The sequence below is a fragment of the Solea solea genome, chromosome 7 (assembly GCF_958295425.1).
Source record: "Solea solea chromosome 7, fSolSol10.1, whole genome shotgun sequence".
Classification (NCBI taxonomy): domain Eukaryota; kingdom Metazoa; phylum Chordata; class Actinopteri; order Pleuronectiformes; family Soleidae; genus Solea; species Solea solea.
The window spans coordinates 9,042,506-9,325,681 of NC_081140.1; the positions used below are offsets into that span (position 1 = coordinate 9,042,506).

The window sequence follows — 283,176 nt, forward strand, 5'->3', positions numbered from 1 at the left end:
ATGAAAACCTCAGAGGCCCAGAAAATACTTCACAGTGCTGCAGACCCAACAGTGTGTTTCCAGCGCCAAAACACACACTCTGCCACACAAGATGCCAAGATGAGACTGAATGAGGGAAAACAGATGACGGAATATTCAGTAACAACACCAAAACACTCCAGCATCTCTACATGACATATGCCTCGGTGCTCTAGAATCACCCTCACATCTCTATTACCCAGTTACAAGAGGCATAGCATAGCAGCTCTCATTATGGCCAATATGATTATTAGAATTGATCAATATTGAGATTAAGATTATTTATCAAGATTATTCATCGACTTTAATGCCAAGCGAGTAATGCGTATTCGCTGAGAGAGAGTGCTCTTCGCCCTACACTGTGCCAGATGTTCGATTGTAATTTCAATGTTAAGTTATATGTTGTAAATCTGTCTTTTAATTCTGCTTCACAATCAAAGTGAACACACAGCGGACAAAGTAAAAGTCAGAGGTCCTTTAATTGACCTGTTGTCGCCTTTGTTCACAGCAATGAAGGAAGAAGAAGTTGCTCACTCCTGATTGGACGCTGAGCTCCACCACCTTCTCCTTCACTCCTTAACTATCTTGCTACTTAGCGCCTTTCTCTACCTCCAGGAATAGGATCAGAGTCCTAGCAACCAACCTGTGGACTGACAGACAAGGAGAGCGGAATAAAGGCCAGAGGCCTCCACTGCCTCTGACCTCTGTGAAAGAATGGGTGATGCTGCAACATTTCTCACAGCTAAACATCACCTCAAGTATGACTTAATGCTCAAGCACCAGCTGGGTTAGTTTGTCAGAACATGCAGTTATTATCAGCAGCCATTGGAAATTCACAATTATCTTGTGTGAAGTTGACTTGTGGTGTCCCCCAGGGGTCAATTCCTGGAACACTCTTGCTTTCAATCTACACTCTCCCCCTAGGACAATTTATCCATAAACACAATGAAATGTTCATTTCTATGCAAATTACACTCAATTGTACCTTTGTTTTAACATAAGTGATCTTTAGCCATTAGGTCACTTAACATTCAGCCATGTTAACAAAGCCAAGGTCATTATTTTCTGCACATTTGCACAAATGTGAGAGTAATTTCTAATGGCTTCTTGAATCTGGATAAAAATGCAACTTCTGTGGTCCAGTCCTGTTTCTTCCACCGAAATAACACAATTAATTAAAATAATTCTAAAATTTATTTTGAGATTTTTATGATAACTCTTAAAGTATTAATGATAACTCTTGAAGCACATTCCATTCTTGTCCCAAAATATACATCTGATCTCTTCTCAAATGTAAATTGGTGTCTATCATTGAAATACTGATTATTTCTCTTATTGAGTTAGTTTTATTAATATTACATAATCTGTTGTTAGCGCATTTATTTCTTGTTATTATGTACTTTAGTTTTGAAAAGTGATTCATAGATAAAGTCATTATTATTATTGTGGTTATTGATGGGTATTCAATTATTACATTTTGGCTAATTTTACACATTTTACACTCACGTCTGTCACATTTACAAACACTAATTAAAGGCAAGGCAAAAATAAAAGCAAGACAACAGCAGGCAACAGCAAATGACAATGAATACAAAGTTTAAAAATCTATAGAAATCTAAATCTACATAAATCAAGACGGAATTTAAAGGAATTCACTTAATCTGTGACCCTCATCTCCTTAAGGTCGTACCAAAGTGGAGAGGCCTGATGGAAAAGAGTCTCCTATAGAACAGACAGACAGCCCTAATCCTGAGGATCAAAGGTCATATGGGGTCAACATGGCTGCAGTGTTGTTTGGTGCCAGACCCACATCAGCTTTAAACGTGGTCTGTAAACACAAGACAATACCAATAAAAATTCAAACGTGGCAGAAGTTTGAGAACAAATCTTCACCTGAGTGAAGTTAGCAGACCACAGCAGCCACCTTTATACATACCTGGTACAGACAAAAGCAAAATGTTTGTTTAAATATTATTTACATGCATTTTAAAGAAATACGTGTGGAAATATTGGTTTATATGGTTCAGCATGAGGTTTTGCCTCATTTGGATCAGGCTTTAGTCCCCTTGAGGACTATCAGTTCAGAAAAAGTCACATAATCAAACTCTGTCCCGTCTGTGTCAACTGAACTTTCTGTCTTTCTTACGCACAAGAATCACATCTGTTTTCTTGTTGCAGGTAAGGGATGTCTATATAAATAAAACTTGTTATAACATATATACAAATACAATTTTCGACAATGCCTACCTTTGAAGAGATGGGTTTACTTGCATGTGCCTGTTGCAGTTATGTTTCCCCCTCCAGATAAAGGAAGACAAAGATGTTTGCTTAAATCGCTGATCATCAGAGCACTGGGTGGGTGGAGTTTAAATGTGCTGCTGGTTCAAAGGCAGGCTGTGGGAAAGGTCATACAGTGGCAGCTAATGCCTGCTTTGTATCTTAATATCATGGCAAATTACACAAACTAATGCTCTTATTTGAGTTCATTTTCTTTCCAAAATAGAGAAGATATGAGAAGATATGGAGATCATAAAGAAAATAAATAAGCCTTTGTAGAGATTTAAGGTTTTACTTATAGCCACAAGACTGCATATACAAATGTGCCACAATACACAACATACAAAGGAACAAGTAAAATACTTTTTAAGAACATTTGAGCAATATTTCATACAAAATGAAAAAAGAGAAGCTGATAATGGCAGCCCATGGCCAAGTATGGTAGCCCATGGCCAAGTGGAAATGGAACTTGACTTGTAACCGGAAGATCGCTGGTTCAAATCACCACCCGGCTAAAAAAGGGCTAGGGTACCCCTGAGCAAGGTACCCAACCCCCAATGCTCCCCGGGCGCTACTCAGTGTGGCAGCCCACTGCTCCTAATTCTAGGATGGGTCAAATGCAGAGGAATACTTTCCCTAAGGGGATTAATAAAACAAAATGAGTTCAAACTCCCTCCCGCAAGAGACTGTACATTATCACTGCGGTGCAACAAACAGTGTTAAGTGTTACTAGCATGACTAAAATGAGTCGTGCTAACTTAAGGTGCATAAAGACTCATTATTCAGCTTTTGAAATACAGTGGTGAAGGGTTGACATAGTCCAGTGTTTTAAATAGAAATTAATTTAATCAATCATATACTTATATGGGTCTAGTTTAAACCTCAGTTTCAGATAAAAAATAATAATAATAATAATAATAATAATGTGGCTGTATGTTTGACGGACAAAGTGCAGTGCAATTATAGCAAGAGTAAAAAAGCACAAAATAGACCCGACATAAGGACTTTTCGTAGCACTCCATCAATAATTCAACGTGTTAAGTCACTGTAGCACAAGCGGTATTGGAGGTAAGGTGGCGTTAGACCTGGTGCAACAAGTGGACTCAAAGGACTCTTGTCCACAGACATTGTTTTGGCCTTGTCTTTCTGAATGTTATACATCTAAAAAGAAAATTATATAGAATAACAACTAAACAAAGATACCTAGGTCTGTGAAGTCCACAAATGATGTGGCACCACGTGCCATAAGATAGCCTTTCATAAGAGGACCGGCCAATCAGAAGACTCTTTTAAATCTAACATTAACACTGTTCATCTAACCTGAGTCAAAAATCCTTCTCCCCCACGTGTGTTGACTCTTATTGGCTGCATCATTACAGGCATGTTAATGTGAAATTAACAAGTTCGTTTTCCCGCGAGTAGTAGTGTCAACCATAGACTGCCGATTTCAACCAGGCGCATAATCTGAGGCTAGTTAGCGATTATACACGATATAATGCTGTCAAAACAAAGTAAGCAAAATCTGCTTAACTAATTTTAGTTTTAAAAAAAGCACAGCATGAAGAAGTAGGTGGAAACTGCCGTAACTGCTGTTGTACCGGCAAGATAATTCACAGCAGCAGCAATATAAAGGCAAATAGGTTAAGTAGGTAGAAAAATAAAAGCCTACAGCAGCAGAGGTTGTGCATTTATTATAGAGTTTTGTGTTATATGTGGCAGGGTTGTGCAGCAACCGGATCCTCAAGACCTGTCATCTAAAGATGAGCCTGCCACCCAGCCCACCCTCCCATCATTCCCTTTTTCATGTATAGCCTAATTCTTCTGAGGATTTTTTTTTTTTCGGTGCTGTTTCAGCAGCTTTGTCTAATTGTTTTGCTGCTCTTTAAAGACATTACCTACATTACACTGGTTAAATCAATGGACAAAGAATTATGTTTTTCCGGGTTTTGGACTTTGATTTTGTGTAGTGTAGTGAGTGTTACAGAGAAAAAACGAGTTAAGGTTAAGGTCAAGGTCTCTGTCCACTTCAGCACCATGGACAGCGAGTGACACAAGCCACAAAGTTGCATTATCTCTGTCAGCACTGCAGGCAGAGATAATACACAGGGACACTTGTATTTCATGCGCATGGTGCCCAGACAGTGATCTCAAGGCCCACCCACGATCTCAATCCTGGCACTGCCTCTGGTTGACACTCTCACTTCGCTAGTGCTACTACACACTTTCATGTGTTTTCATGAAGTATCTATTCAACCTTAAAAAGTAGTCGTATTCTGCAATTTAGACTTAAGCTATTCCACGATTACAACACAGACTGTATATAAAAACATAAAAAAGAGATAGTCTTGTGGTATGTTCATTGAGGACAACCAGGAAGTAATAATATATAGTAATAAATGAGCCTGATTATCACGTATAATATATAAAATCAGTACACATTTTCAAGAGGAGTTAATGTTCTCAATCACTAGTTGAAATGAAAACCTCAGAGCCCAACTAGATCTTTCTGCACCTCACAACCCAACAGCGCATTTCCAGCTTCCACACACTCTGCCACACATGGTGCTGAGGGAAAAACACAGAAGAAGAAACACTGAGTAACAACAACAATTAAAACAAGCGATTAAACAACGTTGTCATGGTTATTACCATTCTGAGCACGGAGCCATGACACAGCCTTAAGAGCCAGAAGTTCCCACTCTTCTTTCATATCCATCTTGAAACCATGAAGCCAGATCAGAGCCAAAATGGTGGCCCACACTTCCTGTTTTACCTACATTTGGATATGATGTGAAGCTTTGTAAAGAAGGATCCCTATTGCCATTTAAAATGAACACATTCAACATCTGATATAAAATAAATTACGTATAATGACGGAGTTTCTAGGCAGAAAATCATAAATTAAAAATCACACAACATCTGGAGATGCATCTTACACCCTCGAGAGAAACTATTGTGTCATCGACAGAGATTATGAAGATAAAAGGGCTTGTCACTATTGGACTTTTTTCTACATATATTAAATGGCCTTTGATAGATAGATTTAATATGCTTACTTGTGTTAATTCAACATTAACTCTGTGAGTTTACATAAGAACATTGATTATTACAAGCTTTAAGATTAAAATGAAAATACGGCAACATACCTAACCATAAACATGGTTAGTCAAAGCATACTCTGCAAACCATTTGATATTTTTATGACAGCCCTAAAACAAACTGTCCTCTAATATTTAACCCACCATGGAGGGCTTTCTGTTTTCCAGCTCCTTGCTGGTCTTTCCCAGAGCAGCTGCCAACATCGGATCAAGCAGCCAGCAGCCACGCGCCTCCTGTAGGGAAACCAACTGCAGCAAAGGGTCTTTGAGTGTCTCCTCGGGTTTGACGATAGCAGCACTACATTGAGACATTTCTGAGGAGGAAAAACAAAGGAAGTTGAAATACAAAATAACGTTCATGTAGCCGTGCAGATCTATAGAGGGTTTATAGGAACTACAAGGACTGAAAAAGTGAAGTAGTAGCAGCCAGCAGGTATCCACACACGCACACACGCACGCACTTGTGCTACTTTATGTTCCTTTTTACATTTGTAGGTTCTTTGACAGATGACAGCATGAGATTGATGGCTGTGCTAAAAATATAAATATGTATGCAGAATGTTGCATTGCCGATGTGTGTATAGATTCAGAGGTTACAGAATACTAACTGGTAGAGATTCCTATGTACCATATCAATTGTTTTCTGTGTAACCCAGCTGTAAGACAACCTGAACTAACTAAAGGAACTGTGGCCTGTGACCCTTTAGATTTCAGACATGTACTATATTGCATAGCAAATCTTCTATACCCAAGCTACATTTCCTGACAGCAATAGAACAAATATTAAATACAGAGAGTATTTCCCCAGTACACCCACTCAAACTGTATTTAAACTTCCTCTATTCCAGGGGTCTCAAACTCAAAAACAGAGTGTCTCATTTGGTCAGTAGGGGGCCGGTCAAGTAAAAAAAGCCCAACTTTTTTGAGAAAAGACATAAAAATAATAATATTTATGATGATCGTTCACATAATTCCAAAATAAAAGTTTTTGTTTTGATATGGAATGATTAATAGTTCACAATATAAACGCATTTATGATACAAAATGTATCTATAAACAATAATAATAAATAAAACATACAGAAATAACACATTATAAGTTTGAGACCACTGCTCTATCCAGAATCAGAAAGACTCAGAGCTGCTCAGCTTCAGACGTTAATTAAAGACCCAAAAGACAACAGTGTGACTCTTTGTGCTTCATCAAGCTTTTTTTGTCACTACACTCCAGACTTTACATCACATAAGGTGCAGAGGAGAATAGACAGACAATAGACAGATAGCATATGTCAGAAGACCCTATACATGTCAATGACAAATCCACTGCGGGAGCTGTTTAAGGTCAATGACGCAGATGATGTAGTAAATTCTGAAAAGGATTCTGAAAAAACTGTGATAAGTAACATGAAGTAGGAAATACCCAGCTCTAATGAGATGAAGGAAAAAAAAAAAAACACCACTTGTTTTCTTGCCTTTTCTCGGAGGCGAGGCCCTCCGACTGAGCTTTAAGTAGCTGCCAACTCTGCTAAAAACTGTTGATGGGGAAGAGACAACAACAACAACAACAACAAGATGAACAGAAACATAACATTCAGGTATAGTATAAAAATAAATAAATAAATAGGGGAAAGCCTTTACCTGATTTTACTTTCTTGTTCACGGTCCTTCCTGAGAATTGTTGGACATTTTTTTTAAAATGACTTCAAAATAAATAAAATGAATATTATGACATTGAAACACAAACTTGAAGAAAACTATAGAGCCTATTGAACAAAGCATATTATGCATGTGAAGATTTACTGACTCACAAGATCATACAGTACCACAGATATGTAATTAAGCCTTTATACTGATGTATGTCTTTATATAAATAAAGTGCTCCAGTTTAAGGTGCAGCAATTTCACGTTAGTCACCTGTGGCTTTAGTTTATTTATTTAGTTATTCACTGTCAGCCATATTGAGAAAAGTAAGTAACTTTCAAGCAAAATTCAAGCGATGATGAATTGATTGAACAAACAAACAAACAAACATATGAATATCACCGTTACCAGATAAATTATCTGTTGAGTTACATCATCTTTGCTTCTTCAGAAATATATGAACCACATGCACACACAACATACCTATTTTGCTGATGCGTGAATAATCATCAGAGCTATCAAATAAGCCACAACTGGCATTGATACCTGTGAGAAGGACAGTGCACATTATCAATCAGTAAAGTACACATTCTTCATCAAGGCCACAAAAGGGGGTTCAAAATTTAAAAATGACTAAACAAGTTCTCAGAGCTCCACAGTGTTAATTTAATAATCATTAACTAATGATTAGTTAACCACTGACTAGGTTAGCATTAACCAAATATTAACTGATTAAGTAATGATTCATTTATAAAGAACTAATGATAACTTCATTGATGATAATAATAATAGCTGTAAATAATTAAATTCTTAACACTCACAGCTTGCTGGATTATCTACTACATACAGCAGAGGTCCTTTAATCGGCTCACTACTGTCTTTGTGGACCACAATAAAAGCAGTGAGGGAGCTGCTGACTCCTGACTGGACACTAAGCTCAACCATCTTCCTCTCCACTCCCTCATTTGGCTGCCCCCTGAAATTAATCTCCAGGGAGCGAATCAGACTCCGAGCACCCAACCTGTGCAGGGTTAATCTGCAGACGGGAGAGGAGTAACCACAGGTGAATTTTCAAGTATGCAAAACAGAGATGTATCATTCTTCACCGACCATCATGGCATGCAAAGCAAACCTTTGCTAAAAAGTATAAACTTTCTGGTAGTTGTGTTTGTGTAGTTGTGTTTGGGAAAGGGAGGAGTGTGTGGAGGGTTCCTCCGTTTGTTGTAATCGGCAGTTCCACCATTATGATGTCACTAATTCCAACACACTTGACCTTTAATTCCCCGAATAATAATCTGCATACTTAGTATTTATGACATTCTGTATGTATATATCTTTTTACTAACACAATGAAAACATGGGGACTCTCTACATTGTTGTCTGTGTGTGAGGATACTCAGCATCTTAAATTCAATGAAATGTTTATTATTGAATTCATTCATTTGCATGATATTTCAAATCATAAAAGGTGGTGTGGTTTTACCCCGTGTCCTCTGTAGGTTTGAGACTAAAGTGCAGCTGGTTCTGAGAAAGATGACCTGCCAAAGTGTACTTCAGTGTTACACTGCCCTCTGCTGCCTCTGAGCTCTGAGAAAGAGTCACAGTGTGTTTAGAAACCATGTTGATATCAGTATTATGCTTATTATACTTATTAAGTCAAGGTGCTGCTACTACCTCCCCAGTGAGCTGGGCATAAATCAGTGACCTTTGACCATGGAATAGTGCTGTAATTGGTGGAGAGAGATCAGTGACAGACACTCCCTGTGGCAGATCCCATGTGACTGAGATGTCCTTCACTGATGGCTGCAGAGAATATCGCAGTGACTGCATCACCTGGTTGGGAACAAAACACATGAACAAAAAGGCAAAGCAACAGAATTTACTGTATGATATCGATCCATGATTAAATTGTCAATCCAAAGTAATGATTTATTGCTACATTTCTTCTCACTTTAGGTTGCATCCTGTCAGTCCCTGTGATGAACTGAGCGTGACCTCCTCCTTCCTTGGCCAACCCATTGATAAGAGCAGAGCTGGCTCCTTCTCCAATCCCAAAAGAGAAACACCTTAAATACAGTATAGTTTAGTGTTTAACACAGGCAGCACTGTTACATGGAACAACATGTAACCAGGTTGTTCTGCTTTACCTGTGGGAGTCTGAATTCTGCTTCACCAGATCTATCACTTTTTTGGTATTGGACACCTGTCCATCAGTAAAGACAAAGATCTACAAGGAGTCACACAATTCAGTGACAAAACATAGGACTGTGGGAACTATCACACTGCTCACTAAATTGTCTGGTATTTGTGTGTGTGTGTGTGTACTTGTATTTATATTTTTGTGAAATCATAAAAAAACATCTTTGTGGGGACATTGTTAGCTAGGGAATGCATTATATCTATGAGGGTCCTCTTTAAGAATACTCTGTGCATTCGGTCAAAGGCATTAAAAGAGTATGTATTTATGTGTGTAAGAAGAATGCATGAGCTTCAAATAAACATGCTAATGTAGCTTAAGACTGTAATTTAAGTGATTTGGCGTGAAAAATCCTTAAACAAAAACAAGCGTACTATACAGTATATTATTGCTATAACCTATAGAAAACAATATTTGTGGCTTGTGTGTTTTACCTGTCTAGGATGATTAGGAATGATGGGACAACTGTAAATATGTTCGAGGGGCTCCAGGATTTCTGTTCCTCCAAGATCTGCATCCATCTCCTCAACTTTCTTCAGTGCCTTTGCCATTGTCTTCTGGTTGTACTCCACACTGTTACTGCCATAAAGAAATACCCACGAATATGCATGAAACATGATGCACGCAAATGATAATCAATATCAAACATTTTCTGTGGATAAAAAGGTATATAAACATAGATACACAGATAGATACAGTATATACTTTACTGCCCTCATTGGGAAATGTGTCTATAGCTCAACAAAATGAGTATTATGACCTATTAGAATACATCAACAGACAAACAACATAACACAAAGAAGGAAAAAAAACATTATTTAAAAAAAAAAAAAAAACTCAATTGTTACTTACGGGAAGATGTGTTCATAGTTGGAGCCAAAGCTGTAGATGTTGAAGTAGCAGCCCATTGGTAAGCTCTTCAACAGGAGCAGTAGAGTATCCTGAAGGAAGGGGATAAATGATATACTGAGGATAATAGTGTGACAGAGCAACACAATGATGATCATGATCAAGTCAACCCTTTGCTGACTACCCTTGCACTGCCAATTCGAGTTTCTTGACGCATGATGTTATTGATGGAATAATCCATACTTCCAGACCGATCAAGTAAGAACACAAACTCTCCACATGAGGCGAGTGAAGACGTCATAGACTGGGGGAACTCGGGGTACAGGCTCAGCATCACTACTGGATCGCCCATCAGAGTCCCTGAGACACATACCATAAATACAAATGTAACTTAAAAGGAAAACATTTTTTCAATACAGAGTAACAGCCTCACCGATTTGCACTCACCAGGTTCTGCAGACGCCTGTCCTGCCTCCACCACAGCAGTGGGCTGGTGAGCATCTTTGTAATAAATCAGCAGCTCAACATCTCTGTCAAACTTGTGTCCTTCAGCCAACTTGACCTGCAGTTCACACAGCACACTCACTCACATCAGCAAAGTGCCACACAAGTGTTTGTTCTTAGTGTTGAGGAACAACCACACACATCAGCAGACACATTAGCACTTGACCTACAGTGGCCTGGGTCTGCTCTGTGTTCAGGTACTGCAGAGGGTCCAGGGAACAGCTGGACTCTACTTTACAGATTGGACGAGGAGAGGACACTCGGGCAGAGAGAGACAGACTCTTGGGCACCAGAGAGGCTGGAACAGAGGTCACCTGGACGCTGGCACCGTCACTGCCTGTAACAATACGGAACAACAAATTAGACACTTTGGTCCAGGTGATATTGTGGGTCACACAGGGAAGGTAGTTCCCTTCCCTGTGGGGGGTGGAGGTGGAGTGGCTCAGTGGTTAAGACCGGTACCCTGTGTGTGAAAGACATCATGGTCGCAATGGTCGCAAGTTCGACTCTACCCCTGGCTGATTGTCCTCAGTTCCATTGTGAGTAGCTTTGGATAAAAGTGTCTGCTGAATGACATGTAATGTAATGTAATGTAATGTAATTATTTTACTAGGAAAATTAGGTGTACATGCAAAAGTTTTACTGCTACTAGACTTCGAATGAACAGCATGACAATACAAATGATCTACTTTTCTTTACAATGTCCATGAGTTGAATGTATGAGAAATACTACTTATGCATAACTTCATATGACATCAATTTTAATACTGGACACTTTATAAGGTGCTCCGGTTCAAATTCTCAAGAACACAAATACCAAATCAGACAATCACACGACAGCAATAAAATGCATGTAGACAAGGTCAAGACAACCTACTGAAGTTCAAACCGAACATCAGAACTAGAGGTAGGTTGAACATCAGAATGGGGAAGTAAGGTGATTTAAGTGACTTCGAATGTGGAATGGTTGTTGGTGCCAGACGTGCTGGTCTGAGTATTTTTGATCGACCGGGATTTTCATGCACAACCATCTCTAGGGCTGAAAATATCCAGGGAGTGTCAGTTCTGTGTTGACACCAGAGATCATAGCAGACTGGATTAAAATAATAGAATAGAACGGAATAAAATAATCACTTGTTACAACCAAGGTAAGGGCCACACGGTGGTGTAGTGGTTAGCACTCTCGCCTTGCAGCGAGAAGACCCGGGTTCGAGCCCCGGTTGGAACAAGGGCCTTTCTGCATGGAGTTTGCATGTTCTCCCCGTGTGTGCGTGGCTTCTCTCCGGGTACTCCGGCTTCCTCCCACAGTCCAAAAACATGCAATGTGGGGATAGGTAAATTGGACACTCTAAATTGACCATAGGAGTGAGTGTGAGAGTGAATGGTTGTTTGTCTCTATCTGTGTGTGGCCCTGCGATGGACTGGCGAACTGTCCAGGGCGTACCTGGCAGAGGATAAAGCGGTAGATGATGACTGACTGACTGACAACCAAGGTATGCAGAAGAGCATCCCTGAACAACAGGTAGACTGATTCATTGATTAGACCAATTTCCTTTGGCCAATAATGATTGGTTAATTATGTATTTTTGTTCTTTTATCTAAAAGTTTATTTATTTATATTATGTTTTTGATAACCCATTTTGTTTATACATTATTAGTAGGGGTTAGAGCTGTTGCCTTGCAGCAAAAACACGAGATGCACAACCCCGTTGGAACAAGGGCCTCCCTTATTAAGTTAAGTGAACACTCTAAATTGACTGTAGGTGTGAATGTGAGAGTGAACGGTTGTTTGTCTCTGTGTGCTGGCCCTGCGATGGACTGGCGTACCTCACATTTCACCCATTTGTCAACTGGGATTGACTCCAGTATATATATATATATATATATATATGTATATATATACACATATATACACATCAGTCCTAAAGAAAACCTTATCTGTTGACCTCTACTGTGAACACACATGTCAAATGTTGAAGTAGATGGACTACAGGAGCAGCAGACCCCACTTTATTGTGGGCATACTGTACAATACAATACTGTACAATACCTAAAGAAGTGGCTGGTGTATTGACCTCTACAGTTCTCTCTACAGCCAACTATAGTAACTTGATGTTGCAGATGTTGTTAATGTTCAGGAACCTGTGCAATATTTTGCATCAACTGTGTCCATACATGGTTAGAAAAATCCCACTGTTGCACAAGCTTCAGTAGGTGACTTCTTTAGCAGTTTCGCAGTTTCAGAAATCACTGAAGCAACTGATTTCACAGAACTAGTACAATTTTGGGCATCCCCTTTTTTTACAGTGAAGCCTTCCCAGATGTTTTTTTCCGGTGCATTAGGTTGCAAAAAGCATTACACATGCACCATTTTAAGCAACAGTTGAAGGTGATCTTTATATTCATCCATCTTCTGACATTTGTCTTGTTCAAGTTCATAAGGGGGAGCTGGAACCAATCCAAACTGACACAAGGCAAAAGGTAGGGGACACCCTGGATAGATAGCCACTCAAACACAGGGACAATATGCAGATCAACAATCATTCAGACTGACTTTCATAACTACAGTCACAGCATATGTTTGGACTGTAGGAGAACCTGAAGAGACCTACACACACACACACACACACAAACGGGGCAAACATGCATGCTAACTCCACACAGTAAGGCTGAGGATTCAAACTAGTGACCATCGCAGGGCAAACACAAAGAGACGAACAACCATTCACTCTCACATTCACATCTACAGTTAATTAGTTAGTGTCCAATTAACCTCTGCATGTTGGGGGAAACCTAAGAACCTGGAGAAAACCCAAGAGCACACAGGGAGAACATGCAAACGTACCCGACCTTCTTGTTATGAGGCAACAGCTGTGTGGCCAATAGAGAGGGGAAGACACAGAATCTGGGGTCACTGCAATGGGCCATTTGCCTCATGGAGCCAACTGAGCCCCTCAGTCATGTTCAAATATTAAATTTCTCTCAGTTTCAGTGTCAGGTTTTATGTGACAAGAGAAACAATGGGTAAATATATGAATGACTCATTACAGCATGGGTTTTGTTGATGTTGTCAAGGTGGTTTTTGGACTTTCTGGTTCAGCTTAAAGGCTCCTGGTCAGAGTGTTGGCTGGGTTTCCTACCTTGAGGTTGATAGCGAGGGTTGAGCACAACAGGCAGACAAAACCTCAGCCCATCATCGGCCTGCACAGCCAGCTCAGTGACATACTCCAGCCTGATGGAGGCGCTCTCTCCTGCAGGCAGACTGCCCACACTCAGAGTGAATATATCTGGACTCTGCTCACTCTCCTCCAATAAAAAGGCTTGCTGACCAGAGCTCAGAGCATCATCATACTCCTCACGAGCCTGAAGTACAGATGACACGCACGCACCCTTATGAGCAACCCCTTAGCAAAAAGTAGTTTATTCAAGTGTACTACAAGTATACTTATTTTATACTAAAACTGAGGCAGTGTACTTGAAGTTTACTTTTTATATACTATATATACGAAAGTATAGTGAAGTATACTTGGCTTATCCTGAAAAGTATAAAGAATAGTCTAAGACTAAGTACATTAATACTAAGACTTACAATTACACTTTAATACTGAAGCTTATACTAGTACTTTAGTATACGTTTAGCTTCTTTCTGCCACAAAGTACTAATACTTAGTATAACTTGATCCAAGTACAGAAATAAGGTCAGGTCATTGACCCCTACATTTACATGGCCGTGGCTCATCTTTAAAAGTTTACAGTAAATAGTATGTGTGCTCAATTGCATTATCTTTATGTACCTTAAAAACATACACAAGAACAGAGAAACATTTGACTTGAGTTTATTTATTATGGTTTAGTTGGCCCAAACCATAATGCTGACATCAAAATGTGCCTTTTTCTCATTTCTGGTTCCAGTTCAATTATCTGGCACTGAATTGGCCAAATGCTGAGTCAAATGAGTCAAATCATCTTTTCCAAGAATTCCACTGTCACACATTTTTTGATACTCTCCACCAGACTGTATGTCAGTTAAAACACCAAAGGATCTACTTTTTTCAGTAAGACTGACATCATGTTCCTGCAGAAGTTGTTTAATCTGTGCGTGAAGGGGAATTACAATAAAGTAGAAACCCTTTTTTAAACTTGTGTTGGCATCAAATACTGTGTTGCAAAGGGTACAATGAGAGGGACAGTCTGCACTAATGCCAAGGTATGCTAAACATTTTTCAACTTCAGACTGTGATGAACTTCCAAATTCTTTGTGGAAAAGGTAATGTGAGGGTGGAACCAGACCTGGAAACATCAGGTTGAACAGTTCCAGTAAATGAGTAAGTGCTTTGCCGGTTAAATTGTTCCGCAGCACATAGGACATCAGCATCAGTAAACTTTCTCCCTTTGAAACAGGTGCACCAGGATACAGGGGCTTGTCACCATCTGCTTGGTCTTCACTGCCCTATAAATATAGGAAAAAGGATAGAAAAAGCTTGTATAAATGAGAATGAGTAGCAGCAAACTTAAGCAGTAATATCAGTCTAGCATAAAGTATTTTTACCCTTATAACAAAAATCACAACAATTGGTTCATAGCCTCATAGAAAGTAACTTTCCTAAGGGTTACACAAAATATTATTTACTAAAAATGCAATTTAACCCATGATACTTGTAACATTTAACCCATTTAGACTTGTAACCACACGCTGTTCTACTTTTAAATCCTGGAACGTGTCTGTTCATTCCTGAAAATCTTATGCCCCATTTATACTTCACAATTATGTAGATGAATGGTGAAAATAGCAAATCTGCAAGCTCACAGGACGTCTCGTATAAGATGTGCTGTGAGCTTGCGCACTTGCTATTTTCCAGCATAGAATGTGTCGCACGGTGAAGTATAAAGCAGGCATTACGATGTAGAAAGTGTAATTATAAAATGTCATGCCTTGACAAAAACTAACATCGTCAGGCTTCCCCAGATGATGTAGGCACAGTAACAATATATCTGCTGACTGGATGGTAACAACAGCTACATATTATTATTATGTAGAATTTCTCCAAATGCTCTAATTTTCTGTAATGGGCATACAGTAACTACTAGCAATGTGTTATTGAACCACTGTCTACATACCACTGGAAATTCAGGTGTCTTTTCTCTAGTACTATTCCCCTCCATCACGTCTTCATCGTCAGCATGGTTTTCACCTTCATTACTGGCAGAATCAGTCAAGTCCTCTTCAGAATGTGACAGGGCTTCCTCATTCTACAGGTTGACAAGGGAAAAAGATTACTTAAATAATTAATTAAACAAGTAGACATTTATATAACAAAAAACATATATAAACTACCACATAGAATGGTGCATTTACCTCTGAAATTTCCACATCCAATTGGCTTGTGGTAGGGTTCTCAGTGTTGAGTTCAGTATCTTCATCTTCACTGTTGGAAGTGTTACTCCAGTGTTCCTGTGTGTTGATTTGGTTATCTTTATAATCATTCTACATGTGAACAAAGGCAAGAGAATGAAAAAGGTAGTTAATAAATCAATGATTGAAATTGTGCAGGTGGTTTGCTGTAGCTTTTTGCTGACAATGTTGTCATTCATGTACACTTGGGGTAGGCTAGAGGATAGCTCAAAATGTACCACCATTAATCTAAAATTTCCGTTGAATGCACTCAACTATTACAGCAAACTACATGTACTGTAAAATATGTGCACTGTAGACACTTTGATTAGGGTGTCACTGGAAGCCCTCTGATGAGTATTACTATAGCCCCTTTTACACAGAGACCCTGCGTCAGCGCCGCACTGAAGGCTCACCAATAACACGCTTCAGTCGGGCATTTTATACAGCGAGCCGGCATTGCAGATTTTAACAGCATCAGCATCACTTCCTCCTCTGTTAAGAAAAATACCCGAAATTCAGAGAGTCATTAAATCCATCTAGTATAGAGCTACTTCTGTTGATTTCCTCAAAACTTAAAATACCTGATATGCGCCACAATCTTGTGTAAAGTCGTGTGTGCAAAAATCTCTAGGTTACAGAGTTTTCAGAGATCAGCCGGCTGCTGTCTGAACGAGACTTTTACTTTTTTTAAACTTTTTCTTTTACTTGCGGACTCGACACATTTTTCCTAAACGTTTATGCTATGATGTCCAAAGGCGGGTCAGTGCGGTGCAACTCGGACCCCCCAGCCCGCATCAGTGCTGTTTAAACAGACCAGCAAGGCGCATCAGAGGCGCATCAAACCCACCCTGAACAGGCTGTTAAAAGGGGCTTATGCTAACAAAGTTGGCCTAGTGTATTCCACCCCCACCACAAAACATGCCGATGAGGCTAAACTTTTTATTTCAAGTGTACCTCTTGATTGTCCATATCCAACACGCTGGTTGTCGAAGAGTTGTCATTACTGAGTTTATCTTCACTGCTGGAATTATGAAGTGTTACTCATATGACTATCTGTGTTGATGTCATCATCATGATTGGCATTCTACACATTAACAAGAGAAAGACAATGAACAATTGAATGCATTAACTCCCTATATGTGAAGTCCAATCACCAAATCTTAAACAGAGTAGGTGTACACTTTCATTTTTAGACAACTTAAAACTGCTTCAGACCTCAAGTGCTTGTAGTGTTATTGGAGAAAAATAAATCAGTGACGTGGCATATGACATGTGCTCATGATTATACCTACTTGGGGAGCTGATAGCACAGTTTAGGGGGGGGGGGGGGCATAATATTTAATGCCTGTAATAACTACGACATCAAACAATTCCACTTAGACTAAAACTATGTCATTGCGTATTACCTGTTGAAAGGCAGTATCCAAAAGCTTAATTGTGGAGGATCTCCTACTGTTGACATCATCTCTAACTTCTCTGTGGGAAGCAATAGGCCGACTCATGGGATCTTGTGTGTTATCCTGTAGTTCTGCCCTGTCCTGGAAAGGTGGGGTAAATGTCAAATATAAATGTCAGTTATTAGACAGACAGACGACTTTATTGATCCCTTTGGGAGGTTCCCTCGGGGAAATTAACAGCTCCAACATCAACACACAGCACTGTTAAGATTAGAGTCACACTTTACAGGAGACTGGAAAGAGAAACACCCCAGGTACCAAACACCATAAAATATAGAATAGAATAAAATAAGCTAAAAATAAAGATAAAATAAAAATTAAAATTAAAAAAGTATAAAAATACAAACGTAAATGACCCATGCTATATATATATCTATGTATGTATGTATGTATACATACATACATACAAACAACACATATACATATATATACATATATATATATGTATATATACATATATACACACATATATATATACATATATATATATATATATATATATATATATGTATATATATATACATACATACATACACATACATACACAAACATAGGTACACACACACCTACAGTTACCTCGTATTGCCCAGGGTTTTATTGCACATGTCTTTAAGGTTTACTACTATTACTCAAGTAATTTCATTCTCCATGGGCCCACAGCTCCAGCGCCTCACTCGGACTGACAACTGCTGCTACTGCTGTCAGGGGCAGGAGGCTACACAGTTGAGAGCCCGAGAGGAGGGGCCCAGTTTAAAAATCTTTAAAAAATCTTTAATTCATGATCTGTTACTTACTTTTACTTTCCATCTGTGCTTGGTAGTCCTTGGAATCTCTGCTGTGTCATCCTCCAAATATCTTTTATACGGTCCACGACGTTTCGCCATGTTAGCCCTGATGAGCTAACTCAGAGCGCTTCTTCTCAGCTCACGCTGCGCTGTCACAGTGTCGCGCACAGACTGTATGGTCGCGCATTGCACTTCCCGGCCATAACCCCGCCTCCCTACCTGGCTGCCAATGGGAGCCCAATTTGAAATTGGCGCCCACGTTACGTAGTTAACGGTCATGTACTCAAAAAAAAAAAGGTCCGTCGTGTTCTCAAGGAAAGGAGAAGAAGGGAAGACATACGGTACCTAAAATTTTATTTTTTTTAGCACTGCGATACCACAATGGCATTTGCCATTTATTATTTCAAAGACAAGACTGTGGAAGTTGGGAAGATTTCATGGATGAGTCCTGACGAGCAGCAACAATGTCCAAAATTAATCACCCAGTGCCCTAATCTAGAAGATGGAGATGGATGGATGGAGGTAAAGTGGGACGTTAAAGGCAGAAAAAAGTCAGACAGTCCAGCCTTTTTCCCAGCAAAAGTTTTAATGTTTGGTGGTAAGTTGTTGAATTTTATTGCTTCCCAGTTAGCTTGATAGCATTGATTTAATCTGTCACTTTGTCATAGCCCAGATGTTCTAAAGTGGGGCCTGGAGATATACATCTATACCTATATATATATATATATATATATATATATATATATATATATATATATATATATTTGAAAAAAGCTAATCTACAAGCCCACAACACATGGTAATGCTTCATGCAAGTTTGACTGTCTGCTTTTTAAGTAGTAAGTAATTTAGCATATAAGTATATTTAATTTAGCACTTAAATCCCATTTCAATTGACCTACATGCTTAGCCTGTGCTAGTTTCTCTCCAGGTTTTTCCATATTTTTATAGGCTTTTATGTGGTTTGAATGTATACATATATATATATATATATATATACACGTATATATGTATACACACACACATCTAAAGTCAAGCCACAGTCAAACTTTTAATTTGATCACGTTTCTTACACAGACAACTACAGTGATCTCTGCAAGAAGAGACAGGAATTCATAAGGGGTCAAGACATCTGGCAAGAAGCACCCAAGAGGAAGAGTAAGCCGAACAGCAAGTGGAAAGATGTTGAAGAGGAGGATCATGAAGTTCCACAAAAAAAGGTAGTTGCCTGGATAAATAACACCGTATGACATCAGTCAATTGTAATTCAGAACAGAAGTCACATTTCTTAATCATTTCTGGTGTGCATAAAACTTGTATAGAAATGCACTTGTTTAAAACAGTAGTGCCTCCTGTGTTTATCCACTGTTACAATCATTAAAGAATATTGTCTTGTTAAATTTTGTAAAATACTAAGACGCTTTGACTATCTTTAAGCCTGATTAGTATAAGCAGATAATTAAATACATTTGACAATTGGCCAAGTCCATAATTAAATGATTTTTGTTTTGATTATTTACACATTTCTGAATCTAGTTATAATCCATCAGTGGTGCAGTCAATTCTGTAACTAGTACTACATCATAATCATTAACATCAATGTTATTACATATGCCTGTTATAAAAATACAAAACTGAATTGTAATTTTGACAGAAAAGAAAAAGAGCAAACTGTGCAGAAAAAGAGTCTGCAAACCAAATGATTGAAGAACTGAAGAAGCAGCTGGCAAACAAGGTATCTTCAGAGGTAAATATTTGACTGTATTTTAATTGTGGTACTTTGAGTTGATGCAATAATTATGGTGTGAATTCTGTGCTGCCACAGAGAAGGCTGATTCTTTGATTTCATGTGTTTTGGTGTAGTTAACTAACTCAACTGAGGAGTCATCAGATGAGGAGCAGATGCCCAGAAACTGGAGTGTGGCACAGCAGAAAATAAAAGAGCTTCAGAGAGAAATCAAGAGCCTGAAAGAAGGCCATGTGAAAGAGATACTAGATTCCATGAGAGGTATTTTCTGTTTATTAATTAAAGTAAAGAAAATTGTATAACACCAGCTTTTAAAGACTGTAGTGGTTTGCCTATACTGATTCCTGAAGTCAGACAAATTCTGTGGGTGTGCAGTCAGACACAATGAACTGCACGAGATCCAGAAATCCAGAACATTAATTTGTTTTATTGTCTTGTGACAATGTGAGAAGGTGGTAGGCTGACAACAATCAAAGCTGGTTTCATCTGAATAGAAATGGATACATATAATTACTGAAAAATCTTCCCAAATACAAAGAAATGACCATTTAACTGAGAATTAGATTAATATAATGTGCAGCCTTGAACCAACATAATCTAACACAAATACTCCAATATTGAAGCATTGACATCTGAACACAAAGAGGCTCACAAATCATACAGACAAACAATGGCTGCCAGGGAGAGCTGGAGTCTGCTGCCAAGTGTGGAAGAAGGCCCATACCTGGCTGATTCAGTCTCCTCCTACTCCCCGTTCCTCCTTAGTCAGCTCCACCTCTAACCATGCTCTTCATAAAAATGACTAATGTAACGTTTTAAAAGGTTCCCAAAACACAGTAATGACACAAAGCTTTTGTTCCCTTGTTTCCCCCCTTGTGTTCATTCCCTTTACAGATCTTCCAGCAGTAGTAACTCAGCTGAAAGATGTCATCGAAAAAATCACAGTTCAGATCTCAACTCCTGCATCCACCTGGTCAACACCCACACCACCTGTAGGCCCATCAGTTTCTGCACCCAGCTCTCCTCAAGTGTTTTCTGACCCTGATGATATGGTAAATACCTCAAAATGCACAGTGATGATACTGTATGTTATTTATCCATGTGGGGAAAGGTTTGCTATGAAATTTTCCTCTCAACTTTTGATAGTAAACATAAGCTAGAAAGAAAACATAGATCAACTTTGTGCTGGACATATACCATAAATGATGGATTAGGAAATGGTATGAGGACGCCCCCACATTTCTCATATTATGGAGTTAGTCTATAGACTATGCCTATGCACATTCACTGCACAGATGAATAGATACAGTAGATTTCCAAATAATACTGTATTTTTTTAATCATTATTTGGTGAGTTGTTGAGAAAATTCAAATGTTTTGCAGGTGCTTCTTGTGCCAGGCCATGATGTAAAAGTCCCAAGACGAGAGCTGAAGTCTCTGCGGACTGCAAGTTCAGCATTGTATATTGGGGATCTTGCGGTGCTCATCTACGGTAGAGAAACACTGTCGAATTCAAGTTTGACCGGGAGGCAGTCAGGGGCTCATAAAGATGTGGAGTCAAAGCCACCACTGGATAACACAAAGCTTGATGCTATACTTGGTGAGTGCATTTAATTCATTTAAAAACAAAACTCATTCTAAAATAAATCCATACATATTGTTTTCCCCCTTATTTTATTAGCAAATGACTGTAATGTTCCATGTACTGTAATGTTGAAGACAATATTGATTCAATTACTGTCACTTTTAATATGGAACATACACTTACTCACTCACACACACACACTATCAGTACTACAAATAAAATCATTCTTAAAACAACAACAAATACTAATGCTTCAATAAATAATGTTTTCAATTGTCGTAAATTGTAGAGGGTTTGCGCGTGATGTCACTGCCAGCATGCTGCCCATTGTTTTGCCACTCAGTTACCACTCTGGTAACTTAAATGCTGATTGCATTTAAGTTCAGAAATGTACCTGATAAACCCTCGTTCATGCCTCTTTGACATGTATGTTAATTGTGGATGGTGAAAAAAATAACATTGAAGTGATATTGTGTTTTGTATGTGTGTTTTTTCACTCACAGTCCATGTCCAGACAAAGTTCCCTGACACCACCATGCAAGATGTGAGACGAATCATAAGAAAGAAATGCAACAATATAAGCTATGCCAAGCAAGTAACGGAAAAGAAGTAGCGTTTTTGTTTCTATCAAGTTTTTTATTTTTTGTTCCAAAGATGTGCACTTTTCTTTTACCTTTTTTTTGACAAGGAGGGACTTAATTTCTCAGTTAGACACTATTTTGTTTACATTTTTACAAACAAATGCACACGTTTTCCTTTACCATTTTTTGACAAAAAAGGACTTAATCTTGGAGAGACTATTATGTTTCCATTTTTACATGCAAATGTGCACTTTTTCCTTTCATTTTTTCAGCAAAGAAGGACTTGATTTCATAGAGGCTCTTTGTTTTTGAAATGCACATCTTTAATGATTTAAGTGGGTATTTGTAAATATGTTGTATGTATTGAATATGTTAAGTTTTATAATGTTATATAAATATATCAAACTTGTTTTCAACATCCTGTTTTGTGATTTTGTAAATACATTGCAATCCAGTGTATGTACAGTATGAGTTAACTTTAAGAAGTATATAAATAGTATGCTACAAGTAATATGCTAAGCAAACTTAACTTAACTTAAAGTATAACAACAAGTAAACTAATAAAAAAATTCTAAGTTCATTAAAGTATACATCAATAAACTAAAATGTGGACTAGAAGTATATACTTAGTACACTAGTGATATATAGATGAGTATACTTGTTGTATACTTGAAAGTGTACTTTTGTAAACTTAAAATAATACTTAAAGTATAATTCAATAAACTAAAATGTGGACTAGAAGTATATACCTAGTGTACTTCTTGTATACTTGAAAGTGTACTTTTGTAAACTTATAATAATACTTAAAGTATAATTCAATAAACTAAAATGTGGACTAGAAGTATATACCTAGTGTACTTCTTGTATACTTGAAAGTATACTTTTGTAAACTTAAAATGATACTTAAAGTATAATTTAATAAACTAAAATGTGGACTAGAAGTATATACCTAGTGCACTTCTTGTATACTTGAAAGTATACTTTTGTAAACTTAAAATGATACTTAAAGTATAATTCAGTGGACTAGAAGTATATACCTAGTGTACTTGTTGTATACTTGTAAGTGTACTTTTGTAAACTTAAAGTGATACTTAAAGTATACTATAATAAACTAAAAATGTTCCAATTTAGTCCGAAGAAGTATTAAATTAGTACACTTTCTAGTACACTACAAGTACATGGTCCATAGTATACTTGATACACTTATACTTATACTCAAGCATACTTAATAAAATAAACTTCAAGTATACTACTTTTTGCTAAGGGACATTCCCTATATTTACTCTAAGATCCATTCTAATGAATTGAAACTTCACTGTCCAGCTCACCTGCTGTTTCTCCTTCACCTCAGCTACGATCTGTGTCTGACCAATCTTGGCACTGAAATGACAGACAGCAGCGTCTCCAGGCAGAGGAAAGACAAAAACAGCCTCGATTGGTTTGTCCTCATTGTTCTCGTAGTTTAGAGTGGAGACCACTGTAGCCACATGGTCCCTCACCTCCACCTCCACCTCGATGCTCTTCAGAGGAACTGAAATCATGAAACAGCTAATTGTTACTGACATATTTATAGATTAAAACTGCAAGTATTACATTCTGACACTGCATGCTTAAAGCTATTGTGTGTAACTTTTAAATATAAACAAATGTATGTTAGATTCAATCCAATGTCAAATGAGTTCACATTGTTTTTTGTTTAAGCCTTTCCAGCTTCACAGAACTCTCTCCGTCTCTGCCGTTTTAGTGACATTCCTGCCCTGCATACAGGAAGGGATTTGTTTAGCAACATTATGCTAGTAAAGTGAGAAAGCAGGTTGTAGTATGACTATAAACACAAAGACACGCCCATCAAAAGTTTCCAAAGCGAATTCTACTGCTGAAAAAACCTGGTCGTTCAGCAGATAAATGGGATAAATGTTTCTTGTCTCATCCCGTCACCCACACAAACAGTCCCTCAGTCAGGTCTGATGACATTGCTTGAAAAATCCCTTTTTCAGATGAAGGACAAGAATACAAATAATGTTACATTGTTTCTGTTCATGACCAAAAAGAAGCAGAAAAATGACGTCACCAAAAGTTACACAATGCTGCTTAAATAAGTTAAGCCTTTATCACTGTTATTTATGGAGGCACAAAGCTTGAGTGATTTCAGCTACTTACCTGCTTCTCTCTGGGAAGTCAGCAGACCACAGAAGCCTGACATCTCACCTGTGCAAATGGTCACACAAACAATATAAACTGAAGCATTTGATAAAATGGGTATGATAAAATGGTATATTTGTTTATCGACTTTAGGAAAACACATGCATCCCGTTCTTTCTTGAGTTTACCCAGAGTTTCTACTGAGTAAAAATGACTCACTACTCTGCTGTGAATTGCGTTATTATGCTGGTAACTTTAGGATTCACTCACCTACTTAGATTAACTATAAGTGTCCAGTCTATCTAGATTTCTCTTAGACGCTCGCAGCTGTTGCTGAGTTACTGATGGATAAAGAAACACTAACCTCTGATAACGGACACTTACAGCAGGTCAGGAAACAACAACGATCCAGCTACAAATCACGCCCATATCTCTCCATATACTTCGACTTCCTGCAAGGACTCGTTTCTCGTGCCAAGAAGTGCGTACTTGGGAGGTACCACTGACGTGCATTCTCGTCCAAACAGTTGCTACTTCCGTGTTCCTATAGTTTGAATTAGGGCTGGGCGGATCGATCTAAAATATCGATACTAACGTTGGTATTGGGTATTGATCGATACTTGTGTGATGAGATCGATTCTTAAGTACAACTCCAAGCATTTACAGAGTGACCGACTGACTGGCCGTACAATACCGCTCTTCTCTCACTTCACTCATGCTCAATTAGCCCCTCCCCTTTACTCCGCTGCCAACCCCTGACTCGTCTGGTCAGTCAGGGGCCAGTCAAGTAAAAAAGGGAAAAGCAACAGTTACGGTGGACGTTATGAGCTCATATCATCAATATGCCATAATAATTCCTTTTTTTTGTATGTACTCTATTGCCTTACGTGAGCTTTTCTGTCTTTGACTTTTTCTGTCTTTTGTCCATTATTCTGTACAGCATTTGGGCCACTGTGTTTGTTTTAAAGTGCTTTACAAATAAAGTTGAATTTGGATTGGATCATTTTAAAATATAAGTGGTTGTTTTAATATGGAACAATAAAATAACATATGTATGATGCAAAATTAATCTATTCATTTAAAAATAAAAACATATAGAAATGACTCGTTACAACTTGATATTGTTTGGAGGGCCACATGAAATCGATTGGAGGGCCACATGGCTGCAACTTTGAGACCCCTGCCTTATGGCACCAGGCCTAATTGGTCTCCACTACTTGATACACAACAAGGCAAATGCTTAATGTTATGGAACAAAGATCCAACTTTAATGTTTTTGAACAGCCATTTTTAATGAAAAGCAACATTAAATACATAAAACTGAAGAACATGTCATCTTGTCACATGGCTGGACTTAACTGGGTACAGTATAGTGCAAATACACCAAGGCACATAAAATGTATATACTGCAGAGATTAAAATGCAATGTTATGGTTGTAAAATGGAATAAATGTACCAGTGACCATATACAAATACACAAACTTCTACCTGTTGTTATGTCAAAGAACCATCTATATTGGACCAAGCAAGCCTGGCCTGTAACATACACGTGTACAGGGTGGTGTAGGAGCCATAAATATAGGCTTTCCATATTTTATTAATTTCTTATGCTTTAATTGGTGTGCACTTGGGATTGGCACATAGGTGATGGGTGTGACATTATCAGGAGTATGTGTCGATACATGATTGCTCTCACCAGTTCACCGCTTGCTGTTGTAGCTTTTGTTGACCGCATCAATGTGTCTTTATGTTTCCATGTGTTATTCCCCTCTTTGTTAGTATGAGCATTCAAATATGCAGCGAGTATAATAAAGGAGCACATTTGCAAAACTGAAAATTAAAGCAATCCTTACCTTTCTGGCATGTCTCACAGCACTTCGTAAAAATTTGAACATGAACAACTCTGCCTACCTCAACATTTGAGTGTGCCATATGCTTATTAGGTGCAATTTAAGATTACAAAAGAAAATGGTAAAAATGCCAGAAAGGTAAGGATTTCTTTAATTATTTTGTATGACCTGCACCCATGGACTACTGTCGAGAATGATCAAAAGGGATGTTTTTCAAGCAAGGAAACCTTTTATGCAGACAACCAATATAAAATTTCTAGGACTGTGTTAGGTCAGTTTCGTCTGATCTGATACAGTTACAACATTGACATATGATCCAGTGACCTATGAAGCATCTACATTACATTACATGTCATTCAGCAGACGCTTTTATCCAAAGCGACTTACAATGGAATTGAGTACAATCAGCCAGGGGTGGAGTCGAACTTGCGACCATTGCGACCATAATGTCTTTTGCACACCATCTACGTACCATATATGTTTAAAGTAGATACTGCATGTGTCTAATGAACCTGTGCCGAAAATAAGCCCATTTATTAAAATGCTCAGAGGCCCATGGCATCTTTCTGCACACTGTAACCCAACAGTGTGTTTCCAGCTTCCACACAATCTGCCACACATGGTGCTGGAATAAAAAAAACACACACCAAAAACAAGTCATTTTTAAAACATAATACACTGTTTGAACTGAAGTTAAACAACAGATCGCCACTTGATGATTATTACCATTCTGAGCATGGAGCCATGATATGGCCTTCATTGCCAGAAGCTCCCACTCTTCCTTAGCTTCCATCTTGAAGCCATGAAGCCAGATCAGAGCCAAAATGGTCGCCCATACTTCCTGGTTTACCTAAAACACACAAAGTCCAACACAAAGAATATACAGATATTCAGATTTTGCGTTATTTTGTAAGATATAACAAAATAATTATACATTACTGATGCTTGTGGGTTTTTTTCTAGCTCAAATAAGGACCCAGCAGCGGAAATACTGATTTCTCTTACTGTAAGTTATGCTAGCAAGTTTTGGTATAAGACACACGACTATTCTTTATGTTATATACTGTATGTAGTGCAAATATGTAGTCAAATCTGTATTATGAGTATGTGGCATTCAGGGGTGGAAAGTAACGAGTTACATTTACTCTCGTTACTGTAACTGAGTAGTTTTTTGTGTACTTGTACTTTTTTGAGTAATTTTTAAAATCAGTAATTTTACTTTTACTTAAGTACATATTGTTGGAAGTAATTTACTTCGCTACATTTGAAATAGCTTCCGTTACAAAGTAAAAAAAAAAACGTGTCTGCGTGCCAGCAAGTGTCTATCTGATTGGCTCTGGACAACTGCAGCGTCAGAAGGTCAGGAACGTCGAGACGTTGGTGCCACAGAGGAGCTAGCTAAAAGATGATGGAGACGGATGGAGACGAGTGTATCGATGGAGAAGGGTCGAATTTGGAACATAGAGACACGCACGGAGAAGGTGAGGCCAATCCTTGGCCATACTTAAAGGACTTCTTTGAGTTCAAGTCCGGGAATAACAACAATTTCATCATGCGATGTAAACTTTGTATGCCGAAAGAGACGCAGCTATCCACCTACAAAAACTCTGCTTCCAACCTGCACAAGCATGTACAGGTAAGATAACCTCACATGAAGCTAAATAACGCTACATGCAATTAATCATGGATCCGTGAAAAGACACAGAGCCGACGACTTTCACTTCAACTGAGTTTTGTTAACATTTATTTTCATATGTGGGATAATCTTGTTCTGCTTTTATGTCTTGATGAGCTAAAGACAGTTTCCTGTTGATTTTATGTTCTTATACAGCGAGATGTGAATGAAAGCTCAGGCATGAATCAAGTCATGATTATTTTGTAAAATTTGGATTTATTTGTGCAGTTCTTGATACATGTGTATCTCTGTACACCTGAATATGCGACAGGTGCGTCGGTGCAACTTGAAAACGATACTATTTCTGATTATTATTTCTGACTCACCTGATGGTGCCGAGTCCTGAAAACCAGCTCCTGTTTAAACTAAATAGCAAGTTCATTGAATAATTAAAGAGGAACTGTAATCTGGATCTATCTGTGATCTACTGTATGTGTTTGCTTTAATAAAAAAGTGAGTTTGAGCTTTGTGTATGTTTTTGTACTCCCCCCCCCCCACACACTCACCCAAAAGAAGTAATTTTTACTCTGAGTACATTTTAAATGAGGTACTTTTTACTTTTACTTGAGTAGATTTTTACACCAGTACTTTTACTTTTACTTAAGTAAAATTTCATCAAGGTAACAGTACTTTTACTTGAGTAGATTTTTTTGGTACTCTTTCCACCCCTGGTGGCATTAATGTAAACCAGTGTTTCTCAAACCTGGTGCTGGGGACACACTGTCCTGCATGTTTTCAAACCTCCTTTCCAACACATCTGATTTAAATGGTCAGCGTCAGAATCAGCAACCACTGCAAAAGCCTGACAACAACCCACTCATTTGAATCAGGTCTGTTGGAGCAACATTAAGAACATACCAGGCAGTGGTCCCCAGGACAAGGATTGGGAGACCCATGTGTTGAAATCTGTTTTTCAAATAAATCATTTTCTTAGTAGCATCATGGAACTTATTTAAAACAGATTCAACATTCAACAAGGAAATTTGAATTACAAATGGAGTTTGGTGTGTTTCTTACAGCAACAGGAATAAATATTCTGTGGCTTGCACTGCTCAATAGATTGATAATAAGTTTTGTTTTCTGTATATAAACAATACTACAGCTCAAGTCAGAGCTCTGCAGATTCAACTATCAATTGTGGCTGCAGGGGGTGCTGTTGCTTACTTAAACTGACATATCATTGCTTTAATTTGGGTCAGTATTTTATCATGGACTCACAGCTGAAGGTTTTGTGTTCTCCACCTCCTCGCTAGTCTTTCCCAGTGCAGCAGCCAGAGCTGGATCAAGCAGCCAGCAGCCAGACGCCTTCTGGAGGGAAACCAACTCCAGGAAAGGGTCTGTGGAAATCTGCTTGGGTGTAATGTCTTCAACAACTCCACAAACTAAGTCTGTGCAAAAACAAAAAGAGCAAAGATAAGTGAACATGGTTCAACTCAAACTGGTACAGTTATAGTAGACTGACCAGTTGAGCAGCTATCTATGTGAGCCACTTAAATAGTCAAATCACCTCACTATTTACATACAGATATACAGTAGCTTATGCACAGTTTTCCACATTACACCTAAACCATAATTAAACACATTAACCTATTATTAGTGCAAACTGTTAGTAGTTTATGAAACAAATCAGTGGGTGTTAAACATATAAAATCAGATACCTTCATAACATGCATTCATGTCCCCGATATCACAGTCTTCTTGCATATCAAATGAAGCACAGGCTCCTGATTTAGAAAAGATATATTGTTAGAATGGCAAAATCATACTTTAGATTCCTAATAGAGAAACAGTTCAGTCCAATGTTTGTGAGCTGGTGGTGGTTAACTTGCTCATATTGTCAGCTTCAGGACCTAAATGTTCATCAGCATTCAGTAAATTAACAGTCTTGATTCAAAGTCAAAACTTCTTTATTAGCTACAGAATTGTAAATTAAGAAATCTTAATACATTAAAAAGAATAATTTCTGGGATTGGATCCAGCCCTGCGCGATCCTTGTGTGGAGGATAAAGCGGTAGACAATCTTCGAGATCCAGTGAGTAAGATTTAGTATTACTCTCAAATGTTTTTGGGCTGAACCTGTTACTCACCGTAAGCTGCTACACAAGGCATCATTTGGGGAGCAGGCATATAACCGGACTGCAAACAAGACATCATCATGAAAGCTAAAAGAAAATAAAGAAGACATGGCACGCTTAATAAAAAAGAAAAGAAAAATCACCTTGTTTTAACCAGTCTATGGCACATGAGTTGTATTGTTGATGGGAGTAACAATTTTACTCACAAGGTGCTGGAACATTTCTGCGCGTCAGAGGCCCTTCAATCGGCTCGTTGTTGCCTTTGTTCACAGCTATGAAGGCAGTGAAGGAGCTGCTCACTCCTGACTGGACACTGAGATCCACCACCTTCTTCTTCACACCCTCATCAAGTTCTCCTTCGTTGTCCCTCTCTTCCCCTTCCAGGGAACGAATCCGAGTCTGAGCACCCAGCCTGTGGACTGTTAATCTGCACACACAAGTCAGTGGACACAAGAAGAGCTGATATTTCTGTGAACCCAAAATACAAATCTACAGCTGGTCAATCATGTTTAAAGGATTGCAGGCAGGCCAAGATGGATGTTATTACCGGGCCAAAATGACTGAGGTATTCTAATGTTTTCTGTTATTCAAGTTGTTTTCTTTCCTTTAGTTTACACTGTTAAAAAAAACTCAAAGTGCTGCAGACTGACCTCACACAGCCTAAATAAACACATAATTATGAAGTCAGTTTCTGATTAAAAACAACTACTCAACAGCTGTTTTACCCCGTGTCCTGTGCAGGTTTGAGGCTGAAATGCAGCTGGTTCTGAGAAGGATGACCTGCCAAATTGTACTTCACCATCACACTGCCCTCTGCTGCCTCTAAGGTCTGAGGAAGAGTTACATGTTACAGAGTTACATGGTGTTACAAAACAAAACTTTTTTAAAACCTGAAAATGTACAAAAGAAAAACGATTTCATATGGAATGCTCTAACATCTTAGATAGCACTTTGATATAGGTGGAATATTCAATAGAGTGTGGAGGTATTTTAATTTGTAATGCTTTTAATATGTTAAATGACGTATTCTATGGTAAGTACTAGTGTGTCATGCCGACCAGATAAAGAGTTTGTTTTATTGCTTTCTTGAATGGAAAATATGGAATGGAAAAAAAAAATACAATCTGCATGTGCATATATGCATATATGCATTATATTCTACATTCAACACTTCTGTGTTTGTCACACCAGGACACAAATCTAACCAGAGACATGCTCTTCTATGAACTGGCGTTGCTCCTACCTCTCCAGTAAGCTGGGCATAAATGAGTGACCTTTGACCCTGGAAAATTGTAGTGATTGGTGGAGAGAGATCAGTGACAGACACTCCCTTGGGCAAAGCCCATGTGACCGAGATGTCCTCCACTGCTGGCTGCAGAGCAAATCGCAGCGACTGCATCACCTAATTAGAATCATAACATCTGTCAAAACTTAAACATGGGGGTTACATTTTTATTAAAACTTTTCCATCTGTGCTTTTTGTCTTACTTTAGGTTGCATCCTGTCAGTCCCTGTGATGAACTGAGCATGACCTCCTCCTTCCTTGGCCAACCCATTGATAAGAGCAGAGCTGGCTCCTTCCCCAATCCCAAAAGAGAAACACCTGCAATACAGTATAGTTGTGTGTTTAACGCAGACAGCACTGGTGCATGGGTCAAACTGGCCATCATCAAACTGTAGTAGAACTACAGAAATAATCAAGCAACAAGGTTAGCCTGTGATTCACGAAAAGATCGTATCTCACCACCTCAGTGTAGGAATTATCAGACATACAGTACAGTAGATAGATGTGGTTGATAAAAACAATTGTCACTTAGAGAAAGAGAGTTTTATTATTATTATTTTAATGATACTTAAGATCAATGAGAGCCAGTCATGTTTATCCATCTTTCAGTCCAGGCTTTACAAAATACACTGATTATATCACTTTCTTTTTTTTATTCTATAGCTAGATAAACCATGATGATGAAAAGAAAGAGAAAAAGTTTGGAATTGATATTTGATTCTTGACTCCACTTATACTATAAAATACCAATCCAATCTTTGGGTGGAAATTACCCTACACATTTCAATAATGAGGGCAAATGTGAGAATATGTGCCTGGTTTTACCTGTGGGAGCCTGAATTCTTCTTCACCAGATCAAGAACTTCTTTTGTGTTGAACACTTCACCGTCAGTGAAGACAAAAAGCTACAGCGAGGACAGTTTACACAGAGGTCACACACCCAGACATCGATCACATGAACTAAAAATAGCCTATAAAATATGAACAACAACATAGGTGCAGTAAGTTTGAGTTTCAAGGTTGTTCTTGCAGGAGCAATAGGAAAATATCAATCAAGGCATTTTTGACAGATTAAATAATGTACTGTTTGTTAAATAATCCACTGTTTGTTCCAACTAATCTACTGTGGCTCTAGTCCATTGTTTGCTCTGAAAAGGCCAGATGTCAAGCACTTCATCAATTAAACACCTTGCAACAAAAGCAGGAAAGCTCTCAGCACACCAAGGCAGCAGTCATTAATGTGTTGTGTGTTTAAAAAAAAAAAGAAAAAAAGATTGTGAGTGTGTTACTTGTCTAGGTTGCTTAGGAATGCAGGGTTGGCTGTAAATGTGTTTGAGGGACTCAAGGATCTCTGTTCCTCCCAGATCAGCATTCATCTCCTTAACTTTCTTCAACGCTTCCTCCAAGGTTGTCTCACTGTACTCCACACTCTTACTGCCATAAGAAACATACATGATATACTTTATTATGTCCACACTGCGCTGATTTGGTCAAATGTTTATTCCTACAAATTTAGTTGGACAAAAAAAAAAAAACAATTGTGGACAGAGTCTCTCACAGGGGTCACTTACGGGAAGATGTGTTCATAGCTGGAGCCAAAGCTGTAGATGTTGAAGTAACAGCCCATTGGTAAGCTCTTCAACAGGAGCAATAGAGTATCCTGAAGGAAGGAGATGAACGATATACTGAGGATAATAGTGTGACAGAGCAACACAATGATGATCATGATTAAGTCAACCCTTTGCTGACTACCCTTGCACTGCCAATCCGTGTTTCTTGATGCACGGTGTTATTGATGGAACAATCCATACTTCCAGACCGATCAAGTAAGAACACAAACTCTCCACATGAGGCAAGTGAAGAAGTCACAGACTGGGGGAACTCGGGGTACAGGCTCAGCATCACTACTGGATCACCCATCAGAGTCCCTGAGACACATACCATAAATACAAATGTAACTTAAAAGGGAAACATTTTTTCAATACAGAGTAACAGCCTCACCGATTTGCACTCACCAGGTTCTGCAGACGCCTGTCCTGCCTCCACCACAGCAGTGGGCTGGTGAGCATCTTTGTAATAAATCAGCAGCTCAACATCTCTGTCAAACTTGTGTCCTTCAGCCAACTTGACCTGCAGATCACACAGCACACTCACTCACATCAGCAAAGTGCCACACAAGTGTTTGTTCTTAGTGTTGAGGAACAACCACACACATCAGCAGACACATTAGCACTTGACCTACAGTGGCCTGGGTCTGCTCTGGGTTCAGGTACTGCAGAGGGTCCAGGGAACAGCTGGACTCTACTTTACAGATTGGACGAGGAGAGGACACTCGGGCAGAGAGAGACAGACTGTAGGGCACCAGAGAGGCTGGAACAGAGGTCACCTGGACGCTGGCACCGTCACTGCCTGTAACAATATGACACCACAGATAAAACTCAACCAGTGCCCCTAATATACAGTAAAAAAAAAGAAAGAAAGAAAAGAGGATAGTATCACATGCTCTTCATCAATTGCCTCCTTGTTCAACGTCTCTCAAAATAACTCAACAAACTTTGATTGTTTTGAAGCGGTGACATAATGACGCCTCACACTGTCCCTAAAGGTGAATTCAAGTCACCTTGTGAAGGACGATGAATTTGTTCTCATGAGTTCTCAGTCATTTTCCAGATCTCATGAACATGGGTGCAAGCACATCATTAAATGTTCTTCAGCAGGAGCTTTGCTTTCAGGCTTTATAATCAGCTTTAAGGGAGCTGTATTGTCTGAGGCAATGTACACTGTACAGTAAGTTGTTGAACTGGTCTTTGGTCCCTTTCTCATGAATGTGGCTTTGAACAGTGGTTCTCAAAGTTTTATACCATGTATCTTCTGAAAAAAATGTTCTGACCAATGCTAAAATACAGTGGTGTAAATAGGCCTACCAATTTTTGGCTATGGACATTTCACAGTTGATCGTTGTATCGTTCCGCCACACCCTGTAGAGAACCAGACCTCTTAGGTCCCAGGAAGTGATATTGTTTTGTTTTGGTGCACAAAATAATTTTTTTGTGGGAACATATTAAATACTTTCAATTGCTGCTGATTGCTGATAAGAACCTCTTGTGTAAGAGCAAGAACATATTTGTAGCATGTTCCTGGGAAAAATAAAACCTGATGAAATGGTTTGTTTCCATTTCAGGTGTATTATGCTGGGAGTATCTGATTGTAAATGTGCACACAAGATCCAACTTGTACGCAAAACATCTTGTGCATATATGAAAATAAAACACTTCCTGGTACTAAAAATTTGAAGTCTATAAGTACAGACGAGGGCACCATTTGAACATAAGCAACGTGTTTACTGTTAATACTGTGATGGTGACAACTAATAAATTAACATATGGCTGCTGGGAAGTGTAAAAACCAGTCTGTAATGCAAACTGATGACGTCCCTTAAACAAAAATGGATGTTAAAAAGGGGAACAGCAGGCAGAAAAAAACACAAACCACCATCAGCCTGTACAGCCAGCTCAGTCACATACTCGAGAGTATAGTATAGTACATAGTATATCTAATTTGCTACCACAGATTTTGACTTGTTGATGTTGCAATAAGAGAAGACGTCTTTCAAACAAACACTCTACACTATACAATTATGTGCCAATCAGTGAAGGAGATGCATCCAATAGATTTCAAGACATTTTTACTAATAGTCAAACCAACTGTCTGAATATCATCTCTTCAATATATTAGTAAAAATACTTACAGTCAAAATAAATATTCCATTTCATGCAGCAAAAGCTAAAAAATCAGACATAGAATCTGCATATAAAAAGTTTTTGTATTGACAGGTGTAATGTGGTGATTGACTGTTGGCTGGGTTTCCTACCCTGAGGCTGATAGCGAGGGTTGAGCACAGCAGGCAGACAAAACCTCAGCCCATCATCGGCCTGCACAGCCAGCTCAGTGACATACTCCAGCCTGATGGAGGCGCTCTCTCCTGGAGGCAGACTGCCCACACTCAGAGTGAATATATCTGGACTCTGCTCACTCTCCTCCAATAAAAAGGCTTGCTGACCAGAGCTCAGAGCATCATCATACTCCTCACGAGCCTGAAGTACAGATGACACACACACAAACACTTGTGAGCAACATTCCCTATATTTACTCTAAGATCCATTCTAATGAATTGAAACTTCACTGTCCAGCTCACCTGCTGTTTCTCCTTCACCTCGGCTACGATCTGCGTCTGTCCAATCTTGGCACTGAAATGACAGACAGCAGCGTCTCCGGGTAGAGGAAAGACAAAAACAGCCTCGATTGGTTTGTCCTCCTTGTTCTCGTAGTTCAGAGTGGAGACCACTGTAGCCACATGGTCCCTCACCTCCACCTCCACCTCGATGCTCTTCAGAGGAACTGACCAAGAAGCATAAAGAAATACAGCGACAACGTCACAGAAAAAGTATTGTGTTCTTCACCATAAAGAATATAAAACCGTTTAAAGCAGGATCACATTATCACAATAGACAAAAAAAATAAGAAAGCCGAGAGCTTTTCTCACGGTTCTGTACCTGGTTCCTTCTGGGCAGTCAGTAGACCACAGCAGTCCATTGTACCTGTGCAGCAAATTACAATTAATGACATGAAACAGGAAAAGTATACAACACCTGGATGACATTATTGGTGATACTGTTCTACTATTATCTACTAATCTGCCGTATCAATTATACTGCAAACTGTTACTGTGTAACAGCTAAGAGAATGATATACGGTACTTAACAAACTGGAAGGACGGGGATCAACTATTATTGGAAATATTCATTTCATTCTTTTAGGATGAAATGAATAACAAGGAAAAACACCTGTATGAGGCTGAAGTGCAGTATGTCCCCCACTTGAGAAGGAAACTGTTTAATGACAGACACACAGCTTTCTTGTCTTTACTCTTGTCTTTTAATTTGAATGCTGTTGTAGTAAGTGGAAGGCAGACAGTGTGTTTCACAGGAATCAAGAAAAAAACAAAACATGCTGCCTTTCTGGTCTTTGTTGATGTTTGTCCTACTCTTTGTTACCCAGAGCAAAGAAATTAAGAAAATACTCATCATTTAACAAGCTTAAACAATCAGTAATCTATCAATTGATATTAATCAACACTGAAAATAAGGCATACCTTTGTCAGAGATCTGCACTCGTGTCTCTAATTCCTTGATTAGTTTTTGTTCTTGTTTGATAGATTAGACCACAGTGGGAATTGATTTAATTAAAAGCTCACTGACGGGACAAAAAAAAACTAATTTGGAGGCCAGCTGACTTTATTACTACGACATTATACGTACAACCAGTGTGACACTACGCAGTGATTATTATTGCATCCGTTTCTAATGTCTCGTTACATCTTCCCCCTTATTTACATCTTCCTGAAAACCTAAATATCAGGACTGACATTGACCACATGTCTGTGCTCTAACAACAGTAAACTCACGATATTCACTCTACTTTGTCTAAAATGGTAGATGTGAGCAAACTGTTTTGTATTCGCTTCTTCTTATTTCACGAAAAAAAAGTGATACATGCCCATGAACAGCTTACCTGTGACGTGTGGATAGTTTGGAGTGTGGGACAGTGAGAATGTCAGACCAGAGTCCTCTCTGTGTGCGTTCGAAAGAGGTTATTTAAGTTATTTGTTAAAAATGAAAGTGCCAGTCACGCCTCACGGCTGGAGCCTCGAGTTTATCAACATTCTAACATTGCCACCTAGTGGTGGGGTGTCCAAACTTGTGCCAGACAATGGTCCCTTCAGACATTTTTTACATACAAATGTGCTGTTTTATAACAATTTCATTGTCTAAATTATCATTTAAAGTTTTTAAGAGTAACATAAAGTAATATTTATACACAGGCAGAGGTGGAGAGATTACTGAAATATTATACTCAAGTAACAGTACCACTGTTTTGATAAAAACAAGTAAAGTACAAGTAAAAGTTCTTTAATAAATATGTACTCAAGTTAAAGTAAAAAAGTGGCTTTTAGTCAGAGTAAAAGTTACTTAGTTTTACTTTTTGAACACTTTTTGTGTTGCAAAGGACAGGGGGCATAAATCTCGCCTCATCTCTCATATCTAATTGATTTTATTCATAGGAAAACATTTACAAATGAAAGTGCTGACAAAATAAAGTATGAAAACACATAATGTTGTATCAGTCAAAATGGGTCAAAGGTCACCTGTCCTCATCATTCACTGCCAAAGTTTCCGGGGGTTTTTTGTTTTGTTTTTTTAATTTGGGCCCGTGAAATTATAATTTTTAAAGATTTCTTACACAGAAAAACCTAGTCAATTACAGTATTTTACTGCCACTTTAATACAATTTCCATCTGTCTTACCTGCTTTTCCTCTGCAGTTTTTCCAGTAGAACAGCACATACAGGCTTGTAGTCACGTGTATCTTAGCCAATAATGTGCCGTACTCGATAATTATTACACGACATATGAAGCTAAAAGAGAGGGAGTAAAATACAAATGACCTTATAACTCGCCCTTCTGGTTCTCTGTTTTCAAAATGCAAATTTGTTCAATGATTACAGGCCAGGTAACTTGATTTTTTCTTTTATGAATGTAATCTTGTGATTTGCTCACTGAAGCTGACCTGGAGGTAGCAATGTACGGAATGGCCATCAGGGAGTGCGCCGATGGAGTGTTTGACTAGAAGTCTATGGGGAATTGAGCCTATTTGTAGGTGTTGTTGTTGAAGGTATTGTGCAGGGAGTTGGTTTGGACCAAAAATGTCAGGGCTGATTTCTTTGTTGCAGTCCACCTGAGTAAGTTTGTCATTATGCATATGCTGAGCATTAATTCTAATATACATTGACCGATGAATTTGTTGCAATTGCTGTCATGAACCTGTGATGAATCAAATTTGAAAAAGGCGAGTGGTAATTTGAATGTAGCCTCAGGTGTTTGTACCAAAAGGTGCTTCTCATGTGAATGCCTGTCCTCTTAAACGGCACACATTTGAACACCACTTAATGGTGGTTAAGGTTTGCAGCATTACTGGTGCATGTTAATGATGATGACATTCAGCATATACATGCAGGCAAACAGCAACATGATTCTGAAATGACCTCTCTCACTCATTCTACATGGCCACATAGTAAAGTAACATAGGTGTTCTGTGTACAGAAAATGTGTGCTCTGAAAACAAATACAATCTGACAGACATGTCACTTCAGCCAGGTTTTGTGAATGTAGCACTTGTGGTGACGTAGTATTAGTATAATAGTAACACACCAAGATGTTGACTGGACAACAATGATTTCATTTATTACATCAAAATCAAAATTTGAGAAAAAATCAGTTTTTACTATAGTGAAGCCATCATTTTTAACCAAATGAAAATAGAAAAAAATAGGAGAATTAACGGTGATAAACTATCATGCAATGATCACAATGCAGTTGGCACAGGATTGGAACCTTTTTTTTTTATAGTAGAGAGCCAGTTTGAGATTAGACACTGACTCTTAACTGAGACGTTTTCTGTGAGAACACCTCAGAGGCCCAGGACATCCTTCTGCACACTGCAGCCCAACAGTGTGTTTCCAGCTTCCACACACTCTGCCACACATGGTGCTGGAAAAAAAATAACAACAACAACAAATTAGCTTCATCAGGAGATTGATGTGGAAAGCTTTTTTTTTTTTTTTAACCAGCTCACACTGTTAAAAACAGAAAACAGCAGTTTGGAGCCATTATAATACCTTTCTGAGCACGGAGCCATGACAAAGCCTTCAGACCCAGAAGCTCCCACTCTTCCTTAGCATCCATCTTGAAGCCATTAAGCCAAATCAGGGCCAGCAGTGTAGCCCACACTTCCTGGTTTACCTAATTCAGCAAATCACATGAAACTGAATGACGTGGATTTAGTAAAACATGAAAGAAAATCAAAGAGAAGAAAGTGCATGAAGTATCTCAGGTGGGAAAGGGGTCCATCAGGTCCATTACAACTTCTTGTTTGTAATGCAATAACATGATATGATACTCAAATGTATATGGTCAAGTGTTCCTTGCACATGGGAAGTCCCTAAACAATGAAATATGTATGATTTTGGCAATAACCCACAGATGAAGGCTTTGTCCGCTCCACCTCCTTGCTGGTTTTTCCCAGTGCAGCAGCCAGAGCTGGATCAAGCAGCCAGCAGCCAGAGGCCTTCTGGAGGGAAACCAGCTGAAGCAACGGGTCTTTGGAAAGCTTGGCCTCAGTTTTGTCATTGCTGCTCTCTGAAGAAAAGCACACAGGAAAAGCCCATCCATCCTTTCATATATCATTTACAATCACTATAACATGACTGTGTTGACCTGTATAAGAGCATGGATGTTATAATGACACCTGTATTTCCAGAATGTCGTGTTGCCCCTAAAGCTTTGCCGTCGTCAAGTTAGAGTTATTGACTTGATAATTACGCAGGAACTAGTAGATATTGTGTGCAGGCCAATAAACAACAAATGTACAAGAATTGTGAGAGTAAATTTTGACATGAGGATGATGATGATGATGGTACAGGATAAAAGTCCAAGGTGATGTTAAAAGAACTGAAAAGCAAATATCATCATAACACATTATATTGTTGTGATTGGATTTTGCTCTGAAAGCCTCTTCAAATCATTACTTACGTGTATTTTTCATCATATTGCTACTCCCTCCGACTGTCATATTATGAGAAGAAAAGTAGAACATTAGATGAAGTAGATAGATAGATAGATAGATACTTTATTCATCTCACAGAGAAATTCACATCAATAATGCAAAAATAAAAATAATACATTTAATAGTAACACAATGAAAGTTGCATAATTAGTTTAAATATTTAGTTTGGTTATGACTGTATGACCATATTTTAGGAAGACTTTCAAAATGAAAACATTCACAAGGCAAAACTGAACCCACAGTATGGGTGATGAGTTAAAAAAAAAGAGTACATTATGTTCAATGTATTATTTATGTTACATATGAGTATCCATCTACTTACTAATTTATGTTCAGTTTTACACGGTGTTTGTGTTTTTGTTTGGTCCATTTGTCTAAACCCCTTTCTATGTGATGATGTGTGTATTTCAAGTTGTTTATTAAAATTATTATAATTATTTTTAATTACTATTAGCACTCATTATTAAGGCAGCGGGATAAAAAATATAATATAACTAAGGGAAATGGGGTGAGATTTGATCAGTCTAGACTTCTTCCCATTCCTTTTGAACATGTGTCAACTTGTCAGTCAGTCAGTCATCATCTACCGCTTTATCCTCTGCCAGAGGGTCGCGGGGGGTGCTGTGCCAATCTCAGCTACATCGGGCGATAGGCGGGGTACACCCTGGACAGTTCGCCAGTCCATCGCAGGGCCACACACAGATAGAGACAAACAACCATTCACTCTCACACTCACTCCAATGGTCAATTTAGATTTAATCCCCACATTGCATGTTTTTGGACTGTGGGAGGAAGCCGGAGAACCCGGAGAGAACCCACGCACACACGGAGAGAACATGCAAACTCCATGGAGAAAGGCCCTTGTTCCGACCGGGGCTCGAACCCGGGTCTTCTCGCTGCAAGGCGAGAGTGCTAACCACAACACCACCGTGTGGCCCGTGTCGACTTGTGTTAAATTGAATTATTATATTATTATTATTATTATTATTTATTTATTTCAAATAATACATTCAAAACAAATATAAATGTCATAACTGAACATATGGATGCTCTTTTACAAATGCTTAGGATTTTTTCCTATTTAATTTTACCGGTATGAATGTACATTTTTATTTTCTTTAATTATAAACATTCATCTTTAATCACTTGAGACTGTTTTTCTTTAGTAATAGTCACTACATTTTGCATGTGATTCAGGTACATTGTTGTTAATGTGAAAATTAAGGAAGTTTCGTAAATGTGAACAAACATCTGAGCTGGTTTTATATTTGAAAGCCATAGCTGCAGTGCATGGTTCTACTTACATTGCTTAGAGATGCCTTTGATCTTTAGTTTGGGCATGGCACCAAACATTTTCCCTTTTTTTCTGCCTTTACCACCTGCAGAGAGAGCAGAGTTCCATGGTCGTTATGACAAAGCAAAATGTCAACCAGTGTAATGATATGGCTCTTGAATGTGTGACGATCACAAATCTTCAAATTTCTTGAAACAAGTTCAGTTCATGTGTTATATAACACATCACATCATCATAAACATGATGAAATGTACAGATAATAAAATAAACAATATGTTGTTAGATATTTTACGAGACACAATCTAATCTGGTGTAGTAGTTAGCACTGAATGGTTGTTTGTCTCTATGTGTGTGGCCCTGCGATGGACTGTCCAGGGTGTACCTCGCCTATCGCCCCATGTAGCTGAGATTGGCGCAGCACCCCCGCGACCCTCTGGTGGAGGATAAAGCGGTAGATGATGACTGACTGACTGACAATCTAATGGTTCTGGCGTATGTTAAGTAAACAAATGTGTGTTCTATTCCCATTTAGTTTTTTACTCACATGCAAGGACTTCAGGTCCACCTATGCCTAAGGGCAAGAAGATTGAGAAAAACAAACAAACACAGGATTACTGTCCCAGTCAGTTTTACGTCTATGATTGTTAGGACTTGTATTTACACTATGTTGTAACTACACTGTAAGAATTTAATGGACGATGTTAAAGCATTAGGCTGCACAGTGCTGCAGTGGGTTTTCCCCTGCGCATATACTCCAAACTTCCTCCCACAATCCCAAAACATGCAGATTGTAAGTGTGAGAATGAATGCGACACTCTATGTATTTCTCAGTAAAAAGCTCCGGTAGGGCCACATGGTTGGTGTAGTGGTTAACAATCTTGACATTACAGCAAGAAGACCCAGGTTCGCGACCTGGTCGGAACAAGGGCCTTTCTGCAATTTGCATGTTCTCCCCCGTGTGTTCTCCGGCTTCCTCTGTACAGATATGTACAGATAATAAAATAAACAGTTTTAGAGCATTTTACTGGATCACCAAAGATACTGAGGACGGCAGAGGCAGATCACTGCTCTAAAACACATTCAAAGGCAGAGTGATGGTAACTCAGCAGTTAAGGGTGAACTTCAGGGAAATGTAAATTACAATGATTGTTGCTCTGAGCATCGGTAGAATTTGGATGTCAACTTCATCATAATTACAGACTCCAACACAATTAACTTAATTATCTTGTTTATATTTTATTTTCCCGTCATTGCAATGTGTTAGCATGCTGACATTTCCACGAAAAAAGAAGTAGGTAACAGTAAACAACCAAGTTGTGGGGAGACAAGGTTATAATAGTTTTGGATATTTCATTAGTTTTAGTTTTTTGTTTTTAATATGACTTAGTTTTAATTCATTTTTAGAGCGTGTTTGCTAGTTTTTATTAGTTTCTCTTTTTTGTAAATGCTTAGTTTTAGTTTAGTTTTGATACATTTTAGTGTTAGTTTTAGTTTAGCCAGGTGCAAGATGCAAAAAGGTCATAATACATATTGTGTCATAAAAACCCAGCAAAATATGCTATTTTAAAGGTTTATTAGGATGGATGAACAACCATCCCTGAATCAAATATAACAGTCTACAAGTAAGTAATCTGAAGTGCAAAATGTTAATAATACTGCTGAGGTTGGATGCAGTTAGTATTAAAATCAAATAGCCAACAGACTAAAGACACACATAAACATAACTTAAATAATAATAAATAACCCTTAAAAGACACATTGCAATTACATTGCTTTTCTCAGGGAGCTCAATCTGAGGAAAAAAATTAGAAAAATTAATAAAACCCATAAACCCCAAAACTAGAGGTCTGATTCACTTAGATGAACCAACTCAACCCAATTAATAACATAACCAATGTTGTGTTTAACTTGCATCGCCTTATGTCCCACATTGTAAACAAAAACAAGTAGAAAACATTTTATTATGATTGAAAATATAACCTTTCAGAATTGCCGGCAGAGAAAAAATAAATACACTTCATATGAACCCAAAAGGATTATGTATGAAATAAATAAATTTACATAGACTATTTTAGTTAGTTTTATAAACACACAATTCAGTTCCAGTTACTTATCGTTTTATTTTTTAATTTCAGTTTTTCAATTTTAGTTTTCGTTTTCATTAACTATAATAACCTTGCTGGGAACCCCTGTCAAATAGAGAGAGTCTGAGCTGTTATGACAGCTGGCATGATGTCAATGTCTCAGCTGTGCCAGTTTTGCTCAGCTATAGCAAATTTAGCATGGTGGGTTATTCAATATTAGTTTTTAATTTTCAATGAAAAATACTCACTATATGTTGTCAGACCGTCCATCATAGGTGCACAGCAGCGCATCATATGCTGATGCCTACCTGCACAAAGGAAATGAAGATGACGGTACATGTTTACACCAGTCGATGACACATGGTTTTATACAGGCCATAATGCACACTACTCAAGTTTGTCATAAGCTCTTACTCTGGACAAAACTCACCAGGTGCTGGGACATTTCTGCGAATCAAAGGTCCTTCAATCGGCTCACCATTGTCTTTGTTGACAACAATGAAGGCAGTGAAGGAGCTGCTCACTCCTGACTGGACACTGAGCTCCACTACCTTCCCCTTCACTCCTCCATCTTGCTTTCCTGTGTTTTCTCTCTCCTTCATCTCCAGGGACCGAATCAGACTCCGAGCCCCCAACCTGTGCACTGTTAACCTGCCACAGATGACAGGAGTAAAAACCTTTACATCAGAAACATCAGAAACCCTTGAGTGTCTTACTATGAGAGAACAGAGCAGACTGAGTCCTACACAACTCAATGTGAACATGAGCTCTAGGTGTCTTACTCTGACATTCATGTATTTAGAAATTGTAAGTAACCATAATACATTTAATTAAAGTACAACAAATGATCTTATTGCTAGTGATGTGTGAGTAGGCATGGAAAGATGAAAACATCATATCGCTATCATTAAAATTGCTCTACAACACACTAAAATCTCTTAAGACCTTTTTGCATCAAATAGAGGATATACTGTGTTGTATATTTTTAATGAAGATCTAAAAGGGACAAATAAGACTTTTAACGAGATTATAAATCCTGAGGTCCTGGAATGACTTCAAACATGCAGGCTCCCCATTGCAGGAATTCCAAATAAATCAATAGGACTGTGTGCTGTGAGACAGCGTTCCAGCACTGTTCAATTGAATTTTAATCATCCCCATTCAATGTCCCAGCAATGGACATGTTATCACAATTAATTATTGGCTGGGCATTTTGGCAATGCCCATAAAACTTTGTCATCTGATCCAACATTGCTGTTTTACCCTGTGTCTTCGGCAGGTTTGAGACTGAAGGGCAGCTGGTTCTGAGAAGGATGACCTGCCAGACAGTACTTCAACGTTACACTGCCCTCTGCTGCTTCTGAGCTCTGTGGAAGAATATGTGTTAGAAACCATGATGATTGCTACGGGTATTGGGGATTCGTTCACCAAGGTAAGTATAGGGTGGCACCAAAGTCCATTTCAACACAGAAAAATAACAAGGCACACGATATATGGTGGCATTTCGCTGCCGGTTCTGATCATTGTAGAAACATTTGCTTCTTGGAGATGTGGAGGAATCTTGTGTCTGTCTTGTCCAGTACAGCATAATGGAGAAGCAGGAGGGACTCATAAGCATCTACCTATAATTGACATACCATACTTTTCCTCCCCCCCAAGCATAAAAACTTTAATGTGATATTTCAAAAATCGTTGGACATTTTCTGTGTTTTTCCATCAGCCTGATTTTATGAGTTAACTAAAAATGCACATTGAAACAGGCTGATGGAAGTTGTCAGTAAATTGCATTTCACTGTGATAGATATTGAGGCCACACTGACTGTTTTCTGACTGTTGCAGCGTGTCCACCATCCTGGTATGAGCAAGTCCACTATATAATCATTATAAGTAGACGTTTTCAGAACAAAAAGCTCTGAGTGCACATTGTGTACAGTCGGCTACGGATTCCCTGGATCTTATTTGAAAAGTGTGCACAGCCCCAAGGAGCAGAAGAGTAATGTCAGCATCCTTGTTGCTCTCAGTGCCACTCCAATGACGGTGGGCGACACTGACACAGCAGTCAATGCGACGTCCTCGTAAATATGTCTATGCGCCTACCAGAGGTCGCGCTGGACTTTTTCGTTGTCTGTCATTTTGACTGACAGGGTCATAAAAATCCCGTCATAATCAATTTTTACCGGTCACTTTAAATGATAATAATGACATATTCAATTGCATTGTTCATATTGCAGTGGAATATGAACAGTCTCACACCTTCCTCCTGGTCCACATGGACTTAAATCGCGTGCCTGCTTGCGCGTAGTTGCGTGTGGTAGGAAATCCCGCAACATGCGCTCCTTCTGCACCAGTGGATCAGCTGCACCGGTCACAGACGCGCTCCAAAGCCTCCTGTCCATAGCTCTTTAACACGCTGTCAGCACTACAAGGATAGCGAGATGCATTGAGTACGGTGTCCAGGTCAGAAATTATGCTCAGATTCTCCGATGGGAATCTTTATTTTGTCGCACAACATTTTTCTATCCGCCCTCCTCAGCCAGGAGAACTCCCGCTCCCACTGAACTCGCCTAACCTCCTTACTGCCGCTTCCTCGCTCCGCTGAGGCCAAGGGCTGAGTTTGTCCTTCATCTGCATCTATTCCTCTTTTTTCACCTCTTTTATCAACATAGTTTTTAGGGCTGTGAATTGCAATCTGTCAAAATGACGGATGGCTCTCAGATTTTTCCGTCACCGTTTTAAAAAAACGGTCAATGACGGAAAATATTCGGTTAACGCGACCCCTGGCGCCTACCTCTCCAGTGAGCTGAGCATAAATCAGTGACCTCTGACCCTGGAAGAGTGCTGTGAGTGGTGGAGAGAGTACAGTGACAGACACTCCCTTTGGTAAATCCCATGTGGCTGAGATGTCCACCACCGCTGGCTGCAGAGCGAATCGCAGGGACTGCATCACCTGGGGTGGGGAAGAAAAACAAGCACAAAACCACAGCCATGTTACCTTAGAGCAGATCAGCTGAGTGAGAGAGAGAACTGAGCTGAGACAACTTCAAAATAAACAGTACAGTTAAAATGCTATCGAGGGTTTTCAGTTTCCATTTTTTTCTGCTTCTTTTCACAGCAAAACAATATACGAATGAACATTTTTATAAATGAGCTATACATTATACAGACCGTGAGTACCGTGTGTAATCTGCATTTAAATGTAGTTTAAAGATCATTTACAGTGAGTGAACGGTCGAGTAACGTATTTCCTGTTCCTTTGGGGTGCAAAAGTATTTTCCATAGACTCTCGTTATGAATGGTGCATGCACACTAGACCCCCCTCCAATACAAAAGTTAGGAAAATTCTGGGGCGCAGAAATTTGCGCCCAAAGACCGCCCACAGCCGAGCGGACTGCTCAAGATAACCGGATATAAACATCTTACTCCAGTAACTACCAGGACATGCTCTTGTGCCTCCACGGCAGGTGAGACGTGCAATGAGTGAGTCAATCATGTCTTTATAAACTTTTGTGAACGTCAAACTAGTTTGAAACATCGTACTGTCACAGTACTGTCCTTTCTGTGTCTCTCTTACTTTAGGTTGCATCCTGTCAGTCCCTGTGATGAACTGAGCGTGACCTCCTCCTTCCTTGGCCAACCCATTGATAAGAGCAGAGCTGGCTCCCTCCCCAATCCCAAAAGAGAAACACCTGCAATACAGTACAGTTTAGAGTTAAACACAGGCAGCACTGGTGCATTGGACACACTGAGTTTTTTTTTTTTTTTTTACCTGTGGGAGCCTGAATTCTGCTTCACCAGATCTATTACTGCTTTGGTGTTGGATACCTCTCCATCAGTAAAAACAAAAACCTACAGGGAGGACAGTTATTAATAGACATTACACAATGACACACCCAGAAACATGCACCTGGAAAAACATCAACATAGTTTTGAAAGCAGTGTTAAGCTTCCAGTGTAGTGACACACCCGACTTTTATGTGGGAAGTGTAAATAACACTGTGTGTGTGAGTGTGTGTTACCTCTTCAGGACCTTTTCTGAGATAAACACTGATCTTCCTAATGAGGCAGAACCTCGTTTCTGAGGAACTGGTTAGGTTTGGGCCTAAGATTTGAATTGTGGTTTGGTTAAAGTTAGGGTAAAGTATTAACTGGTTATGATTAAGGTCTGTCTGTCTGTCTGTCTATCTATCTATCTATCTATCTATCTATCTATCTATCTATCTATCTATCTATCTATCTAGTGTTAGGATAGTAGGACAGTTGTGATGGTAAAGGTTGTTGTCAATGAATGTCCTCAGTAGGAATGCTGTACAACAATGCGCGTTTGTGTGAGTGTTACTTGTCTTGGTTGACTGGGAATGCAGGGTTGGCTGTAAATGTGTTTGAGTGGCTTCAAGATCTCTGTTCCTCCCAAATTAGCTTCCATTGCCTCCACTTTCTTCAGAGCCTCGGCCATGGTCGACTCACTGTACTCCACGCTGTTGCTGTGATCACACATACAAAGTGTCAAGATAGAAAAGCAGGATTTCTGGGGGCATCGTCTGGACAAAATCCTGCCTACAGCAGCTTTAACATGTAAAGAAAAAAAGCAAGTCGTATGGGCTGTAAGTGACGTACGGGAAGATGTGTTCAAAGCTGGAACCAAAGCTGAAGATGTTGAAGTAGCAGCCCATTGGTAAGCTCTTCAACAGGAGCAGTAGAGTATCCTGAAGGCAGAACAGAAACAATGGTGAAGTTAACCCTGTGAGAGACACCACATATGGTTTTATGGTCAGAATAAACCAATAATAAACACCCTGGCACTGCTAATGCGAGTCTGATGATCCTGATTCCTTATACGTGAACCCATACTCCCAGATCGATCCATCAGGAACACAAACTCTCCACATGAGGCGAGTGAAGACATCAAAGACTGGGGGAACTCAGGATACAGGCTTAGCATCACTACTGGGTCGCCCATCAGAGTCCCTGAGAAGCAGAGCATTTATTCCAAGACATGTCACTCAGCTGAAGGATCAGATGAATTTACTAATGTTTTTTTTTTAGTTACAACCTCTCTAATTTGCACTCACCAGGTTCTGTAGACGCCTGTCCTGCCTCCACCACAGCAGTGGGCTGGTGAGCATCTTTGTAATAAATCAGCAGCTCAACATCTCTGTCAAACTTGTGTCCTTCAGCCAACTTGACCTGCAGTGGACACAGCACACTCACTAACATCAGCAAAGAGCCACTGTTTGTTCTTAGTGTTGAGGAACAACCACACACATCAGCAGACACATTAGCACTTGACGTACAGTGGCCTGGGTCTGCTCTGTGTTCAGGTACTGCAGAGGGTCCAGGGAACTGCTGGACTCTACTTTACAGATTGGACGTGGAGAGGACACTCGGGCAGAGAAAGACAGACTGTAGGGCACCAGAGAGGCTGGAACAGAGGTCACCTGGACGCTGGCACCGTCACTGCCTCCACTTTCTGCAAATAATTAAAATTAAAATGTAATACTTAAATTTAAAATAGTTGATAAGGTGATATATCATTATTTCAGTTAACAAATAAAGCAGCTCTAAAGTAAGCAGTCTCTTCCAGTTTCCCTGAAATGTTATGATTAAAGATGCATTACATTAATAGTCTAAAGTTAATTAAAAGGACCCTTTGAAATTAAAACAAGGTGACACCAGCGTGTTCTCCTGCTGCTCTAGCACATTTGCTTAAAGGTTTGACACGTTGTGTGTTCAGAGGTTTTTTGCATACCTTGGTTGTAACAGGTTACTGTTGCCTCTATGTCATTTCAAACCAGTCTGACCTCTGGCTTAAATAAGGCATTTTTACCCAGAGAAGTGCTGCTCTCGGGACATTTTCTCTTTTATTAGACTACATTCTCTGTGAACACTAGAGATGGTTGTGCCTAAAAATCAGTATTTTGGGAGACATCGTAAAAACGTGAAAGAAACACTTCTCTGACTCGATTCTCTTTCATGCTACGAAAGCTAAAAATCAGGCATAACATCTTTGTCACGTGACTGTTGCTGTAAAAGCCTTTGTATTGACAGGTGTAATGTGGTGATTGACTGTTGGCTGGGTTTCCTACCTTGAGGTTGATAGCGAGGGTTGAGCACAACAGGCAGACAAAACCTCAGCCCATCATCGGCCTGCACAGCCAGCTCAGTGACATACTCTAGCCTGATGGAGGCGCTCTCTCCTGGAGGCAGACTGCCCACACTCAGAGTGAATATATCTGGACTCTGCTCACTCTCCTCCAATAAAAAGGCTTGCTGACCAGAGCTCAGAGCATCATCATACTCCTCACGAGCCTGAAGTACAGACGACAAACACACAAACACTTGCAACATTCCCTATATTTACTCTGAGATCCATTCTAATGAATTGAAACTTCACTGTCCAGCTCACCTGCTGTTTCTCCTTCACCTCAGCTACAATCTGTGTCTGTCCAATCTTGGCACTGAAATGACAGACAGCAGCATCTCCGGGCAGAGGAAAGACAAAAACAGCCTCGATTGGTTTGTCCTCCTTGTTCTCGTAGTTCAGAGTGGAGACCACTGTAGCCACATGGTCCCTCACCTCCACCTCCACCTCGATGCTCTTCAGAGGAACTGACCAAGAAGCATAAAGAAATACAGCGACAATGTAACAAGTGTTGTGTTCTTCTCCATAGACGGCATAAAATAGTTGAAAACATTTTACTCATTATATTTAAAGCAGGATCAGATCATCAGCACAGGCAACACATTTTTACTTCACACTTGGTGGCTCTTTGTGTCTGTCTGTTTGTGCTTCCACACTTGCACTTGCCACTATGACCAACAGAGGGCGCGAGAGGCTTGTTACGAGAATGGGGTTAAGTCTGTTATCTCTGATTGCCATGTTACATCTGTTTTATTGAACCAGGTGTAACTCAACTCAAAAGAGATATGTCAGTTGTGAACGGCTTTTTACCTGGTTCCTTCTGGGCAGTCAGTAAACCACAGCAGACCATTGTACCTGTGGAACAAAGTGCATTTAATGACATTTAATAACCTAAAGGGGAAATGTTTTTTCTCTATAACATTGTGATCAATTCAGAATACATAAAATTAAAACAATATAGTTGACCTTGAACTTAAATCAGCACCAAAAGTGAGTATTTGTAAACCCAGGTTCAAACATTTTGATTATTATGGAAGAGTCTGAGGGCCACATCATAAAAAAGATTGTTTGAAAGAAAGTTAAAAAAAACAAACTAAAACACCATGAATTCTGAGATGAAAGAAAAACAAAAAGTTCAGAATTCATGCTGTTTTACTTTTATACTTAGAATTCTGACTTATTCTTAATCTCAGAATTCATGCAGTTTTATTTTTGTGGCCTTAATAATCTTCTGTAGATTCTAATATGCTTATGATTTTTATTAAATTACATTGAAAAACACTGTTTTCGCGTGTTATATATTCTTAATGTTATTTTAATAATTTTAAAGTAAACTATTGTTTTATGGTGCTCTATCGTATTGTTATGCTTCATTATAATTGGGTTTTATTTGTAGTTTTTTCTAATGTCTCCAATTTTCTATCTGATACTTTGTTCATGTAATTGAGTTGCCTCTGTGTATGACATGTGCTACATACAAATACAGTTGCCTTGCCTGATGTTACACATAAAGACATAAAACTAATATGAAATGATTGCTTGAATTAATGCTGCATGAACAAACCAAAACAAGAACCCGTATTGACATTTATGTCGCGCATGGGACTCATAGAGGGATGACAAGGAAGTAGATTTACACTCAAACACTTTATGAAATAACAATAAATAGATGAAAAGAAGGGATGGATACAATTTAACACATTACATTACATGTCATTTAGCAGACGCGTTTATCCACTTACAATAAGTGTATTTAAACAACTTCAAGTAAGCCAAACTATGAAGTGCTAGTCATAAGTGCGATGTAGAGTCGGAAGAAATGTGTTTTTAGTCACACATATGAATACACTTCATATCAACGGTATCTCGCCAGTGTTTTTGAACCTGGACAAAAAGCAGCTTCTCCTTCTTAACTGTAGGTTATTACCATCCCTGGTTGTATGTCTACTTCTGCCAATCCCAGAATGTGTATGTTTCCTACCTTTGTGTAGAGAGTGTCAACCACAGGTTGAGTCAGCTGACAGACGAGTGTCAAACACGAAAGACCGACACATAAATGCAGAGTACAGACACACCCACTGTAAACTTCCTGTTACAGCTGGAGTTTTTTGTCCCAGTGCCCACATTCATACATTCACCCTCACTGAGTCACACAGAGACGATGTGTCCCTCTGTCCCTTTGTCCACACTCAAAGAGACTTCCTCGGTAACTCATGTGAGGACTGTACCTCTGTCACACTGTGAAATCGTCAAAAAGTAAGTGAGTGCCCCCTGGCGGCTATTTTGATTTTAAATAAAATAAAATAAATGCATTGACCATGGACTGGCTGGCAAGCAAATTTGTAAATATGAATGCTCATAATCCTGACACAAAAAAATTGCTGTGCAAGATTTATTTCTTTTTTTATTGTTATTATTTGAACGTCATTGCAGTTGTACACAATAGATGACTTTCTATCAGTGATCAGCAGACATTCACCTGTACCTGGAACAAGCTCCAGCTGTCTACAATTCTTGTAGAGTCACTGGAACTTGCTCCTCCTCCTAATATTTTAATGTTTATTCACTTGTGATTGTCCTTGAAAATGAGAGAAAAATATAACTGCCAGTAGACTATGAGCTCCACAGATTATAACCTTAACCCTTTATACAAAAGTGCCTGTTGACTATAAACACTATTTTTGCAGGAAAAAAAAGAGATTTGAGAGCAAAAAAGAGTTCACAGAAGCATTCACAGAAACCATTTCACTTACACAAACATATGGGTAGTATATTCAATTTCTAGCAACCCCTACTAAATGTTACACACTAGACCTTTAAAACAACTAACCACTGCAGCATTCCATATGACAGCTTTTAACTAAATTGACACGCAAGCACAAACGGTAGCAGCAAAAGAATAGAAACAAAATGTACAAGAAATACGAAAAATAGAATAGAAATACTTGAAATAACAATATAAAAGGTATAAGCGTGTGCACAGTTTTTATTTGAATATGCACAAAAACATTTAGGTCTGAAGGCCTGATTCCCCAAACGAGACGTCCAAACACTGAGGCCTGCAGCTGAACATGCTGCCTCACTTCAGCACAGACACTGATGGCTTTTAACTTTCCCCTCTTTCTCTTCACCGTCACTGCATCTACACATACACACTTTCACCACAGCTTCTGTAGTTTGCCAGAGCTGTGGATTAGCTGTGTCACCTCCACAACACAGACTGGTCAAACATCTGTACAGGCCAATAAGCACACAAGTTACGAGAGTATCAGCTTTCAAAACTTACATCTGTCGTTTAAGTTGTTTACATGGAGAACAATTTATTGCTACCATTTATTATCATCATTATTATTAGCAGCCTGTTTTTAACATTATCATTCACACAAATAGTGATAGTAATTGTTGTTACTGTTGTTTTGATAAGAGTCCTCCTCAACTTTATGCAATATACGTACATACAGTATATGCTCCTTTTTGCAATATAACACGTCTGGTTTTGTAATTGTCTTGTCTTGTTTTGTGTTTCATGCTACCTCCCCTTACCATGAATACACAAATAAATAATTGGTGGAAAAAAGGGCAAACAAATACATGAATAAGTGCGTTTACAATGTTTGTAATTGTACTTAAATGTTAGAAGCTTACCAAAATGTTGACTTGTTAAGTTGTTCCTATTTTGATTGTGATTTATTTGATTGATGGGGAACACAATTGGCTCATGTGACTTCTATCCAAACTGGCCAAACTGAGTTCATTTATCACAAGGGAAACACAGTAACCTCAACTGCAGCACTCTCACAGTTCACTGACAACTGGCTGCTAACACAGCGTGGTGCAGTTCCCTTTGTGGCTTTTATTTGTGCAGCTACGTGATTTGAGTTATACACTCAGTGCATGATTGAGTGTGTGTGAAGTGTTTTTTTCCAACCGCCTGTCTACCACTTTCGTGAGAAAAGCATGTTTGTGTGTGTGGTTTGACAGAAAATAAACCATTTCATCTTGAACTACCGGAAATGATGTACGTGCTGAACATAGAGATCCTTTTGATCATAGATGAATGCATGTCATTTCAATAAATAAAGAACTATCTGAAAATAAATAGATATGTAATGTGTATATAGGGGATAGTAAACATGAGAAAACAAATTGTGAATTCTAACAAGTGAGAGAATGTATTATTAATTGACCAACAAAAATCGGAGCAGCTTTGTATTCAAAATACATTATTTTATGTATTTTTTTCATTTGTAATTTCCCCTTAAAACATATGAGTTCATTAATAAATCAAAATATGTATATCAAAGCATTTTATAAACATTTATGAAGGTTGTTTTTTTTGGCACTATAAATGACACTGGCAGTCAATGCATGTGACTTCCATAACGATGCAACCTCCACACGCTACTTTATGACATTTATTGCAAGTGTCCTTGGTTTTATTTTGATATTATTCAATGTTACATCATCAACTAAACAAAAAAACTCAGTGAGGGAATCTTCAATGTTGTGCGCTGAACTATCACTGGAAAATATAGCATGTTTTTTTATGTTATTGATTTTGGTAATTATGATAGTTTACAAGTAAATGCAGAACTATGAGAGTCCAGGGGTTGTTGGGACTGTTGTCTCAGCTTTTGAATCACTGTCCGAGTTGAGGTCAGACGATCCCACAGACCAGTTACTATCTGAAGCTGCTTCTCCATCAGACTCAGCCTTATTCAGGCAGGCTTTGAAGCAGAGCTAAGCTAACATAAATAAAACAACAAGCAATAGTCTTCAAGAGTTGGGGTCAGTAACAAAATATAGACATGTTACACCCTCTATAATGCATACGGTCAAATTGACCACTATGGTAATTAAAGGTAGACATTACCAGAACTTTTTTTTTTGCATATAAGATAGTTAAAATGATAAATATACACATTTAGGAACAGTTAAATATGTTCAATTTCAACAAAGTTCAAAATGACCCCCTTGGTAGTTCTGGTGTTAACACATTCAGTCCCACAAAGTTCTGAACTGTCCCTTGTGTTGTTTAGCAACTGCTGCCCTTTTACAGCCTGAGATTTGGGTAACAAGTTAAAAAAGAAAGGGGTCGCAGTGTTTGCAGTTGTGAAAAGCAATGTTTTTTTTGTGCCATTAAAAAAGAAAGAGCGATGGAGACAGAACGAACAGGGGGGTTGGGGACGACTTAAGTTAAGCACCATGGCTGGTAATATATTCAGTCCTTTTGTGGTGAATCAATGCACCATGCAATAATGGGGGGTAAGGAGGGGTATGGGGTTGTAGGGAAGCTCTGACGGGACATCTCCTGTGAGCTCCTTCACCAAGAAACACACCCAGGACAGCGCAGTGTTACCAGATCTGTATGTGAACATGCACATGTGGTGTTCCTGTGCACTGTGACGTCTCTGCTAAAGTGAGAAGAGAAAGTCTGATCTATTTCTAGATCAGACACTGTCTAGATCGACTGAGGTGAGAACATTTTTATTACATTACATTATTATTTTGTGCAGATTTGTTTTGATTGCTTGTTACCTTGATGCATATATGACTAAACTAGTTATTTAGATAATATTATTGTAGACAGAGGAAGGAGGATATTTACAATCCAGTATCACATGATGACTCAAGTAAGTAATGAAACGATGATTGCTTAAAATAAACCACTGTTTTTAAGCTGATATGTAAGGGTTTAAGATGTGAGGAAACAATGCACTATACTGCATTATCCCTGTAGAGTGAGTGAAAGTCATAGTGCTCTTGAATCAATTAAAACTGATTTGCTGAATGGAGAAGTTTATGGGCCACATTCTTTGTTTCAGTGTCTCACAGCACAGACGATGAGAACAATACCAAAGTATTGTATCTGAGTAAGAGTGTGCAAAGAACAATAGGGGCCTCAGTACAGACTTCTGTGAGGTTTTGGAGTGGGAGTTGATCAAATCAGCACAAAACCTTACTGAACAATAGGTGTCAGGTCAATTCATATCCGTGCATGCACAACAAATGCACTGCTTCTCATGTAAAAAAAATAAATAAAAAAAATAAAATCACAAATAAGTGAAGAAGCCTTTTGGAGATTTTGGCTCCCCTCAGCTGAATGAACACTGCTTTGAACATGCATCAATAACAGCTGAGAAAAACAAAACAACGGTTCAAAAATGAAGTTATCAAAAAGTTCAAATGTATTTTTTTAAGTGGGGGTGTACGAGGTATTTATGCATAGTCTGTTTGTTACATACAGTAGACGGGATTCAGTGCATTGCACGTTTGGCGAGGGAGACGTGTGTAAAGAATTTAATTTTACCTCAGCCCTTTTTGGCCAGGTGGGGATTTGAACCAGCGAACCTCCGGTTCAAGTCAAGTTCCCTTTCCACTTGGCCATGGCCTAAATGACACTACTGACTTCTGCTGTGCTATATCAAAACGAAACAAAGGAAGTCAGTTGCTCAATAACATTCTGTTTGCCATATTTTGAATATTTGTTGTGATTCACCGATGCTGTCAGATAGGTCCCTGACAGTGTGACCCAAGTGATCTGCTGAAACTTAAACATAATACCACTGAAACAACACGGTAAATCACCAAAATGATCATGAGAAGTGTGAAAAGCACAACAGAAAAGGACTGCAGGACTGCAGAGAGAATCATTGGTGTTAAACTCTGCCCACCATCCAGGACTTGAATACATCCAGAGTCAAGAAACGGGCAGGTTATATCTCTGCAGATCCATCACAACTTCTTCCCTCTGGCAGACGTTACAGAACACAGTTTTTTCCCCCAGGCCGTCACACTGAATCAGAATCAGAATCAGAATCACCTTTATTGTCATTATACAGTGTACAACGAGATTAAAGGACAGTTCTAGTAGTGCAAGTGAAAAGATAAGAGTATAGAAGAAGAAGAACGAAACAGTGCACCAACACCTTCGACAAAATTAGAAGGATATGTAAAAAAAAAAAGTATTCAAGTATTTACAGTGGGAGCCAGTAAGGGAAATATGCAGTATATGATACAGTACATTGTACATTGTACAGCAGAGTGGATGTATGTGGGGTGTGTATATTGCACAGGTACAAAGTGTAAGAATATTGCACAGATTGGAAGAGTTACTTAGTGTTAAGCACTCTTATTGCACTTGGATAAAAGGTGTTCGCAAACCTAGAGGTACGGGCTTGGATGGACCTGTACCTCTTTCCTGAGGGCAACAGGTGATGACCACTTGATCAGTCACACAGTGTCATTAACCACTCCAAATCCAACAGAGTTAATGTTTATTCACTATTTTGCACCTTATATTCTCATCCTGTAAATAATGTAATATATATATGTACATATATATATATACAGTATATATATATATACCTAAATATATATACAGTATATATATATATATATATATACCTAAATATATATACAGTATATATATATATATATATATATACATATATATATACCTAAATATATATATTTAAAAATAGACCAGACCTCTGGACAGCTTATTTATTCACTTTCTATTCCACTCCTTTTAAATGATTGTTCTTTGTTGTCCTTGTTCTTTCAAGTTGAATGTATGTTATGTTATATTGATGTTTATGTATGTTCATGTTTTACGTTTAATGTACAGCTTGTGCAAAGGATAAAACCAGAGTCAAATTCCTTGTATGTGTTCACATACTTGGCCAATAATGCTGATTCTGATTCTGATTCCGATTCTGAAGATGTCACCAATCGGAGGAAGAGTCTGGAAAGAGAGTGGGAAGCGGATGTACTGGTTTATCCTGGCTTACCTTCTTCTCTTGGCTTTACCATGCACGGGCTTCCTCCCCAACTTTTGGTCTCGAGTGTTAACGCTGTCCTGGGACTCACACACGCACCAATACATCACGGAGCAGGCCATTCTAAATGTCACCCTGGAGACTCTGAAGAGCAGCAAGAAACACCAGGCAGAGGAGCAGGTGAGTTGTCTGCAGTCCATATATTATACTGTACCTGCTGCATTTTAAGAAACGGATGTAGTCTTCCTGTCTGAAAGGCAAACCCTAGAAAAGAAAGAAGAAAGAAGTACTGTTAGCCAACTGGTTGCAAACGTCGGGATGAAAGTCTATGGAGAAAATGGCCTTCTCACTTAATGCCAATTTTGTGAATTATGTTCCCAAAAAATAGACGATAAAGCACAGCGCATATGAGCAGATGTCCTACAGGAGCCTGAGTGCAGGTGACTGTGAATGTCCAGCTTTGCAACCAGAGAACTACGTCTATTTTATATATCAGACATCATTGAGGCCATTACTGAAGAGAGCCAATACAAAGGACTTCATAAAACTGCAACTTAACATCTGCTTCCAATGATTGTTTCCAACCTAGACCAGACTAGGACGCAGCTTCTGGAGAGCTGTAGGAGAAGTGGTGAAGTCCAACGCAGCGATGGACTTCCTGAGCTCCACCAGGTCTGACCCAGTATATCACTTTGATTCAGAGCGCGTGGACAGTGCATTGGTCATGTTACGGCAGTTCTGGGCTCAGACTCTTCTGTCAGTGCGAGCAGAGGAGTACCAAAGTGCACGCCACAGCTTGGGCCAATTATGTCACTCCCTGCAGGTATGCAGCATCACAGAAAACATATTATACACTCGTAATAAATCAAAATTTATATTATGCATTACAATGCTGTCCTGCTCAAGCATACACACAACACTACAGCAGTTGTACACACAGAGGTCAAAGTTTGAAACCCCTTTTCTGTCGAACAAAATGAGGATTTTGCTTTAAATATTGTCATTGTGCTGGAAAAACAAAGGTAACACCTATTCTTACATGTATTGTACCTCTGTAGGACTTCTACAGCCACAGTAACTGGGTGGAAATGGGCCATCACTCCATATACCACCACCTCCTGCAGCCAGAGGAGCCGGCCGTCCCTGTGGCTAACGGTAATCTTCACATCTGTGATCGCATCACATCAGTAGTTACAAAAACTCCAAAGTGCTTTGCACTAATTCTAATTCTAAGTGAGACACAGGATGTTTCTCTACTTTGGGTCATTATAACAACGTGTGTGTGGCAGATCACAATTTAAGGACAGATACTGCTGCACAAATGAATGAATTAGAAGACAGACAGACAGACAGACAGACGACTTTATTAATCCCTTTGGGAGGTTCCCTCGGGGAAATTAACACGGACCGATATGGGAAAAAAGGCCAGTATAATGTGCAGAAAACTCATCAGTTCAAGATGAATGATCTATACCACAATAGTTATCATCACTGTAAGCACATATAGATAATCTATGCATCTCTTACCATCATAGCAATCTACCATTATCTTTATGAACCAAAATCATAAATATATACACAACACAAGACTACTGAAAAACAAATAAAAATTGATTATCCTACCTTTATTTTATTTTATTTTTAAAACTGGGTAACCATTTGTTCTTTTTCTCCCTGTCCAGCTTTGCTGCACTTTTCTTTATTTTCTGATCTTTTTGAAAATGACATATCAAATGCAAATTTCATGTTATTTGTTCTCCAAGTTCATAACATCTCTTAAATGAAATAAATATAAGAATAATTATAAAAAAACAAAAAACAAAAAAAGGTTATCATTTGGCTCAGCCCTGGCGCCTTCAATGCCTTCCACCACCCTGGTAAATTTATTTGGCACCAAAAAATACACTCACTACGATAAATAATTCAATCCAAATGTGTGAAACTCGAGCAAACATGACATACAGTTTTAGTGCCATGATAAACGTCACCCTCACTGTTTCCGTCCACAGCGGACACTCCCACCTGTATGGAATGCTTCAGCGACACCTGTCGAAACAACCTCTTGCCAAGACTGACAAACAGTCAGCAACACTCCCAGCTGCTCACCACTGGCTACTTCAGCACTTCCCCTCCTAAACCTCGGGGTATGATGATCAAACAGCTTCACCAGCCCACAGTTACAGAGTCAATTCTATTAAAAAGCATTTTCTGAGTAGCAATGGCATTTTTCCTTTTCAGGTAAATGTAGTCACGGAGGTATTCTGGACAGTAGCCGCTATATGGAAGCCAAAGGCGGCATCAACAAAGACAGCACCTCACCTTTCTTCTCACCTCACTATTACCTCCATGTGGAAGCTGCCACTTTGGCTACTGAGGCCACTCTGAGTGTACTGCGAGACCTCAGAGACACTGTGGGCCACACATCTTTCCTCCGGTTAGTTATCACTGTCTGAGTGATTAATTTGAATTTTCATTCCTTTTTTAAAATTTCAGCTAAACAAATGTTTATTTTCTCTCTCCACACTTCCTCTGATAGACTCTTTAGTGTGAAGCAGGCACCAGCTTTGGTGTTTGTAATCGACACCACCGGCAGCATGTTTGAGGAGATCACCGCTGCTCGCCTCCGGGCGCATTCCATCATCCAGAGCCAAGCCAACAGTCCTGGACAGGCTGGCACCTTTCTACTCATACCCTTCCATGACCCAGGTGAGGGTTTTTTCATTCATATATTTTGCGTTCCCTGAACTGAACAACGCCGGTTACAAATGTGAACATGAACGTGAACATTTGTTTTCTCATAATTTTGGAACTATCGGATTCTAGGCCTCTTCAATTTGGTCTGGACAATTAAATGTGAGTAGTAATTACATCCGAGATCGAGAGCAACAAGAGGTGGACTCAGGGAACTACGGTGGCCATTACATATTTAAAAGAATGTAAACACTCTTCCACTTCCACAACTATTTCTTCCCTCGACTATGCATCAGGTTTATGTGGTCATTGTTCTGTTTGCATAGAAAGCTTTGGCTTTTCCATTAAAGCTGCTGAATCATATTGAGGCAAGATGGCAGCCTCTATAAAGCAAGTACACACAAAAGACTAACAATATAAATTATATTTAATTTCTTTAATTAAACCCTTCACACCGGACCTTTAAATTTAGCCGAGAAACTAATTTGCCCTACATTTCACCCATCTAACTATTCTGTTGTACTGTACTTTGTAGTTGTAGGGCCAGTGTATGAGACCAGTGACCCAAACCAGTTCATGGAGTACATGAATAACCTGATAGCACTTGGAGGAGGAGACGAACCAGAGATGTGTCTCTCTGCTATTCAGGTAACTTTAGACGCACGCATCTGAAATGCAAAAGCATGCAAGCTACTCACGTAATTTCCCATTTTTACTGTGTGATTACAGCTGGCACTCACTCACAGTCCACCTCTGTCAGAGATCTTTGTCTTCACTGATGCCTCACCTAAAGATGCGCACTTGTTTGACACAGTGAAGGCACTGGCCCTTGAGAAACAGAGCAAGGTAGGTTTTCAATTTCAAGATTATTTCTTACTGTTGTAATGATACGTGACATCATGAGACAATCTAGAGTCGGAAGAGGAAGCTGGAATATTCAGAGAAATCCCACGTGCACACAGGGAGAACTCCACATAGAAACACCCTCGTCTGAAATGGGATCTGAACCAGTGACCTTGCTGTGTGGCAACACTGCTACCCGCTTCACCATTGTGTAGCCCAGACAAGTTGTAATTTAGCTAATTTCTTTCTATTCAGGTGACATTTCTCCTCACTGAAGACCCCAACCACAAAGCAGAGGACACAGGGAGGAGGAGGAAGAGGAGGATTGTGAAATCTTTGTCCCCTGATCGTTTCTCGCTCTATTCGTCCCTCTCCTCTGTGTCAGGAGGACTGACTATATTTACCACCAACTCTGACATCCTCAGGGTCTCCACCATAGTAGAGGATAACACAGCTGCTGACAAGGTACAGCAGAGCAATCGACATTTCAACATTTTTTTTAATTGTTTTTATTTCTCCTTTATTTAACCAGATAAAAAGACCCATTGAGATCAAGATCTCTTTCACAAGGGTGACCTGGCCAAGAAAGGCAGCAGCACACATCATAGTTAAATAAAAACAGGAAGACAACAACTACAATACAAACATAGAAATACAAGAGTACAACTAGACAAACATAAAGTGCAAGAGTTGTGGTCACAGTAACAATTTAAGAACACAGGCACTGTTCAATGGTTTTTTGTTGTCTATCTTTTAAGATGGAGCGGAAATCTCCCAGTGAAATTTAGTTCAGTTTGGAGGGTATTCCAAGCAGAGGGGGCAGAGAAACTGAAAGCTTTTTTTCCCATATCGGTCCGAACGCGTGAGGCAGACAAGTGCAAAATATCATTTGAACGTAAGGCATAATGGCTTCTGGTCCGCTGAAGAAAAGTACTTAAATAGGTAGGAACCAAGCCGAGAAGAGCCTTATAGACCAGAGTCATCCAGTGTGTGTAGCGTCTTACAGACAGAGAGGACATGGAAGCTTTGGCATACAGTTCACAGTGGTGGGTGAGGCGGCTACAGCCAGTGATGAACCTCAGAGCACAACGATAGACTGGACTCAAAGACTGTAGGCAACTGTTAGAGGCACACATGTACACAACATCGCCATAGTCAAGTATTGGTAAGAATGTCGCTGATATCAGGACCTTCCTAGCTCTGAGGGAGAAACAAGACTTGTTTCTATAAAAGAAACCAAGCTTCACCCTTAATTTAGAAACCAAATTTCTAACATGCACTTTGAAAGATAGCTCCCCATCAATAATAAATCCCAGGTACTTATAACTGGTAACCAGCTCAAGAGCTCTGCCATGGGAAGTTCTAATTGAGGGGATTTGTTCCATGGGAACAGATGAGTTTGAAAAAAACATAATTTTGGATTTTTCAGCACTTAAAACCAGTTTCAATTTCTCCAGATTAGTCTGCACTGTATCAAAGGCGGATTGCAAAAATATGAACGCTTGTGCAATTGAACGTGAAGAGCAATAAATGACTGTATCATCAGCATAAAAATGGTGTGAGGCATTGGACAAGTTTGCACACAGATCGTTAATATAAATTGTAAACAAAAGTGGTCCTAGGACTGAGCCTTGAGGTACACCTTTTGTGACCTCAAGAAAAGTGGAACTAACTCCAGCCATCTGAACACATTGTGTCCTATTTGCCAAATAATCTTTTACCCAAGTAGTAGCTTGTGTGGAGATAAATTTTTTGATGAGAATATCTAGCAAAATATTGTGATCCACAGTGTCAAATGCCTTGGACAGGTCAATGAACAGGGCAACACAAAACTTTTTTGAGTCCAATGCCTCAAACACATCATTTAAAACTTTTAGGGCAGCAGTAGCAGTGCTGTGTTGCTTCCTAAAACCTGATTGAAGAGAGTTTAGAATGTTGTTAGATTCCAAAAAGTCCTTTAACTGATCGCAAACCAATTTTTTCAATACTTTCGCCAAAATGCATAATTTTGAAATAGGCCTGTAATTGTTCGCGTTTGAGGGTTCGCCTCCTTTAAGCAGTGGGAGGACAAACGCAGATTTCCAAATTTTAGGAAGTTGGTTTCTGCTAAGACTTAAGTTAAAAATACCAGTTAGAGGCTCAGCAATTAAATCAGCAGCCAGCTTTAGGAAAAATGGATCCAAACCATCAGGACCAGCTGATTTTTTGGGATCCAAATTTTCCAATGCACTACAGACCTCAAAAATAGACACATGTTCAAAATTAAAAGCACAATCAACAGGGGGATGGCTTACAACAGTAGAGTCGTAAAACAGTGTTTTTAAAATCACGATTTAAAGAATCAAACAAGTGCCCTGCTGTGATAAAATGTTCATTAAAATAATTTAGCATGGCACATTTATCAGTCAGGTGTACAGAATCTTTGACTAAAAAAGGTGGCAGTTCACTGGAAGAAGTAGTACCAGAAACACCTCTCAAAACATTCCAAACATTTGAAGTACAGTATCTGAAATAAAAAGAAATATTCATCCATCTAACTGCTTTATCCTCCACATGAGGGTTGTAAGTGTTAATCCCAGCTGACATAGGGTGAACGGCAGGGTACACCCTGGACAGGTCACCAGTCCATCACAGGGCCACAACATCCACATTCACAATCACACCTATGGTCAATTTAGAGTGTCCAATTTACCTTATCCCAATTTTTCTGGACTGTGGGAGGAAACCGGAGAACCGGTAGGGAACCATGTAGAAAGGCCCTTGTTCTTCTGGACACTTTTGTCTATCGGCTATTTTGCATCATTGATGAACAATGTGTGCCCGGTTCATATTTAACACTCAGTGATTTTGGGATTTACTGCAATAGCTGACACGATCTGCAAGATTTAGATGGAGAGATAAAGAGAAAGTGTATATACTGTATATATATATATATATATATGTATATACATGTATAAACATGCTCCACAAGAACACAACAAATAAGGAATAAGTATTAGAAAATTACAAAATATGAAAAAAAAAACATGCCACAGGGAATATGGAGCATTAAACTTGCATGAAGAATGTGCATGAATAATCCAATCAGTCAAAGTGGATGAGATAATGACTGACTTTAGTCTTCCTGACTGAACTGAAATCCAAAACATCCAAAACACTACTGTTCACATTACATTTGTCTTGCATATTTTATACATCATATCTGCATTATAGACTCTTAACCCTTTTCAAACTGGAAACACACATTGACCACAGACATGGAAAGTATAAAGGTCATTTCATCATTCCCGCAGGTGACCCTGCTGCATGTGGAAAGTGCCCAGGATCTTGTGTCCTCTCATTCCTTCAGAGTTGACAGCTCGGTAAAAAATGTCACGTTACACATCATCGGCGTCCTGAAAGAGTGCATCCTGACCAGTCCTTCAGGTAACTGTCCTTCCTTCCTATCGAATACAATATGTCACACTTTGTCTCACAATGTCTCAGAAACACCTCGGACAAATTTATTCGTACTTGACGTCAGAATCGCAGTTTTTCTAAAACACAGGCTTGGTGACGTGGGACGCTGAAGCTCTTTGTCTGCCTTTAAATAAATAAAATTGTGTCCCACCTTTTCAGATTATTCACAGCTTCACTCTCAGTAGCAATGGAGAAAATGGATTTATTGTCATTATTATGATTATTATTATTTTTATTTGGGAACTACAGACGCTGTTGCATCGCATTGTTCCAGTGTGATATTACACACAGTGAGTTAGAAATAGAATGATTTAAAGCAGCAGCAGTGTTAAAATCACAGTAAAAGTTTGAAAACATTTAACACATCTCTTCTTGCCAGACAAAAGCCAGTCTCTGTTGGGCGAGAGCGGACCCTTCGCAGAGTTGGAGCAGTTCGAGGGTCTGTACCGCATCAACATGTTTCCTCCAATACAGCCGGGCCAGTGGAGAGTCCACGCCAAGAGTGATGGACACCTCACATTCAATGTGATCGGTAAAAAAAAAACACACTGCCAATGTAATGTAATAAACCCTCCTAACTGTTACGGAGTGATCATTAACAATTTGTCATTTGATCTGCTCCATCAGGTGACAGCAGCATAGATTTCCTGTATTACTTTGCCACTGTAAGCAATGACACACACCCAGGTCTGGCTAGAGTGGAAGGTAGTCCTGTCGCAGGTAAGCATTTTTTATTTAAAGTTAGAAAACTATGGATGTGTCAGTGACTGTAAGGATCAAACCGGATATGTTGTTCAAATCTCCCCAGGTGTCCCTGCCTTTCTGGTGCTGGCTGTCACAGGCCTGGTTCCTGACAACGAGGCATCTTTCAGCCATGTGACACTCTTGGGGGCTAAAGGGGAGAACCTCCAACGGGTGAAGCTGAATTCCTCCTCCTCCTCCTCCTCTTCTTCTTCATCATCTCATTCCATGGACCAGCTGGTGGGATGGGTGGACTCGGTTCCCAGAGTTCCCTTCTGTGTTCGACTTACAGGTCGAGACACAACAGGAAAGAAGCTGGAGAGGGTTTCCACGGAGATGGTACAGCCCACTCATGTTCAGATACAGGTACTCAGAAGTACATGTGATGATGAACTTAAGTAGCTGTTCACAAATTTGACTGGTCAACTTTTAGTTTTAGAACTAAACTCGGTCATATTTATCGCCTTTTCATACCACTCTGTGTATATGTGGATTTTCTTTTCATACATCCTCATGTTTTTGCACCACAGGTGTTGTCTGTCCCTCGCCTGGTACCTGGCCACAGTTCAGTTGTAGATTACAGCATCCTGAACCATGGCCCGGCCCGACTCTTCAGTCTGAGCATGGAGGACGACTGTGGATATCTTCATAATAGAGGACCTCACAGGTTGGACAAACAAAAAAGAAAACATCATATGAACAGTCTATGTCTTCCTATTAAGTTCGTCCGCATCCCATCTTTTCAGCCACTTCCTGTCATCTAAACCTTAGATTCCACAATAAGGGGGCATGACCCCCATCGAAGGGGCCCAAAGCTCCAAAGGGGGTCATTGATTTTAAGAGTAAAATAATGTTTCAGCATTTAATTCATGTTTTGTAAGGGAATGCAAAAAAGGGGCGTAGAATAATTACAAGAAAATTAGATAAACACTTACCAAACAAATTAGGGCCCGTGAAAATATGAACACGGGTCTTAGAAAGAGAATGCTGAACGTCTGATAAATTAAAAAAGGTCACAAAGGCTCCCTCTAAAGTCCAGGCTGCTTAGACTCATTAGATGTGTGTATGACAGTGAAAGTAAATTATAATACAGGGAGTTGTGAGAATGTAACATAAACATCAATTTAAACTTTGCAGTTGCTATACAAAACAAAGCTGCTCTGAATTATTCAGGGTTATATGTAAGGTTCAGTGAATTTAATATGGCACGTTTATATAGAATCTGAATTTCCACCTCAGTTTTGTTTTCATTATCCTTCAGGTTCCATGTTACAGAACACGGGTCCTTTCATGATCAGGTGAACCTTCACACTCCTGCGACAGCTCAGGCCGGAGCAACAGTCACTCTTACCCTCACTGTGCGCGCTCTTGACTCTGCAGACTCAAATTATGCGGTCGCCTACTTGACCGTGGTCCCTCTGGTGAGTATGAACTGAAAACTAATAAGATAAGCTCCTCTCTTTGTTACTTTCTGAATCCTCCTTTGTGTCAGTCTTAAATTACTCTTAATTTTGTTTTAGGATCCTGATACACTGCCACCATCCTGCTCTGCTGCAGGAGGACAGTTCACCTGTCCCTCTATTTGCAGTCTGTCTAACTGGAGTGTGTCTCTGGTCGTGTCAGACAGAGGGCGCTCTGGCCTCGCTGCCCTCCAGCTACAGAGAGGTGAAGGTGCTCTGATGTTATATCTCAATCCTCCTCCCACAGAGGACAGCATAAGAACAGCCCAGTCCGGCCTCCATAAGCACCAAGCACACAGGGACCAGACAACCAGCATGGGGCGCCACTACCATCATCTCTACAAGGCCAGAATAGAGAGAGGAGACTTGCCTTTAAACGTGTCAGAATGGGCCTCATCTCAGCCTCTGTGGGTGAGATACACATCCAGCTGCTGCTCTGCTCAGGCAGAGCTGCTGGTGTGGGACACAGCTGGAAACATGAAGCGCTGCCACCTCATGCCTGGTCAGCAGAGACAGCAAAGAGACAAGAGCACAGAGACCAATGGAACTGAGCACATCACACTCACTGCACTCTCTTACTTCTTTGTCTTTGTCCTGCTGTGGTTTCATTTGCTTTAGCTCCATGTCATTATTAGTGTTTTGCAGGTCAAACTACTTATGTATGTGGTGATCACTGGATCTGAGTTTTCTAGATGATATCCAAGGCAATATGAAGCTTGTCCTTTTTTGGGGGGGGGAATCTGTGCACTTGAATAATGCTTTCTTCATGATTGCTGATGTTAAATGTCGACTACTGTGATGAATAATAAATAAATTGTACTGAATAAAAGAATGGAAACTGATTAACTAATTAAAACTAATTAGTCACCTTATCTCTTGCTCCATCATAAACTTATTTCCCTATACCAGTGTGTGAAGTACAGTATATGTAACGGAGGGTGATGAGAGAGTGAATTATCTTATTGGGAATAAACCTGCCTCTTGTGAAAAGTACTATTTAAACTTACTGATCTGAGCTTGACACAGCATCCCCCATGACCCTCATGTGGAGGATGAAGCTGTAGAAGATGGATGGATGGATGATTTGTAATGACAGTAACATTTGGTTTTCAAAATAAAAACACTGAGAGAACCATGTCTCTGAGTGCACATTTGAAAGAACATCTTTGAATTGGAAAAATAATGAAAATCATCACAGCCATGTTTCAGAGACCTAATAACTGGACTTTGAGCAAGTATATAAAGAGAGTTCTCCAAAAGCTGTGTTCAGCACATTGATGTCTACTTATGTACTGGATAGTAAACATTTTAATGTATAGTTTTAGAGAAGTTTTGAGTTGAAAGTCCCATATTTGCACCTTTAACCGAATAAATGATCAACTTTGGGCAGCAAAATAGCAAAATAAGATTGACTAGGTTGTGTTCAGGACATCTATGACGACTATCATACTGTAAATCAGACATTTCACTGTAAAAGTGCCAATATGGACCATTTAATTTGAAATTTCTCAAAAACTGTACAGTAAAAATGTTAAATTTGCAGTGTGGTAGTAGTCATAGATGTCCTGAACACAACCTAGTCAGTCATGATATTAATGTGCTGAACACAAGCCACAGCCAGGCGGCGCTGTTGTGAAGCGCATCATTATGCCGACACTATGTCCACCAAATAAAAAGTTTTTGCTCACATTCACTTCACCAAGAAGTAACTAAAGGTCATATCAAGTCCAATTCGTTTTCTTCCCTTTTCTCTCTGTGTCTGCCAGGACGTTTTAATCATAGAAAAAATATTCATTTGTGACTGTGACTTATAAAAGGAAACTGGAGTGGGACTTGTACGGAGCCCCTAAAGGGACATCGAAAAAAAAATAATTAAATGTTTCTGGTGCGCATGAGATACTTTCTGGTGATCACGAGATACTTTCTTGTGAGCACGAGATACTTTCTTGTGAGCACAAAATACTTTCTCGTGACCACTATGTGTTGTCGGTACAATTCTGGACACAGGGCATAGGACACATGGCTACCAAAGAAGAAGAGAACAATGCTACAGCTATATGTATGTTTAAAATATAATGAAACAACTTAAGCTCAGCACCATTTAAATATCTAAATATATAAAGATACAGATTTATACAATATTGTGGGCTTGAGTTGCAGTAACCAATAATGAGCAGAGAAAAATATGTTTGAATAGGAAGTGGGTCATTAAGGGCATGAACACAACTCATGGTGCAATACACACTAACAGAAAACCAGCAGTAATCTAGTCAAACACGGTTTACGAGGCTGGACCACTGTGAGTAAAGGGCCTTGGTCTCTGCCCCAATTCCATCACCCTTGGACATTGGAGAGGACAGGGTCATTGTTCTGGTCATGCTGGAGTTGTGCTGCGTCAATGTTCTTGAAGCTGTGGGCTGCAGATGATGCCTGGGGCTCACCGGTGCCACTGTCTAGGTGGTTACCATCATTGTCGGCTGGTGTGTCAAGCAGAGCTGCTACTACCAGAGTACCCGCCTCTCGTTCCTCCGTGCGCCAGCAGTGTCGACCCTCCTCTTCCTCACAGGGCCGCCGGGACAGTGTGTCTGCGTTGGTGTGGTGACGACCAGCCCGGTGATGGATTTCTAAGTCTTAGTCTCGTAGTGTCTTAAGCCACCTAGTCAGCTGCCCCTCCTATTCTTTGAAGTGGAGACGCCAGGTGAGGGAAGCATGGTGGGTGTGCAGCAGGCACCTCTGACCATAGAGGTATGGACGAAAGCAGCGAAGGGCCAGGACAACAGCTATAACAGCTACAGGTTAAAGAGCAGTTGCTCTCTGGACGGCTGAGGGCACGACTGAAGTAGGCGATGACCTGCTCTCCTTGCTCCACCTCCTGCGACAGCACTGCACCGGGACCCACGTCGCTGGCATCAGTGTCTACAATGAAGTGTCATTGGCGGTCAGGGTAGGCCAATATGGGGGCCTTGCTGAGTGCCAACCGGAGCTGGGAGAAAGCACGGGCAAGGTCCTCACCCCACTGGAATACCTGTTCTTTCAACCGTGGCAAAGTCCCTGACGAATCGCCAGTAGTAAAACGCCAGGCCGAGGAAGCTCCGCAACTCACCAACATTGTGGGGAACATGCCAGTCCCTCACGGCTGCTATCTTAGCTGGGTTGGTGGTTACCCATGCCACACCAACAACGTGTCCCAGGAAGGAAGTCTCCCGTCGGAACAGATGACACTTCTTGGGGTGTCACACAGCGGCTCCGCGGGATGTCAGCAAGGACCCTCTCCATAAGGCATTCGAAGGTGGCCGGGGCATTGCAAAGACCAAAGGTCATCACTTTAAAGTGCCAGGGTGGTACAGATCATCGATCACTTGTTTCATAAGAAGGTGGCTGAGGCAGCCTGAGGTGAGTCGCAGTCCTTCTTCACCGGCAGGATCGAGCAAAATGGCTCCTGCAACCCAGGCAGAGCATGGCCCCGGGTACGTCCACTACTGCTTTCCATTTAAGAAACAAGTCCAGCCCAATGATGCAGGAGTCTTTTATCTTTGCCAGCCAGAATTGATGATCAACACTGCGGGTGGTGACAGTCACTGGGAAGGTCTTCTCTACCAGCATCTTGGTCCTACACAGTTTTGTGTTTAACAAACTCAAGACGTGCACAGATATGTTAAAATGTTTTAATTTTTTTGTCCACACATTACTCAGGGCCCCTTGGCCTATGCCTTGGCCAAGCTCTGGTTAAGTGGCTGCGCTTCACTTCAACAGTATCAGAGATAAATATTTATTCCCAGCAGCAGATCATTTATATCCTCTGGGAACTGATTAACCAGTTAGGCAGTTGCTCAGGAGTTACTAAAGGCAGAAGGCAAACCAAGAACAAAAGGAGAATAGGTTATGAGGAAGAGTGGCTCCAGACTGATTTTGTTTTTGCAATGATGGAAAAACAATGTGCAAAACAAAACAAGCAGGAGGAGGTGACTGAGAGAGGACACTGGGGCAGTAAGGTAGAGTTTCTACTCGCTGTGGCAGGAAATGTTGTCGGCCTCGGCAACGTCTGGAGGTTTCCTTACCTCTGCTATAAAAATGGAGGAGGTAAGTGAATGTGATGGTCATTAATTGTTACCTGAAAAGTGCAGGATGGTTATGCAGTATATGTTCTATGTCGTCAATTCAGGTGCATTCCTGGTGCCATATGTGGTATTTGTAGTGACCTGTGGTGTACCACTGTTCCTGCTGGAGACCACCATAGGCCAGTTCTCCCAGGAGGGCAGCGTCACCTGCTGGAGGAAACTATGTCCACTTGCAGAGGGTAAACTGTCCAGATTAACGGCTTTATCAGAGCAATGCAAAGCACTGTAATACTCTAACCAGTGCTAGATATGTCAGGGGGCAGGGGCTCAGGTAAAAAATAAAAAAGAATATGTATGATTATTATAAAGAATTATTAACCCTAAAAGTTCCTTTATTATCCTGACTAATTTGATCCTAGAGGCAAAAAATGTCACCTTCCCAAAAACTGCTGTAAAATGTCCTGCCTGTTTGTTTATACAATTCCACTGTTTGTTTGTTTTTTTATAAAAACAAAAAATCGATATATATTTTTTAAAACTGACTAATTTGTTCCCAGTGGCATGTCCCCTTCCCAAAAATTGCTGTAAAAATATTAAATATTAAATTTTTCCAAAAATGAATATCCTCTGGCAAATTTTAACTATATTCAATTTAAAAACAAAAATGTTACTCATACCCTCATGCCAATGTTTAATACAGTTCAACAATTTTCTACTAAATGACTATGAAAACAAATGACTGCCATCTCACAGAAATGACACATTAAATGCAATATTGGGGCATTATACACGTTTAATGGATATCTAATATTTTGCATTTAAAAATATATATATAAAATTAGAAATTGTTTTTATAAAATTGTCTTAAAGAGGCCCTTACCTTGTCAGAGGGTGAAATGGTAACTGTTAAAAATGTATGATGAGGCTAAGGATTGGTTAATGAATGAAGGTATACCACAGTGAGCCAGTAGACTCATTGCGATTAGAAGTTTCAATGCATAAGAGTTAAAAGGGGACATACTAGACTAGAAAATATATTTAAAATAGTATCATTCAGGAATCTGTATGAGAGCCCAGATATTAATACCCAGCCACATGTATATATTGCAAATATCTCTATCTTTTTTCACTTTTCTACCACTGACCTTGTGCTACTGCAACAAGTGGAATTCCCCAGTGTGGGATCAATAAAGAAAAACTGTGTAGTGTTGTACGAACGAAAAGGCTGAAGAAGATTCACAGTAATCTTATGCGAGACACTGAAATGATGACTGATCCAGTTAGTTTTGTAATTGTTCCAACACTTATTGTGGGAAGTTTGAGGCAACACGGCCTCTATGACCCCAGCCAAACTAATATTTAAACAGGAGGTTGATTCACAAGTGCATAAACTAGTTTTCAGGTGGCGCTGCACGAAAGAAAGCTGCAGAATTAGCTATTTAGTGCCACAAGGGTGATGGAGTGTGTGAAGTCAGATACACTTCAGTTAGTAATGTCACCAGTGGAGAATATTGATAGAGCTCTGAATATCACACAATTCAGTTTGTTTATACCACCATGTTGGCAGGAAAAATCAGCTCCATATGACTCTCTCATGATGACAGTGTCAGGGAAAAGGAAGTCATTTGCTTCATGTCAGGACAGATGAAGGCAACAAACAGCAACATTGCACTAGTAAACGGGTTGAGCATTGACTGAAAACAAAGGTCATTCTCAGCAGTTTGATCCTGCACTGCCACTGTACAACGCTTCTTCAGTAACATCAGACAGTATTGCTTGACAGAGGCCGTTTCCAGATGAAGAACACAGCCTACAAATATTGTCAAATTGTTTCTGTTCACTAAGCTATAAGTTGTACATGAGGTAAAAAAAAATGATGCAAGGGATTTGTACAACTAACCCTAACCCCAACGGAGTATTAGGGCCAAAATCTTTCGAGAATAAAGTCATAATATTATGAGAATAAAGTCATAATATTATGAGAATAAAGTCGCAATATTATGAGAATAAAGTCGCAATTATTATTCAAGCAAACTCAGAGGATCAGCTGCAACCTGCGTCAAGATGAGCAACACGGAGCATTTTGTGAAGTTACTAATTGATTGGGGCTTCACAAATAAAGAAATACTTAATATTTTTGGCACGTCAGCAACACGTTATCTTTAGCATCAGGACATCAGGTAGAAAATAATTCATTTTGAGGTCAGTCAAAATATCAAAATATACACAGTCAAAATATTATGACTGTATTCTCATAATATTTTAATATTTCAAGTTTATTCTCGAAAGATTACATATTTTTTCTTTTCAGTTTGACCCTTATACTCCATTGTAGATTTGGATCATACATGAATGAAGGAAGTCACAGTTTTGGCTGTGTCTACACATGCAGGTATCGGCTATGGTGGGCTGCTGATCCTCCTCTACAGCTGTATGACCTACATCATTATTCTGTCCTGGGCTTTGCTCTACCTGGTGTTCTCCTTCAGTTCCCAGCTTCCCTGGTCCAACTGTGACAACTACTGGAACACAGGTAGCACTCGACTCGACTTGTGCAACAGAAGGTCTTATGCAGTAATCCTTTTTATGATCTACTGATGTTACATCACATATCATAGCGTCACTGGATGTTAATGAGGTCAGTGGGAGTTTAGTGCTTTTCAGACCGGGTCCTCCCATAGAATGCAAATATTCAGACTTGTAGTAAGAACAGCACAGATGTAACAAGGAACCAAGACCCTGAAACGGAAGCAGCGCAATGAAATGCAGCCATCATCCATTTCAATGTGATTTTTTTCCCTTTTTACACTTTGACTGCTTGTCAAACTGTGATTCCAAAATATTACAAGGCTGAACGTTTATCGGAAATTCGAGAAGAAAACTTCTTTGCAAACATCACAGCATATGATAATGAAACATTTAAAGAAATGCCTATGTTTTTCAAACTCCAAATATGGGTGGCATTACTATTGGGTCGATGTTTGTGTTGTGTTTTTGAGTTTAGCACTGCTATTTCTCAGAGCATGTCTGTATTTTGTTGTGTCTTTTTCTTTTATTGCTCTTCTTCAACAAAATTGCTCTATAATTAATAGAAGAGGGGAAACATTTCATGGAAAAATGGCTCAAACCACAGCACACAGTCCAACATGCTTTATAGCTGAATAATGTTTGACAGCATGATGCATTTTACGGTTTCCAACAAAGCAGCACACCTATTAATGTTACAACATTGTACAAATAATTGTCTGAATATAGTGTCTCACCATCCTTTCAGATGACTGTGTAGACTTCACAACAAGAAATAACAGCATGAAATGGACCAACAAGACAAACTCAACCTCTGCTTCCACTGAATTCTGGGAGTATGGCTGCCATTAACATTCCTCTTGGCTCTTCTTCATGTTCCAAACAACTGCTACATGCTTGTTCTATGCAGATTAAACAAAACGTGTTTTACTCCTTCACGTTCGTCCATGTAGAAGGCGAGTGCTGGCTATTTCAGGAGGACTTGAGGAGTTAGGCAGTATCCGATGGGAGGTGCTCTTGTGTCTAATTGTAATGTGGATAACCTGCTACTTTTGTATATGGAAAGGAGTCAAATCCACGGGAAAGGTATTTACATATAGGCTGGAAACTGTACAATGATACATGGATCTGTTATATATTTGTAGAAGTCACACTTGTCTTTGTTCCCAGGTGGTTTATTTCACTGCTACATTCCCCTATGTGATGCTGCTCATCCTTTTGATTCGTGGACTTTCTCTTCCTGGTGCTCTACAAGGAGTGGTGTTTTATCTTCTGCCTGAGCCCTCGCGACTCACAGATCCTCAGGTTAAGCATCTCAGACACACACACACACAGCATGTGGACAGATGGACTCACTGCTGCTCTGCTGGAACAGGTGTGGATGGAGGCTGGGGCTCAGATCTTCTTCTCATACAGTGTGGGTGTCGGCTCTTTGACTGTGCTAGGCAGCTACAACCAATACAACAATAACTGCTACAGGTGAGTAGTTGTTAATGAGCCTGTTTGTTAATGTGTAACCTCAGAACCTCATTGCTTCTCTGACCTTTGACCTTTCATATATCATTTTCCTACCACAACGGGACCCGCTTGCAGAGTAGATGTGGTGAAACAGCCAATAGAAGCTCTCTCTGAACCGCCCTGTGATTGGTCAAATCCTCTTGTGATGCGGCAGATTATGCTGTGAGGCAGTAGACAAGCAGAGATGCAGATGTGTCTTTCACATTGCTTGATTTGCATCATTCAGGATATTATGGAATTATAGACCAATAATGCCAAATAAATCCTGCATACTATATCTTCAATAAGACACACATAATGCCAAGCAGAAATGACGTCATACTCCAGAAACACTGTATTTCTTATGGGTCAGTTAGACCTCAAACATAACAGGAAAGCTTTTTTGGGCTTTTTCTAATATTAATATAATATTCTAACATCACTCTCAGTCCTGATAAAGAGATAGACAAGAGAGGGATATTTGCATCATGGACTATAAACACATACACTCGGTGTTTTCATGTTTTGCAGAGACTGTCTGTGGCTGTGTTTGCTGAACAGTGGGACCAGCTTGGTAGCTGGGTTTGCAGTCTTTTCAGTGCTGGGGTTCATGGCCCATGAGCAAGGCATTCCCATTTCAGAAGTGGCCGAGTCAGGTAATGCCAGCCACCAGAGGTATTGCCACAAACATGGCCATATTTACACAGGAAGTGTAAAGTGTAGCTCTGGCTACTGTGTCACTATTTTAATAAAATTGTAGATGTGTTGTATTAGCTTCCTGTTAAGTGATACATGCCCATGGACCCAGCATAATAACGACAATTTCCTTTAAAATATGCATTTGGTTTTCTTCAAATCTAATTTTTTTAAATGAATATCGAGACTCAATTGCAACGTTCTGCATTTGGCCTCTTCAGGCCTTTATCTGGATATCAGTTTTAGAAGGCAGACTGTGTAAAGACACCATTCTGATGCTGTTTTCCAGGTCCAGGCCTGGCATTCATTGCTTACCCTCAGGCTGTAGCCATGATGCCTCTGCCTCAACTGTGGTCCATCTGTTTCTTCATCATGCTCATTCTCTTGGGCCTGGACACACAAGTAAGAAGCTATTTTTTAGATCAACACGTTTCCATTAAGAAATCAGCTCATTCTCTCTTGTCTGCCTTCTGTTCAGTTTGTCGCAATGGAGGTGGTGATGACATCCATCACGGACATGTTTCCCACTGTAATACGTAAAGCAGGCCGTCGAGAATGTCTCCTCCTCCTCTTCTGCCTCATCTGTTTTTTTTCTCAGCTTGTCATGATCACTGAGGTCAGAAAATGATCACATTTATTTATTATTTGTATCATTATTATTATTATTATTATTATCATCATTATTATTATATTATTATTATTATTATTATTATTATCATTATTATTATCATCATCAATAGTAATAATAATAATAATAATAATAATAATCCGACATGGCATTGTTGTGGTGTTAAAAATGCAACATTTTTATGTTGTGGTTTTGTGATTCATTTGATCAGACAAAACACCTTATATGTACAATGAAATCACATTTGGTGACAGCACATGAGCAAACCACAAAGCTAAAATATGACAAATGCACATTTGTTAGAAAATACACAGTAATATAGTAAGACATGTTAAGACTGGTACTGCACAAAAGGCAGGACTTAAAAGCAGGACACCAAAAACAGCTCAGATTTCAAATAAAACCACTTTACTTGTCTCAAAGGGTTGGATACACATTGAATCAGTCCAGGCAAACAAATCCAAAAAGGACAAGGCAAAGGCAGAAGTCAGTAAACAGGCAATAGTCCAGAAACACAGAAAAAAGTAAAGGTACACATTAGGGGGAGGGAGACAACGTGACAACGAGACACAGGTGAATCTAATGAGGGCGGGGCAGACAATCAAGACCTGAGGGAAAACACACAGGGACAGGAAGTGAAACGAGAGGAGAGGTAAGTTTCACAATAAAGCAGGAAACATGAAAGAAAGAAACAAAATGCCAAGATGTTTCACAACAATAAACATCACAAAACAGTGCTTTTGGCAAATTATGAAATGTAAAATATATACGATTTTGACATTTACTTCTTGTCTCCAGGGAGGAATGTATGTGTTCCAGTTGTTTGACTACTATGCCTGTAATGGATTCTGCATCCTTTTTCTCGCTGTGTTTGAAAGTCTGGCGCTGGGATGGATATTTGGTAAGTGCAGTATTGTGGGGTTGAATCGCACAATATTAGTGATGTCTTAAGTAATCACCTGGCGTCACTGATGTAATCTGGCAACTGGCTGTATACCCCTTAACCCTCACCTGTAAAAATGGGAGTTGTTTCTTTAAAAAAAAGAAAAATAATAATAATAAAAAAAAAATAATAATAATAATAATAATAATAAAACAACAGAGATTTAAAGAAAAAAAAAATCCCTATGTGGTTAAAGTGGATGAACAACTGGATCCTCATTTTTGAACAATAGCATTTTTCCTATTAGACTGTGTCTGGACACCGTCAGGGTTGCATAGTCACATTTGACACAGCTGCACCAGAACCACAGACCACAGACTTTAGATTAGACTGAGGAAAACTGATCCAGTCATTCGTACACACCTGGTCTCACTTCGTAACTGTACTGTTTATCTGACCTTATCTCCCCTGAAGGGGTCCAGCGGCTCTATGACATCATAAAAGACATGACAGGTGTGCGTGCCAACGTGTTCTTTAAAGTGTGCTGGCTCTACCTCACACCGCTCGTGTCACTGGTGAGTGAGGATGTCAGCGCTCAAAGGACTTTGCATTTCTGATATGTAAACACGTGTCTCTCGAGCATCTCTTTTGTTGCTTTCACAGGTCTCGTTCATATGGTCTTTGATTGAGTACCAACCTCTGACTTTCAATCGTTGGTATGTGTACCCAGACTGGGCTTATAAATTAGGCTGGATGTTTGCCCTATCCTCCATCCTGCTTGTGCCAGTTTGTGCTTTGTATAAACTGGGACATGGGACTGGAAGCCTCAGACAGGTAGGACATAAAATCAACAAATTGCATTGTGTATAAGTTATATTGACTCGCCAGGTGGCAACCAGTCATGATGTCACCCATAGGACGTTAAGATTATGTTCAGAGTTGTCACCTGCAACAGTCAATCACACTTGTGTTGACTTATTTGTGCAATAATTTATTGCATATTTTCCTCTAAATGGCGTTAAAACTCACAAAATGGTTCTTTCTCTAATTTTCTGTGATAATGAAATGACAATAACTCATATGCTGAGTGCAGCTTAAGATTAATACAGGGTTTTTTTCAGTTACGGACAGATTTCAAATCCACTTTGCTATTTTAACACAATCAGTGAAAATACACATGGACATGAGAACTTTGTGCTATTTAAGACGATACAATGGACTCATTCAATCGACATTCACTCCATGTTCTTCACAACTTCCTTTCCTCCCACAATCCTTTTATGCAAAAAATGAACTAGTATGCAAAATTTGGAAAAGCTGCAGTAGAATGAAAGCCTGGTATTCACTCAAGCCTAAATATAAAAATATAAGAAATGTCACATTGTTACAGGAAAGTCACAAAACAAGTTGTAATTTTGATTATTGCATTGATGCTGTTTTACTACTGCAACAATGTAATAAACTCTATGGATTTTATATTTTTGTACCAGGTATACTGTATATAAATATACATATTAGTGATTATTGATCTCCCTTTCTAAGCGCTTCCATCACCTGTGCCAGCCTGAACCCATCAGCTTGCTGACTAAAGTGACAGAAGCTGAGCTGCAGCACATCGCAGATGAAGAAGTGCAAACGTCCACTGCCTGATACGAGGGGTCATCGGATCCCGAGCTCTTCTGCGACTGTATTAATAGTCCTACGAATAGAGCTGCAATTGAGTGGGATGTTTCTGATTACAATATTTTGCAGAAATGTTATTATTACTATTTTTAACCACGACATGTAAGATACTTATTCCGATCTACATTGTTAAAAACCTGCCATGTGAAATGTAAACATGAAATAAATGACTGCACATATTCAATGAGAGCATGATTCAGTCTCTATGAGAACACTACTACTAGTCTGATCTTCATGCAAGTCTTAAGTGTTAAGGATAACAACCTGCTTTAGCTAAGCTCACCCGATTGAAATATTTCATATTTTTTATTAAACATATAGTTTAAACATTCAGTTTTCTCTGTCTCACTGAGGATTCTGTCTTTATGGCCCCTGGAGTCATTTTAACACAGTTGCATGCTTCTAATCACAGTGGCAGTAGTACTACATTGTCTAACTGTAGAATGATGGATATCTTAAATGGGTTTCTTTTTTAACACTTTCAGCTTTACACATCAACACATCGTGATAGTAGATGTTTGATAAGATTAAGATTTTGGAGTGTTTTTAATATGCCCAAGCTCAAAGTCACACCTCCACTAAGCCTCTGTTGGAGTCATTTATCTTGAGAGTGAATGGTTGTTTGTATCTATGTGGCCCTGTGATTGACTGGGGCTATGTCCAGGGTGTGACCCCACCTTTCGCCCTATGTCAGCTGAGATTGTCACAGCACCCCCCCAAGAGAAGAGGCCTATGTGCCATAACTCGAGGAACTTAAAAGATAAGCAGAATAGATGAAAGACGGATGGACAAGACATGACAAAATTCCTCCCAAAGTGACAAGACTGGAGTAATCGTGCCACACATGCATTAAAACCTTGACGAGCCACTCATTCCCTGCTCAGCTGGATTAATTCAAGGTTACGTCAATTCATGACACTCACTGAAACAGTATAGACAATTTTATATTGCTTTATTGAAATACCTGACCCTTAGTTATGTAATATACACAGTATAAACCACTTCAGATTTCCGAGCTTGTGTGCATCACTGACGAGCACAAAGTGGATGGAGAACAAACACAAAAAGTCATACACATACTGCATGCATTAAGTCACTTGAGTCAACATATTTTTTTTATATCAACATTGTCAAACTTTAAGGCTCACCAAGCAAAATAGATCGGCAATTCCGTGCCGTTAATATTAGGATTAGTATTTTGTCATTGCTCAAATGCTTAAAGTTGCAGTAATTGATTGTTTCATGGAAGTACCTGTCCGTGGCTGAGCACTTTCTTCCTGGTCGTACGGAACTGTGGTGCGCAGATGGCCTAAGTAGAATCTTGAGGCACAAAGAGCACATGTAATGTTTAATATAAAGTTTGACCAGTTCTTGGGCATAAATTAACTTTAATTGCATATTCTTGCAGGTGCACCTCAGTGACACGGATGGGATGGACATCTATATGGCTACTTAAAGGTGTTTCTGTTGTCTCTGTTGTTGTGGTGTGTCTGCAGAAAACCCCACCAAAGAGGAGACAAACAAAGGTTGGTCATTTTTACATGAGTTTCTTTTACTTTTTTTTACTTTGTGGAAAAAAAACAACAAAGGCCCCGGTTGGAACAAGGGCCTTTCTGCATGGAGTTTGCATGTTCTCCCCGTGTGTGCGTGGGTTCTCTCTGGGTTCTCTGGCTTCCTCCCACAGTCCAAAAACATGCAATGTGGGGATTAGGTAAATTGGACACTCTAAATTGACCATAGGAGTGAGTGGGAGAGTGAATGGTTGTTTGTCTGTCTCTGTATGTGGCCCTGCGATGGACTGGCGAACTGTCCAGGGTGTACCCCGCCTATCGCCCGATGTAGCTGAGATTGGCACAGCACCCCCCGCGACCCTCTGGTGGAGGATAAAGCGGTAGATGATGACTGTACTCCTGAAGATTAGAGGTAAGGGCGGCGGAGATCGACATGACTACCTCCACACTGATGAGGAAGACACGGAAAACGTTACCACACTGACGGCATCTCTTTTGGTAGAAGACGACAGTCACCCGTGGTCATACCTGGCAACAATGTTTCGCTACGTTGGGATCGGGGAAAATCCTAAAATATACAGAGTGAAGTGCCACGAGATAAAGGCGTTTAATAACTCTCCAACCATTTTTGGTTGTTTTGCTGCTTTTTATGTGTACTATAAAACTTGTACTTTGTATATTTTTCACAAGATACTTCTGATACTTTTCTGGTACATTTAATGTGAGCAACTTTAAGACTTTTACTGAAGTAATTTTCTTGTGGGTGACTTTAACTATGTCATTTTCATTTATGGTATTTGTACTTTATACACCTCTGCAAGCCATCATTACACCAGAGGATCAATGTATGGAATCAACAGAGTATATTGTGTCCCTGAAAGCTTTTGGTTTCATTGGTTAATTGTGTTTGTAGATGACTCGGGCAGCATACTCAACACATTGTCTTGAAACAAAATGTTATGTATTAAAACAAAACACTAGGTGGTGAGCTTCATTTTACTGATATTGAACATCATGTGTCAACAGCCGTCTGATACATCTTCACCAACCAAACATAGCTGGACCATTACAGATACCCTCAGCCCCTTACAGTCTCCAGTTAGAAAGGTACAGTATGTTTCTCACCTCAAGATTAGTGACATCACTGTGTCACTTCCACATTTTCTAATCTAAACTTGCTGTTGTGTACTGTCAGATGATGAAAACTCACACGCCACCACCAAAATCCCCCATCATGCTGGACACTGCACCCTCCTGCTCCCACGACCCAGTTGGAAAGGTACGTTTCCACCATGCACCGTTGGCACACACATACGCATTCACAAGTCACCTCATCTACATCTAGACAATAACTCAATGCACTAAAAGAAGCACAAAAAAACATACACACTCATAATGTGTCAATATATTGATTTGTATTGCAGTTTGGTACAGTTTAATTTTAAATTGGATACATCTGTGTGTGCCTTTGTGGCCATGAACAATATATAGAGTTTGGAGCTGTCACATCTAATTTAATTCCATATCCAATATATATGTTAATATGGAAGCACTAGCGTTCACTAGAAACTTCATTTTCCGAGTAAGTATTTGTTTTTCTGAGTAATTTATTTTTTGGTCTGTTTTTTTCAAATGAGTGCAATGCGCTTCTGTATTTTAAAGGTGTAGAAGTAAAAATATCAACAGAGTATATTGTGTCACTAATAGCCTTTGGTTTCATTGGTTAATTGTGTTCGCAGGTGACTCAGGCAGCTGCACCAACCGGAGAGCCCAGCACAGTTAAATTTGCACCCTCCTGCTCAAGTTCTCCTGTTGAGCAAGTATGTTTCTTCTGACACAGTTTAGTCATTTCAAATACTTGCAGCATATTCAACACATTGTGTTTAAACAAAAGGTTATGTATTAAAACAAAACCCAAGGTGTCTGAGACACCTTCACCAACCACACCCAGCCCCTTACAATCTCCAGTTAGAAAGGTACAGTATTTTTCTCACCTCCTGCTTAGTGACATCAATGTGTCGTTTCCACATTTTCTAAACTTGCTGTTGTGTACTATTAGATAACGACAACACCAGCAAAATCACCCATCATGCTGGACAACGCACCCTCCTGCTCCCATGACCCAGTTGGAATGGTATGTTTCCACCATGCACAGTTAACGCACGCACACACACACAAACGCTTGCATTCACAAGTCGCCTTATCTACATTTAGACAATAACTCAATCCACTAAAAGGAGCACACAAAAAAATACCATCATATTGTGTCAATATATTGATATATGTTCCGGCTTGTTACAGTTTTATTTTTAATAGTATAAATATGTGTGTGCCTGGGTGGCCATGAACAATATGTAGTGTTTGGTGCTATGACATCAAAGTTTGTATTCCATTGTGTGTGTGTGTATGTGTGTAAAGGTGTACAAATAAATATACTGAAGATTATGAGGACCACATGTAAAAAAAAACATTGAAAGATTGCAAAGAAACTGCTGTGTAACGCTGTATAATAAAGCACTTTTTAAAAATCAGAATGACTTCAATAAAAAAATGTGTTTGTAATTAGTTCAACTTTGACAAAATTGTACAAAAAAACAGTTTGAACTGTGGCACAGGGAGAATTTACTTAACCATGTATGTTAATAACTGTAATCACAATAATCCTCCACATTTCTTTTCAGGCTTCAGCCAGGCCACAGGAGCGTTCCCTCAGGGCTACTCATTCTCAGAATGATACAAGGTACACGACTTTCTCTAGAAATCATCAGTGCACATGTAATGCTTTAACCTTCCTGGCCTTTCAAAATTAAGACGTGCACTTCAGCACACCTGACCTCGACAAAGTGCTCGAACAGGGAGATTCACTCTATGTTGCTATTAAGCAACAGCTCCTGATTGAGAAGAGGTTCCAAAGCAACCACTTGACTGTAGAAGAACTGCCCACCCAAGTTCTAACAGATGGAAATATCTACAGTGTACGCTTGTCTGATGTGAGATGTGACTATCTGAAAGCCCGGGCCAACAGCCCAGGAAGAAAGCAATGGTGGCTGCCCCTGGCTAAACAACTCAAGTGTCTGTCAAGAGATGTCAGCTTTGGTTTACTCCTTGTCTCTCCCGAGTGCTTTGCAGTGTTTCGCACCCAATCAGGACAGTATGGAATCTTTGATTCTCACTCGAGGAGTGCACGAGGTTTGCCTTCCCCAAATGGCAAAGCAATTATGCTGACATTCACTCACCTCCATGATCTGATTAACCACATACACAAGCTTTTTAGAGAGTGCAGTGCCTATGCCAGCTACGAGTTTGTGCTTTCTTTTGAAAGAGCAGTGTCCTCACCACCACCCCCACAAAGCAACGTGACAGCAGATGTCACAGAGAGCAATGTGGAGGACTCACCTCAACCTGCACCCAAAATGTGTGTGGAGGACCACGACCAAGAGAGCAGCACATGTCAAGAACAGCCAGAAAACACATATGTTAATGTGTCACATGTCGAAAACAAAACATCAAAGGCAGCACCAAGTATCTCCAAACTAAGTACTGCGACAAAAAGCTACACGCAGAGCATGCAAAGAGGAACAAGCACAACCTCAAAAGTCCACAGCTCGGAAAAGAAAGCTTCAAAGTAAAAAAAAAAACAAATATGCCACCTGCCCAGAATTTCGGGTGAAAAAAAAGCAAGCTATGAAAACCAAGTGTGTGGAAGACCGTCACTACCACAAAGGAGACTGTTGTCATACAGGAGGTATTATGCCAAGCCTCATGTTCAAGACAAAAAGAAAGAAAACATGGTCCGAAGATACATAGTGGATCCTGATTTTCAGAGCACACAGAAGAAATATATGGCTCATAGATACAGAGATCCTGATTTTCAGAGCAGACACAAAAAACGTGGCCCAGAGATACAAATCCAATCCTGATGTCAGCGAGAGCAAGAAAGTATACAGAACAAAGTATGCACGTGACCAGAAGTACAGGCTGAAAAAGATGACAACTGTTTACACCAGATATCACAGTGACCCAGACTTCAGACTGCACCATATACGGAGCTGTGCCCAACACAGAAGAAACAAGTTGGCTTCAAATGCAACCTTTCAAATGCATTACAGGTTGCAGCGTGCACTGAAAATAAAAGCAAAATACAAGCTCTTCAGAAGTCACCAGCAGAAAACTTCAAAGCCTGTTGTCGACCCTGTGATGGAATCGGCCATATTAGCATTTCGTGAAACCATTCACCAGGGACCCACATGTGTCTGCACAGTCTGCCACCGGCTGCTCTTTCCTAACCAAGTGAAGCAGTGCAACAGATCCAAATATGTCAAAAACACCCGTGTGGCATCTGCTTGCTTGACCGGAAAGTATGTTCACGTTTGTGACGGCGAATGCTCAGCTTCTTGTACTATTCCAAAGGAGAGACTGCAGGAGTGGATCTGCCCCACTTGTGACAGTCACCTGACAAGAGGACAGATGCCATCCCTCGCAGTAGCAAACAAGCTGGAGTTAGCACCCATCCCCCTAGAGCTAGCTGAGCTAAATGTGCTTGAAAGGCAGTTGATTGCCAAAATTCTGCCTTTTGCAAAGATCGTTGCTTTGCCCAAAGGACAGCAAAGAGCAGTACGCGGTGCTGTTGTTTGTGTGGCATCAGAGGTGGAGTCAACCGTAAACTGTCTCCCAAGACCCAACACTGAAGCCCAGCTTCTGCAAGTAAAGCTGAAGAGACACATCAAGTACAAAGGTCATCAATTCTTCTACACAGTCAACATGAAGAATGTGCTAGCTGGACTAGCAACACTGAAAGAGACACACTCTGAATATCGCAACATCAAAATAGATGAGAGTGCAACTTTTGAAAGTCTCCAAGATGACCATGAAGAAGAGGACACAGAACAGGTGGATCAGTCTGAAAATGCTGCACAGCCCCAGCAGAGCAATTCTGCAGAGGGAGACATGGAAGCCGTTGCACCCACTTCCACAACAGGTGAACAGGACCAGCTCAGACCTGGCTTGGCCCTGGACACTTGCATGCAGCCCCCTGATATAGCACAGGAAATATTGTCCTATGGTTGTGGAATATTCAGCATTGCACCCGCCCAAGGCAACAAACCTGTAGGCTTTTTTTCCATACCAAAACTTGAATCCATGGCATTTCCTGTGCAGTTCCCAACTGGACCAAACACGTTAGATGAAATCAGACTGATCAAACTGTCACCAAGTATGTACTTTAACGCCAGACTCTTCTCTGCAGATGCCCGATTTGCAAGTGACCAAAGTTACCTTTTCTTTGTCCAGTTTGTCACAGAAACACATTTGGCCAACAGCAGCATGTCAATCCAAATGCGTAAAGGTAAAATTAAGTCAAAAGACCGTCGCCGAATTTCCAACCGAATGCTTCAGGACAAAAATGAGGTGGAAAAACTCATCCAAAATCAGGACGTCACACGCATCATGCAGCCCCTGAGAGGAACTCCAGCATATTGGAACAAAACGCTGAAGGATCTTCACGCTATGGCCAGACAGTTGGGAAAGCCTACATTTTTCCTAACATTTCCGAAATGAGGCCTGAAGTCATAGAGGGGATTAAAGCTCAACAAGGTGAGGAAGTCAATTTTTCATAGCTCGACTGGAATGCCAAGTGTGACATTCTACGGAGTAATCCTGTCACGCGCATGTTTGAGAAGAGAGTTTATGCGCTCATGACGAGTCTCATCATGTCTCCTGCTCAATCCATCGGTGAAGTGAAGGATTTTTTTTACTGTGTGGAGTTTCAAGCCAGAGGAAGCCCACACATTCATATGCTGGTCTGGATCAAAGATGCACCCGTGTTGGGAGAATGTTTGGAAGAGGAGGTCGATTGGTACATATCATGTGAGAAGCCCAACCCAGACACAGACCCTGAGCTGCACAAAATAGTTTCTGAGGTTCAAGTTCACAGCAGAAACCATTCATACGTACGCTAAACACCGAGAGGTCAGCGCTCAAGAGGCTGTGGCACGGACATGCAGCTTGCCTCTGAAAAAGTAGTGTTGTCTTTGTCCAGACTGATGACAAATGGGAAATGTGCAGTCAACAGATTCCCTCGCTTCTCAGAGAAGAAACAACCCAAGAAGTATTACCGACGCCTGCGCAAACTGTATTTTCCACACAGATCAGACAAAGATCTGACCAACGAGACATGTCCAACATACGAGCACTTTTACAAAAGTGGCCGCAAATGGGATCTCGAAGTCAAGCGTATCGTGGACAACAACAAGAAGCGATATGAAGGCTATGGCAGGCAAGTGAACAGTGCCCTGGAGAAGATGCAACAGATGGGCCCAACTCTCAACGCGTGGAACACCTTTGCACCAGAGGCTGAAGTGGATCGCATGGAATGTTTTGAGCAGCGACAACGCACAGATCCCAGTGACGACGAGGATGAAGATGGGGTTCCCGACTACCACGTCGACCCAAGAGCAGCGCAGGCATCCCGGGAATAGTTGCACCAAAGTTAAGCCCAGACTTTGTAAGAAAAATGTACCAAAGCCTCAACGAAACACAAGCATCCATATTCTACACTGTGCGTGAATGGTGCCTTCAACGTGTGTGGGGTCACGATCCCGAACAGTTTTTCTACCTCGTCTCTGGCGGAGCTGGCTGTGGCAAATCTCATGTCATCAAGTCCATATATCAGGAAGCGACCAAAATCCTGGGCCAGCTCCCCAAAATCCGGGACTTCGCCGACATGTCCCAGCCCACTGTGTTTCTCACAGCATTTACCGGAACTGCAGCTTTCAACATCTTGGGGAAAATGTTACAATCCATTTTGAAACTGCCAAGGGATCTGAAACCGCCATATCAGGGCCTTGGAAATGCACTAGACGAAGTGAGAGCAACACTGGCGAATGCAGAGATTCTGATCATCGACGAAATCTCAATGGTTTCAATGGCTCTTTGCCTACGTCCACTGGAGACACAGGAAACCATTCGGAGGGATGTCTGTTCTGGCAGTAGGAGACTTTTACCAGTTGCCACCCCCTGGTAAAGCCAAACCACTCTGTGTCTACGAGGAGACTGTGTTGGATCTCTGGAAAGATTACTTTCAGATGGTCAATCTGACAGAGATCATGCGCCAGAAAGACGACCTAGCGTTCGCAGAACTGCTGAACAGGATTCGAGTTAAGCCAAAGAAGGATCCACTCGGCAGCGAAGACAAAGCCTTGCTCGCAACAGTTGTCGCTGACATCAGAGATTGTCCACCTCAAGCCCTGCACATTTTCGCTACAAACAAGAGGTGGAGGTGTCGTCATACTTTAACGCAGAAACATGATTGTTACTTTAAACGAGTCACAAGACTTGGCACTTTTCTGACCTAAGTCGACATTTTGATACATATTACAGTTTTTAAACAATCGCAGTTTACGTTCTTTGGATTATTTTTCTCAAAATTTATATTATGCATTACAGTGCTGTCCTGCTCAAGCATACACACATCACATAACACCCTGGCGCCTTCAATGCCTTCCACCACCCTGGTAAATTTATTTGGCACCAAAACATTCATACATACAATAATATGAACAATACACTCACTATGATAAATAATTCAATCCAAAAGTGTGAAAACTTAAGCAAACATGACATACAGTTTAAGTGCCATGATAAACGTCACCCTCACTGTTTCCGTCCACAGCGGACACTCTGTATGGAATGCTTCAGCGCCACCTGTCGAAACAACCTCTTGCCAAGACTGACAAACAGTCAGCAACACTCCCAGCTGCTCACCACTGGCTACTTCAGCACTTCCCCTCCTAAACCTCGGGGTATGATGATCAAACAGCTTCAACAGCCCACAGTTACAGAGTCAATTCTATTAAAAAGCATTTTCTGAGTAGCAATGGCATTTTTCCTTTTCAGGTAAATGTAGTCACGGAGGTATTCTGGACAGTAGCCGCTATATGGAAGCCAAAGGCGGCATCAACAAAGACAGCACCTCACCTCTCTTCTCACCTCACTATTACCTCCATGTGGAAGCTGCCACTTTGGCTACTGAGGCCACTCTGAGTGTACTGCGAGACCTCAGAGACACTGTGGGCCACACATCTTTCCTCCAGTTAGTTATCACTGTCTGAGTGATTAATTAGAATTTTCATTCATTTTCAGCTAAACAAATGTTCATTTTCTCTCTCCACACTTCCTCTGATAGACTATTCAGTGTGAAGCAGGCACCAGCTTTGGTGTTTGTAATCGACACCACCGGCAGCATGTTTGAGGAGATCACCGCTGCTCGCCTCCGGGCGCATTCCATCATCCAGAGCCAAGCCAACAGTCCTGGACAGGCTGGCACCTTTCTACTCATACCCAGTAGCATACCGTGGGGTTTCAGTCAGGGCCTTCAGTAAAAAAAAACACGCCATAGCGCACACGCACACCACTGCGCATCTATAGGCTACTGCATCATTACCACCACATCTTGCGTTATGTCACTCAGCAAACGCAATTTCACAAGACACAATAACAAGCTTCCACATAAGCATAGGCGTCAGTTACGCGGCGGAACACGTCCACGGTAATATTTATGATCAACAGTTTTGTCCTCCAGACTTCTAAAATTTTTTATCAATTTATCATTAACACTCAAACTACCGTAAATGATGTACCTCTTCGGTGTAGGTCTTCCTCTTGAAATAATTTCCTTCTTTTCTCCAAACGATTGCCGTGAAAAGTGCACACAAAGGAGATCAGAAACATGATGGATCAGTGGTGTTAATGCAGTGGTCATAGCTTACTTCAAAACCTGCCAAAGGTTCAAACGTCGTTGATGACAACAGCGGGGGCTAGCGCCAGACACATCGCTAGGCCTGGGGCGTTCTGTCACCATGCATCAAATTTTGATTGGCTGACGACACACGTCAGTATTAAAAAAAATAAAATAGTAATAATAAAAATACTTTTTTGATATTGTCAGGGCCAGCAGAGAAGGCCCTGCTGGCCCTGACCGCCCACCACTGCTCATACCCTTCCATGACCCAGGTGAGGGTATTTTCATTCATATATTTTGCGTTCCCTGAACTGAACAACGCCGGTTACAAATGTGAACATGAACGTGAGCATTTATTTTCTCATAATTTTGGAACTATCGGATGCTGGGCCTCTTCAATTTGGTCTGGACAATTAAATGTGAGTAGTAATTACATCCGAGATCGAGAGCAACAAGAGGTGGACTCAGGTTACTACGGTGGCCATTACATATTTAAAAGAATGTAAACACTCTTCCACTTCCACAACTATTTCTTCCCTCGACTATGCATCAGGTTTATGTGGGCATTGTTCTGTTTGCATATTAAGTTTTGGCTTTTCCATTAAAGCTGGTGAATCATATTGAGGCAAGATGGCCGCCTCTATAAAGCAAGTATACACAAAAGACTAACAATATAAATTATACTTAATTTCTTTAATTAAACCCTTCACACGGGACCTTTAAATTTAGCCGAGAAACTAATTTGCCCTACATTTCACCCATCTAACTCTTCTGTTGTACTGTACTTTGTAGTTGTAGGGCCAGTGTATGAGACCAGTGACCCAAACCAGTTCATGGAGCACATGAATAACTTGATAGCGCTTGGAGGAGGAGACTACCAGAGATGTGTCTCTCTGCTATTCAGGTAACTTTAGACGCACGTATCAGGTAGGTTTGAAATGCAAAAGCATGCAAGCATCTCACGTAATTTCCCATTTTTACTGTGTGATTACAGTTGGCACTCACTCACAGTCCACCTCTGTCAGAGATCTTTGTCTTCACTGATGCCTCACCTAAAGATGCGCACTTGTTTGACACAGTGAAGGCACTGGCCCTTGAGAAACAGAGCAAGGTAGGTTTTCAATTTCAAGATTATTTCTTACTGACAAGACGGATCAGAGAGGACTCAGACGCAGAGGCCTTTTAATTGTCTTTATTGGCACTCGGAAACAAAACACAAGGCAGATCCTCTTTACTGAGTGAAAACAAAGTGTGGCTATGAAAAACTATAACCAATGGAGAGCGCAACGCTCTTCAAAAGAAACGTTGCGGAACTATAAACGCGGAAAAAAAAAATCACTCCGAAGAGAAAACAAACTCAGACTATGGTTATCATGTAAAACTTAAACAGAAAACTCTCCAAACGGAGGAAAACAAAGCTCTAAACACTTCAAAACGAAAACTAACTCTAAAGCACAATCCTATTGATTGGCGATCTTTAACTAACAAAGGACGAGGTCAAAAACAAAGCGCAATCTAAATGATTGGATCTAATCAATCTGACTAATAAAAGGTAAGTCACAATCTTAGTGATTGGAGTTCCTAAAAGGCTGTGAAAATGAACAAACAGAAATCTCTCCCAAGGAGGAAAACAAAAGGGGCTATAAATCTTAACTAAGGTATCAGCTAACAGGCTATGATAAGAAAACTTACAAAAAGAAAGCGTCGCTCACAAAGAGGATCAAAAACTTGTGGCATCTGTGGCTGTGACAAGGAGCTCTGGTGATCAGGCATGGGCAAAAACACACCGGCACTGAAACAGGGAAACAGAGAGTTTTTAAAGTCCACATGGCTTAATTGTCAGCAGGTGTGTGTAATCAGGGCCGGCAGGCTGGCAGAGAAGGGGGCGGGGCAAACTGCCGGAGTTGTAATAAGGGAACAAGTACAAAATCAGGAGACGTATGAGGACATCTCTGCACATGCTTCACAAGAACACAACAAATAAGGAATAAAGTATTAGAAAATTACAAAATATGAAAAAAAAAACATGCCACAGCGAATATGGAGCATTAAACTTGCATGAAGAATGTGCATGAATAATCCAATCAGTCAAAGTGGATAAGATAATGACTGACTTTAGTCTTCCTGACTGAACTGAAATGCCCACACTGTTCTCAGTTTGACGGAGCAAATGTGTCTGTGTCAACCAAAACACTACCGTTCACATTACATTTGTCTTGCATATTTTATACATCATGTCTGCATTATAGACTCTTAACCCTTTTCAAACTGGAAACACACATTGACCACAGACATGGAAAGTATAAAGGTCATTTCATCATTCCCGCAGGTGACCCTGCTGCATGTGGAAAGTGCCCAGGATCTTGTGTCCTCTCATTCCTTCAGAGTTGACAGCTCGGTAAAAAAATGTCACGTTACACATCATCGGCGTCCTGAAAGAGTGCATCCTGACCAGTCCTTCAGGTAACTGTCCTTCCTTCCTACCGAATACAATATGTCACACTTTGTCTCACAATGTCTCAGAAACACCTCGGACAAATTTATTCATACTTACTTCATACTCATACTTAAACACAGGCTTGGTGACGTTAGTCTTGGTTAACCCTAACCCTAACCCGCTGACGTTCTTTGTCTGCCTTTAAATAAATAAAATTGTGTCCCACCTTTTCAGATTATTCACAGCTTCACTCTCAGTAGCAATGGAGTAAATGGATTTATTGTGATTATTATAATTTTTATTATTATTATTTTTATTTGGGAACTACAGACGCTGTTGCATCGCATTGTTCCAGTGTGATATTACACACAGTGAGTTAGAAATAGAATGATTTAAAGCAGCAGCAGTGTTAAAATCACAGTAAAAGATTGAAAACATTTAACGCATCTCTTGTCAGACAAAAGCCAGTCTCTGTTGGGCGAGAGCGGCCGCTTCGCAGAGTTGGAGCAGTTCGAGGGTCTGTACCGCATCAACATGTTTCCTCCAATACAGCCGGGCCAGTGGAGAGTCCACGCCAAGAGTGATGGACACCTGACATTCAATGTGATCGGTAAAAAAAAAACACACTGCCAATAAACCCTCCTAACTGTTACGGAGTGGTCAGAAACAATTTGTCATTTGATCTGCTCCATCAGGTGACAGCAGCATAGATTTCCTGTATTACTTTGCCACTGTAAGCAATGACACACACCCAGGTCTGGCTAGAGTGGAAGGTAGTCCTGTCGCAGGTAAGCATTTTTTATTTAAAGTTAGAAAACTATGGATGTGTCAGTGACTGTAAGGATCAAACCGGATATGTTGTTCAAATCTCCCCAGGTGTCCCTGCCTTTCTGGTGCTGGCTGTCACAGGCCTGGTTCCTGACAACGAGGCATCTTTCAGCCATGTGACACTCTTGGGGGCTAAAGGGGAGAACCTCCAAAGATGAAGCTGAATTCCTCCTCCTCCTCCTCCTCTTCTTCTTCATCATCTCATTCTGTGGACCAGCTGGTGGGATGGGTGGACTCGGTTCCCAGAGTTCCCTTCTGTGTTCGACTTACAGGTTGAGACACAACAGGAAAGAAGCTGGAGAGGGTTTCCACAGAGATGGTACAGCCCACTCATGTTCAGATACAGGTACTCAGAAGTACATGTGATGATGAACTTAAAGAATTGAAAAATCTCTAATAAAAAGTTTTGCTTTTTTTCTCTCAAACAAATCTAAAAGTAGCGGTTCACAAATTTGACTGGTCAACTTTTAGTTTTAGAACTAAACTTGGTCATATTTATCGCCTTTTCATACCACTCTGTGTATATGTGGATTTTCTCTTCATACATCCTCATGTTTTTGCACCGCAGGTGAAAACTATTTTGGCTGGTATAAAAACTTTGTGGGGTAGATAACCGCTGCTGTATGTCCGGCTAGAACATAATATTGTCCATTTGAGCAATAACCAGTCCAACTTGTCTTTAACGTGTTTACTTCGAACATGTGTGGTTTCTGCAAATACAAATACAGACAGAAAATAAACTAAATATGACATGCAGGTGTCTCTTCTGTGCTATGCAAATTAGCTGAGGTTATAATATAAAGTAAGTTCAAAATACGACAATTAGCATCATTCATAACACACATAAACAACCTATGATCACAAATAAGTATTTATATTAAGACACTTACTTGGTAATGCACGCACACATAGTGATTAACAATTGAGAGGGAGAACTTGAACAAAATCCCGTTTTTCTTAACATCCAATAGAGGCATGGGTCCTAGCTTTAGGTGGCCATAAACATGCCTGATTAAAACTAAACAGTATCTATGAACTGGTCACAAGGGGGCGCCAAAACTGCACAAACAGAAACAGCCTGGCCTTTTTAACAGCGGCCCCCAAATCTGTGGAGCAGATTTGTGTTCATTAGGCCAGTCGAGAATCTTCGTCTCGACTGGCAGGTAATTTGATGGTCTGACGAACATTTTGTCCTTCACTTGAACCTCTGCAGCTCGGACCTTGTCATCACTCCCCCGTAGTATTTTCTTGACAGTTCCGACAGGCTAGAGGGCTCTTGGAGATTGTGGATCGGCCAGCATGACCACAGTTCCAACCTTGAGATCTTCCTTGTCCTCTGTCCATTTGCTACGAGTTTGCAGAGCAGGTAAGTAGTTCTGTGTGAAGTGTCTCCAAAACTGGTCACTGAGGATCTGGCTATGTCTCCACCGTTTTCTACTCAGAAGGTCGGATTCAGGATACACAACCTGCGGTAAAGCAGAATCATGCCGCCACATCAAGAGTGTGTTTGGTGTGATGGGATCTGGATCTGCGATATCCGATGACACATAACCCAGAGGTTTAGAATTCAATATTCCTTCTATCTCCACTAGCACCATTCTCAGCACCTCTTCAGGGACAACTTGCACTCCCAGAGTGGTACAGAGGGCGGATTTTATGGATCTTATCTCCCTCTCCCACACTCCTCCAAAGTGTGGGGCCTTTGGAGGGTTAAAGTGAAAGTCGATCTGTTGTGAGGCCAACTGGGTTTTGAGAAGGGGGGCTAGTTCCCTGTAGGCCTGCTTTAGCTCTGTATTACCTCCCTTGAAATATGTGCCTTGATCGGAGTAAACTTCATGGGGTTTGCCTCTCCTGGCAATGAGTCTGCGCAAAGACATCAAGAAGGCATCGCTGTCGAGACCACTGAGGATGTCAATGTACACAGCCCTGGTTGTTAGACATTTAAACAGGATGCCCCAGCGTTTCTCAGTCCTTCTTCCCACCTTGACCTCTAGAGGGCCAAAACAATCCATCCCAGTGGAAAAGAATGCTGGATGGTGGAGTCTGAGGTGTGCTGGAGGCAGGTCAGCCATTTTGGGTACCTCTGATTTAGCCCTCCATCTTTGACATTCTGGACATTCATGCTGAAGCTTGCGCACCGCTTGCCGGCCTCTCAGAATCCAATAGCGCCTGCGTATATCCGCAAAGACTCGCTCAGGTCCTGGATGGCGTAACTGCTCATCGTAGGCCTTGATGATGAGTTTAGTGATGTGATGTGCTGGATCAAGTACGATTGGATGAAGGGTATCTGGATTCAGGTTACAGTGGCGGAGACGACCACCAACTCTTATCAGCTCCCTTTCTTGATCCCACTCAGGCGATAGTTTCAGGAGACGACTATCAGAGCTTACAGGTTTACCAGCCTTCAGGTGTTCCACTTCTATGAGGAAGCTGTCACTTTGTGCCCTTCTGAGAGCAGCTAGTTCAGCCTGACGGAAATCTTCCGCTGAAGGGCTGTCAACTCCCTTGGCCGCCCCGTGGAAATTATGCACCATGGCCTCCAGCAACTCTTGGAAATGACTGAACTGGTGTGGGTCAGGCACCGGTGGAATTGTGCTGTTTGAAATCTGTCCACAGAATACAGATCTTCTCATCACCTCAGAAATGTCCTTACTTGCAGCATCTGGTTTGACTGGCCACGTTAATGGGTGTTGCCTTATGAACTCTGGGCCTTGACTCCAGTGATTGTTCTCTTTGAGGTAAACAAGAGTCTTTCCACGCGTGATGTCATCTGCCGGGTTGTTTTGTGAGTCCACATAGCGCCATGACTGGGGATTGGTGAGCTCTTGTATTTCCGCTATCCTGGTTCCTACAAACACTTTGTACTTACAGGATTCTGACTGGAGCCAAGTAAGAACTGTTGTGGAGTCGGTCGCATAGATGTAGTCGTGTATTTTGAGAGTGAGCTCCTTCTTCAGCACTGCCGCAAGTTGAGCTCCAGTTAGAGCAGCACAAAGCTCTAGCCTGGGCATCTAAAGCTGTTTTTTCGGGGCCACACGTGATCTAGCTGCTAGGAAGGATACTTGTGTACCGCCTTCTTCAGAACTTGTGCAGAGGTAGCTCACTGACCCATATGCTTGCTCTGAAGCATCACTGAAGATGTGAATTATCCTGTTGCAGGTGGAAGGGTTGGAGTTTAAGTTAGTGTAGCACCTGGGAAAGGTGATCTCAGTGAGCTGGGAAAGTTCATCTTCCCAGCGTGTCCACGCTTTGAGCAGGTCCTTGGGTAAGTCAGGGTCATCCCATCCCTGTTTTTTCATCCAGAGTTTCTGCACCAAGATCTTGGCTCTGGTGATATATGGGCTGATATACCCTAATGGGTCGAATTGACTGGCGAGAACTTTGTATATAACTCTCATTGTTGGCTGCTCTCTGACTGAAGGAGCCGGTTTATAGCTCAAAGTATCCGAACGGCAATGCCACACGAGCCCTAGGGCCAACTCTTGTGGGTCATGACTGTTCTGGGTAAACCAGAGTTTTGCACTCTGATGTGCACTCAATCGATAGGTGTTCAATCGCCTCGGGGTGGCTGGTTGCCCACTGAGTTCAAATCCACCTTCTGCTAGTAGACCCCGTAGCTTGCTGGCTAGTGACTTGGCCTGTTCAACTGAAGGCAGATTTTGCAGCCAGTTGTCCACATAGAAGCAACATTCAACTGCTGTTTGCACGTCTTCATTGGGCTGACTGTTGTTTGTCACATGGGTTTGCAAAGCGAACGTTGCACAGCAGGGGCTTGAGACCGTTCCAAATGGCAGGACTAACCACTGGTACACTTCGGGAGATTCAGTGTTAGCATTCCGCCAGAGAAACCTGAGGTACGGCTGGTCTTCAGGCAAGAGACGTACCTGGTGGAACATCCCCTTTATGTCGCTACTGATGGCCACCACATTCTCTCTGAATCGCAGCAACACTCCCAAAAGACCTGAGCTTTGTGTAGGGCCAGGGAGCAGGTGCTCGTTCAATGACAGTCCTTTGTACTTGAATGAACAGTTGAACACTACTCGGTTCTTGCCATTGTGGGTTACCATGTGATGGGGAATGTACCACCCTGGACTGGTATCAGCTTCAGCCGGTTTGATCCTCTTGACATATCCTGAGGTGAGAAGCTTGTTGATTTCAACTTTGTAAGCTGTGGTCTTGCCTGTGTCATTTGAGAACCCTTTTTCTGTACTGCGTAAATGGGGAAGTACAGCTTCTTTGGGTGATTTCAGCTGAGGCAGGTTCCCTTTCCACAGCAGTGGTGTGGCGTATCTTTGAACACCATCCACTTCGACCCTTACAGTTTTCCCTGCCAATGTCTTGAGCACTTCTGAGTCCTCTCTTGACCTGGTAACAACCTTCTCGCTACGATACGGCAAAATGTCCTGCTGCCATAAACGTTCGACGTGAGTGAAGAGATCGACTTGAGCTCGCCTAAGCGGTGGTGAATAAGCATTGTGAAGAGGGGAGAGAATGCATTAGGTACCTTGATGGGCCTTGTTGGGTCCAGTCCATTTCCGTCTTGACTGCAGCCGGACCATCTGGCGGACCACATCGGACTGGCTCTGTTGGGAGAATGAGGTGTGGATGGTCGGCCCCTATTAGAAGCAGTGGTGGGGCATGATTAATGGCAGGGATGGGCAAGTATCTGAGGTGATGGTATTTTCTTTTGAGAGCAGCTACTGGATAGGAGTGACTTCCTAGAGCTAGCTCTTTAGCTGTAAAAGCATGCTGTATTTGGTAGTTGTAATTGGGACTGGTAGCAGAGGACACCATGAATGACACAGATGCCCCATGAATAGTACAGGCGTCTTGTCGCACAGTGCGCAGATGTAAGTTCTCTGGGCTGCCATGGAGTCCTAAAGCCTGAGCTGCCTTGTAAAGTAGAATGGTGCGCTCCGATCCATCATCGAGCACAGCGTAGGTATTGACTGATGAGTCACCATTTTTCAGGATGACTCGAATGATGACTTACTTTGTTGCTGCTAGTAGGTCTGTCCACGTACAGTGCTTCAGCTGTAGAATTGACTGCAGGGGTGCTGTCGGCAGAGACTAGACGGCTGGGTGTGGGGGTAAAGCCTTGACTTGTGTTTACGTCATGCAGCACCTCTAAATGCTTTCCTTTGCATTTCTTACATCTTGCCTTTAGAGTGCATTGTGATGATAAATGCTCGCAACTACACCTCCAGCATCTCTGGTTTGAACAAATCCAGTTATCTATTTGCTCCGTTGTGAGGATTTTAAAGTTAGTGCACTGGTTCAGAAAATTAGTAGAGCCTCCTCCAGTTTCAGATGATCCAGTAGAATCTGATATTTAAACTGTTGTGTAGCATCCCGTGGCAGAAGGTTATCAAGTGCAATCTTGAGACGAGTGAACTCTCGTGGATCTTCATTCACAAAATAAGGAATAGTTGGAGTTGGCCCTCGATATGTCCGTTCACTGCGGGATGGTGAGAACATACGGTGTTGGCTGTATCTAGGGGATTCATATCTGTTGGCAGGTCTATCATTATGTTGATAGTAATTTGAATGTCTGTCATCAGAGTAGGTGGACATGGGTCTTCTATGGTCATCTGTCTGGTAGTAATAGTAGTCAGAAGAATAATAACGTCTGTTATGACGCTGTTGTGAGGACTCACGGTGGCGGCGTGGACTCGGAGACTCACGGCGGCGTTGCCCTGGACTCGGAGACTCGCCCTGGACTCGGAGACTCACGGTGGTGGCGTGGACTCGGAGACTCACGACGGGTGTGGACTCGGAGACTCACGGTGGCGGCGTGGACTTAGAGACTCACGATGGTGGCGTGGACTCGGAGACTCACGATGGTGGCGTGGACTCGGAGACTCACGATGGTGGCGTGGACTCGGAGACTCACGACGGTGGCGTGGACTCGGAGACTCGCGGTGGCGGCGTGGACTCGGAGACTCACGGTGGCGGCGTGGACTTGGAGACTCGCGGCGGCGTTGCCGTGGACTCTGGGACTCACGGTGGTGGCGTGGTCTTGGAGACTCACGATGCCGCCGTGGACTCGGAGACTCACGGCGGCGTTGCCGTGGACTCTGGGACTCACGGTGGCGGCATGGACTTGGAGACTCACGATGCTGTTGGCGTGGACTGGGTGACACACGACGTCGGCGTGAATTAGCAGACTCACGGCGGGGTCCCCGTGGACTCTGGGACACACGGTGGTGGCGTGGACTAATAGACTCACGGCGACGGCGTGGACTAGTAGACTCACAGCAGCGTTGCCGTGGACTCTGGGACTCACGGTGGTGGCGTGGACTCGGAGATTCACGGTGGCAGCGTGGACTAGTAGACTCACGGCGACGGCGTGGACTAGTAGACTCACAGCGGCGTTGCCGTGGACTCTGGGACTCACGGTGGTGGCATGGACTCGGAGATTCACGGTGGCGCCGTGGACTAGTAGACTGACCGCAACGGCGTGAACTAGTAGACTTGTTAGCAGGACAGGAAACAATGCTTTCTTCTGATGAGCTGTCTCCAGAAGAGTCTTGTTTACTTCCTGACTTTATTTCTTCAGATGGTTCTATTTCTCTCTCGTGATGTTCAAGTCTCACCTCATAGTCTTTTAAGTAGGATGGAGGATGAATTGAGCATTTAGGTCTGGTTTGCTCTTCTTCTTGAGTGGACATCTTGTCTGCAGTAATTATCATCCGGCTCGAAGGACCATGAAAACTATTTTGGCTGGTATAAAAACTTTGTGGGGTAGATAACCGCTGTTGTATGTCCGGCTAGAACATAATATTGTCCATTTGAGCAATAACCAGTCCAACTTGTCTTTAACTTGTTTACTTCGAACATGTGTGGTTTCTGCAAATACAAATACAGACAGAAAATAAACTAAATATGACATGCAGGTGTCTCTTCTGTGCTATGCAAATTAGCTGAGGTTATAATATAAAGTAAGTTCAAAATACGACAATTAGCATCATTCATAACACACATAAACAACCTATGATCACAAATAAGTATTTATATTAAGACACTTACTTGGTAATGCACGCACACATAGTGATTAACAATTGAGAGGGAGAACTTAAACAAAATCCAGTTTTTCTTAACATCCAATAGAGGCATGGGTCCTAGCTTTAGGTGGCCATAAACATGCCTGATTAAAACTAAACAGTATCTATGAACTGGTCACACGGGGGCGCCAAAACTGCACAAACAAACAGCCTGGCCTTTTTAACAGCAGGTGTTGTCTGTCCCTCGCCTGGTACCTGGCCACAGCTCGGTTGTGGATTACAGCATCCTGAACCACGGCCCGGCCCGACTCTTCAGTCTGAGCATGGAGGACGACTGTGGATATCTTCATAATAGAGGACCTCACAGGTTGGACAAACAAAAAAGAAAACATCATATGAACAGTCTATGTCTTCCTATTAAATTCCTCCGCATCCCATCTTTTCAGCCACTTCCTGTCATCTAAACCTTAGATTCCACAATAAGGGGGCATGACCCCCACCGAAGGGGCCCAAAGCTCAAAAGGGGGTCATGAAGCCTGTTTTATTTTGAGAGTAAAATAATCTTTCAGCATTTAATTCATGTTTTGTAAGGGAATGCAAAAAATGGGCGTAGAATAATTACAAGAAAATTAGATAAACACTTACCAAACAAATTAGGGCCCGTGAAAATATGAACACGGGTCTTAAAAAGAGAATGCTGAACGTCTGATAAATTAAAAAAGGTCACAAAGGCTCCCTAAATGTAAATTATAATACAGGGAGAATGTAACATAAACATCAATTTAAACTTTGCAGTTGCCATACAAAACAAAGCTGCTCTGAATTATTCAGGGTTATATGTAAGGTTCAGTGAATTTAATATGGCACGTTTATATAGAATCTGAATTTCCACCTCAGTTTTGTTTTCATTATCCCTCAGGTTCCATGTTACAGAACACGGGTCCTTTCATGATCAGGTGAACCTTCACACTCCTGCGACAGCTCAGGCCGGAGCAACAGTCACTCTTACCCTCACTGTTCGCGCTCTTGACTCTGCAGACTCAAATTATGCGGTTGACCGTGGTCCCTCTGGTGAGTATGAACTGAAAACTAATAAGATAAGCTCCTCTCTTTGTTACTTTCTGAATCAAGGTCTCCTTTGTGTCAGTCTTACATTACTCTAAATTTTGTTTTAGGATCCTGATACACTGCCACCATCCTGCTCTGCTGCAGGAGGACAGTTCACCTGTCCCTCTATTTGCAGTCTGTCTAACTGGAGTATGTCTCTGGTCGTGTCAGACAGAGGGCGCTCTGGCCTCGCTGCCCTCCAGCTACAGAGAGGTGAAGGTGCTCTGACGTTATATCTCAATCCTCCTCCCACAGAGGACAGCATAAGAACAGCCCAGTCTGGCCTCCATAAGCACCAAGCACACAGGGACCAGACAACCAGCATGGGGCGCCACTACCATCATCTCTACAAGGCCAGAATAGAGAGAGGAGACTTGCCTTTAAACGTGTCAGAATGGGCCTCATCTCAGCCTCTGTGGGTGAGATACACATCCAGCTGCTGCTCTGCTCAGGCAGAGCTGCTGGTGTGGGACACAGCTGGAAACATGAAGCGCTGCCACCTCATGCTTGGTCAGCAGAGACAGCAAAGAGACAAGAGCACAGAGACCAATGGAACTGAGCACATCACACTCACTGCACTCTCTAACTTCTTTGTCTTTGTCTTTGTCCTGCTGTGGTTTTATTTGCTTTAGCTCCATGTCATTATTAGTGTTTTGCAGGTCAAACTATTTATGTATGTGGTGATCACTGGATCTGAGTTTTCTAGATGACAAGTAAATCCAAGGCAATATGAAGCTTGTCCTTTTTTGGGGGGGGGGGGGGATCTGTGCACTTGAATAATGCTTCCTTCATGATTGCTGATGTTAAATGTCGACTACTGTGATGAATAATAAATAAATTGTAATGAATAAAAGAATGGAAACTGAATAGGTCTTTTACACTTTCAGTATCTATACACCAACAATTTACACAAAGACATGGTGAAAATAGTTTATAAATAATTTGCTACATTTTTCATCTTTACCACATTTTAACCTTAATGTTGAGCAGTAGCTGACAGCCAAACATGAAATAAAAGACATCTTGTTGGTCCCCCTCCTGACAACACTGGGGTTTCTGGCAACGGGCAACTGCCAGGGGGACTGGCTGACACAAACAGTAGGAGCAATAATTGGTCTGCCACAGCTTTACCTTAGGTTTCCTTATATGATGGTGGATTAACAGGCAAATTAAAAAAGTTAATTTGCAGCAACGACTGGTTTTCCTATTGTAATGAGTGCTTATGGACCTCACTCATGTTGCTATAAGGGCACCAACGGAGAAGTCATTTATTAAAAGACTGTAAATTTAATGTAAATTGACAGCCCCCCATTTTCAACGTTTAACTCTATGGTTCTCAGACTGTGGTACGTGTACCACCAGTGGAGGAAACAGATTCAAAAATGAATAATTATCTGAATGAATTATTAACTTATCTCTTGCTCCATCATAAACTCATTTCGCTATACCAGTGTGTGAAGTACAGTATATGTTACGGAGGGTGATAAGAGAGTGAATTATCTTATTAGGAATAAACCTGCCTCTTGTGAAAAGTACTATTTAACCTTACTGATCTGAGATTGACACAGCATCCCCCATGACCCTCATGTGGAGGATAAAGCGGTAGAAGATGGATGGATGGATGATTTGTCATGACAGTAACATTTGGTTTTCAAAATAAAAACACTGAGAGAACCATGTCTCTGAGTGCACATTTGAAAGAACATCTTTGAATTGGAAAAATAATGAAAATCATCACAGCCATGTTTCAGAGACCTAATAACTGGACTTTGAGCAACTATATAAAGAGAGTTCTCTAAGAGTTCTGAATAAGAATGAAAAAGTTGTGTTCAGCACATTGATGTCTACTTATGAACTGGATAGTAAAATTTTTAATGTATAGTTTTAGAGAAGTTTTGAGTTGAAAGTCCCATATTTGCACCTTTAATCGAATAAATGATCAACTTTGAGCAGCAAAATAGCAAAATAAGATTGACTAGGTTGTGTTCAGGACATCTATGACGACTATCATACTGTAAATAAGACATTTCACTGTTAAAGTGCCAATATGGAACATTTAATTTGAAATTTCTCAAAAACTATACAGTAAAAATGTCTAATTTGCAGTGTGGTAGTAGTCATAGATGTCCTGAACACAACCTAGTCGGTCATGATATCAATGTGCTGAACACAAGCCACAGCCAGGCGGTGCTGTTGTGAAGCGCATCATTATGCCAACACTATGTCCACCAAATAAAACGTTTTTGCTCACATTCACTTCACCAAGAAGTAACTAAAGGTCATATCAAGTCCAATTCCTTTTCTTCCCTTTTCTCTCTGTGTCTGCCAGAGAGACAGAGAGGGACATCGAAAACATTTTTTTTTAATGTTTCTGGTGATCACGAGATACTTCCTCGTGAGCATGAGATACTTTATGGTGATCACGAGCAAAATGACCACTATGTGTTGTCGGTACAATTCTGGACTCAGGGCATAGGACACATGCCTACCAAAGAAGAAGAGAACAATGCTACAGCTATATGTATGTTTAAAATATAATGAAACAACTTAAGCGCAGCACCATTTAAATATCTAAATATATAAAGATACAGATTTCTATAATATTGTGGGCTTGAGTTGCAGTAACCAATAATGAGCAGAGAAAAATATGTTTGAATAGGAAGTGGGTCATTAAGGGCATGAGTACAACTCATGGTGCAATACACACTAACAGAAAACCGGCAGTAAGCTAGTCAAACACCACTTTGGTGGGCTGGACCACTGCTGGACCACTGTGAGTAAAGGGCCTTGGTCTCTGCCCCGATTCCATCCACCCTTGGACATTGGAGAGGACAGGGTCATTGTTCTGGTCATGCTGGAGTTGTGCTGCGTCAGTGTTCTTGAAGCCGTGGGCTGCAGATGATGCCTGGGGCTCACCGGTGCCGCTGTCTAGGTGGTTACCATCATTGTCGGCTGGTGTGTCAAGCAGAGCTGCTACTACCAGAGTACCCGCTTCTCGTTCCTCTGTACACCAGCAGTGTCGACCCTCCTCTTCCTCACAGGGCCACCGGGACAGTGTGCCTGCGTTGGTGTGGTGACGACCAGCCCGGTGATGGATTTCTAAGTCTTAGTCTTGTAGTGTCTCACCTAGTCAGCTGCCCCTCTTATTCTTTGAAGTGGAGACGCCAGGTGAGGGAAGCATGGTCGGTGCGCAGCAGGCACCTCTGACCATAGAGGTATGGACGAAAGCAGCGAAGGGCCAGGACAACAGCAAAACAGCTACAGGTTAAACAGTAGTTGCTCTCTGGACGGCCGAGCGCACGACTGAAGTAGGTGATGACCTGCTCTCCTTGCTCCACCTCCTGCGACAGCACTGCACCGGGACCCACGTCGCTGGCATAAGTGTCTACAATGAAGTGTCATTGGAGGTCAGGGTAGGCCAATATGGGGGCCTCGCTGAGTGCCAACCGGAGCTGGGAGAAAGCACGGGCAAGGTCCTCACCCCACTGGAATGCCTGTTCTTTCTGAGTCAACAGATAGGGGGTAGGCGATGATGGCAAAGTCCCTGACAAATCGCCAGTAGTAGGACGCCAGGCCGAGGAAGCTCCGCAACTCACCAACATTGTGGGGAACATGCCAGTCTCTCACGGCTGCTATCTTAGCTGGGTTGGTGGTTACCCATGCCACACCGACAACGTATCCCAGGAAGGAAGTCTCCCAGGTAGGAAGTCTCCCATCGGAACAGATGACACTTCTCGGCTCCGCGAGATGTCGGCAAAGACCCTCTCCATAAGGCATTCGAAAGTGGCCCGGGCATTGCAAAGAGCAAAGGTCATCACTTTAAACTGCCACGGTGGTACAGATCATCGATCACTTGCTTTGTTTCATAAGAAGGTGGCTGAGGCAGCCTGAGGTGAGTCACAGTCCTTCTTCACTGGCAGGATGGAGCAAAATGGCTCCTGCAACCCAGGCAGAGCATGGCCCCGGGTACGTCCACTACTGCTTTCCATTTAAGAAACAAGTCCAGCCCGATGATGCAGGGGTCTTTTATCTTTGCCAGCCAGAACTGATGATCAACACTGCGGGGGGTGACAGTCACTGGGAAGGTCTTCTCTACCAGTATCTTGGTTCTACACAGTTTTGTGTTTAACAAACTCAAGACGTGCACGGAAGCCACGCCCACATACCCTCCCAAAACACTACAATATGTTAAAATTGTAGTGGCATAAGGCATAAGCCCCTGGCTTATGCCTTGGCCGAGCTCTGGTTACGTGGCTGCGCTTCACTTCAACAGTGGCAGAGATAAATATTAATATAAATATTTATTCCCAGCAGCAGATCATTTAAATCCTCTGATTAACCAAGATTATCCAGTTACTCACTACATGACACAGAATTAGGAGTTACTAAAGGCAGAAGGCAAACCAAGAACAAAAGGAGAATAGGTTATGAGGAAGAGTAGCTCCAGACTGATTTTGTTTTTGCAACGATGGAAAAACAATGTGCAACACAAAACAAGCAGGAGGAGGTGACTGAGAGAGGACACTGGGGCAGTAAGGTAGAGTTTCTACTCGCTGTGGCAGGAAATATTGTCGGCCTCGGCAACGTCTGGAGGTTTCCTTACCTCTGCTATAAAAATGGAGGAGGTAAGTAAATGTGATGCTCATTAATTGTTACCTGAAAAGTGCAGGATGGTTATGCAGTATATGTTCTATGTCGTCAATTCAGGTGCATTCCTGGTGCCATATGTGGTATTTGTAGTGACTTGTGGTGTACCACTGTTCCTGCTGGAGACCACCATAGGCCAGTTCTCCCAGGAGGGCAGCGTCACCTGCTGGAGGAAACTATGTCCACTTGCAGAGGGTAAACTGTCCAGATTAACGGCTTTATCAGAGCAATGCAAAGCACTGTAATACTGTAACCAGTGCTAGATATGTCAGGGGGCAGGGGCTCAGGTAAAAATTAAAAAAGAATATGTATTATTATTATAAATGATTATTAACCCTAAGAGTTTCTTTAATATTCTGACAAATTTGTTCCTAGTGGCAGAAAATGTCACCTTCCCAAAAATTGCTGTAAAAATATAAAATATACATTTTTTCCCAAAAATGAATATCCTCTGGCAAATTTTAGCTATATTCATTCAACACAGACAAAATGGCTTCACAATAAAAAACAGAATGGCACAAAATGTCCCTAGGAACTCTAAAGGGTTAATGGTTTTTAAAAAACAAAAATGTTACTCATACCCTCATGCCAATGTTTAATACAGTTCAACAAGTTTCTACTAAATGACTATGAAAACAAATGACTGCCATCTCACAGAAATGACACATTAAATGCAATATTGGGGCATTATACACCTTTAATGGATATCTAATATTTTGCATTTAAAAATATATATATAAAATTAGAAATTGTTTTTTATAAAATTGTCTTAAAGAGGCCCTTACCTTGTCAGAGGGTGAAAGGGTAACTGTCAAAAATGTATGATGAGGCTATAAGGATTGGTTAATGAATGAAGGTATACCTCAGTGAGCCAGTAGACTCATTGGGATTAGAAGTTTCAATGCATAAGAGTTAAAAGGGGACATACTAGACATATTATAAAATAGATTTAAAAATAGATTAAACAATACAAAGTATGTTGTTGAAAAAAAAAAGTTGTTCCGCGTTCGACTGCAAAAGGCTGGGCCAGTTATAATATTATGAGAATGAAGTCATAATATTATGAGAATAAAGTCACAATATTATGAGAATAAAGTCACAATATTATGAGAATAAGGTCGCAATTATTATTCAAGCAAACTCAGAGGATCAGCTGCAGCCTGCGTCAAGATGAGAAACACGGAGCATTTTGTGAAGTTACTAATTTATTGGGGCTTCACAAATAAAGAAATACTTAATATTTTTGGCACGTCAGCAACATGTTATCTTTAGCATCAGGACATCAGGAAGAAAATAATTCATTCTGCGGAGGAGGAAAAGGCTGACATCTGTGTGTTGTTGCTATTCATTATAATTATTATTATATTATTATTATTATTATTATTATTATTATTATTATTATTATTAATAATAATAATAATAATAATACATTAGATACTGATAAAAAAAATAATCTCTAAATATATCGACTGTATTCTCATAATATTTTAATATTTCAAGTTTATTCTTGAAAGATTACATTCTTTTTTTCTTTTCAGTTTGACCCTTATACTTCATTGTAGATTTGGATCATACATGAATGAAGGAAGTCACAGTTTTGGCTGTGTCTACACATGCAGGTATCGGCTATGGTGGGCTGCTGATCCTCCTCTACAGCTGTATGACCTACATCATTATTCTGTCCTGGGCTTTGCTCTACCTGGTGTTCTCCTTCAGTTCCCAGCTTCCCTGGTCCAACTGTGACAACTACTGGAACACAGGTAGCACTCGACTCGACTTGTGCAACAGAAGGTCTTATGCAGTAATCCTTTTTATGATCTACTGATGTTACATCACATATCATAGCGTCACTGGATGTTAATGAGGTCAGTGGGAGTTTAAGTGCTTTTCAGACCGGGTCCTCCCATAGAATGCAAATATTCAGACTTGTAGTAAGAACAGCACAGATGTAACAAGGAACCAATACCCTAAAAAGGAAGCAGCACAATGAAATGCAGCCATCATCCATTTCAATGTCATTATTTTCCCTTTTTACACTTTGACTGCTTGTCAAACTGTGATTCCAAAATATTACAAGGCTAAACGTTTATCGGAAATTTGAGAAGAAAAATTCTTTGTAAACATCACAGCATATGATAATTAAACATTTAAAGAAATGCCTATGTTTTTCAAACTCCAAATATGGGTGGCATTACTATTGGGTTGATGCTTGTGTTGTGTTTTTGAGTTTAGCACTGCTATTTCTCAGAGCATGTCTGTATTTTGTTGTGTCTTTTTCTTTTATTGCTCTTCTTCAACAAAATTGCTCTATAATTAAAAGAAGAGGGGAAACATTTTATGGAAAAATGGCTCAAACCACAGCACACAGCCCATCATGCTTTATAGCTGAATAATGTTTGACAGCATGATGCATTTTACGGTTTCCAACAAAGCAGCACACCTATTAATGTTACAACATTGTACAAATAATTGTCTGAATATAGTGTCTCACCATCCTTTCAGATGACTGTGTAGACTTCACGATAAGAAATAACAGCATGAAATGGACCAACAAGACAAACTCAACCTCTGCTTCCACTGAATTCTGGGAGTATGGCTGCCATTAACATTCCTCTTGGCTCTTCTTCATGTTCCAAACAACTGCTACATGCTTGTTCTATGCAGATTAAACAAAACGTGTTTTACTCCTTCACGTTCGTCCATGTAGAAGGCGAGTGCTGGCTATTTCAGGAGGACTTGAGGAGTTAGGCAGTATCCGATGGGAGGTGCTCTTGTGTCTAATTATAATGTGGATAACCTGCTACTTTTGTATATGGAAAGGAGTCAAATCCACGGGAAAGGTATTTACATATAGGCTGGAAACTGTACAATGATACATGGATCTGTTATATATTTGTAGAAGTCACACTTGTCTTTGTTCCCAGGTGGTTTATTTCACTGCTACATTCCCCTATGTGATGCTGCTCATCCTTTTGATTCGTGGACTTTCTCTTCCTGGTGCTCTACAAGGAGTGGTGTTTTATCTTCTGCCTGAGCCCTCGCGACTCACAGATCCTCAGGTTAAGCATCTCAGACACACACACACACACACACACACACACACTCAGCATGTGGACAGATGGACTCACTGCTGCTCTGCTGGAACAGGTGTGGATGGAGGCTGGGGCTCAGATCTTCTTCTCATACAATGTGGGTTATGGCTCTTTGATTGTGCTAGGCAGCTACAACCAATACAACAATAACTGCTACAGGTGAGTAGTTGTTAATGAGCCTGTTTGTTAATGTGTAACTGTCCAGCAGGAATGTTACAGAGAACAGTAAGTGCTTGTTCGTTCACATGATCAAATCGTACGCAATGTCATTTAATCATATTTAGTATAATCTGTCAATTACACTGATGTCTGTAGCCTTAAATTGTCACTGCTACGTTGAAGTGGCCTGAAATGTATATTAGGGGTTGCTAACATGTTAAATTTGCCATTTATGTCTACGTTTTAATCAAACACAATATGACACCAGCCAAAAAGGATGCCATTCTTCAAAAGTGCAGTGTTTTCAATGGGTCACTTTGACCAGCAACATAAGGCAGGATAGATAAAGCTGCAGCATGCAGGCATCGCTAAAAATACATGAGTTTCATCAGCAGGATAATTACATGTTGGATTCTGCATTCTCTATCATGCTCCACTCACCATGGACAGAGTGCAGAGTGAGACAGGTGATGCAAGACGAACTCTTCATCCGGAAACTCACTGCACATATTCACACGTGTTCTTTACTGCATTTATTGTCAAACTCTTGTAGACTCTTTCGGATGTCTTAGGCCTAAAACAGCACCCGCTTAAGCCCAGTATCCAACGACCAGGGCACAGGGCGACAGCATCAACAACTTTTCAACAGCAATTTATCAGCTGTTTAAACCACCACCTGAACCTGATGCTAAAGTGAAATACTACCGGACCCTGACACGAGTATACCAGGGTCCCCTGTATGCAACACGCAATGTGACATTGCGCATAAGTATCCCACTGAACATTCCTGAACCCAATGTTTTCAGCTCCTCATTGCTTCTCTGACCTATGACCTTTCATATATCATTTTCCTACCACAACGGGACCCGCTTGCAGAGTAGATGTGGTGAAACAGCCAATAGAAGCTCTCTCTGAACCGCCCTGTGATTGGTCAAATCCTCTTGTGATGCGGCAGATTTAGCTGTGAGGCTGTAGACAAGCAGAGATGCAGATGGGTCTTTCACATTGCTTGATTTACATCATTTAGGATATTATGGAATTATAGACCAATAATGCCAAATAAATCCTGCATACCTTATCTTTAAAGGTGACATCGAATGCTTGTATCACACATATATGTTAGTTATGGAGGTCTACTTACATATATTAACTTGTTTTCACGGTTAAAAACGTGCTAATCGCTGCAGACGAGCCGATCAAAATATCTCCTCACTGACGCTCTCATCAGCCGCGCTGTTTCAGACCAAAACCACACCCCCAGAACGTGGACTGTGTTGTGATTGGCCAGCCAACGAGAGCTTTCCCACTGTCCTGTGATTGGCCAGGTACCTGGAAGTGACGTAATAGATAGGCCAGCTCTCAGATACACAGCTCCCCCTCTGGCACGGTGGATGCTCTGCATCTCAGCAGCTACAACGAGAGTAGTTCCTCTTCTTCTGCGGTTGAATGTACGCAACCGGATGTGCCCGGACTAGTGCCCGCACCGGGAGGCGCTACGGTGGTAAGAGGAGTGGTGAGGATTTTTGATGACGACATCAAATTAAGGAAGTGCCGATCCGCTTCGCAGAGCCCAGGAAAACAATACAACACTATTTTCTCAGCAGTGGCTGAACTGTTTGTTCTGAAACTTTAGGGTTTCATAAACGAGGTAATGACGCAGATACACACACAAACGCAGCGTTAATTGGAGCTTCCGGTCTAAGAGATAGACAAGAGAGGGATATTTGCATCATGGACTATAAACACATACACTCGGTGTTTTCATGTTTTGCAGAGACTGTCTGTGGCTGTGTTTGCTGAACAGTGGGACCAGCTTGGTAGCTGGGTTTGTAGTCTTTTCAGTGCTGGGGTTCATGGCCCATGAGCAAGGCATTCCCATTTCAGAAGTGGCTGAGTCAGGTAATGCCAGCAACCAGAGGTATTCCCACAAACATGGCCATATTTACACAGGAAGTGTAAAGTGTAAAACTTTAACAGCTCCGGCTACTGTGTCTCTATTTTAATAAAATTGTAGATGTGTTGTATTAGCTTCCTCTCATTTCATGGAAAAGTGATACATGCCCATGGACCCAGCATAATAACGACAATTTCCTTTAAAATATGCATTTGGTTTTCTTCAAATCTAATTTTTTTAAATGAATATGGAGACTCAATTGCAACATTCTGCATTGGGCCTCTTCAGGCCTTTATCTGGATATCAGTTTTAGAAGGCAGACTGTGTAAAGACACCATTCTGATGCTGTTTTCCAGGTCCAGGCCTGGCATTCATTGCTTACCCTCAGGCTGTAGCCATGATGCCTCTGCCTCAACTGTGGTCCATCTGTTTCTTCATCATGCTCATTCTCTTGGGCCTGGACACACAAGTAAGAAACTATTTTTAGATCAGCACGTTTCCATTAAGAAATCAGCTCATTCTCTCTTGTCTGCCTTCTGTTCAGTTTGTCGCAATGGAGGTGGTGATGACATCCATCACGGACATGTTTCCCACTGTAATACGTAAAGCAGGCCGTCGAGAATGTCTCCTCCTCCTCTTCTGCCTCATCTGTTTTTTTTCTCAGCTTGTCATGATCACTGAGGTCAGAAAATGATCACATTTATTTATTTATTATTATTATTATTATTATTATTATTATTATTATCATCATCATCATCATCAATAATAATAATAATAATCCAACATGGCATTGTTGTGGTGTTTAAATGCAACATTTTTATGTTGTGGTTTTGTGATTCATTTGATCAGACAAAACACCTTATATGTACAATGAAATCACATTTGGTGACAGCACATGAGCAAACCACAAAGCTAAAATATGACAAATGCACATTTGTTAGAAAATACACAGTAATATAGAACAACATGTTAAGACTGGTACTGCACAAAAGGCAGGACTTAAAAGCAGGACACCAAAAACAGCTCAGATTTCAAATAAAACCACTTTACTTGTCTCAAAGGGTTGGATACACATTGAATCAGTCCAGGCAAACAAATCCAAAAAGGACAAGGCAAAGGCAGAAGTCAGTAAACAGGCGATAGTCCAGAAACACAGAAAAAAGTAAAGGTACACATTAGGGGGAGGGAGACAACGTGACAACGAGACACAGGTGAATCTAATGAGGGCGGGGCAGACAATCAAGACCTGAGGGAAAACACACAGGGACAGGAAGTGAAACGAGAGGAGAGGTAAGTTTCACAATAAAGCAGGAAACATGAAAGAAAGAAACAAAATGCAGAGATGTTTCACAACAATAAACATCACAAATCAGTGCTTTTGGCATATTATGAAATGTATAATATATATGATTTTGACATTTACAGAAAATCAAATAAATGTTTGCACTTCTTGTCTCCAGGGAGGAATGTATGTGTTCCAGTTGTTTGACCACTACGCCTATAATGGATGCTGCATCCTTTTTCTCGCTGTGTTTGAAAGTCTGGCGCTGGGATGGATATTTGGTAAGTGCAGTATTGTGGGGTTGAATCGCACAATATTAGTGGTGTCTTAAGTAATCACCTGGAGTCACTGATGTAATCTGGCAACTGGTCTGGCTGTATACCCCTAAACCCTCACCTGTAAAAATGGAAGTTGTTGCATAGTCACATTTGACACAGCTGCACCAGAACCACAGACCACAGACTTTAGATTAGACTGAGGAAAACTGATCCAGTCATTCGTACACACCTGGTCTCACTTCGTAACTGTACTGTTTATCTGACCTTATCTCCCCTGAAGGGGTCCAGCGGCTCTATGACATCATAAAAGACATGACAGGTGTGCGTGCCAACGTGTTCTTTAAAGTGTGCTGGCTCTACCTCACACCGCTCGTGTCACTGGTGAGTGAGGATGTCAGCGCTTAAAGGACTTTGCATTTCTGATATGTAAACACGTGTCTCTCAAGCATCTCTTTTGTTGCCTTCACAGGTCTCATTCATATGGTCTTTGATTGAGTACCAACCTCTGAAATTCAATCGTTGGTATGTGTACCCAGACTGGGCTTATAAATTAGGCTGGATGTTTGCCCTATCCTCCATCCTGCTTGTGCCAGGTTGTGCTTTGTATAGGCTGGGACATGGGACTGGAAGCCTCAGACAGGTAGGACATAAAATCAACTAACTGCATTGTGTATAAGTTATATTTACTCGCCAGGTGGCAACCAGTCATGATGTCACCCATAGGGCTTGGAACTGCCATTTTGAAGCCTCCAGTCGTGATCTGGCGGTGTAACGTTAGGATTATGTTCAGAGGTGTCACCTGCAACAGTCAATCACACTTGTGTTGAAATATTTGTGCAATCATTTATTAAATATTTTCCTCTAAATGGCGTTAAAACTCACAAAATGGTTCTTTCTATAATTTTGTCACGAGTGCAGTTTAAGATTAAGACAGGGTTTTTTTTTCAGTTAAGGACAGATTTCAAATTTTCAAAGATTGCACTTTTTAACATTTTAACACAATCAGTGAAAATACACATGAGAACTTTGTGCTATTTAAGACGATACAATGGACTCATTCAATTGAAATTCACTCCATGTTCTTCACAACTTCCTTTCCTCCCACAATCCTTTTATGCAAAAAATTAACTAGTTTGCAAAATTTGGAAAAGCTGCAGTAGAATGAAAGCCTGGTATTCACTCAAGCCTAAATATAAAAATATAAGAAATGTCACATTGTCACAGGTAAGTCACAAAACAAGTTGTAATTTTGATTATTGCATTGATGCTGTTTTACTACTGCAACAATGTAATAAACTCTATGGATTTTATATTTTTGTACCAGGTATACTGTATATAAATATACGTATTAGTGATTATTGATCTCCCTTTCTAAGCGCTTCCATCACCTGTGCCAGCCTGAACCCATCAGCTTGCTGACTAAAGTGACAGAAGCTGAGCTGCAGCACATCGCAGATGAAGAAGTGCAAACGTCCACTGCCTGATACGAGGGGTCATCGGATCCGGAGCTCTTCTGTGACTGTATTAATAGTCCTACGAGTACGAGCTGCAATTGAGTGGGATGTTTCTGATTACAATATTTTGCAGAAATGTTATTATTACTATTTTTAACCACGACATGTAAGATACTTATTCCGATCTACATTGTTAAAAGCCTGCCATGTGAAATGTAAACATGAAATAAATGACTTATTTCAAAAAATACTGTATATTACAAATTCAATGAGAGGATGATTCAGTCTCAATGAGAACACTACTACTAGTCTGATCTACATGTAAGTCTTAAGTGTTAAGGATAACAACCTGCTTTAGCTAAGCTCACCCGATTGAAATATTTCATATTATTTATTAAACATATTGTTTAAACATTCAGTTTTCTCTGTCTCACTGAGGATTATGTCTTTATGGCCCCTGGAGTCATTTTAACACAGTTGCCTGCTTCTAATCACAGTGGCAGTAGTACTACATTGTCTAACTGTAGAATGATGGATATCTTAAATGGGTTTCTTTTTTCCTTTTAATCCTTTCAGCTTTACACATCAACACATCGTCATAGTAGATGTTTGATAAGATTAAGTTTTGGAGTGTTTTTAAGTCCAAGCTCAAAGTCACACCTCCACTAAGCCTCCTTTTCCCTGCTCAGCTGGATTAATTCAAGGTTATGTCAATTCATGACACTCACTGAAACAGTATAGACAATTTTATATTGCTTTATTGAAATACCTGACCCTTAGTTATGTAATATACACAGTATAAACCACTTCAGATTTCAGAGCACAAAGTGGATGGAGAACAAAAACAAAAAGTCATACACATACTGCATGCATTAAGTCACTTGAGTCAACATATTTTTTTTTTTATCAACGTTGTCAAACTTTAAGGCTCACAAAGCAAATGATGCTACATCTGTGAAGAAAACAACAGAGCACAAACAACCAGTGGCTCGGAGCAAACAACAAGAAAAAGTGAAAACAAATAAAAAAGGAAACCTGCTGCACGAGAGGAAATGGTGCGACTGTTTATCTGAGAGATACTGTGTTTAAGTCATAGTCTGTGGGTGTTTGCTTTCACTATCACAAGATATATATGTTAAGAATAAGGACTTTGGTGAATAATATTATAATAATAATCGCTCAAGGTGATGTGGTATAGCAAATGAAATCAGTCTTTAAGGCTTTGATGGGTATTTGAAAACAAGTCCCTGCAGAAGTCCAGAGTTCAGCAATCTCTAATGTAACAGGAGGGTTTTCTCCACAACATTAAGCTCCCAGTTGTGCCACTGGTTTTGTTTAAGGGACATTTTTCTCTTCAGGTGATATTTTTTTAAGGCACCAATCTTGGTGAGCTCTCTCTCTCTCTCACACATTTATCTAGTTAGCAGATGGATTCGTTCACATTTTCCTGAAATAAAGTCATTAGTCAGGTGCGACAGCTAAACTGGTAGCACATAAGGAAGAAGCCATCTTCATAAAGGAACACCTGAGCGCTAGTCAGTTCTCATCCTCCAAAGGAAACGCATTCAATTTTCATATAATCCTTTAAGTGGCTCACATGCAGAGACCCCCTCCTCCTGTGTGTGGCTCTACAAAGTCTGCAGTGATGATCGAAGATCATGTCATGGAAATGAATTGCACTTTAATGTTTTAATTATAGGATCGCGTTTCAGACGCTTAACTCTGCTGAGGTGAATTCTAAAGCTGTAAAGTAAAAAAACACGCAAACATAATACATGCTGACCTAACTACCAGTTCACCACTGGCTGGTCCTGAGTACACGCTCTTCTCCTCAAGGCACTGCAGCTTGTGCTAACCAGTAGAGCTGTCAGGAGGCATCATGTTCTTTTCAGCTGCATCGAGCTCCCTGTTCTGTGATAAAGGACAGGTGTGGTTCAGGTTCAGCATTGTGTTGAGGAGGTGAGACGGTGGCACATCTGGATTCTCAGCAGAAAATGGCCCCTGGGCTTCACCTGTGACAACATTCCCTGGTTGAGCAGGAGAATCTTGATGAGTGGGGATCAGTAATTCCTGTAGGATTTTGAGGTTGGGATAGTTGCTTGACTCAGCCATGGTTCTGTGTAAATGTTCCCAGGGTGTAATACCTTCCAGTCTGCTGCTGGGGTTGTGAGCAGCCTGGCACAACAGCTCTGTGTGTTGGCGAAGCTGGGCAATGTTCTGCTCTGTGGCGCTGCTCTGGCGCAGCAGCTCCTTAGTGCGCAGCGTAATGTCCAACAAACCCGACTGTCGGAGGATTTCTACCGTGTTGAGGAAACGGCGGTGGTGAAAATTTGAGGAGCCAAATCTGCGTAGGCCTCTGGTTGCAAGAAAGGTGGAAGTGGGGGTGTTGATGGGGGACACAGATGAGGAGCACTGGCTCGAGGAAGCAGTGGGGGAACAGGTAGAGACAGTATCTCTGGTTGTCGAGGTACAAGGCTGTCCAGAGGCCGACGCTGCTAATTTGGGTTGCTTGTGAAGGTGCTGCTCAAGCAGACTCGTGGTTTCAGTTGTACTATCACTCTTGTGTTCTGTGTACACCCTCTTACTCAGATTCTGGGATTCATCATTTGATGAAGGTTTATCAGGCGGCTTCTTGCTAGGGTGTGGTGCAATGCGAGGGTAGGAGTTTAAAATAGGAAAGTACGTGTCATTTACTTTCTTGCCTGTGACATTGGGATTCCGGGACAAGGGCTTGTGGAGCTGCAGGGCGGTCGGCAACAAGATTGGCTGCTGGCAGAGAATCATATGGGGTGCACCAGCATTGCCGGACTCCTTGCTTTTATTCTTCCAAAGCAGCTGACCACTTTTCTGGACTGTGTCAGGCTGCTGGGACAGGGAAGACGAAAGAAAGCAAGAATGAGAAGGAAGGAAAACATGGACTAAGAGGAAAATGTCAGTATGATGGATTGCGATTATTAATGAAATATGAACAAATATGAACAATCACTATGTTATTCTAACACAAAGTGGTTATTTTGCAGCTTAACTTTGCAAATCTGTGCAGTGGTTCTGGTGTCCACTGACCTGTAAATAGTTTTGTAATTACATTAGTTTCTACATAATGATTCCCTTTGTCATGAGGCACTTATCCATTGGCCTGTTTTAAAGTCATTTTCAGTTTGTACAAATAACCAAACTGAATGGAAACACCCAAAATTTTATAAAAAGTCTTCAAATAGTGACATGGACTTTGGTGCCACCTACTGCTTATCGTGGTAAACTAACTCCCAATATTTGCTGAACTTCAGTTGATGGAATTACATGAAATTAGGTAAAGATTCAGTAAGTACCTACACCTGTCTTACCTGCTTCAGCATCATATTCTTGACAACGTAAATGGTCCGGAGATCACGGCCTGCCGGGATCAGGGGGGGAGTCCCAGGATTTCCTTGCCCATGCTCTCGGTTTTGGTTTTGGCCAGACTGTGGAGTTTCTGTACACTCACTGCCTCTGGACTGGCTTTTGTTGCTATGCTGGTCCTCTACATCTGTCTGCTGCCAATCTGAGCATTCTGCAGTCAAGATGGAGCAGTTTAGAATGTAAAAACCACAAGTATAACAGCATCAATACTCGTTCCCATGTATTTCAGTCAGCACTGCACACACACTGGTGTCTTTAGTAAGTCACCTGCTGAGTCCAAAGCCAGTCAAGTGACCCATTTGATAGATATGCGATTAACAGATAAATGGACATCTCTGCGCACACTGGTGTGTTCTTTTAACAAAGAACACTCTAGTGTATAATTTACTATCATGGTTGTCACAATAACCCACATACAGCTCAAAGGAATACGATGGTGGCCTCCATGTGAGAAAGGGGAAGCGGCTTGTTTAGCGCTATATCTGTCACACTTCTACCGATATATCTTGCATTTCCTGTTGGCGCTGCACACACTGGTTCCCTTAGTTTGTCATGACGTCACGCGACCAAGTAAAGGTACTGTTCTCAGTCGAAACACAGGCCTGACCCAGCACTTAACCATTCCAAACCGTACTGTACCATGATGGGAACACAGCATTTGAAGCCCTGTCAAGAGAACCTTTTGTTCCATAAATTAATAGAAAGATTACAGTTCCTTCACACTTAATCCTGAAACTTAAAGTACAGTATGTTCCCCTAGTTAAAATAAACATGGAAGTCAGCCCAGTAACCTCTTTCTCAATGTTAAATTACAAAACAATGAAATGACCCAACCTTTTACAATAGACAATCATATTTGGCATGTTGTGAATTCTCTGGTCATATTTCTGCCATGTGTACTTAAACTCACCAGAGTAGCCAGAGTCTTTTTCCGAGCTGCAGTGGGAGCCAGTGCCACTGCAATCATTTGTGTCTTTAGTGTCACAAATGGCCTGCAGAGTTGTGCTGTTGCTCTTATCTTTGGCGTTCTTGCTGGAGGCATCGCAGGGACTCTGCTCACTTAAACGAGGCTGTTCCTTTGGCATACTGGACCCTAATGGGAAAAACACATGATATTGACACAGTCCATGAATACCATACAAACACTGACACAAAAACATCACACCATGCCTGTCACACACAGCGTGTTGAGACAAATTCTAGTGGTTAGAGTAACAAAAAGGCACTTTTGCCTCACAGCAAGAAGGTAGCCCGCTCCAATCCCAATTAAAGTGAGGGTCTTTCTGTGTCTTTCTTGTGCGCTTGGAACCTAATCATAAACAAAAATAATGTCAAGCAAATCCTTTGCAGTATGCCATTTGTGTTTTTTCAAAGTGTTATTGTGAAAAAAAAGATGATTGTGTCTGCCTTTAGGCAGTGCAACAGTGAGAACTTATGGCACACAATGACAGCATATGCATACCTGTAGACCTGTGCACAAATACAATGCTGTAATCCAAGCACGCAGGCAAAGACATTTGAGCCCAGAGTGAATTCATGTTTTTTAATGAATGCTCATAAAAGAAAACACCACTTGTGTTGAGGTTAAAACTACTTTCAGCCTTATAGTCGTATAAGTTTAATAGAACAGGTTCAAATAGCAACATGTCCACATGGCTCAAGTTATTATCAGCACTATATTGTTGTACAAAGCAATCTGTACAGAGTAGCATGGGTGTTTAAATAAGACAGACAATTACCTGTGATACAATGAGGCACAGCACTCATCAAGTACATATACCATTTACCAAACAGCCATAGGATTGTAGCTGGTTTTATAAAAAGATTTCCATGTGGGTGCTATTTATGAGTTAATGAGTCATCTTAGGAAATCATCAGCCAGACTACCTCTTATAGATGTCCCTACATGACACTGGTTGCCATCGCTGTGCCCTCTGATTTGTTTGCCTCTAAGAGAAGTAGGTGAGATAAGTTTTTACAAGGACATGAGGTCTGACCGTGTAGCCAATATGGCTGAGAAGTAAATCATTGTTTCCCAAACTCAAATTGACATTGTCCTGAAAGGTTTACTTTCATCTAAAAAATCAAACATATTTGGTTTACTGCCATAGAGGAGCAAAGAAACCAAAACATTTAAAAAAAACTGAGATAAGAAAGCCGCCGGTTCAAAGCCTGATTTCACATGTTCTCCCTGTTTTTACGTAGGTTTTCTCTGGGTTTACAGGTTTCCTCACGCAGTCCAAAATCATGCACAGGTGAATTGGACATGGACCGCAGGTGTGAACATGAGAGTGAATGGTTGTTTTTCTCTGTGTTTTTGCCCTGCGATGCTCTGGCAACCTGTCCTGGGTGTATCCCACCTTTCACCCTGACGAAAGGGTAATGGGTAATAACAATTGTAAAAAAAAGTCTAAAACATTCTAATATTTACATAGGTGAGGACCTAAGGGCTGACCATGTAGCCAAAAAAATATTTAGTTTATCGCCATAGAGAAGCAAAGAAACCAGAACATGTTCAAATAAATTCATTCACAAAAAATATATATCAGAGAACTGGATTTGACTCACTAAACATTAATTTAAGTAAACCCCACTAAAACCAGTTGACAATCAATGTAATAATTAGCAACCCCATACCCCTCTGCTGGATAGGACTTATGCATAACAATAAAAATGTATATTTGACTTTCATGATCAGATGTATGAACCCCCAGTCAAGTCACGTCAGAGGAAAGTTATTGTTCAGTTAGCAGCAGTTTGATTCAGGGGAATGAACAGTGCTAACAACATAGGAGGCAGTCAACCATGCATCAGCGCTCTCCTCTTTGATAAACACAAACACTCCCTTTTCAGAACAGTTTCACCTGTCACTAAGCATTTGAACTTGTTAATTCTGTCATTATTGTTGATCATATGTATCGGCTCCTCGTATTTTGGAAGGGAGCGGTTCCGTGAAGGCAGCACCGCTCCCCCCCTCCCTCCCTGTTATGTAACACTACTCTTTAGTCCTGCCCTCTCTGACATACACTATTTTCTCATAATGCTCGTCAACACATACACAAAAGCAAATAAAACAGTAGGAAATAGTTGAAACTTTTAACATTGTGTCATTGCATTTCATGTCATGAACAAACCTGAAAAGTTATAAAAACGGCGACATATTTAGCAGGAACTTTGTAAATTTATTTATATCAAAGCCTATACATTTATAATCGCGCCATTAGTACGAGTCATACCTCCAAGTGTTGCAAATAATATTTCCACTAAACGGTGTTTTCCTCCTGTTGCTCAGATTCTGAACGCAGGTACAGAATAATGTTATAAAGCCATTCCACGCTGTGACAATGATCGGTGAGAATTACAGTTTAAATTGATTCATTTTCCTCTCTTTGTCAAATACACCGACTCCAGTCAAAGCTGTCTCAGCAGTGTCCGTCAAGCTAGTGGAGGAAAGGGAAAGGTCACTTCCGGTTGGTTGCAAATAAAAGCCAAAGATTAAATACAACTACAAACCGAAACACGTTGAAGTAAGGAAACCCCACTTATTACAACAATTTAAACAGCACTTGACTAATTTCACTACTTTCGTATTGTTCGAACAGAACTTACCTGCAAGTGTATTCATCTGTGGCAACTCTAAAGACTCGTGTTTTGAAATCCCGGTGGTTAAATATCGCTAACTTGACGCCGCCATTTGACGTAAGGACGAAACGTTAAAAGCAGAGGTCGCGATAATAATCAATACCAAACGCATTGTATAATTAAAGAGTGCGTGGTGGAACACTAATGAGAGAAATTCGCTGGAAAAAAAACAATTAGACCCGGACTTTGCCAAGTGTCTGTCCCGGCGTGTCTCCATTACCTTAACTGAACCCGGAGGAGCACAACTCCCTGCTCGAAGTGGGGCGACCTAACAAAAACATCAATAACAGACCATTTGTTTCATTAACGCGTGTGTGGACGAACAATACTGAGGGAACAACTCGCCGATAACACGATTAAACCCGCACTTTGTCAAGTGTCTGTCGTTTAGAGTCCGCATTACCTTAGCTGAACCCAGAGCCGCTTGCCGGGGGCGGGACCACCTAGCCACACAGGCACGATGACGACGCGTTCATTCGTCTGCGAGGAAACACCACAGCCAATCAGAGGCTCGTGCACGTGCAGCGCTGTCAGTGAGTGTGGTAGTAGAAGAAAGTAACCCAAGTGTTCAGGAACAAAACAAGATAACGTGCCGGTTGGGTTTAAATCACGGATTCATGATTAAATTATACAGAGAGAAAGGAGCATTTAGTGAAACCTTGTTGCTGAGATGTGCACAAACAGAACTGAAATGAGGGCAACGTTTTTTTATCAAATAAAATTGAGGGGCATAAAAGTGAGGCAACACCTCATGAGGTCAGTCGCACATTATATACCGACCTCCACTCCCCATGCATCCAGGAACCATAAAAGCCACAGATACACTCACATCGCTAACCAACCAACCAACAAGGCATTTCAATGCATCAGTTTTTGGTAGAACTCTATAATGCTCCCTTCCCAATCATCCAAAACTACCGGCTGATAAAGGCTGCGAGTAACCAGAGTATTATTAATTATCCCAAGTATTGGCATAATTATCATAATATTAGGGTCCTCATTTAATATCACTGCAACCCTAGAAAATGTTAATTATTTTAAAACACCAGGAAAGAAACAAGTTTAATAGTGTTGTAGCAGAAGTCCCACATACCTCAACCAAGTTTTAATTACATTTTAAAATTTAAAAAAAAAAAAAAAAACACCTCCAAGTAATGCCTGTTGGATAAATATGAATGCTAAACTTTCATGAAAGTGTGCAAAAAAAAAAAAAAAAAAAGCAATACTTTGCAGCAGACACTTTATTTTTACATTAAAACTTCAGATGACTTGTCAGACAATTCACATCTTCTCCACAAATGACAAGGATACATCAGTACAATTCAAATATTTTCTATATCAGCTGCAAGATAAGATCATAAAAAAGGTGTGCAATAGACAGGCTAATTCAGTGCATGCAATTCTTTGTGTAATACATTTATTATACACTTTTTCCTCACCCATTCCCATAGTTATTCCTCAGGATACAGAGACATGGATCACACGAGTCTATTAACTCCAGTTGTATCAGTCCAGTATCTCTACCTTGAAGCTTTGGAGAAATAATGTGGTTCCTGTGATTCAAGTTTGTCAAATGCATACAACATAGCAGAGGCATTTTTTAGACCTGGGTGTCTGCTGACATACATGCTCTCTGGGGAAGAGAATTTAATAAAAGATGCGCAGGTCTCTCTGGCGTGGGCATTGGCTGCAGCGTTGGCTAGAATGTGCATGATCCTCAGCAGGACAGACTCGCTGAAAACCAAAGCAAAAACAGGTCAGTGACAGCAACAATGGGCATCCAATTTAAAAAAAACAACACACAACTCTGCAGCTATGAAGATAAATGACTACAGTGCCAACGACACAGCCACAGATATGGGGAGTGCACACCTGCCGACATATATACTGGAGGCCAGGCACCAGGCAGCCTCCCCCTCTGGCGTTGGGGGCTCCTGCAAGACTTGGCGGGACAAGCAGATGGCTGCTCCTGCCAGCTGTGCAGGTGGGTACACCACACACTGACCCTCCAGAAGAGAGAGCTCCAGCAGGTAACGAGCCATCCACACCACCTGATGACACAAAAGATGCAGTGGGGGGGGACGTCATACTTCTCTCCACTACCTTTAAGCAATACCTCAGACAGTGATTCCCAGTGGATAACCAGCAGAAACTATAGTTGCAGTGAATAATTTAAAGACCATGTGACTTTGTAACCCCAATCAGAACATGTGTTAATCCCCTTAACCAGTTTAAATGTTTTTAAAAAAAAAAAAAAAAAAAAAAAAAAAAAAAGCTAAGTCCGTCAGCTGGAAGAGCCCCAAAGGCCTTGAACTTGTATGACAAGTATGTCAATGTGTGATACTGGTGTGTTTCCAATAGAGTGGCAACTAATGATTTTCATAAGGTGCAATTACTAAAAGTTAACAGTATGCTTGAGTCATTGGACACAACATTAGTTAAAAAGGGGAGTCCCGGAATAGCTTTCCGGAAATATTTCCACCAAGAAAATTGAGTAAATGAGATAACTAGATTTTTCATGAGGCCTAAAAATATTAAAAATAGAAAGTGGGGCAAAGGAAACCAGGTCTACCTTAGCACTGCAGCGTGCAATGGAGGCAAGAAGGAGAAGAAAATGCAGAGGAGGGCAGTAGGACAAATCAAACTTCAGCCCACAGAGGACTTTACGCTCCATACGCAGCAGCTGATGTTTAGTGTAGGTGTGGTCCATCACGTAGCAGAGTCCAGACACCTGGACGAGGCAACAGAAGCAGGAACAGACATGTTTGGCAAAGGGGTCTTTTAATATGAAAAGGAAGAGAGTATTAACCTGGCTTTCACTGAAAAGCCAAGTTAACACTATTACTATAGGGGGAGGGGAGAGCCAAGAGACTGTACCTCAGGGAGCAGACACTCTTCTTTTTTTGCAGCAAGGAAGAGGCAGACCATGCCAAGGAGCTGCAGATTGGCAGTCGTCACCTTGAGCTGACGCAGCGAGCAGTTGACGAGGTGTATCGCCAGATAGAGGGTCTCTTCCTGGAAGTGCATTATCTCCTGTTAAGAAATAAACAGGACATTTATAAAACCACTGATGATAAAAGCAATAAAGTGTACACATACATTTATAAATAAAGTGTACACATAAATTTGATAACTGAAACTGAATGTTAGACTAGGGCTACAATAAACCATTTTAATTATCCATGATGTTTTATGGACTCAAACTGGCCGTTTGGTCCATAAAACATTAAAATCAATGCTGACATGCTCAAATGTAAAAGATACTCTTTTAAATTTGTTTTGTTTCACGGATGAAGAAACATTTTCACAGCGAGACTCACGTGAACTTGAATAAGCCAGTCAACCAGGACTGCTCGAGTGGCGTCTGTGAAATGCCGAGGGAGGTCAGCGTTAGGGAAAGAGTTCCATGTCTGATTTCTCTGCAGCGTGAAGACAGCGAGAAACAAAAACACCAAGTTAAAAAGCTGCATCACAATAATAAGTGTTGGCACTGGTGTTCAGGTTGTCCCTGTCATACAAGGTCTGTAATTCATTCTAAGAGATCCATTTTCCTCCAAAACATCCAACACAGCCAGATGTAAAGTCTTACCATCATGACCACGAACATGTCCCAGGCGTAGGTTCTGTCCCATATGAGGCCCAGTTTCTCCAGAGCCATCTCTACCTCATGGCGCAGAAAGCTGGGCACCAGCGACTGTAGGCTGTGCAGAGACGGCAGGCCGTGAGGGTAGAGAAGCACATGATTCTCCACAAAAACATCCACATCTGCACAGGATGGAAAAGGAAAACTCAAGTCATCTCAACTTAGCCGAGCACACACTATTTTTTAAAAAGCCAAGAAAAGCCTCCCCCCCACATACACAGAATGGCTGCATATACCGGTCCAGTATATGTGCAATAATTACTGATACCTCATGATAAGACTGCACATTGTAAGAAATGGAAGACTCCCACTTCCATTTCACGTGTGGGTCACACTTTTCACATGTCCCTCACAGAGAAAGACAATCATAAAACGTAGAGCACATGGACGGTTTTTCCCATTTACACATGCTCCCTGAGGTGCACCCTTGGTTTGTAGTAAAATTGAAGGACAAACAAATGAGCATGAACTCATGGCAAGTAACAGCCACTACTGGAATGTAATTGCACCTAGAGTATGAGTAAGTGGAGCACTTGACTGAGGCGGATCATAATTTCTGTATTAATGGAACTTTGTGCATGTGGGAGTGAGTGGCAGGGTTCTGCAGACACATATAGTATTTGCATACTATACTGAGGTGACCACTTCAAAATGTAAGACTCTTGCTGGTTTGCCTTGCTTAAACTACATAAAAAGGCTAATCTTATTTTATTTAAGCATTTAAACACTTGTTTACAACTGTATATACACACACATTTAGGTGTAGTCATATCTGCTAATAAACCATGCTACATTGTGGTGCATTGTCTATGATATGAACAGAGTTTAGAGAAATGAACTTTTGGTATTGATTACACTACCAGCCGAGTGTGTCTGACTGTCCTCGTCGAACTCCATGAGGAGGCCTTCACTGGTTTGCATCGATATGCTCCTCTCCTGCAAACACACACCTTACACGTCAATGCAAACATTACCCGCAGGGGGATCTGACAGGAAAAAAGGTGAAATCAAAAATCAACAGACCAATATTAGCTTCTGCTAGTGTAATGTGTGCCTTCACGTCATGACATTATTCTAACCACATGCAAGAGTCATGAGCTGACGGGGAGATTAAAAACAGGAGAAGATTGTGAAGATGGTTGTGTTTTGGGAGAAGGTGACCAGCAGGACAGAAGGCTCACCCATCTGCGTTCTGGCTCCATTTTAACAGGAGCCATCCTGGACTCCTCTACTTCAGCAGGCTGCCAGCGATCTATAGGCCCACAGGCGTTGGCCCAAGTTCTTAATGGGGCTCGTCTCTCATCCGCCTGGAGGGACAACAGAAGGTCTTTACCGATGTGATCCGACATTTAAAAAAAAAAAAAAGAAGAAAAAATGCATCGACCACAGCCTCATTAACAGAGACCTTACATATCTTTAATGGTGAGACAACTGTGGTTCAGTCTGCTGCATGACAGCATTATAAGTGACACACAGAAATGCCATAAAATCAACTTGGTCTCATAATTATTCCATCTCAAGCAAATACACTCACAGGAGCAAATAAACTACAGCAGAAAGAATTGCAAAGCAAAATTATTCAAGTCAAGCTTAGATTTTAAACAAGATGGAGCAATGACACATCAGAATGTTAACTAATCTATTACAAGACTGAGAGCTTAAGGAGGTGAACCGTTTCCAACATGCATACATTCATTCATTCATTCATTTTGACATAGAATAGAAAAAGGGGGGAAACTATGAAACTGCAAAAGTGATTGACTGTTCAGTCCTAAAGCAACCAGTTGATATGTACTTACTATTTGTTTAAGGCCAGGGTGAGGTAAGCTGTAGTGTCAATTATTTAAATTAATCCAGTCAGTTATTTGAGAACAAAACGTTTCGTTCTCAATTCAAATTAGTCGATTAGCTGTTGCAGCCCTCAATCATGTGACCTACTTTATTGTACCTGGCAGCTGAACGCAATTAGGTGTAGAGTTTGTCAAACTGGATTCATCTCCACGTGGGAAAACACTAGAAAATCTAATTATATAACAAACAAAACAAGAGTTGATATGAAAACACTTATTTCATGACATGGTGGCTTCATAACCTCACCTTCTTGTGTAAGTCCAGCAGGGTCTTGGAGTCAGAGAAGCCGGTCCTGGCCATGTCACAGCCGGGCACACAGTTCCCGTAACCGCTGCAGCTACTTATCCACAGGCAACGACGGAACAGAGAGCGCGGCCATGCTGCTGCGGACAGCCGCTCTTAAAGACAGGTGGGACGGCCTGATTAGGTGTGGACACCGCCGGCTGGTCAGGAGAAGGACTTCCGGTCTTTATTGCTTGGAAAATTAAACCGTGTTTTGCTCATTGTGTGACTGACTGTACATAACATATATACTATATACCATATACATACATATATACCAGCCGTGACACTGACACCAGTAGTTTTAATAATGTGGACATTAACATAAACTCACAGTGACGTTAACAGACATTTTATAGCGCAGGTGCTCAAGTGAAAAGGGGCACCCCTCTCATAATTATCAACTGGAAAACCTAAATGTTGCGTACTTTTGTTTAGTTTAGTTGTTTAGTTTTTATGCGTTTCTCAGCACAAAGCATTGCACACACACAACATTAATATAACTGAGATCCCAAATCATTGGAATCTCCTCCCTGAAATAGTTAAATGCAAAGTGTGTGGTCCTACGTCTCAGGATTGGAACATCGGTCCATCGTTTCTCAGTTCGTTGTGTTTTAAAATAAAGTCAGATTTGAAACTCCTCTATTGTGGGACAGGCTTACGTGAAGCTTATCAGTAAGTAAGAATATAATTGAATGGCAAAAAGAAGTCTATGCAAAAATGCTACTTCCCACTTGATTTATTAAGCTAATTAACATTTTCCTGAGGAGTTGATGGTCTCAGTCAGTTGATGGTCAGGTGTTCTCATTTAGTGGACAATAAAGACAATAAAACATGGCATGGCACATGAGTGTACTGGTGCTGTTCAATAGGCAACATTGCAAATCCTCAGGCTTCAGGAAGGGACTTCAGAATTCTTATGAGTGACGATAAGACCGGTTGCCACCAGTGCCACACTAATCAGGGAGCATCTATGTAGCTCTCCTTAAACGACCCTGCTCTGCATGGACATGCACCGTTTGACCACAGGTGGTGCTCATGCACCTGCACTTTTGCCTATAAGTCCCTTAAAATGATTTTGTATTGTTTTGTTTGTGACTTTTTTTTTTTGGCCTAACACTAATGTGGCATTAAAGTTGGGTTATGACAGTGACATTCTGGTGAGCAGCTGTAATTGTATCAGCTCCTGCAATGATGTCACAGATAAAGTCAGGGTATTAAGTTGTATCAGAGCAGCAGTGGCAGGTGCTCAAGTCAAAAAAGGGCACCCCTCTAATAATTAACTGGAAAAATAGCATTTTAGAGTCACATCTTGTCTCTTACATAGTTCATAATCAAAGAGCATTGTTTCTGTACATCTCCCACATAATTCTGCTCTGGACATCAGCACCTGAATTCTAATTCTTTCAGGTCTAAAGCCTGATTTATACATATCATTGCAGAACATTGCCCTTGCACACATTTTATGTCACAGCACAGACATGGTCATATGTATGTATGGTCATAGTGCAGTCAGTGTGATTGTTAATCACCATCTTCAGATGTATTAAAGTCAATTGTCCAACTTAAAAATATCTTCTCCCTGTTGTTTACTTGATTGGTTCAGTGCGTCACCTCTATTTCCTGCACTTGTGTTGTTTTAGTAGCTGTAAATACAAAATCTATTCCTACTCGATTATAACATTATAACAACTTCAAATGGCGTCGTCAAATTTAAAAAAAAACACTCAGTTTCCCAGTGCCAATAACTCTAATATACTACTACTACTACTACTACTATTACTACTTATTAGAACAAGGGCCTTTCTGCAAGAAGTTTGCATGTTCTTCCCATGTGTGTGTTGGTTTTCCTAACCTTTTGAGTTATACTGCTCACAGACACACCCTGGCAAACAAGCATTAACACCTTAGTGGAGGTGATAATGCAGTCAGACTCTTGAAATACTGTCAGGGACATGATCTCAGTGTCCTCACCTGACATGTGTTATCAAAGGTTGCAGATCAGTAAGTTAAACCAGAATAGGTGCAGCCTAAACACAGCAGTACAGACATTGTGTGAGAGAGAGCTTTATTCAGTAAAAATGTTTACTGCCACAAGTTGCAAATGTTTTAAGCTACCTTAATGTAGCAGGTGTCACCCATTACATTGTAAAGTCTTGCGGGGAAGGGGTTAAAACGGTCGACCAAGACGATGTCCTCCCCTTAAACGTTGCTTTTTCCCCCCCATCGTCCTCCAAGCCTCAACTAACAGCAACAAGCAAAAGAAAATCTTGTTACACCAGCATCAGGTGTGACATTTGTGACCGTTGGATCACATTCGAATTATACCGAGAAGCAGGTTTACCACAATAAAGCTGCAAATCAAACACAACATAGCTGCAGGCCTCCCATTCTACTAATAATGCATTCATCATCAAGCTTTTATTTTTTTTTGGTATTTACACAATAGTGAGGAGGCACTTATTGTGCCCGAGTATGCCTACAGGAGAGGTCAGGGTATTAACTTGCATGTTCAGGTGTGAAGCATTGCTTTAAGCGTGGCCAGCAGCAAGGTTCAGTGTATGGCTTTTCAACCAATATTAAAAAAGTTCAGCAGCACCCCCTTATGGCCATGATAGCCATGATGGCAATGAAGGCAAATCCACAGTGGTGTCCATCAGTGTAGTCCATCCGTTCCTGCCGTTTTCCAAAGCAGGACACGAGGCTAGAGAGTATGATGCCAGTGCCTGAGCCGGTGAGAAGAGGTGCTGGACTTGTGGATGATAAATCAAAGCCATTCTATCATACTATCGCTAGCAGGGACTGAGGCCTCCAGCTGCTTAGCGATGAGTCAAATACTCGCTACTTTTCTGTGTCTTCTTCGCCATGTTCACTCAAACATCTCACAGTCATCCACCATCACTCACAAAAAACTTAGATGAAAGCAAAAGTAATAATGTGTGATATGCGGGGAATCCCTGTGAATGCTGATGGATGCTGTAGCAAAAACCTCAGATGTCAGGTGAGTGCTCTTTGGAGGATGGTATCAAAAATTGTGAACTTTTGAAAATAGTTTAGGGATATGCTCTTTTAGATCTTAAAAAATAGCAATTTAACTGTGGTTGGCGTTGTCGTCTTTTTGCTCAGTATGAGCAGTGAATTCAGTTCTTTTCCTCATGGAAGTGACGTGCAAACTTAAAATTAAATTAGTGATAAAGCCAAGAGATCTAATGAAAAATGAAATGAGGAACTTAATCCAAAAGAAAGCAGTTTGAAAACGTTTTAATATATATATATTTTATATAATGTATACTTAAACAAGAAATGTCTTCCAAAATTTGATAAACAGATGGACAAAATAAAAGGAAAGAAAACGAACAACAACGACAAACAAAAAGGTCTAGATGTTCCAGTTGTTAAGCTCAAAGAGCAAACATCTTTTCCAGCAGTATGGAATAATAAAATACTTATGCAGGAGCACATGTCAGTATATGATAGCCAGAACTGTCTGTCAATCACATGTCATCATGACTCGGCATGTCCGTTTTTATTTCAGCTACACGAGACACAAGCCGATGTTGCGTCTCGTTCTGTCTGCAGGTTGAAGACTGGGTCGACCAGGTCATAGCAGAACTCAGCTGGATTGTAAAGCTGCAGACTCTTGCTCCAAACATAGACCTAACATTAATCTTAAGTGCTTTGATACAGCATTAAAAAACAGTCAACAATCCAAAAGACTCTAAACATCAACTGTGGAATCATTTGAAGTGTAAAAAATCCACGTCAGTCAGTTTTTGGCCAAAGGCTCAACAACAATGTAACAATTTTTTTTTCATTCTTTAAATACAGGAACATTCAATAGCTTCTTTTTAAAAATATTTTTAAACACTTACATTGATATTAAAATATAGAAAATAAACAAAAGATTGGTTCCTAACTCCTCAACAAGGGAGTGAAATTACTGGACCGAGGGCAGCAAATGGCTGTATTCATCTACATTGGTAAAGGAGACAGGTTAGGGGGAAATGCATTTCATTTTTATTTCCCACTTTTCTTCAATTATTCTCGTCTTTAACACATAGAACTACTGGCCCTTAATGAACATTTTAGCCAGCAGGTAGCTGGTTGGTGGATTGGTCAGTCCGGACACAGCAACATGACTGCTGCATCACTCTGAATTAAATTAACGCAGCATTTAAAGCAAAGATTAGCCATGCGTGAATCCCAGTTTCTAATCCTGACTGAGTCAATTTAGCGCCAAGCCGACAGCGAACGTAAATTACATGCTTGTACCCTTTAAAAAGAGGCCGCTGAGTGTGCCGTGTTATGTAGTGTCCTCTCCTCATACCAGCAACAGCAGTGAGTTTCTAAAGACGTGCATAAAAACACACACAAATGGATGGTCGAGAATAAAGAAAATGGTTGTTCATACATTCTCCTGCACTCATACGCGCACACACCCATACATTCATGCATCCACTCATATACACGAGTGCAGTGCAAACACAGAAATGAGATTTCCCCTCCCTTCCCCCGTTTCCCACCCCCCACTGTAGGAACTGTCCCACACTTGATTTGTAACAGCAAGTTCCAGAAAGAGCACTTGTTTAAAAAAACAAACAAAAAAAACTAAAGAAAACACAAACGAAATATGGCTTTACATTTAAAATGGTAACAATTCATGAAATAAATCTTTGTTTTTTTTTTCCTTCTCACCCCAAAACACATCTTCTAATTTTTGTTCAGCTTTAAATTTTCAGGTACAACCCGAGTATGTTTATACTGTATATATATTTATCTTTGCAGGGTGTGAATGGGATGGTCGGTTGTGTGTGTGTTTGGATGTGTGTAGCAAGGGTTCAGCTGGTTAAAAGGTGGGACTTGCTGGCATAACCTGTTTTTTTTTTTTCCAAAGTTATCAAGGCTTTGATGTGTTGCCCAGTGTAGTGCAGCAGACGTCCTACAGGAAAGCCGAGAGCAAACCCTGAGAGGACGCACTGAGACGAAGCTGCCAGTCTATGCACACAAACCTGCTGAGGTTAGTCATTCACAGCCCGTGTGTTCACTTCATGCTCTTTGATCCATGTCTTTTCTGGTACATGTGGGTATGTGTTTGTGTGTTTGTTTGTGTGAAAGAGAGAGTGTGTGTGTGTTTGTGTGTGTGTGTGTGTGTGTGTTTAAGACCAAATGAAAATGTGTCCTCTGCCAGTTTTAGATTGTGTCGTTCTGGCTCCCCAGCAGTGCGAGTGAGTTAAGTGGAATTTGTGATTGTGTGTTAGCCTGCCTGCTTGTTTAAAAGTCTGAGCAATCATTCCCGTATGCTGGCAGAGTAGGAGAACTGAGGGAAGTGTGTACGCTGATCTGAGTCCTCTGCATCTAAACTGTCATCTGGAGTGAGCACAATGGGAGAGAGAGAGGGGGAGAAAAAGAAACACGTTCAAAATTACACAATTAGTGAGCACAGATAAAATAAAGGTGCACAAAAGCAGATCTACATACACTTATCTGGAGGAGTTATTGTAATGGTCTGTGCTGTGAACTCATCGTCAAAGTAACGCGTGTCTGTCTCTGATGTAACCTGGGGCTTAAAGGGTGGAATGAGCTGAGAAGGGAAAAGAAGCAAATCGGCCATTTTAGATGCAGAGCATGTTTTAAATTTGACATCATTTGTTTTGTTTTGATTTTGTTTTTCATTTAATTTACTTACTTTTTTTTCAGTGACATCCTGCCAGTTGATGGAGGTGAAAAACTTGTGACTCATCACTTCTTTGGCATCGTCTGGTCCGCCTCCGAGCCTGTAAACAAACACAAAAACTCACTTATCAGCCACATTTCCTTCACAGGGGCAGTTGTGCAAACATGGTCATTAGAAAAGCAGAACAAATATTTATGTCGTGTTGTTCCCCTCTTCACTTTACTCGTTCTAGCTACATTTATTCTTCATTTCCTCACTACTTACAGGTACATGTGTTAATCGGCCTGCGGGCAAAGCTCAATGTGCTAATTTTAGCAGATGTTCGACTGTTACCAGAAACACGGAGGCTCGAACAAGACAACAATCAATTATGTGCTTGTGTGGCCATAACCCACAACCAAAACCAATCAAGAAAGAACACGAGCTGAAATAATGTGGTTACTATTTTATAGCTGAACGCTGTGATAGCTGTGGTGCCCTGAGCACAACATGTTGGAAAACTAATCAGGTCCAAAAGATGCACCATTTAATTCCAGGAAGACAATCATTTTCCAAAGCTGCATGGCTGCACATTCATATGGAACTAGTAAACAACTCACAGATACAATGCAATTGGCACAAATGATCCCTGATCAGCAGCAACACAACATAAGCGATTGATATATTTTTGATGTCATTTACAGAGTAATAAACAGTGATGATGTTGGCTGAGATCATAGTCATGGGTTATTTTTTCCAACTGAAAAATGTCCTGCACAATACAGATCATATATGACTTAAATAACCACATTGGCAACTCAAGTCCTGTATAGGCTATGTTTTGTAACATCGCTTGATGAAATCAAGCTGTCTTTATGTCTACACGGCTGCAGTAAGTAGAATGTTTACCCAACACAAAAACACAAAAATAACCCAATCCCAATGTCCAATTCTAATGTTGTTACACCAGCAGAACACACAAGTACCTTTGCTTAGGATCCTTCTTGAGCAGGCCGGCCAGCAGGGCCTTAGCCTCAGGAGCCAGGTTCTTGGGGAAGCGGATTTCCTCCATGAGAATGAGCTCAAAGAGACGCTCATGGTCCTGGTTGTAGAAGGGTAACCGACCACACATCATTTCATACATGACCACACCCAGTCCCCACCAGTCCACCGCTCGTCCATAGTCATTATCCTCCAGCACCTGAAGGAGAAGACATTTAGAGGGAAATGCAGAAACTACCAACGAGGTGAGGAATAAGCACGACTAAAATCTTTTTAAAAAACAGATTACACTATATCAGAGAGTATTTTATCCTCACCTAAAATACCTATAAAAAGGCATATTCTCTTGTCAATTAGGCACCCAAGGAGACTCATGTTCACACAGGCTGCGTAACCTCAGTAGCTCTTTTTGGGAATAGACTTCTTGCCTATTTTATTTTTTTTAACAGCTAAAATATACATTGAAAATGATCTTTCATCACAGTTTCAGCATCTATGTTTGTCACATATGTCACAAAGACAACACAGCTTGTTCTCATTTGAAAGTAAAAGCCCTCTAGCATTTCACAATAACATTTTACTATTTGCAGGACAGACAGATGTGTGGCTTCATACTGGAGTCCTGGATTTTAGTTGAGCAGAGGAGTATTTAAAGGTATGTTATATGATTTTCAAAGGAAAACTTGATGTAAAACATAGCAGAAACTCCACACAGCACAAGATGCATTGAGTGGGAAACCAGTCTAAGGCTACGAAAATGTATACACTTATATACATTACATTTCTGCCAATTAATCCTCCCTAGTGTTACACAACTGACCTTTAACATGCATCAATTTATAATCATCACCAGTTGAGTCACTGTCTTGACAGGTTTTCACTTTAAATCCAACAATGATTTTATCAAAGCTGTTGCGGTTATTGATGTCCAACAGACAGTATCCTATCAGACTTCCTAACCGACAACTCATCCAGCCATGTGGCTTCAGTGCTTCTTTACATAATCCATGTCAGAAAAATCCAAAGCCACCATGGCTTTACCTCTGGTGCCAGGTACTCTGGAGTTCCACAGAAGGTTTTCATGGTGGCGCCATCTGTGATCCCCTCTTTACATAATCCAAAGTCTGTTATTTTTATGTGGCCGTCCTTGTCTAACATGAGGTTTTCCAGCTGTGCAGGGAAACATTCACATTGACAGTCAAAATTAGTTTGACAGCTGTAGCAGTAAAAGTATTAAAATGTGTAATATGGAAGACAAAGTGCCCATTTGTACAGTTTAGTTGTAGACAATGTTGTTTTCAATACATTGTGCTGATACTGCAGTGTCTGAGAAGACTTACTTTCAAATCCCTGTAAACTACATTGCGTGAGTGTAAGTACTCCAGCGCCGACACTATTTCTGCACCGTAAAACCGCGCTCTGTCTTCCGTGAATACTCTGTCTCGTGATAAGTGAAAGAAGAGCTGCAAAATAGGGGGAAAAAAACAGAAACGGTAATGAGTGAAATCAAGTCAGTCGTTCACAGGTGTAATCACATAAACAGAAAAATGTACCTCTCCTCCGTTTGCGTACTCCATCACGAAGCATAACCGGTCGTGTGTTTGAAATGCATATTTTAGTGTCTGGCAAAGAAGAACAAATAACACACATTTGTGGCAGTATTATATTAAATAAACAGTCCCTTTAGTATAAGACGGACATAGGTAACTTACTGTTAGAAACGGGTGCCGTGTATTCTGGAGAACTCTGCTTTCTGTGACCGTGTGTGCCACCTCATCCTGGAAGATTACACACACAACTGGTGAAATGAGACCAAGATCATATACAAACACAATGGTAAAGTGAACGTTTCACCGTGACTGTAAATAGCACTAACTTTAGCAATGATGACTTCTTTGCGGAGGATTTTCATGGCATAGTACATCCCTGTGGCCTTTTCCTTCACCAGGATAACTTTACCAAATGTCCCTTTGCCCAGCAGCTTCAGGTAGTCAAAGTCACTCATGGTCTGAAAGAACAAGAGTTAAAAATTACCCAGCTTTTGTTTGAGCCAGCATGAATGTAAGACCTGTGGGATTTTATAAAACCTAGTGTGTTATTAAGTAATGTCATTTTTCAATAACCAGCCTTAGTTGATTATCATATATTTTATCGGCAAATTGTTTCAAATGATGCATTTTTGTTCTCAGAAATATTACCATGCCATTGAATCTATAATTCTGGTTCATGCATTTAGTTTATATGTTATTTTATTGAAAATACTGTATATAATTGCACTGCAGTGCAGACATATAATGTAGATTGGAGAGACAGACAATCATTGTTGTTCAGTAACTGGTTATTGAAGTTTTTGTTATTTGTGATAATTAAACAGCTATATTTTATCAGACGGAGGAGAAAAGAAAATTGGCTCAACAGCGGCAATCGAAAAACAAAAAAAACATGTGAAAAATGACTGATTAGCTGAAATAGATATAGAGAACCTAGTCTTAGTAAAAGCAATGAGTGATTTTTTTTAGTACATTCACTGTAGCAGTAGATAACTCAAATAAGAATAGACCCACAAAAAAAACATATTTATAAAATAAGGAATAAAGAAAACCCAACACCCCTGAAAAATATAATATCTATTTCCATGTCGCATCTCAACTAGCTGGTAATACAGTGTCTATTCAACCAGAACAGAATCTATTGATGGAAGTCAGCACTGGACTAAATATATAAACAAATATCACCCACTTCTCATTTAAAAGCTTGCTTCACCCGAAAAAGATTTGAGAAAGAGGCTTAAAGTTTGAACAACTTGCTCAATAAAGATGAGCTTAGCTGGACAAACAGTCAACACTCAGCTGCCAGCCACTGCTTGTGCAAATACTGACCACTTTTGTCTGGGATTTGGAAACAGCAATCTCCATCTCCTCTGTGCCACTGCTGTTGCTTGGAGAGCCAAACTTGATCTCCATGGGCTCCTCATCCTGCTGCTGACTCTTCAGACTATTAGCCACTGCCTGGATAGATCGCATCCATTCCTCCCTGACCCAAGGAGTACACACATGTAACCCATATTAAATTTAGTCTGTGCCAAAAAAATATATCTTTTGGGAAAAACATGTGCAGTTTAGAAGGTGGCGTATAATCTGTACTATTCAGCTGCAAAATACTGAGATTTGGTACTTGGCAGAGCCAATGTAAACAACACTTGATAAAGATTGCTTGGGTTAGGGGTGAATAATCAGGTCTAATCTGGCATCAAATTCTATTTTGAGCATGATGGCCATTCCAACTGCTCGCAAATGAAAACGAATTTCACTTGGTGTAGAGAACAATGGCCCATTTAAACATTTTGTGTTGAGTTACAGAAAATGCTCTTTGTCTATTTCTGTCCTTAATTCAAACCTGAACAAGAGGCAGAACATGAGAGCTTATGGTAGTATAATGTCCAATTTGTGCATGTAAAAAAAGAATCTTTAGATGTATTGTCTAAACCCACTACAGGCAACGACACTCACATTTGAACAAAAACAGCTTCGAGAGTCAGACGACATGGTTAAAAATGAATTGGAATGAATGTCTTTCACCTCTCCTCAATGCTATCCACATGGAAGGTGCGCTCGATAACTGAAGTCCACTGAAGGCAACGAATGACAAATGTGTAGGGCCTGGGACGTTCGGTCTTCATTAGCTGGCACTCTACAAAACAGAGACACATCAGTGAACATGGGAGAACTTGCTACACAAAGAATGAAAACATTTCTAAGACTTGAACCTGGGACTTGACGTCAAATGTGCCAGACACAACGGACGACTGACCTGCAACAGAGAAATTGTTGAGTGGTGGGAGGCTGTGGTCACTGGACACCTCAGGCTTCTCTTTGTAGCCAATGAAGGACCCATCACTCTTTAAGATGAAGTAACGAGGTCGCCAAGTTTTAATGTATTCACCTGGAAAAAAACAGATGACGAAATGCATTAAACTGAGCTATGAAGAAGCTATAAAGCTGACAGACACCCTACCATCCCTGTAGGGAGAGTATTTAATATTCAAAAGAGTTTGCCATGGACAGTCAATTAAATGTGGATATTTTAAACAGTGAAATGAACAACACTTACCTCTCTTCTGGAGCCATCCCTCTCTCACAACACTGACTTCATTCATGCTGGGGCAGAAGACTGTATGGGTTAAGAAGGGGCTGCGGACAAGCTGGTGGAAATTGTGCAAGCCGTTCCTATTGGCCAAGTTTCTGACAGTGGCTCAGCTACAAAAAGCCCTACATGATACAGAAACAGATACAGTTAATTCAGGGTAAAAGAGTGTCAGGTTTTCTATTAAAGCAATGATTAGCTCAGCCACATGCTAGTTAGCTCCAACATACAGTTACATCTCACCAAGGCCATCAACATTAATTCACGTAATAAGAGCTATAAAAAAAACCGACATCAGAACAATAATATGTCCAACAAATAATTATAATAACAGTGCACTGTGTCTTTTTTAAATGTGTGTTTTTAGAGGGAAGGAAAAGTGAAACACATAGTATGTAAGAAGACATGGGGCCTAAAGGAAGTAAATGCAAGTAAAAACAAAGTGAAACTGATTTCTCATAACAAAGGGAACTTTCTGTGAAATGCTCTTCTATGTGTTGTCACTACAGCACTAGAGTTATTATGCTCTTCCTCTGAAGCACTCTGTTGCTTTTAAAAACAACACCACCAAGAAAACTGCTGAAAGCTGCATGTGTGTGCATATCTGCCCATCTGATCTTCCCAACAGTGACAAACTGACACTTGTACGATAGTACAAGACTCAATAACACCACACACTCCTATAAGACTCTCCACAATATCGCATGATGTTTCGTCGTCATTTTAAAGCTGAACATGATGGATTTGAAGTGACAGCGTTTCACTGGTGACAAGTAGAGATCAAAGAACCTTTGGCATCAATGCTCCTGATCTAAGATTATAAAGTGGTTGCAAAGCTCTTTATTGTCCAATGTAATTACCCTCCAAAGCAGAATGTTTGAGGAGAGACCTTGGTGATCAGGGTCAGCCCTGAATAAACAGCTTATGTTAGATATTAGGTTTACCAGAATTTTACAGTACTTCAGTGAAAGTGATGAGGTCGAATGTTGCAGTTTGTACAACTACCACAACAAAAATATAGTTTGAACTGCTTTGTTTATAAAGATAAAAACAGACACTGGTTCTCTTCAGACTTTCTGTTATACCTTTAAGCGGTCCATATGATTCACTTTAGAGGTAAGGATGCAATTTTTTTATCTGCAATACTGTAGTTATAGTGTTTTACTATTATATGTTTGTTTTCGGCTGTACAGTGTAACTGTGTTACGATGTACACTCACCAGCCACTTTGTACAACTACTAATTAATGCCAACATGTAATCAACCAATCACAAGACAGCAATGCAATGCATCTAAACAGGTAGACATGGTCAAGACAACCAGCTGAAGATCGAACAGAGCATCAGAATGAGGAAGAAAGGTGATTTAAGTGAATGTGGTTATTGGTGCCAGACAGACTGGTCAAAGAATTTCATAAACTGATTTTCACACACAACCATCTCTGGGGTTTACAAAGAATGGTGCAATTACGATAAAATGATGCCAGGGGTCAGACGAGCATAGCCAGACTGGTTTGAGATGATAAAATAAATCAAATAACCACTCATTACAACTACAGTGTGCAGAAATGAACACACAACACATTGAACTTGGAAGCAGATGGGCTACAGTAGCAGAGGACCATACCAGTCACTTTATCAGGTGTCATGTATACCTAATAAAGTGGCCGTGAGTGTATATATGGCCAACGTAATGGCAATTTTTAACAATACTCAAAATACATCTGAGGGTGCGACTGAGTGATGACAAGCTATTCAAGCCAGGTCTGTGGACAACATGTGCACTTTGTATCTACAATACTGTAAACGGACAGAATGACAGTTATAGTTGGACTTGTCATCCCTGCAGTTTAGAAACAGACAACTTGCAATAACAGAAAATGACATTTACACCGCATTGTAAAGGCCAACAAGCACTTATATTAGACCTTTTGACACTGACCTGTCTACCTGGGTCGAGGTGTCTTTCATTTATGTGTTCCATAACCTGCCAAAGGGGCTATAGATGGAACTTAGGCTTCAGCAACAATCTGGCCCATCAACATAAGAATGTTCATTAATTTGCCGCGTCGTAACTTATACAAACAAATAAAAACAAACGTCATTGCTACACAGGCGTAGCTGGTCTATCACTTTTCAGTGGACAATGTCGTGAACCCAGTAACAGTAACGTAATGAGGTTCAGAGGATCTACTAATATTTGAAGAAACGACACGTCTAAGTTATAAGTGACTGTGTAAAATAACCCACTGAAGCAGTCTGAAGTCAACACCACCATCCTCATCCTTTCAGTGTGGCGGCTAGCTATTCTAAGGCAAAGTCAACAAACATTACAGTCAAAGTTCAAGACACGTCGCTTCCTGTCGCAGCTTGACAAAAAAAATGCGTCGCATCAACACTTAAGCCACAGTTATCGTCAGTCGTGCCAGACCGACAGACAACAGACCGACAGACAACAGACAGCAGCAGTGGCGGCGGCAGCGGTAGCAGCAAGGACACTGACCGTGACCGCATTACGACCAAACAAGGCAGCTAGCCAATAAAAGACAACTAAGCTAAAGGCTGGTTAGCATGTAAGTTAGCCACTTGGGCTACTTCTCGCCACCCCGGCTTTTACTCACCAAGACTTGAAAGGACACAAACACAGCTAGCCGTCAGTCCTTGAAAGGGCTCCGAGGTCCCACAGCCCGTTATCGCGCAAGCGTGTGTGTATTGAGCTCTGTCAATGATCACACAGCTTTAGTGGACTGCTGGCTCAACTTGTATTTTTTCCCCTCACATCAGCATCAGCAGCAGTAGCGGCGGCGGCAGCGGCGTGCTTGTTCTGTTGCTGCTGCAGTGGCTCACTGGAGCGTAAGCGACCACACAGAGAAGAGTCCACTGCGCTTCAACTTGGTATATATTTCTTTTCAACACGAGTATAAATTAATAAACACGAGCAGATCCTGGACAGATGTCCCGCAGTCTCGCCTCTTTCTGGGTGTAGGATGGACAGTCGCCTGCTGTAGGTGAAGAAATCCTCGTCTGTCCCAGCAGCAGCCACACAGCACAGGCTTCTCTCCTTCCTCTTCTTTTAGGTTTTAACTGCAGCTTGAATCCGTGTCGTTAAATTACTGCCCTCTTCTGGTGTCAGTTAATCCATACAACGTCATGATGGAAGAATCTGATTTTTTTTTTAGTTTGACTCTTCTCATCAGTTCGAGTTTGTAAAAGAAAATCAGGTCTGTCCACTTCCCCAACATTTAATAACAATTTTTCATCTGCTTTATTCATAATACCCATGACAGACATTACAATAGTAAATCGTATGTACCTATCTTTATTTTTTTTTATTTTGACGTTTAAACTGATTTTTTTGGATTTAAAAAATAAATATCGCTTTTATCATTATCTAATGTATTATTATTGAATAGCAACAGAACACAGATGTAACCAGCGACGGTGTGCAGTCGACCACTACCAGCCATTTCCTCCTCCACAAAAGTCTGTGTGATTCATTCTTCCAGACAGTTTCTTGCACAAGTCCTGTTGCTAAAGTTAATGCGGTGCTGTAAAGTATTTCTTTATTTGTGAAGCCCCAATCAAAATGTAACTTCACGAAATGCTCCACGTTTCTCATCTTGATGCAGGTTGCAGCTGACCATCTGAGATTTTGACAATTTTGTCAAAAAAGCTTTATTGTATTTGTCTTTGTTGCTTTCGCTGCAGGTATCGAGCACGAGCGTCACTGATCGTGGCTTCGTTGTTGCGCTTCTCAAGCTTCTTTGTGACTTCTTCAGCAGCAACCTCTGAAAGAATAACAGAAGTGCACTATTAGTAAAAAGTCTGGAGATCATCCATTCATTGAAACAGTATTTAAGACCATGACACTGTTTAACATCACAGTTGCCAAACCAATATCGTAGTTATCACTTAGAAGACCTTGTTGTCTTTTGGCTGCTTCCTTGGTCTCCCATTTCATCATCTCTTCATCAGTCACTTCTTCTCTTGCCAAGCTGCTCAGTTCATAGACATCCACCTCGTGAAGTTTCGGCAACAAGTCCTTCACCCACTCATATCGAATAGGACACACAGTCCTCATGTACACCCGTGAGGTCACTAGCACATCATGAAAGATGACCCAGTTCAGCCCTGCTTCCTGGTCAAACAGCTGGGAGCAACAAGGATAACAAAAACAAATTAAACATAATGTGAGTCCGATAAAATGTATTTTTTAAAATACATTATTAATAATATTTTTTTTTTACTGATGATGATGGATGTATGTGAACCATAGACCCGTGTCCATCCATTGTGCAAAACATCGTTCCCATAGACCTGTGTGGGATTTAAAGTAAGATTGTTATTATTATAAATAAAACACAATACCTGCAGATTTAAATACGGATGATTTAAATGAACCTTGCTAACCTTCTGGCAACATTGGTGAAATATCCTGTGCACAAGCATCGTCTGAGGATTTCACTCTTGTTGCCATCATATGTTTCCACAGGGAAATCTCTTCTCTGGAGGCAAGAAGGTGCATCCCCACAAAAATAATTATGACAATTAGAGCAGTAATGTGAGGGCAAATATAATGCTTCATTAATAAGTGTCAAAGTCGACCACATGACCACAGACATCTATGAAGAGGTTCATCACAAGGGTGACATTCATGTGGGTGGAGATAAAATAAAAAAGCTGTGATGTTTAGACTAATAATAAGCATTCCACAGAGTGAATACATGACATACTCTCTTATGTCTCTTATGTGACAGTGACTTCTGCACACTGCTGTACCTTTTGGAGGCGGAGGAGGATCTCACCCAGCTGAGTCTCCACACTAAAGGCTGACTTCAGCGCCCTCCAGTGGATCCAGTTCTCTTTACACCATGCTGATGGTCTGTCACTGCAAGATTCAAGAGAAAGGCTCAGACTTAGGACAACTGTGTTAATACAATCACCAAAGACAGGGACATCATTCAGCATGGATCATGAGTACAGTACCTGGATTTGCAAGACTGAAAAATACTTAGAAGTGTAGCAAAGTCATTTGTACTGCCGCTTATGGTAGCAAGGCCTCTGTGCTTTTCGTCTGCCTCTTTCTGCTTCTCAGGGTGGCCTGTGGAGAGCAGGAGATCAGTCAAAGCCATGTGAGCTCAGAGCTCCTTCTTCACACAGGATATTCCTAACAAGGATAAGTTGTAGCATCTGTGCTATTAAGCCATGGTTCCAAACCCAGCTTTAGACAGTTCCCTTTATAAATTCTGTATTTTATATTTAGATAACAGGTAAGTTTTTACCAGTTGTAGTCTTACATTAGAAGAAAAATAAATTACACTGCTAACCTGGCCTGATGAAGATGTTCTCCACAGACAGCATGGCAGCCAGGGGGAGCAGCAAGTCCTGACAGCCAAGCGACGCAGCTTTGAGCACGGCTCTGGTGAGGCCTGGTTGTAGTGGGAACTCCACCATCAACTCCCCCAGCGATGTCACTCTTCCTCTTCTACAGCGCGCACACACCAGACACAAAGAGCTCATACATTTCAGCCACAACGACTTCAGCTGTGAATGGAAAGCCAAAATATTGGGCCACGGGTGTAACTACTCACCTGTCGATTGCATCAAACTGATAGAGCTGTTTCAGTGCTTCTAGAATAAACCTCTCTTCTGGACAGTCCAGGTAAGGAAACCTTAGAAGAAATTATTTTAAACTGTTAAGTGGCAGTAAATTAGGAACTTTAATAAAGAAAACAGACATAGAACACGTACCTGATGACATCATGCACTCCCAGGCACTTGAGTGTGAGAATCACTGATGTCAGACTTGTCCTCTGGAGTTCTGGAACTGTGTAATCAGGCATGCACTTTTCCCAAAACTCCTTGGTATAGATTCGATAGCATTTCCCTGCGGAGGTTCTTCCAGCTCGGCCTGCTCTCTGCTGAGCCTCACTCCTAATCACAGAAAAGCCAACCCCCAAAAAATGTACATTAACAAGATAACATTTTCACTTTTCTACTTTGCTCTTTACAGGTGGAGCTTGAGCAGCAGATGTGCAGGAAACAGCAGTGGATAGTCATGATCCATTTGTAACAAAATAGAGGAAGTAAAAAAAACAAAAGACAACACACTGACTAACTAACAGTACCAACATTTCCTTCCTCTCTCTGATGTTTCATTGTAGATTTGTCCTGGACGTAATTAACAGAGACAGTAAAGCAGATGACATCATTGAATGGTGACTACCTTACTATTCAAGATTTCTATGGATTTAAGGAGTTATGGAAACGTTTTGGCTACTTTAAGCACAAGAAATGTTACATATTATATCTTTAATGGTATGAGTGTTAGCAGGGAAATGACTAAAACAAAGGCTATTTGAAGTTTGGAAACTCACTTTGATATTGGCACCACTTCCAAAATATCCATGCCCACTCTAGAGTTGTGGTTGAGTTGCTTCACAAACCCACTGTCTACGATGTACCTATATGGGGACAAAATGGGAAGACTGACTTTGGAGTGGCTCCATTAAAAACATTTCAGTGATGTTGATTTAATGTCACACTTTCATGGTTACCTACTTCAAAAACATGTACTCACTTTATACCATTGATGGTCAGAGATGTTGCTGCAATGTTAGTGGCCACTACACACTTTCTTATTCTTGGAGGTGGTGGCTGAAAGATCTGCCTTTGTTGCTCTATGGTGAGAGCAGAACAAAGTAACCCACACCAATTTCACTTTGGAAAATCTATCTTGCAAACAGCTGCAGCAGGTGTTGTGTGTATTTACCAGTGGGCATGGATCCATAAAGGGGCAAAATGAGAAGACCCTCCACAGTCTGGTCTTCTACATCATAGCGATAGTCTATGGACTCGGCTTTTTCAAACAGCAAATCACAAGCCCGCTCAATCTCTGACTGACCTGTCAAACATTAAAACAAATAGTATGGCTTATATTGTCAATGTTAAAGGGGAATTCTGAATTTCTTAACCTAGACTCTATGTTTATAACATGGGTAAGTAAGTAACTTCTGCTCAGTCGATTGGTTTGGCTGGCAGCCATGGCACTGTGGTATTGACTACAATGTAATGCTGTGGGGCAACAGTGACATGCTCAGTTATGTCCACTAAAAGTGCTTGTTTTTGTCAATAAATGGCTCATATTGTTTTTGTAAGAGCAAGGACAACATGACCTCTAGAAGTGGTGTCACCCAGCTGTTGGTCTGAATTCTCACAGTTGCAGGAAGTCAAAGCAGGAAAAAGCAAGCGAGAGCAAGGGGAAGCGGGGTGTTGAGGTGTTGATATGACGCTACATTTATGAGCTTTTATTCATGGACATATCACAACCACCAATTAGAAACACCAACATGTCCCCCGGTTTCTCTCAATTCTCTGTAAGTAAAACCACCAGCTGAGTGACACCCGTGCTTCAGTAATGCTTTTAGAATCTTACAAAAGTAATGTTATTGTTGGTGAAAATATGCACTTAGTGGACATAACAGAGTGTTTCACAGTTGCCTCATATGATTACATTGCAGAAATTGCCACGCTTTTGCAGCCGGCGGCCGAACCGATCTTTGAAACCGATTTAAAAGCGCTAATCAGGTAAGGTAAGTTAGAGAACTTACCTGTCAAAAACACAAGAATATCACCAGACATTTGACTGGCGTGCACATCAAGGGCCATTTTCACTACCTGTGGGACAAAGTCAATGAATATTTCCGTCAGCTTGAAATCAAGAAAAGGTCAAAGACTTTTCTTATTTGGATGGTAAAGCAAAACGCTAACACAAAACTGAAACTCAGTACCTCTTTTACATAACCAGTGCTTTCGATGTCTTTTGGCCCCACAGAAGAACCAAACATGCAGTCCACAGGGAATGTCCTCCCAGGAATCGTAAACATGGGACAATTGTTAAGAAAGGCCGAAAGCTTGTCACTTTCCAACGTGGCCGACATCACCACCACCTTCAGGGGAGAAGATCGACCATCTGTGGCTTTTGCTGGGTTAGAGAATTTTTTCTTCATCAAACCCAGAAGAATATCCTGCGGCAAATATAAACACATGGAGTGTGAGATGAGGTGCTGTTAAATAGGAGTTAATTTACATTCAAGAAGAAATGGACTCACTGTGTTGAGGCTGCGTTCATGGACCTCATCCAAAATTACAACGCTGTACTGAGAAAGTCCAGGGTCTGCCAAGATCTCTCTGAGCAAACAGCCGTCTGTCATATACTTCACCGCCGTATCCTGCCCCACACAATCACACACACAGTCCCACCACCATGTCACCACATGTTCATGAACAACTACACTATATTGTCTGCACCACTGTCTCTCACCTGTGACGTGCAGTCATCAAAGCGCACTTGATAACCAACTTCTCTACCCAGGGTGCACTGCATCTCCTGGGCGACCCTTTGGGCCACAGTGATGGCAGCCACCCGGCGAGGCTGCGTAATGCCAATTTTTCCATTTTTACAAAAACCTACACAAAACAGAGAAGAAGAAATTCAATTTGATTCAAACTTCATTTAAGACTCACTCAGATAGATAGATAGATAGATAGAATCGTAGAGATACTATACTATATAGAGATACTACTATACTACTAAGTGTAAGTTAACTGCAGCCTACCAGCTCGATACAGATACTGTGGCAGTTGTGTGGTTTTCCCGCTGCCGGTTTCACCAGAGACCAACAGAAAAGTGCTGTTTCTGACAGACTCGACCAGCTTGTCTTTGTGTTTGTAGATCGGCAGTTTTTTTGACTCGCTGTCCGCTTTGTCCCATCTCGCTGACTTGGACATGGTGCAAATATATCAATGTGAAGAGATAATGGACAAAAATAAACACTGTGTACTCCAGATTGTCTTAAATACACGTATAATATCAATTTGTTTCTCCCGTTATAGCCACAAAACACGCATGATAGTCACAGACAACACTCGCTCAGTTTCCGCAAACTACCTCATTCTGTATTTCTATTGGTCAAGGAGTGAACACGTGACTCAAGTTCTTCTTTCAAAATAAAAGCCTGGTTAAACCTTTCAAAACTGGACCACACTGTATGGGAGACGATAAATTAGATAATAATAAATAAATAAATAAATAAATAAATAAATAAAAAAGAAAGAAACAAAGAATGAATGAATGAATGAATGAATGAATGAATGAATACACAAATAAAAAAAAATAAAAACTGAAATAAGCGTATAAATAAATAAAAAAATACAAAAAATACATTTACTAAATGTATTCATCAATGTGTGTGTCATCAATGTGTTTTTTTAATGGTCGATTTCGAATTTCGTTCTTTCTTTCATAATTTATCGTCCTCCATACACTGTGAACTAGACCCATGTTCTCAAACTGTGGCAAGAGCTTCCTCTGTTGGTACTTGGAGGAAAATCATGTTCTACTGTTCTACTGTATATACCAGGATATGTTACATGTGGAATTTTGACCGGAGTGTGTAGCAAATAAAAAAAATAATATAATAATTAGAGTCACCTTATCTCTCGCTCCATCTTAATCTATTTTCCTCTATACCAGTGTCTGAAGTATATGTGAGGAAGAGGAGGATGATGATCTTATTAGGAATAAATCTGCCTCCTGTGAAAAGTCTGTAGCTTACTTTGCTGACCTATTTACACCACTATATTTTAAAGTTGGCGATAATGTCGTTACTTCATATTCTCAGGTGGAACCTGGCATAAAATATTTGAGAATCACTGAACTATACAACACACTGTGTATAAAAACAACTCCACAAGGGGGCAAAACCCATATTTATATTCAGTTAAATCACCAAATCTGACAGACCTGATTTGTCAAACCTCTTAAACTAGGTTTTGTTACGTCCAATTATCCATTCCAATTATGTTTCTGAGATTCCCCTTTATCTTACTTGTCGATATCCTCCGGTGATGGCTAGCACATCCTGACAGCCATCAATAAATAATAACTTTATATCCCCCCAGGCAAATTCATGCATTGGTGACTATTAGGGATGAGCTGATAGGTCCGATATTAGTCAAAATCACTGGATCGGATATCAGACAGATAAAAATGTAAATTATGATACAATCCAAAAATCCTATATATCACATGCTTCACTATGCACAGATTGTAAAAACATAAAATAATTACAAAAAAATTAAGCATAAAAAACAACATTTACAGTAAAACATGTTGAGTTGAACCATATTCAAGAACATTGTAGTTTTATACCGATTTATTCATATTTCAAAAGACAACAGTATGTCTCATGTTGGTGCTTTCAAATAGAACTGCTAATTATTTTATTCAAAGTGAATAAAAGAGTGGTACACCAGAGACGACATTGTGAAGAATCCTCTGTCCTGGCTCTGGTGTGATTCTTCTTAATTGACGTTGTCTTGAAAGACAAAGAAAAACAGGTTTATTGCTCACAAGTGCATAAAACAAGATTAACTAGACAACAGAAAGGATAAATAGGCTGTGGCTCCACATACCATTGTTGCATGAGTGCAAGCAGTCGGATCCTTTACAAATCACTAAATCACAGTGGAAATGTACCTGTAGAGAGAGAATTCCATTTACAACAAAGAAGTGACTCTACAAAAAAAAAAGATACCACTATATAGGTCTCTTACATACCCGATTTTCAAATGTTGGGCTATTCACAAATGAAAACATCTTGACTACGAACCATTTGTGAAGAGATGGATACATCAGATGTTTACTGGAAACAACTGGCAACACAACAGTTCTGTGACTGTCAGCAGTATAAGGACACCTGGATTGGATGAAAATAAAAGCATCAAATCATACTCTTTATTTTAGCAAACAAGCCCGTACGTTTTAGAAAAGCTCACATCTGCAAATTAATCTTTACGTGTCTTCACCCTTTAACAAGAAGGTTCCATCGCTGTGGGTCATGTGGGTTTTCAGTCGCCGTGGCCCAGCAGTCATCCAGCAGCAACACCAAGTCCTTGTCGTCATGTTTGGGAACAAGCACCTCGACGTACACAGGCTCACCGAGCTTATAAGTCACTGCTGGAGGCTCTCGAGACGAGAAGAAAGATTTATAAGAGGAATCTGCTGATGAAAAGGTCAGAAAATAAATATCTTAGGCTGGGGACACACTACACAACTTTCACAGTTGTTACCAAATTTGAAAAGACTTACACTAACTGACTGGTTTCAGCTAATTTTTTGAATGACAGCTGAAAGAATTGGGATCACACGTTTTCAGTTGGGTCGGTAATCAGTACAGATTGCGTCCAGAGTCGGCTCAAACGATTCAAACATGTTTAATTGACTGCGACTCTGAATTGTGAGTAAAATATTGTGGGCACAAAATCTTGTAGCGTGTCCCCAGCTTTACACAGAGAGGGCAACAAAAGGATTTATTTCACCATGCTCTAATATTAAAAGTAGCAACGTAATTATTATTATTTTTACTTCAATATGCATTTTAATACATTTTATAGGCACTTTTTAGATAGATATAAATAATACATTTCATGAACAATTCAATAATGAATAGAAATAACTGCAAATGTATAAACTTAACCTTTGGCAAACCTCATTTCTGCTCTGAGTATTCCGCTGCTTCCCAGTGCTGATGGGTACTCAAATGTTTCTCCCTGAACTTCGATGTGCAGTTGAGTCATTTGGGCCAGTGCAAAGCTACACTGCACTGTAAGACTGAAAAAAGAAAACAAACAAGTGTCTCATCGCTTCAAAAAGACAAATGAACATTTACTGGTATCCTTACTGGAAGGGAGTGTCACGGAATATGGAGACATTCTGCTGATGCATTTGTTTCGTCTCAATAGTGACCCAGTAGGTTATGATCCCATCTGCTACCTGCAAGACACAACCAGACCTGTTGTATTTGTCAACCAACCTGTTTCAGGACATCAAGTTAGGGACACAAGAGGTTTACATTTACCACGGACTGAGTGCCACAGTCAGTGAATGGAAAGAGGAAAGTGACAGCGTCCTTGGACCTTGTTTGAGGTCTACAGTTGTGGCTTTGATACGAGGGGATCCAGACTGAGTCCGGGTTCAGAGGTGGGAGTGTGGCATTCTGAGAGACGGTAATGTTGAATCCATCCTTGTTGCAAAATAACTGTCTTGGTACTGGTGGGTAATGCTGTGTGGTTGCCTCTGCAGAAAACACACAGAGCACATTATAAACAATATCCAACATAATTCTAGATATGTATCTGTTCACTCTGAATTACCTTTAATTCTCCTTTCACAGACCAGAAGAAATGACTTGACAATCTCAAGTCTACCTCTGTTTGCAGGTGCCATGATGACAACATTCAGACTTGTAAAGTTCTTCTAAAAGGACAGAATTGTAAAGAATGATTGGAAAAATAGAAAACAGTTCTAAATGAAATGGCCTGAGGCTCAAGACATTTCATAGCTTACTTGTCTTTTCACAAAACAGCTGTGGGAAGCAACTGTGAAGGTAATGAAGGTGACACTTTCGTGAAGGAAGTAATGACACTGTTTTGCTATTGCAGTGGCCTGGTAATATCCGCTGTCTTCATCTGTTTGCAAACAAAAACAGGAACAGAGCAAATGTGACCACTTCAAAGCTGCATCTGCTGAAAGACGCGCGTTTAGTGCCTGACCTACCTGCTACGTAAACGGTGAGAGGGAGCTCAGCGAATTGAACTTTTGACACAAAAACGGTCATAAACCCATCAAAGCAACGCAGCGAGTTATCGTGCACAGAGTTATAAGCTGTTGTTTGAAACTGTTTTGAAGCAGCATGGACATGACATTTCAACAGAAGCAGGGACAAAGACATAAATGTCTCCCAAACTAGGTGTGTGCTGTCAGTCGCCATCTTTGGCTGTAGGCTCCCAGTGTGACAGGTAGGCCAGCTGCATCTCATTGAGCTTAATTGGAACAATTCCCATGTGAACTAACGCTGAGGCAGCAGTGATCTATTATACTACTCTGGGGCCTTCTCTTCCACAAGTGAAAGTAGCAGAAACTCTAACCTCTGTTATTTGCTGGTTTGTTTTGTATTGTCAACTGAGAAACACAGAAAATCTTAAAAACATGATCTGCAAGTTGAATTTTTACTGAACTTTTTATTGCCAGACTCAAGAAAAGACCATGGGGAAAACAACACAGAGCACTATTGCACAATTGACAAATTCATTTTTGCATTACATTTCACAATAAAGCTTGAAAAGTGCAGAATTACAGAATAAGTTATTTCAGGTTCCTTGAGCACACAAGCAAGAAAGGGTCACCTGAAATCTGTGCATGGTTTAAAAAATCATTTGCAGGGACAGAATCATAGACCTCATATAAAAAGTGGACATATTCTTCCATTTATTCATTGTCTACCACTTTATCCTCCACATGAGTCCACGTCATTAGCATGTCCAGTTAACCTACGCATGTTTTTGGACTGTGGGAGGAAACAGGAGTACCCGGAGAAACCACACGCACACACAGGGAGAACACACAAACTCCATACAAAAAGGCCCTTGTGTAAGGCAACAGTGTCAGCCACTACTCCACCATGTGGCCCGTAATCTTCCAGTTTCCTCCTAAAGCTAACCAGAAAAAAAGAATGTATTGAATAGCCACTAGGGGGCTGCACGTTTGCATCCCTCCGTGTACACACTGCACAGACATGCATTTATTTTATATTTTTTTGTGATGAAAGTAAGCATTTTGGAGATTGCCTCAGCCGCTGGTAAAGCTCTTCATTGTCTACGGATGGTGGAGCTGCTCCGTGCTTCTGTTGTAAATGGGGTTTTTGTATTCTTGATCTGAGCAGGAAACAATGGAGAAGGAAGTGTGAGCACAGTTCAGCGCACAAGATTACTAACATGACTAACGTGTCCATAGATGAAGTCAGTCCTCACTTTCTTTTGCTTTCTTCGTGAAACCTGCTGTGAGACAAAACACAACACACAGCTCAGTGAAAACATCAAATTAAAACTTGATTATTATCGTTGAAGTTGGCCTAATTGTTCTCATTTGAAGAGAAACGATAGCGATGAATGATTAAATAACAATCCAAATACCTCTCTTTTGATTCTGTGCATTAGCTGACTGGTCTAGTTGCTTGTTGATTTCACTTTGGTTGGCTGTGTAATAAAATGAATAAGTGACATTCATGAGAGCACTGAAATAAAGTCATGTCTTCTTTTTCTTCTTCTTCTTTTGGCTTCTCCCTATAAAGGGATCATCTGCCTCCCTCTTGCCCTGTCCCGTGACTGCTATAAAGTAATGTGATGAAGATAAATACATTACCGTAAAATCCACTGAGACTCGCTTGTCGTAATCTGCTGAAGAGCTCTGTAGGGGTGAGTGAAAACACAGTGTGAATTCCAGTTTAATAGTCACTGGTTATACATGCTGTTGAAATCATGTGGATTAATAAATACCTCCTTGAAATCTCAGTTTTCTTCTCTTACTTTCCCCTCGTTTAAAGTCAAGCTGCTGGTTCCCGCTTGGATAAATGGTGGTGCTTTGACCTGGCCCGGTACTGCCCAGGTATTGCAGAGCTCCTGGAGGACTACAGTGGTTTCTGGTGGGATCATCCTGCTGGTTGGCTAAGTGTTGGTCATCGTTATCTGCTATGACAAAAAAGATCAATTAAGCAAAATAATAAATAAAAACACTGGTTTAATAGCCAGGTGAATCAATAGTAGGACAAAGGTGTGTGTGAACTCACCATAAACAAGACTATTGTTGTCTATTCCTGTAAAAAGAAACACACATGAAGCGCTTCATGGTTGTTGTGGTTGACAAGTGGACATGTAGGTTACTGCTGCTCGCTATACTTTTTAATTAGTCAGGAAATCTACAGTGCATGAATTGCTTGTGATTGGTGAAAATGGATTTGTTTTTCATCAGATTGTCTAGGTTGTGCTGAAAAGCATATAAGACTGAAATGCTCTGTGTTGTAAGGGTTTAGTATTTCCTACAGAATCTAAATATAAGTAAATATTCACAATAATATAAATAGGACTTTGTTTGATACTAAGTTTATTGGCTCTACTGCCTGCATGGGGATTTGTACTGGCTGGTGTTCGTGCATCTACACCACTGACAAACTTAAGCATGGCACCTGTAAATGACAGAAAACAACACTATTTTAACAGCTGCATTAATCTCATACTCTGTTTAAAGTGTTAAAATAAGGAGTGCCCTCACTCCCATGTAGTAATGTAATGTAATGTAGTCAAGACTTAAAGAGAAGTCAATTTTGTCCAAATCAAAGTTGCAATTTAGGAAAGGACCTCCCCAGACTGATTGAGTGTGCATTGTGTGCTTGCATGCGTGTGTGGATACAGATTACCTCTCAGCTGTTCTTGTACTGGCTCTTGGTTGTCTTGTGCAGGTAGAGCATTGGCAGCTGCAGTGGGACCTTACATAAGTTAGAGATTGGCCAGGCTGTACAATATTAAATTAATCATGAAAAGTTCCAGTGTGTGAACTGTTGTTTTTACTGCCACAGAATAAGCCGAGAGTGAGTCTTCTCTACGAAGGCCCGTCCCAATTTAAATGGGAAAACTCAACATCTTTTGAGGTTTAATGATAACTGAAGGCTACAAATGTTCTCCCACATCCTTGGAAGGAAAGGGTGAGGTGACAGATATTCAGCTTTATCTTCAACTCATCCTTCACACTGTACCTTCCAGTGAGCGACCCAAACTTAACAAACAATGTACTTCTGTGTATTTCAAATGTAAATGTAATGGAGCACCAAGCAGCAGTATACAGGAGATGGTGATAACTTATGAAATGATTGCTCACCCTCACTCCCTGGACCCACAAGATTGATGGTATTGCTCCGTGTTCTGTTCCTGTAGAGCACTGAAATACATGACTGTTTTTAAATAAACACCGTTGCATGAACCACATGTATTTCTTCCACCAATTGCAGTGGAAAGTGAGATCTGGTTTGTACTTACAGTAGCTGCAGATACTCAGCAGGATGGAAGATGCCACACCAACGCAGATGATCAGTAGCCACATACCTTCTTTTAGTGCACCTGCATGATATGCTGTGGTTTTACAGAGGTAATGCATTTCACTGAAGACTCAAGCTCATTCACTCGACTGCTTTCGTGTGTGGTCTATGACCATGGAAACAAAAAGTTTCACAGACATGACCTTAAAACAATTCAAGCGAACGCCTCTCACCTGTTGCAACAACCAACTCGAGCTGATGACAGTTAGGCCCGTCTCTCTGCATACAACAGTAACATCCCAGATCAGAGTTCTGGAGTTCATCTATTCTCATGGAGTACTTCCCTTTTGAGTGCTGGTTTGGAAAAACTTTCACTCTGCCCTGTTTGGGGAACAGGAAATTAACACGCCCATCAGATGTGAGCTCGACCAGGTTCCCCCAAGCAGTGTGTTTCCATAGCACCTCATTGAGGCTGCTGTTTGTTATGTTGCACGGGAGAAGCACAGATGAGCCAAGTGGAGCGCTGAGTGTGTGGTTCTCACAAACATGTCCACAAACTTCCCCATGGCACCACTTATCTTTCCAGGAAAAGAAAAAAACACAAGAAAGATGGTGTATTTAGGGTCATTTATTTTCTGAAAAAACACGTGTATTCAGTGGCGTGCACAGATATTTGCAAGGACAGGGGTGAAAATGAAAAGGGCACCTCCTGCAGACGAGTATATAATTTGCCACATTCTCATTTATAGTATCGCCTCAGCTCTGTTGGAACCTCTTACTACTACTTCTGCTTTTCCCTAATGGAAAAGCAAAAAAAAATCAAAACGTGCAGAGTTGCACCGTACTAAGTCGAACCGGGCTGGAACTGGGTCGTGGAAAAGCGACAAAAAATATATATATATATATACACATACATATATATATATATATATGTATATATATATACATATATATATATATATATATATATATACATATATATATATATATATATATATATATATATATATATATAAAGAGAGAGAGATAGGTATTCCACTGCTGGTAGCCTACAGTAATTTCGAATTTTTTAGAAATTAATTTAACACACCGTTTCTACTTAACTATTTTACCCGTATAACTGTAACATTCATAGACGCCAATTAAGCAGAAATGCCTGCACTCAGCACTGCAAGCCTACAGTACAGAATTCTAGTCGGCATACTTTAAGATTTCAAGATAAAAGAAATTTGTGAGGTGTAACATGGAAAAACAAATTTTTACACTTACAATCAAAAGATTACAATTATGTTCTAATTGTAATCCGAATTGCTGTTAAATATGACTCCTTGTGATGCTTTTTAAAGGATAAACCAATTCATTTTATGGGTGGACATATTAAATTAACATAGACAATCGGTTAAATATACAAGAAATGTATGTAATGGTACATATAAAAACTCAATTTAATTTGATATGAGCTTAGATTAACAATAAATTATTGCAAGTGTAAACCCAATAACTGTTTTAACAGTTTTTTTACCTTTTTTTAAAAAGAAAGAAATTGATGATTATTTTACATGTTGTATATATTTTTGAAAATTAAGCAATATGCAGCATTTTTACCATAACATTGTGCCAAAAAATAAATTAATAACACTACCTTTATGCAATGTTAAGTCCTTTTAATTCTATAGAAACACTATTAGACTGTTTTATAATATAATGGGAGATTGATATTACCCATTATATTACAGTATTTTATTGGCGCACCAGCTGCCGGAATATTACCTTTTTTTTAATGGTTTTATTTTTACAGTGCACTAGAATGACCATAGCAGTAATGCTGGCCATTTGTACCCCATTTTTTTTTTATAATCAATATAAATTGGCTTGTTTTGGGAACGATTGTGGATGAATTTCACTGATCAGTTCCTAAGATTGGTAATCTGTAAACTTCCACCTGACGGCACAGGACTTTTCAATGAAGTATCTTATCAGGGATGATGAACAAACCAATCGTCTCACACTAATATGTATACAATTATGCTAACCTGATAATAATAGACTTCCTCTGCCTCACATGTGAAACATTAGACAATGGAATAGCAGATGTAACTTGTCATTCTCCCTCTTGATGACATACTTCCTTGGTTTTAGCTGAATGCTAAATCGAGTTTTTGGCTTTGCAATAGTGTGAAAAACTACCAGAAGCAACAACTGCAAGGTAACCGTGAACTGTGTCTCCAAGGATCAGAAAAAAGCAGCAAAAACTCAAAAGATTGGATATAAGTGATGTGGTCAAAGTGACAGATAAGGCCATTCTAGGTAAAAACAGACAAAACTGTTGTTTGTTGTGCACTTAATAACATACCGAAATACACACTTATTTAGGAAAAGTAAAGGAATGTCTCATAATTTCAACAAATCTGACTTTAACTAGCAGAATAATGTACCAGTGGACTCACTAATTGATTTAAAATGATTGAATGTCTTAATTGAAATATCTCATGCTCTAGTTTCTCAGAAGGACTCACCACTTGAAGACACACACACAAAGCACACGGCTAAGGGGAAGATCCACTTGTCGGTGTTCATAGTCAGCATCTTGTACATTGTGAATGGCAGTGTGATCGCAATGTATATGAACCCCGCTAAGCATCATGGGACAAAACCACAAGACCACCACCAGCGCACTGTTCACTGTGTTACTGAAGCTTTGATACAGTTTCTCACTGAACAGCAGCCAATGTGTGATCATGACACACATGGACATGACAATTTGATCTATAAATAGTGAACATTTACACAGTTGACATGCTGACAATGACCATGTAGGGGCTGAAATGACTCTAGACCACTTCCTGTTAAAACTTACCGGAAACAAAGAAGCAGTGTGATGAACCAGATAGGTTAAATGTTTAAAATTAAAACTCTTGTTAACTTTGGCTTTTGTCAGGTAATGTGGGAAACTGCTCAGTTATAGTTTATGTCTGTTGATTTGGACACTTTAGTTGACAATTACTAAACTTATAAAACCTAATAAAAAAAGTGGCTTTCAGGTTGGGTCCTGCTTTAAAGGTGGATTTAATCTTGCTATTGGAAGTAGATGTGTTTTTATGTCTTGCCCTAATTTAAATCATTTTTATATTTTTATGTGTTTTAAGCATAAATGCAGTATTCATCTTTTTATTCTGTTGTTTATTTTATGTGATTGACATGTCCTTCGTTAGCCGTTTGTTGTCTTCGTCGTACTGTGTGGTAAAATAAAATAAACAACAATATCCTTACAGAAAGGTTAGACTTATTTATGTAGTTTTACTTAGGCCTGACAACCACTTGTTGACGGATTATTGTGCTAAACAGGCACACAGAAAATACAGTTGTTTGCAAAAGTGTTTGATGAAGTGTCTGATTTCTTATTTTTTAGCATGTTTGTCACACTTAAATGTTTCAGTTCATCATACAAATTTAAATATTATTCAAAGACAACACAAGTAAACAAAATGCGTTTTTAAATGAAGGTTTTTATTATTAAGGGAGGAAAAAAAAAATCTAAACCTACATGGCCCTGTGTGAAAAAGTGTTTGCCCCCTAAACCTAATAACTGGTTGGGCCGCTGGTGGCAGCAACAACTGCCATCAAGCGTTTGTGATAACTTGCAATGAGTCTTTTACAACGCTGTGGAGGAATTTTTAAGGTCATGCCACAGCATCTCAATAGGATTCAGTCAGGACTTTGACTAGGCCACTCCAAAGTCTTCATTTTGTTTTTCTTTAGCCATTCAGAAGTGGACTTGCTTCGGATCATTGTCCTGCTGCAGACCTCAAGTTTGATTCAGCCTAAGGTCACAAACAGATGGCCGCACATTCCCCTTCAGGATTTTTTGGCAGAATTCATGGTTCCATTTATCACAGCAAGTCTTCCAGGTCTTGAAGCAGCAAAACAGCCCCACACCATCACACTACCACCACCATATTTGACTGTTGGTATGATGTTCTTTTTCTGAAATGTGGTGTTACTTTTACGCCAGATGTAGTGGGACACACACCTTCCAAAAAGTTCAACTTTTGTCTCGTCACTCCACAGAGTATTTTCCCAAAAGTCTTGGGGATCATCAAGATGTTTTTTGGCAAAATTGAGACGAGCCTTAATGTTCTTTTTGCCCAACAGTGGTTTTCATCTTGGAACTCTGCCATGCAGGCCATTTTTGCCCAGTCTCTTTCTTATGGTGGAGTCATGAACGCTGATCTTAACTGAGGCAAGTGCGGCCTGCAGTTCTTTAGATGTTGTTCTGGGTTCTTTTGTGACCTCTTAGATGAGTCGTCGCTGCGCTATTGGGGTAATTCTTGTCGGCTGGCCACTCATGGGAAGGTTGCCCACGTTTCCATGTTTTCTCCATTCGTAAAAAATGGCCCTCACCGTGGTTCTCTGGAGTCCCAAAGCTTTAGAAAGGTCTTCGTAACCTTTTCCAGACCGATAGATGTCAATTACTTTGTTTGTCATTTGTTCCTGAATTGCTTTAGATCGCGACTTCACTTTGTCTGAAAGGTTCTATTTAAGCCGTCTCTTGATTCAATAGGTCTGGCAGTAATCAGTGACCTGATGGTTTTACAAGTGGGGCAATTACTTTTCACATGGGGCCATGTAGGTGTGGATAGTTTTTTCCCCATAATAAATAAAATCATCAATTAAAAACTGCATTTTGTGTTAACTTAACGTCTAATATTTAAATTTCTTTGATAATCTGAAACATTTAAATGTGAAAAACATGCAACAAAATAAGAAATCATGAAGGGGGCAAACACTTTTGCACACAACTGTAAGTTGCTTGTAAATGGGACTAATCAAACATAGTTTTTCCTTGTCAGATTGTCGTTCACCACATCCACCTAACTAAACCTTTTTTTTTTTCACCTTATATGTTTTGGACACTGGTGTAAGTCAACATTTACCATTGAGGTGACTCATAAGTATAAACAGAATCAGGTGCTCTTTGAAACTGTCCTAGACTAGCTTCATTTTCCAGAGGAATGAAGTAAAATTGGTGGTAGACAAGACAATGCAGAATGCAAGGTGTGATGCCACCACAATTAATATAAATAAATATTAATCTGTTTACCTGGTAAAGTGAGTTACACTCTTGCCTAATCTCTCTCTCTCTCTCTCCCTCTCTCTCTCTCTCTCTCCCTCTCCCTCTCTCTGTGTATGTGTGTGTCTCACTGTATACACAGTGCTGCAGGATGGCTGAGGGCCGGTTTCTCTCCTTATTTGACTACAAAACGGAAAAATACATTGTTGCCAAAAACAAGAGAGTTGGACTTTTGTACAGACTTATTCAGTTATCTATCCTCGGCTACATTATAGGGTAAGTGAATTACGACTTCTTTCAATAGGATTGTGGTGTAGCAAATTGTTGTAGCATGAATGTGGACTTTTATGTTAAACACACTGGGTGTGTGTGTTATGATCAACAACATCTGAACAGTGCAAAACCCTCACCTCACCCCAATAACTCTTCATTTACTTCTCTGGCTACTGTATACTGTAACTTAACAATTAATGCAGCATGGTTGTGAACATTCAATAGTTTCTGTGTCTATGTCTAACATTTTAATGCCTGTGTCAAAACTTCTTGATTATGAAACAGAACAGAACACAATGACACATCACAGGTTTGGACAGCTTTTCTTCTTAGGACACTGCTTTGACTTCCATTCATTTGAACAGACTAAACAAAGCGTTGTCCCTAACCTTAACCTGAAAGTGCTGTACGTCGAAAATAAAACAATAATATATATATATAATAACAACACCACAAAACAATAAACACAATAAAAACGGGTAAAGTCAACGTCGTATACCGGGCTGAAAGAGTAAAAATGGGTTTTAAGACATGTTTTAAAAACTAAAAAGCAGACGTTGCGCCATAGCATAAGAGAAGATGAAACGAGGATGAAAAAATCTTGATCTGTATAAATGTTCTATCGCTGCTTTTCATCAGTGCTCAAAGAGACCTGTTCATTCTGAGAGTCGCTCTCACCCACAGTTGGGTTTTCATAAGGAAGAAAGGCTACCAGGAGACAGACGAGGCCATACAGAGCTCCATCATAACTAAACTGAAGGGCGTCTCAGTGACAAACACCTCTGAGTCTGGTCTGCTGGTGTGGGGACCCGAGGACTACGTCATCCCACCACAGGTGAACACACTCAGCCTGTATTTGGCACCCGTATGTCTACTTCACCACGTCATTACCATTTTTTAATCAGGACAGTGCACATTAACACAGAAAACATGCTTTATTTCCCATTACTAGCCTATGTTAAAACGTATATACAGAGGCTATAAGAATGTGCAATACAGAGTGTCTTATATCCCTTTTTTTTTTAGCACAATCTATAGGCAAAAGGTAGGAATTTTTGCATTTTCAACAACTATATAAACACACCTGAGCAAAAGTACTCAAAATTATTTTTAAAATTGGATTGAATTTGTGAAATTTGGAAATAAAGTTCAAAGTTCCCTTGCCTCGTTTTTATGAACAAAAATAAAATAAAAAAAAACATTAAAACTTTGACTCAACAAACACAAGAAGGCGAAAAGAAAATGCACTTTTGCCCCAGGAGGGGAGGGTGTCCATGCAAAGGACATCGGGAGGTTGTGTATTATTCCCTTACTTTTCCTTAGATGAAATGCACGTTGCATTTAAAGCTATACGCCAGAAGTGGTTAACTTAATCTTTAGGTACTGATTTCCTAATGATTCTTTAATCATCACTAAGTGTTCATAAATCATGAACTGAAATGTAGTTAATCACTAATTCATGTTTAGTTAACATTAAAAAAAACGAGTTACCTAATGATTATTGAATCATACATATAAAAAATAAAGTTAGAATGTAATTCTGAGGTACTAATTACACAAAGACTCTCATTAATGCTGTGAGTATTACAGTACTGTGGAGTGAAAGAGTGTAGCAGCGTAAGGGTCATGGTGACATGATGTCTATATAAAGACATGTTCTTTGTGTGTGTGTGTGTATATATATGTCTCTTCTACATACAGGGTGAAGCTGTTCTGTTTATCGTAACCAATTTCTTAGAGACGCCGCACCAGAGGCTGGGACACTGTGCTGAGGTGAGACAAATCTGTAGATCACTGACTGAATGGGAAACGTTGTGACACTTTCATATTTATTAATTCTATAGATGTACAAACATAACAACTGGTACAGAATTCAACACTGGAATAATGCAGCAGTTGGATCATAACCCTGTCACCGTTGACACATCATTGCTCTACCAGTGTAATTTCTTTTCTTTTCTTTTTTACATTTCTGTGCATCTATTTTAACACTGTACAAGTGGAAGGAGTCTGATATAATATAATATTTTTTAAAGGAGTGAGTTTCTGCTGCATTGTGTGTTGCACAAGGTTTGACATTTCCATATAGACGATGTGTGTTTTGTTATGTGATGATAATCCTGTCAAACAAGATGATCCTCAAACTGAAACTCAACACGACATCACCATCCACAGTTAAACAAAGAGCAAACTAAATACTGGCCAGTACAGAGAACTCACTTTTAAGTTCCTTGACATTTCAGGCTCATTAAAATCTCAACGACAAAGACTTTTCCTTTTTTCCTCCCACACATAACAATACGACTTCCATCCGCGCACAGACTCTCACTCCCAAAGTACATAATGCAATAATACAATATTATATTTTAATTCTGTGTGCTGTTAAGAAACTCTGTTCCCACTCTGACACGCCACTCAAGTCACAGTCTGAGTGATAATGTTTAGTTTGAAGTTGTTTTATTTACTCGTTGCTGTCTGAGTTCGGATCATCTGGAAAGTATTCTAGCCGCAGCCACTTGCCGCAGACACAGATGGCATCTGTGAGGCTTGGTTGGTTGGACTGGAAATGACTACTGAAAGATAAGATTAGATAAAGATTAGTAGTCCTCATGGAGACCAGAACCTGGTCCTAATGAGGCAGAACCCTCTAAAGAAGTGGTTTAGTTTAGGGCTAAGATTTGGATTGTGATTAGGTTATGGTAAGTGACTATGGTTAAGGTTTGTTTTAGGTTCTTCAGATAAAAAGAATTCAATGCAACGTGTGTATGTGTATGTGTGTGTGTGCGTGCGTGCCCCAGTTATCCTGCTCATTATCACCCTGAGCTACATTAGCCACAAATATCCAGAGGGTTCCTGGTATGTAAACTCAGCCTCTTAAGAATAGATTTCCTGTGTGCACACACATATACAGCCATAATACACAAACTGCAGCTCTCGGGTCAACATCACAGTTGCCCTCTCTTAACCACTAACTGCATTTTCACTTTCATAATGATACTGTGTTTGATCTCGTTCCTCACTACGAGCAGACTAAAGTTAGGTTTGATAAAGTACATTTGTCATTCAAACTGTATCAAGTCAGTCACACTTACAGTATTTGTTGTTCGTATTTGCCTTATGGTTTTATATTTTTTTTGTGGTGTTTGCTCTCAGAGTATTAAAGTGCTGGATGGCCACTGTCGAGATGAGGAGGACTGTGAGGAGGGGAAGATGGTGGTGGCTGGTCATGGTAAGAAGAGTCATACAACTTAGTTGGCTATACATTTGGTCTATGTCAAAATTCATGTATTCATCATGTGTGAAGTGAAAGACTTCAGGCTATTTTACTCTGCTGTTTCTGCAGGAGAAATGAGTGGACGATGCTTAAGACAGGATGTCAATTCCACTGGCACCTGTGAAATTTTTGGCTGGTGTCCCATTGAAAGAAAATTCAAACCACAGTAAGAAGACTTACTGGTTACTGATCATAACGATTTGAACATGCACACAGCTAAGTTTGTCTTTTACATTTATGTCTTAAAATTCCTCATTGAAAATACAGTTGTAAAAGTTTTACTAGTTTACTGAATACAAAATGGTTCAGTTTTGGCATCCAGGTTCTGACTTAATTATTCCCCACGGATATGTTTACATTGACATATCGGGGAGTGATGAGCAAACCCCCAGTGGAGCCTGCAGGCAGATGCTGGGGTGGAGGTGGGGCTTAATCATGGATGTTATAAGAACTGGATAGAGCACCTCCCCTTTTAGTGCTTAATGCTACACCAGCACAGGGCAGCAGAGGTAGATGGGAAAACTTTTGCAGCTTATTTCGGTCAAATTAAGATGGATTTAAGATCACAATTTTATTTATTTTTTTCAGATTTATACCTGACATTATCTGGATTTGTGAGCGTATCAGATTGGTGCACTGTTTGGGGACAATAACAGTTGGTAAATCAAAGACAAAGACAGACATAAAACACATAAAGCTTACCCATTCTGTGAAAAAACTTTGCATCAATTTCCCTGACCTGCTGTGAATTATTTTATTAGCAACTTATCAAACATGTGGCTTCCAATTTGTATTAGCACTGAAGGATTGTGGTGATACATGAAATTTACATGTATGGAATTACATTTTTAAAATTGTGATTTGTTATTTGCATTGTTTCAAACTAAGATTTTTATTTAAAGACATGTAAATATTCAGCCCTGATTCAAACCACTGTGTTTTTTTTTCAACAGAGGACCTCTGTTGAAAAACGCAGAGAACTTCACCATCTACATTAAGAACTTCATCCACTTTCCCAAATTCTCATTCTCAAAGTGAGCCCTCTTCACACCATCTCCACATGCTTCTCCTCACGCAAACACAAGGCACTGCCCACTCATGCACTCTGGGTTTCATGTTCTCTTAGGTCCAACGTTCTTGCAACGACCAATGACTCATATTTGAAGAAATGCCGATATGACAAGGAGGTCTCTCCGTACTGCCCCATCTTTCGCCTGGGAGACATCACCCAGCAAGCTGGATACAAGTTCCAGGACATGGCCACATTTGTTAGTATTACTAATTCAACTACGTACAACTAAAGGAGCTAATATGTAAGCAGTGGGTCCAACCACAAGAGGCCAGGACTGGACCACACAGTCTTTTAGAGGCGTAAAAAAAACAAAAAAAACACCAGTCACTATGAAACCCCTGAACAAATACAATGATATGGATAAATAAATAAATGAGAGATTGGGGCCACATCGTGACATAGTCTGTATTTATGCTATGATAATAATACTTCATATTCAGATTGGGATCACATACAACGTTGTGAGCCAATATTAGTCAATTGTTATTGTAGACTGATTCATAGACACTCTGTAAAAACAAGGAGAAGACACACAAGGAGGAAAACTTCAACATATAAATGTCCAAACTACAAAAACCCCTGTAAATGTAGAGTCCATGAAAGACGTGACCTCAAAAAAACTTTTTATCATTCATGTCAACATAATGCTTTTTCTGTCTAATTTACATTAATCTTTCCAGTATAAGAGCATCCATGTGTAAGTGGACATGCTTGGACACAGTAGGACTGTAGTATAGAGATATAAGCAGAAATCTGAGGATTCTGTCCCTGTGTGGATTAATTAGACATGCTATATGAACAGACATGTAATCTGTTGTAGGGTGGCTCGATCGGCATTATGATTCGGTGGGACTGTGACCTGGACAACGGCTATGATAAATGTAATCCACAGTACTCTTTCACTCGCCTGGACATCAGTGACTCTAACAAAACCATCACAACAGGATTTAACTTCAGGTGAGAGACACACACACAGACAGACACAGTCTCAGTTACTCTTACTATACTTTCCACCAGTTTAATTGTCTTCATTTAGAAATAAACATGCTGTATGATATGTGTCTGTGCTCAAAAGTCAAACATCAACGTGATAATGTTTTGCTTTCTAATACCTACATATTTTCTTGTATTTTTTTTTCTTCCATCAGACACACTCGGTATTTTAAAAATGCTGCTGGTGAGAGCTTCAGATCTCTCTTTAAAGTTTATGGTGTGCAATTTAACATCATGGTGCATGGAAAGGTATGCAAGATACATTTTTCCCCCCTCCTGCGTACACTACTATACATTCTTACATGATCAATCAAACTCCCTCACATATAAACAACCATACTCTCTCAAATCATAAGAGGTAATAACTGTAAATGTGAATGAATGTAATAGAGTATGATTAGGTTCTGTGGGAGACTTTGATTGAAACGTCTTAAATTCCCTCTATGCAAGAGATTATAGTCGAATATGTGATGATTATGGTTGTTAATATAAGGGAGTTGTCACAACCCACAACACTTTTCGTTGTTTTCTTTACCTTGAGTTTTTAGTTGTTTGTAGTTTACTGGTTTGCTTCCTGTCCCGTCTTCCCCGATTGTCTGCCCCGCCCTAATGTGTTTCACCTGTGTTTGATTGTCTCCGCCTCCCTAGTGTATTTAGTCTCTGTGCTCCCAACACAGTGTCTGTGTTGGTTGGATTTGTTTTTGTTTATGTCATGTTTCAGTCCCGCCTGCAAAAGAGTTAAACATAAACTGAAAGAACATGAAGCAGAAACACGAAGAGCTTACTGGAAACATGTGAAACCAGAGCAACAGACGGGAGTAAAATGTGATATCAGCTAACAAATAAACCTACACATCAGGGATGACAGGACAGGAAGCAAAACTACACACAAGGTACACACAAGGAAAAACTCATCAAAATAAAACAGGAAGCATAGAAAACAGAACCCAAACTGAAAATTAAAAGTAAACAACAAAAAGTCCAAACTGAATCAATGTTCTCAATGGAAAGCACCCTGGAGAATTCAAGGGTTGTGACAAGAGGACATTAGAATATATGAGTGAGTGCGTTTGTTTTTGTAAGAGACTATAGTAGAATTTGTGAGGAGTATGTTTGATAATGTAATAGCATATAGTATTGTATGCAGAGTATGATTGTGACAGACAAATTATGGCCTTAACAGCCTCTCATACTGTATTATACTTTTAAAAACATTACAGTTTGACAAGATTTAAGTCAGTGTTTCCCATCTAAAACATACTCGTCTGTGTTAATTTATCACACATTTACACACACACACACACACACACACACACACACACACACACACTATCATAAACAAATAAAAACAACAACTGATGAATGGTTTTTAGTGGGCCTCCCAATAATATGCAAATTTGAAAATAAAGTAAATAGATTTTGATATATTATGATGCTATTATTATTACATTATTTATTATCTTTTGCCTTTGACAGGCCGGAAAGTTTAGCATCATCCCAACAGCCATCAATGTTGGCTCAGGACTGGCTCTAATGGGTGCTGTGAGTAAAATGAGTGTATCCTTGTATTTACCAATTATGACTATGTGTACTGTAAATTAAATTAATTTAATGTCATTTAAACAGGGAGCTTTCTTTTGTGACATGGTGCTTCTCTACCTGATGAAAAAGGGAGATTCTTACAGGGAACGGAAATTTGAGGTATCCGGGTAAGCAGAATATCTTTTTTTTTTAATTTCTTTTTACATATATATATGAGAGCTACAGTATATTTATAAGTCTACCATATAACTCAATATGGTGGAAGTTCCCTTGTATTCATCCTATTGTGTCTGTAGTCTTGCTCAAGCCTGCATAGGATGCAAACATCCTCCAAAAAGCAGAAGGCACTTCCTGTGAGCACATGACTGTTACTGAAGACAACTCAACTTCAACTCAACACAATCAAAGGGCCACTTCACCCAAAACACATAGTTTTTTTTATACATTTCCAGAGATAAATGTGTTATTCAATCATCAGACGGTGGATCTGAGATACTTGGCCCTCATTCCCACGACAGAGGAAGTTGGGATTGAAAAAATTAATCAATTTGACTTAAGTGGGAAAAATTGGGCAAAACTGCCGTATAATGTCTGTTACCTTCTTTAATTTTGTAAATGCACAAACAATAACATAGAAAACAAGTACAAATCAAAATACAAGTACAATTACAGTACAAAAAAATCAAGACTTTTTACAATGTTAACATTTTTTACGATAGAATAGGTAATGAAACATTTGGTTGGTCTCTTCCCATTAACTGTCAGTTTATTCATCCCCATTTAATTATTCTTTTTCAACAAACTGGATAATGTGCACTTTAACTTAAGCAGAAGCGGTTGTCAACCAGTGTTAACAACATTATCTGCCACCACCGTCTTTACACAGGAGTCAGAAAACTACACCAGAGACGAACAGTGTGGAGGACAGGAACACTTCTGCAGAGCAGGAGAAGCTCACCACTTAGAGAGAAAAGACACTGAAATGCCCTTGTTGATCCTGGAGACACTTTTCACAATGGTGAACCTTGTACTAATGTTGCATCATCTTTAACGTTGGTACCATTTTAGAGCTTTGAAATGCTTTAGAACAATCGGCAGCATTCTCTGATGCGCCAACGTACAGACCACTGAATTCAAGTTGTATATTTCCTGTTTTGTTTATTCGATGTTTGATATATTTATGTACTGTAATGTTTATTGTTTGTTTTTTTATATAATCTTTATAGGTTGAAAGGTTTCAACATATCAAGCTTTTTTCTTTTTTATTTCACATGATTATGTTTTCAGAGTCAGTTTACCGGAGATGTGTTTTTAGTATGGCAGTCGAGGACACTGATCCACAGCTCCCATACTGTTTGTTAAATGAATAAATGGTTAAGTTGCCAGTATGTCTTGTTCCTTCACACTTCAGTTGTCCAAATCAATAAATGACACCAAACAAGAGTCAATTGCAGAATAAGATATTTGCCATTGGCAGAGAAGATTTTTCAAGAGCAAAAGCCACATGCTGCTCAACCCACAAATGCATTTTCCTTACAAATGTGGCACAATTTAAAAGGAAAATAAACAGGCTTACCCGGGTTCCAGACCTGGTCAGAGCAAGGGTCTTTCTGCATTGAGTTTGTATGCCCTCCCCGTGTGCGTGGGTTTTTCCAGGTTGTCCTGTTTCCTCCCCACTGTCCAGAAACATGCAATATGGGGATTAGGTAAATTGGACAAATTGACCGTAAGCCCTGCGTTGGACTGGCAAACTGTCCAGGGTGAACCCCACTTATCGCCTTATGTCAGCTGAAATTGGTACAGTGCCTCCCGCGACTCATGTGGAGGATAAAGCAGTAACAAATGGATAGAGGGATGGATAATTAGGCTTTACAATGGTATAAGATTTATTGCCAAGAAGCATTGTTGCAACAAAGAAATACTCAAACACATAAACAATAGCTACCAAGATAGAAAGTAACACAATTATTTCATTTTTTTACCATCATTTTCCAGAGTCAAACTGGCAGCAGTTTCTATTGAATGAACTTTCTTATGGAGAGTCTGTGAAGGTTCTCAGTCATCTAGGTCATGGTTGTTTGGTCACACTTGTGTAAAGTTCTGAGCACTCCTCATTGCATTGCACTGCATACATAACATTGCTCAGTTTGTGACTTGGTATTTTGCCCTTTAGATGAACCAGTCTTTGCCCCAGGCTGAGGCTGGGTTTGAAGTTAACGTGTCAAACACACGTCAGGAAAGCTCTCAAGACCTGTGGCATATATGCAGAATGGGCTTTTGTTAAATCTTTAAAGAAGCACAACAAAGAACCTCAGACAGCCACCGTTGATGAAAACAACAGATGGCGCAACAACTTTATCCCATATGTGTCTGGCTGATCTGACAAATTCAGGAGGATTTTCCAGAAGCAGAAGATCCGTGTTGGTTGTATGTCCCCACTGTGGCCTCCAGGTGTCACTCAAGAACAACTTAAATGCACTGATGAAGTTCAATAGTACTGAGAGTTTCAAATGTGAGTCCACACAGGCCATAGAACGGCATATCTGAATATTAACAGTTACATAAAACTTTGTCTATAAAACAGTTATTCTTGAGATTGTTGCTGTAAAATAAAAACCTGTAAAACTTCCCATAATAGGTTGAACTTCACAGGGTAGTTGCGTCTATTAATCTGTTCAATAGAACAAATGTATAGGCCATAGCAATTAACACTAATGAATGGCTTTTAGTGAGACGGTTCCCTGTTATCACAAATAAACCCACTGAACCTGCATTGTTTTGGTTGCGAAACACCGCACCTTAATAAACATTGCTCATTTAAAGGGACAGCTCAAGAAAAAGACATTTTTATTTAGATAAGACTAATATTACATTATTTCTTTTGATATGTATAAATGTCATTTTTGTCTTATGTCATTTTCGAAATGTGAAATATATACATAAAAAATTCAAATAACCTCATGGCCATTAAAAACGTTGACAAGCATGCGCATGCACATAATTTAAGTAAGCGACCTCACACATGCCATCTGCATTTATACGACTTTCTTCTTCCTCATAGGCAGATTTTTAAAGTTTATTATCCTCTGCTCAAAGGAGTGTTATTGATGTTTTAAGCTGCCTAGGTGGCACCTGCAGTGGATGTTCTCATGAAAGTCCTTTTGCGTCTGACCAGAAAATGCCTCTAATGTTTCCCTGTAATCCTTCTATTGCAAAGTATCAAAATACAGATCGAAGTTGATGACGTGGCCTCTTTTTTTTGTACATGATTATCACAGTTCTCATGTAACTCATGGGTGGTTATCACAGAAACTTAATATAAATATGGATGTGTAAATGACAATGTATTGCAGACAAAAATGAGAATAAACAAAGAATAAATAGAGGAGATATACAGTTTAATGGTCACAGGACTTGAGTCGTTCAGTGACGCATTTGAGTGGTATATAAATATAGGTTTGGTTTGGCACCATTATCAGATCTTATCAACAGTTTCATGGCAAATTCATCATACCAGTCTTGATAACAGGAAGTAACCAGCTTTTTCAACACAATATTCTGTCGGCTCACTATGAATTCTGATTATTAATCAATATTGGGTCACCCAGCAAAAATAGTCTAGAGGAGACATTAAAACTGTCAACAGTGAGTGTTAACTTGTTTAGCGCTGTTGACTTTGACATGACATGAGTTTGCATGTTCTACCCCAGTCCCTGTCTGGATTCTCTGGCTTTCTAATTGCCCGCATGGTGTTAACCTGTCCAGGGTATACATTTTAGTTTTTATTTAGTTTGACTCTTTGTTTTTCAAAAATAACTAGTTTTCATTTGTTTTAAGAGCTTGTTTGCTAGTTTTTATTTTTTGTAAATGTTTAGTTTTGATTAGTTTTAGTGTGCATCATCTTGGAGGAATAATTGATGATAACAATAACTTATTACTACAGATATTATTTTACACAAATAGAAATTAAGAGGAGCAACATAGTCCAGTCATCATTAATAACACACAGCACAAGGGTGGGTTACAAATGACCTGATTTAACCTCTCTGCATTGTTTTTGTAGGTGTTGTCTTCGGGACAATAATGCTCAAACGAAAGTACAATTACCGGAATATCTCACACAAGGAAGTGTATAAGGCTGGTATGTAAGAGTATAAAAGTGCAGAGAGTGAGAGGTTTGTCCACATACCACACGCCAACATGAAGATCCTGCTCCTTACACTGCTGGTCGTGCTGCTGTGCAGCACTCAAGGTGAGGGAACTTTGGTTTATGCAACATTTCAACATGCTTTTACTCAAGTAAAATTTTAAATCTGTTCTATTTAGAAGCATTAACTGTAGGGGAATTAAATTCTATCACCAATGTTTTACACCTGTGGACTGACGGTGTTCTCTAATGATGGAGAAATCCTGCATACTGATGTGGATTTAATAATATTGGATGTGCATTTTGTCATATTTTCAGTGCTCACACTTCAGTGCTACACATGTGAGGATCCAGATAATCCAGCAAATACCACTCCGTGCGTAGAGGAGTGCGCCGATGGAGTGTTTTACTGCAAAACTGTAGTAAGCGGTAAGTAAAGTACTTATTTTTGCTTTTGTGTTTTTTTTTTTAAATCACACATCTTGTGAAAAATTCCCTTCTCTCCAAAATAAGGTGCTTGTGTTTTTACAACTGTATTTGTTTTTTAACAGAAAACAGCCTTACTCGCGGTTGTGCTTCGGAGTGTACCAACGACGAAAACACAGGCTGCTGCAATGTAGACCTGTGCGACCCATGAGGCATCACAGCAGCATTCATCTTTGATCGCTGATAAATCAAAGCTGTATGGAGGAATAAACTTCCTAAATCTCAGATGCAACTAATTTGTAACCCCATCAAACTTTAATCTGACTTTCCTGTCTTTGATTTGTCTTGCTTTTATTCAAAGGAGTCATTTTGTCATTTGGCACACTGATCATCTCGTAGTCATCTAAAACTGTGCAACACACTATATTTACAGCCATGTACACACACGGTTGATCAATTGTTGATGTCACTTAGTGGGTCACTCTACCATCCAACTGTTACTGTATGTGGGTTGTGGTCTGTCACTATGGAATTTTAAAGCTGAACATGTCTTTCTGAATTTAAATAAAATAAACCTTTAACTGAGCATGATCTTGTGTCACTTGTGTTTTGTTAAGATAAAGCAGGGGTGTAGCCGCCATAGGAACGAGGTACGAAGTACAGTAAGATATTGTACGAGGCTGCATTTGGGGGTGATCATGGCAATTTGACAAAATTGACAAAGTGTGACTTTCATATGGCTGCTTGGATTTTTGACACATTAGAATTACAAGCAATTCTTCCACACCCACTAATTGTGTGTGCGCAACAATCACTAGCGATAGTGAATTTGACAAGCACAAGCTGGCAGTGGAGCAGTGGGCCGTGCACGGGGGGACATGGGGGATTGACTACCTTGCTTTTTGACCTTGCAGTTACAAGTCCAATTCCTTTCCTCTTGGCCATGGGCTGCTATTATGCCAAAAAGGCATGAGCCAAACACATTGGTGTGTGTTTTTGAATGCCTCAGAGAGGGCTATTATGTAAGATAATTCTTACAAATTGGACTTTTTTTTACCTTCAAAACATACAAAAATATTTTGCTATGGTTTTATGACCACAACCCTTGTGCTGTTACCATGATAAGAAAAAGCCTGACAGACTCTTATTTGAAGATATTTCAAGTTAGACAACTGTAATGCTTCGACAAGTGAGTCCTGTTTTTTTAGTCTTGCGCTTTACTGGCACCTAAGCGGATATGAATGCCTGTGATTATGGGAAATTCATGGGCGGTGTCCATGCTCTACCTGGTAATACACAGAATGTTCCACAGGCTACACAACAAAAGAGAGAGAGAACAATGTCAACTTAGACAGAAAACAATGCAGGATTTAAATCTCATGTTCATTCATTTCCATTATAATTAAATTCATTTAAATGACTAGACAATTACTTCAGACTGAAGAGGCTTAAGAAGAAAATGTATGCTACATTGTAATAACTTGTTCACATATGGGTGTTGGTAGAGCGCCAAATAAAAATTAAAAAAGATTACAGTTGACAAAACATTACAGATGTACAATCTGAACAATCCTCAGTTAAGAGTAATAGTAAAATTTGACTCAAAGTGAATTATACTATATTAATTCAGGTTAACATCAAATATCAGAGAGGTAATTATCCTAGCTCGTTGTAGAACAGAGTCTGTCCACCAATGGTGGAATAGTTTGAGTTGAAATGCTCTCAAACCTTGAATTGTGTGTTGACCAAAGCCAGAATAAAATAATTATGCAATTAACCCTTAGTGCTCACATGGCACAGATCTGTGCTGCAGGTGCACCCTTGGTAAATTGCAGTGGGTGCCAGGTTCTGACCCGGTCAGAACAAGGGCCTTTCTGCATGGAGTTTGTGTGTTCAACACCGTCTGTCACTCCAAGTCAAAAAGAACATGGGTGCAGGACAAAACTATTCTGCAAGAAAAAAGATACAAACTAACAAAGGCTCAACCTGTTATGACCAATTGTGGGATTGTTGTCAACAGTGAGTTGTGCTTTAGCTATGGAGAAATGGTGGTCCATCTATTGGATTAGAGGAGGGATTTCACTATGGAATTAATCTGAGAAGACAGCAGGCGACCCAAGCTGGACTCACACTGAGCTGTTTTTTTTTCTCTCTCTCTCTCTCTCTCTCTGGCTGCCTCTTACTATCTCACCTCTATCAGATGAACAGAATTAACCTGTTTTGCTTTTCACTGGTAGGGAATTGGTAGGTGTGTGTGTAGCTGAGGGACAGAGAATGCAGTCTTGTGACACACATGACAGCTGTGCGTCATTACAGTATCTGTACTCATGTCATAAGTATTGAGATTCATATTTATGACATTTTGCTACAGTACAGTATGTAGGCTTTAAAAAAAGCAGCTGAAATGCTTTGGGCTCTAAGGGTTAATGAAAGGATTTTACTTGTTGCTGCCACCATCTTGCTTCTTATGGAGATATCGTTTACATGCATTTTAAGGCCTCTACTCAGTCTCTTCTCTTGCTGGATGCCGTCTACTGTATGCTAAGATTCATTGTAGGCCCCTCACTACGGTGGCCGGGAAGGGGCAAACACACTGCAATGACACAAAACACATGCAGGAGGAGAAATAAGCTGCAGATTCAAAAACACACAAAGAAGGGAAAACACACAAATCCCAAACCACAAATGAAAACACCAGGGCGAAACTAAGATAAGATAATAAATCAAGTTGTTTGCACAAAAGCAATGGCACATAAATTACCATGGCAATTTATTCTTTGCTGTAAACAATATATGTTAATCCGTCCAGTCAGCGGTTAATCTGATCAGAAATAAACATGTTTCACACAGTATTCATAACCTTTTTTGGAGTTTTATTAACCTGCATTAAAATATTACAGTGACTACATGTGGTTTCATGAAGACTGATGTTCGTATTTGATTCAAACTATCGTGATATATTTGTGCAGTTGTTGAGATGATTAGAAACAGCTGAGGTTGTAAAGGTGGTTTCAGTGACGTGAGCAATGATATAAAATACTCATTCATTCATCTGTGTTTGTTACAATGTTTTAGATGAAGCTCTGATACGTAGACAGACTTTCTGACAGGACACAGTGTTTCAAGACAAGTACCTGCACAAGATTATCATATCCAAAATTAATCATCACACAGCTCAGAGCTGTGAAATCGCCCCGGGTGATCTTAATTTACTATCAGAACTGTATGTGATAAAATCAGTAAACATGTATTTGTGATTTTACTGCATATCAATACATGAAACTGTATCTTTCATTCAGCTGGTTTTAATGCAGGTAATGTCTCTTCAGTAACTGTATACAACACAAATATCACAATAAGAATATTAATTGGTCATTTCACGAATTAAGTTCTCTTCCAGTCACATTAGGGAAACTCATGTTGTGTTACAGTTTTGTCGTGTGACTGGTCCCATGACTGAACACAGATCCACATCAAACGTCCTCCAGGACAAACACGAAGGACATTTTACACTGCAGAGTAAACTTTATTTATTTTCTCTTAATTAAACTGAGAGGCGAGGTAACTATTTTAAATGCAAATATGATGACGACATTGGAGAACAGTATAGATTAATAACTTACATTCTAAGGACAATTTTACTGTACCCTCTGTCCGCACAGAGCTTGGCAAAAAGCATTTTCCTACTCTGGCCCCTCAACCTGGAACAGGCATCAGCAGAGATATAGTTTCACTCATGGAGGATATATATGACATGGACAACAGTTAGAAAAAAAGAGTAACAATATTCTTTATTGGCAGGAAGCCACTCTTCAATTGCAACAAATGAAATAGTTTAGCTAGGACTAAATTTATATTTCTCTATATATCAAAAACCAGTTATTAACTTAGAATGTACCAATAAACAACCTCAGTTGTAAACAACAAAACAAACAAATTTACAATATGAACAAGAAGTAATGCTGTTCAAATTGCAAATAAAATAGAAAAAAAACGGGCCCAAAATAATAAACAAAGAAAAGTTCAATAAATAATTCAACTGACCAGATGAGTCAGTGTCCACGGTTCGTCCGAAATCAGTGTGTTTATGTATTAGTCCTTCAATGTATGGTTGTGTAATTGTTCATCTATCCGGGTAGTGTGGTTTGGGTTCTTATCTGTATGATGTGATAGATGTACTTTCTCCAGGTGCTTGATGAAGCTGCTTATGAAGTCACACCCCCCACGCATGTAAGCCAGTGTTCTGCTCCATGTTCCTCAGGCTCTGGCTCGCCATCAGAATTGATTCATACCCAAAAAAACAACAACCACCTGCATACAGCTATAAAATCAATTTTATAAAACAGCCCACACACAAAAAATGGTCTGTATATGTAATGTTATGAAATAATTGTTCTTAACTTTTACCACAAATTCTGAACTAAATCTCATATCAATCATGTTTGGGAATGATTCATTGAATTACTGTCTCTCAATAACTCAAATGCACACAACTGCATGTGTTTTAGGTCACAAAACCAACTCTTTTACGTTTGTAGCATTAGCTAGCATAAAGCAAAAGCACAGGTCATGTATCAGTAACACGTTGTATAGCAAAAGCCCAATTGCTAACACATAGCACTAGTTCGATTAGCAGACAATTGTCCACAAAAATACAAAAATAACCACATTCTCCAATTCAACACACTCTTCTCAGAAGCATAACGGCACATAATAATGATATAAACATGAAATGAGTGAGTAATTAGCCGTAGTCGGCAGCCGCTAGCACGCTATGCTAAGCGATAATGGTTACTACTCACCGGAATTTTCTCTCGACAAAAACACGATAAGACGGTGATGTCCAGCAACCCAAAAACCTTCTCACAGGTGCGGATACATTTCAGAATCAATAACTCAAAACAAAATACATTTTTATTCACTCTACATCTAATTATTAACATTAACTTGGTCTGAAAAAAAACTGCGAGCCGGGAAAAAAACAAAGGAACTATGACCATGAACAACGCTTGTGTGTGACTAATGCGCACCCTGCTGGTGAAAATAAGAAACCACAACAAAATACAAACTCATTTTTAAACTCCCAAAACATTGTTTTTATTTGAGAATAAAGTTGTTATATACAAGATGGAAGTCGTGCATTTACGAGAATAAAGTTGTAATATTCTAAGCTGTTTTTTTTTTTTTTTTTTTTTAAGAAGAGGAGGGTTGTTAAAATGAGGGCCATGGAGCATTTCGTGGAATTGTACTTTAGAATAGGTTTCACAAACAAGGAGATAATCTTTGGCACATCAGCATCACATTGTCATAAGTATCAGGACTTTAAAAAGAATATGCAAGAAAATGCATCTTTACAGAAAGAACCAGGTGGACTTGGAGGAAATTGCTGCTTTCGTGGAGGGGAAAATAGCTGGAACTAGGAACTAGGAACTGTTATCGGTGGATGCATCAGCGAGCCATTCAGAGGGGTTTTGTGGTTTCTATAGTTCCTTCTGGATCCATAATCTTAATTATCAGTCAGATTATTGAAACCTCATAAATTTATGACTTTAATCTCATAAATTAAGACTTTATTCTCGAAGTCTGTGATTTTTTTTCTCAATGTGGCCCTAATACTCCGTCATAGTGTGTGTAACTAAAGGGCGTTACATTTATTTTTGGCTTATTTCTTTTATACATTGTTTGCAATAAACTTACCATGATCACAAAATCAGGTGGCTGAGACTCTTACTGTTATTTCTCATATGATACATATCCTTCATTCTTCACATGTGTTCAGGCTGTCTTTATTACAAATAATCAATGTAAAAGAGGGGAGTTGGCAGATGAGAAGGGAAGTTAGGATAGAGGCTGCAGCCTGATCAGGGAAACTGATCCAGTGAAGGGTGAGAGAGGAATAGTCCAATCCAGAGAGTTGGGATTCAGAGCAGATCATGCAAGAGGGAGTCTCATTGAAAAAGTGGATGCAGAGTGAAACAGGTGTTAATTAAAGACAGAGCGTACAGACTGGCAGAATGTTGAGGCAGGAACAAATTATTTGTATTTCCTGCACACCGCTCTGTAAACTGTAAAAGGACACCTCTCACACGTATAAATCGGATTAAATCTCTCTGGTTTCGCAGGTGTTGTCTGTTTTTCATTGACAATTCCCCTTAAAGGAAATAACATTTACCGGAATATCAGATCTAAGGAGGTGTGTTTAAGGCTGGTACGTGTATATGTGAGTATAAAAGTGCCCGGGAGTGAGCGGTTTGTCCACATACCACACGCCATCATGAAGATCCTGCTCCTTACACTGCTCGTCGTGATGCTGTGCAGCACTCAAGGTGAGGGAACTTTGGCTTATGCAACATCAGCATGATTTTACCCAAGTAAAATTCAAAATCTGTTTAAAAATACTCTATTTAGAAGGGTTAACTGTAAGGGAATGAAATCTTGTCATCTCTGTTTTACACGTGTGGACACACGGTGTTTCTTCATATTGATGATAACTTAACACTTCATTATACTGGATGTGAGATATAAAATAACTTGATGAATCCTGTGTTCTCTTCAGTGCTCACCCTTAGGTGTTACACCTGTGAGGGTGACAGTGAGAATTGCAAGGCAGAGACAGAATGCTTGTCAACAGATTACTGCAGAACCGTAGTAGGCGGTAAGTAAAGTGTTTGTTTTGTTGCATTCAACTCGTTTGTGCTCGTCTTTTTGTTATCACATTCATTTTGGCTACATTTCCTTCTCTCCCCCAAAAAAAGTATTTTAAGTGCTTGTGTTTTTACAACTGTATTTGTTTTTTCACAGATAACACCATGAGTCGCGGTTGTGCGGCGGAGTGTGTCGAGGACGACGTGACTTACTGCTGCCAAGAGGACCTGTGCGAGCCATGAGGCGTCACAGCAGCATTTCATCTTTGATCTCTGATAAATCAAAGCTGTATGGACGAATAAACTTCCTAAATCTCAGTATGATTCAACTCATTTGTAACCTCATCAAACTTTAATGGGACTTTCCTGTCTTTGATTTATTTGTCTTGTTTTTTTTCAAAGACCGCGAAAAAAAAAAGGATTCTGTCATTTAGCCCCACTGATCATGTCGTAGTCATCGAGTTGATCAGCTGCTGATGTCACTTAGTGGGTCACTCTACCATCCAACTGTTACTGTATATGGGTCGTTATATGTCACTGCTGAAGTTTAAAGCTGATCACTTTCAATCTAATTAAAATATTACATGAACTCATCTTGTGTCACTTGTGTTTTGTTAAGATAAGGCAGGGGGAAAAAAGCAAACCTTTGACCCTCACGCGGCACGGATCTGTGCCGCTGGTGCACCCATGGAAAATTGCCATGGGAATAATACACAACTCCTTATATGGACATCCTGGGTGTGTGTGTTTATAGGTCACATATTCAGGCTTTAAAAAAGATCTTCTTCTGTTGTTGAATCAAAGTTATGATTCATTTTATGTCGTATTTTTAGTAGTGATATAAAGTAGCAATAATTGTGCAGAAGTTTTCTTTTCTTTTTGTTCATAAAAACAAGCGAAGGGAACTTTCAACTGTCATGTATTTCAAATTTTAAATATTTTGAGTACTTTTTGCTCAAGTGAGTTTATATAGTTGGTGGTTTTTTTCATCAGATTGCATAGGTTGTGCTGAATAATAGGATATTAGACACTCTATGTTACACATTCTTATACCCTCTGTATATACTGTACATTTTAACATAGTAATGGAAAAAAGCAGCCAATGATGCTCTGTGTTCTAAGGGTTAAACGTTGGATGATCACACACGCTGTTTAACCAGAAAAGTTTAAACGGACTTAGAAATAAAGCATGGCTATAGAAACAAGGGACTAAGTAAGGTAAGATATTGTACATTGAGTCTGCCTTTGTCCCTTGTTTAACACCTTTAACCCTGGGTGCTTGGATTTTCGACACAAAAGTTTGATTGCATTAAAATAATTATATTCAAGGCACTCACAGGTGGTTTTAATGTTCAAACTAGACCCACACCGAGACAAAGGTATGAGCCAAAAGCATCGGTGTGTAATATTCCTTACTCATATGCACCACAATAATCGCAGTATGTTTATTTTTGATGAAAGATTCAACACTGTCTGTCCCTCTTAAGTCAAAAAGAACATGCGGTGCTGGACAAAACTATCCTGCAGGAAAAAAAACCACAAACAAACAAAGACTCAACCTGTTGTTCCTGTGATGACCAATGGTGAGATTGTTTTCAAGAGTGAGTTGTGCTTTAGCTGTGGAGAAATGGTGGTCCATCTATTGGATTAGAGGAGGGATTTCACTGTGGTATTAATCTGAGAAGACAGCAGGCGACCCACGCTGAGCTGTTCTCTCTCTCTCTCTCTCTCCCTCTCTCTCTCTGTCTCTCTCTCTGTCTCTCTGGCTGCCCCTCACCATCTCACCTCCATCAGATGAACAGAACGAGACCCTGTCAGCGAACATGAACCTGTTCTGCTTTTCACTGGTAGGAGACCAGACTTTTTGCTTTCTACTTTTGCGTGTGTGTGTGCGTGTGTGTGTGTGTGTGTGTGTGTGTGTGTGTGTGTGTGTGCGTGTGTGTGTGTGTGTTAGAGAGAGAAGCTAAAGGAGAGAGAATTTACTCTTGTGGTACAAATATTTTTTATACAGTATCTGTAATCATGACAGTGTAAGTCATAACGCCCAGGAAAAGTACTGAGTTTTATACTTATCACTGTGTAGCTCTAAATAAACTTTATTATCACAAAAATCAGGTGGCAAATCATTCAGCCACTTTTTATTATGATAAATATCCTCCTGATATTGATTTTACACTCTTTTGCATAATCCACTGCTGTCAAAGTCTGTGTACTCCGGGAGCAGCAAGTACCACAGTCGTGCTGCTCATATGTGTTCAGGCTGGTTGAGAAGCAGAACACATGCTGCTGGAGGGATGAAATAGTTTTTACTACAATTAACCATTTACAAGGAACCAGCGTTGTGTGGGGAACGGACAGATGCTGCAGCCTGATCATGGAAACTCAGGGTTCAGTGAAGGGTGCGAGGGGAAGAGAGCTGGGATTCAGAGCACTGGTGTCAGGAGTTGTGTGGAAAAAGTCGAGGCACATGGAAAAAGGTGTTAATATGAGGCAAAATCCAAGTCCAGAAATGTGGCTTGATAAAAGCATGGTGTACAATTTGGTAGAATGTTGAGGCAGGAACGATGTATTTGTAGCTGAGAGAGAAGCTGTGTCTCAAACCAGGGTTTGGAAGTCACAACATCACCTAACATTTTGCTTGCATTATTAACATTAACCATTTGAATAAGCAAAGAACTATAAGGAGGCAGATACACTTTTGGTCTTCAATCTTCTCCAGGCAGGACAAATCAGCTTCATTTGTCAGCTGCCAGAAACTGGGACAGGTGCTTCTGCTGCAGTGTGACACATTTTGTCACAGCTGGAGGCTGTTTGCAACGCAGCGGGAGTAGATGGCGATTATATGCGGTCACTGCATCGATGCAATAAAAGATTATTTTCAACATCTCTACCATGCTTAATAATGCTGCAGGAAAAAAAACAAAAAGAAAAGTGTAACGATTTAGGTCGAAACCACCATGGTTCCTCAGATGCTGCTGCAGTTGCTGTGCTGCACAGAATCTCTGTGTTTGGACAGATGTCGTGGATGTTGACTCGTCATCAGGACGATTAACCTATGCCTTGCTGCAGTAAACAGAGGCTTGAACTCCGGTTGCACTGATCATCTTCGTCATTATCCCACATCACATGTGTACAGTGATTTAGTGCACTGAGGCATATTTAAAGTATTTGAAGAATCATTTTGAATGCATGTGGTATTTACATGCAAATAAAAGCTCAACAAAGGGAATTCCTTTGTATAGTTTCTAGGTATACATTTATTTTGCTTTAGCAACAACAAATGAACAATGATGAAAGTTCAAAGCCAAAAAGTCTGATTGTATAGATTCAAGATTCTGAAAATGTCCATTTGTTCAGCACACTGATAAAACATCCACTCGCAGACAAGATGAGAGGGATGATGAGAGGTAACAGATATGAGTTCCTCAAAGGAATTTCTAAACCATACTTAGATCTCTTCTGCATCCAAGGTTGTCAAGTAAATTTCAAAGCGTTTTCGAGCAGCTTATCCCTGATGTCTTATCAATTCCTCACTGCGAGAACGTGTTTATGTTACTGAAAATGTACTGAATTTATTGGGATATGTCATGCTTTTCATGAGCTTTGCATCTCCTTGTATGGACATCCTGGGGGTGTGTGTTTATAGGTCACATATTCAGACTCTACATTTTATTTTTGTCTTCTTATGTGTCGTTGAGTCAAAGTTATGATTAATTTTATTTTGGTAGTGATATAAAGTATCAACAATTGTGCAGAAGTCATAAAACAGACAATAGTTTTTCTTTTCTTTTTGTTTAAAAACCAGCCAAGCGAACTTTGAACTGTGACGTATTTTCCAATTTCACAAATTCAATCTGACTTTAAAAATGTTGAGTACATTTTGCTCAGGTGTATTTGTATAGTTAGCGAAAGTAAATACATTTTTACACTGTGACATCACAAGAACTCTTCAGCTTTAATCCAAACATCAGAGAACCATTGATAAAAAAAAGCTGTCTGTCTGCATGTCTGTCTGTCTGTCTGGCATCAGGAGGGGTCTATGGAAAGCCTGTACGAGGCGGTGCAGTACTCCAGCGACGCTCCCCCGCGACCCGTCCCCAGTCGCTCCTGTAGCCGCTCCTGCAGTCGCTCCTGCAGTCCAGCTGTCCTCCTGGACAACAACACTAAGTGGCGAGGTTCTGGAAGATCCATATCCATGGTGAGAGGGAGAAACTCTGAGGGTTACAAAAGCAGCATGGAGGCTCAGACTCCAGCATATAAACACACATGCATGTTGAAAAAGACCAGAGTGTACCTCTCAGAGGAAGAGCGACCATGGACCAGATTGTACCTGTAACATAAAGCTGATTATGAAATGATGAACAGAGACATTAGACAGCTGCTGCTGCCGCTGCTGCTGCTGCTGCTGCTGTGGCCACCAGCATGTTTCATTTTAAATGAAATGTCCCTGAATCCATGTCAGTGAAACTTAGTTCTGTGGTGTCTGACAGACAACGCTTTGGTTTCTCTTCAGGAAATGCCTCAAACTCAAGGGAACAACTCTAATAAAAACACAAGAAGGTGAGTTCAACAGGCAGTTACACACAATTATACTAACACTGTAATAATGGGAGAGTAATACATTATTTTTAAGCTTTGGGAAAATCCTTCTGCTTTATGCACAAGACCTGTAATTGTGTGTGCGTGTGTGTGTGTGTGTGTGTGTGCTTCATTCTCTTTGTATTGTAGGATGTGCATGCGAAGCAGAGCAAAAAAGCTGCCATGCAAGTGAAAGGGCTTTTCCCACAGAGTAATAATATGGCTTTAAAGGCTCCCTCTTTATTGTCTCTGGGTTTTAACTCTGTAAATCCTTCCTGCAGCAAAAGAGAATGCCGTGTCAGCTTCTCCCCTCAACCTCATCTTAAGTCCATGTGGTACGTGTGAGACAAAGTTTCAACAGTTCACTCAAAACTCAAGAGCTATATATGTTTTATTTATTCAATTTGACTGGTTGTAAATGTTTTTGAGAAGCAAGGCTAAGTGGACTGTTGAGGGCAGAAGGCAGATTATGGGTTTGGGCTTATTGGACTTAGAGGATTTGAGGCCCACCTACTTAGAATCCTTTGCTTCAACACCTTTACTCCTCTCGCTTTCCTTGCAGTCACTCACAGCATGGCCTTGATCTCATCTATGCAATATGAGCGTACTTTCACTCTCATCTTCATCCTCATTGTTCTGTGGTTGTTCTTTGTCACCATTATACAGTGACTGAGTACATGACACAAGCAAATCATCAACGTGTGACAAAAGTTTGTGGTTTGTAGTTTGTAGGGTGAGGAGCTCCAATCATAGGCTATCAAACCAATCAATCAAATCTCTTCTTCATTTCAGAACTCACATATCTAAATCTGCATCAGATAACGAAACCCTAGGTAAGTACGAGCGATGACCGATAAGAATGTGATTATTTGAAAGATTTTCTTAAACTCAATGAAATTTGATGGGGAAAAGAAAACCGCTGTCATACACAATTATTATATGTTCTTCAATCATAAACCTAAATAGTGTACTAATTATCTTTTTTTCTCTTTAACTCCTTATAATTTCGTTATAAATGCCTTTTATCACTTTCACAATTTGATATGATGCCTTCCGTACCTCAAGCACATCCCTTTGAATCCCCATACTCTCAGAGAAATAACTAACCTTCAGAGCCGCTAGGACAATATTGTCTATTATAAATATGAAAACCTCAGATAACCTGCCAGGCTGCCTGTCTGTGGCTCTGAAAATGATTTATTTCAGCCTAATGTGTCTGTGCATCCTCTATTCACCCCGAGGTTTCACTCCAACTCTTCAGCGTTTATGATTCCAACCCCCCTCCCCGGTCTCTTATCACTGCAGATAACCGCGGCTGTAATACTGCAAGCTGGCAGGCTGCCAAGAGCCAGGAAGATTTAGTCCACATCAGCAACAATCACAATGAAGGTAAATAGGTAAAAAGATGGATTAATCTCATCTGCGATCATTTGTATTCTCAGCATGACGTCTGAACAGATGGATCCGAGGTTTCCAGCCAGTTCACCACTACAATGATAAACAGGCCAGCAGTGTTACGAATGAATTTAGATTTACAAGATTCTACTGTGATTTGCACTGATATTTGTTCCAATTGTTGAATGAAAGTAAGGCAGGAGATATCACACACACCTGCAGTGAAATAAAGAGCTCAGGACATCTAAACCACAGGAAAAGAGAAGCATATAAATAAACCATCTGATGTCGATAACATTGTTCATGTGGTTTCAATACCTTGACGGTCTACTGTGCATTTTAATGTCTTGTTTCCCTCTAGAGATGAGGAAGGCTAAGCAGAGAACAGAAACCAGAGGCGGGAAAGGAGCCCATCATTCGAGCACCAAGAAAAAACATAAACCACCACCGGGCCAGGTTAGAGTTTGTCTTTTCCCTGAATCAAAACAACAAAAAGTCTGCAAAACGTGAGCTAAATACACTCGTAGTTCATGAGGTAGTTTGAGTGATGGAAGCTAAATCTAGACTGAGCAAAGGTCAGAGGAAGAGATTAGAGCATGGAGCTGTTTTTCTCTCTCTCTTTGCGTCAGAACAGCCTGCACCACTGTTATTATACATATTACAGCACTAGAATGGAAGACGATGCACTATCCTAAGAAGAATAGCTGCACAAACCTGTGTGTGTGTGTATTTGGCCAGGGCACAGTGCCCATTCAGACTAATGACCATCACAGTGAGAGACAAACAAAGAAGGGTCTGCCAGTACTGGGTCAGCAGCAGTTTTCAGCACCTCGCAATGTACTAAACTAAAACTAAAAGGACCCAAGTGACCCAAGTGGGAGCTGCTGCCTCGACCCAACATTTAATAAATAACTGCTCAAATTTAAATTAAATCAAAATACTGGATAAAAAGTTTTGACCTGATGATGGTGGTAGACTTTGGTAGCGGTCACTCCAATAGCAGCTGTGTTATGTTAGTTAGACTGACTAATTTAAAGTGAGCTATATTATGTGATCATGCAGATGTAAGACTCTTCGTCCATGCTCAGTTTTCTTGCTTTTTTTTTTACTTCACTAGATTGCTCATGTAAACCCGGTGACGGCAGACTCCAAGCCTGGTGTCAAAAGAAGCCAAAAGACTGCAAAAAAGACAGCTGGAAAGAGTGGGAGAGAGGGGTCAAAGAAAAACCACAAGTCCACAGGTAAGATAGCTAAGACAGATAAAACTCAAAATTGTCCTCTTTGACCTTTCCAACAGCTGAATGACTCCATGACTTCTGTAAGCAGTGACTAAGTGTAGCTTAGTCACTGCTTACAGATCAGGCCAACGAAGCATTTTGTCAAAATGCAGAAACTAAAAAATAAGGGGTCAAAACTTCTGTGGCCTTGGTACATTTTCAATTTAAACTTCTGCTTTTTAGTGTGGCAACGCCTTCAGTGTGAGTGTCCGTGTGGCAAAGGTGCACTGAGAGCAGAGGAGACGTCACATGACTCTTACTGGTCTGTGTGGCCAACTTCATATTTTCTGCTGCTCTCTCTTTTCTGTTGATGGTTGTTTACTGGTCAAACAGATGAGGTCTGTCTCATGCAAATAAAAACCCTTTCCAGTTTAAATCAACAGCAATTCATATTTCTATTCAAGGTAACAAACTATTTCACTTAGGTTGTTTTGTAATAATATTCAGATAAAATGAAAAATGTCTGACTCTGTCTCCTCAGGAAGTTGACGGTGTCTTTTCTCTGAATCTTCTCAGTCCACTCCCCCCTCAACCCTGTGACCCCACACACGGGACCCCACTATCTGGATGTGCCATACAGATCAGACAGGAGGCCTTGCAATGGCAAGTCATCCACCCTGCCCACTCAGGAGAAAACAACCCCGGGCCGCACAGACATGGTCAGCCTACCTGGCGGAGCCACACCCACCCACACGTACCACCAGCGCTGGAGCAACCCAGGAGAGGGGAGTCCATCCTGGGGCACCGTCCAGCACACTTGCCGCAGGCCGCTTACAGACTACTGTGAGTACTCCCATGACTTTACCACATCTAATGGGACGGACTGGGACGGAGAACAGGAGCAGATCCAGGATCACGGCGTGAAACATGACTGCAAGACCCAGATACCCTCAACGGTGCCGCGGTCTGTCACTGATGTGGACCTATCAGAACCAAATGTAAGTTCCCCTTCCTTTAGGTTGTTGCTTGTTTGTTTTGACCATTAAAGCAGCAGTAGGCACGATCACTAGAGGAGTGGGTTCATTGTAGACATTTTGGGATTGTGTCTCTCTCTCCTGAGCTCAAAGGACAGATGCACACACTTCATATGCAACAAATAAACCTGAGGTTAATGCTTTGCTGATTTTGAAAAGACGTTGATTGCGTTTATCGGCACTCTTCCCCTTTTTTGGAATACTTTGACACATGTACACACAGCTTCACAGCCAAACAGATCATCTCGAGAGCATCTCGTCTTTGAACCGACCTGCGATTGGTCAAACTCTCACAGGTTTACACAAGGCTGGAAACAAAGCACAAAATACTTTATTTCCCCTATGCTGAATATTTAATATGTAATCAGTGACACAAAAATATGCTGCCTACCCTTGCTTTAACTTAATTTGGGAAAAATGTGCGCTTTTAACGAGAGATTAACTTGACTAGCTCGAAGCTGCAGTGTGTAAATGTTGGTGGTGGTTTTTGTGGTGGTGGTGGTGGTGGTATTATTCTGTCTTTGTTTGGTCTTTGTGAACAAAAACATGTAAAAACTATTTGTATGTTTCACTTCTAAACGTTTTCTTGTGAGCTTCCTTGTGTTTTCTACCTTTTTGTAGCTGTTTCACTTATCAAAGTGTTGTTATTGCCTTCATCAGTCCTGACATAAAATGAATCACTTCCTGTGTGCAGTGCGAGAATGTCACCCGAGATTAGATCACATGAGATCAAACACAGCTACAGTGACTCACTCATACAGAGAGAGAGTTGTGTGAAGCTGATAGAATGAAGCAGATTTGACAATGATTTGAATGTAGCAGACACTGGTTTGTATATAAAAGTTATGCACTACAGCTTTAATTCAGTCTGCTGATGTTGCTACCTTCTATAGGTTTGAAATGCAGATTTCTTTAAATTGGGTTTATGCTGGGAATACTAATGGTCATTATGGATAAGAGGAACAGTAACTACAGACTGTTTAATTGTGTATTTTGGCAGAGTTTTAAGCCTTGTCTTTGAATGGTCATATTATCACATTAACATCATAAACCACACTGATCCTGTGACGGGTCTATTGAACTGATGAAAGTGGGTCAACTCAAATTCAAATTAATTTCTATGTCAAAGTGAGACAGTGGATTTCTATTTTCAACCACACAACTGTGTAGTTTGACCTTAAAGGTCAGTTCCTTCCCATGCACTTGCCATCTAATCCCATGTAGTGTGACCCAAAGCCATTGTTTAAGCTCAACATGAACTTGGGAGATAATTGTCTCAGATGAAACGGATGATCCGGAGTAGAGATTACAAGATCCCTATGGATCTGTAGTGTCATTGGTTCTTGGAGATAAAATGTCATTTCAGTGGACAAGATGTGAATAGGTTATTGGTTAAGATTCTCTTCATATACATTTATCCACAGCATTAAAGGAAATGAAAAGTAGGTTCAGTCCTGTATTCCTGTCAATGTCAATATTTAGCCTTTTCTTACCACGTGGTCAAATTCAGATTGTTTTGTTCTGCCAATTTCATACGGACAACAACAACAAAGATCATGGGCTACTGATAAAAATAATGTATATTCTAATTCAAACTCTTCAGGTGGCAAGAAGCCTAGGGAGTAATAGATCTGGACCTTTAATCTGGATTGACAGGAATGTACATTTTATTGCAAGCAGTGGGATTAGGCAATGTTTTGTCTGTAGAATTCCATTTTCTCAATCTGACTAATTAAATCTCTCTGCAATGTTAACACAACGGCAAATCCATACATGGCACAATGGGAGCCATGACTGCAGCAGTGTGGCTGTCAAACTTGGTTTGGTTGTTTTGTAAAAGGTTTTTTAAATCTTTATCATAAAGAACAAACTTTCTTTATGTGACTGTTTTAATAGTTCAAATGTAATATATACAGTATTTGTTTCCATATCCAGAGAGGCGAAGGTTGCAACACAACAAAGTTGCCATTTCCAGCTGTCATTCACCCACACTTCCTCAAATAAACTCACCCCACATGAAGAAATACTAGCAAAGGAATCATTTCTCCAGCATCATTTACAAAACCAAGTTCCACATTGCAAATAAAGGGAAATCATGGTGGGTAGTCATTATTTCTTTATACTTCTGCCTGTTTTACTCATTTATGTCAAATATTAATAATTGTTGCATGTTGACTTCTTGTTTTATCCAGAAAACAAGTTTCACTTGAAGGTTGTATCATCAGTGTGTTCATATTTCACCCAAACTGTGACACACGTTCAACCACTCAAGTGCTCATTTAGCTGAGTTATACTTATAAATGACACAGTATCAAATCCTCACAGATTATCTCATACGCAATTAAAGGAGAAACAAAACAACAACACACATTTACAGAAATCTAAATACAGCCGTTCCTGGAAGTGAATCTTGACGTCTTCCTTCAACAGGCAAAATGCACACTTAAGCATTTGTGTTTTCCCCTTTCAAAGCGACACTGCAAGAAGACGCACAGTGTCAATTGCCTCACATCCTGTGTTTGGTAAGGAAGTGGGCCAGTCTGTGAACAAACCTGTGTATTTGTTAACACTTCACTGCCAGAGGACAGGGGTAAAGAAAGCAGACCAGTCCGGACTGAGTTTAAATAAAACATTCAAAACATTCGAAAATGTTACACAGAGCAGCATCAAATGTCTCAGACAAAGTAAAGAGCAGCAAACCAAAGGTAGGTGAAAATCTTAAGAGACGTATCAATATTCTGTATTATAGGCTGAGACTTTTACAGAGTTTCTTTCTTCTAAAAAATGAATGTGGAAGGCAATTAAAGCTGTTTTATTCTATTGTGAAGTGGTATTTGTTTAGGGTTTAACAATACTGAAATATTGATGTTTTTACCAAAAATATATCAAATGAATTAAATTTGCCACATTCATTTACATTTAAAATAGACAATAACAATTCATGTTAAACTATTCAGTGACAGACATATTAAAAATCACAGGGAAGGAAACAATTGCCATTAAAAAAAAAACAAAGGTGCCACTGCAATGTAAAATGTAAGTTGATGCCATATTAAATCAGTCCACATTCATATATAACCAGGATTTCCAGGGATTATTCATTTACATAATTATTTGTGGTGCTCTGCTGAGGATGAGGATTTGGGAAGAGATTATAATGACATTTAGTTTTGAACAAAGAGGGGAGGGAAAAAAAAGAAGAAGAAACAATTAAAACCAGAATGAAACAAAAATCATTGGCGTTGCGTGGAAAGCGATTGTTTTATTGATTTATATCATTTTTCCCTTAAAGTTTGTCAGTTCACTTGTATAAAGCCAAATATTGTGCTATGCTGCCTAACCTGATCACAAATGTACCACAGGTTTTATACTATACTTTATACACAGGATTTTTTTATACTTATATTTGAAATTCTTTGTTGTTCTTAGTGAGACTTTATGAACACACAGGAACACACTGGGAAGCTTTAAATGTGTTATTTTGTTGAAGGTTTTCAAAGATTTCCGGGCCTTGTTGTACTTGATATTATGCAATGCTACTAAAACTTGTAGCACAAACCCAGCCACTAAGTTTGACATTGTGCATTGTCCTTGTTTTTTTGTTTTTTTTAGCGCTCCACAAGCTTTGGCCGGTTTGAAGGCTTCAGACATCACTCATCACAGACCAAACCAGAGGAAAATGGCACAAGCATGGTTTGTAGATGTGTTTTTGTGCAAGGATTTATACACAGAAAACCTTTTTGGCAAAGATCTGTGTATGCCACAAAAGTACATCATGTTTGAATAAAGAAATGATGCACTGTCTTTGCTACACACAGCTTGCAGAGGAGTGTGAAATCTCAGACCCAAACAAATCAGCTGGACTTGGGAAGAAGATGAAGGCAATTTCACTGACCATGCGCAGAAAAATGGGCAAAAAACATGCCAAGTCTTTCTCTGAGGAGATGGTGAGTCACTATTTTACATTAACTGGAATATTGCACAACTTGTTGTATATCTTAGTGAGGACACATCATAGACATAATGCATTCCCAAGCCCCTTAACACTACCTTAACCCTCACAACTAAGTGTCTAACCCTAACCAGCTCTTAACGCTGGGAAAACCCTTTAAAATTGTGCTAAATGTCACAAAAACGATCCTCTCAAAGATATGTTTGTATGTTTTTTTAGTACGCACACACGCGCACACACACACTCAGACAAATCCAACTTTTTTCAAATAAACCCATCACACATTTATGTTCAAATAATGTAAAAAATAACAAAAAACTTGAAGGCTGAAAAGCAATAAAAGTTCAGACTCATTGTCACTTGTTTTTCTCCTCAGAGTCTTATCACTTCAATCTCTTACATAACCACATCCTCAGGTGTGACACAGCTGCTGGAAATATTCAAATGAAATGAAATGTTTTTTCCCCAGAAACTGTCCTCTTGCAGTTCTGATGTTTTTGATGCAATGATTAAATTAAGAAGTATTTAGCCTTCGCCACCTACAGTGCATTTCTACCTGAACTTTTAGTTTCCTTGTCATATTTTTTTATGACAAGGTTTAGACACATGTGTCTGTACCTCTCATGTAAAACTTTTGATTGTATTTCTGTTCAGGGTGAAGACACAGATAAAGACCCAGAGGCAGAGACGGAAAACAACGCCCCAGCAGAGAAAAACTCTGCAAAGACAAGCAACTCTTTAGAAAGTCTGTACAGTGGCCAGAGCTGCTCTAGTAAGTATCTGAGAACAGTAATTCCACACTTTGTTTTTCGATCACTCTCATTCATTCACACTCATGTTGTGTTGTGTTGTATGGGTTTAGGTGGTGTGACCAGTGAGTCCATTGGTTCCGGTCAGAAAGACAGTGTGAGGCTGGAGGAGGACGGTTCCTACCAGGGTCAGTTCTGTAGCCGAGCTCGCGTCCACACAGACTTTGTTCCCAGCCCGTATGACACGGATTCTCTCAAACTCAAGGTACCAATGATGAATTGATGGATAGATGTCTTTTCTTTTAGATAAAGATAAAGAAAACGATGGTGATTTGAAAGACTCAAGTTAACACATTAGTACATAACTTTATAATCAATGCAAAAATAATTATACAAATGCTGGTCTTTCAAAGTGAACACCTCTTATTTAGAGATCAAAGCAATAAATCAAAGTGTTGAGCCATTCACAACACTTAAATTAAGTCACGTGTACATAAATAAGTACACATTTGGATCCACATACATATGCCAGCAGGTTTTCTCAAGCATGAGCTATATACAATCCAATACAATGTTTTTTAAATTTCAAAGTGGATCACTTTCTATTTTATCAATTTCCCACAAATATAGGAAGGATACAAATGGGTCTACATAGTTCTGTGTTTTATTTCAAAGTGTTTCTCTTCTAGTACTAGAGGTTGCAGACACCTGATCTATGGCTACAAAAGGACATTCAGTATCATATTTTATCATGATTTGCATTATGATTTTTCTTGTGATCATCAAATGTTTGAAGTGTGTGCTCCACCAGCAGCTGCTGCTGTTCCTGCACTGTGCAGCTCCAAGTTTCCTGGATGCAGTCTCTACATTTAACGCTATGTTAGAGGACAGATATACAACACATAACTTACCAAAGCACTGTAGAAACAATGTCTTGCGCAGCTGAAAAGTGGGTCATGAAGAAAGTGGCAGTGTTTTGGTAATTACTCAGAAGTCGTAAGCCACTATACAAATTAACCACATCCCACATTTTATTTTCCCAGGCCGGTGACATCATCAATATCATCAGTAAGCCTCCGATGGGCATCTGGACAGGCATGCTAAACAACAAAGTGGGAAACTTCAAGTTCATCTACGTGGACATTTTAGTGGAGAAAGAAGAGGAGGAGAAGGAAGAAGAGGCTCCAAAGATCAGACAACAGAAGATCTGTAAAAGACCTCGACCTAAAACGCTGCTGGAGTTACTGGAGCGACTGAACCTGGAGGTGAGGATAAGGGCCATTTGCCTTTTTTTTGTCTGGTCACATGTCACAAGTAAACACTTCTGTTTTCCACCTTTCGTAATGAGAAGGAACTCCTTGGGTGCTTTTGAGCCTAATATAGTAAGATTAAAACCATCACACTGACATACTCACATAACAGAGAAATCCTTTTGAATGTTAACACTGAAACACATCCATACTCCACAAAAATAACCTAAAAAATAACCCTCTGTGAGTGACGTGTTTGGGACCTACAGTCCATAATACAATGGTATATACTGTGTACCACACATATTCTAACAGCTGATGTGTTTCTTTGCAGGAGTACGCCTCTGCCCTGCTGCTAAATGGCTACCAGACAGTAGAAGACCTCATGCATCTGCAGGAGAAGCACCTGATTGAGTTGAATGTCAAAGACCCTGAGCACAGAGAGAAGCTGCTTGCTGCCGCTGAATACCACTACACAGAGGGTGAGGAACACGTCAACACGCTTGTGTAAAATGACAGCTTTTGTATACACAGGGTTCCTCCCATCAATAAAGACCTTGTTTTTCAATGACACACCACAAACGAGAGGGTTAGGAACCAAACTACTAAGACTACAAAGACTGAAAGGCTCATGAAAGGTGTCTGATACTGAATACATTGAGCAGTTCACTTTAACTGCTCCAAGTGTAATCATCTTATTTTCCAATATGAAATACAAATACACAATTACAAATACAATTTTTTTTTATTTAATTGTCCAATTCACCAGATAAGTGCATCAATTTGTGCTTGTCACAGTAGGGAAATCACAGGTGGCTCTTGACTTAACAGAGCCATTATAAATGTGATCCGTAACACCAAAATGGCTGCTATATGATAAAGAATCTCAAGACAATTTGTCCGCCAATTAGAAATGGTCATCCATCTAATTTGTTTTTACTGACTTTCAAAACAGATCATCACTAAATCATTAAATGCCGTTGAAGAGTTCATGACTGCCCATACACGTCTGCAGGTAAAAACACAGAAATACCAATACTATTTCTGAATCTCACTATTGACACCAGCTTGGTGGTTAAAATAAATAACATGTAAATTGATCGCTGACTTAAATACAGCATGAACTAGCAGAGGGAAGCTGGGACCTTTGTGCCACACAGAATAGAAAATGCACTGTGAGAGGCTTATCAGTGATTTCCTGTTACTCAGATAGAAAGTGCTTAAGAGAGCAGACGCTGTTCCAGTAATCTGGTGTCTTGCAGCAGAAGGCTGATTATCGCCGATTGCTGCGTGAAATGAAAGCAGAGCTGCTTTGTGGCATGAGGAAGCAAGAGGCATTTTCTGGTCGGTTTTGTTTGGCCTGTTTGTGTGGTTTCAAATGTTACTTGAGCCGTTTCGTGCAGCACAACATTAAAGGTTGTTGTTTTTCTCATGTTGGGCGACAGTTTGACTAACCAGATGGCAGTGGACTCTGCCCAGCTTACGGTCTCACAGGTGTTGCCAGTAATTTAATCAAGCTGAATTCCATTAGATTTGTGATTTGGCAACACGAACAGTGGGACAATGATCATCTGTCTGTCTGTGAGGTAGAAATAATAAAGTAGGTGCATGTCAACTCATTTTTGAATTTCTGGGAGCAGGAAAAAAAAAGATAACACTACGTTTAAAGTGTTCTGTGTTGCTTTTTTTTGCAAGGTCATACATACAGAAGTTATTTCAACATTTGTGTCACCAACACAGTCTTTTTCATATTAGTTTTGGCAGTAATCAGTTATCAATCAAAAGGTTGTTTCTCTTTGCTAAGAATAAATCTAATTAAAAGTGTCAAAAAGTCTTTCGTGTGCGAGTGCAGGTTATTTTCCACTGACTCAACCACTTGGCACAGTTTAAAACGTCTGTCATGTGGCTGGAAACCTGTAATACTATGACATTTGATGCGAGTCCCGTTGGTGTGTGCCCACAGGTGATGATGTCAGGGATGAGGAGGAGAAGGAGGACAAACCCCACAGTCAACAGGAGGAAGACAGCGACTGTCCCAGAGACTCAGGCTGTTTCATCCCATCTGAATGTTCAGACAGCAAAGAGGACGCTGAGCATCTCGCAGATGCTGGGGATTTGTAATCTGCTCCACCATCAGACTTTTGGTATTCAGAGTTGTTGCTGTTTTTTTTTCTTATGACTGAGGGTTTTAACAATTATCTCTTAATTTTCTCAAAAATGTCATGTCAACACCCTTTGTTTCATCACGCCTGTAACATAGAAGAGGAACATACAACTAGCTCTCTTACCATCATCCTATCCACTGTCATTTTCTTCAGATAATAATGATAATTTTTTCTTTTAACCTATGTTGTTGTTGAGGAAGTGACACTTCATTGATTTACTGTCACTTTTATTTATTGCATATAAAATCATGTATTGTTGTTTCATACACTGCCTTTATTTATCATTACTGTGTCATTTTCACTTTCTTTCATCACATCCAGTATCACTCTTTTTTCACTGATGAGTGAAGTGATTTGGAACATTAAGGTTTTTTTGTGTGTTTTGAAAAATGCATTGTGTCTGTAATGTATTCTGTACAGGAAAATATGTACATTATTTTCTGAATTGTGCGTGTGTGTGTGTGTGTGTGTGTGTGAGAGAGAGAGAGAGTGAATGAGCCTGTGAGTGAATGTCAACTTTCATCTGTTTTCATAAATGTTTGTAAATAAAAATTAAAGTAATAATACATTTGATGTATTTGAATTATCCTACCAATAACTACAGAGCTGCGGCTGTCACATGACTCATTTGTCCCCGGAAAAATGAATGGTAACAGTGGCGTTCTCAAGCTGAAAGGGTTCACAGTGCAGTGTAATAATATGTCATAGAACCTGACAGACTGAATATATCTCATCCTTACAATATCCATATTTTCACAAACATGGAAAGAGGCCTGCAGCATTACATCTTCAACTTTCTGATGAACTTTTCTTCATTCCACTCTGGAGAACACGTACACACGTTGGCATATAAAATAAACAAGACATTTTAATTCATTTGCAGTAGCGTCTGTAATGACACTGAAGTTGGCATCCAGACTACTGACAGTTTCCTGGTCAGTAGTTTAGGGGAACTCAAGGGAAACTTACAACAATCACCCATTTAATAAAGGTTTTATTGACATCATAACGTGTCTCAAAATACATTATGACTTTAAGTACACACACTTTATTAAGAAGTGGTAGAACATAACAAGTTACATTTCCCTTAAGTTTAACCTAACTGCTAACCAGGAAGTGATCCAGCTGATAACCCTGATCCTTCAGGCAGCATCCAGCTGCTTTGAGTGTGTTTTATAGCAGTGATCCACCTCTGTTGTCCTCCTTGATTATCTGATAAACTGCTCTCCTGTCAAGGCATTGTGGAGCCCAACAGCTATCTACCATCTTTGAAAAACTAAATGTGGTGATCAATTCCTCCCTAAAAGCAGCATAGCTATCCAAGATAACAAAGGATAGAAATGATGATTATAGATATTCCATGATCATATCGACAATCCCTTTCCATGCTGAAATAGTGTCACTTTTCTCTACTGATAATTCCAAAATAATAATATCAAAAGATATGTTGATCCATTGGTTATTGGTGGATACGTGTGGGGGTTTCCAACATAAGGAGAGCATCTTTTTGGCAGCAGTGATGCCTGTTAAGAGGAAACGTTTATTCATACATGTTAAATTTAGAGGCAGTATCATGACACAACTATACCCAGAACATCAGAGAGTACAGAGAAGCACAAACCGCACCCACAAGATCATCTTCACCTTTTATGACTATAGCCAGTGAAAAGACAAGTTGCTTGGTACATATGCAGCTGAATTTATGTCTGTTGTTTATGAATGTGAACGGCTCAGTTTAGCTGTAAAAATGGCTTTTCTGTGGTTGCATGATTCCAGTGCCCTGAAATTGTTGCCCTTGTTTTATTTTTATTGTTTGCTATTTAACTACATATAAAAAATGTTTTTACTAAAACGTAATTTTTTTTATTTGTATTATAATAATTAAAAATAAAAATGTGTTCTAACTATAAATTTTTTTCTTATATTCATTTATGTTTAGTTTAGCTTATTTATAATATTTTTTATTTTCTTTTATTTTGGTGTGTCTGGTTGGCTGAGAACACGGACACGTCACGAAACTTCCCCTTTACGTTGCATGTAGCTACCGGTCATGGAAACTGTAGTCCGAAACATGTGCTTTCCTAGCAAAGGCGCATAGCCGTGAACTACATTACCCAGAATACACCGGGGTCCTTTAATGTTGACGTGTGAATTGCTGGTAGCGTGAAAGATTCCGGGTTCGCAGCATCCAGCTGTCGGAGTCGGACATCACTTAACTGTAAAATACTTTAACACCATATTGTGAACCTAAAGCGGCGTTTGGCTCTCCAACAGTGTGTCACGATGTCCGGAGAAATGTCTATGATTGGTAAGTGGAAATAGTTCTTTTTTCAACCGTATGCTAACACATAAGCTAAGTGGCTCGGTCCACCTGAACGTGTTGTCCCCGGTCCACAGGCTCGGTGATCCTGGCTCTGTTTCTGGCCGGTTATCTGGGCCAGCAGTACTTGCCACCCCCCACACCCAAAGTGATCGGCCTGGACCTGGGCACCACGTTCTGCTCGGTGGGCGTCTTTCATCCAGGCACCGGCGAGGTGGAGGTGATAACAGACGAAGATGGGAGGAAGAGCATCCCCAGCACTGTCTCCTTCAACAGCACCGCGGTGCTGGCCGGGCACGAGGCCGTGGATATGGCCGACATCAACCCACAGAATACCATCTATGATGCCAAGAGGTTTATCGGGAAGATATTTGAGCCGGAGGTGATGGAGCAGGAGAGTGCCCGTTACCCGTTTAAGGTCAGTCAACTTGAGGTCACAAGTAACCACACAGGGCTCGATACCACTGTGTGATATGTCTGATACCGAAATAACAACATATCAAAATCACGACTCATATAGTCTTCATTTTAAAATCACTTTTAGACATAATGACTTAAACTGGGGAGACACTACAAGATTTGTTTAGCCTGATTTTACCCATGATTCATAGTTTGGCACTACCCAGCTATGTTTGGTTTACCTCTTGGTTGTGGGAACATCCTCTCAAAGTTTTTGGTTGCACATTTGGTTCCCAGAACATTACTTTCTCACAACCTTATTTCGAGTCCCAGAACCTTCTTGTAACCACTTTTGCCACAACCTTCACACAACTACAGTTGTGGACAGTGGTTGTGGCTCGTTGGCACAGACATCCGTTAGTCAAATCTGCTGAAACCAGTCAGTAAGTGTGAACTCCAAGTCTGTGTTTAACGACCGTGAAAGTTGTGTACTGTAGTGTGTCCCCAGCTCAAGCTGTTTCAAATTTATGCTGATGCATTTAGCAACCGTGCATGTTCACGTGATGGTGCTGGTGCACTTAGTTAAGCACCTGTATTTAAAACTGTAGTTTGTTACTAATAAATAACAAAGGTTCAAATTTAAATTTAAACTTGAATCCAATCAGTTCACACAATACTGATCAAGTCTGTCACCATCACACAACTCTCTCTGTGTTTCTCAGTGTAGCACTGTTTAGATCTGGCGTCGCCTGCTGACATTCCCTTGTTGCGCACAGTAAATGATTCATCTTAGCTCTAGACAGACGGAGGCAACAGCAACATTGTGGCGTCAGAAAGACAGCGTAAAAACTTAACTGGAAACACAAATAAATGCCCACAAAAGTTTCAGAAGTGAATTCTGCTTCTCAAAAAACACAGTTGTCAAGCAGTTTGATGGGATGAATGCTTCTAGCCCCGCCCACCCCTGCACTGTTGGTGTATATACACAAATGGTCCCTGAGTGAAGTCTAATAGTATTGCTTGTCATAGCCCTTTTTCGCATGAAGGACACAGCATGCAAATAGTGTGACATAGTTTCTGTTCACAAAGACCAAACAGAGGCAGAATAATAACATCACCCCCACCAAACCAGAATTGTCCCACAAAATAATCTCCTTCACTCTTTCTCTGCCTCCTCCTACAGGTGATCAACAACAACGGAAGTGCAGAATTTCTGATTACTGATTCCAACCGTACCTTCACTGTGAGCCCAGAGTTCATCGGCTCCAGGCTGCTGCTGAAGATGAGGAAGATGGCCGAGCGTCAGCTGGGTGTGTCCATCCAGAGAGCTGTCATCTCTGTGCCTGCAGAGTTTGACGAGAGGCAGAGGAACTACACTGTCAGGGCCGCCAACCTGGCTGGTCAGTGCTTTAGTCATTTTCTCAGGATGTCGTATGTGCTGATAAAACCTCAGTCTCCTCAGTTGAAACCTTTTTTCCTGTCGTGCAGGTCTGGAGATCCTGCGTGTGATCAACGAGCCCACGGCTGCTGCCATGGCCTATGGCCTGCACAAGGTGGACGTCTTCAACGTGCTGGTGGTGGATCTCGGGGGAGGAACTCTGGATGTGTCTCTCCTTAACAAACAGGGAGGCATGTTCCTCACCAGAGCCATGGCAGGTCAGTGCTTCACGTTTCCACTCGTGCAAAGATGTGACGTGATGTGACATCGCTGGTGTCTGAAAAAGAAGTGTCACCTTAGGGCATCATGATTTATAAAGACACTAGTTAAAGTGACCTTAAAACATTAAGTGCAATCCAAATTCAAAACAGCAGTGAGTTGTGAGTGTTATTATTGTTATTAATATAACATTTCTAAAATAAAATGGAAGCAATGAGATGCTCTTATATCAGGTGTTACACTGTATTCATGCACATCCACTCATATAACTGTCCCATTATCTGTTTCAGTTTTGTAAACATGGAACCTATTTGGTTTGAGCACAGACTCAAATCATTAAAAAAAAATATATATTGAGTCATAACTTTATCTTGGTTTAATCAAGTCAATGAGTCTCATGAAAAACAGAACATAATAATTAAGTGGAAGTTGTTTGTAATACAGGAAATAACAAGCTGGGAGGACAAGACTTCAGCCAGAGGTTGCTCCAGTATACCACAGAGCGAGTCCGACAGGAGTTTGGCGTCCCACCCACTCTCAAAGAGGACATCCACCATCTCCGACAGGCTGTGGAAGCCGCCAAGCTCAACCTCACCCTCCAACCCAGCACCACCATCGCTGTGCCGCTGCACCTACACACTGCCGGCAGCTCTGAGTCGCCAGAAAACCCCAGCACTGCTACTCCAGTTCTCTTCAAGGCCGAAATTAGCCGCGAGCTGTTTGAGGAGCTGAACGAGGACCTTTTCCAGAAAATTCTGACCCCTGTTAAGACCGTGTTAGCTGAGGGCCACCTGGAGAAGGAGGAAGTGGATGAGATTGTTCTGGTCGGGGGGTCCACGAGGATCCCGCGGATCAGGAGGCTGATCAGCGAGTACTTTGGGAAGGAGCCCAACACTTCAGTTGACCCTGACCTGGCTGTGGTCACAGGTGTGGCCATTCAGGCCGGCATCATGGGCGGCTCCTGGCCTTTGCAAGTCAGTGCTTTGGAAATCCCCAACAGACACCTGCGCAAAACGAACTTCAGCTAAAACCTCATTTATTAACGTAGAAGGGACTCACCTGAGATTCATCACTGTGTAACGTGACTCCTGCTGATGTGTCGATCGTCCTAAATGAAAGCATAGCAGACATTCTCATGTTGCTTTGCTTTGTTTTTGTATTTGGCAATAACGACGACAACAACAAACAAAATTCCATTCATGTACTGAGACACACCAAGATTCCTGTCAGATGTGCAGAAGGAAGAACAGTGAGATTCTGGTAAAATGCCACCAAGACACTTCTCTGTTATGTATCTACTAATGAAATCATCTTCAGCGCGTCATGGCATTTAATTCAGGGACCATCCACTCATTTAACACCTGTCAGTACATCTTCAGCTATTTATTTATTTATTGTCTGTAACAGTATGGCTGTGTGTGTGTGTGTGTGTGTGTATGAATGCAGAAGCTTTCTTGTCTTCCCATCAAAGGCTTCTTGTGCCTTTTTAGAAAGCTGCTACAATAAGTGAATCGCTGCATGTCAGTGGTTCGGACACAAAGGCCCTTGTCCAGATTCTTCACGTTTAACGTTTTGCTGGAATTCACGCTTAACACAAATAATTTATTACACATTTTGCCACATTATAGACGTCTTACCTCGTGAAGTGAGTTCCCTATGACATGTGAAGGATGCATTTTGGCAACGGCCTTAATGTTTACTGTACTGTCAATCTGTGAGCAGATCAGATTAATGATCTCTGAGAGATAAGGAAAGATGTAGTCAGTGCTGCACTTTTGAGGACTTCCACTTCTTGCCCACCTTCTCGTGTTCCTGCTTCATTTAAATGGAGTTTGGACAAGCAGTGAGAGAAGGGGGACTCGGGTCGTCCCACAGAAGGACCAAAGTGTTGCTTACTGGTGCCTTGTGTATTTGACGTTAAGAGTTGTGTTACGGTGCCAAAATATGGACAATATTTCAGTGTGAAAAACATTACGTTTCTCCTGCACTTTTTTAGGCTGGTTATTGTGCATCCACCATCAAGGCTGATTTCCATTTCTGTTCAAAAGATGAGCATCTTTTTTTTTTAAATGTAAAATTGTATCTCTGAAGTACCATCAGTCCATCCAAATCTTGACCACATTCCTTTAAAAACTTTGTCTTAATTTCTTTTTACAAATGAAGTCATGTTGTAACCGACCTTGGTGCAAGGCGACGTCGCTTCAAGTAGTTTCAATCCCCGTGGAAATAAGGAGACCACATAATAATCATGATAATTGAGAAATTGTGAGACTGATCTATTTTTGTATCACAAGTTTTATTCGTTATCAGAGTCTAATTGCTATAAATATGCAAGTTGCAATGACCAATTAAAACTGCATTTCCCAACCTCTCAACTCTGCTGTGGCGTATATTATGTTGGTCAGCTGTGCCACACACACACACACACACACACACGACTTCACATTCTCATAACACGCATCAACACAACTTGCCACACAAATATAGTTTCTGTTTCAATTATGTTGGGACTGGCTGTGTGATCCCCAGCACAGACAGACGTAGACCTATTTCACATGCAAATCATCTTAACATCTTTTAAATACACAATAATACATCCTGCCAGACTGACTCCAAATAACCACTATACACACCAAATAAAGCCACTTCTATAGCCACATTTATGTTAGATAATATGATCACTAGCACGCTCAATAAAGAGAGAAATAAATAAAAGAAAACATAACCATATTTGAAGATGTTTTAATGTTTCATTCTGAGGCACGGTAAAGAAATAAAACAAGAGGCAACACACGTCTGTGCGGCCTGCTGTGAAACCTGTAGTAGAGACGCCCTTCAGTTAGCTTCAAGCTTTATGTTCACATTTTAATCGCCACCCACTTCATTAACAAATACAGCATTTAGGTCTAATAAGAGTGAGATGAACTGTGTTTGTACAACAACACCACAGACCTAACCGCACTCTGCAGGCTGTGCAGGAAGTGGAATATCTTCTCTCATGTCCAAGCTATTGCTATTGTGACAACTGAACTGGTATCATTTTACAAATGTAACGCTTAGTTGGCTGGAGTGTTTGTCGCATTGGCTCACCCTTTATGTACAATAACACCACAGCAGCAGCACACACAGGTTAAAAAAAAAAAAAAAAAAATAATCCAGCCAGGATCCACACAATACACAATACACCATACACACCTTTAAAAGAGATTTAACCATCATAACACGCTCACTTTAAACAGCATAAAGCTCTACCTCAAACCAGTTTCACCAGTTCAACATTTTAATACATTGGGAGCACAGCTCACACGACAAGTCATCTGATATGATCATTACTGTAACATGCAACAGGGCAGTAATTACAAAAGTGTGGACCGCCGCAACCCCCTAGTGGGCAATGAAGATACTGTAGGGGGGGCCATGAGGTCATTCAAAATAAATAAATAACTAGCTTTTAAACTTTTTTTTACAATTACAAATACGATTTACAATCAATCTTAAGTATTCGGAAATGATTTTAAAAAGGGCACGGGATTTAAATTACGACTGAGTCTACTTTCTTTTAAAATACCCTTTTTAAATACAGTGTGTGGACCGACTACAACAAGTGTCAGCGGATTTGTTGACGCCTCACCTTCACACTGGAACACAGGTATCTGTAGTGTTTGGTGAGGGCTTAACTTTGACAGAACAATTGGTTCTGGGCCACGTTGGGCTTGAATGATGGAGCATCCATAGCGTTGTTACGTTTCGGGAAACGGCTGCATGAGGGATTTATTCAACCTCCGTCAAGACAACCTGACATACGACTAGAAGAAGGCAGTAAACAGCTTGTTTGTGTTCATTTTTTTTGTATTTCTCTTTAAATATAAATATTGATGCAAGTACTATTATTTGCCGAGGTTTTTTTTTGTCCCATGCTGCAATAAAAGATCGTAAAAAAGCCTTGTTTCAAAAGAAACGCCATCTGCTAAAAATTATAATTTACTTTCACAGTCATACGTTGCTAATCTGCAGATTCATGTTTGAGAAGCAGGCTTTGGTAACTTGGGGGGGGGGGGGGGGGGGGGGGATCTTGCACATTTAGTTATAACAGGAGGAGGCCACAGATTTGGCTAATTGTCTTTATAAAAACTGTGTAGTCGGACAAGCAAAAAAAACCTATTTACAGAATGTACATGAATCCACTGGGTTTTCTGTAGCAGTCGATCATTAATCAGCAGGACAGGAGGAGGAGGAGGAGGAGGAGGAGGAGGAGGAGGAGGGAGACGTTACACTGGCTAAAATAGGAATGATCTGAATGCAGACTGTTGCTGTCTTGGTCTCACTGCAGCAGAATCCCCCAGGCTCTGTTAGAATCACTGGCAAATGCCCTGATTGGTGTAGTATTCATAACCATTGTCCTCATACAGCTCCTCGGCACTGCCATCTCCATTCCCCACCTCTGGAAGACGCCACAGATGAAAAAAAAAACACGTCAGTACATGATAAAACAGTTTCTAAGAGCAGTTTGCATAAATACTCTGAGGTCCAGTCCCCACTGTCCCCTTAAACCCTCATAGACTCTTATGAAAAAGCCTTGGTGTGAGAGGTAGTGCAGGCTTAAAATGATATAAATAGGAGTAGGATGACCCATTTTGTGCAATATTACTGAAAAAAAAGGGTGGCTTAATTGAATGAGTTCGCAACTGCATATGAATCCAAAAACACGTTCTGATCTTGCTCTGATTACATGAAAACTTTTTTTTCTTGCCATGTCCTCATCAGGGTTGGCGGCTCCTTGCATGTCTGTGGTTTCGTTGTTTATAGACTAAGGCGTTTTCCCAGTAGCATTACTTGCCTCGCCTCGCCGCGGCAATTTTGCTTTGTTATTAGCATATTTATTAGTTATTACCTGGTACCTGGTACTTTGTTTTAGTTCCTGCTCTGGCGAGGTTCCAAGTGCACTGTGCACTGACTGGTCAGAGTGCCGTCACAGGAAGAGGCACAAGATTTAAACTGAACAATGCCAAACTGTAGATCAGTAAAAAAAAAAAAACGTAGCAATCCTGAAAACGTGGGTAAATCGTCAACACTTAGGAAGGAAATGTCTAAAATCTCAATATTTAACAGAAGAGTTCAGCGACAGCACTGCTGAACGCCTGCAATCACAAGCGACAAGCTGCATCACAAGCCCTGTGCTGCTGTATTTCAGACGGAGTGTTTTCTCCGGTCATGGAGGAAGTACTGTACAACAAATCCTTTTAATTAACTGATTCTAATGATTCAATACAATAAAAATAACTGCTTTACAAGTCACTAGTTTGTGTGTCGCGTATAAAACAAAGTCACAAGAGTTTCATGCAGCCGTGCTGTGATGACTCCGCCCACGTTAACGAGGTGCTACTGTATATTGTAATGGAAAACTAACCAAACCACGGAGAGTCGAGCAGAGGCCAGGCGGGACTATGTTGACGCCATATAGACTGCTGGTAATTCAGATTAATGGAAAGTGGCCTTCACACACCTGGGAGTCTGCGAGTCACATTTGAGCGTGTGAGTGGACATTGGGACTGAGCCTCACACTCTTGGTCAATCAGTAAAAAAAAGAATAAAAAGGAATAGTAGTGAAACACAGCAAACTGAATTCAAAAACAGGAAGTGACGAGCACCAATTAGCAGACACCAACGTGACTTACCTTTCACCCGCAGCCCTACAGGCAGTCTAGACAGACCGGAGCGTCTATAAACTCCCCTAAACACAATGTGGTCTCCACTGGGAAGAATGTCGGGGAGATTTGTTGCGTGAAGCGACGGATGCATGGATGAAGGAATGAAGGGTAAAAGTAGGCAGAGAGGTTGCAGGTAACGAGGGGATGTAATGGATGCATGGAACTAAAGGAAGAAGTCACTGCTGGTGGAGGAGGAGGAGGTAGGATGAACAGGAGGTGGTGCACATCACACACGAATGATGGAGGAGGCAGGAAGCTACTGGGTCTGACCTTCAACAGGGAAGAGAGGAAGAGGAGGAAGAACATTCACAGATACTCAGACAGATGCATGCTGGGATGCAGCAACATGCTAGTGGGTCTCCTGAGACTCAAAAACGCCAGCTCCTTATTTATTTATTTTTCTTTAACTTTAGTATGGCAAGATCGTTTTTTGGCAAAAATCAGTCAATTTAAAACGTTCAGTAGAAACAGAGCCAACGGCTTCGGAGCTGAGGAGACCACACAAAAACAACACAGTCACACGACAGGACATCAACGCCTGGTTCACGAGTACAGGCGTCTCCGTGTGAGGGCTTTACCTGAGAAGATGAGTTTCTCCTTCATGACGCTCATGTCTCGACTGGGCCTCCTGACGGTGGCACTCAGCATGATCTGCTCAGGGTTGTAGCTGCGCATGCCGCTCATCCGATACCTGCAGGGTCACGTGATACTTCAGAGATCACCTCCAGACAATGAGGACATCAATAAATGCTACCAAACCAAACTGTTTTATTCTATTAAACTGAGTAAGTGGATTCTGAGGGAGAGGTCTTTCATAGTATCATTAGCATAAAAGAGGCTGTGTCATGGAACGGCTTGCTTTCTTATTTTGTAATCTCTGCACGACATCTTTGCCCATTCTGTTCATTTCCGGGAGCTTGTGTATAACCTGGGTTTAATATACTGGCACATTTGACTGTTGGTGTGGTCATGTACTATATAACTAGCTTTGTGTTGTAATGCTACACACGCGCAATATCATGTAAGTGAAATAATAAAGGAGCAGTAGTTAGCAAATGTATTTAGTGCAAATCTAGGCTCCCTTTTTTAAAAAAAAAAATATACAGCGTTTGCTTTTAAATTACTCATAAGGTAAGATAGAGCTAAGATTAAGATGTAATGTCTGAACATTAAGGAAAGAACATGAAAATGTTACGACAGTATCCAGTTAATCCACATTGTTCAGCTGCATAAATAATAACGCCCTACCTCCCTCAGATGAGTGTAACACGATCATTTCCTGGATGTGAAAATGATGTCTGCAGTTAAATGAACGGCCTCTGTTTTAATTAATTTAACTCATGAGCATTAGTCACAATAAACATTAGTCACACAGACGCATTCAGAAACTGGAATGTAAACACGTGGGAAGGGCTTTAGTTCATCAGCGTCAATAAAAGCCGCCCCTGATGCACTTCTCCTGATTAAATCACATCCGTAGTTCATTTTGGACATTAAGTCTTTTCGCTTTAATAGAAATAATAAATTGAAAATCTCAGTGTGCACGTTTTGTGCTGTGTGGGTGAAATCATTTCATTTAATTCAGTCCACGGGGATTAAGACGAGAGCTTGTCCCTCAAGAGGAAAGTGGCAGCAGTACTTAAGTGAGATACTAAAGGAGTGAAAGAACATATTAAGTAAAGACTGCAGAAGAAAGTGAAGAGAAAACTCAGATGGAGATTGATGTCATTGTAACGAGAGTGACAATAAAGAATGAAAAATAAGGCAGTGAATGCCTCAAACTAAACAACGATAGGTAAAGAGAGTGAAAAGAGGATGAAAAGGTAGAAGACTTTGGGTCAAAAGAGGTGACCCAGTTACCTGATCATGTGATAGCTGAGAGAGGATGCCAGAATGCAGCAGAGGAGAAGAGCAGAGGGAGAGAGGCCGAGGAACGAGAGGACGGAAAGACAAAAAAAGGACAAAAGGAGGTGGGGGAGAAGAGAGGTCAGTCTCAGCAGAAGAAGCTACTGTAAGTCTGGAATGAGCAGAGTAAACCTGCAATGCATCATTATATAAATCACTGCCCCCGAGGGACAGAGGGACATCACACTGTCCAAGTGTCCAGAGGAACAGAAAGACTGGAAGATGTGGCAAGTTGGTGTGTGACACAATGCATCATGACTGTTTATAGAAAAATGGGTAACTGTGTGTGAAGGTCATCATTAAAAAAACCAAAATCAAACTTTTACAAAAACCTTCAAACACAAGGGGAAAAGTACATTTTATTTCAGGTGTTATTTTTCATGTGCACCTGAGAGAGAGAGAGAAGTTTGCTGTAATTAGTGTGTGTGTTTTGACGTGTAAGCGCACAATAGGACACAAACACACACCATTTTTTCCAACTCATCAGTAGAAAATGGAGAAACATCAACTCGTGCACAATAACTTGCTGCAGTTACATCAGCATGTGTCTGCACTTACTTCTGGAAAATGAATATTCCAATGACCACAGCGAAGGAGATGACGTCTGCAGACACCCACATCAGGGAGTATTCCTGTGGTCTCTGGAGAGAGCGAGAGACAAACACACACACACACACACACACACACACACACACACACACACACACACACACACACACACACACACACACACACACACACACACACACACACACACACACACACACACACACACACACACACACACACACACACACACACACACACACACACACACACAGTGCGTCCCATATCAGAATTATAGTTTTACCTTCTGACAGGAGCTGCCACTAGATGGCAGTATATGACAACAACAAAGTCTCCTGCAACATTTTTGAACATTTTGAAACGATAATTCCTGCAAATAAACTTACAATCAGACTTGTGCACAAATGCAATGACATTCATTAATGTGCATTAATTATTCAGCCAAAGTAAAGGAAGAAAATATGGCCCATGTAACTCATTCATACCCTGACATGCTGCACTGACGGAGCAGGTGAAAACGAAGCCACATAGGCACATTAGTGTGGGTGCCACACATTTCAAGAGGTTTCACTTTACTACTAAACTAGGAAACCATGAGCGATTCGACTGCTGGTTCTTCAAGTGAGTGTCATTCAGTGATGGTACAAAAACTGTGTGTTCAGTGGAAAGAACGATCCCTCATTGCTACCATCCTGTAAAATCAGGTTTAGTCAGGCAGATGAGGGCCAGTTGAGGGAGAGAAGACCATGAGCTTACTGTGGAACTAGTGCAAGTGTTTACATTTGACACTCAGAATCATACATTTAATGCAACAGTGTCTATACAGGTTCATAATAAGTGTATTTAGGACAATGTGTTGTTAATGGTCTTAATAAAACAAATTAAATGTGTCCTGTGAGGTCACTTTTGCTGTCACTTAGAGAGATATAATCACACAGCATCGGAAACAAAGCAAAAGCAACATAGGGGTGGTTCTTACCATAAGCCAGATGGGATAAGGCACCTTTTTGAGGATATGTGGGGCTTCTGATGAGACCGATGACACCCCACTGCACCACAGCACCGAGAACAGCCAGGGCTCGTTGACAGTGTAGAGGGTGAGGTTGATGTGGATCTCTGAGAACTCGCTGAAATCAATCACACACATTAAAAAAAAAAAGACAATCTCCCCCCAAAAACATAAAGAACCATAAACCAAAACTTAAAATCCAAGTGTTCCCCACCTGATTTCCTCTGTGCTGGCCTGGTTGTACCTGAGCAGCAGCGTGCTGATGCCTGACCCATTCAGACTTTGAGGACTCAGTTTCTCCACTGAGGTCTGAATGAGATCAGGTGCCAGCTGCTTCACCTGAGCTCTGTGCTCATCTGGAGTCCACATCACCTGCACATAGCACAATAAATGATTTTGTGTTATAAAGCTGTCGGCTTTATTGTTCAGTGTCACCGTTGTTAATTAAATAACACACACAAAATGTTTCTTTATCTGAGAATCTAGAGGATATCACCCATCAAAGAAACAGTTCAATTAAAATAAACTACTCGGTTAGATGTGAGAAAATGTCGCCGACATCGTTTCTCACAGACGTGAATGACACATTCTGCCTCTATCTGTGACCAAAGCCATCGGCGCCTCATATCTGCAGCGGCACACAACCAAGACAAGGACATTAACTGCCTTATTTTTTTGTTTCTCTAACAATTTCAGCTCCACTGGCAGATGTGATGTGTGCTGGGAATTTATGCTAATGTGTTACAGTCCGTCGTAAAAGTAACATTACCAAAAAAAAAAATTGGAATAAGTTATACGAGTTATTTTATATATATATATATATATATATATATATATATATATATATATATATGTATATGTATATGTATATATATGTATATGTATATGTATATATATATATATATATATATATATATATATATATATATATATATATACACATATATATATATATATATATATATACATATATATATATATATATAAAAAACCCCACTGTGAAAACCACTGTGGTGTGAAAGAAAATTGGGGATGTGTTACTTACGCCCCTAAACTTTGGAACACATTATTAGATATCACAGAAGCCAGCTCACTAGATATTTTTAATATCTATTTTCCCGTGTTGCGTTTTATTATATTTGCTTTTATTGTGAAGCACTTTGAGATGCAATCCTTGTATGAAAGGTGCTTTACAAATAAAGTTTATTACTATTATTATTTTTATTATTATTACACCCTGTAAGAAGGAAGCTAAATAACAAATGAGCTAACATTATGAACCATCTTATACACATGACATACAGTATGTCGAGAGTTCATTGCCAAACATCATGCTGTGGAGGGGGCTGAGTGTGATGCGGCTCGGTGTTCATTTCCTGTTCACCTACCAGGCTGTGAGGAACCCCAGATTGCTGCACAGCATGTAGTGTTTCATTGATCCAGCTGTGGTAACAGGGATGATCTGGGGGAGGTCTCCTGAGCCTGAAAACCACAGTGGTGTTATGATAGGAGGACAACCTTAGGAGATGCTCCAGGCTGCACACACTCTGGTTGGCAATCAGAGCCTTCTCATGCAGGGTCAGTGTGTTCACTGTCCAGAAGGGGTCGTCCTGAAACAGAAGGACAGGACAGAGCTATACCAGGATGTGAAACATGCAGCCAACACAGTTCACAATACAATTAACAAAAAAACTCCCACTGCTAGAAATTACAGTCTTTTTTGCAAACATGTAAAAATACATGCATTCATAATCACGGTTGTTTTGAACAAAACCATCTACACAAATGTTATGCAGCCTGTTTGGACAACGCCTACAGGAAATAAAAATAGAGGAATGTTTTCCTTTTTTTACCCCTTCACATTCTTTCTCGCTTCAGTGCCTCCTCACTCCATGTCAGAGCACACAGGAGAAGATGATCAGGCACTTCTGATTTAGGTCAGCCATGATACATTTGTCATTTTAAGCACACTTAATCATACAGGAAATAAGAGGTGGTATACACTGGCAAATAAAAAGTCAATTACAGTCACTATACACAAGTAATATGGCTTTTCTTGGAGTGCAATATCCAAGCCACAAAGTGTGTCCATGCATTGTAAACAGACTGAGGAGGAGAGTGAAGAATATAATTGTAGATTCAAACAAATAGTGACACAGCAGAGGGAGAAGAGAGGAGCGTCTTTGCATAGCATTCTGATCTCATAAAAACATCCAGACCATATTTCACAAATGCATATAAAACTCATCTATCTATCTATCTATCTATCTATCTATCTATCTATCTATCTATCTATCTGAGACAGAGATGTTTCCCACTAAACCTTTTGTACAGAATACAGAGAACAATTGTGGAGCACAGCAAATGTATGCAGACTCTCTTCCTTGACAACAGAATAAGAAGAAAAAGCAGATGAGGGTAACAGCTAAGTGGAATTGCAGTGATGCAGCAGGGTCATTTTGGTGAAGTGCTATAGGGACTGAGGCAGGTAAGAATAACAGGTTACCAGGGCAAGCAGGATGTAAACACACTTGTTTTGCCAGTTTAATTTCAGACTTATTCTAAAGCATTGCTTGGCTCTAATCCACTATGCACACATGAGAGGAACATTAATGAAGCCTAGTGTTTACATGAAACCATAGGACATCATGAAGCACCATGGGCTTTGACAAATAGGTCTAAATGACCTTTATCACAAATCATTGCTGACATAGTCACAAAATAATACCCACATGTAGTCGTCATTAGCAACTGAAAAATACCTTGAGGAACCACTGTCCTGCATTGAGCTGCTGCAGATCTGTCCAGTTAAAGAGCGAGGCTTCATCCATCTGCCGGTCTGGGAAAACCTTCTCCACGTCTGTGGTCCGCTGCAGGGTGCGGTCGTGCATCAGGAAAGGCACTCCATCCACACTAGTGATCACAGACACGTGTGGAGTTTTAAAAGTTAGAAGGGGGAAAAAAAGTGAGATGACAAGAAATGATGACAGACATGAATAACAAAAAAAAAACCTTCTGTTCAAATTTAAATAATGATAATGGACACAAGCACTTTAATAAAGGAACAGTGATCCTCTCTGTGTCTAAATAATGATAAAAAAAGTGTTTATTTCTGGGGCAGCAGTATTCATCTCCAGAAACCCAACTGACAAAAAATACAGAATCACCCAACTTCTATTGAAAGTGATTCAAAATGGTCGTCCATTTACGTTCAAAAAGGACTCACAGGTTTCACCTGAAGGCCACGTTATCTGTAGCACATGTTTGAGTTTACTCTGGACAAGGGCAAAATAGAAAGGAGATAAGGAGGAGACACGGAAGTAGCTTGTCCTAGTATTTTAGACGATGGAAGACCATACCAAATTAGTTCTAAAGTTTGAGTTCACATCGGACCATATTGGCAAAACCATGAGAGAAAACATTTATTTTCAAATCAAATCCTTAGTGGTTGTGTCCCCAAAATAGTCATCAATGCAAATTTAACATGCGTGTGCATTTGTGTGTTTGTGTGTAGTTTCCCTTGTTGTCAGCAAGTCTAATTACTCGGCACAGTCAGGATCTCACCTGTCAGCACCCAGCACCAGTCACGCACCCACAGGACTGTACAGGGAACTCAGTCACACATGCGCACACACACTTTTCCATTTTAACCAGGTCTCAAGCTGTAAAGTCAGACTTAAGTGACAACAATCTAAAACTACACTGGTAAATAAAGGCCTATAAACACATCCAAATCCAACTGAGCAAAACTCCCTGATGCTTCACAGTAACTCATCCTGCATCACTGCACATGCATGAGTGGACATGTATAACTCATATAGCATGACCACTACAGCACGCACTCTCCCCTCTTCCTTTCTTTCTGTGTGTGTGTCACTGGGCTCAGCCTGTCACCTCCCATTATGTTGATGATGTTGCGCCTCTGTCGACTGGCTGCCGATAGACTGACGTATACAAATGCACAGCTGATGCAACACTTTAGCCTATTCATTCCAACTGTCTTGTGACTGCTACAGTGAAGCAAAATCAAACAATTGTTAGCATTTGTTCTGTAGTGAACACACCATGTGTACACTTGTATTTGACCAAAACTTGGTCCTAATGAAGCAGAATCTAATTTCTGAGGAGAAGTTCAGGGCTAAGATTTGAATTGTGGTTAGGTGACGGTTAGAGTGAAGCAATTACTGGTCATGGTAAGGGTTAGTGACAATGCTTAGTTTAGGCTGTCCAAATGAATGGAAGTCAATGCAGTCTCCGAAGAAGAATGGCTGTGTGTTTGAGTGTGTGTATTTGCGAGTATGTACCTGATGGCAACATCAACCTCTAACCCAGTGACGTTCATCTGAAGAGCTCGCTGAAAGGACCAAAGTGTGTTCTCTGGAGCAAGCTGGACACACACAAACAAACACAATCATGAACTGATGAAAATATTCCAATAACAATAACCTGAGAGGTAACTTTACTGGAAGTCCTACCACTGAGGAAAACTTGACAGACAAAAGGTGACATGGTGAGGTGAGGTGATAATATTAAACTCTGTGTTTAACAATATTTGCCAATTGGTTATTTTCCTCCAAGTAAAAAAAAACAAATAATGTGCTACATTGCAAATGTATGTAAACGACACAAGGCAATGAAAAGGGGCAGCACCATCTTTAACTTTTCCAGTCAAGGTTATCACCTATACCAAGTCGATAGGTTAAACGACACTTACTAAAAATACATCATACCATGAGACCATATGAGTAAAGCTAATAACTGGGAATGATGCTATAATCAATATACAGACCTTCTGAGAAACCCAATTCTGTCATCTGATTTTTTTTTTCAATCCTCACAGAGCTTCTCCTTAGATTAGCTTCCACTGTTCATGCTCTTTACAAAAAGCAAGGTATGTTTTTGAAAATGAGGAATCCACCTTCCCTTTTCTTCCATGTGTTTCTTAACACATCAGCAGTTTTTTCTGCCAAGCTCATAAATCCTCCTGTAGGTGACGTTAAAGAGTAAAAAAAAAAAAATCCTCCAAGCACATATTACAAAAAGGGAAATGTGGTTTGGTTGACATAAACCCGACTAATGCAGCCTTCGAATGCAAACTTAACAAAAAGATGCTTTTAAATATTATGTTGGGGCTTAAAATCTAATCTCTGAGAGGTGGTGTAACTGAAAATAGTTATAAATCAAGATTTCTTTTTTGTTTTCAATACATCAAGCTGCAAATTTACAGTCGTCACTGCACGTCTTCATATTTGCCAGCCAGAAATACACAATATACAGCAGGAAATCAATAATTCTGTCATAGACACAGCAGTGAAAGCCCCAGGCGGTGACTGGCCAATGTTTGTGGACTATTTTCAGTTGTGGGACCACAGGGTCATTAACAGACCAGAATAGCCATGGGAAGAGCAGAGAAGCACAGAAAAAACACGGTGGACAAATAGCTATAAAAAGGGCATTGTTTTCCTGCTGCCTTCTCGAGATCAGAATCAAATGCCCCAAGACACTCTGGGTTAGATGTTCATTTTTCTGAGAAGATCAGTATCTTCAATATAGTTGAGGTTAAACTGTGCAATAACATAAAAACACATGTAATATAATTCAAATGGAGTCACTTCATTGATTCTGATCACATGAGGTCAGCGGACTCACCATGGGGGCTCCCTGGTGGCCAATAACATCCGGACGGGGTCTGAGGTTGCTTGGTTCCATGATACAGGGGGATGTGATGTAGAGGGGCAGTGCATAGAGTCCCAATAACACACTGAGGTACAGCAGCATGACAACCACCTGGAAAACTGGGACAAGACAGTTTAGATTAGAAAATCAATGCCACGTGGTAAAAAAAAAAAAAAGAGCTTAGCATGAAGAGTGAAAACAGGGGAAACAATCACCATGCTTTACTGCTCACTTACTCATCTGAATCATTAATTAACATAAATCTAAACTAGGAAGCACCCTCAGCATGGACATAAATTCTAGCTCTAACAAGACCAACAATGTGGAAATGACAGTTTCAGGCAGACAGAATGGATGACACATAGGGCACTGGGTTGTATGTTGCAGCCACTGTGACTCTCAGTGATGCTCAGCACTGTTTATACCTACACAAAATGGTCAAGGCAGTGACATCAGAGACCTAAGAGAGGTAAACAGACACGCAGAGATACATTGCGGCCTGCATCCACCTCGGTGTCAGTAAACGATGAAGGCAACATTAAGGACACAGAGGAATGCAACCGTTTCAAGGTCAGCTGTGAGGCGGGGCTGAGTAGTCAACTCTTGTTACACACGGGAGCATGTGCGCTCACACACTCACTTGATATTCAGACTCCGCTCTGCATTACTGCATAGATGCTATGGAGGAAGGAATCAGGGCTAAATCTTTCCACCTGATCTAAATCTCTGAACGCGTCAGAACCAAAAAAAGACATGTATGAGTTTTTAACGTCTAAAGGAGAGGAAAGGGAAATTCCTTGAAAGAGCTTCATATACGTTTGTTGTTCGAAGATTTTACTGTGAGCAAGTAGTTGCCAGACCTGATACACCCGACACATTCATGTGACAATAATTTCAGTGTGTTCACAAAACTGGCATAAATTACACTAAATGTCAACTGCATTCCCATTTGCTCTATAGCACCTGAGTAAGAACACACACTCAACACTGCCAAACCTCAAACAGAGCACTGCTCTTTAGAAACAAACTATCCAAGGTGTTCAGGTAGGAAAGTATCACATAAAGTAAGAATGTCCATTATCTCCAACACCCTGGGTGGAGGTCCTGGCCTCTGTTTTCATGGAGTTAATCATTCAATACTCTTCCCGGCGTGTCATGTAACAGAAACTCTCATATTGTGCCAGTAAAAGGTAAACATACTTGTTTTTTCTGAGCGGGCGACCTGTCCGGCCAAAATCCACGACAGCGCTGTTACAGCAGCGAGAGCCCCTATGTGCAGGAATGGACCTGTAGCCTGAACAGAGACGTGAGCCAGAGAAAAGAGGACGAAGAGGGAGAGAGATAAACAAACGAAGAAAGAAAGAGAATTACAATGAGAGAAGTCAGCGTGGCATAACATTACAGATATTATCGGGGGTTAAGACACTGCTATGGTGACACCTCAGAAATAAGAGCTATAATTACAGAGGCACTCCATTTTTAATTGCATCGATTTCAGTGAAATTGTGATCCACTTCAATCACACATTCTTGCTGGTGTAATAAACTCATAGGGACACACTGATCATAATCTTACCAGAACATTTTGGATATTGTTACCAGGACAATGGTACATTGAGAGTTAAATTACACCTTGTTCCATAAAGAATAGAAAATGGATAGTGAGAGCTTCTGATCAGTGGGTCGTGGACTTACTTACACATAACTGTGGCCATATTCTTGTATCTCGTGCACTTAAAAATGGTCACGTCTGGTTATTAGATGTTCTAAAAAAAAGACTCCACACAAATAATCAAAAGAGTTTTTTTTTGTGAAAGTGAAACCCTTTGATAGCTGAACAATTTCAGCAATTACCACATCCATGGTTCTCTCTCTCTTGATTAGTTTCTTGTTAGTCTCGGTACATTTCTTTAAACAGTGACGTGGGGGCTTCCCCATGTTTCTGTCAGCTGACCTGCAAGGAGATAGGAATGATGTCCCACTCTTGGCCCCATGTTTGATTGACAGAGATCACCCCAGCAACGGTGGTGATCAGAGCAGCAGTCACACCTATCTGCAGGGATAGAGATGGAGAGATTGCAGTTAAGAGGCGGCTGACACTTCAAATAGACACATGTACATGCTCAAACAGATGCACAAACACTAAAGAATAACCCAGATTAGCTCCTGGCACTTTTACACCTCCAACAGTGCTCAGTGCTTGCATTTGTTTTGCAGATAGCAGGTTGCTTACTGGGCTTTTATTAGCATCTTGGGACAACAAGATCCAAACAACAACTTCAGCTGACTGGCATTGAACACACGCACGTGCACACGCACACGCACACATGCACAGAGAAAGATGCATCTTGCTGGCCTCTTTTTTTCTGTGTCCCAATTTTTCAACCCCCACAATAACACACTTTCACACGATGGGCACTTTACCTTATGGAGCCAGTGCAAATTTAACTGTTGCCCAAGTGCAATGTGGCAAAGTGCTAAAACCTGAAAAAAAGACAGGGTGAAATAAAAAAAGTTAAATAAACACATGTGCGAGAAAAAAATCTTCCAAAAACAAGCCTGCTGCTTCACAGACATCAGTTTGCTCAGCATCAACACGTGACTTCTCTTTGTTTGGTAACACATAACGGATAATTCAAAAGCTGCCTCAACAAGAAATCTACTGTGAGCACTCCTTAGTGAGTGTTTGTGGGACAGACCATTAAAAATGCAATATAGGTGAAGCCAGCAGCGGTGGTTGCCAAGATAGGAACCGTGCCATCACTCCACTCCCCAGAGCGGTTGTAGAGAAACCTGCAGGAACAAGACGGAGAATAATGTTTGTTTTCATGGAAGCTCTCACTTACAGTAGAATGTGAACACATTGAAGTAAAGGCTTCCAAGAACCGTGCATCTGTGGTGGATTTATGAATTAGCTTTTAAAATGATTATCTGTCATTTTTAATTGCAATAAACCAAGCCATATTTTGATACGATACTGGTCAAAATCACTGGATTGGATATCGGAAACAGAAAAACATAAAATCAGATACAATGCGTAGAGATTAAATATCAAATGAATGCGTCACTCAGCACAGACTGTATAAATGAAAACAAAACGAAGGAACAACATTTTAACTAATGTAGCCTGTTACCCTGTAGGAGCAGTTATGGCTTCCTTCATAAGTACAAAGACAGTATTGGAATCAGTACATTCTCAACATTGTGACATATTGGACACAAAAAGCACTATCAAGCCACCTCTATACTGTACACCTTGATGAGTGTGCTGTAATGCATGATCTGGTGAAAGAACGATTAACACGAGGCTACAAAACAAAATCTTTGTAAAGAAGCATCAGTGACTGCAGATAGAGACAGAATTCAGACCAAAGAAAGTTAATGTATGGTATTATTCATGAATGGATGTAAAAGGGAACAGTGAAGAAAACAAAAATATATCCAGCCTACTCTTACTTCCTTGTGTTGAGCATCATCAGTTCAGATTTCACTCATCAGTGAAACCATTTGATGCATGCATTCAGATCAGTGTTAAATATCCACAGTTACTTTTACAAACTTAACAGTCTCGCAGAAGAAGCATTGATTTGTTTTAAATCAGTGTATGTTGGAGGGCAGTGGGGAGGGTTGCTTGTTTGAGTATTACCTCATTGTCGAGAATGCAGAGAGAAAAATCAGTAAGTTAATTTTTAGCCTGGTGCCTGATGTGGGGACTGTGGAATGGGGAAAATGTCATGGTGTGTCTAAATTGTTAATGAGACGGTCAATAAGGTAAACTGAACTCTTCAGTGTTAGTACAACACTACACATTGTTGAGCTGCTGTTTGCCGTACGTGTCAACAGATTCTATCTAGTCACATAGTTTTGTAACCCAACAAACATGAACAGCAACGGCTGGTGAACTGGTTAATGACATGTTCCAGCAGGTGAATCACGACCGACTCGAAACTCCTCCGTGTTTGTGTCACTTTCACGTCACCGTCTCCTTACATATGTTTTTATGTGTGCACACGGCCTCAACAATTACATGCAATGCAGTGTTTGAGTATGTGTGTGTGTGAGAGAGGGAGAGTACACATTTTCAGAATATTTATCACAAGAGTACAGATTACCGTGATCATTCTAATCATTCTAATGTTAAAAATTTTACATATGATTTCAAATAGTTTAAAATTACATCCATCCAGAGTAAGTGGATGCCTATATCACAAGGTTTACAGCTGCAGAGCAAAAACAAGTGCATGTGTGTGTGTGTGTGTGTGTGCATTGATATGGCATCTACAGCCTCCACCACTAATTACATTCAAAGCCTTATCAGTAATTTGAGTGTCACAGAGCTGCAGCAGGGTCACTAGAGCTGATGCTCTCAGCCCTTTGTGAATATATTTAAAGTGCAGCTGGTCCAGGACAGACTGCTGCTAAATCTCTGGAGCACACAAAGGGCAGGGATGTCATCTCTGCTATCATCTGTGGGACCCACACAAAAAAGCCGGTAGAAAAGCAGGACATTTGTGCAGTTCCTGTTCACAAATGTCTGCCCAAAAGAACCAATACAGATCCAGAGATCTGTATTGGCTCAAATATTTCAGAAAATATTGATCAGTGTTTCCCAAATCTCAAAAAGATGATGTGGTTTGTCCATGAACCAAAATGATTCAGTTTTAAGTATTTCTCTGTTACTGTATATGGACCAAAGCAACCAGAGCTTGTGGTAATTATAAAAGACTCAAGACAATTAATGGATTATCAAAATATTTGACAATTAATCTAGTAGTCAATTCTCAATTCAGTAATCGCTGCAGCCTTACAAAACACACTAGTGAGAGATAGTGCTGGTGATACTAATGGCAGTGCTGGGGGGGCAGGGACTGTTTTGGTATCTAAAAAAAAAATAGAAATTAGATGAAGGGGAGGAGGAACAGCACAGACAAAAAGTACAGAGGGAAAGAAGAAATTTGATGATAACAGTGGTGATAAAGAGTCAAATTGAAAGTGGAGGTGTGTGTGAACAGGAGGCGGGGGAGGGGAAGAAAGGAGCTGTGAAGAAACATCAGTGTATTATGTAACATGAGCCATTTTGCTCTATAACCTCTACAGTAAACATTCACATTATAGAAACATAGACTCAAGGAAAACAAAAACAAAAGAAAACATATGCATGGTTTCAAAACAGGTGTTATAGGGTTATGGGTTTAGAATGGTTTACAGTTTAATGTTTCAGACGCATTTTAAATAAATAAGCCACAGGGCTTAAAGCTGTACGTATAGGAAATCTTATTTGAGCAATCACTCTGTTATAAAAAGGTATAATCCGTCTCTGCTGAGCCTGCTCAGATTAAGACAGACAGATTAAACCAAATTTGTGAAATTATTTAACCTACGATTATGGAGAGAATTCATTTACAACCTAAACAATATGGTGGCACATATGAGGCTGTCAGTTTGGTTGAAAACTCACCAGTTGTATTCATGGTAGTCATTATGTGCCTCCCACCAGAAGTAGAACCACACCAGCAGCAGGCAGAAGGTGAAAAGGAGGATGACAGTCCACAGCAACTCCCACTGTGTACACACACACACAAAATGGAATCAGAAAGAGAGATATTATTGCAAAACATTTCCAGAGGATCTTCAGACACTTCCAGGTTTACTTTTTAAACAATTAACTTTGCTCGTTCTCCTCTACTTTGAGCACATGGTGTCAACTGGGCTGCTGACCCTGAGTGAGTGTATTCCCTAATACACTTTGCTCATTAACAAGGAATTACTTTTAATAACTTCACATGCAGGCCGGGTATTTATCGTCTCTGTGTGTCATGAACCTTCCAACCACGAAAAATATTAAACTGCCGAGCGCCTTCATCTGTAGAATCAGACAGACAGAAGCGCACAGCTAGGGCATACTCGGGAGGATTAAGGCACGGTGTGCCTGTCTCGGTCTACTTTTAATATTTTAACATTTGTCGTGACTCAGTCATGAACTTGCTAAAGAAAACTCAGAGACAACTCCACCAGGGGAGCTAACAAAATAATTTTATCTTGGAGTCAAGTGAAATAAATGACTGAGGTTGAAGCTAGAAAAGAGGTAGACTAATAAGGAAAGAGGAGAAGAAAAATGACAGCAGATCTGACAACTCAGGCTGCACCAGTTGTTGGACAGTTATCAGTGGAGTTTGATCAAGGGATGAGGGAGAAAATGATATCCACCAAGAACCATCACCTAGGATGGTCAATTACTTGTTAAAGTAAAAATATTGGTGATTTCTTATATAATTAACGAATGCAATTCAATCGGACATAAAAACTAGTGCTAGCCATGTGCTCCACTGTGTGGCCCTGGAAGGTAATTGATTTGGTAAAATAAATACCATATCTTGTACGGTTGCCTTTCTGTGTAGAGTGGGATTTCTCCAGTTTCCCTGAGTGTCTGTTCTTATATCTATACATGTATGGATTGATATTTTTTTGTGGTTTGGACTGTTGCTCTTTGCTCCTGAACCCAGTGATAAGGATTCTTAAAAAGAAAAAAAAGACAAAAGAATGTCAAGCAGTAAAACTAATACATATGTGAGCTGCTGCCAAAACAACCTGTATGTCTACATACGTATAGAGTTTAGCTGCACCCTTGATTGCACCGACCTGCCACGGATCAGATAATTATCTCCTGGATTAGATGCAGTGACACAGAGAAGACACAGGTATGACAGCCTGTCTGTCCTGTTCACCTATGCTCTCACTCTGCTCTGTTGACTTAATAATTCTCACATGTTTGGGAAATTCAAATCATAAATAAAACAAGCTGCCTGAAGCTTCTTTTAAGCTTGGACCACCAGACTCAACTTGGAACCATAGTGTAAAAATGTATTAGTTAATGTCAGTGCAGGGTTTTATGACATGACTGTTGGACAAAAAAGGGCATTTTCAAAAGTGTGAGGGGGAAAAAAATCTCCATACACCATCCGAACAACAATGGGTTGCACATGTATTATATACATTGAGAAAATGCCCCGATAATAATAAACTCTTTCCAGCTGTTCTAGTCCAACAACTCTAACAAATGGAAGGTAGCTCTGCTCATTGATGACAAAGCACCAGCATTGGTCCCCACGGTCCTTAAGGACTATCTGGAAACACCTAGGCTATCTGACCTTGCTCAAGAGAGATGACATTTTTCCTCTCACCTGAACAACCTCCTCTTCCCCTCTGACTCTGATGAATGTGATCTGAGACGTGCCCTAGAGGGCCTGGATGGTGCAGTTAATAAATCCCCTGCACTGAGGTCTCTCTAATCGATCACATCATCGAATAAACTGTGTCTCAGTGTCATTTCACAGATGGAAGATCTAATACAGAGATTCACTTTTCCACTCACACTGCTGCATTAGCCTGAATATGACAATTAGGTTTTGGCTAAAGCTAGATGGAGAACATCAGCAATATAGCATGTGCCATTTAAGTTGTAGCTCCTTTGTCTTAGAAAGAAGATATCAGTTATTAACAGCGTGTGCAGTGCCAACTTTGGCATTGTTCGGATCAGAAATGCAAGGGATATTGGTCAAAAAGGGCAAACATTGCACTAGTTGTATTAAATAAATGATAGTTATGAAGAATAACTTCGATTTCCTAGGTGCCAGAGACTTAAAACACTGGGCCTCTCCTCCTGTTTCCCAGCTTACTCAGCAGCATGCCTCTCTAGCCTGACATGACTTGGCCTGCCCTGGACTCATCGCATTAACTTTCTGCACGGTCGACGTTTTTTTTTTTTTTTTGGGCGCAGCCCCCCATGGCACAGATAGTGCAACAACAGAAATCAATCTGAATCCAACAAGCTCAAGAGTACGAGTGTTTAAGGAAAAGTGCATGCTAATAGTCATCCATGCTTTTTTAGTGCTTCTTAGTGAAATCATGGAAAACAAAATGTAATCAAACTGGCTCCAACTCAAACAAAATCAAATTGTTGAGCTGCAAACTCTATTTTTTAAATATTCAAATAACTTTTTAAAATCATTAAGCAGCATTCAGCTGCTCTGAAAAATGTAGTCCAAATGGGATATGTGAAAGGATGAATGTCCAAAAACCAATTCTATAGAACAAACTTGGATCAACACAAACCTTACTGTAGCATGTAAACACCAATACCAAATCCTAAAAAAACTTTCCCTATAATAGACTGACAGCAAGTTACAGAAAGTAAAACAAGTCTTAGGAACTCTTGACTAAGGATTTACAGCCCATTCCAAACACCATAAGTCAATATGGTGTCACTGCTGACTCACCACTGCCTCAGAGTCAGTGCTTAAGAAAAACAGGTGTGGCGAGGAAGAGGAGAGAAAAATCAAAACTGGTATATACAGCAGCAAATATTGCTGAATATATAAAACGTTTACGGTGGTTGACTATAAAAGAAACAAAGGAGCAGCACTGACTTAATCGCCAACAACATCCCCTTTAGTAGCTTTCTGCTTTTTTGTCTTCTCACTGCTTCACAGCAGGCCCAGTGTAGCAAATGGAGCAGTCCATTCACTTTATGTGTATTGGTTTGTTTTTTCATGTCCACAGGTGACACTTTTACAATGTGGTGTTTAAGACAAACTTCAAATGAGCACTCGTGGGAGACCATTTTGACCACCATCACTCATCTGCGTGTGGAGTCTGAGGATTATTGAGCTATTTAGTTATTAGCTTTTTTTACTTTAGCGGAGATCACTTGTGCTTCACCGCTTCCTACATACAGTACCCATGAGTATAATTGCAGTCTTTCACTTGTAGCAGGTCATCAAATCACCTTACCAGCAGCCAGGTTCACGGACATCATTAGTAGGATTTAATATCCAGCTAGATCAATCAGTGACCACAAGGGTTAAGTTGAACAGATCACTTCTCTGTGGTAGATTAGGACACAGAAATACATTGCATACTAAAGTTCATTTTTGAATGCTTTCATTTTATTTTATTTCATAACCAGGGAAATGAGGCAAACGCATAATAGACTGAAGACAGCAGTAGTAGTAGTAATGAGAATCACTCCATGATGTGGATCACATGGTGGTTAAGAGGTTTACTGATATCCATTTGCCCTACTCTTCCCTTTGTGCACAACTCATAGTGATAATGTCAACATGAACTATCACTGTGCTCTGTCTTTTCTCTGGAAGAACAGGATTTAGGGAACAATAAAATGCTGTTTTCACTGAAGGGCTATTATTCATGCAGCTGCAGCTCAATTGCACAGCATGCGTGGGCATGCTTGCTCACTTAGATACACACAAAACTACACAATTCCACACACATACTATCAACAAAACCATAAGACAATAAGACAGTGCTATCTATTCTAATGTACATATGATTTGAATGAAAACCTGACGGTGGACATGTTGAAAAGCCAAAAAAAAGCCATTACACATTAAGGAACATTTTTTTTGCTGATCATTCAAATCAGGTTGTGAACTGCTGTGTACATTTTCTTTACAATGTCAAACCTAAGAATAACACTACAAACACAAATATAATACACAATACTTCAGTGCTTAACAGTGACCACTCTTTACTGCACTGCAAAAGAAAGAAAACTGCCTATTAATAACACAGGGAGACCTTTAGGGTATTAGTATAACAACAACTGCACATATTTCTACCATATACCACTGCATTCTCCTGCAGGGCTACAGTATGAACTCGCAGGGAACAGCTTCAAGACTGTGCTAATACTGCACAGACACAAATGAGTTGTCCTTGCACCATGTAAAATATACATCAGTGTGTGTGTGACATGCTAATAGGTGTCACAGTCAGGACTAGAATACAATAAGAACACTTACAGAACACATGCTTCCTGGTGTGTGGACTACACTACGGAGCATAATGACAAATGACAGGATTAATCCACAGAACAAGACAAGCAGTAACTACTGGAATGACCCTCTACTTCAAGATGCTGAACATGTCTGAACTGTAGACTGACCATGGTGCTATACAAGACTAACTTTATCAATATTATTATTATAATCATAATTATAAGTTACATTTAGTTCATGTCTTCTGCTACTGTATAATTAACACACACTCATCTAATGGATTTGAGAAAAAAACTGCAGCGAATACAGAAACTATAGACAGAACAACAATATATTGGTACAGTCTGGCTGCATATCCTTAAAACTAATGTAAATGTGGGAAGAGAGGGGAGGAAAAAAAAGACAAAGCTGGTGCAGTGTTTAATCTTTGACTGAGGGCACAGCCTCGCATGCCTCCCCCTTTCCCTCTATCTTCACTGGACTTAACACCTCGGTCCCTTGTCACATTCCTGAGCATATCCTGATAAATCCCTGGCATTTTACACTGGGTGTGCAGTGCACTGCTTTATAATGCAGCACAGAAGTAAGGCACAAAACGAGTCTGCATAAAAAGGAAGAAGGGTCTTTAGACTTAAACATATGATACTCATTTGCACACATTCATATTCCCCCACTAAGCAAAATAATGTATAAATACAAATGTATGTGGAAAGGAAACCATGATTTACTTTTCAGCAAACAAGTACTCTTCATTGAGCCTTTAAAGGTTGGGATTACTTCTTGAAGACAAGAACACAAAGCAGACAATTAGGCACAAGTCACGTACTCTCTGCATCACAGGCTCCACAGCCAAACAGGAAGTAGCTTAGTTTAGAGCTCGTCTAATTAGATTCAATAAAGTACATCTGCTCTTCAGCCACTGACTACCTTGGATTTCAGAGCACTTATGTTATTTTACCTTCAACAAAAATGACTTCACATTAAACAAACAAGCAAGTGAACAGAATTGCAATTCTGACTTGCATTACACAGACATAAAGAAGGTACAAATAAATCCTTCTTCCTTTGTGACCTTGGTTTCTCCATCTGGAACATGTCACTGCTTATCATTTGATTGTGGGAGGAAGTCAGCAGACAAAGTCTCTTAAAAACGGCAGGATCTATCATGAATCTATAATTCATATAAGTGTTTTAGTCTGTGATTTATAAAGGCTACAACTAATGATTAGTACAGGTACAGTGTACATTTATTATTAGCATGTAGCAGTTAATATTGCTTTCAAGTGTGTTGGATAAATTATGTAGCCTTCAGTTGGCATCAAAATTCAAAAGATGTTTAGTTTGTCCTTGGTGGCTATTGTAAAAAAGCCAATAGATCAATATGGTGGGCTGTGTAGAGCTACTACTAGTGCCTGTCAATTTGCTAACATTACTTCTTACCACCACGTCATCACCTCCACTCTCTTCATTCTCATTCTGTCCCTCCTTGACCCCGTCACGGTCTCCCTGTCCCTCTTCTGTTGTTTCCTCCCTGTCATGTTCTTGCAGCCCACATTAATTTTTCTCTCCACCTCCCTTGTGCATCGGTTTATAATTTTTTTTTTTTTTTTTTTTTAAAAGTGATCCCAACGTCTGCTCCAAACCGTGAGAAACTCTGAAGATGGAGGGGGAGGGAGGAGGATTACTAGTGAGAGAAATGATTGGGCCGGCTCTGTGTCAGTATAGGAAATGAACGAATGATCCGCTGTCCGTTCCTTACGTGTCAGCCCAACCTCCGGCTGTCGGTAACAGATATGAATGAGTCCCTCCAGTGTCAGTATAGTAAATTAACCAATGGGCCGGTGTTCGGGCCATTAGCAGTAGCCAATCTGCCTTAAGGGGACAAAACAAATCTGTGTTGTCCTACTGGGAAAATTCCCGGTACGCCAGATTACATGCAGTCCAGCCCTGGTACTGATATATAATCAGATGATTGGACCCTTCAAATGTTTTACACATTGGTCCTTTAATTGTGATTTTGTTTTCTTAATCTAATATTAATTAGTGACAAGCCAAAGCAGACATCTTCAAATCAGTTGTATTATTCACATCACAGGATAAGACTCACTTTAAAGGGGACTAAGGATTGGCACACATCATTACAGGTAAACTAACTAATACAGATTTTTAGATTAGAAACACAAATGGTAAACGCAGCAAAGCAAAATCACAGGTAGAAAGAAGATTGTTTTTTTTTTTTACTTGGTTTGGGTTTAAGAAGATTAGTGAAGATAAGGTAAATGTGTCTTCATTTGCAAACCAACTGTAGCTCAACCTTTTTAACTCAGCACAGTGAGTGCTGAGTTAAAACAGAAGAACATTTTTATTGTTTGTTTTGTTTATCACAGTTTTGTCTTTGTTTTCAGTACTGCTAAGACAAAGAAACATGACCATGGAATTATCTCCAGAATAATAAACAAACCATCTTGCCCATGGTGTGGCAACAGTGAAGTCTGGTTCATTTTAACTACTGATATACAACAAGTATTACTTTGGGAAATCGCCATTCCCTCTTACAGCCAAGTAAAAGTGACCATGTTGTCTGCCTTGTCCAGTACTTCACAGCTGAGGAAAATAAAGACCACGACATCGGTGACAAAAGATGCCAGACCAGCTTTGTTTCCATTTTTAAAGCTTTTTGTGTGACTGACTGGCATCGACTGGCTAAATGGAAATACCTTCAATTATTACTGAGCGGTCAGATCAGCTTGCGCTGCATGACGTCGACTGGCTTCCTACAAAGCACCTTAAACACACACAGAGGCAGCTTCACTGAGACAGCCAGTCAACCTGAACAGCTCATTATACTGAACATAGATGATAGAGGAGTAGGAATAGCATGAGCTCCTTGTGGATTATGAATGAATCTATTGCTGTTCCAACACAAGATTCTAGTTCTCACGCTTCTGTGATTCGCTCAGATCCAGTTACGTGTAGCTGATACACCTGCCCTTGGTTGGTCAGTTTGTTTACTGAAATCACTATGGATGCAGTCTTATATGACATCTAAATACTTAAGCTGTGCTATACCTTGTGTACCACTAGAAATTGATGATATAAACCATGTCATGATATTCATACACTCTGACAGCAGCACACCACCACTACCGTACACATGAAAACTCAGGGACCCACTTTCCAAAAATATATGGGTTCTATGTGGATTAAAAGTGGACATGAAACAAAACTTCTGTGGATTCTCCTAAACTGAGGTACTGGTGAAATTTTAGGTAAAGGGCAGGGCATGATAGCAAAACTGGACAAGCATAATGTTTTTTTCTTTTGTTTAACAAACTGTGTGTCAGCCTGCTGTGGCTGCTGCAGCACATGCGGCATCATTAATAAACAGCGCTGTGGTAGAAACATCCAGGTGTGTTTTAATGCAAATATGGCTTTAATTCATCCGAGCTGTCAGAGAGGAAATACTCCTGGATCTACAGCAAACACACACATACTGAGAACAATTCTGTAGCACTCAACCCACAGCCAAAGCAAGGTTACACAATGTGCAAGGCTACATTTTTGTTAGCAATCGGCATAAACAGTAAACAATATTTCAAAAGCACATTTAATTATTATTCCATTAGATGCATTTTGTTTTCATTGTTTAGTGTTAAGTTGTTTTTTTTTTAATTTCATGGATAAAGGTTATGCAATATTTATACACTAAATTTGCATCTTAAATACGTTCTTATTGTTAACTTTATTTCAATCGGTATCCAAACAAATGGCTTAAAGTAGCATCATGAATATGGCTCCCTGGAATGCTGATATCATTTTAAGCTTACATCACCCACCCGACTACACTACAGACAGATAAATAGCTCCAATAGCAACACCAAAACAAAGCTGAAATCTTTGTCTGTTTCCATGTCCCTCCATGTGTTGTTTAAACAAGTTAAATCATTGTGTTTGATCACCTGGATGGAAAATATGCCTGACTTTGAGCTTCTTGGGTAAATAGTATGTTTGTGTGCTATACAACACCACATGGTCAAAACAAAGGATGAGCAGTGTGAACAAATAATGCTGACTTGGCACTCTCCTGTCTGTTAGCTTGAAAGACATCCACTTGCAACAGGAAACAGGGCTACACAGTGTCTAGTTTCCTGCTAGCAGGAAAGGAAAGAAAAAAAAATCAATATCTCTCCGTATTTATTTCTGCTGTGCTTTTTGTGTGACCCAAGCATTATAAAAAAATACACAACACTTACCCGTCTATGCTAACCAACTTATAGGGTTATACGTTTTCATTGGCACGTTTGTGTGTGCACTCCACTGTGTGATTCTATTGTGTACTTCTTCTCAGTAGAGTATGGTACATGGGCATAAATAAATCATCCACATTGTGTCTGCCTGTGTGCACGTGAGCACATGCGTCGTATGCTGTGTCCGAGTTTGTTGCAGCAACATAACCCATGTGTTCTTCTTAAATACAGAATGGCAGAGATAAACGGGAAAGGTCAGGGTGAGGACATGAGGCTCATCTTGTGTGGGGCTGTCACACTTATCCTGACATGTTCACAATGATCGAAAAAATGCACTGCAAAAACGATCTTTGAGGAGTTTGGTTGCACACTTCGTCTTAAAAGTGTCGCTACATTCAAAAAAACTACTATTTTCTTGAAAAATAACACAATTTAGAATTGACAATGAAATGCTTAAACATAATTTAAATACCAAATATGCTGCATAACTCTTTCAGCCTTTTTAGATCAGTCTCTTTAGAGTATGATAAATGTGACTGTATTCTGCACCAAGCAACAGCCAAGTAGGATTGCAAACGCACACACAAGAAGATATGAGTAATTCAAGTATAATGAATGCAATTAAAAACACTGGGGAAGGCTTCAAACAGTATTGAAATTTAAAATAAGCCTCTACGTGGAAAAGACAAGGGTAATAAACTGGAGATAAGCCGAGAAAGGACATATTTGACCAAAGATAATTGTTCTCTGTAAATCACTGTTGAAAGACAAACATTGGGATTGAGGATTGGGCATCGAGAGGCCACGAGGTCTGCTATACACAGAATGTACACTACAGCCTTTTCTCCTTAGTAGGCCAGTCATCTTCTTACACAGAGTTGTTAGTCTACTGTATACATGAAGTGAATGTACTGAATGTAACAATACGAGCTATTAAGTTCAGCAGCCATAGTTCAAGGAGAGCAAAGAGCCATGTTTAAATAAAAACATGAGTGTCAGGGCTACCAACAAACCACAAAAAAAACCCCTAAAACCTCCATTTAAAAAAAAAAAAAACATTCTACATTAATCTCTTGGGACAGGTCAGGGGAAATGACCTTGATTTGATGACTTGCAATGAATGTAGAGATCTGATTTAATATGCTGTGAACGCGTGTGAGCATAGGTGCACATACGAGTGTGTGTGCAGCTGATAATTATCCCATGAGATAATCAAATGACAGCCAGTGGAGTCTCACATCTGTTCCATACCACTTTGTTATATTCCATATTTATGTATAAAATACAGATTCTGCAAATCTGTTATTATTATAAACATGTGGATGATTTGGCGCTGCAAGGTCAGTCAAGAGTGATTCATCGCTGCGTCATCAGTTTGGCTGCTGGAGTGAGTGATGAACGTACACGTATATAATAAATCATGCTCCCTGTATGCAGCATGTTAGTCAGACTAAACAGTATGTGACAACAATCTTGATGTGTGTTCAATCAGATCTTAGGCACTTCTGATCACTACACTTTATTCACAAAAGTCATTTGCTCCAACTCTCACCTTGGTGGTGTCATCATGGGAACGTTGATACCGTTTCCAACGGCAACCATAGATCCCGGTGATACATGACAAACACAGCTGGCGCTCATAGACCTGGAGGGGTTGGTGTTTCACCATGCTCCTTCAGTCCTGCATCCAGAGCTTTAACATCCCACTGACGATCGAGGATCCTGTAAGAAGATTAAAAACAGCATTAATGTTGAAATAAGCGTAATTGCAAATTGTTTTGGACGACAAACAACAAATTGGATCATCCAGGGAACTGCTTTAAAAGCACCATGCTTTTGATACAAAGCCTGAAATCAAGACCTTGTTTCCCAGCTTCCGTTTCCAATGACAACTGAGACTGCTCGGAGCTTTCATCAATAAGATCAAGGTAAAAAAAATAAATTAAATTCATAAAAGCTTGAACCCGCCATTTATTGACCTCCACATTAAATTACAGTGACCATGAATATATCACAGTCAGCGAGAATCTAATCAGCATGTTGTTACCATCTCTTATGCCACGCTGAAAAAGATCATGAAAAGAAGTGGCCAATTGGTGCAACAATGGTGTAACATAACAGTTACATTTGAGTAAAACTTTCAGTGTATAATATAAAACAATTGATACTTGTTGCTTTATACAGCTTTGTTTTTGTTTTTTTAGGAAATCTATGAACCTAGTGAACCTGTAAGCAAAATGACAATAATGATGTGATCCATCTTCTCTCCTGCCTTTTTTTTATCTTTTGATGCTTAAATTTCATGTTTTATCTGAACATTACAGGCTGACTCAACCTGTTTCTGGAAAGCATTCTTCCCTGGTGGCTTATTCCAGCTCCACTGTCCCTCAGTGTGCATTAGCAGCAGCGCACCATGGCAGATAGATACTCCAACACCCATTTAACTCCCAACTCACACCGTTGTAGTGACCACAGTTATAAGTACCAGGCAGTGATAGCATGAATATTCAGCGATAACTCACATACAGTACTCATGTTGACACACATAAAAACAGCGAAGCTAGAGGTGCCCTTAGACTTTTGCACACTACTGTATACGCTGATGATTGTCAACCAAACACAAGGGCAAAGACACACAAACACAACTCCCTGGTGCAGTTTAACGGAATCTCATCTAATGTTTCAGGGCCTTCGTGTATGTTAACTACACTCTCGCTATAATCAGACCACGTCTGGCCTTTGCAGCTGCTCATTAGCATCTACAGCAGCAATCACGTTTCCTGTTATTAGTCAAACGGTTCTGAGGAGGGCGGGTCTGACCCAAGGGAACGATGAGCCTGGCCCACCCCTGCAGGACCACAAGGGTCTCAGATGAGCAATGTGCAATGCTGCTGCTCTAGATCTTACAATAAAATGTGCAGTTTTATCTTTTAATTAACCACATACAGTGAGTGTAATTACCCATCACTTGTAGTATATGACAAGCAATAATGTACTGTACAAACGTCTTGGGGCACCACCAGCTTTGTTGTGGTTGAGCATCCAATTCTGCATTTCAGTTGGAATGATGTGATTGAAAGCTGGTCTCATATTGACAAATGTTGAACAAACCTGACATAATAGACCTTTTTTCAGAGCACATATTTTTTGGACATGAATTATATAGGGCAAGGGTTTTGTTATTGTTCAGATGTATGGGTAAGTCACACTAACTACTTAACACTTTTACCTGTAGCATTTTAAAACGGCATGCATGTTTCTGTATTCTGTGGAGGTGTTCCAATAAAGTGAAAGCAAAAACTGAACTGGTAAGGCACAAAAACACAATGCGGTAAAAATGTGAACTCTTAAATAACCACACTAAAGTCAATTTTGTTTGACAAACAAAGAAGGGCTCAAGTAAGGATTCCAATCCTTGTTATTGTAGGAAACCTTATGTGAGCCCTCATTACGTATATATAAAAGTGTCAACTGCAGCAGCAACAAGCCTGGAGATGCAAGCCTACAGCACGAGGGACCCCTCTCATGGAACACCGAGCAATCCCCTGATTTGATGTAGACGTGGTGCACACACCAATTACCTACCGTAAAACTCTCTGTAAGCTGGCTTATAAATATCTGTGTGCCAGGGACATCTGTACACTGTGAGCAGGTGTTCTCATCCGTGGGTAATATTGTAAATAGAGAGAGCCACACTCTATCCTGATCAGGTTGTGTTTCTGGCAAAATAATATCAAGAAATTAAGTTGGGCCATTTGCAATGTTGGTAACATTATTAAGCCAAAAGTTGTCAGAACGTCCTCCTTTTGACAGTGATTTTTTGTTCAGTGAAGTCCCTCTCTACTGAGTGCTGTATTTTATTAATACTCAGCGGCACTATTAATACGGTTATGGCTATTAGAATTGTTAATAACTTAATGAAAACTGTGAAATTTGTGGTGTATTAGGGGAGCAACAATGGTGATGAATGTATTACTTGCCATCAATCTTTATCTTTTGCCCTTTCAACTGCATTTTTCCAGAGATAGAGTTTAGATTTGTCAGATCTAATAACACATTCAGATCTGCACTTTGAGCAAATTATACTTGGCAGACCACTGAAAATTTAAAGAAAAACAATTATTTTGTCAAACAAAATACTAAATTACCCTTATGTCCAGACATTTCAAGTGGATTGAAAGATTTTTTTTATTAATATTGTTCGATTAGAATTCCAGTTGTGGTTGAGACTCCAAACATAACAAACAGAAAACAAACATGGATGTGTTGTTTAGACATGTGACTAAGCCTTAAAGACAGAAAAACAATGGAGCAGCTGACACAGTGAGGGCCCACTGATGTGTTAATCATCAAGGCGAAGTAACAGCCACTTTCAGAGCTGTCATGTTGTCACTTGTTGACTAATTACAATGTTTCGACCTGTATCCAAAGCAATGTCTCCATGTTGTTTTACCAAAGTGGTTTGTGTGGTATATGTTGCAACAGGTTTACGTCCAAAATCTCCCATCCATGCCAGTTCCAGAGCAACTTGAATTCTTGAACCCTTGATGCATGTTTGTGTCATACACTGTAGTTAAATACAAATTAGGGGAAACCATGATATTAAATTATTAAATTAACAGTGAGTAGTGATATTCTGCACAGGAGGAAGTTACACTGATTTAAGAGTCTGCAGCTTTACCATATTTTGCCAACATGGATATAACGACTCAGACCACAAGTAGAAATGTGACCACCATAAGGAGTGTGGGCTGCTTTCACACAATGACTCTCATCACAGACAAAACAACTGAGCCACAGAAGCTTAAACTTGGAATAAAATAACGGAGCACAAACTACAAAGCAGACCATATCTTCCTCAGTAACTAAAAAAGTTTTACGATGATCTACACCCTTTCACTTGCCTCGATATGATTGAAAGTGAAATCATCAGGTGATTCGCCACGGCTTTTTTAATAGTGTCGGATTGTCTAACTTGGGACAACAAGAGACGAGTTACGAGGGGTGCATGGAAACCCCCAAAACAGCTGCTGTTATCTCCTTTTCTGCTGCCTCATTTCCCCAATCACAAGGCACAGTGAAGGAAACCAGTCTGCAGGGGAGGAAATGTTTCAGCAGTTTTCCAGGCAAAAAACAGAGTCTTCTCCCAACCAGGGAACTAAAGGAGAGGCCCAGCAGCTGAGAACTGTGGGACTGAGGACAACTCAGGACAGAGAGATGTTTAAAGAAATAGTTCATTTAGGACAAAATATTCTGATCTAAATGACAGTAACATGTAATCCATGTGGTATTCATGCTTATTGCTAATGGTGAGAAGCTTATAATGTTATATTTTTGTGCTGGGCATTATCTAAACAAGATGCATACATAACAGAACATCATTTACAAAATAGGCATCATGAGCTATTCAAGAACACCTGAATCTAGCGACTGAGATCATTGTTAACCGACGTTATTACCGTACTCAAGTGGTAATTAGGCTTTTTTTCCTATAGACTTCTATTCAAACCAAGTTATTTTTGTGGCCAGCAAAGTCGTCTCCCTTGAACCAATTCAAAATATTCTTACTTTTTGATTGATTTCACAGAGTTGGAATTGGAAGATTTCCATTTTTAATATATGGTCGATGGGCTGAACAGTAAAAGGTGACAAATCTTCATTGTAGAAGGACTGGAGTGTAATACTCATCTCTGTATGTGGAATGGAGCAAGACCGCTAATGTAGTTTGAATGAAGAAGCAGTTGATGGAGTACTTCTGGATGGTAAAAGGGCAACAAATAGTTTATCATAATCCTGTGAGTGATTGCAATGTGGCTAACGCATAATATTTTGCAAGATGCTGGGATGGTAAACAACATATGTTTAACAGAGAAAAATCAGATGACTTTGGGTGAATTTTTTCCTGATCCGTCTCATGTCTTAAAGATCTGAACTCTTCTTCTGAATGTTACAAGATTCAGACTTGGCTGGATCACGGAGAAGCCAGTGAGATAGTAGATTGGTGATCAGGCCCGAGAGTGACATTAGATCAAAGTTATTAGAGCTGGCTCAGCACTGACAGACAAGAGGTCTTAATATGGAGAGCCTTGCCAACCTTTCACATTAAATCAGGAAAGATCCATTATGACTTGACCATAACTCTTGGTATCTTACAATACCCACATCTTCTGTTTAACCTAAACAAACCATTGTTGATGCTTTCTTAAGTAAATCCTGTCACATTCTGATCACTGCAGGACATAGCTGCATGCATTTATGAACAGGCCATTTAGTTATTAGTGTTAAAAGAATGTGATAAAATGTATAATCATCCAAAAAACCTAAAAAGGAAACAGACTAATTTATTTGAATACATTTGACCTCAAATTTATCAGTTTAGTAAAGCTATAAGTAATATAGAGGAGTATAAAATAAAAAAGCACAGATAGTTAAACTGAGAGATCTCACATTAATGCAGGCTAAGCTACATACTGATTTCCTTAATTCCAGTTGTCATGAGACAAAACCAAGTGAGTTTCCTGGGAAACCAAAAAGAGACCGAGAAAGATCTGGAGAAACATTGTTACTGTTGTGAATGCACATTATATAAACATATACACAGTGCAAAATGTAACCACTCCAACTTCAGATAAAGCAAGTTTAGATTCAAAGCAAAAAAAACAAGACCAAATCAAACACACATTAAAATAACAAAATAAGAAAGGTAGCAATTATTTGTACACTATAAGCATCAATGGCCAGATATGTGTACTTTTGTAGGATTATAGTCAGGTATATTATAGCAAACAGGTGCTAATCATTATAATTTTATCATATGTAGGTTGCAACATTAAATGCTGTCCTAGCTCCCAAATGATGGAACGAGCTCCCCATCGACATTCGGACAAGCAGAAAGCAGTGCCATCAGCTCAGAACTGGCAGAAACCTGTCAGACCCAGTCACACCCACCTACTGTCTGGAGAAGTGTGGCCAGAAGTGGTCGTCATGGATAAATTGAGGCCAAAACGCCACACTTCCGAAACAAGGCCAAGCAACTCAACTACACATGAAAGCACAAGAACTGGGGTGCAGAAAATTGGCAGCAGGTGTCAAAATTTAAAATACTTGGTCGTAGAAGAAGCCCATTTGTTCACCAAAGGGATAGAAAGTGTTATAATAACCGTCTGCAGGCAAACAGTGAAGCATGGAGGAGGTGCCTTGCAAGTGAGGGGCTGTATTTCTGCAAATTGAGTTGGGGATTAAGAAATACAAGCAGATAATTATCCAACATGCCATACCATCAGGGAAGTGTCTGATTGAAAATCTCCTACTAAAATCCACCAATTGTGACAACAAATATGAACCTGGCAAAGTGCAACATCTACTTGTGAGTTCACTGGTAAAAATAAGACATTTCTTTTGTCCTAAAATATTGCATGTTTTAATTATTTCCAAAACACTATATTTTCAGTGCATCTATTAATATCACTAGTTAAACAAGTTATCAAATGTATTCTATCATATCCCACTACCACTCCTGTGAGTCAGAGCTCCTGTTCACCATGTGTCTGATACCACAAACCACCTGAAAATCACCCCGTCATCTGTGCCACTCAGTAACAGCTATTGCACATGTGGAAGGAGGCCGAGTTGAGATACAGTAGAGAACCTCACCATCCCAGATTTTCAGACATATGGCATGTTTCCACCAGCTTGACTCGCCTCGGCTTGGCATGGCACGGTTAAGTAGCGTTTCCACTAGTTCTGGCATGGTTCCAAGCACGCTGAGTAGGTACTAAGTGTGACGTCATCAGACTGCCAGCCACTGATTGGTCAGAGTGCCGTCACAGGAAGAGACATCATCTGACACAAGAATCAAGCCAAACAATGCCGGACTTTAGATCAGTTAAAAAGACTCAACAATCCTAAAAATGTGGGTTAATCCCCAACAATTACCAGGAAAACTGCTAAAAACTCAATATTTAACAGTGGAGTTTGGTGTATTTAGCGACAGCACTGCTGATCGCAAGCGGCATCACAGTGATTGAACAGGAATAACATTAGGAATGATTTATTGACTACATTTGAATATACTACCCACAAGTATGTTAGTGTAATAAATGCTAATAAAATAGACTTTTTTTGCAGGGAAGAATTAGCCTTTTATACAGTACATTTTGCAAGGGCCCTGCTTTTCAGAGCCCACCATGTTTCAACAACAGCCCAAATGGGCAAACCAGCCATAGCATCAATAGCAGTTTTAAGTTTAAGATTATTATGCAAACAAAGAAGAATGACAGGCTTTTTGGGAAGCGAAGGCTTCAGGTAATTACCTGACACGCTTGGGAAAGGAAGGCATGAGCAGAGAAGTTTGTTGCAATACAGTCTCACCAATAGATGTCACGTATGCTTACATACTGGACCTTTAAATTATCCTAGGAAAGTTCATATCTATGAATCCACTCTATACAGACATGGTGCATGAACACACTGGGCGTATCAGCTTTGGGAGACAAATGATTGATCTATGATAGAAGCAATTGCAGCCATAGATTTCACTTTGTCTGGGACACCAAGGGTGACCTTGCACCTACAGATAAGTAATGTGTCACAATCCACAGCTGCTTTCACAGAATCTTTAAAGCTGAGGAAAGAAATGCTTACCACATGCAAGCAAAAGTAAAGTTACACCTCTTTTACACAAAAATTGCAAGGGGGAAACCCTCTAAGAAGTTGACTTACTACTTTCCTTGTGCACTTTTGTGCCCAAGAAACCAAAACTGATTGTATCTACTCTCAAGTTATATTAGACAAAGCAGAGGTGAATGCATCCTGGCTACCAAGGAGTTTTCTGTGATGTAAATAAATGATTATTTGTCATCTTCATCACTGGATCCAAGTGAAAAAAATATAGGCAATGTGACAAAGATCCCTTAACTGGATGTTGTACCATCAGGCTTCAAGGTCCAATGCATCTTTTCAGAAGAGGCATAAGGCGACATGCCAGCCTTTGCCAGTGCATCTTCTCTGAGGTCAGCTAAATAACCTCAGCCTCAACACATTCATAGGAATTGATTAACTTTGATCTATAATGCATACACAACCAGGGCCATAATGAATATTCAGTAACACAAACCAATGTTCAATTTTATCATCTCTCAAAACTTATTACAGCAAGGTGGGAAAAAAAATCTAATTGCATATTTACACTTGTTGAGAGACACTGGTGCCAGAACATTCTGGCCCGATAGAGGGGTACTTCAAAACACTCACACTAGGACTCTCGGGTGTTAATGTCCTTCCGTCTCACACTACAGGCCCTGCCAGGATTTCACATTTAACCATTTCTGAAATGTACTGTGCATATTGATACCAACTGCTAATGGACCAAGAAAATGCATCATTTTAATAAATTGTTTTTACTGTATCCAGATAACAGACAACACACAGCTTGATAAAGCATGCACAGCTCACTGATAGGGTATGATTAGTGTCTTCTTGTCACCAATTGAACTGCCCCATCAGTTGTCATGGTCAGCTTTAAATATCAAAGACAATGCATAATAACTGATTTAAAAAAAAAAAAAAAGAAGAAGGCACAATTCAAGGCTGTGCCATGCAAACAGAGCTGTGGCTGTAGCTCAAGGCCAGAAGAATTACAATGAGGGGAGATACTTTGCAAACAGGCTGACAGAGACAAATATACAAACTTGGGGGAGTTGCAGGAGGGGTGGTGGTACAACAACATCCTACAACCTGACCCACTTGCTCATAGAAATGACAGTTCATCAATCTTAAACAATATGGGAAAGATTTAACCAATGGGAAAAAAAAAACAGTCTAGTGGTATCTTAAAATTAAAAAAAAATAGACACAATTAGAAAGAAGATGTGGCTGTCTTTTATTTCCATCATCAGAGCATCAAAATCACTAGCTAAGAGAAGGAAATCCACCTACTCAAGTGACATGTGAATATATCACTCACAAAAAATGGATAGCAGCAGGCTTCATCTTGAAGTAGGAAGCTACCTCAGTGGGTGGGAAGTAGGTGGTTCGGCAGAGCAGTGTATTTGGTTTGATGCAGATATTTGCAAGGTGGCACGTGGCTGCAGGGGCCTCACAAAATGGAAAACAATAAAATCATATTAGAAGCTTCATGGGGATTGTGGATTGGTCATTGCTGGTCTATGTGTTTGAGGTGCAATAAATGCAGTGCATCTCTGAGGCATCTACTGTCATAATCATGAATCAATAGGGTTGCATTTTAGGCATTATGTTTCTTACAGAACGTGTCAAGTGTTAGGGGTGCAACAGATTCACGGTTCAGATAGGATTGCCGTTTTTACGGAATTAAGGAAAAGATTACGGAACATTTGCGCATTGTGTTCCGATCTCAGCTCAAGATGTCAAGCTAAATAAAATCTAAAATGATTCAATATCATCATAAATAACTCAAGATGTTCATCCAGTGTTTCAGTAAAATGTCAAATAAATAAAATTGAAATATGAGGCATTTGTTATTTCTTTAAACATGAACAGTGCAAAAGGACATGGACAAGTGAAAAATCTGCAATTTTCTTTTTTAAATACTTTAAAAAGATGAAGACTGAATTGACTGGGGAGAGTGTCGTCCTCATTGCGATCACTGTAGTGTGTGCATGAAAGAATTTCGAACTGCGGCCCAAGCATTAGGACAATATTTTTAAACCCATTGTTTTTCCACAAGAGAGTGTGGCCTCATGTCTGCCACTGTAAATATTTCAATAGACTTGGGAACAGCTTTAGCTTGGTCTAATCCTGCAGGAAATGGCTAATTAAATGCCACTGTGAAAAGTTGTTGCTGAGCATGCGTCTTCACTGCCGACACTGACATGACAGGGTGATGTCGCTTCATATGAGCAGCCATGCTTGATGTGTTACCATGGCCGTATTACTTTCTTGCATCACAATACTGTCATACCACAGCAGTTTTGTCCACCACTCTTTGTACATCAACATAGCTTACAGAGAAGCCAAAGTGTTTAAGCGATACTGAAGACATCGCTTAAGTTCTTCCATGTCTCTCCTTGCCATTGTGTCACAAGGACCTGGAAAGACATCAGCCGGCAAAGACATCAGTGACATGCAGAGACATGGTGAGAAGCATTGTGGTACAATGTAGAGTTGTTCCGATTCCGATACTGCCGAAAATGTGGGCATTGGTATCGGCGAGTACTGGAGTCCATGCCGATCCGATACCACGTAATTTAGCTCCGACACGGTTCTTCTTCGCCGCTCTTGAAACAGTTGCGCTGTGCTGTTTTAGCGGTGTGAAGAAGAACTGATCACCCGACACCTGTAGACAAGGAGCTAAGTTTAGCTCATCATGTCGGCGGTTTGGCAGTATTTACCAGTTAGCTACATTAGCGTTGTTAGCTGCGCTTGCTCCGTTAGCGCGCCTACAGTCAAACCGGAGCGGCCGTTTATTAAACAAAAAGAGCAGCGCTACAACTAACCAGCGTACCTGTGGCCTCTGTTTTTAAAGTTTAGCGTTACTTCAGAGACTAATTTTAACAATCTGGAGTCATGGAAACATGAAGCTCTGCCAGTGCTGCGGTGTTTGGACCAGAGTCAAAAGAAACATACAAGCTGAAAAACAAAATAACATATCACTGGTAAAAATAAATGGTGTCTATTTGCTGTATTCGTTCATGTTTAACCTGAGCCAAACCTCATCACCAATGATAATCATATCACAGTCATGCAGGCGTAGAATGATATATATATTTTTTTATAACACACTGGTATTGGTACTGGTACTCTGTATCGGCCCACAGCACAAGTATCGGAATCGGTATCGGGAGCAGAGGTTGCGCTAGACTTTTTCGTTGTCTGTCATTTTGACTGACAGGGTCATAAAAATCCCGTCATAATCAATTTTTACCGGTCACTTTAAATGATAATAATGACATATTCAATTGCATTGTTCATATTGCAGTGGAATATGAACAGTTCACCTGTGGCCTAAACGCACAGTCTCACACCTTCCTCCTGGTCCACATGGACTTAAATCGCGTGCCTGCTTGCGCGTAGTTGCGCGTGGTAGGAAATCCCACAACATGCGCTCCTTCTGTACCAGTGGATCAGCTGCACCGGTCACAGACGCGCTCCAAAGCCTCCTGTCCATAGCTCTTTAACACGCTGTCAGCACTACACGGATAGCGAGATGCATTGAGTACGGTGTCCAGGTCAGAAATTATGCTCAGATTCTACGATGGGAATCTTTATTTTGTCGCACAACATTTTTCTATCCGCCCTCCTCAGCCAGGAGAACTCCCGCTCCCACTGAACTCGCCTAACCTCCTTACTGCCGCTTCCTCGCTCCGCTGAGGCCAAGGGCTGAGTTTGTCCTTCATCTGCATCTATCCCTCTTTTTTCACCTCTTTTATTAACATAGTTTTTAGGGGTGTGAATTGCAATCTGTCAAAATGACGGATGGCTCTCAGATTTTTCTGTCACCGTTTTAAAAAAACGGTCAATGACGGAAAATATTCGGTTAACGCGACCCCTGATCGGGAGGGAAAAAAATGGTATCGGAACATCTCTAGTACAATGTGGGTAAATGGACAATTCCATTGACTTTGTTCACTCAGGCTTCCTCACTCTAATTATTTTTCATCACCAAGAGAAGGAGGGAGTCTATATTGACTGCATTATAATCTTCCACCAAACAGTCAAGTTGTGGTAAATATGGTCATAAGCGTTCTGTTCCTGATTAATGGTGTGAAACAATGACCAAAAGGAGTGACACAACAGTCTGTGACATCACAATGACCTCTGACCACCAAAATTCAATCAATTAAATGGTCAAATGTTGGCACAGACATTCATGTGGCTAAACAAATGGACAACCCAAAAACATAGCTCCTGTGGACATGACTGTCACTGGTGTGGAGGCATAAAATGTGGGCAGATTGTTATGTTTTATCTGTGCCATCTGTAGGTCTGCTTGAGGGCTCCTCACCACCATCTGTGTGTTGACATTACACCTGGCACTGTCCTCTATACTGTGCCGGCTGTCTGTGCGAGGGAGGCAGGTGCCACCATGGTGAACTTTGTGAGAGACAAACTCATCTTTCTCCTCACGTATACATTTGATTTCTTTCATTCCATTTCCTCAGTATTAAAAAGTGGAAAACACAAGTACTTTTCCCCCCCCTTTACAACAAAATTAACACAAAATGTTCACACCGCTGGTTTTGCAGCTCATCAAATATTGATTAATTAATTACTCTTTTCTCTGTGTAACGGATGATCAAGTGTAAAATTTGTAAAACCCTGATTTGGCTCAAAACCTTTGAATGTTCTGATATCCATTATTGGCAATTATGACGCAATGTCGGTTTATAAAAGGTCTACAGTCGTCACATTAATAAAAACGAAACCACAGCCTCATCTGCTGCATATGCTCTAGCAAGGGTTTTGATGAAAGAAACAAGTACAGTACTTTTAAAACACGTAATTGTACAGTAAACACTGTATGCAGTTTACATAATGTCTAGGCTGGTACGTATACAGCCTTGCCTTGCAAGTCCAATTTAATTACCACTTCCTATTAAGAATTTGCCATTTCTTCAGTAACAGAAACCACAGATACATTTTTTTTTTCTCATGAGGGTGCCAACAAATGCTCAACAAAATCTCTAAGAAATGTGCCAGCTCTTTGTGGGGGTGTGTCATCCTTATATGGAAAAGCCCCAGAGGATGAATGTAGTGTGTAAGAGGAAGAGAGGGCAGGAGCTGACTTCACTGCTTCAGTGTAGCTCTTGTCAAAGCAATCATTTTGACATGTTATAGTAGGAAAAAGCATTGGTATTATTTGACAGTGGTCCATCATAAAAACAAATACTCATGCCACACAAGTGTAAGGCATTTCTCAGTTTTTGGAAGCAGCCATTTAAGGATACAGGACATGCAGAAATACATAGTCATTATCCAGCACAAAGCAGAATGGCAGAGACAAAAATCAATGCTCCTCTCAAATGGGCAACAGTATAAGCTTCGGTCTACACTGTGCAACTCCAAACACTCACTGACCTCTTCATTAGGTACAGCTGTCTCTTACCAAGTCATACATCTACTCAGCCAATCACATGGCAACAGCTCAATGTTAACATGGTCAAGATGACCTGCTACTGGTGATTTAAGGGACTTGTGTGGCATGGAGAATACAAGAGGAGAATGGCCAGTATGTTTTAAGAAGATTAAGATGACAACAGTAACTGAAATAACCAACCTGACATTTTATTTGGTGTCGTATGGACCTTCTACAGTGGACAGTGAGTATTTTCAAATGTATTAACTTTAGAGGTACTCTTCCACCCACGTAGCCACTAGGCCAATTACATTGCTGCAGTGTCGTATATTAAATCCTGCAGATCTAGGGCATGAGTTTCAGTTCAAATCAAACATCAGTAAAATGCAATCGCTGACAGTGATGTTTGAAAATATTGAATTTTTTTTTTTTTTTTTTTTAAATACGATCATATCAATGTTTGGTCAAACTGTCCTGCACTAGCCATCAAGCAAAACTCAAACTGATTTAATCAACATGACAATGATTTCAGGGAATTTCAGTGCGTGTGTACAAGGCTAGTTAACCAGAAAGTGGAATAATGCTGTGAATGCATCACACCACATTCTTTTACAGTTTGGTTACATCTCTCCTGATATTTAAAGGCACTTGTTATGCTCTGGGACTCCACCAGTCGGGTTACTAAGAGATTTGTAACAGACTACTATGTCAATCTTAGTCTACATTTAGGACCTACCAATCAAAACAGCTTTTACTTTTATAAATATTTATCCTAATATTGAAAACGTTGCCCATCTTTAATATGGGCATTTTGTCACTATATCATGCACATGTAATTTGAGAAATCCCTGTCCATCTGTGTATACTTTTCTTTTCCAAACTACTTGCCAAATAAAAATAATTGGCAACCACATTGTTAAAGTCCCATAGAGGTGCAGTTGTTTATTGTGAAGATTTTTTGGATGAGTGGTTGAGCAAAGTGAAAATACAGACTAAGAGAGAGGACACACATCCCACTCTGACTGAAGCAAATTTTAAGAAACTGTAGGAGTTCAGAAAAGTGACCTCACTCTTGAAACACCTTGGCTGAAATGTGCATGCATAAGTCTGCCACCAGACATAAGCCACTCTTTCTATAGTGCAGCATATAAAGTACTCCATTGTAAACCAAAAAGAACCCCACACAAAATATTTGATGCATAGCACTCCAAAGCCCTTCGATCATTTTATAGATGTTTTTTTTTTTTTAAGACCTGCACTAGTCCTGGCTGAGTCATCTATTTATTGAATCTTTGACTCAACAAGGTCTGACCTTTTACAACATGATTGTTTACATACATGTGGGATGTAAATAAATGTCATCGATCAGCTGGATTTCAGAAGACAAGTAAATGTTTGTACTGGAGGTGTTGCTGTGACAGATGGGGAAGTGTTAAATGGTAAAGGAGGATGCAATGCTTTGCATGCAGGACCAAATGTATCCAAGAGCAAGTGGTTTCTTGTTTTGTTTTGGGGGGTTTTATGATGCTGCAATTCCTGCAAGCTTATCAGACGCCACTCCCTCTGTTGAGAGGTATAGTTCAGTTTGTATGAAGTACTGACACATTATCAACACTGACTTCGCCAAACATGCCGACATTCCGATGAACCAGCCTGGCACCTGGAAACTTGCTCTTAGTGATACATGGCTTCCAGCAGGGACAGAGGGAAAAACAGATTTTAGCCACAAGGCTCATCAAAATACAATATAGACCTCCTACCTTATGAATAAGTTCACTGCTTTTTATGAATTTACCAACTGAAAACTCAAATAGGGAAACTGCTGCTGCTTTGTGCAGGGAGGGACAAACAATGAAAAAAGCAGTGTACATATTCTTAAGATAATGCATATTTCAGCATGTGGTGATACATTAATATCTCACACAACCACAGTTCAAAAAAACTGATTTTTTCCTTTAAGCGCTATAATGACATGAAGGTAACTGGTAAACCAGCACACTATAAACTCCTCACTATGCTGCTAATGCACCTGCAACACTCCAATGGCAATCCAAATAAAAATAATAGTGTCATGAATTATGCAGGTAAGTGGAAAGAATAATGAGAATAATGCATCCATTATTTAGATATTGATATAAACTGAGGATGGGGATGGGGGGGGTTGAATCAGTCCATGGTTTCACCTAAAGGGCTTGGCTTTCATGGGATGACACACAATTAGTGTCCTCACGTCTGTGAAACACCACCAGTAGGACAAACAAGGAGCAGATAAATATTAACCCTGAATTATGAATAATAAGCTCCGAACTATCGTATGTTTGTCTGTGTACACGCGATAATAAAGGTTGGCAAATGCTACTAAATGCTAGTTTTATCAGAGAGCAATGATTAAATGCATCCCTGGGGTTGTCACCAAAGCAATCTAGTTGTGCTGCACACAAACCAGTTCTTCAATCTAAATCCTGATGTAACAATACAAGGGATGTAACAATTAATCAATATGAATCAATAATCACATACATAGAAAACGATACATACCTGTCAATAGGTAGACCAATAATGCAGATCACCTTAAATGCACAATGAATGCAGATTGTGCCATTAGTGAAAATGAAATGTTAATTTATCATCAGTGTTAGGGACTTTGCTACATCTGGATACGGGTGTGTCAGAGTGACTTCACTTCATATTTACAATGCAAAAAAAACACACTGGAGCTCAAGTTTGGCTTAAGGTGTCTACATAAACACAACGACAGGTAAGTAGTTCTGAAATTATATCAAACGAAAAACAGAAATAAAGAAGATCTTTTTATGGTGGGGGCAATCAATCTGTCTTCATTTATATAGCACGTTTCATACAGAGAACACAAAGTTATTTATATAAAACACCCCACTCACTCACACCCACAGTGACACATTCACACACATCAATATAAACAGCTAAATCACTATGGTGAGAAGAGATTACACATAAAAAAAAAAAGCTGAGGAAATATCCAATTGCAGTTTTTGCTGACAGATACAATGAATTGATTTTGATTTGGCCCCCTCAAGTCAAGGTTCAGGTCAATACCAACAGTGTTATGGATTAAAATGTGGGGGATGATTATTGCATGATGTTTTTAAAACATGAACTACTATATTCCAAAACAAGGATGACAACTATGCAGTGTTTCCAATATGTATGCGTTTCTTCTTTTTTTCAAATTGAAAAATTTGGTTTAGCACTAGTGTTATCGAATCGTCCTCTAGTGGAAAGGTGATGCACACCCCTAAATAATACAGTTGTTATAAAAGGGGGAAAACGGTCTCAGAACATGTCAAACAATCCAGCGCGGTACCATTTACGCTGTTGAACACTCACCTGTCTGCGGGCTGATATTTTCTGATTCCGTCGGAAGTTCAGGTGTCCACGGCTTCTTCTTCGTCTTCCTCCTCCGCTGTTTTTGACTTTCCCCCTGGAAGTGAAACGAGGGCAACCCGTGTCAAAAGTAACGGCTGAGAGGTGAGTGGCTCACCGGTGAGCGAAACGCTGACAGAGCCCAAGTTTTTTACACCGACAACACACTATGGACAAAAAAAGAGCCGGACGGTGTCCAGCTAAAACGAGTCCCGTCTCATGTTTTCACACACTTTCGTCACGGTCTGTTAGGTTTTTGTTCTTGTTCTTGTTCTTCTCTGTAGATGAGGACTCTGTGTGAAGCCAGTGTCATTACACGAACACCGGCAGCTCAGTCATTCAACCTAGTGAACAGTGGGTGGAGTGAGAGTCGCTGCTTTTATCTGCAGTGCTCCTGTAGTGAGTGGGAAAGGAGGGAGGGAGCGTCCCCGGGCTCAGCTCACGTTACCGCCGCTCTGCGTCTTCACGACCACAGCGGAGCACAGGCTGCCCCCTTCACACCGACTTCATTAACCGCAGCTAGCAAAATTAATAAAAACTTTCAAACTTACTTTCCACTACTCTTCCTCCACTATTATTATTGTGTACCGAGAACACTGAACGTAAATATCACTATCAGGTTTTTCCCATTAGGCGCTCCCACAACTGCAAAAATTCCTATGTGACTTGAACGCAGCAATCGTGTTTTTTTCACCCCCCTCGAGACTAGGTCAGGAATCACAGACGGGCCAGATACATTTACACAATATTTCCCAGCCTTTTATTTAAAACGTATATGTTTAAAATAATATGCATAAAAATAAGTATTATAACAAACATATTATCTGCCAAATATGTGTCTTGTCCAGTATAAATATGGTAAAAGGTTAAAGAGCCTATCAGAGTCAGCTCAAGACATAATCGAACTAGGGGAGGGCCCCAATAGTGTATAGTTTTTTACATATTAAAGAAATATACTGTATATACCACCACACCACACAATTATGTGACACTTTTGTGATTTTACAATCCTCTAAGGTTACAAACAAACACTGTGACACTGGTTTGGAGTAATTGATGATTATATCTGAACTATAATTAATGCAATTTAAAGTGTTATCAATAATAATCAAGCACAGGCTGCTCCCAAATCAAATTCTTCTCAGGGCCCCATAAAGGCTTGGCCCGGCACTGGAGCCTACCATTTCAAAGCGTTGGATCTTTAACCTTTTACTGATTGATAAAATCATTTTATCAGTTTAATACCTTAACAGCACAAACTCTGCTGATAATGAGAGACAGTGAGTCAACTTTGATAGAACATGTGACAAAGGTCACAAATAGCTTTGTGAAGTTCATGCACTTTCTGGTGTGTTTTTATTTTTATCCTCTCTAAGAAAAAAAAGAGGTCAACTTTCTGGTATCACAGGACACTGTGCTGCATCTGAAAGTACAAAGAAATGGCCCAACATGTTTCTTTTATCCATGAAGTGAATATAAAGAGTTATAAACATACAGGGCATGACTGCATAGCATCAAAAATACTGTTGAGAAATGATTATATCATGGAGCGTGACTAAGTCAGTCGCTGTTCAAAGATAAGTCAGTACCAAAGATTTTAATTTGTATTGAACAAGTGAATGTAACTCAGACTCTGATCGTCATAGACTGTGACAGGTATAGTTCGCAGGTCTCAATGACTCACTGGGCGACACATATACAGTGTCTGAAATGTGTTCAGACAACTTTTGTATACTTGGTTAGTCTGAATGATTGACATGTCAAGTAGAGGAGGAGCCTCCTGTGCTGTGATGTTGCCATTTACATTGTCATCAGTCTGTGTTTTTCGTACATAAATCTGTGTTTATGTGTTTATCCATGCAGCCACTCATACAGACACACAGGCCCACACACCTTGATGTTGTCCCTGTGTGTGCATCTCCAGGTTGGGAAACCAGGGAAATGTTGATCTCAGGATGATTTCCTGTGACATATCCTGTTTGATGTGGTTGACCTGAGCTCCCCTGCTCCTCTCTCCACAGGTTGGCATTAACCAGCTGCTGAGTTTTGTTTTGAACTCCCAACTATTTTAAAATGCCAACCAGCATCCACTGCAAGGAAGGCTGTATGGGGGGGAACCGCTGGTAGGTGACTCCTCTGCAGGTGGTGTGACATAATGCAGCAGGGTCAGAAGAAGCTGATCCTAAATGAAAGCAGGAAGAAGGTAAGTGTATGTACACAGTGCATATATTATATACATCCCTTTAGGCTGTTGGTATGAATATTATTGCATGCATCTGATACTAAGTCTATCCAATACTTATGCACCCAAGCATGTATATTTCTGACCAAAAATAGAGGATGATGATGATGCCATGCAAAAGAGCTGATGTGATTTACCAACTGCACATTTAACTTTATATTAAAACATTTATTTTACATTGATAGTTATTTATTTGATTGCTTTTTCCTCCATCTAGTGGTTGTAAGTGGACATTACAAGAGTTGGCAGCATTTCTGTGTCGTTGCCAACTGGCTAAAATTGTTGCAGTTATTTCCTCTTAAGGTTCCTTTTTTAAACATTTACATTTTTTTAAACTTTTTAAAAGACATTTTAAATCAAGCAGGATTTTAGCATCTAACAATTTTCCACACCTGCACAACTTTACCTTGTGTTCATAAACTTGTATTTGTAATATTTTGTTGTTGTTGCTATTAATTACTTTATTGTTTTTTTTTGTTTTGTTTTTTAAATTCACACATTCATGTATGTGATGCTTTTTTCATGCAATATTCTAGTGCACTCTCAACTTCGGGTGCTATTCTTTAAAATGTTTGTTGAACTTGGAGTGAGGCTTTTTGATTTGTATTTGTCAACCCCCAAAAACACACGCTACTATAAAGCACTTTAAAATAATGTATAGAAGGACCATTTAAGATGTTATGCAGAGTAGGGATGTTGCGGGTTATGTTGATTGATGTATTTATTGTTGTCAAACATAAGCTTTTATTGATGGTTTATTTCAGCACTGGGTGAATAGTCAGATTATAAATGGATATGTTTTCTTAATAGATCAACAGTAAAAAGGTGGGTAGGAATGTACAAGTATAAATGTGTATATTAATGTTTCCACTGTTACAGTGTTTTCACCTGCTGCTTTGATCAATTGGTGTTTTAACTGTGTTTGATGATCATAAGAATAGTTTTTATGAGCTGAGCTTTAAGCATGCTACAATGCCCCTGGTACCATCAGTGAAAACACATAAAACTCTTTGTTATTTGTCTATTAAATAAATACTCTGATAAATTAACAAATAACAGATTTTAGTTTCTACTGCATTTTTTTTTTTAAGTTTTGGGGGAAATGGCATTGTACAGTCCTAATCTGTCAACTATGTTCGCCTCAATCCTACCTTTCATTCCAACGACTCATTTGATCTCTAACAGAAAGATCAAATGCACTCAGCAGCTCAGACCTTCAAAAAGTGTTGCAGCCAGCATTTCTTCAGTGAGGAGCAGTGGCTACTGCAGTTTGTGACAAAATAAACCCAACACTTACAGATACACAGTGTATTGTGATAGTGTATATGAAAATGGTTTATGGACAGCTTGAGTCCTGTGTTGGATGCACCAGGAGCCACTACTTCTAGATTAGAGAGAGGAAACCCTGATAGGTCTGGAGAAGAGAATAGGAGGATGGGAGGTGTTAAGAAAACCCATCACAAGTTACAACAGCCTGACTACACTCCTGTTTGTATTTTTGGCTGCAGAACGAACACAGATGTTGGTAGAGTGACTGAACTATTTTGTTTGTTCCCCATGAAGTCATCAATAGAGCAGCTTTAGCTTTAATTCCACAATGTTGGGAGCTTGATTTGTCACCTTGCATTCCTCAGTATATATAAATTAGCTTATAAAATATGAAAGATTACTCTACATTTTGATTGATCTATCATGATTTTATGTGTAAAATATTAGTATTGATATCTGCTGAGAGTTACTGAAATCAAATCAGTTATTTTAAATTCACCAGGCATCAAAAAGCACACTTGTTTGTAAAGAGACTGAGTGAAGGCCACAGCTGCTGTCTAAAACTGTTGCTGAGGTTGCGGTGTTATGACGTGCAGATGTTGAATGAGCTCCTGTCCTCAAATAGCACTTTGTTGCAGCACACTTACTTACTGGAGAGAGGCTCCACCCTCTGAGATCTGCTATTCCTGCTCTTGAATCAGATTCTGTGGCAGAGTAAAACGTGAGGCTGTGTGCCTGGCTTCACACTGTAATCTCCTGTTGAGAGCTATTCTCTATACTGAAATGTTGCATCATTCACTGTTATTCCTATAGCTCTAACATCCCTCCAGTTACATGCGGTGGTGGACGTGGTGGTTCAGAAAAGTGCTAGAAGCTTCTTCATCATGCTCACTCACATACAACACATAATGTGTTCATGTATACTTATTATCATCACCTTAGTCTTCTTCAGGTTCTCCAGCTTCCCCCAACAGTCCAAAAGACATGCAGAATGGTTGTTTGGTTACTTGGAGACTCTAGAAAAGACAGTATAGGTGTAAATATGAGTGTGAATGGTTGCCTCTGTGATAGGTTAGTGACTTTTCTGATTTCAACTGGGAATGACTTAAGCTCACCTTGGAACCCTTAAGGATAAACATTAGCCTTTTGCAGTAATGTTCCACAATGCAAAACACAAAAGTACATAGCTTGGGTATTTTCTGTAAAGCATACATAACAGTTAAATCTCACAGTTGTGATTATGCAATGACATTGCCCCTTTTTGATGTAGCTCTTTCACATCTCCCTCTAAGAATCTATCCCTTTATTCTATGCTCTAAATCTGTACCTTCATACCACTTGAAAGGGTTGCTTTTTCAGTGGAGATGAAGTGTTTTGGGAGATTTGACCAGACATGTTGACCCCCCAAATGACCCCCATTCCACACATGCTGAGGAATTTGACTATAGACTGAAGCTTCTGGTGTCTTTTTTTTTTCAGATTTACTGATTTACTGCCCATGACATATGACTAATATGATCCAGTTCAGATTTAGAGGTTTTGCTTGATCAATCTTTAAAAAACTCTACCAACCAGCCACTGAAAAAAAGGCAAGTTACTCATCAGTTGGCATGTCTGGACAGTTTGTTGTGAGCTGTAAAAGAGGAGGAGTTTTGGGGAGTAAAAGACTGTTTGAATTCCTCTCAATTCAATAGGTCTGCCCTGTCCTTTACAGTGTTTCAGATTCTTTGTTAATATTTATTGCTGTGTCCATTCAGAAACATTACATAGAACAACAGTTTGTGCTGCGCATCAAACATAGTTCATGACTGATCTGAAATGTTAAAGTTGCAGCCAAGCAGACTGAGTTTAAGAAGGCAGTTTTTACCACAGTGGTCCTTAATAACACCCCCATCCTTCAACCACCCTGTAATAAGCAGCTGAGTTGGAGAGACGTGGCATGGTGGGGGTGGGGTGGATTTGGGGGCAGGGCTGGAGATCTTGCAACTTCTTTGAGGCATCACTGTAACTGGGTGAAGATTCCAGGGTTAGGGTTAGGGAAGCTTTCTGGACATTTCTATTTGAAACAACAAATCAGTGTAATGAGTTTAACTGCGAAAACACAAGGCTGCTTGTCTTGTTTTTCCATGCAGTAGTCTGAGGAGCCTGCAGACGGTTGTGAGGCTCACACACTTCACTTTGCAGCAGCTGCAAAACCGACTTTGACCTGCCACACACCATCTTTTCTTATGCAACAGCATCAGACAGACAGACAGACAGACAGACAGACGACTTTATTAATCCCTTTGGGAGGTTCCCTCGGGGAAATTAACAGCTCCAGCATCCATACACAGCACTGTTAAAAATAGAGAATAGAATAAAATAAGATAAGAATAAAAATAAAAATATAAAAATGAAAGTGACCCATGCTATATATATGTATGTATACCTACATACACACAACCTATTAGTCTGCAGTTTAATCTTTATAGTTATATGTGATGAAACCACTATTGGAGATTGAGTCAGAGAGTGACAGTCGAGACCTAGAGGCTGACCTCCATTTCTCATTTCATCATCTGCTACAGCTGATCCTGAATCAGATTTGATCAGAGTTCTTGTTTGTGGACACATATTGTAAAGTTTCTAAGCTGAGCCCAGACCAGTGCCGAGGAGTGAAATTCAGCCAACCCCTTACATTCCAGCCTGTGGGACGTCCCAGTTCCCCACTTCCTGAGGAACTCACAGATACCCTTATTTGAATATTCCATTCCCACTTCTAGAACATTCTCTCACAGGGTATATAGAAAGCAGGAGAGAATAGGATTCACACGATCTACAGGACACAACCCAGAGAAGAACTCCAGCAAATCTGTGCCAGGTAAGAAAAGGAAGAAAACTGTTTTTGTTCCCAAGACGGAATGCAGAGGTCGAATAATGAGCTGCTTTGTTTTTGTGGTTTTAGTTTCCAATGCAGTATTTCCTCTATTTTAACCAGTTTGAAAGCTTCTGCTTTTTCTCAGACTGCTTGACCTGCATATTTCACATAGAATCATTGACACATTTGCAAGGAAACCAACTCAGTTTGTGCCAGAGTTTAAAGATTTTATATACATTTTTCCACGCATGACAATTCTGAATCTTTTTGCCTCTTGCATGCCACTGCTTTATATTGCATACAAATGCAATCAGTTATAATTCACACACACTCCCAGTGTAACTTTTTGATCTGTCACGTCTTTGATAATGTGAGGTATAATCCGTGATAATGATAGTTATAATCCGTCCTCTAGAAATCAGTGCTGCACTACTGTGGCATAACTGATTGGATGGAAGAATTTTCTGGGTCATACACAGCCAATGAAAACCGCTTACGTGTCGTGTCGGACTGTGAACTAGTGAGGACGAGACTTTAATGATATTTTTAAATTATGAAGGTGCAGAAATCAGATCAAATGTTTCCATCAGAGCCTGAATAATGTTTTACTGCCTGCTCTGTGGAGATTATTACATACAACTCTTTTCTTTCAGAATGAAAATCGCAGACAGCAAAACATCTCAAGGTATATCCTAACATGATGCAAAAGTAATTTCTGCTGTAACACAAATATGCAAACACAGAGATGCAGATTAGGTTTGTCTGCAGTGGTGGAGAAGAGTCAGGAATCACAGCAGCTGTGTAACCACAACCTCAGGCTATGTGCCCGGTCCTTTGTTTGAATAAAGGATGGTAACAGACACAGGCACACACCCTTGTCTGTGACTCAGATTTAACTAGCAAACATATCAAACACTGACTTCTGATACTACGTTTTACTGTCTCAAGGAGGACAGGTCCTTAAAGCCATCGAAGTGCAGATGTGTAACAGTGTGATTGGAGATATTTCAGAAGTATCATATTACAGGGTTGAGTCTGGGACTGCTGCTCTACTGTAGCTGTGCAGCTGAGCTTCTTCTTGCTGCTGACGTGGCAATGAACATGTCTCCCAAGCTTCTGTATGGGCAGAGCCAATCCTGCCTGTACAGCGCCACACAAATCAGTGTCCTGGCAAATTCACACTTTCTTTCCACTGAATACATATTCTTTGTCGGTTTAATACATGAATAAAGGTTAGTTCTGAAAATGTATTTCTCCCTGAGAAGAAATTCTGATGTGCTTCATCTTATAATCATACTTACAGCATATGATGTGTTTTTTTTTACATTAAAAAGGTAAATGTATTTTCTTTGTTTTCTTGCAGGCTGCTATAGCTGCTTTTGGAGACGGACAGGATGTGGATGACTAATGTCGTAGCTCTTTGTCTGCTGGCCCTCGTGGTCTCTGCAGAGGACAAGAAGCTGAGCGGTTATGCTACCACTCTGGCTGACAACAGCGCCAACCTGGCGTTTAGGTCTGTGAATCTAGGACCTATAAGCTCCATAACCAAAAGTTCTTCATAAAAAAACATGATGATGATGTTTGTTATTATTTTTTTTAGCCTCTACCATAACATGGCAAAGGAGAAGGATACTGAGAACATCCTCATCTCTCCAGTTGTGGTGGCCTCCTCTCTGGGCTTGGTAGCTCTTGGTGGAAAGGCCTCCACTGCTTCTCAGGTCAAAACTGTCCTCAGTGCTGACAGACTGAAGGACGAGCATCTGCACACAGGATTGTCTGAGCTCCTCTCTGAGGTAAGAACACCAAAATAAATATAGTACAATAACCGCATCTTCAATAACCCTCCCAAAAAATAGAAAGTTTAATGATGAGTTGTTGTGTCTTCCCAGGTGACCGATGCAAAGACTCGCAACACTACCTGGAAGATCAACAACCGGCTCTATGGCCCCAGTTCTGTTTCCTTTGCTGACGATTTTGTGAAAAACAGCAAGAAGCACTACAACTACGACCATTCAAAAATTAACCTGCGGGACAAAAGGAGTGCTGTAAACTCCATCAATGAATGGGCAGCAAAGTCAACAGGTGGTAAACTTCCTGAAATCACCAAGGATGTGGAGAACCCAGATGGAGCCACCATTGTCAACGCCATGTTTTTTAAGCGTAAGTTTAAATAGATTGGTAATTTTTCCTGTTTCTGCCTATGACTGAATCAGAGGTGTAACGTAATCTTTCATCTTTGCCTACAGCTCACTGGGATGAAAAGTTCCATGAAAAAATGGTGGACAACCGTGGGTTCCTGGTGACTCGCTCATTCACTGTTGGAATTCCCATGATGCATCGTACAGGTAACGTCCTGCTTCTTCCCTGTACATTTCATTGTTTTCAAAACATGCCTGTCTGGGTAAAAATACAGATGTGATATCTGATTTGCCTGACTGCCCTGCACAGGTCTGTATGACTTCTACGATGACACAGAGAACCGCATCTATGTGCTGAACATGCCTCTTGGTCAGAAGCAGGCCTCCATGTTCTTCATCATGCCCTACCACCTGGAGCCCCTGGACCGCTTGGAGAAACTCCTGACCAGAAAACAGGTGGACACCTGGCTCAGCAAGATGGAGAACAGAGCTGTGGCCATCTCTCTCCCCAAAGTGTCTTTGGAAGTTAGCCACAATCTGCAGGTAAATGGTGGAAATTTGGTGTTCAATAGATCACCCAAACATAGATATATGCAGACATCAACTGAACCCTGTTTGTTGAGCAAATCTGTCCTCTCCTTCTCTAGAAACACCTGGCTGAGCTTGGTCTCACTGAAGCTGTGGACAAAGCCAAGGCTGACCTGTCCAACATCTCTGGAAAGAAGGACCTGTACCTCTCCAATGTCTTCCACGCATCAGCCATGGAGCTGGACGTTGCAGGAAATCCTTTTGACACCAGCATCTTCAGCAGCGAGAAGCTGAGGAACCCCAAACTTTTCTATGTAGATCACCCCTTCATTTTTCTGGTAAAGGACAACAAGACCAACTCTGTCCTGTATATTGGCAGAGTGGTTAGACCTAAAGGAGATAAGATGCGTGATGAGCTATAATGTAATTAATGAACCATGTCAGGTAGCTTTTGTGAAACTATGTCAGGACCTTTTGTGTGTGTAACTGTTACCTCATGAACACATTCCAATAAACAATCTGTGGAATGAATACCTGAGCTTACTACTCTTAGACACATCAGTCCTTCCCAGGGAACAGTTAAGTGTCAGTGTCAAGCCACTTGGATTGAACAATGTTTTTAATTAAACCTTAAAACACCAATGTGTGCCTTCCAAAATTCCTATACAAAAAAAAACAACAACAGCTGACATAGCAGACAGCATGCTTATATTAAGTATGAGCTCCTCTCCTTTACATCCTAATTTTGGCAGTTTGGTCACAACCCACATGTGTTTTTCTTGCATTATCTTTAATGTTTAAAGAAATATAATATCTATGCACCAGCTTGTTTTGCTCGCTCTGTCTCACCCTTCCCCTTGTTTTGTCTCCAGTCTGCCGTGCACTGAATTGCCCCCCTGCAAGAGCAGCACTTGCAGTGGAAAGGTGGCAAATGCCTGATGCTTAATTTATGTTCCCCTGTACTGTGCCATTGTGTTGCTGCAGGTATTTTCCATAAACATGTTGTTGGAGCTGTGTCATTATGTAATAATGTCTTCATTTTTCAATATAAATAAAGGGTTTCCTATATTGACAAAGCATCATTGGAGCAAAAAAAAAACACAGACAGAGAGGAATGTGAGCATGCTAGAGTTAACATCTCAAAGAAAAAGGGATAACAATCTTTCCAGTTGACTGAAGGTCAAACAAACCTGCAGGTCTGGAATGCAGGGCTGTAACAATGGCTGCCCTTTTCTCCCAACGCTAATCTGCCATAGGTTGCATTCAGAAAAAGGTTAAATTCTCTAACCGTAGCCTAAATAATATATCAGTGGGATTATTGTTGAGATACAGCAACCAGAAAAACAAACTCACGGTGAATGGGAAATATATGAAATAGACTGAGCTACACATCAACGGCAGGTGCGATTTATTATTGTATTATCATTACCTTAATATCGTGAAAATAAGTCAAAGCTTGTGAGTAGATGGAAAATGCTCAATGTCTCTAAAATGATCCAACGATACGCAGGCCAGCGTCAGTGCTATAACACCAACCTCTGGTTGTGAAGAGTAAAAGGACAATAAGGACAAGGAGTAACTTAGAAATTGGTTGTTTTAATTTCTTTATCTTGTCATATACACATTTTAATTAGCAAGACAAAAATAAAACAACATATACATTAAATTACACAATGTCACTTTGCCGTTTCACCCAACATGGATTAAGCTGCTCCTATAGTCAACATTCATGTAAAAAGATGCTTTTGAAATAGACAGTTATTGACCGGGTTTGGTTGAAACATATTTGGTGATTAAGTAAAAACCTTCAAAAATGCACTTCTACCAAGTTAAATATTAATATTTAAATGTTTTTGTTTGTGCTCCCTGGTGTCACCCATACTCAGACATTGGCATTTTTAATCATCTGCAGTGACCATTCAAATTTTATTTCCTCACCCATAAGCACCCAATAATAAACTGATGTTCACTGCTTCTTCTTAGCAAATGTAATAAATAATTTGAACACTAGATGGTACTCTTTATTCTGTGCACGGCCTGCACACGCATCATTGTATCTCAGGGTAAACTAAACTACACCTGAAATTCTTTTTAAATGTACCACAAAAATAAATAAATAAATAATTAATTAAATAAATAAATAATACATTTCAACATAAGCTGTGTTTCCACTCTCACTGAACATGCAGTTTGCTTAGACATTAACTTAACACTCTACAATGAATTCATAGTCAAGACCTGGTTGAAATATTGATGGTCATGAAACATAATTATCTTTTACATGAGTGCCATATCATTCAAACAACCAATTTTGATAATGGGCGCTAATATCAAGGATTATGTCAGTAGAATAAATCCAAGCAGCATTTGCCTCCATCCTTAATAAGCAAATAACATAATATTCAGTCGTCGCTAAGAAACAGCCTCCCCTTCACAACTCTATGATGAGCTTTCCTGACAAACTATCCCCAGGGAAGAAAACAAAAACATAACATTTCATTTTGAAATAGGCCTTTGGGGGCGTTCAAAGCTCCGGTCGCTCTGAAATATTTGACCACTCAGTGGCCAGTGTGTGCAGAGAGGAGTGAATGAGTGCATCCTTCATTAAGGAGTGGATGCAGCCTTCCGTGTGCTTCTCAGCAGCGGACACGTAGGCAGTTAATGCAGCAGCTCTCATTACATTAGCTCCGTCGTGTTCCGCTGTGCTGGCTGCAGGCAGATTAGCCAGTCGATGGATAATCTTCTTAAACAAGTCTGCAGTAAGCCACAGTGAGATGTTGGGTGGTGCCTTCTGTCCTCTCTCTGCTCTGCCTCGCTTTTTCTCTGAATGTGTCATACTCCCATCCATTCTTGCTCCCTTCACATCTTTCCTGCTCTTTAGCTCACTCAGAGCTTTTTGTCCACCTGCCTGTTGGCCTTGCGAAAAAGTGTCTTGATCTCCTCTGTCACCATCTCCTGCCAGTTGGCCCTAAAAAAGACACAGCGTGGAGTTAGGCCCGAAGGTTGTGTTTTACAGAGCCGTTCAATTTTAAGCAGAACTAGGATGCAAACACATGGGGAAAAAAAAACCAATCAAGCAATGAAACCACCACAACACAAAAATGCAGCGACAACAAGTAAATCAAAGCAAATGACACAAACACAGAGGGCTTTCCCAAATCTGCTTAAGATGATGTGGAAGGTGATAAGATCAAGAGATTAATGAGACTAGTGAATCACAAGGTTCACAGCTGCATGCGTCTGCACAGACACGGAGGTTCACGTTAAGCTGACACAATGCCACAATAACATTTCTGCAACACAACACCAGCTGGCATGCAGGTCTCTACCTCCGGTGTACGGACTTAAAAAAGGTCAAGCCTTTTTCTCAGCTTTCTTTCTCTTGTATGCAGCTATATCTTCCGGGTTCAGCCCATGATTGTCGACCCTGAAGTAACGTGGATAGTTCAGTGTTTATCAGTCACAGGTTAATGGCATACATGCAACTTTAGATCAGATGAGACATGAGCCAAACGTTTGCTCTTTCTATGGTGATTTCAGGACTTTGTTACAAAGAGTATCTTATCTTTTTAAACTGTTATGGGACAGTTAAGTTGCTTTAAAGTGTGGTTGTATGACGTCTTCTGTTTCCATAAATCAGCCTGGTACCTTGTTCTCATTGATAACATGGCTGCCAGCAGGCTAAAACACATGTTAGAATATGTCAGTATCACACAAAATATTTGATTCATACTGATGGAGGCAGCAGTAGATTGCCAACTGCTGTTTGCAGTCAGTGATGTAATATTGCTGATATTCTCTATGTACTGTGAAGTAAGTCGTTTCCAGTTGAAATAGGTTGTCTAACAGTAAAATAAAATGGCAAACTTATGCATAAGGTATCACAGACAGGTCACACAGGTGTAGATTTGTTTTGTGGCAGCAAACTTTCCAGAGAGAGTGAGTGGTTGGGTAACAGGCTGGTTCACAGAAACAGCAGCGTGCTTACTCAGTGTTAACACCTCATAACAACCACACTTCAAAAAAACCTGTACTCTTTAATAATGCAATCTGAAAAAAAACCCAGTGAGTCAAAGCTCTTACCCTGCTTTGATCTCTGGTGGTTTTGGCAAAGGCTTTTCAAAGTTTGCTTTTCCCACAAGCCAGTACGTCTCTTCAATACCTTTACCCTGCAAGGACAAAAGTCATGGATTAGTAGAGGGTGAAAAAGTCTTATCTAGAATATGTGTGCGTGTCAGATTCCAACAGACTACTGTTACCTTCAGCTCAGTCTTGCCTCTGACTTCTATTTCATAGCCTTCGTTAAGAGAGTGGAGGATCTTTACCGTGCTATTATTCACATGGATTCTATAAGCTGAGGAGAGAAGAGGATTTGACTAAAAACACATGACACAATATGACCAAAACAGTGGGACACATGGTCATGTTACTCACGCAGCCCTGTGGATTCCATACGAGAGGCAGTGTTGACAGTGTCCCCAAAAAGGCAGTAGCGAGGCATAGTCAGACCCACCACACCAGCAACACACGACCCTGCAAACACATTCAGAAAAAAAACTCAAAGTCATTCTCTGATTTGACAGTGTTATGTATGATTCCCTGCCTGTATTTCATGTATTGTATACATTTGTGTTGCAGCTGTAGTGCTAGTTAAAATGGGTCAAACATCAGTAACTTCTCCTCAACCAGAGAAGAGAGTCAATGACTGGTGTTACGTCCAGGCCTCACAACATGAGTAAGGAAACTCCCTTTTCCCAACTCCCAGGAAACCGCCAGCAACAAACTAAACAAACCATTTTAAGCTCTCAGGATCCAACGAGACTCTCACACATGTGTCACTCGCTCAAACATGCACACACCTGCAGCCCATCTCACATCTCACAACACTGACTTTGCACAGGACTCACCTGAGTGGATTCCTATTCGTATCCTGACGGGCACGTCTGGCATGTGCCGCATATGGAAGGAACCCACTGAGCTGAGGATGTTCAGGGACATGTTGGCGATCTCAGCCGCGTGCTTGTTACCGTTTCTCTTTGGCAGACCTGATGCCACCATGTAAGCGTCCCCGATGGTCTCCACCTGGACGATGTCAACACATTTACTGAATTACAACATTTAAATGTGAAAATGGTGCATATGCCACCATGTCCAACTTCTCGCAGTACTTCAAACACATGCATAGAGGAGAAGTTTATGAGGATGAAAATAAGACTGTGTCTGCGGACCTTGTAGACATCATGGTTTCTGAGCACGGCATCAAACAGAGTGTAGAGGTCATTGAGGAGGTCGACCACTTCGATTGGGTCACTCAGGGACGAGATGGTGGTAAATCCTACAATGTCACTAAAGTAGATTGTCACCTGGTCAAAGTATTCTGGCTCCACTGTGGTGCCAGTCTTCAAAGCTTCAGCCACAGAGCTGAGGACAAAGAGGCACAAGGAGGGCGTGAGGTAATCAGGTTGTAAACGGCACATTTATTTCCTACTTTTACAGACTGTTTGACAATGAGTGAGCTAACTCACGGTGGAAGCATCTCAGACAGCAATTTCTCTGTCCTCTGCTTTTCCACTTCCAGCTCCTCTGTTCTCTCTCTAATCAGGTCCTCCAGGTTGGAGCTGTACTGCTCCAGCATCCTCAGCATGGAGTCAATAATGTTGGTCTTTTTGCCCTTGTTGATGATTTTGAACTAGTGAAAAATAAACAACAGAAGTATTGCAAACAAAATGATACATATTAAGTCAGAGTTTTATTAAACTGAGCTATTTATTGCACAGCTTGGAGCAACGAGGATAGCAGTGTGTCTCTAAAATTACCCGGTCAAAGATCTCATCAAAGTTGGGTCTGCGGTCAGGCAGTTCACTCCAGCACTGCTTCATCAACTGAATACACTCCAGCGGAGCCTGGTCTGGAGCCACGGTGGGTCGGCACATTGGAGGAGGCTTCTTCACCTTGCGGATAATCTCTGGTGAGGAGATATTGGAAATGGGACACGTAAATTAACAGTCACAACAAAATATGCAGGAACTGTAACTGTAGAAATGTAAAAACAATATCACAAGCAGTAAAAAAATAGCAAAGATTGTAGACTGCAGATTTAATTGGATGCTGGGTTTCGGATTTGAGCGGAGAAAGGATTATTAACCATAAACCAGATGTTTGAATGATTAAGTCTTGAGTCGTTTCAGCAAATACTAGATAAATATGGCTTGCCCTATAAGGATATTTACTGGGATTACATAATGTCATAAAACAACCACCCACACATTTTCTGATCAGAACAGTGAGAGAAAAATAGTGTCAAATATATAAACACACTTTTCAGAGAAGTCTTAAGTTATAAAAGAAAGTTACATAAAATTACAAATATTCAAATATGGAAGGAATTTAATTGGAAACAAAAAATAGATAGAAACACATTTACTGTATGCTGGAGAAATTGTTAACAGATTGGAGACCATTTTGGCAGGCGATTCAAGCATAAAGTTGCACTCTGCTTCAACGGCACTTAACAAATTGTATTAATTACATTTATCCGTTATAATTAACCAGGAGTTAGCGGTGCATTTTTGATTATTGTAAGGGAATTCATGATAAATGAATTATCCTTCTTACAGAGGGAAGGACACTATCCATGTTTTCTGTAGCCTGTACACTTGCCCGTTTTGGGTTAAAGTCACAGAGTCAAACCATTCTAAATGTTGACTTAACCACTGGACCCATTATATTATATATAATTGGGGGTAATATAAGAAAGAGGAAAATTCTAAATTCACATAATCTCTTTGTGTTCAACCCCCCAGCTTTCACCAATGGTGAGAGAGACCAAACATGTCTAACAGCAACACCTAAAATAAATATCAATTCATTTTTGGATTTACGGGCTCCTGTCATTGCTTACTTTGTCAAAAAGATAAGGACGAACATTCAAAAGACCTGTAGCTCCTCCTTTGGGGTGGACTCATGTAATGTAATGTAATGTAATGTGATGTAACTCATAGAGTACCTTCAGGTGGCAGACCCAGCATGCAGTAGGGCGGCCCTCTGACAACCACTTCTTGGAGGATAATTGAAAAGCTGTACACATCTCCCTTGTAGGTCCCTTTACGTGAGTTTGCCACATCCCTCAGCAATTCCGGAGGTGTCCAAAACTGATCTGAGTGGAGTAAAAGAAATAATTTACCATCAGCCAATGGTAGTGAACTTTTACGACCTTGTGTGTGCACACAACACTGGAAACTACCAGTAAAAAAACACTATGGTGGCATTTTTGTAGTAGTGTGTTATACATAGAATTGTTAGAATGAAGCTCCTGTTCATACCTTCAGGTGGGACCTCCTCTATCGGTGCTTTCTGAGTGTCCAGCAGCTCGTTAAAGCCATAGTCCGTTATCTTAAGGACAAAACGTCCGTCTACCACACAGTTACGAGATTTTAGTCTGCCGTGGGCGAAATCTCTGTGGTGAAGGTATTTCATTCCCTGTAAGCAAAACACATTCAACTCATAAAAGGGTCAGAGGTCAACTCAGGTAAAAGTCACATTTGAAAATGATTATATTCATGTCTACCTTGATGAGGTCAAGAAGCAGGGAGGACTTGAACATCCAGTCTAATTTCACATCCTCGTTCCTCAGCAGGTCCTGCAGACTGCCACGCGAGCAGTGCTCGGTCACCACAGCAAACATGGAGCAGTCCAAGAAGAAGCCCAGGAAAGGATTGACATTCTCGTTTCTCAGGTCTTTCATCTGGGACAGCAGCACGTCGTTGGTTCATGTGAGGACAGGAGGAGAGCAGGCATGTTAAGATAACCAGAACAGCACTTAACACCACAGTGTTTAGCTTTCAGCTGTTTTATATGAAGTAGTATAAAAACTGTGTTAGATGTTTGAGAAAGCTCGTAGCGCAATTAGAGTTGAAATACAATCTCCACACAAGCAAAGAAATGCTGCTCTACCTTTGTGAAAATCTTTGTGGTGCTCTGCTTCACCTCCTTGAACTGACCCGTCTCAAATTTCTTCAGCCAAACCCAGTCACCCTGGAAGAGGAGCCACATGGTAACAGAGGGATACATGTTTATTTCATCACAAAACATATTACAGTAGTAGGATTAGTGATGTTTTCCCTTCTGATTTTGAAACGTTCCATTATGATCCCTTTGTGATTATGCACAGATCCCAAAACATAACCGTCTTCATCAGCTTGACCTACCTCATACACGGCTACATTGGTGGTTTCGTGAGTTGCTGTCTGCATGCTGTTGACAGAGTGCGAGTGGTCTGCGGATTTCTCCTCCAGAGCACTCTTAGACTCGCTCAGATCCTCCAGAGTGATTTTCTGCGGGGAAATCAAAACACCAATATTTCACTTGTGTCCTGTGAAGGTTTGACAATCATGGTTGGGGCACAATGGCACCATTTACCTTCCTGCTAAGCTGGGGGTTGATGAAAGTCAGATCCTCCAAGGTAAGCAAGATCCTATTGGGACCTTTGACCAGTTGGATTTGTTGGAGTCGCCTCCTGTTGAAGAGATTTACAAAACACAATGAAGTCAGCTTTAGGGTTTTCTAAAAGTGTCGGAAATCATCTCTTGTGGGTAAAGATAATTTATGAAAGAGAAGCTCTCATCTTTAATGAATAAATATAAGTCTGATCTTAGCATATCATAGTAGTTTTGATTTCAGTAAAGCTTTTACTTTTAGAATAATTATTTGTAATATTGCAACTGTAGTGATTGAAGGACTGCAGATGGCATGCAGAAGACATTTTAAGGACATTTCCAAAAGGCTACTTTGACACATTACCTATTGGACCTCTAGGTAATGTAATCACTTTTGTCTTTTCAACCTAGTATCGAGAATGCATTAAACATTAACTGGAATGTTGGACATTCCCTTCAATCTTTTCTTGTGTTTTTACACAGAAAACGTATACATCACAGCATCCAAAGTTCAAGAAACAATTTACAGGCTGTACCTGATAAAGAAACTTAAAGTGAGCCCTCCTACAGCCACAGTCAAGATGACACCCAGCACCACGATGATATAGGTGACCTCCACGCCTGAGGAAATGTGGGGTGAGAAAGAATTTAGGAAACAGGAGGAACAAGCCGCTAAACACATCCATACAAACACATAAGCACACATTCAAACCTCAACTGTCTTACCTCCGGTGCAAATGGCGTTCTTATCAAACCAGCATTTGGAATCAGATGGTGGAGGGGATCCTCCTGGAAAATTGATTGACCTTCCCGCGAAACTAAGCTTTCCAGAAACTATATCCACGTTGTATGTCTGGTACAACTGACTTCCACTGTTGTCCGTGTCCAGGATGACATAGTTGGTCTTGACTGCCCCAGCAGTGTCCACCTTGATCTTCTGGTTAAAACCATTGAAGGTTGTGTTCTTCGTGTAGTAGGCCAGGTTCGAGCCTGACAGCTGCATGCCTGCTCTCCTGACATTATGGATGGACTTAGCCAGGAGGTACAGGCTGTCATAGATGGTCCCAAATAATGGGTTTACCTGTGAGGATGAGCAGAAGTCACTGGTTGGAGCACATGTTGATAATTACTAAAAGTTAACGATCTGAAAATGTCACGTTGAGAAAAGTAAAGCAAGATATAAATGGATGTTTCAAAGCCAGAGGTGGAAAGTAATGAATTACATTTACTCGCGTTACTGTAACTGAATAGGTTTTTTGTGTACTTGTGCTTTTTAAAGTCATTCTTAAAATGTGTAGTTTTGCTTTTGCTTCAGTACGTTTATTTTTTGGAACTACTGTACTTCGCTATGTTTTAAATCACAAGAGTAAAAACAGGTGAAGGATGAGGACAGGTGAATGATGATATGGTAAACTTACAAAAGTATAGTATAATAAAAAGTATAATACATCTACAGTGAGCCCAGTCCTCATTTCCCTGCTGTTGTGACGTCCTAACCACTCCTACCTGCTCTGCCTGCAGGGCTACAGTCAGCTCCTCACTCCTCTTGGCTGCATTGAATGCCTCATTGAAGGACAAAGGCTCTGAGGCCATGGTGACTGTCAGCACGGCATCGTAGGCCTCCCTCAGGCTGCTGTTGTTTTGCAGGGGCACATAGGAGACGTTGGTGTAGGGAACGCTGTAGAGGAGCGTGTCGAAGGGAACAAACACATACTTTCCTGAGGTCATACCCATTTTCTGTGCTTTGAGAAGGAACGCAGCCTGCTGCTCACCTCCCACCAGGATAGAGTGCATGCACATGAGTATGACTGAAACAGACAAGGAAGAGGCAGGGAATTTTTATTTGTTTTATGGACTCAGTGGTGGTCGTGTTGTAAGATCCTCCTCAAGTGGAGTACAAAACCTTTATTTAACCTTTAAAATTAAACCAGATAGAAGCCATTGAGATAAAAATCTCTTTTCCTCCTTCTCAGTTCACTGGGAGGCATGGAATTCTCAGATGATGCTTTGATGGTGTGCAGTTCTGTAAGTTGTTTGCGTCTCTAAAAATCCATAATTTAACAATATTACTTATTATTGTTGAATTGATCAGTTGTAAGTACAATATATAAACATGTTAGATTATTGCAAGAATGTGATTGTGTTGCTGTAGTCCTGAGATGGCAACAAAAAGTAACAGAATAGAACATTACACTGTTAAAATACACACAAATAAACAATACACCGGTTACATTAACTAAAATGCCCAGTTAAAATGCATCACTGGTTTGATTTGCTTTAAGCCATTGTTTATTCAAAATGGTATACTATTCCAGTCTTCTGTACCATCTTATTTTCATCCCCTTCTTGACAACAACACAGATTTCCAAATAATGGTGCGTCCTTTGGCGCCTCACAGCCCCCTCTAGTGGTGGATCTGATGCTAATACCCCTGTTACAACCTCGAATTAAATTGTTAAGCAGAGGCATTGGCCATGTAAAACCTTGACAATAAAACGTCTCATCTTGTATTGTCTGATATCGATGAAACAGTTTACAGCCTGTGTGTATGTGAAGCATGTATGTGAACTGTAGACTTTTTCCAACTCTGTCTCATTTTACTGTTTTTTTTACAATATTTGATAACCGAATTAGTGATTTTGAGCACTTGACCAAATACTATACTGTATATTTTAGAATATTTATAATGTTTATAAGGGCATTTTATTGTTTTCCAGGCAGTTGCAATAATGACACTAAAACGGCTTTCTGCCCAACGATTTAAAATTTGATTTTAATATTTTATTAGATTAATTGAGATCTTCTACTTCATATTTATCTCTCGTACGTTATCACAGCGTTGACTCACCTCTGACCTCTCCTGCAGCCTGGATCCTCAACAGTGTCCTCTGTACCTCTGTCTCGTTAATACCAATTGATGTAACCAGGAGAATGGGGAGACCCTTATTCATCAGCGCGGTGGCCACTCTCCCTGCAGTGTCCACCCAAATATCCTCATTAGATGAAACCACCACAGCACCGGCCCATCTGAAGTGCTTCAACACGGTGAATAACACGTCAATAGGAAACGGCACTGTCCTGACAAAGGTCGGGTGTCCCGTGGCCCGGTCCAGCTCATAGCTAAGACATCCGAAAGAGAAGAGGGCTTTGTCCCAGTTCTTGGCCAGCAGAGAAGCTGCAACACAGTATCCCGGGTTGGTGGGGCCCAAAAGCACATCCGCAAATTGGTCGTACTGAATAAAGGCATTGAGTGCTTTTGATGTCTCACATGGCTCCTGCAGGATGATGAAATCCATTTTCAGGCCCAGATCCAGGTTCAGGTCTGCGTTTATTCTGCTCACAGCGAGTCTGGCAGCCGCAGCAGGCATGGCCCTGTAGTAGACTGGGTCGCAGTTCCAAGGCCCCAAGACCCCGACTTTGAATATTAGACACCGGACACAACAAGGGAACGTCAACACTCCGAGGACGACCCATAACAGAAAGTTATAAAAGGACTGTGTGGTAAAAGTTGTTCTACTTTTACTGATAGGGACACATGCATGGCTGGACTCCCATAGCGTCCCTCTGTAATTAGGGGAAATATGGTGCATTGTCCTTCCACGATGTCCAACGTGGTGAATCTCTGTGTTCGCTTATTTCGTACTATACTGTGGCACCTGTAAATACAATAACATTGTATTGCTTTCACAAAAAAATGGCAAAAGTAAAAATTAAATAAAATTAAAACAATCACTCACCATTGTTCTAATGCCACCAGGACTTCAAGATTCTTTCCGCTTAAAAATCTCACCTAACCATCCCAACACCCTTACCTACTCAGCCCGAGGACCCACGCTGTTGCTCGGGCGAAGACACTGCCAAGTCATTGTGTTTGGATGATGGGCTGGAAATGACGGGCAGGTGTCGGGCGCTGCGTCTGTCGCGTTTGGAGACGACTTCAGCACCCTGGAGAGCTACTTACGCCCCGCAGTCAGCGCCTCTGAAGGCTGCCGTGCGTTTCCACAATCACACCGGAGCCGGGGAGATCCACCCCTGCAGCAATCATGTTTCCTGTCTGCAATCATGAGTGTCTTTTGAAGAAAAATAATAAAAAATATATATATTCCAAAGGAGGCAAAAGGCAAATTTGGTCAACAAACAGACGCTGTTGTACCTCAAAAAGGCGTTTTTGATTCATAAACATGTATTTGTTGTAGGGGGCCAGTGTCAGCTACAGGCCCACTCAATCAAATCTCTTCAAAGTGACCTGAGGCCAAAACTAGGTGTTACTCACTAATCCATTTTCAGTGAGGTGCAATATAAGAGGATTGACAGCAGGCCTTCTAAAAGCCTTGTTATCATGCATGCTAGGGAAGCAGCAGGGCCTTTCCATTCCAGTTAATATGGTAGTATAATGTTTTACTGATATGCTTTATACACAGTGCCTCTACAATAATAAAGAGAGAGTTATTTTCTTGCCATGGAGACACCTCTGCCATATTGCACAAAGGCACCTGAACCGAGCTTTAATTGGTCTAATGGCCGCACTGCAGCAGATCCCTCAGATTAAATGAATTTGAACCCTGGCGAGGTGGGAGTCATTAAAGATAACGAAGGGTTCTCCCTCTGGGTCTCCTCTGTGTTCTGCTGTGTTTTGCCTGCGTCAGTTGTCTCAGCTCTTTTTTTTCAAAAGACTCCACTGGCGAAACTGCCTGCCTGGCACTTGACTCCGAGAACAGCTGGTTGCCACAACATCAGCCCATGGATGACACAATATGGATATAACAGGACGGATGATAAGTGAAGCGTGTCAGAGCAGGAAAACAAAAATAAACAGTTGTCTATTAACTATTCTGGTGAGAACAATTATTTGGATCATGGAGATTTTTGTGTTTTTTAATATTGTAGATCATCAAGATATACAGTGTTTACTTGACCTCTGATAAACTCTCTCTGTGCGTGTCTGTGTGTGTGTGATGAGACCAGAGACCTATTCACCCTGTCTGTCTTCCCTCTTCTGTCCACCTGTCCCTCTCTCTTTCGCTCTGAGCATGTGTGTGTTTATTTGAAGGATATTAAATGTCAAAAACAGTCCTGACCCCTGACTATACTATATCAACTTTCCACCAACCAATAATAGGACAGAGCTATATGGGAAATATGATATTTCATTTTATGGACACAATGCTGGAAGGTGATTCCACCTTCGTTGACCCATATCCCACATAAGCTGATGAGCCTCTTAAACGTAACACCTTGACACCACTGTCCTGCATCCAGGAATAGAGGACAGAAATGACAACTCAGCACAATCTCCACTGTTCAGCCAGTGTGCAGTGAACACAGCACATTCACACTCACTGTTCCTGAGACAAGCTCTGGCACACACTGTGGAGGAACATGCACATTCTCCATAAGCACACATGTCAATCACTTATAATAATAATGCCTCTTGAAGGTATATAAGACTTAAAAATATCATATATCCTCTATACATTACATAAGCAACCAGGAGGAAACCTGAGCATGCTCTGTGGGCAGAGAACCACACCAGTGAAAAATAAATTGAGGCAACACAACATTTAAAGCTCTTTCTGCCTTTGCTGTGTATGTAACATATTAAATAGTTTATACAAAAGCATCGCTGAATGTTGCTTAAATCAATGTTTAACCTTAAACATTTAAATAAACACAATAAACACATGAAGATAAAATGCACTATGTTTAATAACATAAACCAATAAGCTTATTAACAACCAATTGATGGATAACAAAACAATCAATTACATATTTCAGATGACAAATTAAACTTCATTTATTATTAACACAATAGTACCAAAGTAACCAGGAGTGAGGTGAATCGTAACTGTGAAATACCATAATCGTACGACCACATTTGGGCTGTCAACTCTGGAACGCATTGCCAACCGAAATCAAATTAATATCAGACATAAAACTGTTTTATATTTATCATTTGACAATTGTTTCGGGTGTAATGTAGTTTAGCTTGTAGTTGTTATGTATATGCATTTATATATTTATGTATTATGTCATTTTAGCATGTGGTTCTGTGTTTTAGTGTGGTTTTAACGTGTTTGATCATGTATATGTTATTATACTGTTCATGTCAAAGCCCAACTAATGACAAGAGTTAGGTATAAGCTCTATGTACAGCACAACAGTTGCATTATTTGTAAAGGAACTATGCTAACTGTATTAATTCATTAATTCATTAATTCATTAATTCATTCATTCATTCATCATTCATCATTCATCATTCATTCATCACAGGCTTTTAATAAAGTAGAATAGATTTTAAAATACCTTTGGCACAGGAAGAACCATACATCTATGCTCAGCAAGATTCGTGCAAATCTCCAATCCTTTCTGAACGTTATTTATTACAAAGCACTCTCAGGTCATTTCTGATGCTGACTGTGCTGATGCTGTTGTATTATAGCAGCCACACAGTCCTCTGGTGCCTGGCCATATTTATTTTTCACTTGTGTTTAAAAGTGGGCTGATTTATTCAAATGATTTAATCAACTACATACAGTAAATTCACAAGAGTAAATTCTCAATTTATTCCTATAGCCCCAGGAACCCCGGAAGCCCCTCATGTGTTTCCAGCATCTGTGCTTTTAAATGGTTCAATCTAAGGGAAAAATATAGGCCTTTTTCACCTTAGTGTATGTGGGAACCACAGCTTTGGAGTAGGCCTGTCACTCTGGTGCCATCTAGTGGTGATAGTGGTGACACAGTGATGTTATTATTGAGTAAGAAGGGAACGTGTTTGACCTCACTCACAAGGGAATAATGATCCCTGAACGCCAAAACTAATTGTTCCGCTCTACCTTTAAAAGGTAGATTAAACTGGAATGTTTGTCATCTAATCCCACCCAATCCCATGTTCACATAATATGTGCCTGACGGTTTTTCTTAAACTGCACATTACACATTACAACAAAACGATCCACAAAACTAAATCCACAAAAACGAGGACCCTTGTTAGACAAAGAAACTGCAAAATGCTGTAAACTTTAAAGTGAGGTTAAATCCAAACATGGCGCCAGTGTGCTGCGGCCGAAGAGAACGAAATCATGCATGAAGATTAAAAGCTTTTCATGCATTTCTGAAAAAATGGAATGTGAGTGACAGACTACTGATACAATATGATAATACATGTCCACCTCAGCTGTGTCTGGTTTGGTTTGGGTTTCAGTCAAGATACAGGATGTCCTAGTCTGCACACTGTCAACATCAAACATCTAATCTTTACAGCCTCTAAGAGTCCCTGACTCTCTCTCTCTCTCTGCATTGTTGTTACCTCTTTTTCTGGCTCAAACACTGAGGGACAAAGGGACAAAAGCCCAGTCCTACGTAGGCAGAAGCTCATTTTAGTGGTTAATGTTTGGACTAAGATTTATATTGTGGTTGGATTAAGGTTAGAGTTAAGCATATTTTACTGGTTTTGGAAAAGGTAAGGGATAATGCTTTGGTTAGACTGTCCAAATAAATACATGTCAAGGCCGTGCCCTCAGAAAAGAATAGCTGTGCAAACTTCTGTGTGTGTGTGCAAAAATAAAAGCCTACAGCAATTACACCCTTTTTAAAACTGCACCCTCAGTTTGTGTGGACTCTTGAGTGTGTGTGTGTTATATTGTATGGGTGTGTGCTGTGGTGCTGTCATGCTCTGATGGAGTAAACAATGGCATAGAGTGCCGATGAAGAGTGGAGGCCCCTCAGCATTGTGTGAGCAGCAATAGATATTCACTATAATTCATCACACTTGAGTTTCCGTCACTTCTCCTTCCTGAAGACTTGCTCTGTCACTCTGTTTCTTTGGCCAGTTTTGTGTCAGACACTTTTCCATATTCTCCTTGTATCTAACCCTGTAATCACATGACACATTTTGTGAAATCACTGTGTTGTGTCTGTTTCTGCAGGATCCCGCAGGCAGCAACAGGAAAACCTCAGGGTTTCCGTTCATTTTATTTTGTTCTTTATCTGATTCATCAACATGTAAACTTGGGGCCAAATGAAACAAACCGCCGCCTTGTTACGCAACAATATGCTTTGGTGTGGGCATGTTCCAGGCGTCTCCACTGGAGTGCGCACTTGAGAAAGTAGACCGAGCCCGGAAGTCAAGCGTGTGAGCCTTTAAAAATAAAAGTCAAGAGCGCAAGGTTAGGTTTTATTGTTGTAAAAAGGTCTAAAATAAAGTGCGAAACAAACTGTTGGTGTTAGAGGAACTAAAATGAGTCATAAAGATTGGATGTGTTTATTATTATATATTTGCATTAATAGCGTAACATATACATTACAAATAATACACAGAATAACACACCAATAACCCTCCTGGCGTTTTCTTTCCAGGCTTTCTCCACACAAGTCAACAATTTATGGGAATCAAACGTAATCACCAATTACACTCAAGACGAACAACAGCTTTGTCACAGCATTTCTGTCATCTTTGATATTTTTGATACAGATACAGAAAACAATATTGATCCCTGAAGGGCAATTAAGTTTCTACTGTCAAACGACCATGCACACAATATTCATGCAAGATAAATCAGGAGTGTCAGAGGAAAACAGGGTAAGGAATCTTCTAATGTATAGGTGGTGTTATGTATTATAAATATTCCAATGAGCTAAACTTATACATGTCTTGAATAAATCTTTGTGTCACAGCGACATGTTTTTTTTGTCATGACATCGTGGAATAAACAAGGGTTATCCTTGTAACATTAATGTCCACTCCAGGCTTAACAATCATGCTACTGTTGAAGTGTTTTTATCTGAAAAAACAACAACAAAACATTTTAATACTGCATATTCAAGATATTTAGAAATAATTACGGTCATTGGTAACTGAAGCAACTTCTGCACAGGACTGTATTTCGTATCTATTTCGATTATATGTGTTGCAAATATCTGCAACAAAATAAGAGTCTTCATTTTTTTTATTGGTGTTTTATTTTGAAATTTCCTGACCGTAAGTGCTTTTAATTTGTAAGACGGCGGGCTTGACCGTGGGTAAAACGAGCCTTCGGCCGACAGTCAGGAGTTTATGGGATGGGAACAGACGAGTGTGACCCAGAGTTTCCAGGTGTTGGCAGTTTGTTGCGGTGGAGTAGAGACACTACGGGATCTGCGGGGCTCATGTAGCCCAGCAGCACACTTCAACCACCGGGACTGAGCAGCGCTGCGGGGGTCTGGAAAAAAACATGGGAGCGGTGAAGTGAAAAACGGCCCAAAAGTGCACTCTGTGTTGAAGAACGGTTCCAAAGTAAGTTACTCTCTTACATTCAAACAACACCCTGAACACAGACGGACAAGGGGAAGTCACCAAAGTGTGACACTTTTCAGTCGTTTACTTCTTTTTTTTAAAAGAGTTGGTCAGCGGCTGCTCGCTGGAAGCGGGATGATTTCGGACAGAGGAGGACTGCTGTGGACAGATCAGGTTTCACTTTCCACTTTTTCCGGTGCGTTTAAGAAAACGCCCCTGGTGTCCAGACTGAAACTGACCACAGTGTGTGTGTGTGTGTGTGTGTGTGTTGTGTGTTGTTAGACACAGAGAGAAACACAAACAAACGAATGTTCCTGTGACTGATGCGCGCACAGAAGCATAAATGTGACATGTGGAGCTGTGATTGACAGCTGGAAGTGGGCGGAGTTAATGTTGATTGTATCATCATGGCTGCGCCACATGTTGTACTTACTGGCTGTGTGTGAATGCTTGTATTTTCACCTGAAAAAGGCCACACTCTCTCTCTCTCTGCTGTGGTTTGCCACGTACAGCTGCTGGAAATTTGATCTGCACTGGTGCCCATGCAGCGACTCTAAAACCCGCCCCTTCTCCTGTTGTCTACCAGGCACCATGACACGATGGTTCCCTTCTGTAGCAAGGCAGAGAAAACAGATGGTCAGGTTTTATATTAAGCAGGAAAGACTGAAAAAATAATTCATTAAAAAGCCATCTAAGAACTCATTGAATGCTATGGCTAGATCACAGGGGTATTACTAACATTAGAGAAACTTTTCATTTGGGGACACACTTTTAAAGATGGCAAACCACACTGTGACTCAATTCACAATATAAAAATAGTTTTCATCTTCATTTCTTAGAGATATACTGTACATCCTTTCTTCATCTTGTGCAAGTTCACACGTCTGAAAAATCTGAACGACCCCTCTTTATTGTCTGGTTTCTTTTCTCCTGTATGATCTGTAGTTCTTGGATAAAATAAGACATTTTGATTTAATTTCCATTGCAAAATGATTATGTATAACTTTGCTTGGTTTGGTGAGTTAAAGAAAAGAGGATCTTACATTTCAATGGAACAATGTAATCACTCTTAGACTACTGGATGTAAACCTTGTAGTGCAATTGAGGACAAAATATGTGATGTCAGTGCGACTCACCTTCAGATCACTGTGACTCTTTCTAGTAAAGCTCTTGTTTGTGTTAGGCAGCAGGGCCGTGGAATACAAGGGTCGCAGAAATGCATAAGGCGAGCTACCTTGTGATAAAGAAAGAGGGAAAAATAGGATAATCTATAATTAAAATAATAGTTGCAGCTCTAAATATTATTACATCTGTCAGTAGAGGTGTCATTAGCTCAGTGCTGCAGAATAGCTCTAGTGTACTAACACTGCTATTACTGTTATTGTGTGTTGTATCTGTTGGAGGTAAAGCTAACAGTTAGTGCTTTATATACAGCACACTACTAAATAAACTGATAATAGAGTTGAAACTAGAACCTCAGAGTAAAAAAAAAGGACTGATTAGAGACCGTCTGCACAGCTGATATCCTCTGAGCTGTGGCTATTTCATTTTTTGAGTAGGGTTTTGCCTCAAATATCTCTCTTTTGTGAGCAATAAAAGTGTTGTTTTAGTCTTGTTTTTTTGACACATTAAATCATTCACTGGTTAAAATTTTGTGATAACACAGAGAGATTTGGCAGATGTCCATGATTGAGTTCCAAACCAAATATTCATGTTGACTAAAGATGTGTCGTCAAATAACTCTGTTGAGCTTCATCACGTAACAATCGAAGAACCTGAGATTTTACTGCGACATGAACGAAGCTGAGAATCCTTCACATACATTTTAGTGAGTAAAAGGTTTCTGCTATTGTGTGCCTGTCTGAGCAAAAAAAAAAAAGCTTATATTTGTTTTATATTGTTGTTTTGTTATGTTTAATTCTCCTGTTTCGTAACTTAAAGAAGAGGGCCTAAAACTGGGCCCTGTGGGTCGAAACAGATCAAGATCTCATCGTCCACCGTTTCAAATGCAGCAATTAAATCTAAAAGCACAATAAAGTAGCAGTAGCTATAAAAGATATTAAGTATCTTCCCAAGGACTTTAGATATTAGAGCCAGTTTGGACATAGGCCTATAATTGGCAAGAACTGTAATGAAATGTAAATGCAACAGTACATATTTGGCATTTTAGAGAAAGCAGAACTTCCCTTGCTGTTTTAGCGCAATTGTTTGTGCATATTGAATGAATGTTACGTGCTGAGTTGTAACGTCTCATGTGGCTGTAATACTCAGAAACTCTGGGCTGTGTCTTTAGCACGTACACTGCTGTGTCATATCTGAGCGGCTTTACCATGACTGTTCATTTTTACCTATTACACAACTCTTAATCTCTGTTCACTTGAATGTTTCTTGGTCTTTGTGTACGTACAGTAGTTATATAAGTGCTGTTCAGCTGTCATCACCCATGATATACACGGACCATGCAAAAGCTGAAAAGCAGGTTTATATGAAAGGCTTTACATTTGAGTGTACACTGCTTTTGTGTCTTTTGTTTTATATATTTTATTCACAAAATTACAGATACAGTACTATCGTGGTATCATCAGAGCACATGGATGTATCACTATCAGAGTTAAAAGTAATTTCTTAATGTGTTTTTGTCCAAGTGTGCACATTTTATTTGACAGAATTTTAAGATGAGCATAAGTATTGTAAGTAGGGCTGCACAATATTGTGAAAACATGACAACATCCACTCTCTGGTCACTAAATTGCGTAAAAATACCAGTAGATCAGATGTTTTTGAAATACTCTGACCAGTCTGTTTAAAGTACAACAGACTATCTTGACCATACATGTTGAGCGTAGATAAATTCAAAAGTACCTTTTTCAAGTGCTGTAGGAAGGTACGGTGTTCCTCTTTTGTTTGTGTAGTAAGTTGTTCTCTCTAAACATGAAACTCATGCTTTGGTTTGTTTGCTTCTCTGGCTGCTGTGCCGACGCTCGATAAAGCAAGGCCCTTACCTTGGTAAATAAATAAACATGGCTGCCGATCTTGATTGGAGAGTGGGGGGTTGCTGTGCTGCTTTCCCAGAACTGGAAGGTGTCAAAAAGCCTCTGAAAGTGAGAAGGTGCCAGGGTGCAATTTCACAGGCCCTTGTCAATTGAGGAATTGCTGTCTTCTGTGTTTTTTTGCTGACGGAAATGTGGTTTAATAACAACGTGGCGGACGTTACTTGATTGACGAGCTAACACTGTTCCGAGCATCAACTGAGTATCGCACCAATACCGATTCTCATCCCTGTTGTTGAACGTGTATGTAGAAATTTAATTGGCCTGTGGGGATGAAGGGTTTTCTGCATCTAAATCTAAAAATAATAAAATAAATGTTGCATTATGCACAAAATAGCTCTCCTTGTGTTTTATATATTTTTAAGTGGGTTTTTTAATATGTCATCTTTAAAAAAGTGGGTAAGTGGTTTGGGAAACTTTGTCATGATAAAATGTAAATGAATAGTCTTTATTTGGACTGATGGTTTGATAAGCTGGGATCAAACTCGTTCTTGAGTTCCAAACCAAGTGTCCTCCACTCTGGTGTAAAGACACAGCTCTGGATTTTAATTGGTCTTCTATGCATTCAATGTGGTTTCCTCAGTTGTTTTTTTATTTAATGTTCTTATTTTCTTTGTCAGGCTGCAAAGTTGTAAGTATTTAAGTTAGTTTTTATTTATACCAGCATCAACAAGATTGAAAACTAAAATGGTGAAAGGTTTATTGCACATTATGTAAAGAGAGGGGTTGAAACATATTTTGTTGATTAAATTGTCAAACCCACTGTTCTGAGGTGAACAGCTCTGTTTAAATAGATCATTAGGCAGTGCAATCACACTGTAAACGTTGACTACCTCTTAGATAAGATGTGACTAATAACCCTTAGCCATGTTAGATATAACAGCCATAATATGAGTGTAACCTACCTGCACACCATAAAAGACTAAGTCTGAATCAAAAGCAAATATTAGGAGAAAAAAAAGAAATCAGAGAAACATTTTGTTGCACTGTTTGTGAGTTGTGAATGTATGTTTGGTGCTGAATTGTAACCTCTCATGTTGGCTGTTAAATGCTAAATCCCTTGCTTGTGTCTCTCTCTCTCACACACACACACACACACACACACACACACGCACACACACACTGCCAGTCGTGTCAGGGCAACTTTGCAGTGACTGTGCATTTTTACCTCTTACACAACTCTTCACCTCTGTCCACTTTCAATTTGAGTATTTGAGTGTTTGTGTGTGCACGCATTGCTTAAGACCTGTGCAGCGCTCACTCATTCATGACATACAGGGACTTAGCGAAAGCTGAAAAACAGGTATGAAAGGTTTTATATAACTTTATTATTGCATTTATGAATTTATGTTTTTAACAATGTGCAGCCTTTTATGCATTTTATCTTTATTTATTCACTGAATTCCAGATACAATGCTCTTGTGGTATCATCAGAGTTAACCGTTGCTTGTGCTAAGTGTTCAGTTAATTTTACAGAATTTCATATTGAGCAGAAATATTCTAAGTAGGGCTTCGCAATATTAGGTAAACACATGATTTTCGTTAGGGTTACTGAATATTGCAATGAAAATGCGACTTATGATGAAAAAACAACAAAATCAAACATCTTCATGCCCTCTTTAAAGCATTGTCTGCTTCTCTGTAAACCTCCATTACTACCTGGATTGTGGAAATAAATTATTCTAATTTGCAAAACAACAATATTTTAAATTAATCTGGACTGTCTTTTAGTAATCGTTTAATTACTTCGAATTCTAATTTCTCTGGTTACCAAGTAACAGGGTATAAGGATCTTGCAGTATGGTTAAATTGTAAAATTGAGAAGATAAACATTTATAGTAAGCTCCTGGTCAAAAACAAGCACAGTAAACAATCTACATTTATCACAGTTGTCACAAGTTGTCTTTGTTGACATGTATATTGTGATTATGATACATTTAGGATAAATTGCAGTCCATATTTCAGGGTCTTGATCCAGAAATGTTTTATTTTTTTGGTAATAGTAGCAAAGAAATGTTCAAGAAATTAAATGAAGTTATACCCACGAAGAAACCAAGAGTGTAAACACTGAAAGAGCTTCTCAAGTTGCAAAAACAAAACATAAAATAATTTCTTTATAAAAGGTAACAGATACTTTAAATATGCTGTTTGAACAAGGATGGCTTCTCTAATTTAGTTGCAAAACATTTTTAACTAATTTGTTTTTTTCTCCCCAGGACACAATGGTAATCCTCCTGTGTTTCGCCTTTTCACTGCTGCTGGCAGTTGTCCAGTCTAACTCCATCAAGAACTGCCACCCTGGTTGCCACTGTGAGGTGGAAAGCTTTGGTCTGTTTGACAGCTTCAGCCTGACCAGAGTGGACTGTCGAGGACTGGGACCAAGCACCACCATGCCAATCCTCATCCCCTTGGACACTGCCCAACTAGACCTGTCCTCCAATGCCATGGGTCCACTCACTGACACCATGTTGGCTGGTCCAGGCTACACTACCCTTGTTGGCTTAGACCTAAGCAACAACCAAATAACAAAGGTCAGTGCTTCACAGTCGTCATCTACAAACTGTAAAATGTCGCAATGCTATTTTTCTTCAAAAACTACAAACAAAAAATTCATTTAAAAGTCAAATCTGTGATTTGTTAAATGTATTTGGGCCTTTATTTAACAGACACAAGGACAAAGTAAACATTTTCAGTGTTTCCACTGACAAATTTGAAAGTATTTGTCAGAGTTAAGTGCTTAAGTCAGATATTGTTTCTTAATTGTAAAGTAATATAATTAAGGTGCACACCCAATTGTGGGTTTGACTTGCAAGTGTACATGTGGCATAGCAATGTCCTAATTATGTCAACTAAAGGCTTTCTTCATTTTATATTTCTAAATCTCTTCCTTGCTTTCTTATTTTCAGATGAGCCCCAATGCTTTGTCCAAGCTGCGCTACTTGGAGACTCTGGATCTGAGCCACAACAAGCTGGAGAGCCTCCCTCCGAGCTGCTTCTCTGGTCTCCCTCTGGTTGAAGTCGACCTCAGCCACAACAGCTTCCAGGAGTTTGACTTGGAGGTGTTTTCTACTAAAGTCAACAGTGAGCCTGTCAGCGTGGATCTGTCTCATAATAACCTTGTGTCAGTCTCCATGAATTTACGTGGTCGAGTGTCACACATTCAAACCTTAACTCTGTCGGCAAACCGGTTGTCGAGTGTACCGCATCTGCCAGGACTTCCACTGAGGTACCTCAGTCTGGATGGTAACCCTATCGTAGAGATTAAGGAGGGAGCCTTTGCTCCACTCAAAGATCTGGTTTATTTGTCCATCAGCAGCCTCCACGAGCTTCAAGAAATTAAGCCTTTCAGCTTCAGAGATCTCGGGAACCTCCAAGTTCTGGATCTCTCCAACAACCACAAGCTGAAAGCTCTGGACCCGGCTGTTTTCAGCGGCCTGAACTCCCTGCAAGAGCTGAATTTGTCAAACTCTGGTGTGGTGTCCTTGCCAAATAACATGCTGACCCACTTGCCCAGTATAAAAAGTATCACACTGGGGCGAAATATCCACTGCTGGAAGACCCAGAAACAGGGGCAGTTCCACAGGCAGCTGGGTCAGGTCGAACACAACCAAGTTCTTAACTGTAATGCAGAAGGCATTGTGTTGTAAGACCTCACGTTGACCACTTTTTTTTTTTTTTTTAAATATTAATGCCAGAGCTGTGCCTTATGTGCTTTGATATGCAGACACCTCAGAATATGTCTTAAAGGTTTACGGGGCCATACAAAGGAGCACGAGAATCCACAAACGTGTTTGTGTATCATATCTGCTTTTTTTCCATCTGAAGTCTGAAAGCGCTATATTTGGAAAACAGGTCCCAGAGTGACAAAATCTTAAAATGCCATCCTTGCATATTCGTGTATACAGCTAAAACACAACGTTTGGGGCAATGATTATGACATAGCACCAACTCTGTCTAACTCATAACTATGCGAGACGCTGCATCGTCTTTGTCGTCGCTGTCCTCTTCAACTGTGTTTAGAGCTTGTACAGAGTGTGTGAGCTTCATGCCTTCTCTGATTTTCGGGGTATTTCTGTGGCAGCATCAGAGCGCCACATTGGGGCCTGGCACATATACTACAGCATTTAGCGTGTCTTGGTGGGCTTCATGTGTATATGTAAGACATTTTTTTAAAACAATGCCGTGATTAAGCAAAACCTTTTTAAGAGATTGTATAGGGAAAGTTCTGTTTTTATCGCTTCATGACTCAAGTACCACTGTGTCCTAATGCTGTACTGAAAAACACACTGTCTAAATGTACAGAACTCTACATAGAACCATTCTCTCACACCTTAATATACAGTACAATGTTAACTGGTGGTAAAACGTTCATAAATCCAAAACTTTAAGGATTCTATTTAAAGTGGGTCCATATCAAGCATCTTTGCACTTAATTCAATTACAACTGCATTTCATTAAGTAATGCACTCGCACATTAACAGAATATCATCCAGCATAATACATTACATATACATGTTTTTTTGACCACTAAGAATTTTTCATTTGACCTTGAATGTGAGAATTTATCATAGGAAATATATGTGTAATGCACATAGCTTTTGCTTGAACGTTCAATGAGAAGTTTGATATGCTTTGACTTAGCTTTGCACAAATAAGACATAAAGCAGCGTCAAACGGCGGCCTGAGCTCCACCTGAAGAGTTCAGCTTTGGTAATGGAAGCTGCCAGATTCCAGTCTTTATGATAAGCTAACTGGTTGTATCAATCTTCTGATTTAACGCTTGGTAAAATAAAAATTCAGCACACCAGCCAAAATGATTTTATTATTACTTGAATTTATATGGACAATATCTCAACAATAGAACACTAAGTTTGGTGTGCAGCCTTTGCAAATTATGCACGTACATCCTTTCCATGTGGTGCCTGCTGACGTGTTACCCTCGTGTCCCTGACATGACACAAACTTTCCTGAACAAATTGTGTTCATTTTAATTTGAACATCTGCCAAACCAGTTGTTAAACAGTCGTTGACAACGTTTATTCAATGGTTTATGAAGTAAGACTGCATGTTTGGGGTCACCTGGTTAATTGAAAGCCTGTTGAGCGCAGTCTTGGTGTGGGAGTTTATATTTGTATGTATTGTATGTATCTATAATGTATATAACTTTTATATATACTATATGAATCACATGTGTAATAAATAAATATTCTTACGACCTCTGCTTGAATGTCTACAGTTTCATTATCAGGATGATGCGGCGTTATGTACAGAACGAATGGTGCTTTTGTTGTCCTTGAGGCACTCTTTATCCTCCATACTTCGTGTGTTTGAGTGGCGCTGCCTGACCTCCATATGGTCTTCAGCCTCTGATTACCTGCATCTGATGGTTGTCTTCAAGGCCCTCCTCTCGCTCCCTCAAACCGCAGCCAGGATCAGGGGCATTGGCTTTAGCCCCCACTCCCTTCATTTAAGTTAACATTGAAAGATTATTTCTAACAATAAAGATTATTGTACTGATTTTGCTTTCTCTGAGCCAGAAATCAGCAGTTCAGCACACATCAGTATTTTTCCTATGCGTATGTGCAAGTTTCTGAGTATTCAGTGTTTTCTTAGTCATTTGTGGTCTTGAATGGTCCTCAATCAATGCTAAAGTGGGCGGACACAACAGCAACAAAACAGGGCTAGTCAGAGAGAGAAAGAGAGCATAAAAGAGGTACAAAGAGCTGGGTGTCAGTCACCACTGCTCACAGCTCTCTCTCTCTCTCTCTCTCTCCCTCGCTCTCTCTCTCTCTCTCTCTCTCTGTGTGTGTGTGTGTGTGTCACACATTGCATCAGAGTGGGACTGTTCCTCTTACATCCTGGAAATTGAGAATAAACCATAGTTATTTTTACTATATTCAACTCAAGTAAAAGTACCACTATTTTGCTAATATTTTACTTAAGTACAAGTACAGGTCTAAAAATGTAGCTTGTTCAGAATGTACTCGGAGTAAAAGTTACTTTTTTAAGTTAGGTTTTTTCTTGTGTCGTACAAGCACAACATATTAAATGTTTTGGCAAACATTAATTAAAGTGCTGACAAAATAAAACAACAGTCAAAATGGTTCAAAGGTCACAATGTCACTCACTCAGGGACCTTAGTTTGTGCCAATTCACCTGTCCTCATCATTCACTGCCAAAGTGCATTTATTTATTTTTTTAAATTTAGGCCAACATTTTATTATTACTCATTACTTTCCAACTCTGTATTTAAGTTTATTTATGCCTGTGTTTGTGTGAGTGAGACTCTGTTCTCTTCATATTGATGGGAGTCTGCCTGAGAGCCATGAGAGTGGATTGACCCCATTGGAGTAAAACACTTCCAGATGTTTGTGTCCTCCTGTCCATCTCCTGAAGGCTTGGCATGTTGAAACTTAAGTAACTAAAAACATTCATCAGAGAGACTGTGCTGGCTGTTTCCAGGGCGCAGTGGTGGGTACACTTACTTAAACACTGTGAAACGGGAATATAACGTTCAGTTAGCTCTCACTGCTTCTCTGTCCACGACATGCACACATGGGACCACACAAGTCAGCAAAAACAGCCTTGATACCTAGATGATGAGAAATGAAGTTCTGCCGAGAGAGAAATCACACACTGTTTGAGAGAGCACTTGTTTTTTATGATCTTTCGCAGCGAGTGAAGGTAAAAATGTCTCTGACAGAACAGGAGTTCATTAAGATCTTGACAGAAATGCTGACATTTCTGTTTGATGCTGATAAAACAAATCTCCATGAACTCACTTAGTGGTACGCTGACATTTGATATGAGTGCGGTTTGCCCGGCTGTTGACACTACAGAGGTTCAAGTTCAAGAGTTGCAAACACATCAATTTCAAATTCACTGACACTGCAATCATTAAATGTTTTATTTCCTTCTCGTTTTTGATCTCATGGTCATCACAAAGTCTGCAGTCCTTTCAGTCAGAGAAGTGAGAGTAAACCTTTTCCAGGTTGGACTCCAATGTGGAGTTGGAACTGGTTCTTTCAGAGTAAATGCTCTCATGCACTGTAATTGCTTGTTTATCCAAGTCTGAACATGATTCAACAAGACCCATTTCTCATGTCACCTTTTATTGAAATAAAATCTACCTGTTTTTCATGTTCCTTTGTTGCTTTGGTAGAGATTAGTTCCAGTGTGCTGTTTGCATTGAGGTGGTGCTCAATGCAAACAGTGAGGAAACAGTGAAGAAAATGAAGAAAACACAAGGTAATCGCTCGCTTCTCTGCTGTGGTCTTTGCTCTGACATGCAATTACTTTAAACCACAGAGAAGCTTTGAACTGCTTATAATGAATTGAGGCAAGCAGGACCAGGGTGTCTTTATTAAGTGCTCGCTTCTCACTTGCACATAATTGTAACTTGACCTTCGCGCACAGATCCTCCAGAGGATCAAGCTATCCAAGCAACTAATTTACTTTACCGTAACAATGGGGCCATACTTGTCTAAAAGCTGTGAGCTTTTTACTTTGCAGTGGCTGTGAAACCCAAGGAGCAAGATTCTAAATCTTTTTTAAAGAACATCAACAATAGGACTGCATGTATATAACACCTTTTATGCAAAATTGCAGTATAGATTGCTAAATAAAGAGTAACACAAAAGCCAGACATTCCCTGTAACAGCTGTTGAGGTTTGTGCAACTGCATGGCATTTTCTGTACATTGTGAAAGATGCAAAGTCCAAATAACATGCTGACCCACTTGCCGAGTATTATATAATATATATACAATGGGCTTCAAGAAAACATAACATGTTTACACAGTTAAAGCTGTAGTGCGTAACTTTTGAATCATCAAATGACTAATCATTTAGTAAGGATGCTAAAAATGTATTGTAATGATTTTTTTTTCTCTTCTATTTCTATTTCATGGATCCATTTCTATTATTTTATGTAAGACCACATAAAATATACCTTAAAAACACCAATCTCAGTGTTTCTTTGTGTTTAACCCTTCTGTTACCAATCCCATCCTCACAGGCAGGATTTGGCATGCATATGTCTCATTACCGTAACTCCTATCGGTTATGATATCTGGAATATTAAAAAACTATGGACTGGCGATCTGTCCAGGGTGTGACCCCACCTTTTGCCCTATGTCAGCTGAGATTAGCACAGCATGGCCCTCATGTGGAGTATAAAGCGGTAGAAGACGGATGGATGGATACCGGAAAGCAGAGGAATAGAGCTTTGTGCCTATATGCTTGTCATTATGGTAGCCTTCTGCGGAACGACTGTCCAAGATTCACCAGCGTGTCACGTGTTTGTGACGTCACAACTGTTAAATAACTGCCAGATATTGAAAGTGAAAGTTATCTTGGAAGAAGGAGCAGAATCACTCACTGATTGATTTATTTGACAATTCTACAGCCATAAAATCAAAAATAAACCCAGGCCTGATTATCATGATGGTCGTAAGGGGTTTAAAGTATAGTTGAGTTGAAGCCCTTTGTTAAGATTGAACAGAGATAACTTGTTACTGAAAGTTTCAGTCACTTTTATGACACGTCTGTGGCTCATATATGTCTCATTTATCGATGTTTATGGGCCAACTCAAAAAAAAGAGCTGACTTACTCCACATTCCAGCAAATTTGCAGGAAGAAACAGCAGAGTCTGTGCCTTTTCTCAGAGGCTCTGGCAGCTTTATCAGCACTAACTTCAGATGTTTTCTGCTCCACCTAGGGAAATGGAAGAACAGCACCAGGCAGACAAAAGAGCTAATTTATTGAGCGTATTCATCAGCACCATTAAAGAACAAGTCCTGTATCTGACCTATATGGAAGTGGTGCATGACTTTTTTGTTTTCTTTTAATATACAGTTCATTACAGTTGTGTTTAATGTAAGAGAAAAAGAGTGTCATGGTGTTTCATGAACCTTGTGAGCCAGTTGTCATGGCTCATGTAATCGGTGCAGTGAAGCAGTAGTTGGAATGTTGCATCACCTCCTCTCACAGTGGTCTGAAGAGGGAGTTTCCCAAAGGAAAAGGAATATATCCTGATTCTGTTCCCTACTGTGTCATTCTCTCCATCTGTTTTCCATCAGGAGCTGCAGGGCTGGACTACGTAAACGTTTTCCTCTTTACCTTTTTCCCCATTCCAGTGTCGTTTTTCATTGACCTCTTTCAACTCTCTCTCTACAAAGTGCTTTACTGCCCCACAAAGGCAAAGTGTAGTAGCTGCACAAAGATTTTTTGTGGATGCAGGCTGGCTTTAATCCTCCTGTCTCTTCTATAATTCCAGACACACTCCATGATGTTGAGATCAGGACTCTGAGTGGCCATCTCATCTCTAGGAGCCATGTCTCATTTTTATTTGTGAGTTTCCCCCTAAGCACTAGGGGGTTGTATTTCATTTCTTATATTCTGCCTGAGGCTGACACAGGCCAAAGGTCATGCTGGGTTATTTGAGGTCACCTGTCATTATACTTTTATACAGGGTGTACCCTGCCTATCGCCCTATGCCAGCTGAGGTTGGCACAGCAACCCCCGCGCGACCCTCATGTGGAGGATAAAGCGGTAGAAGATTGATGGATGTTGCTCAGATTCTGCAGATCACCAAGGATAAGAGCAAGGAGACTATATTACCGTTGAATGGAAAGTAATAAGGTTTACTGTACATTACACTTTCTTTGCCAAACAGGAAGTCTATTTGTCTCTTGCCATAATCAATAATAAATATCAAAACATTGTTGACGTCAAGGTTAAGTTAAAGCTTCAGTATTTAACATTGACAGAAATTTGATTAAAAAGTGGTCAGGCTGATACAGTGAATTCTAAAAAAAAGTTTCTTTTGTTTCTTGATTCTTTTCCAAATACTCACAGCAAATTCACAACTGACATTCAAGTAATAGTATCGACTGTAGGTGTGGAGATGGCTCCTGAGAGCTGTTGCAGGTGTGCCAGTTGTCACAGCTGGTGCTGGTGTGTAATCATGCTCTCCCTTTACATGCAGTGGCATGTGCTGTACCATATGAGACACTGTCTCAGGGTAAGGCTTAGGTTACTGCACATGAGGGGGGCATTTTGGACGCCAGGATAAAACTTGAGTTTATTGTTTATTTGTGTGCAGCAGTTTATTTAAGTTCATGCAGTTGTGAGCTGTCTGCGTTACGATGAACGAACTCAAGGTTGCAACAAGACCTGCTACAGTTGTATTTCTGACAATGCAAAAGCCGCATTACTCTCGCACTGTAAATCATGCGTGTCCATAAAACCAGGGCTAAGAACTTTGAATCCAATATTAGCGATGAACCTTACTGAGTTTGAGTCAGTAAAATAGCCTATACGCCACACAATACCTCGGCAATGAACAAATGAGGTGACTGCCTCACTGCCCTGTAATTACATTCGCATGGTTGCACCCGTGGATTATGCTGTTTGTTTCATCAACTTGAGCCTGATAGAAGCAACTGACCTTTCAATTCTGTACTGCAATGCAATTTCCCTTTATGCATGTGATTATGTATACATACATATATATATATATATATATATGCACACTTACTGTAAATAATGTTTATTATGTATAGTATAGATTTTCTGTGTGTTATGT

The 283,176-nt window shown here is 40.2% G+C and overlaps 23 protein-coding genes and 1 pseudogene across 46 annotated transcripts; 12 read left to right on the forward strand and 12 right to left on the reverse strand.

Annotated features, from left to right (window-relative positions):
- Window positions 1-2,573: 2,573 nt before the first annotated feature.
- LOC131463088 (von Willebrand factor A domain-containing protein 5A-like) lies at window positions 2,574-24,965 on the reverse strand. 4 transcript variants are annotated; one of them, XM_058634765.1, is made up of 20 exons: window positions 24,660-24,965; window positions 24,294-24,341; window positions 23,462-23,664; window positions 13,724-13,946; window positions 10,754-10,920; window positions 10,527-10,641; window positions 10,264-10,439; window positions 10,083-10,171; window positions 9,665-9,809; window positions 9,181-9,260; window positions 8,985-9,099; window positions 8,708-8,866; window positions 8,517-8,620; window positions 7,855-8,069; window positions 7,517-7,579; window positions 7,031-7,060; window positions 6,865-6,924; window positions 5,538-5,707; window positions 4,945-5,068; window positions 2,574-4,860 (listed from the first exon to the last, which is right to left on the reverse strand). In XM_058634765.1, exons 2-20 carry the CDS (start codon window positions 24,334-24,336, stop codon window positions 4,781-4,783), a joined length of 2,361 nt encoding a protein of 786 aa, XP_058490748.1. In that variant the 5' UTR covers window positions 24,337-24,341; window positions 24,660-24,965; the 3' UTR covers window positions 2,574-4,780. The 4 variants fall into 4 exon arrangements, 3 of the variants coding, with proteins under 3 accessions (XP_058490748.1, XP_058490747.1, XP_058490746.1); XM_058634764.1 differs by having other exon boundaries at window positions 24,640-24,965; XM_058634763.1 differs by having other exon boundaries at window positions 24,546-24,965.
- LOC131463090 (uncharacterized) lies at window positions 14,477-18,524 on the reverse strand. Its single transcript, XM_058634767.1, has 5 exons — window positions 18,230-18,524; window positions 17,385-17,516; window positions 15,940-16,068; window positions 15,702-15,833; window positions 14,477-15,033 (listed from the first exon to the last, which is right to left on the reverse strand). The coding sequence occupies exons 1-5, from the start codon at window positions 18,317-18,319 to the stop codon at window positions 14,497-14,499; spliced, it is 1,020 nt and encodes a 339-aa protein (XP_058490750.1). The 5' UTR covers window positions 18,320-18,524; the 3' UTR covers window positions 14,477-14,496.
- On the forward strand, window positions 18,602-22,475 carry LOC131463089 (BEN domain-containing protein 5-like). The gene is made up of 7 exons (XM_058634766.1): window positions 18,602-18,818; window positions 19,298-19,440; window positions 19,875-19,967; window positions 20,084-20,228; window positions 20,862-21,019; window positions 21,351-21,567; window positions 22,056-22,475. The coding sequence occupies exons 1-7, from the start codon at window positions 18,602-18,604 to the stop codon at window positions 22,163-22,165; spliced, it is 1,083 nt and encodes a 360-aa protein (XP_058490749.1). The 3' UTR covers window positions 22,166-22,475.
- A 796-nt stretch (window positions 24,966-25,761) lies between the features above and the next one.
- On the reverse strand, window positions 25,762-37,543 carry LOC131463091 (von Willebrand factor A domain-containing protein 5A-like). 3 transcript variants are annotated; one of them, XM_058634768.1, is made up of 20 exons: window positions 37,525-37,543; window positions 36,732-36,790; window positions 35,714-35,758; window positions 35,356-35,558; window positions 35,032-35,254; window positions 33,403-33,569; window positions 33,176-33,290; window positions 32,913-33,088; window positions 32,732-32,820; window positions 32,450-32,594; window positions 31,986-32,065; window positions 31,364-31,478; window positions 31,119-31,277; window positions 30,601-30,704; window positions 30,082-30,302; window positions 29,888-29,962; window positions 29,459-29,524; window positions 29,019-29,188; window positions 26,852-26,975; window positions 25,762-26,750 (listed from the first exon to the last, which is right to left on the reverse strand). In XM_058634768.1, the coding sequence occupies exons 3-20, from the start codon at window positions 35,751-35,753 to the stop codon at window positions 26,671-26,673; spliced, it is 2,352 nt and encodes a 783-aa protein (XP_058490751.1). In that variant the 5' UTR covers window positions 35,754-35,758; window positions 36,732-36,790; window positions 37,525-37,543; the 3' UTR covers window positions 25,762-26,670. The 3 variants fall into 3 exon arrangements, with proteins under 3 accessions (XP_058490751.1, XP_058490752.1, XP_058490754.1); XM_058634769.1 differs by lacking the exons at window positions 36,732-36,790; window positions 37,525-37,543 and adding an exon at window positions 36,313-36,335; XM_058634771.1 differs by lacking the exons at window positions 29,459-29,524; window positions 37,525-37,543 and having other exon boundaries at window positions 36,732-36,865.
- Window positions 37,544-38,434: 891 nt separating this feature from the next.
- LOC131463092 (von Willebrand factor A domain-containing protein 5A-like) lies at window positions 38,435-51,549 on the reverse strand. Of its 3 annotated transcripts, none has more exons than XM_058634773.1 (21): window positions 51,340-51,549; window positions 50,169-50,213; window positions 49,623-49,825; window positions 49,303-49,525; window positions 48,511-48,677; window positions 48,289-48,403; window positions 48,012-48,184; window positions 47,834-47,922; window positions 47,556-47,700; window positions 46,986-47,065; window positions 46,791-46,905; window positions 46,008-46,166; window positions 44,483-44,586; window positions 43,650-43,870; window positions 43,468-43,527; window positions 41,680-41,706; window positions 41,146-41,220; window positions 39,808-39,840; window positions 39,257-39,414; window positions 38,895-39,018; window positions 38,435-38,766 (listed from the first exon to the last, which is right to left on the reverse strand). In XM_058634773.1, the coding sequence occupies exons 2-21, from the start codon at window positions 50,206-50,208 to the stop codon at window positions 38,687-38,689; spliced, it is 2,391 nt and encodes a 796-aa protein (XP_058490756.1). In that variant the 5' UTR covers window positions 50,209-50,213; window positions 51,340-51,549; the 3' UTR covers window positions 38,435-38,686. The 3 variants fall into 3 exon arrangements, with proteins under 3 accessions (XP_058490756.1, XP_058490755.1, XP_058490757.1); XM_058634772.1 differs by having other exon boundaries at window positions 48,511-48,686; window positions 51,340-51,548; XM_058634774.1 differs by lacking the exon at window positions 41,146-41,220 and having other exon boundaries at window positions 48,511-48,686; window positions 51,340-51,548.
- Window positions 51,550-54,548: 2,999 nt separating this feature from the next.
- vwa7 (von Willebrand factor A domain containing 7) lies at window positions 54,549-67,379 on the forward strand. Of its 2 annotated transcripts, XM_058633918.1 has the most exons (17): window positions 54,549-54,833; window positions 57,083-57,319; window positions 57,729-57,962; window positions 58,198-58,294; window positions 59,149-59,283; window positions 59,378-59,573; window positions 59,676-59,845; window positions 60,366-60,478; window positions 60,560-60,676; window positions 60,929-61,138; window positions 63,967-64,099; window positions 64,512-64,664; window positions 64,760-64,852; window positions 64,941-65,239; window positions 65,404-65,540; window positions 66,135-66,294; window positions 66,394-67,379. In XM_058633918.1, exons 2-17 carry the CDS (start codon window positions 57,083-57,085, stop codon window positions 66,949-66,951), a joined length of 3,042 nt encoding a protein of 1,013 aa, XP_058489901.1. In that variant the 5' UTR covers window positions 54,549-54,833; the 3' UTR covers window positions 66,952-67,379. The 2 variants fall into 2 exon arrangements, with proteins under 2 accessions (XP_058489901.1, XP_058489902.1); XM_058633919.1 differs by lacking the exon at window positions 60,929-61,138.
- A 2,831-nt stretch (window positions 67,380-70,210) lies between these two features.
- Window positions 70,211-78,441, forward strand: LOC131462600 (sodium- and chloride-dependent GABA transporter 2-like). Its single transcript, XM_058633920.1, has 14 exons — window positions 70,211-70,413; window positions 70,496-70,630; window positions 72,784-72,924; window positions 73,666-73,753; window positions 73,871-74,003; window positions 74,088-74,222; window positions 74,293-74,396; window positions 74,946-75,070; window positions 75,400-75,512; window positions 75,589-75,726; window positions 76,537-76,639; window positions 77,096-77,196; window positions 77,285-77,455; window positions 78,164-78,441. The coding sequence occupies exons 1-14, from the start codon at window positions 70,254-70,256 to the stop codon at window positions 78,269-78,271; spliced, it is 1,755 nt and encodes a 584-aa protein (XP_058489903.1). The 5' UTR covers window positions 70,211-70,253; the 3' UTR covers window positions 78,272-78,441.
- An 8,350-nt stretch (window positions 78,442-86,791) lies between these two features.
- On the forward strand, window positions 86,792-100,560 carry LOC131462890 (von Willebrand factor A domain-containing protein 7-like; annotated as a pseudogene).
- Window positions 100,561-104,153: 3,593 nt separating this feature from the next.
- Window positions 104,154-113,106, forward strand: LOC131462668 (sodium- and chloride-dependent GABA transporter 2-like). The gene is made up of 14 exons (XM_058634077.1): window positions 104,154-104,553; window positions 104,636-104,770; window positions 106,195-106,335; window positions 107,078-107,165; window positions 107,283-107,415; window positions 107,500-107,634; window positions 107,723-107,826; window positions 109,601-109,725; window positions 110,077-110,189; window positions 110,265-110,402; window positions 111,181-111,283; window positions 111,561-111,661; window positions 111,750-111,920; window positions 112,657-113,106. The coding sequence occupies exons 1-14, from the start codon at window positions 104,397-104,399 to the stop codon at window positions 112,762-112,764; spliced, it is 1,752 nt and encodes a 583-aa protein (XP_058490060.1). The 5' UTR covers window positions 104,154-104,396; the 3' UTR covers window positions 112,765-113,106.
- Window positions 113,107-113,558: 452 nt separating this feature from the next.
- LOC131462667 (CLOCK-interacting pacemaker-like) lies at window positions 113,559-120,274 on the reverse strand. 5 transcript variants are annotated; one of them, XM_058634074.1, is made up of 5 exons: window positions 119,743-120,170; window positions 119,370-119,573; window positions 117,044-117,226; window positions 116,079-116,284; window positions 113,559-115,599 (listed from the first exon to the last, which is right to left on the reverse strand). In XM_058634074.1, the coding sequence occupies exons 3-5, from the start codon at window positions 117,216-117,218 to the stop codon at window positions 114,586-114,588; spliced, it is 1,395 nt and encodes a 464-aa protein (XP_058490057.1). In that variant the 5' UTR covers window positions 117,219-117,226; window positions 119,370-119,573; window positions 119,743-120,170; the 3' UTR covers window positions 113,559-114,585. The 5 variants fall into 5 exon arrangements, with proteins under 5 accessions (XP_058490057.1, XP_058490058.1, XP_058490059.1 ...); XM_058634075.1 differs by lacking the exons at window positions 119,370-119,573; window positions 119,743-120,170 and adding an exon at window positions 120,179-120,274; XM_058634076.1 differs by lacking the exon at window positions 119,370-119,573 and having other exon boundaries at window positions 119,996-120,170.
- A 727-nt stretch (window positions 120,275-121,001) lies between these two features.
- Window positions 121,002-125,696, reverse strand: ccnp (cyclin P). Its single transcript, XM_058634370.1, has 9 exons — window positions 125,516-125,696; window positions 124,600-124,725; window positions 124,279-124,354; window positions 123,365-123,540; window positions 123,096-123,194; window positions 122,653-122,808; window positions 122,348-122,506; window positions 121,648-121,826; window positions 121,002-121,509 (listed from the first exon to the last, which is right to left on the reverse strand). The coding sequence occupies exons 1-9, from the start codon at window positions 125,567-125,569 to the stop codon at window positions 121,296-121,298; spliced, it is 1,239 nt and encodes a 412-aa protein (XP_058490353.1). The 5' UTR covers window positions 125,570-125,696; the 3' UTR covers window positions 121,002-121,295.
- A 1,906-nt stretch (window positions 125,697-127,602) lies between these two features.
- On the reverse strand, window positions 127,603-139,475 carry akt2 (v-akt murine thymoma viral oncogene homolog 2). The gene is made up of 14 exons (XM_058633845.1): window positions 138,970-139,475; window positions 136,317-136,474; window positions 136,017-136,148; window positions 135,785-135,896; window positions 135,086-135,239; window positions 134,083-134,214; window positions 133,919-133,984; window positions 133,760-133,828; window positions 133,547-133,669; window positions 133,248-133,376; window positions 132,191-132,405; window positions 131,238-131,325; window positions 131,030-131,132; window positions 127,603-130,918 (listed from the first exon to the last, which is right to left on the reverse strand). The coding sequence occupies exons 2-14, from the start codon at window positions 136,360-136,362 to the stop codon at window positions 130,839-130,841; spliced, it is 1,449 nt and encodes a 482-aa protein (XP_058489828.1). The 5' UTR covers window positions 136,363-136,474; window positions 138,970-139,475; the 3' UTR covers window positions 127,603-130,838.
- A 99-nt stretch (window positions 139,476-139,574) lies between these two features.
- dhx40 (DEAH (Asp-Glu-Ala-His) box polypeptide 40) lies at window positions 139,575-145,292 on the reverse strand. The gene is made up of 17 exons (XM_058633844.1): window positions 144,967-145,292; window positions 144,672-144,817; window positions 144,460-144,579; window positions 144,139-144,375; window positions 143,959-144,025; window positions 143,121-143,252; window positions 142,929-143,028; window positions 142,726-142,812; window positions 142,100-142,282; window positions 141,940-142,020; window positions 141,676-141,833; window positions 141,335-141,449; window positions 141,128-141,236; window positions 140,759-140,853; window positions 140,596-140,665; window positions 140,270-140,498; window positions 139,575-140,136 (listed from the first exon to the last, which is right to left on the reverse strand). Exons 1-17 carry the CDS (start codon window positions 145,136-145,138, stop codon window positions 140,024-140,026), a joined length of 2,214 nt encoding a protein of 737 aa, XP_058489827.1. The 5' UTR covers window positions 145,139-145,292; the 3' UTR covers window positions 139,575-140,023.
- Window positions 145,293-146,823: 1,531 nt separating this feature from the next.
- Window positions 146,824-149,180, reverse strand: LOC131463062 (uncharacterized). The gene is made up of 9 exons (XM_058634718.1): window positions 148,968-149,180; window positions 148,758-148,879; window positions 148,565-148,667; window positions 148,270-148,487; window positions 148,093-148,184; window positions 147,900-148,022; window positions 147,218-147,413; window positions 146,970-147,108; window positions 146,824-146,888 (listed from the first exon to the last, which is right to left on the reverse strand). Exons 1-7 carry the CDS (start codon window positions 149,140-149,142, stop codon window positions 147,398-147,400), a joined length of 849 nt encoding a protein of 282 aa, XP_058490701.1. The 5' UTR covers window positions 149,143-149,180; the 3' UTR covers window positions 146,824-146,888; window positions 146,970-147,108; window positions 147,218-147,397.
- A 231-nt stretch (window positions 149,181-149,411) lies between these two features.
- Window positions 149,412-174,060, reverse strand: LOC131463116 (uncharacterized). Of its 4 annotated transcripts, none has more exons than XM_058634814.1 (12): window positions 173,878-174,060; window positions 166,079-166,178; window positions 152,511-152,855; window positions 152,279-152,359; window positions 152,121-152,180; window positions 151,663-151,731; window positions 151,036-151,062; window positions 150,746-150,937; window positions 150,612-150,656; window positions 150,383-150,445; window positions 150,221-150,247; window positions 149,412-150,124 (listed from the first exon to the last, which is right to left on the reverse strand). In XM_058634814.1, exons 1-12 carry the CDS (start codon window positions 174,016-174,018, stop codon window positions 150,066-150,068), a joined length of 1,209 nt encoding a protein of 402 aa, XP_058490797.1. In that variant the 5' UTR covers window positions 174,019-174,060; the 3' UTR covers window positions 149,412-150,065. The 4 variants fall into 4 exon arrangements, with proteins under 4 accessions (XP_058490797.1, XP_058490799.1, XP_058490798.1 ...); XM_058634816.1 differs by having other exon boundaries at window positions 150,746-150,934; window positions 151,663-151,719; window positions 152,279-152,371; XM_058634815.1 differs by having other exon boundaries at window positions 151,663-151,719; window positions 152,279-152,371.
- LOC131463117 (P2X purinoceptor 5-like) lies at window positions 157,490-165,689 on the forward strand. 2 transcript variants are annotated; one of them, XM_058634818.1, is made up of 12 exons: window positions 157,490-157,624; window positions 158,306-158,456; window positions 159,323-159,394; window positions 160,775-160,850; window positions 160,965-161,061; window positions 161,849-161,929; window positions 162,022-162,163; window positions 162,788-162,924; window positions 163,116-163,209; window positions 164,437-164,502; window positions 164,587-164,669; window positions 165,389-165,689. In XM_058634818.1, the coding sequence occupies exons 1-12, from the start codon at window positions 157,500-157,502 to the stop codon at window positions 165,465-165,467; spliced, it is 1,203 nt and encodes a 400-aa protein (XP_058490801.1). In that variant the 5' UTR covers window positions 157,490-157,499; the 3' UTR covers window positions 165,468-165,689. The 2 variants fall into 2 exon arrangements, with proteins under 2 accessions (XP_058490801.1, XP_058490802.1); XM_058634819.1 differs by lacking the exons at window positions 164,437-164,502; window positions 164,587-164,669; window positions 165,389-165,689 and adding an exon at window positions 163,609-163,687.
- LOC131463119 (short neurotoxin 3-like) lies at window positions 168,646-169,666 on the forward strand. The gene is made up of 3 exons (XM_058634820.1): window positions 168,646-168,754; window positions 168,968-169,078; window positions 169,201-169,666. The coding sequence occupies exons 1-3, from the start codon at window positions 168,703-168,705 to the stop codon at window positions 169,284-169,286; spliced, it is 249 nt and encodes an 82-aa protein (XP_058490803.1). The 5' UTR covers window positions 168,646-168,702; the 3' UTR covers window positions 169,287-169,666.
- A 1,232-nt stretch (window positions 174,061-175,292) lies between the features above and the next one.
- On the forward strand, window positions 175,293-176,312 carry LOC131462884 (lymphocyte antigen 6D-like). The gene is made up of 3 exons (XM_058634437.1): window positions 175,293-175,401; window positions 175,632-175,730; window positions 175,877-176,312. The coding sequence occupies exons 1-3, from the start codon at window positions 175,350-175,352 to the stop codon at window positions 175,960-175,962; spliced, it is 237 nt and encodes a 78-aa protein (XP_058490420.1). The 5' UTR covers window positions 175,293-175,349; the 3' UTR covers window positions 175,963-176,312.
- Window positions 176,313-177,497: 1,185 nt separating this feature from the next.
- samsn1a (SAM domain, SH3 domain and nuclear localisation signals 1a) lies at window positions 177,498-192,626 on the forward strand. Its single transcript, XM_058633229.1, has 15 exons — window positions 177,498-177,566; window positions 179,750-179,917; window positions 180,233-180,279; window positions 181,090-181,130; window positions 181,603-181,686; window positions 182,054-182,148; window positions 182,810-182,933; window positions 183,486-183,907; window positions 187,556-187,636; window positions 187,762-187,890; window positions 188,550-188,667; window positions 188,758-188,909; window positions 189,688-189,909; window positions 190,229-190,376; window positions 191,858-192,626. The coding sequence occupies exons 1-15, from the start codon at window positions 177,543-177,545 to the stop codon at window positions 192,013-192,015; spliced, it is 2,013 nt and encodes a 670-aa protein (XP_058489212.1). The 5' UTR covers window positions 177,498-177,542; the 3' UTR covers window positions 192,016-192,626.
- Window positions 192,627-194,025: 1,399 nt separating this feature from the next.
- On the forward strand, window positions 194,026-198,810 carry hspa13 (heat shock protein 70 family, member 13). Its single transcript, XM_058633584.1, has 5 exons — window positions 194,026-194,367; window positions 194,457-194,797; window positions 195,962-196,178; window positions 196,267-196,434; window positions 196,880-198,810. Exons 1-5 carry the CDS (start codon window positions 194,343-194,345, stop codon window positions 197,461-197,463), a joined length of 1,335 nt encoding a protein of 444 aa, XP_058489567.1. The 5' UTR covers window positions 194,026-194,342; the 3' UTR covers window positions 197,464-198,810.
- Window positions 198,811-199,161: 351 nt separating this feature from the next.
- gdpd5b (glycerophosphodiester phosphodiesterase domain containing 5b) lies at window positions 199,162-243,179 on the reverse strand. Of its 4 annotated transcripts, XR_009240876.1 has the most exons (18): window positions 242,763-243,177; window positions 226,896-227,065; window positions 216,758-216,861; window positions 213,999-214,092; window positions 213,724-213,783; window positions 213,254-213,352; window positions 212,501-212,594; window positions 211,274-211,419; window positions 209,929-210,011; window positions 208,387-208,537; window positions 207,013-207,234; window positions 205,839-205,996; window positions 205,595-205,742; window positions 204,607-204,689; window positions 204,004-204,018; window positions 202,722-202,834; window positions 202,111-202,413; window positions 199,162-200,876 (listed from the first exon to the last, which is right to left on the reverse strand). XR_009240876.1 is itself a non-coding variant. In XM_058633582.1 (17 exons), exons 2-17 carry the CDS (start codon window positions 227,010-227,012, stop codon window positions 200,791-200,793), a joined length of 1,773 nt encoding a protein of 590 aa, XP_058489565.1. In that variant the 5' UTR covers window positions 227,013-227,065; window positions 242,763-243,179; the 3' UTR covers window positions 199,162-200,790. The 4 variants fall into 4 exon arrangements, 2 of the variants coding, with proteins under 2 accessions (XP_058489565.1, XP_058489566.1); XR_009240877.1 differs by lacking the exon at window positions 204,004-204,018 and having other exon boundaries at window positions 242,763-243,175; XM_058633582.1 differs by lacking the exon at window positions 202,111-202,413 and having other exon boundaries at window positions 242,763-243,179.
- A 5,668-nt stretch (window positions 243,180-248,847) lies between these two features.
- Window positions 248,848-252,900, forward strand: serpinh1b (serpin peptidase inhibitor, clade H (heat shock protein 47), member 1b). Of its 2 annotated transcripts, XM_058634140.1 has the most exons (8): window positions 248,848-249,169; window positions 249,820-249,851; window positions 250,530-250,679; window positions 250,767-250,959; window positions 251,056-251,326; window positions 251,413-251,511; window positions 251,615-251,847; window positions 251,952-252,900. In XM_058634140.1, the coding sequence occupies exons 3-8, from the start codon at window positions 250,561-250,563 to the stop codon at window positions 252,252-252,254; spliced, it is 1,218 nt and encodes a 405-aa protein (XP_058490123.1). In that variant the 5' UTR covers window positions 248,848-249,169; window positions 249,820-249,851; window positions 250,530-250,560; the 3' UTR covers window positions 252,255-252,900. The 2 variants fall into 2 exon arrangements, with proteins under 2 accessions (XP_058490123.1, XP_058490122.1); XM_058634139.1 differs by lacking the exon at window positions 249,820-249,851 and having other exon boundaries at window positions 248,851-249,169.
- Window positions 252,901-254,619: 1,719 nt separating this feature from the next.
- gucy2f (guanylate cyclase 2F, retinal) lies at window positions 254,620-264,493 on the reverse strand. Of its 2 annotated transcripts, XM_058634138.1 has the most exons (20): window positions 264,005-264,493; window positions 263,116-263,923; window positions 261,774-262,075; window positions 260,994-261,348; window positions 260,804-260,888; window positions 260,251-260,347; window positions 260,040-260,165; window positions 259,786-259,866; window positions 259,400-259,576; window positions 259,155-259,311; window positions 258,839-258,988; window positions 257,649-257,797; window positions 257,358-257,521; window positions 257,061-257,253; window positions 256,740-256,914; window positions 256,267-256,365; window positions 256,092-256,186; window positions 255,916-256,001; window positions 255,162-255,259; window positions 254,714-254,800 (listed from the first exon to the last, which is right to left on the reverse strand). In XM_058634138.1, exons 2-19 carry the CDS (start codon window positions 263,855-263,857, stop codon window positions 255,187-255,189), a joined length of 3,306 nt encoding a protein of 1,101 aa, XP_058490121.1. In that variant the 5' UTR covers window positions 263,858-263,923; window positions 264,005-264,493; the 3' UTR covers window positions 254,714-254,800; window positions 255,162-255,186. The 2 variants fall into 2 exon arrangements, with proteins under 2 accessions (XP_058490120.1, XP_058490121.1); XM_058634137.1 differs by lacking the exon at window positions 255,162-255,259 and having other exon boundaries at window positions 254,620-254,800.
- Window positions 264,494-269,246: 4,753 nt separating this feature from the next.
- Window positions 269,247-277,809, forward strand: tsku (tsukushi small leucine rich proteoglycan homolog (Xenopus laevis)). 3 transcript variants are annotated; one of them, XM_058634671.1, is made up of 3 exons: window positions 269,247-269,538; window positions 274,805-275,119; window positions 275,495-277,809. In XM_058634671.1, exons 2-3 carry the CDS (start codon window positions 274,811-274,813, stop codon window positions 276,233-276,235), a joined length of 1,050 nt encoding a protein of 349 aa, XP_058490654.1. In that variant the 5' UTR covers window positions 269,247-269,538; window positions 274,805-274,810; the 3' UTR covers window positions 276,236-277,809. The 3 variants fall into 3 exon arrangements, with proteins under 3 accessions (XP_058490654.1, XP_058490656.1, XP_058490653.1); XM_058634673.1 differs by lacking the exon at window positions 269,247-269,538 and adding an exon at window positions 269,638-269,734; XM_058634670.1 differs by lacking the exon at window positions 269,247-269,538 and adding an exon at window positions 272,550-273,891.
- Window positions 277,810-283,176: the final 5,367 nt, after the last annotated feature.

Coding starts and splice junctions, on each gene's coding strand:
- LOC131462667 (XM_058634072.1), bottom strand. Junction 116,285..117,043: donor AAAAGACTCTGGCTACTCTG/GTGAGTTTAAGT, acceptor TCTTGACTGCAG/AATGCTCAGATTGGCAGCAG. Junction 115,600..116,078: donor AGAATATGATGCTGAAGCAG/GTAAGACAGGTG, acceptor TCCCTGTCCCAG/CAGCCTGACACAGTCCAGAA.
- LOC131463116 (XM_058634814.1), bottom strand. CDS start 174,018: ATGTTAATAATTAGATGTAGAGTGAATAAAAATGTATTTTGTTTTGAG. Junction 151,063..151,662: donor AGTACAAGAACAGCTGAGAG/GTAATCTGTATC, acceptor TTCTTTTTACAG/GAATAGACAACAATAGTCTT. Junction 150,446..150,611: donor GAGTCTCAGTGGATTTTACG/GTAATGTATTTA, acceptor TTTATTACACAG/CCAACCAAAGTGAAATCAAC.
- LOC131463117 (XM_058634818.1), top strand. CDS start 157,500: ATGGCTGAGGGCCGGTTTCTCTCCTTATTTGACTACAAAACGGAAAAA. Junction 159,395..160,774: donor GGCTGGGACACTGTGCTGAG/GTGAGACAAATC, acceptor GTTTGCTCTCAG/AGTATTAAAGTGCTGGATGG. Junction 164,670..165,388: donor CGGAAATTTGAGGTATCCGG/GTAAGCAGAATA, acceptor GTCTTTACACAG/GAGTCAGAAAACTACACCAG.
- vwa7 (XM_058633918.1), top strand. CDS start 57,083: ATGTCACCAATCGGAGGAAGAGTCTGGAAAGAGAGTGGGAAGCGGATG. Junction 60,677..60,928: donor CCCTTGAGAAACAGAGCAAG/GTAGGTTTTCAA, acceptor CTTTCTATTCAG/GTGACATTTCTCCTCACTGA. Junction 64,100..64,511: donor CATCCTGACCAGTCCTTCAG/GTAACTGTCCTT, acceptor TCTTCTTGCCAG/ACAAAAGCCAGTCTCTGTTG.
- hspa13 (XM_058633584.1), top strand. CDS start 194,343: ATGTCCGGAGAAATGTCTATGATTG. Junction 194,798..195,961: donor GTGCCCGTTACCCGTTTAAG/GTCAGTCAACTT, acceptor CTCCTCCTACAG/GTGATCAACAACAACGGAAG. Junction 196,435..196,879: donor CCTCACCAGAGCCATGGCAG/GTCAGTGCTTCA, acceptor TTTGTAATACAG/GAAATAACAAGCTGGGAGGA.
- gucy2f (XM_058634137.1), bottom strand. CDS start 263,857: ATGCACCATATTTCCCCTAATTACAGAGGGACGCTATGGGAGTCCAGC. Junction 260,889..260,993: donor GAACGCCATTTGCACCGGAG/GTAAGACAGTTG, acceptor ACATTTCCTCAG/GCGTGGAGGTCACCTATATC. Junction 260,348..260,803: donor ACTTTAAGTTTCTTTATCAG/GTACAGCCTGTA, acceptor TCTCTTCAACAG/GAGGCGACTCCAACAAATCC.
- tsku (XM_058634670.1), top strand. CDS start 273,856: ATGACATACAGGGACTTAGCGAAAGCTGAAAAACAG. Junction 273,892..274,804: donor TAGCGAAAGCTGAAAAACAG/GTATGAAAGGTT, acceptor TTTTCTCCCCAG/GACACAATGGTAATCCTCCT. Junction 275,120..275,494: donor GCAACAACCAAATAACAAAG/GTCAGTGCTTCA, acceptor TCTTATTTTCAG/ATGAGCCCCAATGCTTTGTC.
- LOC131463062 (XM_058634718.1), bottom strand. CDS start 149,142: ATGTCTTTGTCCCTGCTTCTGTTGAAATGTCATGTCCATGCTGCTTCA. Junction 148,488..148,564: donor CTGTGAAAGGAGAATTAAAG/GTAATTCAGAGT, acceptor TGTTTTCTGCAG/AGGCAACCACACAGCATTAC. Junction 148,185..148,269: donor ACTGTGGCACTCAGTCCGTG/GTAAATGTAAAC, acceptor TGTGTCTTGCAG/GTAGCAGATGGGATCATAAC.
- LOC131463088 (XM_058634765.1), bottom strand. CDS start 24,336: ATGTCAGGCTTCTGTGGTCTGCTGACTTCCCAGAGAGAAGCAG. Junction 9,810..10,082: donor AACTATGAACACATCTTCCC/GTAAGTAACAAT, acceptor TCTTTATGGCAG/TAACAGTGTGGAGTACAACC. Junction 9,261..9,664: donor TTCCTAATCATCCTAGACAG/GTAAAACACACA, acceptor GACTCCTTGTAG/ATCTTTGTCTTTACTGATGG.
- LOC131462668 (XM_058634077.1), top strand. CDS start 104,397: ATGGAAAAACAATGTGCAACACAAAACAAGCAGGAGGAGGTGACTGAG. Junction 106,336..107,077: donor TGACAACTACTGGAACACAG/GTAGCACTCGAC, acceptor CCATCCTTTCAG/ATGACTGTGTAGACTTCACG. Junction 111,284..111,560: donor GGCGCTGGGATGGATATTTG/GTAAGTGCAGTA, acceptor TCTCCCCTGAAG/GGGTCCAGCGGCTCTATGAC.
- LOC131463092 (XM_058634772.1), bottom strand. CDS start 50,208: ATGGTCTGCTGTGGTTTACTGACTGCCCAGAAGGAACCAG. Junction 47,923..48,011: donor CTCGCATTAGCAGTGCCAGG/GTGTTTATTATT, acceptor TTCTGCCTTCAG/GATACTCTACTGCTCCTGTT. Junction 39,415..39,807: donor CAATATGATGAAAAATACAC/GTAAGTAATGAT, acceptor GCTTTTCTTCAG/AGAGCAGCAATGACAAAACT.
- LOC131463090 (XM_058634767.1), bottom strand. CDS start 18,319: ATGGCGAAACGTCGTGGACCGTATAAAAGATATTTGGAGGATGACACA. Junction 17,517..18,229: donor AGCACAGATGGAAAGTAAAA/GTAAGTAACAGA, acceptor CCACCTTTCCAG/GACAGGGCAGAACTACAGGA. Junction 15,834..15,939: donor TGGATGTGGAAATTTCAGAG/GTAAATGCACCA, acceptor GTCAACCTGTAG/AATGAGGAAGCCCTGTCACA.
- LOC131463119 (XM_058634820.1), top strand. CDS start 168,703: ATGAAGATCCTGCTCCTTACACTGCTGGTCGTGCTGCTGTGCAGCACT. Junction 168,755..168,967: donor GCTGCTGTGCAGCACTCAAG/GTGAGGGAACTT, acceptor TCATATTTTCAG/TGCTCACACTTCAGTGCTAC. Junction 169,079..169,200: donor CTGCAAAACTGTAGTAAGCG/GTAAGTAAAGTA, acceptor GTTTTTTAACAG/AAAACAGCCTTACTCGCGGT.
- LOC131462600 (XM_058633920.1), top strand. CDS start 70,254: ATGATGGAAAAACAATGTGCAAAACAAAACAAGCAGGAGGAGGTGACT. Junction 72,925..73,665: donor TGACAACTACTGGAACACAG/GTAGCACTCGAC, acceptor CCATCCTTTCAG/ATGACTGTGTAGACTTCACA. Junction 75,071..75,399: donor TTCAGAAGTGGCCGAGTCAG/GTAATGCCAGCC, acceptor GCTGTTTTCCAG/GTCCAGGCCTGGCATTCATT.
- dhx40 (XM_058633844.1), bottom strand. CDS start 145,138: ATGTCCAAGTCAGCGAGATGGGACAAAGCGGACAGCGAGTCAAAAAAA. Junction 144,026..144,138: donor GCACTGGTTATGTAAAAGAG/GTACTGAGTTTC, acceptor TTTGTCCCACAG/GTAGTGAAAATGGCCCTTGA. Junction 142,813..142,928: donor CTGACCATCAATGGTATAAA/GTGAGTACATGT, acceptor GTCCCCATATAG/GTACATCGTAGACAGTGGGT.
- LOC131463089 (XM_058634766.1), top strand. CDS start 18,602: ATGGCATTTGCCATTTATTATTTCAAAGACAAGACTGTGGAAGTTGGG. Junction 18,819..19,297: donor AAAAGTTTTAATGTTTGGTG/GTAAGTTGTTGA, acceptor TTTCTTACACAG/ACAACTACAGTGATCTCTGC. Junction 19,441..19,874: donor ATGAAGTTCCACAAAAAAAG/GTAGTTGCCTGG, acceptor TAATTTTGACAG/AAAAGAAAAAGAGCAAACTG.
- serpinh1b (XM_058634140.1), top strand. CDS start 250,561: ATGTGGATGACTAATGTCGTAGCTCTTTGTCTGCTGGCCCTCGTGGTC. Junction 251,327..251,412: donor CAACGCCATGTTTTTTAAGC/GTAAGTTTAAAT, acceptor CTTTGCCTACAG/CTCACTGGGATGAAAAGTTC. Junction 251,512..251,614: donor TCCCATGATGCATCGTACAG/GTAACGTCCTGC, acceptor TGCCCTGCACAG/GTCTGTATGACTTCTACGAT.
- samsn1a (XM_058633229.1), top strand. CDS start 177,543: ATGAACCTGTTCTGCTTTTCACTG. Junction 182,149..182,809: donor ATAAACCACCACCGGGCCAG/GTTAGAGTTTGT, acceptor TTACTTCACTAG/ATTGCTCATGTAAACCCGGT. Junction 187,637..187,761: donor AGGAAAATGGCACAAGCATG/GTTTGTAGATGT, acceptor TGCTACACACAG/CTTGCAGAGGAGTGTGAAAT.
- gdpd5b (XM_058633582.1), bottom strand. CDS start 227,012: ATGGTGAAACACCAACCCCTCCAGGTCTATGAGCGCCAGCTGTGTTTG. Junction 210,012..211,273: donor GCCACCAGGGAGCCCCCATG/GTGAGTCCGCTG, acceptor GTGTGTGTCCAG/CTTGCTCCAGAGAACACACT. Junction 200,877..202,721: donor GGAGAAACTCATCTTCTCAG/GTAAAGCCCTCA, acceptor GGCGTCTTCCAG/AGGTGGGGAATGGAGATGGC.
- LOC131462884 (XM_058634437.1), top strand. CDS start 175,350: ATGAAGATCCTGCTCCTTACACTGCTCGTCGTGATGCTGTGCAGCACT. Junction 175,402..175,631: donor GATGCTGTGCAGCACTCAAG/GTGAGGGAACTT, acceptor TGTTCTCTTCAG/TGCTCACCCTTAGGTGTTAC. Junction 175,731..175,876: donor CTGCAGAACCGTAGTAGGCG/GTAAGTAAAGTG, acceptor GTTTTTTCACAG/ATAACACCATGAGTCGCGGT.
- akt2 (XM_058633845.1), bottom strand. CDS start 136,362: ATGAATGAAGTCAGTGTTGTGAGAGAGGGATGGCTCCAGAAGAGAG. Junction 132,406..133,247: donor CAGAGTACCTGGCACCAGAG/GTAAAGCCATGG, acceptor CTTCTCCTTCAG/GTGCTGGAGGATAATGACTA. Junction 130,919..131,029: donor AATAACTCCTCCAGATAAGT/GTATGTAGATCT, acceptor TGCTCACTCCAG/ATGACAGTTTAGATGCAGAG.
- ccnp (XM_058634370.1), bottom strand. CDS start 125,569: ATGGCCAGGACCGGCTTCTCTGACTCCAAGACCCTGCTGGACTTACAC. Junction 124,726..125,515: donor TGCTGGACTTACACAAGAAG/GTGAGGTTATGA, acceptor TTGTCCCTCCAG/GCGGATGAGAGACGAGCCCC. Junction 123,195..123,364: donor ACATGTTCGTGGTCATGATG/GTAAGACTTTAC, acceptor TTCACGCTGCAG/AGAAATCAGACATGGAACTC.
- LOC131463091 (XM_058634768.1), bottom strand. CDS start 35,753: ATGGACTGCTGTGGTCTACTGACTGCCCAGAAGGAACCAG. Junction 32,066..32,449: donor TTCCTAAGCAACCTAGACAA/GTAACACACTCA, acceptor TCCTCGCTGTAG/CTTTTTGTCTTCACTGACGG. Junction 31,479..31,985: donor AAGAATTCAGGCTCCCACAG/GTAAAACCAGGC, acceptor ACTGTATTGCAG/GTGTTTCTCTTTTGGGATTG.